Raw genomic sequence first — 288,358 nt, forward strand, 5'->3', positions numbered from 1 at the left:
TCGGTAACGCTGGAATTCAATATGGTGTTAGCCCACCCTTAGCCTTGATGACAGCTTCCACCCTCGTAGCCGGCCACTGTGGCCGAGCGGTTCTAGGCGCTTCAGTACGGAACCGCACTGCTGCTATGGTCTCAGGTTCGAATCCTGCCTCGGGCATAATAATCATGTGTTTGCTTCTTGGGAAAAAGAAAGATTATATGTCTGTTGTAGCTGATCTCTCGATCTACGTGAAGTTGTTTATGAATGGAAACAGTTGCATATTTTTTCCATACTTTATTTGAAAATCCAAAAAGATCTCTTAGTGATCAAACAACATATACCTGAACCTTAAACTAATTTTACGACTGATCATTATACTGTTATGCGTGCAAGTACCCTACAAACTTAATTAAATGTTTGCATTGATGTTTTCGTTGAAAGAGACAGCAGCAGTTTTCGTGTTTTCTACTACACTCTTGAACTCTACAGTATCTATCAGCCCCAGAATATCCTCATGTAAATAATTTTGCAATCTGAAGTGCTTATCGCACGTTAGGCAAGCTATTTCAGCAGACGACGACTAAAGTGAACATGCAGTTATGTACATGAAACTACCTGGTGTGCATTTCAGTTGTTGCCATCTTAACTAGATGGGTACACTGTTCTGGGAATAATTAATTTGGGAATAAAATGGTATTGTACAATGTGCTCTCCAAGTTAGCCAATGGTTAGCGTATTCCTTGGTTAGCTATACATGGATTTAACCTGGGATTATACAACTGGCCCTGAAAGACTAAGTAGACTCTTATGGCTTCCTTTGATAAGTGAAATATGGAACCTTTAAATTCTTAGAAATAACTAGGGTGACGTCTCAATTTCTTCTCCTTCCTCATCTCATGAGCAGATCACCCAAAATCTCGTCATTGCTGTCTGAATCTGTCACTACTCCTGCCATCTTCCCCAGTTAAGCTTGCGAAGTGCTGGGGCTAGCAGTGTATTTAACACTAAATTCTTCTCGAATCTTCATATGGAAATGATGCTCTAAGACCCTACTTTTGCTGTTGCACTTCGATTAAGAAGAATCGCGAACTGACTGTAATAGACCGTACAAGTGGAGTAGAAAAGAGTTTGGCACCTGCAACAATTTAATTTGACAGACATTAATTAAATAAAGGAAAGTTTCAGTAACATAGTGAGAAATGAAAGGGTTGCTCTACCGATTAACAGAATGAAAGTTCTGTCCAAAATAACAATTTGATTTATTATGACTAAACTCAAAATCATAAACGAAACACATGAAACATTTACAATACATCAAATTGGATACTCAAATATATGCTGTGAAGGTGAAGTTGTCCATAAACTAGATTGTGACATTTATGACGAAGTGGTATGTGGAGCCAATCCTTTGCAACTCAAATCTTTAGAGAAACACACAGCCAACCCAACATTAATTGCTGCTACAGTAGTGAGAACTCAAACATTGAACACCCAAGACAGAACAAAGTTAGAAAAGATGAACAGGCGCGCTCTGCTGAGCTCTGACTATCACCTAGCAAAATTGCTTGCTTTGCCGGTGCTGCGGACGTACATTATGAATCTGTCTTCTTAACTGCAAGGACACGATCTGGCATACCGGAGGCGATGGCTGGTTGCTTCGACGTCCTGTCGTGGTGATGATAATGTCGCGAGTATAGCTCGAAATAAATTATCCTGGTCTGGTTGTTCCAGGCTAAAGACTTCCTAGCAATACAAATGCGCCTCTGAGGGAAACGAAGAAGGCTCGCCACACAATCACTGACGGTACAATGATTGATTTTAAAAAGCGAAGTCACACAGTAACTCTGATACAGTCAACTTTAGCCAAAACTGCTCAAGACAGACAACATAGACCGCTTCTACGTAGAACGCTCAATTGCTAACTGTACTCGGAAAGTTACGTTGAAATCGAAACTTCAGCAACTTCGTCAAACAGTTACAATTAAATAAGAGTATATTAGACAGCCAACGGAAGGCAGGCTGTCCAGAGCAGCGAGAGCTCAGTCTTGCAACCTACCCCGACCGAAAGGCGAGAGCCGACTACCACAAGAGCACCCGTACAAACCGAACACAGAACATTCCCGCCCCCACAACAGTGCCCATGGTTAAACGTTCCAATCAGCAACTAGAAGACCGGCGGAAAATTCCACTCTATTGCCGAAGCACTACGATTCCACCAATGGAGATTCTTGGCGCCAATTTCTGCGCCGATTTTGCTACGTCACGGAGCTATGCCCTGAGCAAGCCAATCACAGTTACGATTTTGCAGAAAACGTGGGAATTTGCCCCCCAAGACTGCCTGGGTACACAAGTCATTCCCACACCTCGCTGGTAGACCGCCAGAAAGTGTTTTCGCTAAGTTTCTGCAAAGTAACGGAACCTCTAGCCCAGCTGCTCCTTCAGGCCCCTGCGGGCGTGTCTCCGCCGCTATTATGACAATGTTGGCGTCTGGAAAGCATTCACTCGACCCCCTCACACCCGTAGGCTTAACCCTTTCAAGATCAGCAGAGCCCGCCTGTCACCGGGCCACCCGGGTGATGAGAGACGCTGCGTGGGAAGTCCGTGTGTGAAGGAATAGCAACTTTTCACCGCATGCAATTAGAGATGAAAATCGAATTGCTCAGAGTAAGATAGAAACATGAGAGGGGGCTTCTGCCACCTCTCAAGCTCACTAACTGGCCAGAAATCGCTAGTTCAGTTATCACCAGTTTATTCTCTTGTTAGGGTTATTCTGGGTTCGTTCAATGCATTTCTCACGCAATTGCAAGAACAGAGCTTAAATGACTGCTGACCAGAGGTTGAACAACTAGCCCCTAATCTCATAAATGAGTTTTGCACTTTGCTCCAACAGAGCCAGAGTGTGTGATGTAACTTGCGCGCAGGTTGTGCAGTTTTAGAACTGTGAATTAAAGTTTGATTTGGACTGTGACGATGGTAGAGGCTTAGCGAACGTAATTCACTTAGAGCCTGTTGTACAATCTCGGGATGTATCCAGGGTTAGCTCACCAGGGAATCAACTAATCACAGGTTAACTTGGAATGCTCGTTGTAAGCGCCTTTTTAGTCCCAGGTTAGTTATTCATGGAATAGCGTTCATGTCCACTTAAGTTTGCAACAACTAAAGAGCAGTCTAGGTATTTTCGCGTATGTCATTTCATATTTACGTGGTCGTTGTCTTCAGAAATAGCGTGTCGAACGAGTTATAAGTGTTGCAGATCGCAAAACTATTCGCTTGAGTATACTCTGAGGCTAGAAGATACTGCAAATGAGTTCAAGAGTGTAGTAGAAAACACCAAAAATTGCTGCAATCTCATTCAATGAAAATATCAGGGCAAAGCCTTTACTAAATTGGTGGGGTACTTATATGCATAACACTACAATCAGAGGCAAAATATTTGAGTGTCCGTAGTAGCTGGATCATTGGTGGGACAGAGTCATTCCTGAAAGAAAGAAAGAAAGAAAGTAATGACATGATACACTGTTATGGTTACGTAGATTCAACAACTAAAGATTCCTGTTAGGTGAATGACAAGGGGTATCTATGTTCTTATAACACAAAGATAACAATTACTGTATGATAAATATGGATGTGGTTATGCAGATAATACTAATAAGTGATAAGTAGAACAGCTATCTGCTATAGCTTTCTAAAAAAAACTGACTATCTAGTTAATTTTACAGTGTCGAACTTAGCTTGAGTAAGCCACAAATAATTTACATGTTTAAGGAAATAATGCTAGGTGGTGGACAATTTTGTTGCTCTGAAGCATTCACTAAAAGATGGAAAGTTGTTGTTGCAGTGGGAGATAACAGTGAACAGTATTTTCTGCTGTACATGAGCTTAGTGAACTTGGGGTATTGTCGTAATTTCAGTCTTTTTGTTCCAATAAACAATCATAATAAGCCATCTGTTTGAGAAAAAGCGTACTACACCGAAGCACAATGTAAGATTTTTCAATTTAAATTACCTTCAACTAGCTAAAATTTGACATAAAGGAGGTTAATGAAAAGAACCTTATTTTCAAGGAAACTTAAAAACCTTGTATTTTGGGCCTCCTTCTACATGCTACAACTATTTATATACAATAACTAGATTTCTATTCTGCTGTTGTAACATACATATATAGCTATCATTTTATGATAAATATGAGTAGTCTTATATGAAAAATACTAATATTTGAGAAATACAACAGCTATGCTCTATAGCAGAGAAAGCATCACCATTTTAAAAAAAACGAAAAGAAAAAATGCTAACTTTGCTGTCTTAAACTTAGCCTGGAAAGCACAAATAGTTCACAGGCTTCAATGACTAGCGACAGGTGGAAGACAATGGTGTTGCTCTGAACCGTTAATGGGCCTGTGATCCTAATATTTTCACAAAACGGCGGAAATTTGTTCGGACACTGCTGTGGTGCTTACAAGAAGGGTCACTCCCAATAGAAAACTGAGTAGAATAAAATTTTCTGGTATTGACGTTGTTGTTGTGGTCTTCAGTCCTGAGACTGGTTTGATGCAGCTCTCCATGCTACTCTATTCTGTGCAAGCTTCTTCATCTCCCAGTACTTACTGCAACCTACATCCTTCTGAATCTGTTTAATGTATTCATCTCTTGGTCTCCCTCTACGATTTTTACCCTCCACGCTGCCCTCCAATACTAAATTGGTGATCCCATACAAATGCTATAAAAATTAAAGACGTCAATTATGGCCAGTTAGTTTCTAAGCAGTCCTTCAGACGCTAATCGCTTGTGAGAGAAGGAAAGTGGCCTCACAAAGTTAAAGCGTTTTCATCTTTTGTGGCAGGTGTTTTTCCCCTTATGTCGTACATTCGGTAAACGTGTTTGTGATTCCAATAACTGAGGACAAATAATACTCACCACATTCGTTTTGAGACAGATACACCTCATTTCCATGCAACTTATAATAGCAAAAGCCGCACTGCAGTACTCGTATCCAAGCGCGGGGGTGTCATGGTATCCATCCCGTCCTTGGAGGTTAAAATACAACCTACTTCATACATAAAATACCCATAGATTCTAACCTAATCAGATCTAACCTCCTAGGTCCCATCAAAAACTGATGAAAAAGATCGGACGCACTGTGACAAAGCTTTTGGCCGATGTTATCATGTGACCTATGGCGATGGCCTCTGACTACCGTTGTCGGAGCCACTCTGACTGCAGCCTGAGGCGTTATTCTTGGTTCGTACAACGCGTTTCTCATGCTATTCCGAGAATATACCTTTACTGGCTGCTAACAGATTAGATTAGATTAGATTAGATTAGATTAGTTTTCGTTCCATAGATCCGTGCTGAGGAGATCCTCGTGGATGTGGAACATGTCTTTTTTTTTTAAGCTGAAATAACAATACTAATAGTATGAATATATACAATACACCATTTGTTTCTATTAAAAAATTCGTCAATGGAGTAGAAGGAGTTGGCCACTAGTAAGTCTTCCAGGCTCCTTTTAAACTGATCTTTATTTGTAACTAATTTTTTATGTTTACTGGCAAATTATTGAAGTTGAGTGTTCCTGAGTAGTGGGCCCCTTTTTGAACTAAAGTAAGTGCTTTTAAGTCCTTGTGCAGATCATTTTTGTTCCTGGTATTGTATGTATGAACTGAGCTGTTTGTTGGAAAAAGAGATATATTATTTAGGACAAATTTCATTAATGAGTAAATATACTGAGAGGCAGTAGTTAGTATACCCAGTTCTTTGAAGAGGTTTCTACAGGACGTCTGTGAATTTACTCCACAAATAATACGTATTACATGCTTTTGGACTCTGAAAACTTTTGTTTGACTTGAAGAGTTACCCCAAAATATTATACCATATGACATTATGCAATGGAAGTAGGCAAAGTATGCAAGCTTTTTCATTTTTATGTCGCCTATGTTAACACTCGAATTGCAAATACAGATTTGTTAAGGCGTTTCTGCAGTTCTGTGGTGTGCTCTTCCCAACTGAGTTTATTATCAAGTTGTAATCCCAGGAATTTAAGACTGTCAACCTCTTCTATCTGCTCTTCTTCGTATTTTATGCATATGCTGTGTGGAAACCTCTTACAGGTTCTGAATTGCATATAGTGAGTCTTTTCGAAGTTTAATGTCAGTGAGTTGGCTTTAAACCATTTATTAATATCCATGAAAATATCATTAGCAGATCTTTCTAGAACTACACTTGACATACTATTTATTGCAATACTTGTGTCATCTGCAAACAAAACGAACTCTGCTTCTGGCAGTGTAACTGATGATACATCATTAATGTACTCAAGAAAAAGCAATGGCCCTAAGATGGATCCTTGTGGGACACCACATGTAATTTCTTCCCATTCTGATGATGACTGATGACTTAATTCACTAGTCCCTTGCACTGACACCCTTTGTTTCCTGTTAGTGAGGTATGACTTGAACCATTTTGCAGCACTGCCCGTGACACCATAGAATTCTAATTTACTTAAAAGGATGTTGTGGTTCACACAATCAAATGCCTTTGACAAATCACAGAAAATACCTGCTGCTTGTAATTTGTTATTTAATGAATTAAGTACATTTTCACTGTAGGTGTAAATAGCCTTCTCGATATCAGAACCTTTACTGGCTGCTAACAGGAGACTGAGCAACCGGCCCTAAGCAAAATTTTTTCTGTGCAACAACACGGATGCTGTTGGACATTGTAAGTCAGTTGCTGCACTTTCTCCTAATGCTATTTTTCTCTTTTATGGTCAAACAGAGGGCGATTGTAACCTGCTGGATACGACCACAACTAGTTTGAATTTTGGCGCTCCCAGTGGGTAGGATCCTGTATTTCCTTATCATGCTTTTGGAGAAAATCGGGGAAATTGAGCAGAGATTCATGACAAATTGGAATGGGATAGAATGTTGCACCAGTGACGTAAGCGTCACATAGAAGGGCATAACTGCACGGCCGAAACCATAGTGGATTCTGAGTCGTGCAATACGAAAGTTGTGTTGTATCTTAAACCTGTAAGAAGGTTTTATAGAAGCCAATGCGCCTCAAGAATATACTTCATTTTTAGCAGAACTTAGTTATATTCTTTAGTAGTCGCTAACCTTCACTTCCACACATTAGCCTTCTGTTTTTGTAGAGGAGTTCATAAGGTGGCAAACAATTCTAGAGTGGCTGCACTGTGGTAAAGGCATGTAGGTTACAGGTCGCGAACATGCTGGGACTGACTATACAGCTAATGTGTAGGTAAAGCATAAACAGGAGCCGCCATTCACCCAAGTATAACTATCGCTTACCGTGACAGTCAGTCAAGGTGGTTGCATTGGTAAGCAGGGATAGTCATTCATCTCTTCTGTTGGAACGCCGATGTTAGGTGTTATTTTCTTTCTAACCAACAAGGGAGGGTAGTTTGTTTTCCTTCAGGGAGCAGTCGCTGATGAAATGCGAACCCAACTCACTTTTCTGTCAGGATATACTGAAAGCTTTGGATCAAGTCAGTCAGGAAAATGCAGTGTTTCTTGGCTTCTGAAAAGTGTTGGAGATAGTATCAAATCTATACTTATTGTCAAAAGTACGATCATAAGTGATATCAAGCAAAATTTGTGGCTGGATTGAGGATTTTTTGGTAAGGGGGACACAGCATGTTATCTTGGATGAAGAGTCATCGTCTGGTGGAGAAGTAACTTTGGGTGTGCCTCAGAGAAGCGTGTTGGGACATTTGCTGTTCTTGTTGTATATTAATGACATTGCTGACAATATTAATAGCAACCTCAGACTTCTTGCAGATGATACAGTTATCTATAGTGAAGTATTGTCTAAAAGAAGCTGCTTAAATATTTACTCAGATCTTGATAAGAGTTCAAAGTGGTGCAAATGTTGAAAACTTGCTTTAAATGGTCAGAAATGTAAAACTGTGCACTTTTCACAACGAAAAAAAAGTAGTATGATATGACAATAATACCAATGAATCACAGTTGCAATTGGCCAACTCCTACAAATATCAGGGTGTAGCACTTTGTAAGAATATGAATGGAATTATCACACAGGTTCAGTCGTAAGTAAAGCAGATGGTAGTCAGTTTTTGATTTATTGGTAGAATACTGGGGAAATGCAGTCAGCCTACAAAAGTGATTGCTTAAAAATTGCTCAAGCGATCCATTCTGAAAAATTGCTCAAGTGTATGGGATTCGGTACAAAACAGGACTAATAGGGGACATTGAACATATACAGACAAGAATCAGCATTAAACGACGATCCTTGGAATGTACTACAACCTACTACTTATCAGTTACACTGGGGTCTTTAGGCCCAGATTAGATTAATTGCAACACACACAGAGGCATTTAAATAATCATTCTACACACACTCAATATGTGAATGGGATGTACACGCTGTCATGCACTTCACAGTGGTTTGCCGAGTTATATGTAGATGTAGCTGTAGATATGTCTGGGCACTCTTTGGTCCTTTGCATCTCAGTGCCCTGTCTTTTCGACTTTCAAAACCTATTTCTGTTCTGACTTCTGTCCTCCCTCTGTCGTTTTCTACATCTACACCCTTACTCTGCAAATCACTGTGAAGTGCAATACGAAGGGAACGTCCCACTGTAGGTTTTTCCCGTTCCACTCACATATGGAACGCGGGCTGTCAAGTGGGGAGTAATGGTGGCCGTTTGGCTTGTGGTGTAAAGGAACCAAACTACAGGGTCATCGGTTCCTAGTAACGATGGCGCTCGTATTTCCCGCAGTAAAGAGAGTATTCACAGAGAAGATAGTACTTGAGGTACATTTTGTACCTCTAGTACACAGCTCTTGGTAGCCCTCCCAACACACCCATTCGCAGCAGCATTGACATTAGTCAGAGTAATTTCCAGCTGCTTACGAATAGCGACCAACTCATCCCCTGCGTAAGAACAGCAAACGCAGTGGGGCTGCTTTATGCCTGGTGCAATATTTTACAGAACAGTAAATAAATAGTTTTGGTACGGTCCTCTCTTGTTTTTTTCGTTGTTTGAACTCATTATAAACGTCGACAGTCTGTTTGTTTTCTGTAGGTCTACATTCCTTTAGCAGCAATGTTGCATCTTATTTCGTCATATCGCTGTTGCTTTGCATGCCTTAAAGCCCGGTCCACACGCAACGATCTGTCTGCGCAGACATCGGCGCAGATTTCTGTACATGCAAAAGATCGCTGCAAATGTGGTGTGTTCACACGACACAAACCCCAATCTACTACTCGCCCGCCATCTGTCGGTGGAGAAAAGAAATATCAGTGGCTAGCGACTACGCTCCCCGTAAACGTCAAAAATTTAATTCAGTTCTTTTGATATATAGAAATGGAGGGAATTCCGTTGTGGTCTGTGTTCGCAACTTGCGTTGCAAAAAACATTCAGACCAACCGCAGGAAACAGAGAAAGCGGTCAAAATGGTGTAGACAGTGGCTGGTAAAGCGAAAGCAGTTTTCTCACGTAAATTTACTGCGAGATTTGCAGGGCGAACCTTAAGAAAGCCAAGCAGATCAAAATACCATAACGTTGGCTGGTATACTTGATCTACTCCTACACCAGATCTTCTAGGTTTCTGAACTTTGGATAACTCTTTTCGGCAAACAGTTCGCAACGAATTTTTTATTTTTTTATTACTATTTCTCTCTTTGCCGAGGGGTCAACTACCTGCAATTTTTCAATTAGAGCATTGTATGGTGCTGTCATTTTGTCTCAGTCACTATATTCTTTACTTTTAATCTTCCAGAAGCACGGGTGGTTTCTATATATTTCAATGAATTCACTAACAAACTATCGAGAACACTGACGAGTATCAGCCATTTTAATGCCCTGTGCGCAAAAATACAAACACTAGAGTGAGCAAACAGCTGTTTCGCGCCAGATTTGCGGCGATATCCTGTCCACACGTTCCAACTTGTCTGCGCAGATGTGGTTTGAACCCACAGATTTGAGAGGTTTCGCTCAAACCTCCAACTCCAACTTCCAGGTTTGCACACACCTCAGGTTGGTGCAAATCTTCTGTCCACTCGCAACGATCTGTCTGCGCAGATGTGATGTGCGCAGACATTTGCGCAGACAGATCGTTGCGTGTGGACGGGCCTTTAGGTCTAGTATATTCTCAGAGCTGTTGTTTCCCATCTTTTAATTTTATCTTCAAACAATGGTGCTTCGTTGAAAGTCAACGGGTTTATTTGCGTCAGCTACAATTTTAATATTGATCTGACAATCGCTTGAATTCGGGAGATGTTACAAATTTCTTAACATGTATATTTAATGAATGTGGGAACAAGATGCCGTGTGAATGCATATATAATTAACGTTCAATAAAATGAATGTTTTGTAGCTTCGTTTACAAAATTGTATATATTTACTTTCGAAATTTTAAGTACAAATTTAACATACAGTAAACCTCTGTGGTTCCCTAAATATCTCTGCTTTGTTATTTTTCATAAACCTCTGCCGTAGTGATAATGCTAAGTATCATCACTGTTCCCGCGTTTATTGTGGATGGAGTTTGTGTTGTGTTAAGGTGTATGTGTTGTGACATGATAACGAGATGGCGGTATTGCGTGCGTAATACTTATACATGTTGAAGACAGAAATAAAGTTTGTCTGAAAATCATTTGCGGAGAAGAATTTGGTGACATTTCTCGCTCACAGATGTAAATATAAAATTAAGTGAAACAAAATAAAAATATTTAGTATTTCGTCTGATCACATTCTGTATTGTTTTAGATGTGCCTTCGAATGTTTGCAAATCACATGTGTGAACAGTAAAGTTCCGACACGACGAAATGGTTGACGGAACTGAAAATCACGAAAGAAACCTCTTGGTGCTGGAGAACGATCACGCAGCAGTATCCAGCAAGGTGGAAGCTGTTAAAGAGATATGCAGGTATACTATGTAGGCGACAGTGCAAGATGTTTTGTGATATTTGAATGCATCCTACACATTTTCTCTTATTTTACCTTTACATCAATTTTTAGTGAATCACTGTAAGATAAAGTACTCGACTTGGTGACTGGTGGGGTTTTCTACTCAGCAGTCCGGTATACGTTGAAATATTGCTTACAGTAAATGTTGTTGAAATTACCGCCCGTGCTGCACTCTGTTCGTGTGCACTCTTGTAGAAATTCCGTTGCTCTGTACGAAAAATAAGAGAACTAAAAAAATGTAATTGTTTTAGAACTTTGTTTTCGTTATGAATTTGCTATAAACTTTTGTTTTTAAACTTAAATGTATGTGTATCGTTACTTGCGGAGGTTAAAACACGCAGAAATTTTAAGTCGCCAAGAAAACTTGATGTCAGATTAATATGCCAAATAGCCTGCACAGCATTCTCCATGTAGTTACAATCTTCTAACAAAACTTAAGAGTTACTGATCCACTAGCTACAGTTTGAACCTCAGAATCTTTTGTTTCTAGTGGTTTTGTAAAGTTCTTGGTGGCATTTTGAAGGGGGATAATGGTAGTTGGAAGCGACAGAATTAGAGGGTGGCAGAACCTTAGTGTTTGGGTCTTGTCTCAACACTTTGTATCAAGGGCTTCTTATGTTAGTACGATGTGATAGCTATTTGAGGTAATAGTGAACATATTGTGTATTGGTTAGTGCAGCCTCATCCCAAAGAGATTATGGTTTCAGTAAATTGGAGCTGCTGTCCAAAGTTTGCATTCCCAAACAAAGTGTACTGCCTTGTAATACAATTGAGGTGCTTAGACAAGGAAGGAGAAACTAGATTTTACATAAAGAAATCAGTTCCTACCCCCACCCTGTTTCTCTGTTGAATCCAAGAAGAGTATGCATTGTACTTTTAAACAACTCAGTTTATCTTGTTGATGAAAGGCACCAAACTGTCTGAATAGATAACATAAGAAAGTAAATTATCTCAAACTTTGAAAGCAGAGTTAGATAATTAAAGGAATGCTTCTCTTCCTTTTTATCACTATGCTGTCTGGTATAGTTTGGTTGTATAGCAATGAGAGGTACAAATGAACGACCTAAAATAAAATATGTAAATGCCTTGTGCTTAGCAGATTGCCATATGCTGATTGTCCTCACGTGTGTGTGTGTGTGTGTGTGTGTGTGTGTGTGTGTGTGTGTGTGTGTGTGTGTGTGTGTGTGTGTGTGTGTGTGTGTGTGTGTAGACACACACACACACACACAAGAGATATATATTTTGCAGTTAATTTGTTTTATTAAAAAAAGTCATATTTGTTATTTTATGTAAAAAAAAAATCGTTAATGAAAGGACAAGTTAATTGAGGAGATGGTGGCTGAAGAACAATTTGGTTTTAGACAGAATACAGGCACAAGACACACAGTGAGACTCTAGCAAATTTTGACAGAGAGGTTTATTGAAAAGGGAAGAAACCTATATATGTGTTTCATAGACCTGTAAAAGGCCTTTAATAATGTTGTTTGTGATGATGGGTGAAAAGGAGTAGACTGGAAAACCAAACATCTTAATAAAATCATAGTAGTTACATGAAAAAGCACTGGTGAAAATGAGAGTAGAAAGTTCCAACTGGAAAGAACTAGGAAAAGAAGTAAGACAAGGCTGCTGCCGGCTAGATGAAAAGGGAGTAAAAATTGTAGAAAGAATAACATTATGGTGTTTGAGTTTTGCAGACAACATGGTTGTCCTATCAGCAGGTCAGAAAGAATTGTAGGATATAGTGAAAAGCTTTATGGAAAGAAAATAAATAAAAAAAAGAAGTAATGGCCCTGGTGGGAAATGAAAAGATAGAATGGAAAAGTATTAGAACATGTGCAAAGCTTTAAAATACCTGTGGAGCAGGACAGAAAGCAACCGGAAGAGCAGCACAGAAATTAAAACCAGAATAGCATTGACGAAATAGGCATTTTATAAGAAAAGGAGAATTTTCTGCAGCAATATGGATATAGATTTAAGGAAAAGGCTAATAAAATGTTTTTCATGGAGTGTCCTCCTGTATGGCAGTGAAATACGGACACGGAGAATGATATGTGGATATGGCGGAGGATGCAAAGAATGAATTGTATGGATAGAATGAATAATGAACATAAATGCTATTACTGGATTTAATAAAAAGAAGGAACCAAAACTGGATTGGACGTATGTTAACCCTCAAGCAGGTGCTCCACATTTTCATTATTTGGGCAGGTGCGGGCTGATATTTTATGCTCCAGTACATAATTTATGTAACCTGGTCCCAAACTTTTGAAAGTTATGTTTTATTTTGTGAATGCTGTTACTGAGTGTGTTGATTCCACTTTTTTTTTTTTTTTTTTTTTTTTTTTTTTTTTTTTTTTTTTTTTTTTTTTTTTTTTGCAAACCTGCTTGATTAGGCCTATTTGAATTTTTTGGGGATAAAATTTAAATATTTCATGAAAAGTTAATACAAAGTCTTTCACTTGAGGTTTACTTACGTTAATTTTCAGTTTTGTAAATGTCCCCTACAATTTAAGCCTCATGAACATAACTAACTGTGGTTAGAAAAAAAGGACTTGATAATTACAGTTGTTGCAAGTGTAAACAGCTGTCACATGTTTCTTACAAACTATCTTTTTGCATATATCATATATAATGGTTGTCGACACGTGTTTTACTTGGCCTCATTAAATGCCTCCCACGTTTCTTGTTTGCCGATTCTTGAGAAGTAGATGGACATGTCTTTCTTTCCAAAGGGTTCTCGATGTTGAATCAAAAATGCCAAAATGTAACCAGGCAGACACAGTATTTTGTGTCCATCAGTCTGATTGTGCTTGCTAAATCCTGCAAAAATTTCTTCTTGCTTGATGTGGGATTTTTTGATTTGAGGAATATATACATTGATTTCTGCTACATTCACAAGGGTGTAAAACACACACATTGGCCATTGCATGAGACATCGTACACATTGACCCACGGTGTCAACTCCCGCTTTCGTTGTGTTTCAATCCATTGTTATTTCAGGCTTATTCGTTTCGTCATGAAGTTTTGGTCATTCATGCAGTGTTGATAGCAACATCACTGATTTGTTTTTCTTTCATTCATATGGTGTGTGTGTGTGGGGGGGGATCCGAAAATTGAAGACCCAAATTTTCGATTTTTGCTTGCCTGAAATTCAACAATACAAGTGAGCTGCTTCTTTAGGAGAGCTGTCGCCAAGGGGTAACTGATGTGCCAGTTATCAAATAAGACATTCTGTTGCTACCACCGATGTCAGGAATCAGGCGCATCACTGTCGCTTGGCTTGTTTAGGGTGTGATATGGGCCATCCTCTTGTTTTTCTCAGTATACTTCCAAGTTACTTGTAAAAAATGTTTTTGAGTTTTATATCGTGAAGATCTTGATTTCAACTGCAGTGCCCACAGAAGGCCTCCAGTTTCTAATCAGTAGTCACATTGGGCTCAAGATTTTATGATTTTCTGCAGTTGAGAACAAACGGCTGCAAGAAAGGACAAATGACAGGTAATTTGTCTGTTTTTCTTCTTTTAGCTTGTTTTCCTTGTCATCAAATCTCACACATTGGAGTAAGAACAGAAATCTCTTGTAACTTATACAAGCTGTTTGAATTTCATTCCTGTTCTGTCTGAGTTCCATAGCTTGATTGCGTAATTTGTGATTTCTTCTTTGCGTCTCTATCATGATAGTACTTTGATAATCCACTTTTCTTCTGCATATATACATTTGTAGGAATGACAGTATTGCCTATCATATCATTGTCTATTGTTTTATGAAAAGCAGAAATTTCATTTTTAAGGTCATCTGCACTGCCTCTAGGATCAGAAAACACTTTCACTATTTTCTCATTTCTAACTTTACTATGGTTAAAGTAATCAATTTTCCTCCACTTTGTAATGTTATCACTACCAATAATAATAAATAAAAAAACACCTTTCCATTTTCGCTTGAATTACTATAGTCACCTTCAGTAACAGACAGTATGTTATTTTATGCTCAGAATCACTGCCGTGCTTACTTTCTTGAATTGCTTCCATCTCCTCATCAGACACCCCATTGACAGTGCTGCACAGTTCATGTTTTGCCCTATCAGACATATCCTACTACTCCTACAGAATTTTGGCTATTTATTCTGGGGTAATTTCCCTGAATAAGTAACAATTTAATCATATATCTAAAAACAAAGATGATGTGACTTACCAAATGAAAGTGCTGGCAGGTCGACAGACACACAAACGAACACAAACATACACATAAAATTCAAGCTTTCGCAACAAACTGTTGCCTCATCAGGAAAGAGGGAAGGAGAGGGAAAGACGAAAGGATGTGGGTTTTAAGGGAGAAGGTAAGGAGTCATTCCAATCCCGGGAGCGGAAAGACTTACCTTAGGGGAAAAAAAGGACGGGTATACACTCGCGCGCGCACACACACACATCCATCCACACATATACAGACACAAGCAGACATCTCACAAGCAGACATATTTAAAGACAAAGAGTTTGGGCAGAGATGTCAGTCGAGGCAGAAGTGCAGAGGCAAAGATGTTGTTGAATGACAGGTGAGGTATGAGTGGCGGCAACTTGAAATTAGCGGAGATTGAGGCCTGGTGGATAACGAGAAGAGAGGATATATTGAAGAGCAAGTTCCCATCTCCGGAGTTCGGATAGGTTGGTGTTGGTGGGAAGTATCCAGATAACCCGGACGGTGTAACACTGTGCCAAGATGTGCTGGCCGTGCACCAAGGCATGTTTAGCCACAGGGTGATCCTCATTACCAACAAACACTGTCTGCCTGTGTCCATTCATGCGAATGGACAGTTTGTTGCTGGTCATTCCCACATAGAATGCATCACAGTGTAGGCAGGTCAGTTGGTAGATCACGTGGGTGCTTTCACACGTGGCTCTGCCTTTGATCGTGTACACCCTCCGGGTTACAGGACTGGAGTAGGTGGTGGTGGGAGGGTGCATGGGACAGGTTTTACACCAGGGGCGGTTACAAGGGTAGGCGCCAGAGGGTAGGGAAGGTGGTTTGGGGATTTCATAGGGATGAACTAAGAGGTTACGAAGGTTAGGTGGACGGCGGAAAGACACTCTTGGTGGAGTGGGGAGGATTTCATGAAGGATGGATCTCATTTCAGGGCAGGATTTGAGGAAGTCGTATCCCTGCTGGAGAGCCACATTCAGAATCTGATCCAGTCCCGGAAAGTATCCTGTCACAAGTGGGGCACTTTTGTGGTTCTTCTGTGGGAGGTTCTGGGTTTGAGAGGATGAGGAAGTGGCTCTGGTTATTTGCTTCTGTACCAGGTCGGGAGGGTAGTTGCGGTATGCGAAAGCTGTTGTCAGGTTGTTGGTGTAATGCTTCAGGGATTCCGGACTGGAGCAGATTCGTTTGCCACGAAGACCTAGGCTGTAGGGAAGGGACCGTTTGATGTGGAATGGGTGGCAGCTGTCGTAATGGAGGTACTGTTGCTTGTTGGTGGGTTTGATGTGGACGGACGTGTGAAGCTGGCCATTGGACAGGTGGAGGTCAACATCAAGGAAAGTGGCATGGGATTTGGAGTAGGACCAGGTGAATCTGATGGAACCAAAGGAGTTGAGGTTGGAGAGGAAATTCTGGAGTTCTTCAGTGTGAGTCCAGATCATGAAGATGTCATCAATAAATCTGTACCAAACTTTGGGTTGGTTACAAGGATGGTTTCTGGGGGTAACGGATTGGGTAAGGATTCCAGGCGTTCGAGAAAGTGGTTGGTGTCTTTGATGAAGGATGGGAGACTGCATGTAATGGGTTGAAGGTGTTGATCTACGTAGGCAGAGATACGTTCTGTGGTACAGATTTATTGATGACATCTTCATGATCTGGACTCACAGTGAAGAAGAACTCCAGAATTTCCTCTCCAACCTCAACTCCTTTGGTTCCATCAGATTCACCTGGTCCTACTCCAAATCCCATGCCACTTTCCTTGATGTTGACCTCCACCTGTCCAATGGCCAGCTTCACACATCCGTCCACATCAAACCCACCAACAAGCAACAGTACCTCCATTACGACAGCTGCCACCCATTCCACATCAAACGGTCCCTTCCCTACAGCCTAGGTCTTCGTGGCAAACGAATCTGCTCCAGTCCGGAATCCCTGAAGCATTACACCAACAACCTGACAACAGCTTTCGCATCCCGCAACTACCCTCCCGACCTGGTACAGAAGCAAATAACCAGAGCCACTTCCTCATCCTCTCAAACCCAGAACCTCCCACAGAAGAACCACAAAAGTGCCCCACTTGTGACAGGATACTTTCCGGGACTGGATCAGATTCTGAATGTGGCTCTCCAGCAGGGATACGACTTCCTCAAATCCTGCCCTGAAATGAGATCCATCCTTCATGAAATCCTCCCCACTCCACCAAGAGTGTCTTTCCGCCGTCCACCTAACCTTCGTAACCTCTTAGTTCATCCCTATGAAATCCCCAAGCCACCTTCCCTACCCTCTGGCTCCTACCCTTGTAACCGCCCCCGGTGTAAAACCTGTCCCATGCACCCTCCCACCACCACCTACTCCAGTCCTGTAACCCGGAGGGTGTACACGATCAAAGGCAGAGCCACGTGTGAAAGCACCCACGTGATCTACCAACTGACCTGCCTACACTGTGATGCATTCTATGTGGGAATGACCAGCAACAAACTGTCCATTCGCATGAATGGACACAGGCAGACAGTGTTTGTTGGTAATGAGGATCACCCTGTGGCTAAACATGCCTTGGTGCACGGCCAGCACGTCTTGGCGCAGTGTTACACCGTCCGGGTTATCTGGATACTTCCCACTAACACCAACCTATCCGAGCTCCGGAGATGGGAACTTGCTCTTCAATATATCCTCTCTTCTCGTTATCCACCAGGCCTCAATCTCCGCTAATTTCAAGTTGCCGCCACTCATACCTCACCTGTCATTCAACAACATCTTTGCCTCTGCACTTCTGCCTCGACTGACATCTCTGCCCAAACTCTTTGTCTTTAAATATGTCTGCTTGTGAGATGTCTGCTTGTGTCTGTATATGTGTGGATGGATGTGTGTGTGTGTGTGTGTGTGTGTGTGTGTGTGTGTGTGTGTGTGTGTGTGTGTGTGTGTGTGTGTGTGTGTGTGTGTGTGTGTGTGCGTGCGCGAGTGTATACCCGTCCTTTTTTTCCCCTAAGGTAAGTCTTTCCGCTCCCGGGATTGGAATGACTCCTTACCTTCTCCCTTAAAACCCACATCCTTTCGTCTTTCCCTCTCCTTCCCTCTTTCCTAATGAGGCAACAGTTTGTTGCGAAAGCTTGAATTTTATGTGTATGTTTGTGTTCGTTTGTGTGTCTGTCGACCTGCCAGCACTTTCATTTGGTAAGTCACATCATCTTTGTTTTTAGATATATTTTTAGATATATTTTTCCTACGTGGAATGTTTCCCTCTATTATAACAATTTAATCAGTTCTTTCAAACTACTGATCTGGTATAAATATCTATGCACCTTTGAATACACATACCAAACATATATTTACTTACAGGACCAGGTGTGCTGGGTACTTTGTATGCCAGTAGTGCTCTGCCAACAGATTTATATAACCGCAGGCACACAAAAAGCGACAGAGGTAAATGAACAACATTTGGTAGCTGATAAAACAATAGAGGAATAGCTAGTGAACCAGTAAACTCTGCCACTAGCAAAAGACTAAACATGGGGTACTCTATTCCCTCTACTCACCTGCTTGAGGATTAAGAATGGAGAGGCTTGTGAAAAGTCTTATGGGGGTATGTGGAAGGAAATAGAGGATCCTGGAAGATGTGATGGACGGCAGCACGTACATTGGCATTAAGAAGGAAGCTACACATCACATGTAATGTAGATGTGAAGGATCTGCTAATATAGCAAAATGCTGATGATGTAAAAGAGTGGCACCTCATGTTGCGAATATTCTTTGCATATTTAAAGCAAAAACCATTGTCTTGTCTATCCCCATCCTACCCTGCGTATTGGGTAAATAGTTTGTTCTAGTGTGATTTCACCATGTAAAATGGCAAGATTACTGACCATTTTTTGGAAAATCAGTATTGTGGAAGAGGGAGGGATAATAAATTCTTATGTAGCTACGTCATATTGCTGGGAGCACTTACAGCAAAGTGTAATTGAGATTATTCTATGATGATGGACTTCAAATGTGAAAAGTCCATTAAATTATTGTATGATAATGGACATAAAAAAGGTTCCTTTTGAGGATTGTTCTGGTATGCAGTGCTTTAATGTATGTAGACTATTAATTGCAGAAAGAGGAAGCTCGAGATCTTCCATTTGACTTAGTAGTTACACCACAGCTTTCTCAGTAGTAGTAGGTGTGAGTCAGTGTGTTCAGTGCGTCATTGTAAGGAATCTACTTAATTTATTGTAGACTTGGGCCTGGTTCCTCATCCTTCATATTTTGTCCATGTGAAATGAAAGAAAGATGACTACCAATGTCAGTGACACAGTGTGGCTCTGTGGTCAAGAATCATAGTGTAGATCCAGAGGTTTTCAGTTCAATCTCTGGTTGCTCCTAAGACTATTGTTACTTACCACTTCCTTGACATATAGCAAGGTTTGTTAATATGAAAAATTATGAGTTGCAATGTGGCTTAGAGTTCATGTTAAACAGTAGGTCCCCTTGTAACTCGCTAGGTGAGTCAAGCTCAGAAGATAATGCTTTGTAATGCAGTAATGTTTAAACTAACTTCCCCCCCCCCCCCCCCTCTCCACTGAGCAGTAGAATGGGATCTGAAGCAGTCCACAGTTCAGTTGCTTCCTAATAATTGTGCGTACTGTGAATCCCACCAAGCATGGACCATGGCATGGTGACTTGTTAACTAAATGGTACAGATAGATGTACCATAGTGAAACCAATAAAAGTGCACTTACAATTTCATTTGCACAATGAGTCATGGGAAGTAGACAGGACAAATCGTGATTCAGGTATAGCTAGCCAATTAGTCTCGTTTGTGATTTCATATATCTTTGTAAATAAAGTTAGCTGGTATTTTGTCCCATTAGATTAGAATTTAACCATGTCATTGAAATTTTGGGCAAAATCTGAAATAAGTCTTACAACCAGTTAATGCAGTGACTCTATACATCAGTCTAGTACAGCAATTGCATTAACTAATTTAAATAGTTTTTTAGCCTTGTTTCACAAACTTTATTGTTACTGTGTGATGTAGGTTTTTGGCTATCAGTCCATTTCCTATTAAAGAACTTATCCCAAAGATGAGAACCAAGCAGTGATAAATGTGTAAACATTTCAAAATATTGATTCATGACTTTCACTCTGTCAAGTGAATGTGGAGAGGGCACCACTTTCTGTGGTTTGTGCCCTGAGGGGTCTCTACCACCACCCTCCCCACCCCCTGTACTTTCGCTCTTGTGATGGTAATTTGTGTTCTTCACATTTCCTTAGTTCTTTCAGTTGACACCCTTTAACAATTAAAATGTGACACACAGACAAACAGGTAAAATTTTGCACCTTTAGCTGCTTCTGCTTATTGGGGTTGTTCACAGTAAATGTCATGTACATGTTGAATGGTTTTCTCACAACATGTCTTACCTGGATTTGGTTCTGTTACTGTTTTGCATTTCGTATCATATATTTATGTTTCAGAGGGAGCATTAGGGAACTATTGACAAGGAGAAGAGAAAGGGATAAATTAGATGAAGAATGGATAGCTTTGAGAGATGAAATAGTGAAGACAGCAGAGGCTGAAGTAGGTAAACAGTTGAGGGTTAGTAGAAATTCTTTGATAACACAAGATATATTGAATTTTATTGAGGAAAGGGAGAAACATAACAATGCAATAAATGAATCAGGTAAAAGGGAATAAAAGTGTCTAAAAAATGAGATTGAGAGGAAGTGCAAAATGGCTAAGCAGGAAAGGCTAGAGGACAAATGTTAGGATGTGGGAGCATATATCACACTAGCAATATATGCTTAAGATGATATAAGGTAGGTGCTGCCCAAATAAGTGCTCAGATGGAAAACCATTTCTAAGCAAAGAAGGAAGAGCAGAAAGGTGGAAGAGTATATAGAGAGTCTATACAAGGGGGATTAAATTGAGGGCAATATTATGGAAGTGGAAGAGGATGTGGGTGAAGCTGAGAAGGGAGATATGATACTGCATGAAGAATTTGACAAAGCACTGAATGGCTTACATTGAAACAAGGCCCTGGGATAGACAGCATTCCATTAGAGCTGCTGATAGCCTTGGGAGAGCCAGCCATGACAAAACTCTTCTGTCTGGTGAGCAAGATGTATGAGATTGTGAAATATCCTCAGACTTCAAGAAGAATAAAATAATTCCAATTTCAAAGGAAGCAGGTATTGACAGATATGAAAAGTATCAAACTATTAGTTTAGTGAGTCGCAGTTACAAGATACTAACATGAATCCTTTGCAGAAGAATCGAAAAACTGGTAGAAGCCAACCTCAGGGAAGATAAAGTTTGGATTCCGGAGAAATGTAGGAACACGCGAGGCAGTACTGACACCATGACTTCTCATAGAAACTAGGTTAAGGAAAGGCAAACTTAAGTTTATAGCATTTGTAGAAAGCTTTTGATAATGTTGACTGGAAGTCTCTTTCAAATTTCCAAAGATGGCAGGGGTAAAATACAGAAAGTGAAAGGCTATTTGCAATTTTTACAGAAGCCATATGGCAGTTAGAAGAGTTGAGGGGCATGAAAGGCAAGCAGTGGTTGAGAAAGGCGTGAGACGGGGTTATAACCTATCCCTAATGTCATTCAACCTTATATTGAGCAAATAGTAAAGGAAACAAAATAAAAATTTGGAGTAGGAATTAAAGTTCAAGGATAAGAAATAAAAACCTTGATATTTGCCAATGACACTAATTCTGTCAGACACAGCAAAGGACTTGGAAGAGCAGTTGAATGGAATGGACTATGTCTTGAAAGGCGGTTATATGATGAACATCAACAAAAGCCAAAAAGGCTAATGCATTGTAGTCAAATTAAATCAGATGATGCTGAGGGAATCAAATTAGCAAATGAGACATTTAAAGTAATAGATGTGTTTTGTTATTTGGGAAGCAAAATAACTGATGATGGTCGAAGTAGGGAGAATACAAAATGTAGACTGGAAATGGCAAGAAGTGCATTTCTGAAGAGGAGAAATTTGTTAACATTGAGTATAGTTTTAAGTGTCATGAAGTCTTCTCAGAAAATATTTGTATGGAGTGTAGCCATCTACAGAAATGAAACATGGACAGTAAATAGTTTGGATAAAAAGAGAATAGAAGCTTTCAAAATGTGGTGCTACAGAAGAATGCTGAAGATTAGATGGGTAGATCACATAGCTAGTAAGGAGGTACTGAATAGAATTGGAGAGAAGAGAAATTTGTGGTACAACCTGATTAAAAGAAGGGCTCGATCTGTGGGAGACATTCTGAGGCATCAAGGGATCACCAGTTTAATTTTGGAGGGAAATGTGGAGGGTGAAAATCATAGAGGGAGACCAATAGGTAAGTACAGTAAGTAGATTCAGAAGGATGTAGGTTGCAGCAGTTACTCGGAGATGAAGAGGACTGCACAGGATAGAGTAGAATGGAGAGCTGCATCAAACCAATCTTTAGACTGAAGACCACATCATATAATCCGGAATGGAAAACTATTTCTTGGTTTTCCTTATTCTCCAGATCATTGAAATTATTGCCAAAATGTATAATTTGTCACACATACGAGGTCTGTTTAAAAAATTTAGGAACATCCATAATTTTGCACCTATGGCATGTTGGAGCAAAATCCGGTTGGCATCAATTCACACACCCGTGTTTAATGTGTAAGTGTTGGAAGTTCGTTGTACGTCTAATAATTATTATTCAGTGCTGTGTGGCACAGTTTGTGATTTTCGAGATGCCAGAGTTAGAGGAGCCATGCATCTATGTTACATATTACGTCAAACTCAAGAAAATCTTTAGAGAGACACGAAATGATGCAGGAATCTTACAGTGATGGTATGAATGGTTCACACGGTATAAAAATGGACTGACGAAATTTAAAGATCACCCTCGTTTAGGATGCGCTTCGAAGTCTACGCATGACACTCATGTCAGGAATGTCAATGAAATTGTGCATGCCTATGAAACACTGACTGTCCGAGAGATTGCAGAATAATGTAGTATTTCAGTTGGATCATGTCGTGAAATCCTAACACAGCATCTTGGAATGCATTGTGTTGCCGCCAAGTTCGTCCCACGGCTCATGAGGGAAGACCAGAAAGACCTTTGGCTTTGCAATCTGTGATGAGTTTTGGGATTGGGCAATTGCGAACAAGATGTTCCTTACGAGAATCATAACTGGTGACGAGATGTGGGTCTACAGTAATGCTAATCAGACCAAGATTCAATCTTCACAGTGGTTTGGGAAAGGTCCTCCAGGACCAAAAATGCTCACAAGGTCAGGTCAGACGTCAAAGCCATGCTCTCCCTGAAGGTCTGGGCTGAGCTACGGTAACTGTGAAGCTTTACACCTGCTATCTGCAATGCCCTCCAGGAAACCTGGTTCCCGGCAATGCGGACCCCTGCCCTCTGTGGCTATAAGGGATATTACAGGAACTGCAGTGACTATAGTAGAGTGTCAAGTGAAGTTTGCATTTCTGTCCTAAACTCAGTCGGTAGTGACACTGTGCCCCTTCAAATTCGTCTTGAAGCTGTGGCTGTCAGAACAAGGACAATGCAGGAAATAACTGTATGCAAAGATGTCGAAACTTTACTGTCTCAGTTCGACCTCTGCCTCTTCAATACTGGGGCCGCCACACATTTCATTGTGACTCATGGTAGTTACTCGGCCATTGATTTATCAATTTGCAGTTCAGGACTTCTCCCATCTATCCACTGGAGAGCACATGATGACCTGTGTGGTAGTGACCACGTCCCCATCTTCCTGTCACTGCCCCGGCATCAGGCCCACGGATGCCTGCCCATATGGCCTTTAAACATGGCGGACTGGGAAGCTTTCATCTCTGCTGTCACCATTGAATTTCCCCCACACAGTAACATCGATGTGGTGGTTGAACAGGTGACAACTGTTCCTGCGACAGAAAACGTGATCCCTCACTCTTTAGGGTGCTCCCCTCATGTAAGGCAGTCCCCTTGGTGGTCACCGGAAGTTGCTGAAGCATTTGAGGAGCTTTGGCGAGCTCTACAGCAGCATAATCAGCACCTTTCCCTGGAGCACCTCATAGCCTTTAAACGGCTCTGTGCCCACGTTCGCCTTCTTATCAAACAACGAAGACGGGAGTGTTGGGAGAGGTATGTCTCGATCATTGGGTGCCATACCTCACCTTCCCAAGTCTGGGCAAAGGTCAAACAACTTTCCGCATACCAGACCACAACAGGTGTTCCCGGTGTTACCATAAATGGCATGTTATCTACCAATGAAAACGCGATTGCCGAGCACTTGGCTCGAGCCTCTGCGTCGGAGAATTACCCCCAGCCTTTCGCACTATCAAATGGCGGCTGGAAATTAAGTCCTCTCATTCACTACATGCCACAGTGAATCCTATAACACCCCATTTACAGAGTGGAAACTCCTCAGTGCCCTTGCACATTGCCCCAACACAGCTTCTGGGTCTGATCGGATCCACAGCCAGATGATTAAACATCTCTCATCTGACTACGAGCGACATATCCTCGTCATCTTCAACCGGGTCCAGTGCGATGGCATCTTTCCATCACAATCGCAGGAGAGCACCATGATTCTAGTGCTTAAACCCAGTAAAAACCAGCTTCATGTGTATAGCTATCTGGTCATCAGCCTCACCAACGTTCTTTGTAAGCTGCTGGAACATGTGGTGTGTCGGTGGTTGCGTGGAGTCCTGCAGTCACGTGGCCTACTGGCTCCATGTCGGCGCATTCCACCAGGGTCGCTCTACCACTGATAATATTGTGTCCATAGAGTCTGTCATCCGAACAGCTTTTTCCAGACTGCAACTCCTGCTGTCTTTTTTTACTTACGTACAGCATATGATACGACTTGGTGTCGTCATATCCTTGCCACATTGTACGAATGGGGTCTCCGGTGACCACTCCCGATTTTTATCCAAAACTTCCTGTCACTCCGTACTTTCCGTGTCCAAGTTGGTGACTCCCATAGTTATATCCATTTCCAGGAGAAAGGAGTCCCGCAGGGCTCTGTATTGAGTGTGTCTCTTTTTTTAGTGGCCATTAATGGTCTAGCAGCAGCTATCGGGCCCTCCGTCTTACCTTCTCTGAATTCAGAGAACTTATGCATTTCATACTGCTTTTCCAGTACTGTTGTTATTGAGCGGTGCCTCCAGGGAGCTATCCACATGGCGCAGTCATGGGCTTTATCCCACAGCTTCCAGTTTGCAGCTGCAAAGTCGTGTGTCATAAACTTCTGTCGGCGTTGTAACATTCATCCGAACCCGCACTTTAGCTTAATGATTACCAACTCACTGTAGTGGAGACATATCAATTCCTAGGAGTGGTTTTTGACAGTCGATTGACTTGGCTCCCTCATCTTCGTCAGCTGAAGCAGAAGTGCTGGCAGCACCTCAATGCCTTCTGTTGCCTGAGCAACACCAATTGGGGTGCAGATCACTCTACGCTGCTACGGATCTACAGAGCCCTTGTCCAATCCCGAATTGACTATGGGAGTGTGGTTTATGGTTCGGCAGTACCTTCAGCATTGCATTTACTCGACCCTGTGCACCACTGTGTGGTTCGATTAGTGACAGGAGCTTTTAGGACGAGTCTGGTGACCAGTGTCCTGGTGGAGGCTGGTGTCCCTCCACTGCAGATCAGACGTGTGCAACTGCTCACCAGTGACGCAGCACAAGTTCATAGTTCCCCTGAGCATCCGAATTACAGTCTCCTTTTCCTGTCCACGGCAGTCCATCTCCTCCATTGGCGACCCAGATCGGGGCTAACGATTGTGGTTCACGTGCGGTCCCTTCTCTATGAACTGGAGTCCTTCCCTTTACCACCTCTACTTGCGGTCCATTCACATACACCTCCAAGGTGTATGCCTCAGCCGCAGCTTTGTCTGGACATTTTGCCTTGCCCTAAGGACTCTGTTAACCCCGCCGCTCTCCTCTGTCACTTCCTCTCGATTCTTGACGTGTTCTGGGGCTCTGAAGTGGTTTACACTGACGGCTTAATGGCTGATGGTCATGTAGGCTTCCCATATGTTCATGGAGGACATATTGAGCAGCACTCCTTGCCAATTGGCTGCAGTGTTTTCACTGCAGAGCTGGTGGCCATATCTCGTGCTCTTGAGTACATCTGCTCATGCCCTGGCGAGTCATTTCTCCTGTGTACTGACTCATTGAGCAGCCTACAAGCTACCGACCAGTGCTACCCTCGCCACTCTCTGGTAGCGTCCATTCAGGAGTCCACCTATGCCCTGGAACAGTCCCACCATTCCGTGGTGTTTGTGTGGACCCCAGGACAAGTCGGAATCCCCGGCAACGAACTTGCCGACAGGCTGGCTAAATAGGCGACGCAGAAACCGCTTCTGGAGATAGGCATCTCCGAAGCTGACCTGCATTCTGTCTTACACCACAGGGTTTTCTGGCTTTAGGAGACGGAATGGGATAACAGCATGCACAACAAACTGTGTGTCGTTAAGGAGACTATGAATGTGTGGAAATCTTCCATGCTGGCCTCTCACAGGGAATCAGTTGTCCTCTGCTGGCTCTGAATTTACGATACGTGGCTAATGCATGGTTACCTACTCCGTCGTGAGAACCCACCTCATTGTAGCTATGGCTCCCAAATGACAGTTGTCCACCTCTTGCTGGACTGCCAACTTTTAGTCGCTCTGTGGCAGACTTTTAACTTTCCCAGCACCCTGCCTTCGGTGTTGGCTGACAGTGCCTCCACAGCAGCTTTAGTTTTAAGTTTTATACGTGAGAGTGGGTTTTATACTTCTATGTAAGTTTTAGCGCATGTCCTTTGTTTCTGTGTGTCCTCCACCCTAGTGCTTTTAGAGTGGAGGTTTTAATGTGTTGCAGAGTGGCTGGCTTTCCCTTCTTATTCTAATGGTTGGCCAGCCACTGTAATCTGCTTTCATGTTTTACTCTCTTCTGTTTCTAGCGTCCCTGTTGTTTTCGTGTCTTCTTTTGTTACTTTTAGTGTTCGTTGCCTTCCCTTCGTTCTTGTGGCTTTTCCTTTCTTTCCATTTTGTGTTATGTTTCATCTATTTTATTCTCACGCTTGCGGCATTGTTTTATTAGGAACATGGGACCGATGACCTCGTAGTTTTGTCCCTTCTCCCGCCTTCAAACCAACCTTCAGTGTCAGAAAACTTTATACCATTCCCTTGCTTTCTCTCCTTCCTAGCTGTTGACCTTCCCTCCACTCTCTACCACCTTGCTCCTCTCACCCATTCCACCTAAATACAACCCATCACTTCATTTCGGTTGCAGCAGTAGTATACTGTAGCAATGCATTTATGTGTTTATGCATGTGATTTTGGTATTCAGTTATCTCTGAAAGCTCATCAACATTTTCTGTCTTGTCTATGTTCTTGCCACTGTTCAGTGGTTCAGCTACATGGGAGTGCCTTCAGTATTTGTGTTCCATATAGAACTTTCCAGTACTATCCAGGCTAATATTATAAATACAAAAGTAACTCTGTTACATTTCCACAACTAAACTGCTGACCAGAATCAAATCTAGATAAACTTGCTATGGATGTACCTTGAACCCCGAGGAAGAACATAGGCTACTTCAGAAAGTTAAAAAAAGAAAGTCGACCCCTGTAACACTTTTTTTGACTCAGTGAACGTAAACTATGTTTAAAAAAATTATTTAATATGTTGCATAATGAACATGTTTTATGATGTATAGCTGCTTCAATGGCACAATGCATAGATGTGTGCTTTTGCCCATGCCCCTTCACATGCAGTGCTCGGCAACGACACTGTGCATGTTACTTTGTCATGAGTTGAGGGAGGGGTCACTTATCATAAGCTATGCTTACTTGAACAGGCAGACATGTGAAGGTAGCTGATATTATTGCGCATGCAATAGCTTACTTACTTGCTATAATTCATCATACCAAAATTACTGATATGCAAGTGCAGCTGTGGGGAACAGCTAGTGTTTTTATATATTTGTTTACTTATTATGGCCTGCAATGATTATTGATAATGTTTTTCTTCCTTTCAGGTTTGATACACTTCGGTGCATAAAAAATGATGGAGATCTGTTAACTCGTTTTCTGAGTGCAGTTATAAAGTTTTTAGAGACTTATCCAAATGAATGCTCTAACGCTGTCCTTGATGTCCTAGAATCTGCAATCTCTGACATTTTAAAATTGAAGGACACATTTCCACTGACCTCACATTTGCTGAACATTATCTGTGCGGTTGTACATACTGGTGAACCAGAATTGCTTGCTTCTAATAATGGTAACAGAGAAGCCAATGAGAGGAAATCGGAGGATAAGTTTTCTGATGGAAAGGAGGGCTTGCCAGATAAGCTGGTTAGACTAATGAAATGCCTGAATCTCTGTGATAAAAGTGTTATGTGGGAAAACTTGGGTAGTGCACCAAATTTTGCGAAGTACATAGGTGTAATATTAAAATGCATGAATATGAGGGGTAGTTCTGACAGTGTTCTAACTGATCTTCGGCAACAAACATTAAGGACGGTGTTCAGAATTTTTAGCAATGTGAAGCATGTGGGTGTGAATCCTGTAAATAATGAGACACTCAGTGAGTGGGTGGAAATATTGTTGTCATTTGTGTTTGATAACGATAACGACATTCAGAAATCTGCAGTACATGGTTTGCATTCAATGTGGACATGTTTTGCTGCTAGTGGCTGGACGAAGGATTTTATATGTTCTCCTGAACTGAAGAAACAAATAAAGTCAGAGTAAGTGAAACTGTCAAATTAGCCTGTCAGCATTTGAATTCAATTATATTCCTCCGTTTCTTTTATAACTATTTGGTAAATGGTAAGAACTGTTTTACTACATATATTGGTTGAAGAATATTGATGAATCTTACAGTTGATGAAGGTAATGTCGCTTTGCAGAAGTTGATTGTCAGTAAATAGAATGTCAGTGTGTTGTTTGTTCATTATAATGTATTTTAACACACATCTAATGTCTGAATAATTGATTGACACTCAATTTTGATTATTTGCAGCAAGTTGTTCTCAAGCTCATAATGAGTAAGTTAGTGGTGTTGGTGTTGCTGGAAACCTCTTCACATTCCAGATTGTCGAAAAACAACACTTGACACAATGCACCAACAGAACATTTGATTTTTTGGGATTAATTTTAACATTTTATTGTTAAGTTTTATTGTATTGTATTGTATTTTTTTCAGCAGTTTGGAATGATTATATGGATGATACTTCTAATAGCTGGACAAGGAATTTATTATGTCTTGTCTAAAAATTGCCTTAGTGGTCACCTCATTGGTGCCACGGGCAATGAGGGTTAAATTAATTTTTCGGATCTAATAGTACAATCTGACCACTTACGAAATTTAAAATATTGCTATTAAAGATATAAACCAGGTAGTGCTGTCATGCCAGTTTATTCATAATTTGAAGAGTTCTGTGTCAGCACTCAATTACATTGGTGTAAGTGCATATTTACCTTGAATGTTTTATTAGTTTATGCTTATTACTGTTCAACTGTTGGAAAAGTAAGGTGTTCTTAATATGGTGGTCTAATTTTAAATATAAATAAATGAATGATAAATCAAAGATAATCCCACATATTCCAGATGGGAAATATTTTAGGCGAAGATAGGTTCAGACGGAGATGATAGGATTCATTTATGGATTACATGACACAGGAACTGTAGGGATGAGGCTTTGAGAAGTTCGTGGCTACATTTCCTGATAGTGCAGTGATAATTATGGGACACACCAATTGCCAGCTATGCACTGGAAGGTTTGTCTGATTAAATTTGGGTCAAGCACAGTGTGTCATGTAATATTATACTAAACTACTTGGCAGTAATTGCGTTTAGCAGTTTCTTAAATAACTCTAGCAACGTCTTAGGTTACCTGTTGAGGAAAATACCACAGCTATTAGATTCAGTTAATATATAGAAAGAAACCAATAGCCATGTGGTATCAGAGCTAATGATGTTAAGAGGAGGAGAGAGGAAAATATTACTGCCCAGTAAGTGTGACAAGAATAAAAAATACTAATTACTCGAGCAGTGACCATAAACATTTCTCTGGAAGTACCAGTGAATGATTTTCAAGAATATTATACATTTCACTTCTGTCTGCACCAAGCAAGATTTTGGGGAATGTGAAAGGCAAGCTGTGGTTCAGTTGAGCTATTAGAAACGTCCTACAAAAGTAGAGAGCTTAATTTTAGGTGTTAATGAAGCATTAGAAACGATATATTGTAACACACAAAGCTGCCATTTAATTTATTTGTAATTGTAAGGCAAGTTTCAGTCAGAAACAGTTTACACACACACACACACACACACACACACACACACACACACACACACCTTGCCCCTATGTGGTGCCAGCTAGACTGTGCCAAAAATACGGGTGGGCTGGTTGTGATGGAGGTAGTGTTAGGTGGGATGGATATGGGGAGAGGAGGCAGGGAGGATGACTGAGGGTGGGTGGTTAGCATCTCCAAGGGAGGCAGGCAGTTTACTGGTTAGGAATACAGAAGGGAGGAGGGGCAGGTATATGGGATGGCATGATTGTTGTGGCCAGTGGGAAGTGGCACACACTAAAGGTGACATGGGAATATGATTTGGTAGCGGGTGACAGGACGGAGGACGGGGAAACTGGTGGGCAGAGGGTGCTGGTGCAGTGGGTTACCCAAGATTGAGGCTAGGATGGTAATGGGAGCAGAGCAGTTGTAACTCCCATCTGCATAGTTCACAGAAGCTGGTGGTGGAGGGAAGGATCCAGATTGCTCAGGGTGTGAAGCAGCAATTTAAATTGAGCATGTTGGTCTCAACTGCATGTTGTTCCACTGGGTGGTCATCTTTATTCTCGGCAGCAGTTTGGCAGTCATTTGTCCTAGTGGACAGCTGGTTGGTATTCATACCATTGTAAAAGACATACAGTGTTTGCAGCAGAGTTGGTATATGATTTGGCTGCTTTTGCAATTGGCCCAGTGTTTGATGGGGTGGGATAAGCCTGTGACAGGGCTAGAGTAGGAAGTGCTGGTTGGGTGGATTGGCCACGTCTTACATCTTCGTCTGCCACTGGGCTGTGGTCCTTGTGGCAAGGAGTTTGAAATAGGAGTAGCATAGGAATAGACAAGGATTTTCTGTAGGTTTGGTGGGTACAGAACACCACTTCAAGAGGAGTGAGAAGGATCTTGGGTATAATGTCCTTCATTTCAGGGCATAATGACAGATAATCAAAGGCCTGGCAAAGGATACAGCACAGTTGTTCTCCCAAGAGTGATACTGGGTGACAAGGGGCACTTCTTTGTAGCTGATTATTGGAGGTGGTAGGAGGGTATTCGCTCTGCAAGATACTGTTACTGCGCAATTCTCAATACGTACACATCATCTCCAAAATAGAACCCCTTGTACAACACCTGGAGGAGCATTCCAGACATCACCTGTATAAATTATCTAACCTGTTGACATTCTACTCCCACCTTGAGGGATCACTATCCATCAACACCCATCTTTCTCCCGATGGACCCCTTGTCAACCTTGGCCACCGTTATATCCAACCAAAGCCCAACATTGAACCTTGTGTTTCCTAGTTCAGACAATCATCCAACTGTGCCACTCCCCATCCCCCCTTTCCACCAAACTATTCCGTAGTCCACTCCCAATAATTCCTTAACTCCAACTTGACCTCACCATCCTTCCCCAAGTCCTTTCTAAGAACACTAATCTTTTGACAGAAGAAAGACAACCATACACAACCTGAAAAAAGATCCAGACCCTAATCATCCTTCCTGGAGACTAAGGCTCCAGCACTGTTCTGATGAGTCGCAGTGACTACCTGGTGGAATGCCTCCAACTAACTTCTGACTCCTCCGCCTACAAGCTCAGCCAGAGTGATCCCATCCTTGAAGTCCAACATAACCTCCAGTCCCTACTGAAATCCATAGGTCCTCCCCAGAACCTCTAACCTGAGTCCTCTCCCTGTGGGTCCGGGGTAAGAATAGGCCCGAGGTATTCCTGCCTGTCGTAAGAGGCGACTAAAAGGAGTTTCAACCATTTCGGCCTTCCATGTGATGGTCCCCCTTGGGGTTTGACCTCCATTTTTCAAAATTCTACAGAAGTACGAGGCTTTTGGGGAAGGACGCCTTACGTGGTGTATCACTGGTCCTCCGTGCACTAAGACCTTGGCACTCAGCATTGTAACGGCGTTGTAACCATACCCACTATTCCTCAAATTGGGCCTAAACGCCTGATGGGTTGTACAAGTTACGCCCATAGTGCGTCCCCATCTGCACCTACGATCATGATGGACTTTCCATGGCACCCGAAATCCAGCACGGTAGCCAGCCCGTTGTGGTGGGGTCATCATGTACCCTCTAGGTTGTAGCCCCCTGACAACACGGATCGTACTGCCGATACCTGAGCTGCACCCTCCCCACGTCGGCCAAGGAGTAGATGCCCGTCTCCTTGGGGCATCAGGACTCCCGGCAACGGTCATCCTGCCAGGTGGCCCTTGCTGAGGCTGGGTGGCGCCCGTGGGGAGAGCCCCTGGTCGGAGTGGGTGGTATCGGGGGCGGACGTTTCGCAGATGAAACGTCAACATGTATCAGGTCGCTATGTGGCAGAGTCTTTTAAAAAGAAAGGTACTGTCTCTGGTTCTGGTTCTCCTGCCCATTCTCCCTTGGCCACTCCCTGGGAGGAAGGACAGGCCCGCCGGCTTGGGGCGAAGTACTTCCCCCGCTATTTGGTTTGTTCTCGGACTGATGGGGGGACGTTCGCCACCTGCAAGCCCATGTTCTTTGTTCAGCACATCGAGGACATCTTCGGGGAAATCGAGGCTCTCAGTAAAATGCGTTCGGGGTCCGTTCTAATAAAGACCACCTCCGCCACACAGTCGGCGGCGCTCCAGGCGTGCGACCGCCTAGGGGATATCCCAGTGTCCATTGTCCCGCATCTGGCACTAAACAGGATGCAGGGGGTTATTTTTCATCGGGACCTCCTGCTGCAATCTGATGAGGAGATCAGGGCCAACCTGGAGCGCCGAGGTGTGCATTTCGTCCGGCGAGTCCAGCGCGGCCCCAAAGACCGTCGCCTCGACACCAGAGCCTTTATCCTCGCCTTCGAGGGGGACGTTCTCCCGGAGAAGGTAAAGGTGATGTGCTACCGGTGCGACGTGCGACCTTACGGTCCCGCCTCCTATGCGCTGCTTTCGGTGTTTGTGCTTTGGGCACATGTCGTCACGGTGTGAGGCTGAGCCCCTTTGTGGCGATTGTGGATGTCCTCTTCACGAGGAACATACATGCACCCCACCACCTCGGTGCGTTAATTGTCCTGGCATCCACTCGCCTAGATCTTTTAGACTGCCCCGCGTATCAGAAGGAGAAGAAGATTCAAGAATCAAAACTTTGGATCGTCTCTCTTATTCTGAGGCCAGGAAGAAGTATGACCGCCTCCATCCCGTGACGTTGACAACTTCGTTTGCCTCAGTCGTGTCCACTCCTTCCGCAGTATCCTCACACCTATCCTGTCCCCCCTCCACCTCCTCCCCCCATCCGGGGTCTATGCCCCCGCCTCCCAAATCCCTCCCTTCCAAATCCTCCTCCCCCGCGGCCCCCGCCCCCTCTGCCCTCGGACTTCCAAGAAGGCCTCCAAGTAGTAGTCTCTATCCCCCCTCTCCACCCCGGCGCGTTTCGTCTGACGCTCCATCTGTGAGTCGCTGCTCCCGGCCGTCCTCAGTTTCGCCGGGACGCTCTGCTGCCAGGCGCTCAGCTGGCCTCTCGTCGGCAAATGATGCTGCCCCTCCTACGCAACCCGGGACAGCGGCCGCAGCTGGCGACGACTTGATGGAACAGGATTCGCCTCCCGCCGGTTGTAGCGTTGCTCCCTCGAAACCTGGCCCTCCGCGGCCGTCGAGGTGACCAGCTCTTCCCCGTCTCGTTCCCCCCTTTTTTCTGACTAGCGATGGCCTTGTTACATTGGAACATAAGAGGTATTCGATCTAATTGGGAGGAATTACAACTGCTCCTCCACCTGCACTGTCCGCTCGTCCTTGGTCTCCAGGAAACCAAGTTGCGCCCAACTGACCGTATTGCCTTTACCCACTATACCTCTGAGCAGTATGACCTCACCCCTGTGGACGGTATTCCAGCTCATGGTGGGGTCATGTTGCTTGTTCGGGACGATGTCTATCACCATCCCATCCCATTGACCACCCCACTCCAAGCAATAGCTGTCCGTCTTACTCTTTCTGCCTTTACTTTTTCAGTTTGTACCGTCTACACTCCATCGTCATCCGCAGTTAGTCGGGCTGACATGATGCACCTGATTGTTCAGCTTCCTCCGCCGTTTTTATTGTTTGGCGACTTCAATGCCCATCATCCCCTTTGGGGCTCTCCTGCATCCTGTCAAAGAGGCTCCCTCGTGGCGGATGTCTTCAACCATCTCAATCTTGTCTGCCTCAATACTCTCGGACTCTACTCATGCCTACTCCCACTTGGACCCTTCGATCTGTTCTACCACTCTTGGCCGTCGGTTCGAGTGGTATGTCCTTTCTGACACCTATTCGAGCGACCCCTGTGTCGTTCGTCTCCTGTAGCACACCCCATCCCCACGTCCTTCGAGCTGGAACATACCGAAAGCTGACTGAGGACTTTACTCCTCCCTGGCGACCTTTCCGGACCACGATTTTCTCAGTTGTGACAGTCAGGTCGAATACCTCACGGCTGTCATCATCAATGCTGCCGAACGTTTCATTCCTTATACTACCTCTTCTTCATGTCGCGTTTCTGTCCCCTGGTGGAATGAGGCTTGTAGAGACGCTATCCGTGCTCGACGACGTGCTTTACGCACCTTTCGCCGCCATCCTACGTTGGCGAATTGTATTGGATACAAACGACTCCGAGCGCAATGCCATAGAGTCATCAAAGACTGCAAAAAAGCTTGTTGAGCCTCTTTCACCAGCTCCTTAAACAGTTTTACTCCCTCTTCTGTCATTTGGGGTGGCCTGCGACGGCTGTCGGGCATTAAGGCCCACTCCTCGGTACCTGGCCTGACCTCGGGTAATGGGGTCCTTGTTGATCCTGTGGATGTCTCCAACGCCTTCAGCCGCTTTTTCGCGGAGGTTTCAAGCTCCGCCCATTACCACCCTGCCTTCCTTCCCAGGAAAGAGGCAGAAGAGGCTCGGCGACCTTCCTTCCACTCGCTGAATCTGGAAACGTATAATGCCCCACTTTACTATGTGGGAACTCGAATGTGCGCTTGCACTGTCCCGGTCCTCTGCTCCGGGGCCAGATGCCATTCACGTTCAGATGCTGGCACACCTTTCTCCGGTGGGCAAAAGCTTCCTTCTTCGTACCTACAATCGCGTCTGGACCGAAGGTCAGGTCCCCATGCGTTGGCGTGGTGCCGTCGTTGTTCCTATACCCAAACCTGGGAAGGATAGACACCTTCCTTCTAGTTACCGCCCCATTTCTCTTACAAGTTGTGTCTGTAAGGTGATGGAGCGCATGGTTAACGCTAGGTTAGTCTGGATTCTTGAATCTCGACGGCTACTTACCAATGTTCAATGCGGCTTTCGTCGCCGCCGCTCCTCTGTTGACCACCTTGTGACCTTGTCGACATTCATCATGAACAACGTTTTGCGAAAGCGCCAAACGGTACCCGTGTTCTTCGATTTGGAGAAGGCTTATCATACCTGTTGGAGAGGAGGTATCCTCCGCACTCTGCACAGTTGGGGCCTACGCGGTCGCCTGCCCCTTTTTATTGATTCCTTTTTAACAGATCGAAAGTTTAGGGTACGTGTGGGTTCCGTATTGTCCGACGTCTTCCTCCAGGAGAACGGAGTGCCTCAGGGCTCCGTCTTGAGCGTAGCCCTTTTTGCCATAGCAATCAATCCAATTATGGATTGCATTCCACCTAATGTCTCAGGCTCTCTCTTTGTCGATGACTTCGCGATCTGCTGCAGTGCCCAGAGAACATGCCTCCTGGAGCGCTGCCTTCAGCGTTGTCTAGACAGCCTATACTCATGGAGCGTGGCAAATGGCTTCCGGTTCTCTGAAGAGAAGACTGTTTGTATCAACTTTTGGCGATATAAAGCGTTCCTTCCGCGATCCTTACATCTCAGTCCCGTTGTTCTCCCATTCGTGGAAACAACTAAGTTTCTAGGGCTCACATTGGACAGGAAACTTTGTTGGTCTCCGCATGTCTCTTATTTGGCGGCCCGTTGTACATGTTCCCTTAATGTCCTCAGAGTTCTTAGTGGTTCATCTTGGGGAGCGGATCGCACTGTCCTGCTTCGCTTGTATCGATCCATAGTCCGATCGAAGCTGGATTTTGGGAGCTTCGTCTGCTCGGCCATCCCTCTTACGCCGTGTCAACTCCATCCACCATCGGGGGTTACGTCTTGCGACCGGAGCCTTCTACACTAGTCCCGTCGAGAGTCTTTATGCTGAAGCTGCCGAATTACCATTGACCTACCGGCGCGACGTACTGCTTTGTCGGTATGCCTGCCGGCTGTTGTCAATGCCCGACCACCCCTCTTATCAGTCCTTCTTCGCTGATTCTCTCGACCGTCAGTACGGGTTGTATGTGTCTGCCCTGCTGCCCCCTGGAGTCCACTTCCGTCGCCTGCTTCGACAATTGGATTTTGCCATCCCTACCACCTTCAGAGAGGGTGAGAGCCCGACACCACCTTGGCTCCAGGCTCCGGTTCATATTTATCTCGACCTCAGCTCACTCCCGAAGGAGGGTACTCTGGCTGCAGTGTATTGCTCACGGTTTGTCGAACTTCGTGCGCGACTTGCCAGTCACACCTTTATTTACACCGATGGCTCCAAAACTGACGATGGTGTCGGCTGTGCCTTTGTCGTTGGGGCCGTCACCTTTAAATACCAGCTCCTCGACCAATGTTCCAGCTTTACGGCCGAGCTTTTTGCTCTCCATCAGGCCGTTCAGTATGCCCGCCGCCACCGCCATTCATCGTATGTACTCTGCTCTGATTCACTCAGTGCTCTTCAGAGCCTTGGAGCTCCCTATCCGGTCCATCCCTTGGTGCAACGGATCCAGCAGTCCCTCCATTCTTTCGCTGATGATGGCTCTCCTGTCAGCTTTCTGTGGGTTCCCGGACATGTAGGAGTGAATGGGAATGAGGCTGCTGATGCTGCAGCCAAGGCTGCAGTCCTCCTGCCTCGGCCAGCCTCCCATTGTGTCCCGTCATCTGACGTAAGTGGGGTTGTTTGTAAGAGGCTTGTGTCGTTGTGGTGGGATACTGGTCATCCCTTCAAGGCTCCGGGCAGTAAAACCATTCCCAACTGCTTGGACAACCTCCTCCCGACCATCTCGGCGAGAAGAGGTCCTTCTGACCAGGTTGCGGATTGGGCATTGCCGGTTTAGCCACCGCTACCTACTCTCCGGTGACCCAGCCCCGCAGTGCCCTTGTGGTCAAGCATTAACAGTGCGCCATGTTTTATTGTCGTGTCCCCGCTTTAGTCAATCTCGTGTTGTCCTGTCCCTGCCATCTACTTTACCGGATATTTTAGCTGATGACGCTCGAGCAGCTGCTCGTGTTCTTCGTTTTATAACTTGGACTGGCTTGTCCAAAGACATCTAACTCTTTTACTTATTTTATCTGCATCTTTGTAAGGACTTTCTGGTGTCCCCCCCCCCTCCCCTTGAGTTTTACTAGATTCTATGTGCTCTTAACAATTGTGACTGGGCGCTAATGACCTCAGTAGTTGAGCCCCCCCCCCCAAAAAAAAAAAAAAAAAAAAAAAAAAAAAAACCTGAGTCCATCTTCCTCCTCACCCCAGCAACACCCCATACATACACCCCCTCCCCACCCACCCCCACCCCTCATGGGGCTTGCCACTCTTTGGCGGGTTCGTGCTTGGCTACCACACCACACACCTATTCCCATTTGGATCTATCCTTTTGTACTGCCCAGCTTGCCCATCGTCTTGAGTGGCTCATTCTTTCTGACGCCTACTCGATCTGCCAGTTCCCGTGTGCCCTATATCTGCTGACTCCTACCCCTTCCACATGCATGCCCTAATGGCAACTTACTAAGGCCGACTGGCAGCTTTACTCCTCCCTGGTGACCTTTGCAGAAGACGGATTTCCTCAGTTGTGATGACCAGGTGGACTATCTCACAAACGTTATCCTTACTGCTGCAGATGTTTCATTTCCTCGCACTTCCTCTTCACCACCTCGTGTCCCAGTCCCTTGCTGGACTTCCCCCTGTGGCTCTGGGTTTTATAATAGGGCCGTCGTCTGTTGTAAGAGGTGACTAAAAGGAGTTCCACACATTTCGGCCTTTATGTGATGGTCCCCTTTAGGGTTTGACATCCATTCTTCAAAATTTTCTCGAAGAGCGAGCCAATTGGGGAAGGGCGCCTTACATGGTGCTTTGTGTCTATAGGGCATTGAGATTTATAGCCCACTTTCTCGTCGTCACATTTCAGTCCCACTCATTCTCTGTCTTGGGCGAGGATACCTTCCTGGGTGCAACTGTTAAGCTTTACACCTGTTATCTGGATTGCCCTCCAGCAAACCTGGTTCCCGGCAATGCGGACCCCTGCTCTCCGCGGATATAAGGGATATTACAGGAACCGTAGTGACTATAATAGTGTGTCAGCTGGAGGTTACGTTTGTGTCCTAAACTCAGTCTGTAGTGACACTGTGCCCCTTCATACCCATGTATATCTTCCTCTAGATGGTGCAGTATCCCTGAATGTATTTTGCACTCATTGATCAACTCCCTAAACCTTTCTTACTTCTGGGAGATTTTAACGCACATAACCCCTTGTGGGGTGCCACTGTGCTTACTGGCCGAGGCAGAGGTGTTGAAACTTTACTGACTCAGTTCGACATCTGCCTCTTCAATACTGGGGCTGCCACACATTTCAGTGTGACTCATGGTAGTTACTCGGCCATTGATTAATCAATTTGCAGCTCAGGACTTCTCCCATCTATCCACTGGAGAGCACATGACCTGTGTGGTAGTGACCACTTCCCCATCTTCCTGTCAGTGCTCCGGCGTCAGGCCTACGGATGCCTGCCCATATGCCCTTTAAACAAGACAGACTGGAAAACTTTCACCTCTGCTGTCATCGTTGAATCTCCCCCACACGGTAACATTGATGTGGTGGTTGAGCAGGTGACAACAATAATTGTTTCTGCGGCAGAAAATGTGATCCCTCACTCTTTAGGGTGCTCCCCTCATGTAAGGCAGTCCCTTGGTGGTCCCGGAAGGTTATCAATCCCTTGTTCCTGATAAGACAATTCCACAAGTGTGAGAATAAAACCCACGAGACATAAAACAAAAAACAGAAAGAAAGGAAAAACCACAAGAATGACGGAAAGGCAACAAACACTAAAAGGAATAAAAGAGGACAAGAAAACAGGGAGACGCTAGAAACAGAAGAGAGTAAAACAAGAAAGCAGATTACAGTGGCTGGCCGACCACAAGAATAAAAAGGGAAAGCCAGCCACTCTGCAACACATTAAAACCTCCACCCTAAAAGCACTAGGGTGGAGGACACAGAGGGACAAAGGACATGCGCTAAAACTTAGATCAAATGATAAAACCCACCCTCACGGATAAAATGTAAAACTAAATCAGACGATGAGGTGTTGTCAGATAAAATGAGCAGCAACGGTCCAGTAACCCAAGATTTCGTCGCTGGGCAGTCAAAGTGGGACAGTGCACCAGAATATGGGCCTTGGTATCTTCAGATGCCCAAAGTGATTTTACGCTTGACACAGTATGAAAAAACTTGTACTCCAAAATATGTTTTTACAACTTTGTTTTCATCCGTTTTAAGTACGCACCACAGTTTTATCATTATTTATACAGATAGATCCCAGCAAGAGAATGTCCTCGGTTGTTCTGCTGTTTTCCCTGATAGGGTTTTTACAGTGCATCTTCCAGAACAATTTAAAAATTATGATGCGGAATTATATGGCATTCTGATGGCACTGGAGAGGATTCACAGACGTTACTGTTCGAGGTTTCTTGTCTGTTCAGACTCGCTTAGTGCACTGCAAGCACTTCACCAAATGTATCCAGTAGAGCAGCTGAATCCAGTAGACCAGCTGATTCAGCTCATCCATGACTCTTTGCAGCGGCTCCAACACTGTGGCAAGGTGGTGATCTTTTGCTGGATACCTGGCCACATCGGGATACAGGGAAACGACGTAGCCGCCAAGGAAGCATGTCGGGATGGTGCTATCCATCAGTGTCCCATCCTGGTGCATGCCATCATCTCATTTTCTCACAGACGCATCATCCGTCGATGGGAGACTGAATGGTTGCAGGTGACGGAAAACAAACTGGGTTGCTCAAATTGACGACACAGCCTTATCGCTGGAAGGAGGTTCTGCTTACCAGACTGCGCATTGTACATAGCCCATTAGCACATGGCTTCTTCCTCCAGTGGGAGGATCCACCACTCTGTGAAGTTTGTGACGCACCACTTTTAGTTCAGCATGTTTTGGAAACATGTGCCCTATATACTGATATTAGGGCAGCCCTCAGTCTCGTTGGAGATCTGCCCACATCTTCGCAGATACTAATTCCAGTGATAAAAGAGTAGTGAAAGTTTGTGAACTGTAGGGCCTCATCCCTAAATTGGTGGGGAAGGGAGGCAGACTTTAATACATTGTAAACTGCTTCATATGAGGGGACAGCTTTCGTCCCCACCCATGAGATTGGTATGCTGATCTTTTGTCAGGGCGCTGATGACGTTGATGTTGAGTGCCACTCACCTCAAATCAACAACAACAACAACAACACTGGACCTCAATAGATGGAAAACTGCCACAACTAATCATAATTCTTGTTAGGCTTGTGAGGTGCGTGGTTTTTTTTTAAGGGAATTGCTATGCACCACTAGAGTTAAAGTATTCTTTCCATCTCTCCCAAATATTTTTCTACTGTGGTATGAGATGACTGTGAAATGGTTTTATGTTAAAGAATTTAATTTGTCACATCATCAACCTGTTTGTTAAAAACATATGCGATATAAGCCAGAAGCAGGTCAAACTCATTCCTCTAAGATTAATTTCTAGTATGTCTTGCGCAAGTTGGCTGAATGACGGTTCATTTTTATTATTTCTTTTAGAATTATATTTTCTTTTTTCTGGGTTAGTTTTGATATACAAATTCAGATACCCTGTATTTCTCCCAACCACCATTGCTTGTTTTTTTTAGTGACAGCATTTGCTCTGAAGTCTATATTTAGAAATTTTATTGTAAAGTGCAAGTGATAGTCCTAGTTTGATATGTGATAAAGATTTGAACAACTGATATCATCTTGCTTACATAACTCCATTATTTGATAACTCCAAGTGTAATATTTTCTTAGTTTCAAGCTACAGCAAGGTACTTGAATGTTGCTTAGTTGATAGTTGTATGGCAGTTTGGAAGGAATTCCACAACCAGATATCTCACCCAAGTGTCTGTGTAAATCTATGGATTATTCTACCATCATAAGTTGTGCATTTGCTTGAGTCAGGTACTTTTAGTGCTGTTAGTTGGGCATAAGAGATGAGACGACAATGTGTAGTCTAAAATTAGATAATTTGTACAAACCTTTGGCATATTGATGGCATGTAAATGGTTTAACCATTTTGGCCAACAGATGGTACACTGGCTGTGTGTATGGTTTTTGATATGCACCATACCAGGATCAGCCACATTGTACATAAAACGGATTTAACAATTTGATTGAATACCTGGAAGACCACCAGTCCTCAATCACACTGAGAAAATCTGTAATATCCCATCACATAGAATGTACTGTAAAATAATTTGAAAAGTACTTGAACTTATGAAGTTGGTAGCTGGTACCGTGTTGGAAGCTTATCTGAGTTCTACTTCAACTTTGTATAGAGCTGTAATTCATCAGTCTTAGGCAGTAGCTACTTTCTTTATGATAGTGGTACAAAAAATAAGTCACTGTACAAAGCCATCAATCACAATGCTTACAAAAAGTGCAAATGTGATGGTAACAAGAAGCAATGGAGATGCCTTTAACAACCCAAAGAATATCTTGAAGATGGTTCTAAGATTCTACTTCTGTGAAGGAACTTGCTCCACCTGTAACAGTAAGCTGTTATAGGATGCTGAAGCAACAGAGCTTTTCACATGACTAGAAAAAAGTGCAAATTATTCCTGTTTTGCAGAAGGGTCATTAGATGGATGTGTGTAACTACTGGCCTATATTTCTGACGTCAGTCTATTGTAGAATTGTTGAACACACATCATGCTTACATGTAAAGAATTTTTGGAGACTGCTTATCTCCTCTGTAGGAGACAATATGGATTCTGCAAACAGTGGTCTCGTGCAAATGTTCACACTGTTTGCCTGAGAGACCCAGAAAGCAGCAGATAGCAGTTTGATGCTATGTTTGAATTCCAGAAAACATTAGATACACCTCCATAATTTCACCCAGTGAACAGTGTAAGAGAGGATGGAATATTTGACTTTGCGATCAGATGTAGGATTTACTAGTAGATAGAACTCAAATGTCTTTTACTAGATGACAAAGAGACTTTTAGTGTACCCCAATGAGGCATTGCAGCACCATTTCTATTCACAATGTGTACAATGATATGGTGGATAAGGTCAGAAGCTCAGTGAAGCTGTTCATGGATGATACTGTTGAATATAGCAAAGTCTCAGCATTACAAAATTGGAGTAAGCAGGGAAAACTGCAGTGGTCACACAGTCGCAAGACCAGGCAAAGGACCATCTCCATAAAAAAAGTAACATCTTGCACATCAACATCCATTAGTGTTTTGTTGTATGATTTCTGCTCACTGTAAAAGTTTCATAATTTTAAAATATGTTGGACACACAACTTTGTCTGAGTCTTGAGTACTGCGTGTCAATTGCAACCAGAACCAGGTATGATTAGTACAGGAGATAAAGATTCAACGAATAGCAGTGCATTTATCTGGAAGTGTGAAAGCATCACAGTGCAGGTCCAATGGCATATATTGACAGAAGTATTTCCACTGTTCACATGTCGAGGGACCCATGCACTGTTGTTTATGTACTGCTGCAACGTCACCACTAGCTGCCGAACCTTCTCTACTTGTGTGACTTCATAGGACTGTGCTAAACGTGACACTTCGTCTAGCAAAGTATCATCAAACTGTAAAGCCTTTAACAGAAATGGTGCATCAGGTGCTGTGCAGGTAATCGTCACTTATCATGACTTCTGCATAAGATTCTTTGGTGGTAGGCGTAAAAAAAATTCGCATTTGGGACTTCACTTCAATATGCATGACTAATCTACCAAAAATCAGGGAAGGTGAATGTGATATGTCACAGAGTCTCTGAGGCTGCTTTTCACAGTAAAGCTACAAATTTATGGTGTTGGAAGTATTAACATTTAACACAAATAGCGTTACTGTACATTTGACAATTTTGTCCAGATGACTTGGTTCTCCATTAGAACCATTCTATCGCTGGTGCTGTTCCCTCATACCCATTGTGAAAAGTTCTTATGTTTGGAAGTAATAGGAGGAAACACAAGTGACAATGAAAATTTAATTTTGTCCAGATGACTTGGTTCTCCATCAGAACCATTCTACCGCTGGTGCTGTTCCCTCATACCCACCGTGAAAAGTTCTTATGTTTGGAAGTAATAGGAGGAAACACAAGTGACAATGAAAATTTCTGTTAGACCTGGAGCTGTGGTTAGATAGTGTTAATGTTATATATATATTAGTATGAAAGTTCAGTTCAAACCCAGACATGACACAGAGTTTCATTATTTCTGAACAGTTTTCACTTACTTTATTTCATGTCATTACATTTTCATTGATTTCATCCCCTATTTACTCCATTTTCTAGTTTCAGTGAACTTAATTAAGTTGATATGAACCAGTAAATGGTTTGTAGATAATGAGAATAATAGGCGAATGGAAAAAGAGAACATCTTTCTATGGAAGAAAATCAGAACTAACAAAAGGACTGTTAGATCTGTTGCTTTTTTTGTCAATATTTTCTTCTTAACATCTAATGTAACTCTTCCTCAAAGTGTCTTGTATTTTTCTGTTGTACAACAAATGCTTTTCATGAAAGCCACCTTTGTATTTTTCTGCATCTTTTTGCGATGTTGTTTACATTTGAAACTACTTGTGTGCTCTGCACATTGTTCAGCGTCATTGCAACTTACTCAGCTTTCTGTTACTTTCTATTGCTTGTTTACTTTGCATTCACCCGTATTGTTTTACTATGCCGATTGGCTCTTGAATTTTCTCAAAATGGTTTTTTAATCACTGAATCCTATAGCAGAAATATCACTCACTGTTGATGAGGATGTTAGTAACAAGTCTGTGGTTACTGCCTTAGACGTGAATTTGCACAACATGGGTAGAACTTAAGATGTTAAGCTACTTTTTATAATTTATGAGAAATAAGACTTGTTTCTGTACAGAGGAGGAAATCTCTCTCTCTCTCTCTCTCTCTCTCTCTCTCTCTCTCTCTCTGTCCCCCCCTCTCTCTCTCCCTCCCTCCCTCCCTCTGTGTGTGTGTGTGTGTGTGTGTGTGTGTGTGTGTGTGTGTGTGTGTGTTTTCCACTGAACAAGTAGTAAGATTCAAAAAAATACTTTGATATGTTTGTTGATTTTTTTTACATGTCATTTTACAGAAATTTATTATGGAAATATTATAAATATCCTTATTAATAAAATAATTTTTACTTTTTCAGTTACTGCCCTAAGCTAATAAAGCTTGTTGAATCACCTGAGCGTGTGGAACCGAGCTGGGAAGTCGTATGGTGCCTACTGGTGGACCTTCTGGCAAATCAGTTGCTGTCAAACCAGAACAGTCAGTTGACAAACAGCATGCTTGCTGTGGAAGAAAGAGCATTTAAACGCAGTGATAGAGCTCCAGCTTTCAAATGTTGGAAGTACCTAATTGAAAAATTGTGTGCTTCAAATGGTCAAGATATTAAGAAGCACCTGAAACTTTTACTACAGCCACTAGTTATTAGCAACACCAAAAATGAACAGTTGATTCGTTTGAAACATGAGGTTTTTTGGTTCTTTGTTTGCTGCGCAGCACCTTTGTGTGATGACTGCAGTGTAGTTCTTAATGCATTTCTCAGATTCAACTTTGGAATACCTGATCAGACTGATCTGAGTCATTTCAATCTTTCTGTTAGCAACAGCTCTGTTGCTGGCAATGGAAAACATGCATTTTCTGGCCTGAAGAGAAACTTCCACATTTTTCGATCTGGTTGCATTGATAGATTAGCACAAGTTTTGTGTCCTACTGCACCAGAGAGCAGAGATGATTTTCAGTTTGAATCACCAAAATTGTCTGTCGCTGTAATTAAATCACCAGCACAGTTTCTGCGGCTGCACCCACTGATCCTCTATTGTGCATGTTCTGCAGTGTTGATTGTGGCATACCGGAAAAACAAAGAAGCACAGGAAGTGCTGAATGTTGTGTGGGAGTCATTAGTTTACCATATGAAATCTCTCATCACATCAGAGAATTCTCAAAAAACGAAAATAACAGAAGTGACTAGAGAGTTTTTATGCTTCTTGCGCAGCATGAGCAGACAGTGTAGTGACGACAGTTTCTCATCCTTACTACTGTCACCAGTATTTGAAAATGTGATCTGTGGAAGGAATTGTTTTCCTCCTGCCTTCCTTTCATCTAGATTATGGCACATGAAAATGGCTGATGACATGTTACCAACACCTGCAGCAGTGCTTGTGGAGTGTCTTCTCACACCTCCTGTTGTACCACAAGATGATCAGAGTGACAGGTAAGTGATCAATTTAAATGTGCCTCTAAATGTTTAATCAGTAACATATTTCAGTTTTGGCTGTAATGGTGCTAAATGTTACTGGTTTAAGTAAAATAATGTTTTAATAACTTGAATACAATGTATTAATGTTCCACAATAATATTTGTTAGTTCGTTATGAACTGTCTTTCGGCTTCTTAGGCAATTGTCAGATAACTTAATGTTGAACAGGTAGTCCACATGACCTCAGCGAGAATTCATAGTTGCACAAAGAACGTTGTACAAAGGTGTGTGACATTTTATGACTGTATTGACACAAAACATGAGCATGATGTAATACCTAAAGTGACACTGAACAGGTAAATCTTATGAGCTATTTGAGACTTTCCCGATATAGTAACCGCTTCATTGGTTCACGAGCGTCATGTCGGATAATGTTGTTGAAGCTGCACAATATTTCAACGAGACAGCTGCTTGTCATCTTCAGGTGCTTACTGACATTTTGCTGCAATCACTCGCCAATATATACACTAACTCGCTAGAAAAGTGCAGGCCCCAAGCAATGGGGCTATATCATCATCATAGACGAATCATAGATCACGGCGATATCCAGTGCCCCTGTCAGAGAAATGGGTCACGGTCTTTGCATTCGCAATGCAGGAAAATTGCGGCCGCAAATAGTAGCCCAGCGACAGCACATGTATTGTTGTCACCCATTTCAAGTGTGGCACTTTGCTTCTCCATCTGTGTCGACTTGTATTTGTTCACCTGTGGCTGACGGTGCCTTAGTACCGCCAATGCCAGTTCCCATGCCTTCCTTAGCTCATATCGCCTGTATCTACTGATCAGGTTGTTAGTTATCTACTGATCAGGTTGTTAGTTAAATGAATTTTGACTGCTTCTCTAACGATGGAGCCCCAGTATGTGGAAGTGCATGAAAGGATCTTTGTCTCTCTGTAATTTATGCTGTGTCAAGACAGTGTTCAGTCACAGCAGACTTTTCTGGCTGACACAATCTGGTCTGACTTCGTATGTTCAGGACTTTTATCCTTAACAGTGCAACACTTCTGGCCAGTGTTTGATTCCCCACATTGGCAATAGATTTTATATATCCCTGGTCTCCTTAGACCTAGGTTGACTTTAACAGAACCCAGCATAGTTTGCACCTGTGCTGGGGGGCAGAAGACACATTTTATTTGATGTTCTTTGAACAACCTGCTAATTTTAAATGACATGTCATTAACCTTCACTAGAAAAACTATCCTAGTGGAATTCTCCCTTTCTTCTGGCTGTTCTTGAGCTTTAGTGCATGCAGGTTTTAATGGATTACAAATCTGTTAATCAAAGTACCCGTTTTGTACAAACACAGAGCGAAGGTTGCTAAGCTCTGCTGATAAGCTTCCTGCATCCGAGATAATTCTAGCCCTATGAACAAGAGTCCGTAACATGCTACTGTGTTGGGATGGGAGATGGCAGCTCGTTGATATCGGTCAGTAAGAGTTGATTTGCAAAACACACTGTGATCAAAGGAACCATCTTCTTTTCTGCGGACCAAGACATCTAGGACTGGGAGGTTTCCATTTTTCACCACTTTAGTGGTGAAGCAAATGCTGGGATGGAGGGAGTTAAGGTGTTTCAGAAATGCGGGAAGCATTGCTGCTGCATGTGCCCAAATTACATTAGTGTCGTCCTCATATCTTCAGAAACATTTAGGTTTCAACACCAGTGACTGAAGTGCTTTTTCCTCGAAGTCTTCCATAAAAAGGTTAGCTACTATGGGAGACAAAGGGCTACACATAGCAACGCTGTCGATCTGCTCAAAATATTGTTCATTAAATAAAAAGTAAGTCGAGGTAGGCATGTCGTTGAACAGATGTAAGATGTCCTTCTCCAACTTAGTTTCTGTAATTTATGATTAATTTGCCAAATGTACTCATGTGAACAAAGAGACCACATTGAATCGAAACATAGTCTTCAGTCATTGTATAACATCTTCTGAGTTTCGAATGTGGTGTTCACATTTTCCCACCAGTGGGCGTAGAAGAGAAGTGAGATGTTTTGCTAACTAGCATGTTGGGGCTCCCATATTGCTCACGATGGGGCAAAGAGGATCCCCTTCCTTATGGATCGTAGGCAGCCTATAAAGTCGAGGTAGAACTAATGCTTGTACTCTCAAGCTCTTTTTAAGATGCTCAGGAAACTGGCTGGATTTGCAATTGTCTTCTGTCATACTGTGTCAGTTGGATTGTTATGGAGATGGCAATACGCTGAGTCGTGTAGTAAATGCATCATTTTGCCAAAATAAGATGTTGCAGGCAAAACAGCAGTATAGTTTCCCTTGTTAGCAGGTAAAAAATCACTATTTCTGTGTCTTCTCTTAAGGAATGGAGAGCTTGCCTTTCTGCTTTGGTGCGGACATCCCGGTTATGGGCCTGCAAGCCTCTTGTCTTATTTCTTCAGCAGTCTCACTTGAAAATTTAGTCCCTTTTCCAACACTGATATCACAGCATGACTCAGTTGTTTATCTGTGAAATTAAACACAGTACATATACGTGGTTTACGCTCTGGCGATGATTGGCATGTAAGGTGATGGAGCTTGGAAGTTCATTGTGCCATGGCCTGCTGTCTCATCCAGTCTGAAAGCGACCACATAGCAGGCCATGGCGTATCCAAGTTTCATCGCTTTACACACTATTCATCATAAGACCGTTAATCATGTAGGCATACTGTGTTTAATTTCACAGATAAACTACTGAGTGACACTGCGATATCGGTGTTGGAAAAGGGTCTAAATTTTACACCCACTCCAAAGACCTTGCCTATCGTGGATTTTATCAGTGCCACTGAGCAAGGTGTCTTGAAACTTCAGAGTGAGACTGAAGGCGAGAGCTTGCAGGCCCATAACCAGAATGTTCGCATCGAAACAGAACATCAACACTGAAGAAAGGAAACCTCTCCAGTCCTTAAGAGAAGACACAGAAATAGTGATTTGTACCTGCTGACAAAGGAAATGCTACTATTCTTTTGCCCGCAACATCTTATTTCAGCAAGAATATGGGTTTACTGCAGTACTCAGCATATCACCATCTCCATAAGGATCCAACTGACGCAGTACAATGGGAGGCACCCATGCTCCTAAAATCCGGCCAGTTTCCTGAACATCTTAAAAAGAGCTTAAGAGTACAAGCGTCAGTTCCACTGCTTTATGGGCTGCCTAAGATCCACTAGGAAGGGGATCCACTTCATCCCTTCGTGAGCGATTTAGGAGCCCCAACATAATACATAATAAAACATCTCGCTTCACTTCTAAGCCCACAAGTTGGAAAATGTGAACGTAACATTCAAAACTTAGATGATGTTATACAATGACTGAACACTTTGTGCCTCAAACCACCTGATGTATTAGTGAGTTTTGATGTGGTCTCTTTGTTCACACGAGTACCTTTGGTGGATTCATTACAATGTACAGGAACAGTTGGAGGAGGACATTTTATATTTATTCAAACCTGTACTTACCTATACTTCATTTTTATTTAATGAACAGTATTTTGAGCAGACTTGACGATGTTGCTATGGGAGCCCTTTTTCTCCCATAGTAGTTAACCTTTCCATGGAAGACTTCGAGGAAAAAGCAGTGTTGATACCTAAATGTTTCTGGAGATACGTGGACAACACTTTTGTAGTTTGGTCACACGGAGCAGCAACGCTTGGTGCATTTCTGGAACACCTTAACTCCCTCCATTCCAGCGTTTGCTTCACCATGGAAATGGAGAAAAATGGAGACCTTCCGTTCCTTGATGTCTTGGTTCACAGGAAAGAAGATGGTTCCTTCGATCATAGTGCGTTTTGCAAATCGATTCCCCTTATATATATTTCCGAGCTGCAAGCTGCCATCACCAGTCTCAATGCAGTGGCGTGTTATGGACTCTTGTTCATAGGACTAGAATTATCTCAGATGCAGGGGGCTTACCAGCAGAGCTTAGTCATCTTTGCTCTGTGTTTGTACAAAATGGGTACTCTGATTATAGATCCATAATGCATTTAAACCTGCTTACCCCAAAGCTCAAGAACAGATGTGTCTTCTGCCCTCAGTGCAAGTGCAATCTATGTTGGGTTCCATTAACGTCAACCTAGGTCTGAAAAGACCAGAGATGTGCTGAACATAGACATCACACCAGACTGGGTCAGCTAGAAAAGTCTGCTGTGGCTGAAACACTGTCTTGACACAGGACACAGCATGAACTACAGAAAGACAAAGATCCTTTCGTTCGTTTCCATGTACTGGAACTCCATCATTAGAGAAGCAGTTGAAATTCGTGTAACTAATGGCCTCATCAATAGACCCTTGCAATTTCAACTCGGCAAGGCAGGGGAACTAGCATTGGCAGTACTAAGACAATGTCGGCCGCAGACAAGCAAATATGAGTCAACACAGACAGAGAATCAAAGTTCCATACTTAAATTAGGTGCCAAAACTATACTTGCATGCGCTCTCTGCGCCACTATTTGCAGCCACACTTTTCCCATGTCGCAAATGCGAAGACCGTGGCCTGTTTCTCTGACAGAGGGCACTGGATGTCGCCATGCTCTAGGATTTGTCTATGATGACATTATAGCCCCACCCCTTGGGCATGCACTTTTCTATTGAATTAGCATATATATTGGCAAGTGATTGCAGCAACACGTCAGTAAGCACCTGAAGATGATGAGCAGCTGTCTTGTTGAAATATTGTGCAGCTTCCACAACATTATCCAACGCGACACCCGTGAACCAGTGAAGCAAATTAATCTTACATTACAGTATATTCAAATATTAAAACTATGTGAGTGTATAAAACAGAAAGTTCTACAAGTGTGTAATGCACAGGCTGCTATGTCATATGGACAAACTGGTGAATGTGATGAACAGACCAAATAAAGGGAGGGGAAAGATGTCTACGAAATATTGGTGTGCAACAGTTATAACAAACTTATTATATAATGGTGAGAGGAATAATAACTGGCTGCTAGTTTAAAATGAACTAATATTATTGTGGAACATTAATATGTTGTGTTAAAGTTATTAATGTATCTATGTTCCTCCAAGAACTGACAGAATATTCCATAATAAAATAACTTTAATTAAACATGAAAATTTTTAATATATGGAGTAATTTTGTAATTTTAATTTGAATAATAATAAGATTGGGGAGAAGAGAAGTTTGTGGCACAACTTGACTAGAAGAAGGGATCGATTGGTAGGACATGTTTTGAGGCATCAAGGGATCACAAATTTAGCATTGGAGGGCAGCGTGGAGGGTAAAAATCGTAGAGGGAGACCAAGAGATGAATACACTAAGCAGATTCAGAAGGATGTAGGTTGCAGTAGGTACTGGGAGATGAAGAAGCTTGCACAGGATAGAGTAGCATGGAGAGCTGCATCAAACCAGTCTCAGGACTGAAGACCACAACAACAACAATTTGAATAAGAACTTAACAATAATCATAATTGGTTCAAATGGCTCTGAGCACTATGGGACTTAACAGCTCAGGTCATCAGTCCCCTAGAACTTAGAACTACTTAAACCTAACTAACCTAAGGACATCACACACATCCATGCCCGAGGCAGGATTCGAACCTGCGACCGTAGCAGTCGCGCGGTTCCAGACTGAAGCGCCTAGAACCGCTCGGCCACTCCAGCCGGCAATCATAATTGTTCCTGTTGGTTATACACACTGTCGTGTGAATAACTACTTTAGATATTGCATGTGACACAGCACAAAGACCAGTATAAATCCATATAAATAATATGAGGGTCCGTACGAGAGAAAAACCTTCTGTATTTATTCATGGAAACTACAGGAGATACATAAATCACAACAGCACAGCTAAATAGAGCAATATTTCAGATACAGAGTGTCATTTTTCCACATAGTCACCACTTTTGTTATGCACTTTTGCCAGTGACGAACCAGAGCCTGCATGGCGCACTTGTAAAAATGTGAATCAGCTGAGGCTAAAACCACTCCCCTGTAGTCTTGACAACAGCAACCGAGTCTCGAAAACGTTCGCCACGTAGTCCACCTTTCAGAGACCCAAAGAGATGGAAGTCTGAAGACGCTAAATCGGGACCATACGGTGGATGCGGTAAGACGGTCTATTTTGCAATGAGTTGGGTGGTCGCAAAACTGGTTGGGATCTGGCATTATCATGTTGCTGGTGAAAGTTGGTCTCTTTCTCTGGCCTCACTCTGGAAATTCAAGTTTTCAGCTTAGTCAGTGTCATCTTTGCTGAATTGACAGTTTCTTCAGGCTCCAGGGCATCCAAAATAACCACACTGTGGCTATTCCAGAAGACTGTGTACACCATTTTGCCAGCAGATGGCTGTATCTTGGATCTCTTCTTCGGAGGAGAATTCACGTCACCATTCCATGGAATGTCTTTTTGGATTCCGGCTCATAGTGGTGACACCACGCCTCATCTCCGGTGATGATGCTGTTCAGAAAACTGTCATCTTCAGCTTCATATTGGTCCAGCAGGTCCCAGCAAATTTCCATTTCATGAGTTTTTTCTTTTTCTGTGGGCATACGCAGGACCCATCTCGCACAGAGTTTGTGATAACGAAGCTTTGCCAACGTTGTTTCCGAGACATTACAGCTGACAGTCAGTTTTGCACACAACTCTCTGGTTGTTATACACCGATCAGAATGGATGAGTTGATCATGGTGCTCTTCATTGCAAGGGGTGACAGCTGTGGAGGGTTGACTGGGTGTGGCTTGTCAGGCACACACTTTTCACTACCTTGAAAATACCATATCCATTGCCTCACTTTGCTCACATCTATTTTATAGCCTCCATACACCTTTAGCAAGCATCGATGGATTTCAGTTGGTGCAATTTCTTCAGCACTGAGGCATTCAATCACACATTGCAGTTTTATATGTGCGTCCATACCGGACTCCATTCTTTAACTCTTCTGCTGGTGCCAGCTATTGCAAAACAACAGAACCACATGCAAGTGAAAGAGAGAGCTTCAAGCATTAGCACTACGCTGACAACATCTGGCATGGACATCCAAAGTCACTACAAAAAAATAGGAGGCATTATTTTTGGAACAACCCTCGTATATCGATAGACGTTGTCTCCAATTTTTAATCTGCCATCAGCCAGCGTGGCTGTCCTTTGTGATAAGATGGATTTTAATTATCCATTCTAATGCATGCCATATGTATATCAGTGTGTCAAGCTCTTTATTAGCAACTGCATTCATCATGCTTTCTCACGTCTGTTCAAAATTGTGGCATTGAAATTTCCAACAACTAGAAGTCACCTGTATATTTCTTGGGAATTAATGATCTATTTTGCTTTGATGCATTTGGGAATTGGATTGAATCTTGTTGCTGACACCTTTGCCTAGATTAAATTGGTAGCTAGGATCATTATTTCTGTACTTTTCAATTTCACCTTGTCTGTTTAAAAGAGTAGTATTGAGATGTGTTAATGAAGGACATATTGCATCAACTCTTGAAGAGAGGTGGTGCTATGGTCCCCTACCGACGTTGTCCTCAGTCTCAATCCTTCAATGCTCATTACCTCACAGCTCGTTCTTTCACTGAAATAGCTAAGAAACTGTTTTCTAGGAATTGCAAAAGACATACATACCATATTTCTTACAGTTAAGTAGCTCCTCCCACTTTATTAGCACTGTAAGTTATGAAATGACCGGGTCAGCTTTGCATGCTGCACAGAGACAGGTACCTTCATATTTCTGTCACCAAACATAATCTTGGTAACACTCACTGAGTGAAGTGACACAATCAGCAAACACATTGAATTGAAGACTGGACGTGGTGGTAATGTATCATAACATGCACAGTGCACGTTTTTTTTCATGTAGAAAGTCAACAACATGATTGAAATGTACAGTGCACACGTTTCAAAAAATGGCTCTGAGCACTATCTATGGTCATCAGTCCCCTAGAACTTAGAACTACTTAAACCTAACTAACCTAAGGACATCACACAACACCCAGTCATCATGAGGCAGAGAAAATTCCTGACCCCGCCGGGAATCGAACCCGGGCGTGGGAAGCGAGAACACTACCACACGACCACGAGCTGCGGACACACACGTTTCATGTAACAGTTAAACTTAGTTGTTTTATGTGTGCTTTCCAAATACGAACTTTACTCATGGGAATTATCCGGCGACATTACGTGTTGCATAGTGCACCTGAGATTGAACTGCGTACGCGTCCTGCAGTTACTTGCCAGTCACAGACTTTCCGCTACATAGATCTTGCATGTTTGATTCTAGGTATCAGACTTCATGTGGGCTAGTTAAATATGCATGTTGCAATTGCTATTTCGTAGTCCAGATTCTCACAGAGCTGTTATCGTGACGATTAGGCTCTTGAGACTTTCACTGCATACGTGTTGCTCATGTAATGTCAAGGGGCAGACTGTCGATTTTGGGGACGGGTCAGTCTTAAAAAGGTGATGTAAAGATATTTGCTGAATCTGAATTTACGTGTTTTGGAAAATAGCTAGGTTAGATTTCTCTATCTTGAATGGACTTTATGCTAAGACGATGTGTTACACTATCATTGTCTTGAAAAGTTTATAGAACAATATGATGCTTGTGCTTGGGAATACCTTACGTAAGAGTATGGCAGCCATTTTTGGGTTTGTAATTATTAATGAAACTTTATGCAAATTCTTAATTAGTGAGGTGTCTCATTGGATTAGTAAAAATTAGGGTGACAAAAGTACAGTCTCAAAGCTTGTACTGTAAAAAGCACAGAGGCAAAATCTCCCTTAGGAAATACAATGATATGGAACAGTAAGTTAGTTTTGTGAAAACTGAAATATATTACTGAGACATTGAAATAACATTATTTTAATGGACTAAGGCACTTTACACAAATATGCTGATTAGCTTACCAAACATGATGGACAGTAGTATTGACTGTAATTATTTATAAATAAATTTTATTTAAAATAATAATGTGGATAACAAATTTAAGTGTGGAAAAGCTCAGTTAACCATTGGAAACTTTCATGTAAGTCTCACGTACCATGTAGGTAGCTGCATCGAAAATAGAATAAAATGTAGGGAAAAAAAATTGTTTGTTGATGGGAGCAGAAAACATAACAGCTGGAGAGATTCCACTGTGTTATTTCACATCAGGGCATCTGTTGTATCACATAAAATTTATAATTATTACTATTGTTAATGGGGAATGGACAGGAGAATTAAGTTTTAGTGGTCTATACTGTGATCTTAGATGAGTTTGCCATGTTACATTAACTGTTTTTGAAGAAACTGTGAAAGTCTCACAAGGGAGACAAGTGTTAGACAAAGAGAATAACAGTAGGATATTTCATGAAAAGATATTTACACTTGAGAAAACTATAAAATAATGAGGCAGGATTGCTTGTGACCACTTTCATCAGAAGGCAAAACTTTTTGTGCGAAGTACGTAAGTTTATCAGAGTTTTGGAGATTGCCTTCTCTAGGAGGAGAGGAGGATAAATTGGGGGTGGTCAGAAAGGAATACCCCAACATGAGAGGGACACACCTGTTGTGAGGATGTTAAGATACGTCAAAGAGCAAATTCTCATCTCCATAGTTCAGGAAAACTAAGAGTGCGTGCTGAAAAGTAAAACTTCTCAAATAAAACGAGCATTATTAACAGTCTACATATTATTTCTCATCATGTTCGCCCTAGAAGTCAACACATTTCTCCCAATGAGAGATGGAGCCACAATCTAATCTCTGCTTGTACCATTTCATCACTATCAAAGTAAATTCCTCAAAGGTGTTAAAGTTTTGGAAACAGATGGAATAGAGTTGGGACTGTATGGAGGATGAGTGATGGACAGTGAACCCAAGTTGTCTGATTGTTGCAGATGTCACAGTGCTCTCGTGCGGTCTGCCATTGTCATGCTGAATGAGAGGACGCTCCACATGTTGATGAACTCTTTAGATTCGAAACTATTGTGGCATGCTGTTTCTCAGATACCGACGTAATTACATTACACATTGCCATGTTACATGCTACAATTTGGAGTCTCCTAGTGGCAGAGAGCTGAAAATGTGTAGGCGTAGAGAATTAAGATGAAGAATGTTAATAATGTTTGTTTTATATAAAAACTTAGGAGTTTCCACATAAGAAATTTGGAGGCATCACTTTTCAACATGCTCTCGTACTGTTGGGTGGGAGGATCCAAATAGTAAGGCTCCTGGAGCCAAGGTACAAAGCCTGTGGACCAACTGAATGCTGGGTACTTGTCCAGATCCTTTATGTCCATTCATACATGTGTGGTTTTACATGTTCCTAGTTTTGGAGTAGGTGGTAGTGGAAGGCAGGTTTTACAGCAAGACTGATTGCAGGTATATGAAAACTGGGGTAGAAATAGTGGCTTGACAAGGTGGTGAGCAGGGTGACTAGATGGTGTGGGGAGAATAGAATATGGGCAAGAGAGGAACTCACTTCAGGAGTAGACTTGAGTCATTGCCTTGAGAGAGAAATGTATTGCACCATTCAGGAACAGTACACTTTCATTTTGCCTAATGGCTACCAATTTTGGTAAAAAATAACAGTATACTGGTAAAACATTCTTTAAGAAGAATTTACAAGGTATTTTTCTCTGGAAAAGCTCTCACACAGCGTGAAGTGCAGTCTTACATTATAGCAGCCCCTTACCCCTGGCGCATAGCTGTCAGGCTTGCATACCCAATTAGATATGCATTGTGTTGTAGTCATCAGTTTGATGAACTGTTTGATGCAGCTCTGCATGCTCCTCTGTCCCCTGTGTGTCTCATCATCTCCAAATAACTACTGCAACGTACATATTTCTGAATCTGCTTACCAGATTCATATCGTGTTCTTCCTCTAAGATTTTTATCCCCCACCCTTCCCTCCAGTACAAAAATGGTGAACGCTGATGTTGCAGAAAGTGCTCTGTCAATTGACCCCTTCGTTTGGTCAAGTTGTGCCACAAATTTCTTGTCTCTCCAGTTCTTTTCAATACTTCCTGGTTAATTACGGGCTCAATCCATCTAATCTTCATCATTCTTTTGTAGCACCACATTTCGAAAGCTTCCATTCTTCTTTTCTCCAAACTGTTTATCATTTTGGGTATTTTTCATACATGGCTACAGTCTACACAAATACCTTCAGAAAATTCTTCCTAACACTGAAGTCTGTATTTGATGTTAACAAACGTCTCTTCTACACAAATACATTTCTTGCTGATTACTGTCTAAATTTTATATCCTCTCTACTTCGACAATCATGTTACTTGCTGCCCAAATAGCAAAACTCATAAACTACATTGTCTCGTTTCCTAGTCTGATTCCCTTAATTTGGCCACGTTCCATTATTCTCATTTTGCTTTTGTTGTTCACCTTGTATCCTCCTTATTTAAGGTACTGTCCACTCCATTCAGCTGCTCTTCCAAGTCCTTTGCTGTCTCTGACAGAATTATGATGTCATTGGCAATAAACTCATTTTTTTAATTTCTTCTCTCTGAACTTCAATTCCCACTCCAAATTTTTCTTTGGTGTACTTTATTGCTTGTTCAGTGTACACATTCAATAACATCAGGGATAGGCTACAACTGTGCCTCACTCCCTTCTCAACCACTGCTTCCCTCTCATGCCCCTCAAAGCATATAACTGCCATCTGGTTTTATACAAGTTGAAAATAGCCTTCCACTCCCTGTAATTTACCCCTGCTATCTTCAGAATTTCAAAGAGTATTTGAGTCAACATTATCAAAAGCTTTCTCTAAGTCTACAAATGTTCTAAACAAGGGTTTGCCTTTACTTAACCTAGCTTTTAAAATAAGTCGTAGGGTCATTATTGCCTTACCCATTCCTGCATTCCTCTAGAATCCAAACTGATCATCCCTGAGGTCTGCTTCTACCATTTTTTTCATTCGTCTGTAAAGAATTTGTGTTAGTATTTTGCAATCGTGACTTATTAAACTGACATTCCATTACTTTTCTTACCTGTCAGCAGCTGCTTTCTTTGAAATTGTAATTACTATATTCTTCTTGAAATCTGATGGTATTTCGCCTGTCTTGTACATCACACATCAGATGGACCCCCAAGAGGCTTGCCACTCTCTGGTAAGTTCATGCTTGCCTCTCCAGCATCTTTTCCCTTAAGTGCTGCATGTCTATCCTCTTGCTGTTCTTTTTTCCCTCCCTTGGGGAACATGTCTGAGGTGTTTTTTGAAATGTTCCGAATTTCCCATACCTGACATAAGAATAGTCTCACCACTGTTTTGTTTCTTTTTTCCTTTCTTCAGTCACCTTTTCCTATCCTTCCGCTGCTTCGGAGTTTGAGGCTCCTCTTTTTCTTCTTCCTCCCCATGTGCTCCTGAAGGGCGGCCCACACATCTGATGTGTAACAGATGACTGGGTAGTGCGTAATTCCCATCCCCGGCATGACAGGTCTGGTTAGCACATACCCCCTGGTACAGGCCACGCCCAGGGAGGGGTGATTGCCTCAGCTGTTACCGTCCCAAATTGCCAGTTGGTCCCTCTGTCAGATGTTTGGGAGGTGTGACCTGACATATGAACAATCACTTAAAGCAGGTGTGCCCCATCAGAAAGGGGAAGGGGGGGCCTTCAGTTGAAAGGAGTGTGCCATTGGAGATGCTGGCAGTCGTGGGGAATTTTCTCACAATGAGCCAGTCATCATCATTCAGTCCACATCTACCAAAGGTAAATGGAATGACCCTCTAGATTCAAAGACCATCCCAGCTGCACCACGGTTCCTCGTGGTTTCACGTACTGAAAATGATCAGTCCTTTTCAATGACAAATCTGTTTCTAATTCAGAAAGGTGTTGATGCAATAGCCAGCCCTGTTAAATTCTGCTCTCAATTTACACAATGGCACCTTGTATTTGGAGACTACTTCTGATTCTCAAGCACAACTGTTGTTTGCTGCTTCTTTTTTCCACGGATATCCTGTTTGTGTTGAGGCCCGTAGAACTGTGAATTCTTCCCGTGGTGTTATTTACACTAGGTTGCTCGATGGTCTGACTCAGGCAGAAGTCCAAACATACCTCTCAGATCAGGGTGTCATTACCATCTATTGAGTGAGGGAATGGTAGATGCATCCTTAGTGCCTGTGTGCACTCTTTTTCACCTTTGGTAGAGTGGTGCTTCCGTCCAAGATCAAAGCAGGATATGAAGTTGTGTAACATGGGGTAGGAATGCGCACGAGGGTGATTGTCCGCCACCTCCTCCCCGCTATATCAAGTGCAATGGCAGCCTTGCCGCCACCTCTTGAGATTGTTCCGTATATCTCTGTCCAGGAGATCGGATAAAGGAAAAAGTACCTTACTCGGTCGCTAGCAGGTTATTGGCTGGTCAGAAACACGAAGGACATGGCCACACAGACATGCGACCTCAAATTCGGCACTGAGGTTGTGAAATCGCCCAGTGTCATGGTACCATTGCTGTCTCATTGTCCAGCTGTGCAGCAAGCCACCAAACATTTGCCTCCCGGCGCGATTTCACCTGCTACACAGCTGGCAGGCCGGAAAGGGCAAAAGGAATACTCCTGCGAAGACTTACTACGTCCCTCCAGCCAACGAATATCTGAGTTTTCCCTGCCAACCGGAAAGGCTCCAAGAAGTCAAACAAAGGCAAACAGTGTTCTCCTTTGCCAACTTGGAGATCCTCTTGGTGTCGCCACACGATACCCACTCTCGGCCAAACTCCATGTCGCAGGTGTGCACCACCAACCGTTTTTCTGTAGATCTCGTGGAGCAGGATCCTCCAGCCTCTGCACCCTGTAGCAGTGAGTCTTTGAAGGCTACCACTCGGTGCTGCTGAGGTGACACCCCTTCACTTTTTCCCTCCTCCCTTTCTCATGGCTATCCTACAATGGACATTCGTGGCATTTGATCAAACCAAAAGGACTAAATGGCTGCTCATAGAATTGCAGTGTCTGCATGTTCTCTGCCTCCAGGAAACAAAATTACATTCTCGTGACCAATTTGAGCTCTTGCATTTCTTCCCAGTCCGTTTTGGCCTTCTCCCCTGAGGACAGCATTGCATCTCGTGGAGGAGTCATGCTGCTCATACAGGATGACATTCGTAGTCAAACCATCTCCCTAACTACCTGCCTTCAAGCTGTTGCAGTTCCCCTTTTCCTTCCTCACTTGTACTTTTCACTCTTTACCGTTTACATCCCTCCATCATTCGATGGCGCCAGGGCAGATTTTCCTCCAGCTTATTGGGTAGCTACCTCACCCAATTCTGCTGCTGGGTGACTTTAATACCCACCATCCCCTTGGAGGTTCTCCCAGAACCTATCAGAGAGGTGCCCTCTTGGCTGACCTCAATCTTTTCCACGTTCCTTTCAGGGTCCTTGCGCACCTGTTCCCATTTGGATCTATCCTTCTGCACTGCCCAGCTTGCCCATCGTCTCTAGTGGTCCATTCTCTCTGAGACATACTCGAGTGACCATTTCCCATGTGCCGTGCGATTGCTGACTCCTACCCCAGCTATGTGCACACACCCAAATGGCAGCTTTCTAAGGCCAACTGGAGGCTTTACTTCTCCCTGGCAACCTTTGACAAACAATGTTTCCACTGTTGTGATGACCTGGTAGAATATCTTACAAACATTATCCTTACTGCCGCAGAATGCTCCATTCCTCACACTTCTTTACAACACTGTGTCCCGGTCCCTAGTGGACTGAGGCGTGCCGCGACACAGTTCACATGCGGAGACACGCTCTCCGCTTTTTTAACTGTCATCCTACAATGACGAACTGCATTAATTATAAACAGTTGCGTGCACAGGCTCGTCGCATTCTTCAGGATAGCAAAGAAGCTGGGTGGATTTCATTCACTAGTTCTTTGATCAGTTCAATTCCCTCTTGCACCGTGTGTGCCAACATCTGACAGCTCTCTAGGACCAAGATCCATTCCCCAATTTATGGCCTGACTGTAGCAGACAATGTGATAATGGACCCAATTGCTATCTCCAACACCTTGGGCCATCTTTTGCGTACACTTCAAGCTCCTCCCATTATCACTCTGCCTTCCTCCATCGGAAATGAGCAGAGGCAGCTTGGGCCATACCCTTCTCTTCTCAGAATTGTGAGTGCTACGATGCTGCCTTTACTATTAGGGACCTAGATCATGCTCTCAATACATCCTGATCCTCCACCCCACACCCAGACAAAGTTTCTCATTCAGATGTTGCAGCACCTTTATCTTGTGGGCATGCAATTTTTGCATCATACATACAACTGCATCTGGTCAGAGGACATGGCACATTTCCCAGACGCCAGCGTGAAACCACTGTCATACCTATATCTAAGCCTGGTAAGGACAAACATCTTCCATGTAGCTACCGCCCTGTTTCTATAACCAGCTGTGTTTGCAAGGTGATGGACCATATGATTCATATCCAGCTGGTATGGTGGCTCGAGTCTCACAATTTACTAATCAGCGCACAGTGTGGGTTTCAAGTGTGCCGTTCTGCAGTTGACCAAATCGTCACTTCATCCACCTATGACATGAATAGTTTTCTGCGGAAATCCCAGACTGTGACCATGTTTTTCGATTTGGAGATAGCCTAGGACTGGTATCGTCAGATCTCTCTCTACATGTGGGGCTTATGTGGCTGCCTGCCCCATTTCCTTCAGGAATTATTAAAAGGCTGAGTTTTCAAGGTATGTGTTGGTTCTGCATTGTCACACACCTTTACCCAGGAAAACAGTGTGCCTTAGGGTTCTGTCCTGAGCATCGTCCTCTTTGCTATTGCCATTAAGCCTATCATGGCCTGTCTTCTGCCAGGCATCTCCAGCTCCCTTTTTGTTAACGATTTTGCCATCTATTGAAGTTCTTCATGGACTTGTCTCATGGAGCAGCATCTTCAGCGATGTCTCAGATCACCTTCACTCGTGGAGCATCGACAGTGGCTTTCGTTTTCCCACTGACAAAACCATTTGTGAATTTGTGGTGGCACAGTTGGTTTCTTCCACTGTCTTTGCATCTTGGGCCTGTTGCTGAACTGTTCGTTGAAACTATGCAGCCTGCTGTACGCGGTCCCTCAATGTCCTATGTGCCTTCAGTGGTACTTCCTGGAGAGCAGATTGTACCACCCTCCTCTGTTTGTACTGGTCCCTTGTCTATTCGAAACTAGACTATGGGTGTTTCGTTTACACACCTGCACGTCGGTCTCTCTTACGGCATCTTAATACTATCCACCAAAGTGGCATCCATTTGGCCACTGGTGTCTTTTAACTAGCCCGGATGAGAGTCTATAGACAGAAGCTGACAAACTACCACCGTCCTACTGCCATGACTTTCTCCTCAGCAGATATGATGTCGTTTGTCTGGTATGTGTAGCCACCCGTCCTATGCCTCCTCCTTCAATTACTCCTTTGATTGCCAGTATGGGGCGTGTCCCTCTTGTCTGTTACCTCCTAGACTTCGCTTTTTGCTCTTGCTCTGGCAGTGTAACTTCACGCTACCTGCCACTTTCCCGGTGGCTTCATGCGGCCCGTGTTCACCTTGGCCTTCACTCAATTTCTAAGGACACTACTGCAGCATTGCTCCATCGCCTTCAGTTTAACGACCTTTGCACAGAACTTTGCGACAGTACTTCTGTGTACGCTGATGGCTCTTGGACTGACTACAGTGTCGAATGTGCCTTCGTCATTGACAGCTACGTTTTTCAGTATTGGCTTCTGGAACACTGCTCAGTATTTACAGCAGAACTTTTCACCCTGTATCAGGCCACGCAGTACATCTGGCGACACAGGCTTTTCAATCGCGTCATCTGCTCTGACTCTCTCAGTACCCTTCAAAACCTCTGTGTGCTGTACACCATCTGTCCCTTAGTGCAACGGATCCAGGAAAGCTGTCAGTTGCTCACTCTTGATGGAGCCACTGTGGTGTTTGTGGGTTCCTGGTCACATCTGTCTGTGGCAGTTCTACCTGCTTTTAATATTCCTTCATTTGTTGATTGTTGTCCTCGGTGTTGACATACTGCGTTGCTACACTGGCTGAAGAAATGGGTTGTGGATTCAGACACTGACTACTGCAAATTGCGTAGCCGACAGGTGCACAGTTGTTTCATATTACTTTAATTTCACTGTTGACAACCCCCAAGTAATACACATTTTAGCCAGTTCATTATTGTTTAACTTGCGATAAGCCTCATTAATAGTTCGCAGGCGAAACTCCACATACTGCTACAATAGTTTATTGTTGAACATCTATGAGCAGTAAAAACATAACCATAAAGTCCACAGTTGTTGAAGAATAATCAGGCTCATATGGACCAGTCACTGTCATTGGGTTATACACATGCCCTAATTGTTTAACACTTATTCCACAGTTAAATTGAAGCAGTGTTGTTGTTCTAACCAGCACAGGTTACTCGTCTGAAACTCGACCGTGGATTGACTGTCTCGTGACCAAAAACTGGGACTTTATATATCATCACATTAATCGGTACTGAAACTACACACTGTTTGAAGTTTGATTTACAGAAATTACATTTAAAACTTAACCCATTAAATTAACTGAATACATCGAAAAATTGCTTCTTTTTAGCAGTTTCTTCTACTACGAGGGTTATGCCATATTGTTTGTTTAAATCATGAAATTAACAAATATAATTACATAAACAATAATTTTGAAAAAAATGTTAATTACTATGAATTAATGAAGGTCTGGTTTTGCTAAAATGTTTTTGAATATTGCTAAATAGATACTTTAAGATTACTAGTACTTCATCTTCCAAATGTTTACAATTATTACAGAATTTATACTTGTTTATATGTCAACAATAGAATTTAAATTATGAAACAATTACTGATTTTCCCCTATAATGAAAGATACTAACTAGTAATAGTCAAAATAAATTAGAAAATCAATTACATACATAAAACTAAGCTCTAAATTAGATCTGGTGTTATTTTCTTTAAAACTAAGGGCCAGTCTTTCTCTTTTATGAAAATACAGATTATACTCACATATGTTAATGTAAAATAGTTCAAAATGAAAATGAGTTTTAGGGAGGCAGATGACAAAACAAGAGGGGAATTAAAATTATCCCAGCTTGCTTCGTCACAGGTCTGACAGGAAACAAAGCTGCTGACACTGCGGCCAATTCTGCAGTCCTTGTGCCTGAGCCCACTAATTCATTCCCTCCGATGCTCTCTGTGTGGCTGTCTGTCAGCAGGTGGTGTCACTTTGGCATAACCACTAGTCTTCCCTTCACGGGAACAAGCTCTGGGTTATTAAGCCTCTCCCAGCGGCTTGCACGACCTCAGCCCTCTCACCATAAGGAGATCACTCTAGCTAGGTTGCACATTGGGCACTGTCTTTTTAGTCATCGCCATTTGTGAAGTGGTCCTCACCCACTGCTTTGTACTCACTGTGCTTAATCTTTGACAGTCCGCCATTTCCTGACGGAATACTTTTTTTTAATCCCTTATTTTCTCATTTGTATTTGCCGTGTGTTATTGGTCGTTTTAGCTAAAGACGCACGGGCTGTTGACCGCGTTTTACTTTTTATCTGTCATAGTAATATTGCGAAGGCCATTTAATTTTTAGTTCAGGACCTCCATTTCTCTATGGCATATTTAATAGACTTTTCTCCACATCCCAGTATTTATCTGTCTCCTCTTCTGTCATTTGTAATTAATGTGAGTCCTTTCTAACTCCTCTCTTTGTCTTTATGTTTTGTCTTTCTATGTTCATATGTGCCCATGTCCTGACATGGCCGTAGTTGTTTTTGCACAAAAAAAAAAAAAATCAGATTGAAGAGTTCTGTCACGGCTGGCTCTTCCAAGGCTACCAGTAGTTTCCATGGAATACCACCTACTCCTGGGGCCTTGATTTGACTCACAACTTTCAGAGTTCTGTCTGATTCTTCTCACAGTATCATATCTCCCATCTCTTCTTCATCTACGCTCACTCCCCTTTTTTAAATATTTCTTTCAGGTTCCTATCCCTTGTACAGATGCTCTATATTCTCATTCCGCCTTTGGACTTTTCCTTCTTTGCTTAGGACTGGTTTTCTTCTGAGCTCTTGATATTCATACAGCTGCTTCTTTTTTCACCAAAGGCCTCTTTAATTTTCCTGTAGGTCGTATCTATCTTTTCCCTAGTGAAACAGGCTTCTAAATCCTTAAATATGCCCTCTAGCCATTCCTGCTTAGCCATTTTGCATTTTATTTCAATCTCTTTTTTTAAACATTTGTATTTCCCTTGGCCTGTTTCATTTGCTGCATTTTTGTTCTCCTTTCATAAGTTAAAATCGGTATCTCGTTCATTATATGCTAAAACTCAATTCTGTGCATTAAACAGACACAAATTGCATCTGGAGGTGATAAGAGTGCCTCCAATATGCAGAGGTTTTTTATTTATTTCTTAGTCACGATGCAAAAGATATTTAAAATTAAAAGTTGCATAAACTACAGAAAGTAAGAAGTAATTAATCATAAAGAATGAAACAATTGTCACTCTAATTAAAACATTAAAGGCAGAATAATACACTTAAGTTGCTACATTTCCATTGTAATGTTAAGATAATGTTTTAGTCCCTTTTATAAATGTGTCGATTGCAACTGTATTTTGTGCTTGTATTAGATAGTAAAACTGCACTGTGGTGTACATACTGAAGTATGAAATCAGATGGATTGCTCAAAACAATAAGAAATCAAGAATAACATCTGAAATTTATAAAATTGATAGTCCTAACAATAGGTTGCTATTCGGTTTTGGTTAATGAATTAATTAAATTATGATCAGTATTCTAACATTCTCTTTGTATTGTCATTATGTGAGTTTGACTGGTTTAAAAAACTTCGTCATGAATTGTGTGTGAATGGAAAAAAACAGTAGCACTCACATAACTGACAAAGTAAACACTTGCATACACTGATCAGCCAGAACATTATGCCTACCTACCTGTTAGCCAGTATGTCCACCTTTGGTATCGACAACAGCAGCCACGCATCATGGCATGGAAGCAATCCATATGTGTTTGATCAGGTTCAGATCTGTTGAGTTGAAGACCAGCATGCCAATTGGAACTTGCCACTGTGTTCCTTGAACCACTTCTTCACACTCCCGGCCTTGTGACATGGGGCATTATCTTGTTGAAAAATGCTGCTACCGTTGGGCAAAATGATTGTCGTGAAGGGGTGTCGTGGTCTGCAACCAGTGTAAGATATTCCTTGGTCGTCATTGTGCCTTGAACGAGCTCCACTGGACCCATGGGTACCCACTTGAACGTTCCCCATAGCATAGTGGAGGCATCGCCAGCTTGTCTCCTTGTCTCCCTCCTGAAGTGCAGATATCAAGGAGCTGTCCCCCTGGAAGACAATGGATTCATGCCCTCCCACTGGTATGATGAGGAAGGTATTGGAATTCACCGGACCATGCAACGCTCTGCCACTGCACGAATGTCCAATGCCAATAGTCATGTTCCCATTTCATTTGTAGTTGTCATTGTCATAGTGGTAACATAAGCATGTGCATGGTCACCGGCTGTGGAGGCAATTGTGAGAAGTGTTCGGTGCACTGTGTGTTCAGACGCAATTGTATTCTACCCAGCGTTAAAGTCTGATGATGTTACTTCTACCACATTTCACCACCTTTCCTGTTTTACCTGTGTGCCCAGCCTATGTTGTCGAACATCTGTAATAAGGGGCAGCCATCTGACCCCACCACATCTGGCTGTGGTTTCACCTTGTGTTGAAGACACCACAGCACTCTTCGAACACCTGACAAGTTGTGCAATTTCCGAAATGCTTGTGCCAAGCCTGTGGGCCGTCACAATCTGCCCCCAGTCAGACTCGTGATAGATCACGTGCCTTCCCCATTCTACGCGTGGAGAGCATGCTCCCTCATACTACTAGGTCTACAACTGTGCTTCTGCCATTTCTTCTCAAAGTTCAGGGCTTTATTATGAAAAACAGACAAAAAAATTATGATTCATAGTAATGCCATTGCTGGCCACTACATTCTCCCATCTTTCGGATAGCATACGAATCCCATGGCAGAAGAACTGGGCATCTTTTGTGGGGATCCATGAATTGATTCAATTTTGCACTTGTTCATATGATTGGAAGTGCTGGTCAGCCAACTTGTATGCGACTGATCAAAAAGGGTGGTAGTCAGAGAGAGCAACGTATGGAGAATACGGCGGGAGGGATAGGACTTCTCATTTCAATGTTTGCGTGTATATTTTGACGGGTTTTGTGAAATGGAGTCTAGCACTGACCTGCTGCAAAATTACCTTTACATGTCTATAGCTGTATTGTGCCCATTTGTGTTTCAGTGCTGGGCTCGGAACGCAACAATTGCTTTCGATAATGATGTCCTGTGACTATCTTTGTCTGTTTCATTAGCTATGAAAACGTTTTGTCTTCCCCCGTCATACCTGTCTTAGACATCAAAATCACCATTCTTAAGGCATTCAAAACATTCTCTGCACGTTCTTCCACTAATAGTTCTCTCACCATTGGTCTTACCCAGCATTTTAAGAGCCACAGCCGCAGATTTCTTCATGTTAAAGCAGAAAATTAAAACTTCCCACAAATGGCGAGAAATGGGTACATAAGTTGACGTACTTAATCGAGAATAACCTTATGGTGCAATCACAAATAGATTAATATTTTTATGGCATCATGTTTACAGATGCCTAAGCTTATTGTATTACACCTATGACCAGCCACCTGAACCCCACTTGCCACTACTGCCGTCTGTTGCAAAACGGTGGAAGCAAAGTTGTAGACCTACTACATGCATCATGGGTGTGAGTAGTAATCATTCCTCGTCAGGTGACGCTGCTATCACATGGACATGACAGTAGGTTGAGGGACATAATGTTCTGACTAATCAGTGTGTCTGCTGCAACAATTATGTTGTATTGCATGCATTGGTATGAAATTTATGAATGAAGATTACAAATAAATTAACGATTCTAAGAAGTTCAATATTTGCAATGTGAGACATTGGTGGAACAAGTTATATAGTAATATATGGTATTGGCCACTTCAATAGAGTATCTCTTGGCCTGCAACATGAATCTTTTAATGTATTTTTGGGTATGGACAAAACTGTCATGACAATAAATCTGGTTTAACAACAATATTATGAAAAGTGTAGATTGCTACCATACAGAGGAGATTTTGAGTCGCAGACAGGCACAACAAAAGGAGTAATACGCATTTGAGCTTTCGGCCAAAAGGACTTCTTCTAAAATAGAAAACACACACACATTCACGCAACCACAACTCACACACATGACCACAATCTGTGGCTACTGAGGCCAGACTACGAGCAACTGCACAGGATGGGAGAAGCAATGCATGGTTGGTGGCGGTAAGGAGGCTGGGTCAGAGAGGGTAAGGGGTAGTAAGGTAGATGTCAGGAAGGTGTAGTGCTGCTTGTGGGAAATTGTAGGGATGTTGATGGGCAAAGGACAGGGCTGTTAAGTGAAGTCAGGATGTTCCCTGCTCCCATTCCAGCACTACACGGCCTTCTTTTCCACCAGCGCACTCACTAGTCTTTTTCCACTCTTCTGCTTCTCCTCTTTAACACTCCACCCATCCTTAAACCTCTCAACTGCACCTAGCATCCCTACCCTACCCACACTCACTGCGCTTTATCACAAGCAACACTACAGCCTCCTCCACCCGTACCCTGCTATCCCTTCTCCTCCCTCCCCAGCCCAGCCTTCTCCTTACCTCTATCACCCGCAGATTGCTTCCCCCATCAGGTGCAGTTGCTCACACTCTAGCCTCAATGACCACAGACAGTCATGTGCACGGGTGTCGCGTTTGCGCGGGTGTCGCGTTTGCTAATGTGAATTTTAAAATCTTCCCGGTGAATTGACTGTTCAAACATATTTCGGGCTTGCAGCCGGTCGTCGTTCAATACTTCGCACGATATTTCAACTAAGGCACCTGCCAGTCATCTTCAGGTGAGCCGTCGCAGACTGGCGAAAACGTCCTACATTCCGCAATATATAACGTACTGTAACTATTCTGCGCATGCGTCGAAAACTTGATAGTTGAACCACACTGCCCGCCAGCAGTGCCCTCGCTGGTGGAATAGCGGAACTGTCGCCCTTTGGGTTGCTGTTCGCCGCGGCCGTTGACGCACTCTGTCGTCTTCGATTTGAGCAAATCGTGGAGATGATGGGATTCCATGCACTGTCCAGCTGGTAGCTGCTGTCACGGTTTAACAGATTTTCCGCCAGACGTATTTATTAAAGAATCCGTAGAAATACGACTGGCGGAAAATCTGTTAAACTGTGACAGCGGCTACCAGCTGGACAGTGCATGGAATCTCATCATCTCCATGATTTGCTCAAATCGAAGACGACAGAGTGCGTCGACGGCTGTGGCAAACAGCAACGCAGAGGGCGACTGAGTTCCGCTATTCCACCAGCGAGGGCGCTGCCGGCGGGCAGTGTGGCTCAACTATCAAGTTTTCGACGCATGCACAGAATAGTTACAGTACGCTATATATTGCGGAACGGAGGACGTTTCCACCAGTCTGCGACGGCTCACCTGAAGATGACTGGCAGGTGCCCAGTTGAAATATCGTGCGGAGTATTGAACGACGACTGGCTGCAAGCCCGAAATTTGTTTGAACAGTCGCATCATCTACTTCAGAAGAAAGCTTTTTGGCTTGAAGCTCAAATGTATATCTGTGTTTTTGTTGTGGCAGTCTGCAGATCAATATTTTCTATGTATGGTGAGTAGCAATTTATCCTCTTCTTAATATTGTCATTATTCTGTCCTGGGTTTTCCGTTGTTTGAATGAGGTTTAAGGAAGACTTTCAGGTGGCTGTGGGGAGAGTTTGTTTTATGGTGCTAAGAAGCCATGTACATGTGGGATATATGTTTAGAGTGAGGTCACATTAATAGTGCTGGGGGGGGGGGGGGGTCGCTTCCAGGCTAGAGAGGAGTGTGGATGGATTTGCAGCATTCCAAGAAGTGATTAGTGCTGTTCGTGTAGGATGGAAAGCTTTATGTGGTGGATTGAATGAACTTGTCAACCAGGCCTGAGAAACATTTGGTGGAGCCAGGTACTGTAGTATGGCTAATAGCGTGTTTTTCAGTTGATTCATGTAGGGGTTAGAAGCAACAAAGCAGGAGATTCAAATTACAGAGTCGTTATGAGATGCTGCTATTTGTTAGGTGAGGGGTAAACTCTAAAGATATCAGGTTGTAATGCTGGAAACATAATAAATAAGTCTATCTCAATGAAAGGATGTAGAAGAGAAAATGTAAATGTGAAAGGGGCGGGAAAAAGTAGCTAGTTGAGAAATGGAGAGGAGCTATAGGTGGAAAGGCCAGTGTAAATGAAGATCACAAGATTGGAGTCATGGTGTGAGGGGGACAGAAGACAATCATTTAACACCTGTGGCACTCAGAATCATCCCTGTTGGAATAACATATCAACGTTGCTGAAGTGAAGTGATGAAGCATATCAATGACAGTTTCTGTACGCAACTATTTGTAGCTCACACTTTATATTTCTGCTCAGTTCAGCAGTTTGCCATACAATGTGTCCTACTGCAAGCAAAAATATGTTGTACTACATTTTCGTCTTTCTATTTAGGTTTCAAAGAATGATGGAAGTTTTGGTAGAGTGCGGTTTCTCGTCAGAGTGTCCCCTGGATCTTGCTCTTGGCATAATGAGGCGCCTTGAAGTTTGCTCATATGAATGTGATGAGACAAAAGCTCTCACTGTGTACTTCACATGGTATTCTCTTGCAAGAAAATTAGAAACTGTCATTGACAAGTTTCTTGAAGTGGATCCAGATATGAGAAATAAACTACTTGAGATGCTGCTCGGGTTTCCAATTACACGAGCTGATTACTTCAGACTTGCTGCTGACAAGCTTACAGATGAAAAACAGGTAAGCTAACAATACAGTCTTTCCCTTTGTGTATTGCCCTTTCTTGTTATACAATTATTTAGTATATAACACCTAAAGACTTTTTCATAATGAGCTCTAAAGAACATCTGAAGCAAGTTAATGTCTGACAATGTAGTTTTTCACTTTTTTGTCATCTGTACTTCGGCTGTTAAACACCCATGTCTGTTTAAAAAAAATGCTTTCTTTTTAAACTGATTATGAGTGGTCAGAATTAACATTTGTGATGTTAACTTGAGGGAACACATAAATAAACAAAAATTGAGGCAAAGGCTCTAGAATCGGGCAAATTGAAAACATGTTTATGTCATTACATAAAGGACATGTTTGTGGTGTGGCCATAGGTAGTGGAAAAACTTAGTTTCTAAAACATTCACAACTCTATCAATGATAATGATATGAAATTCATGATGGAACTCAAAAAACAGGGACAACTACCTTTTTCGCCATTTTCATAAATTCAGTCTTCAGTGTTCCTCTTAAGCACACCAGTGTAGACTTGTGTACAGAATCACCTTAATGAAAAATCCATGCAATATGCATGTTGATTTATATCTAAAAGCCAACTTAGGTAGTTTTCTTTGTGTGAGAACACGTGTGCAACCTTGTGTGCTGATTTAAAGTTCTAGACTCGCATATTTTACTGCTCCTGTCATTTACACGCAATCTTTCATTGATTGTGCCAATACCCGTTTGTATTGTGATATATTGTGAAACTTCGAACACTGATAAGTGCCACATGTAGAGGAACTCTTGCCCAAGTTTAAGAGAAAAATTGACCATGCAGTGGACAGATATATACCCAGTAGAACTGTTAATAACAGGAGGGAAACTCAGTGGTATGCATTCACTGTAAAGAAACTTCTAAAGCTAAGAGACTCCTGCATAATAGGTGTAAAAGAAAGTGTAGGGCTATGGATAGAGAGATGCTGAATGAAATGTGTGTGGCTGTCAAAAGAGCAATGCGTGATATTGTCAAGTGATCTTTCACAGAACCCAAAGAAATGCTTGTCGTATGTAAAGACTGTTAGTGACACCAAAGTTAGTGTCCAGTAAATGAGACAGGAATTAAAATTGAGGTTAGCAAAGCAAAAGCTGAAATGCTTAATTCCGTTTTCGAATGTTCCTTCACAAAGGGAAAGGAGAATTGCACAATTTAATCCTCATATCACTGAAAAGATGAATGAAGTAAGTATTAGTGCCATTGGTGTTGAGAAGCAGCTGAAATCGTTAAAACTGAACAAAGCTCCAGGGCCCAATGGAATCCCTGTCAGATTCTGTACTGAATTTGCGGCTTCTAACTATAATCTGTTGTAGAGCCCTCGAACAAAAAACCATGGCCAGTTCTTGGAAAAGGCACAGGTCACACTCAGCTACAGAGAGGGTATTAGAAGTGTCCCACAAAACTACAGTCCAACGTCCTTGACATTGATTTGTTGTAGAATCTTAGAACATATTCTGAGCTCAAACATAATGAGGTATCTTGAACAGAATGGCCTCCTCAGTGCCAACCGACATCGATTTTGAAAACATTGATCATGTGAAACCCAATGTGCACTTTTCTCACATCATACTGAAAGCATCTTATAAAGGCAATCGAGTTGATGCTGTATTTCTTGATTCCAAAAACCAGTGCTTATTGCCAAAAGTATGATCATATGGGATATAAAGTGAAATTTTTGATTGGATTGGACTTTTTGGTAGGGAGGACATAACATGTTATCTGGAATAGTGTGTCATCATCGGATGTAGAAGTAACTACGGGTGTGCCCCAGGGAAGTGTGTTCATGTTTTATATTAATGACCTCGCAGACAATGTTAATAGCAAAATCAGGTTTTCTGCAGATGATGCAGTTACCTATATTGAAGTGCTGTCTGAAAAAAGCTACATAAATATTCAGTCAGGTTATGATAAGATTTCAAAGTGGTGGAGAGATTGGCTACTTACTTTAAATGTTCAAAAATGTAATATTTTGCACTTCACAAAAGGAAAAAACGTAGCATCCTATGACTATAATATCAGTGAATTACAGTTGGAATCAGCCAACTCGTACAAATAACTGAGTGTAACAAGTTGAGGGATATGAAATGGAAGATCACGTAGGTTCGGTCATGGGTAAAGCAGGTCGTAGACTTTGGTTTATTGAAAGAATACTGGGGAAGGACAATCAATCTACAAAGGAGATTGCTTACAGATCACTCATGCGACTGGTTGTGGAATATTGCTCAAATGTGTGGGACCCGTACCAGATAGGATTAACAGGGGATATTGAACATATACAGAGAAGGGCAGCTTGAATGGTCACAGGTCCGTGTAATCCGTGAGAGAGTTTCAGAGATACTGAAGGAACTGAATTGGAAGATAGATGTAAACTGTGCCGAAAAAGTCTATTGACAAAGCTTCAAGAACTGGCGTTAAGGGGGTAGGACGTCTTAAGGGGGATAGGATGTCAAATGGGCTGACTTGGAGCAGGAGAGGCACCACAGGACATTTTAATTTCTACTGTCTATACTTTTACAAATAAATTCCTGTGGTGACTCTCCTGCTCCAAGTCGGCCTGTTTGACGTCCTACTGCCCTGCATATCGCTCACACGGGGATCGTGAGGATAAGATTAGAATAATTACTGCATGCACAGAAGCAGTCAGTCAGTCATTCTTCCTGCATTCCATATGTGAATGGCACAGGAAGAAACCATAAGAACTGGTACAGTGAGATGTACCCACTGCCATGCACCAGACTGTGGTTTGTAGAGCATAGGTGTAGATCCCTGGGTTGCAGTGTATATAGAAAAGATACACATACTCACCTCTATCTCCATGGCTTAGGCAATGATCATCAGTCATAATGAAATTCTGTGCTAAAGACTCTGGTCCATAGAGGTAGAAGACTTTTAGAAAAGGAGAGCCTCCCTGAAGAATTAAATTACCCACAAATAGTGTTCAGAAGGATTTTGTATTCGGGTCATCAAATTGAACAGGTGACACAGTATAAAGCAAGAACACCTGAGATACAGTTTTTGACTGATATCGAGGAAGAGGCGCCAAAAATCTCTTTTCTACCTTTTGTGGCCCAATATTCAGAAAGATTGGTTGGCTCCTGAGGAAGCTTGATTCAGTATTTTGGTCCCTTAAACTAAGATGAAAAGGATTATTTGCAATGTTAAAGACAATTTAGGCCCGCAAAGACTTGCAAATGTGGAATGTCTTGAAGGGGGCAGATTATCAGAACAGTTGCGTAGAGATGCAAGGAACATCAGCTACACACCTGACTATCACAACGAAGCAAATCAGCTGTCGCTGAGCAGTGCATCAAATATAATCATGAAATGAAATATAATGAGACCAGTACTGTGTTTCAAATGTAAAGTTACTGGGACAGAATAATTAAGGAGGCTGTCAAAATAAAATCACAGAAAATCTAATAAACAGGAATGGAGTTTTCAATTTAAACAATGGTTGGGATCAGACATTCCATTTATTAAGGTATCATTGGTCATCATTCAGAACTGGAAATCGCTGAGAGAACTTGTGCTCCGTCATTTGCAAGTGGTGTTAAGTGTCAAGACATAAAATATTTTGAGGAATGTAAACTGTGTCTAGACTTTTGAAAATGAGGCATTCTGTTTGGGCTAATGCACTTCGTCCTTAAAAAAGAAACGGCCACTTAGCAGTGATTCCAAATCTCAGAACTTTACAATTCTGTAAACATGTTCACAAAACATTCCAGGTGCATGTCAAGTTCCATAGTCTTCTGGGTCGCCTAAGATAAACTACTATTCTGGGTGTCTACCGATGCGTCAGTTATTTTTTGCTACTACATTCATCGTCCTCTTCTTACCCAGTTATCTGTTGAGTGCCTGAAAGACAAGTTGAAGATATCACCCTATCCTTTGCCTGAATTAGCCGAATTATGTAATGAACCTTTCACTGATGAGGAATTGCTACAGGCTCTTGACTTGTCATGCAATACATCCCCGGTCCTGATTTGATTCATAATTAGATAATCTGACAGCTGAACTGTTATGTAAAGAATCTGTGTGCTCAGGGTCTTCACCATTAATTGGCTGGAAGGTGTTTTCTCTTTGCAATGGTGAGATAGTATTTTCGTCCCAAGCTTTCAGCCAGGCAAAAACCCATATCCTTAGACAGCTACTGATCAGCTATCCTCACCAATGTGCTCTGAAAATTACTTGAAAGAATGGTAACCCAAAGATTATGCAAGGTTCTCAAATTGAGGGCCCTTTCCTCCCCTGAACTGTGTGTTTTTGGGATGGATAGTCCACAACCAACATCCGGTTAGATTGGAAGCAGCAGTCTGGTCCAGTTTTTTAAAAATTTAGAAACGATGTAGAAGTCTTCTTTGATCTACATAAGGCATATGTCACTGTGTGGCATTACATTTTTCTCCACATGTGGGGCTTTAGAGGGGTTCCTACCAATTTTTATTAGTCAGTTTTTGTCCTGCTGGTTGTTTAAAGTTAGTATATCCAAGAGAACAGCATCCCACATTGCCCCACGCTGAGTGTTACATTTCCCTCATTGCCATCTAGGGGCAAGTGACTGTCAGACTGCTGGTCACCTCAGTGCTGTATGTTGAAGAATTTTGGATTTGGTAAAGCTCCCAGCCTGTAGCCTTGACTGAATGCCAGCTCCAAGGTGCTGTCTGAAAGGCTTCCTCGTGGATTCTTTCCCATGGCTTCCTGTTCTGTCCAGTGAAAAAGTCCTGCATTTCTGTCATTGTACCACAGTCCATCATGACCCAGAATCCTACTGGGTATCCAGCACTCAGATGTTGCACTGTCTGTGACTCAGAGCTCTACTTGCGTACGCAGTGGTTGAATGTTCACAGTCCCCTCTTTCATACCAAGCTAACATGACTGTGCCAAATTAATCTAAGGACTAGCTGCAAAAGCTAGAGCTTAATGGCCTCTGCATCCTTGCCCACACCTCTTGGGGTGCGCATCATGCTGTTCTTCTCCCTGTTTATTGGCCAATGGTGTCATCCCGATGAGACACTGATTGCCAGCTTTATGGCATGAGGCACCTAGAACTTTGAAATTGTTGGATCCAGTCCATTATTGTGGAGTAAGACTGGCCACTGATACCTTCCGCCCTAATTGTGTAACTGGCTCCATGCTGAAAATGGGGATCTTCCTTCTTCAGTTCTGATGGCACCAGCTCTTGTTTGCTTACACAATCACCATCCAACAATTTCTTCATCTAACTTATCAAATTCTTTTTGCATACAAGGAGTGTCAAACCCTTGACACCCTTCCTTGGGTGGGATTACCAGTTGGAATGTGTGTCGAGGCCCTCTGCCGGGGTTTCCAACTAATTCCCATAGAATGTGCTCCCCATGTTTTCCCATAGAGCCCCCATTGGTTAGTACACAATCACAAATTAGTACCGATCTATTTTGAGGACCTAAAGTTTCAATTGCCCAGATGGGTTTTCAGTGTCTGTTCCTCTCAGTACTACAAGAGTATCATGGTGCTACCATCAAATTAGTTAGAGGTGTGGGCAGGATAGTGGGCATTAATGTCCCGCCCACTATCCTTCCCACAGTGGTTTTCTACCATCCACTGAACCTACACAATATACTCGTCCATGCTTACACAATCTCTGCTCCCAGCCCCTTACCTCATGCCTCATATCGCTGTAACAGACGTAGGTGCAAGACCTATCCAGTAAATCTTCCCACCACCACCTACCTCAGTCCAGTCACAAACATCACCTATCCCATCAAAGGCAGGGCTACCTGTGAGAAGAGTCGTGATCTAAAAGCTCAGTCGTGTGTGAGAGGTGTGTGTGTGTGTGTGTGTGTGTGTGTGTGTGTGTGTGTGTGTGTGTGTGACAAAGGCCATATGGCCGAAAGCTAATTTGTGACAGTCTTTCTGTTGTGCCTATCAGTATCTCCACTATATGGTGAGTGCCAACTTTCCTTCTCATAATACTGTTACAAACTACAACAATCCATTGGTGTGCTTAAAAAATGACAATTTTATGAAACACAGGAGGAAATGGCATTAAATTCTATCATCTTAAAAATTCTTGTTGTTTTGGAACAGATTTGCAGTAAAATTTCTTGTACATCTACGGACCCTGTGTGCAAACATTATGCTCCTTTTTAAGTAAAGGTGACATTAAGAAGTGGAAATGTTGTCCTTCAACAAAAATTACTTGATTTTTAGCCCAGATCAATATTTTATTTGGTTTTGAGAGATTGTAACGATTTACTAAGTGGGTCGCAAATGAGAAATTAAGTTGCTGTTCAGACTTTAATACCAGGTATAAACATTACCAGCTTTAGTAGATTATGGTGACATTCAAATGAAACAAGATGAAAAATTAATTCCGAATCAAATGTCTAAGAAATAAAATAAACCATATGAAATCGTAATTGTTGTCACAAGAATAGATTACAGCTGCAAGACTCATTGTGTACATAGTACCAACAGTCGTTAGTAGATTGCAGGACGAAGTAAGTTCGAGCATTGGACTGAATTGTAATTGTGATCTTTTATTTATGTATTAATTGGTACAGTTACATATGACCTGCACCCTAGAAGATACTGGCAACATATTGTCCAAACACAGCACTATGGAAGGGTTTGGATGGGGAAAAGTGATACCAGCTTGGCTGGTAACTTGATCAGTGCAGGGAGGGGAGCAATTATGTCTTGTTACCAGTGATGGGAATTTATACTGCATACTTTGGCATTTTAGGCACATGTACAATGTCTTAACTGCAGCTAGCCTGAATCCATTTGCAGTTGGAACCTTAAAATTGGACAAATACTCAACAATAGTATCCATTTCTGCAGGAGACAGTAAAAGTCTAGATACAGGCCAGGGGTGTACTTACGTGTTTCTTACCATTCTGTATGATGGGAACAAAAGTGGCTGTGTTCTCAGGTCCCATGGCAACGAAGACCTCAGAAATAACAACATGTTCAGAAGAAACAGTCAAATATATGTGACAACGAAGATATAAATTTTGCAGCTGTGCTATTATGATGATGATGATGATTAAAATAGTGATACCTGGGATGTCAGGGTTAGTAAGCAAAAGCTGTAGCAAAGAAAATGGCCCACAAATTAATGTAGTCTATGTCTCGTCGTTTATTTTATTTTGCCTTGTATTATAAAAGTAGAGACAAGAAATGCCATAAATTTAGAGTAGGTATAATGTTAACTTTTTGGGCAGATACTTCATATCACTAAAACAGTTTGTAATTATGATTAGTCAGACTATGTTAATTTTTTTTTTTTTTTTTTTTTTTTTTGTCAAGAAGACTCTTGAAAAAAGTGGGTTCCTCTTATACTCGGGTAAATACAATATTTCTCACATCTTATTTTATTATGGTCATCCCAAGAGATGTCCCTTATGTTTTTGGCAGTATCATTGTTAAATTGCAAATCTTCTAGCTAGAAGGTACTCTGTACTCTGTAATTGTCTTGGCCCTTAACAAGGTTGATGGGGCCAGATGCAGGTGAGGTTTCTCTCATCCCTGGTGAGCCCTGGAAGACTTCTCTGTCCTAGGTACTGGCCCGACCTCTATATTTTTTACTTCCATTTAAAATTATTTCTCAGTTCTGGCATCAATCCTGATTTTGAGGCCATAGTTTTACTACTCCTACATTCCTTTGTAAGGAAACTGGCCAAGCCTGTGGTGTTTTTATCTCTGCTTACATTATTTCTCAGCTATGGCATCAGTATTTCTTTGAAGGCCTCACTTTTACCATTCTTATGTTCTTTTATAATACGATCAATTTTCTAGCCTGACATCACTAATTCCTTATGAAAGGTCTTTTGACTGAAGGATTGATGACCTCCCAGTTAGAACCAACCAACCAGTCTTCTTACATCCATTCCTCACGCGCCACCTGGATTCTTGCTACTTTCCAGCCATGGCCTTTATTGTTTACATTAAATTTTCAAATCTTGACCATAGTGGACTGGCCAAATCCAGGGAGCAACATGGTAGATTCAATAATGGGGCTGAATTTTGCGTATTAAGTTTCTCCTACAAACAGCAGTGTACATTTTCCCAGAACTAGATCTGCACATCCTCGCCCTAAGTTTTCTCTGGTTAGCTAACATATTGACAGCACTGAGCTACTCAGGCTTTTAGCTCTTTTGATAGTTAACTTGGTTTCCTTGTGTATGCCTGCTGAAGACAAATTGCCTGACAAAACTTAATACTCTTAGATGTATCAGCAGCAGCTCTGGGGAATGAACCTTGTAGGTCTTCTGCGTTCTCACAAAGTCTTCATTGTATCCCACCTAGCCTATGAATGACTACTTGTGGATTTGCAACTCCATTGATCCTATCCCAAACAGTGTTTACGATTAACAGCCGAAACCCCTCCACACAAGCTCTATTGATAGCCTCCTGACAGAAGTCTGACATCTCTGAGGGTTCAAACCTCAACTACTCTTGGTTATCTATGCCATCACAGTTTGTCAGATGTGAGACCATTCAGGCTACATCACTGTGTTCCTCAACCAGCACTTCAGATTTTCTCTGTCTGCCAGCTGGTGCAAATGGAGGATGTTTACAGGAACCTCCAATCCCCCCCCCCCACCCCCCCCCCCCACCACCACCACCACCACCACTTGACTGAGTTATATATCAGGCATTCAATTTTGCCAGTGTGATGTTGTTGTTGTGGTCTTCAATCCATAGACTGGTTTGATGCAGCTCTCCATGCTACTCTATCCTGTGCAAGCTTCATCATCTCCCAGTACCTACTGCAACCAATGTGATACGAGAACTATACTTCCATATTTTGGCATCCCTTATGTTTGCCAATAGTGCAGTATTTGCTGAACAAGTAATAAGTTTCTCAAAGGAAAACAGTTGATACTGCAAAATTGTATACTTATTTTTACTTTCATGTTAGCCTCTGGGGTGAACATGGATGGTATACCCAGTGCCAAAACTGCCCTACTGCAAAATTATGCAGGTGGCTCACTGTGCTCTGCTTGAGACTGATGCTGCAACAGTATAGTGTATTTTTAGGAACTATGTCTGTAAGAAACTATGCTGATTGACGTCATTTAGTTTAACAAAAATCATTTAAGAGCCCCAGTTTTCGTGAAATTTAGTTGAAAACTACTTTCCAGGTTTCTGCAGGGAGTTACATGAGTCACCAGAACATTGTATCTTTTCATTGTGTACATTAGATTTTACCATTAATTAGTAATAAACTGTGACAGGCATATTTTGTTTGAGTTTGCACTTTAGATTTAGTGGCTGTCAGTATTGTATCATGTGTATGCAACTATTTGTATGTAGACATGTCCCATTTGTTGTGACTACATAGGAAGGTTAATATCTTTATTTCACACACCTCATATTGTTTTCAACTTTTGAATGACAGTGATAATGTTCATTTCAGTACTACAGAATGAATGTTATTTCTGTTGCAGAAACCTTTTGATGTTTGGCGAAGTATACTCTCCAGTGCTGTTACTCATTGCAAAGAGGAAGATAAGTTGAACAATAAAATGTGTGTTCATCTGTGTTCAAAGCTGATGGTATATCTGAAAAAGGACCTAAACCAGCAGCAGGGTTTATATATATCAAAGTATATTCGTGTGCTTGGAGAAACTGTGCCCTGGAAAGATGTAACAAGTCATCTTGTTCACAGTTAGTACTTAGTGCAGTGTTTCCTCTGTTCTAGATACCCACAGTAGTTATTATTACGATCGATCTCGAGAAAATTTGGGTAACACACAAATGAGGGCAACACATAAATAGCTTTTTTTTTTTTTTCACACCATAAACTGTTGGAGCTTTTAATACTGAATTTCTTTATGAATACCAGAAATGTCATCATGCTAAATTAATTGAATTTGATGGTTACCTTTTAACAAAAGTTGCTGAGCAAATGCAGTTGGCTCATAGGACATTGCTGCTGTGTCAGAGTTGCTGGCTTATGGCACACAGTGCACTACATAGAGTGGCACAATTGGCTATGTTTACAGGTGATCTGAAGACGGCAGTGTAAGTTGCGAAACTTACCTATAAAAGATTACATTATTCAAATTGAATCTGAATTAATCCCATTCAACACAATACTTACAGAGAGTAGGGTGCGCTATGGTTAAGGCACGACTCACATGGGAGCAGTGGGGTTCAAATTCCTGTCCAGCACTTATGATTTTGCATTCTTCTGGAAATAGCAGTTCCATAGCTACACCTGATACAGTGTTAACACTTGAAAATGTATGTACTATGTGGTTGGTGCATACCACATCACAATCATATGTAGTGTAACTGTGGCCATTGATGATGCCAGGTTGCAGCTTCAGAGCTGAATGAATGCTTCAAGAATGCTCTTCTAGGAACAGTTTGTACTTATGGGTGCTGTATGGAAGTTAGTATGCGATGATATACAATACCTGTAGTGAGCCATTTTTGTTGTTGTGGAGATATTACTCTAGAATAATATTATTATAAACAGTGGGATAAAACTGGAGAGTTAATTGAACATATTAGGGAATATAAATAATATGCATTACAGCAAGTGTTTAGTACATTTAACATTAAATTGGCAAACATTGTTAGGAAAGGTCTTGCTTTTACTCTCAAGCTTTTATAAATAATAGATTGGGTTTACAGTGCTTTGTTCTTAACAACATATTTTCAACCACATGCAATAATTGTCCTTGGAATTGAGATGTGTTGTCACACTGTGGTTACACTTTCAAGAATCAGTTTTGAATTTGAGTGGAGGTGTGTGACTGTTTAATATGTGGACATTAGCAAATATTGTACAAGTTGTAAATATTTCTTAAAAGTAACTCTTTACTCACGTAATAAATACCATGAATAGTTTTAATACTGAAAAATCTCCAGTCATACGATAAAATTATTCTCATGCTGTAATTAAACAGTAGGTTAGTGTTTGTACAAATTACAGAGTATTAGGTTCTGTTGAGTGAGCACTAGAGGCAACTTTATATAATTGAGTTTCAGCCAAGTTTTCAGAGTTCACCGGAACATTTTTTCAGTTACTTTGTGAAAAGAGTCAGGCAGCTCATATAAGAAACGAAAACAATGGGGGGTCATAGCTTAAGAGTTTGTGGTTTAACATCTGAACATCATTTTCAGTGTTTCCATTCCCAAAGGAAGTATGAACCTTAGATGTTGCAAATCATTAGAAAATACCTTGACACTATGGCCATACTGTACCCTCACCTGCCACCAGATGCTATTTCTTCAGCTGCATTAGGCATCACTGGATAGTTAGTCATGTGTTAACTTTCTGATATAGTTCCAATTTTTGAGCAGCTAAAACTGGTAGGAAAAATGTTCTGTTAGCACTAAGTACTGCCTCAAACAAAAATTGTAAAGATGATTTCATGTGTCGTCCGCAGCTCGTGGTCTAGGGGCTAGTGTTGATGCCTCTGGATCACGGGGTCCCGGGTTCAATTCCCAGTGGGGGTCAGGAATTCTCCACCCAGGGACTAGGTGTTTGTATTGTTCTCATCATCTCATCATCATTTGGAAAAGCTGCAAGACAGGACAGTGAAACAGTTGTGAATTTGTATGGGTGTTGATAAACATGCAGTTGAGTGCTCCACAAACCAGATATAATCATCATCTGAAATGTGTCAATTATAAAGTATAAAATTAATATAATTTTGGTAATAGAAAGTATTTGGTAGAATATAAATAAGGGGAGAAGTAAAATTAAAACAGGTGTTGAGCGGTTGATGTGCACATAAGACTTAAAATGTTGCTAATCTTTAGGCTGAGTCCTCCTTCAGAACTAAAAGAAAAAAGCAGGAAGCAGAGTTGGAGATAAGTGTAGGTTACAGATCACAGGAAGAGACACAATTATATGGAGAAGTGAGCTGAGAGTGGGGGATAAAGCTGAGGGAGGGGAGAGTGTGAGTGTAGAGTTGACGTAGTGGTGGGAAGGGAGGGGAGCATGGGGACAGAGTTAATGTGGGATCGGGACTAACAGGGAATGAGAGCAGGAAGATTGCAGGTTTGAAGGATGTGTTGTAAGGACTATTCCAATCTAAATTATTCAGATAAATTGGTATTGTGGACTGGGAGGGGAGGGAAGGGGGGGTTCCAAATGGTACGAGTTGAGAAGCAGGCATTTAAGTTGAGCAGGTGTTCTGCAACTTGGAGTGGGGTTGGGGATTGTCATCGATGCACTTGGGCATAGTTTGACAATGGCCATTCATTCAGGTGGACAGCAAGTTAGTGTTTATGTCAATAGCCTTTTATGTCTACATTATCTTCCCAACTACCCCTCACCCCAACTTCTCTAAACTATGTAAAGGAGAGTTGTGCTTCCAACAGATCATTCAGTCTCAGAATCATCCCAGCCGCAACATCCACGAGCCACTAACCCACAATCACTTTCACCTCCATTTTCACGCCCTCTTCACTCATACTACACACACCTCTACGTCTACCTCTACCTCAATTCCCGCTTCCATTCCTTCCCCAGTCCACTCCCTGATTTCATTGTACACTGCATAGCACCCCACCCCCTGCTTGTGTCATAGGTGCCCAGCTGTTGGCCACCTTTCCCTCCAACCATCCCTTCCAACTCCCTGCCTAGTTTATCCCCTCCCATTCTATGTAATACAACCTCAGTAGGGTTGCAATGTCAGCACAATGCAGTCAGAGCTAGCATTGTTTTCTGTATTATTTGTGTGCCTATCAACCACTCAATGCTTCAACTACAGTGAGTTGTTAACTTGTCTCCTTCTCTGTTATTTAAAGTAATATAATTTTATTTACTTTCTCATTCATCATATTTGTTGCTGAGAAGATTGATTCATAGTAATAAACTTTGAAAAGGGAGGGGAGTGTGGGGTGCTTGGCTCTCAGAGAGACAGTTCCGAAAGAAGTATGGATGTTAAATAAGCAATATCCCAACAAAACTATTTCATAATTTATTGTGAGGCTATTGCTCACAGTACATTGTTATTCACTCCATTTTCCAAACAGCCAATGAGACATTGTGGTATGGACTCACTCATGTTTCATTTTCTTGAGTCACACTGGCACTACTCCTCCTCCTCCTCCTCCTCCTCCTCCTCCTCCCCCCCCCCTCCCCCTCACTTTCCTAATGTTACAGTCAGAAGTGCTGAATGCATTTTAAAAAAACTGAACGTTGTTGCGGTTATTTTCATAGATGTTAGACGGACCATAGAACACAAGTACAGTGTTGTGCTTTCTCATAGCACTCTGTGGGGAGGGGAGGGGAGGGGAGGGGAGGGGGAGGTTGAATCACTGAGCTTGCTTTAAGGAGGAAGGCTGTTCAAATACTTGTCCACCCAAATGATTTTTGTTTTACTTGGTTTTAAATTTCTTAATGTAAATGCCAGGATAGTTCATCTGCAAAAGGTGCAGATGATTTCTGACCCCATACTTCCTCCAAACCCAAATTGTGCTCTGCTGTCAATAGTATGTTGAACCCAGCTTCCTTTTTCCTTTGGTGAGGTGAAGTTTGCTTCCTCCATTTCTCCTGCCCCAGCATTAGTGTTTAAGGATAAGTGAATGCACTAGGCACCTGCCGAACTTGAGTTTTTTTTATTATACTGCAGTTTTAATAGGCATTAAACTGTAACCTTCCTTCCCTCCTTTCCAACTTTGGTGACTTGACTCATATGAAAGGGTGTGTGCACACTTTTTATTGGTGAGAGGTCAGATGACACTGAAGACCATGTTATTTGTAGCAGTTCTGCCTGCTTTATTTATCTTCTTTGTTTGTTGTCCTCAGTGTTGACGTATTGCATTGGTACACTGGCTGACAAATGGGTTGTGGATTCAGACACTGACTACTATAAATAATGTAGCCGACAGGTGCACAGTTGCATTTCACAGTACTTTAATTTCACTGTTCAGAACCCCCTAATAATACAGTTATATGGACAGGGCACTATAGTCTAACTTTCGATAACCCTCATTTATAGTTAGCAGGCGAACCATCCACATATTGCTACAATAGTTTACCGTTGAACATCTACGAGCCGTAAAAACATAACCATGTAATTTACAGTTCTTGAAGAGTAAACAGGTACATATGGAACAGTCACTGTCATTGCTTTAACACACAGCCTATTGGTGTAACACTTATTTCATTACTATGTTGATGCATTGTTGTCATTCTAAGCAACACAGATTCCTCATCTGAAACTCGGCCGTCAACTGACTGTCTCGTGACCAAAAATCAGGCCCTTATATATCCTCACAATAATAAGGGTCAAAACTACACATTTTCCAAAGTTTACTTTACAGGAATTACAATTAAAACTTAACTAATTAAATTAACTGAATACATCGAAAAATTGGTTGTTTTTAACAGTTTCTTCTACTGTAAGAGTTAGGCCAAATTATTTGTTTAAATCATAAAATTAACAAATATAGTAATGCAAACAATTCTTTTGACAAAACTGTTAATTACGTTGGAATTAATGAACGGATGGTTTTGCTAATATGATTCCAATTAGAGCCAAATAAATACTTTAAGATTAGTAGTATTTCATCTTCCAAATATTTATCATTAATACAGAATTTATATTTGTTTATAAGTCGTCAGAATTTAATTTAGGAAACAATTACTGATTTCACCCTATAATGAAAGATACTACTAGGAATAGTCAAAATAAATTAGAATATCAATTACAAACATAAAACTTACCACAAGATTAGATCTGGTGTTATATTCTTTAAAACTGAGGCCCAACCTCTCTCATATGAAAATGCAGATTATACTCACGTACGTTAATGGTAAATAGTTCAAGGTGAAAAAACGAATTTAAGGAGGCAGATGGCAAAATAAGAGGGGAATTAAAATTATCCCAGCTTGCTTTGTCACATCTTGTCAACAGTTTGAAGCATTACACAAACTCATTTAACTGCAAATCTTGACTGTTTCCAGCCGTGTCTTGTTCATGGTCTAGTCAAAAAGATAAGCGGGGGAAAATATTAGACATCTGATATTTTATTAAAAAATCTCCAGAATGATATTGTATTAACTGTCTAGGAATAATTATGGTATAGTATTTCTGCAAGAATGCTATTGATTGAACTATATTTTATAAATAATATTAAATGTGGTATGTATATTAAAGTATGCTTTCATTTATAATTATTTTTATATTTGATTTAGTGTGTCGCCAGCCGGTGTGGCTGAGCGCTTCTAGGCGCTTCAGTCTGGAACTGTGCGACCACTATGGTGGTAGGTTCGAATCCTGCCTCGGGCATGGATGTATGTGATGTCCTTCGGTTAGTTAGGTTTAAGTTCTAGGAGACTGATGACCTCAGATGTTAAGTCCTAGTGCTCAGAGCCATTTGAACCAATAGTGTGTGTCATAAAAAAAATGTTAGCCCTCACCAAATCAATTAAGTCTTTGGGTTATTTGTAACTTTCCCTACATTTGACCACTTCAGTATCCAAAGAAAATCACAGCCCGCCAACTGCCTTCTGCTGGCAAAAGAGGTCTAGTGCAGCACCTGCCTCATATTTGACTGGGGCAGTGCGGCAGCATGCAAAACTGAGACTGTGTTAGGCAGTGTCTTCTGCAGTGTTCCTATTTGGTCTAGTGTTAAAAATGTACTATAGTGTGAATAAAATGACATGTGATACAGCGTCCATCATTTGCCACTAGCAAGGAGACCACTCAGCAATCTGCTTTTGTTGTAATTGATTTATATTTATGGTACGTGAAGTTCAGAACTCGAATATCAGTCTTGCAAAGAAGTTTCATAAAAGTTTTAAAAATTCTCAAGAAAATAAACTTAAAGTTTTCATAGAAACTTTAATTCACTAAAACTGAGGTGTCTTTCAGGACGGGCTATGTGGCTCTCTCTAGGTAATGTCTGAGCATGGTAATCGGGTAGTCAGTGAATCAGTGGTTCAAATCTTGCTATGGTCTTTTATATTTTTTTTGTTCAATCCGAATACCTAAACCATTTAAATATAAAATTTATGGTGTATATGCTTATTAATACACGTCTAATCATTTTTTACATATTGCATGCAGACAAAATTCTTAATTGTCGATACTTTACATGAGATTGTTAATAAATTTGCAATGTATTTTTAATTTAAACTGTCTTAATTAACAATCTTTTATAGGTAATGATAATTAAGAACTTATATTTGCAATGGCAACTGGAATTTTTCATGCAGTGTCCGATTAGAAAAAAGATTGTGCATTTTTCATTAAAAATGTGATTAGATAGGAGTTAATTAGCCTACTTTTTATGAATGTTGCATTTAAATGATACAGACATTGAATTTGAATGAAAAAAGAAAAGAAATACAGTTTATAGCATAATTCAAACCATCAATCCATTGATGGCATGATACTCTCCTCAAATGCTATCAGACGAACCACACCGACCGTCAAGAAAATCACTTTATTTGGTGGATTAAAGTTCCTTAGAAAAATTCAGAGTTGATTTTCTTGAGAATTTTTTTAGAGTTGAATCGAACTGCTGTGGGAAATTGATACTTGGATTCTCAACTTCATGCACCATAGACATAAAAATTACAAATACTTGATCAGCTGTTGGTTTTCTCGTTAAACAGTGCCACAACTGCAATCGGTTCAATCCAACTGCTACTACTACTACTGCTGCTGTCAGGCTTGGAATGATCAAAGGTAGCCCTAGATTGCTGAATATTGCATGTGAACTTATGTAGAACAACTCAGTTCCAAGGTGCAGGGTATCAGTTAACAAGTAGTTTGATTCAGACTGAAGTACGATTTTCATGTCGTGTATTTTTTGTAGTTTGTTACCTGTAACTCACCTGAATATTACAAAAATGTGCTACCTGCAACTTACTTTGAGTATAACAAAAAGCGTATTTAAAAATTGGGATAGCGAGCCACTCATCTGGTGATTGATGTGACACACAGACGCATAACAGCAAAAGTACATGACTTGCTTTCATACTAACATTGATTTTATGTGTGTGTGTGTGTGTGTGTGTGTGTGTGTGTGTGTGTGTGTGTGTGTGTGTGTAAGTAACTTACTTATTGTTAGTAGTAGCTAGAAGGCTACGGTGCCTGTCATGTATCTGTACGCCACACATCAGTCGACATCAACTGAGAGAGTGCCTTTCCACATTTTCATCTATTATTTCAGTTCTGGAATTTAAATTAGTGTAACAAAACGCATACATAATGTATGTAGTAAGATTTTGAGTAGTAATGTTTCGCATTTGGAAATCCTCTTCCTGGAAGCCTCCTGACCAATTATGTGATGCCTGCCAGTGGCTGAAGAAGCTGTGGACATTGGGTCCAAGGGCTGCCAACTGCGGTTCAGTTCCTGTGCCCACAGCAGATAAGATTCTTGACAATCTAAAGTAGTGAAAGAAAAAAAAAAGATTTTTTTGGAGAATACTCCTGTGATCCTGGAGCTGCCAGACCTGTCGTACTGTGAACTTAACGTTTGTTGATACTGTTCTACCTCTGCCAGTGATAGACAGTAATCCTTGGGTGTGATGTGTCCTCATGGCCCGTTCACACCTAACAAGGACAATTCATTGGAAATGCAATGTATATTACTGTCACCTTTCAGAACTACAACTAACTTCCTCCTCTTCTGTGCTTGGTAGTGCTATCCAAGAAATACATGTCACTGACAACCGTTTTCCAACAATTTGAGCTTACTGTGCATTCTGTACTGGCTCAAGAGAGCATCTGGAGGGATCTGTAGATTGGTTCATACAGAAGTCACCAGTGAGTGGCTTCCTCTCCGTACCACATTCGAAGCAATAGCAGTGAGAGTGCAGATGACCCCAGCAATCCCCGTTTGTAACATTTATTCAACTGAAGCCAGGTCACTTATGTATTTTGAGATAATGATCTTAATCCAACAACTCCCTGCACCTTTTTAATACTATGTGGGGATTTCAATGCACATTGCTCCCTGAGGAGATGTACCACATCGTGTGGTAGGAGATTTTCTGATCTTGATCTCATCTCTCCTCCGTGATGGTATTTCTGTGCGCTTCCGTGATGCCTATGGCAACTCTTTTTGGCTGTTGACCTTACGATCTCTTCTGACAACCTCATGGCTGTACTAAAATGGTCCCTACATGATGATCTGTTTGGAAGCAGCCATTTTCTGGGGACCTTACCACTTCCTTGTCACTGGCCAATGAACCTGTTAAGTCATTGGGCTCCTAAAAGAACCAACTGGCATTTGTATTCCTCTGTTGTCACCTGTATTCTCTCTCTTCCAGGTTGTACCAACAAACTTGTAGGAGATGCAATCACCTACACTGCTGGAATTACTCCCACCTTTCAACAGGCCTCTTTCACCATAGTTTGGTGACACAGTGGAATGTTGAAGGGCTCTGCATCTTTTTAAATGATACCATTCACATGATACCTTTCAGAGATAATTCTGTGTTTAATTAAAGGCAATAAAAAGGAATTCAGAGAACTCTCCTCCTTACAAAAGGATCTCTCTCCATCTCAGATGTGAGCCGAGCTCTGTAGGCTCCTGGGCTGCTGAAATGAACAACTGTTCTGGGTCACTTTCTTCATGGGTATTCCTTCTGATGCATTGGTTCGTGCTGAATACCTTGTGACCCACTTTGCAAGAATGTTGTTTCCCCTTCTTATCCGGCTGCCTTTTGAATGCATAAAGGAGAAGTTGAAGACACGAACACTGAATAGATCTTCATCTGTTAAGTTCACTAAAATCATTTATTCATATAGATTGCTGGTTTTGGCAGTTCTCTGTCCCCATCTTTGGATCTGCAAAAGATGGAACCAAAATTCTAGGCTACAGCGACTAACATAGCAGCATACATAATCATATCCAAGATTTGCAGTACATCGAATAACAACGTACCTATGTTTACTTCGGTTCACAGTCTTCTCGTTCATTGCACTATGTGGTGCTATACAATATATGTCCATGTTGGTGTCATGAGATAGACTAGAAGTTGGCATGTCAGTTTTGAAATAACATCTGTGTAAGCGTGTGATTGTGCCAATTAAATGTGCTATCATTCACAAATGAGCTCAGTGGGACACACACCTGGCCCCACAGTTCTACTGTCCTGAATATTTCTCTCGTCTCATGTTAGTATTGTATGTCCAACTAATTTACATTACATTTTTAGACTTTTCACTTTTACTATTATGAATCTCCATGATATAAGGCAGGCTTTACTCTGTAACGGTCTTTGTCCTTCATGAGGTTGATGGGGTTCAGATGTGGGTTGTGTTTCTCTTGCCATAGGTGTGCCCTGGGAGATCCCTCATCTGCTCTGGCCTATGTACTGGCCAGACACATGTAATCCAATCGTGTAGTAATTATAAAACTTTAATTTATTGAAACTTGATTTCTTTTGTGCTTGATGTCATTTAATGTCATTCTGGCTTTTTTTTCACAGGCTTGGCTGATATAGACTGCCACATGGAGCTGCTTGATGAACCTTGTGAACAAATGTCGGGAATTATTGATGTTCTTCTGAGTCTTTACAATCATGTAATTAAGTATGAAGATAGTTCTACTGAAAAATGCAGTGAATCCCTTAGAAATTTGGGGATCTGTCTGACTACAGTCTGTGAAGCTATACTTAATGAAGTTGTATTTCTGTCATTTGTTATAAAGTTGAAATATGTTATAGCATTCTTAATGCTAAACTTTTGCAATAGAGCTGATGAAGTTCTTGAACGTGATTTCATTTGTTGCTGGATGAAGATCACACACACTATTGAAAGGCACTTGGGCCACATTAAGAGCGAATCATTGACTGCAGCAGTTATTACAATGCTGAAAGCAGTAGCAGAACATGGATCAATTGAAATATTGAGATATACATTGAAATTTTGGATTGGCTTGCTTCCAAAATGTAATGACTTAACTCCAAATTTGAAACATGAAATTGAAAATATGTTTGTTGAAATGGACAATTCTTTAAAGAGAAAAGAAGAGAAGTTGAAATGTAATAAAAACAAAACTGGTTCCAACAAGAAAAGAGTTAGTTTTGCTGATAAACCGGCTGTTACAACTTACAGTCCTGTATCGGTAGATCCAACTCATTTAAATGAACTGTCAGAAAAAATTAGCTCAGTGAAAATTCAAGAAAACAGAGCAGCAGTAACACTTGATGGGGAGGAAGATTCCTCTTCACCATTCTCTCAAAACTGCCGTGAACATAATTTTCCAGAAGGCCGTGTTGTGGTAAATGAGACACCAACAGTAACTGATACGGTCAGTCAGAATGAAAGTAGTGATGATACCATAGGCTTAGTGCGTTCGAAAAATCCTTTTGCTAGAAGTTTCTTCAACGATAGACCGAGACGGGGGAGTTTAATGACAGCAGAAGAGAAGACAAAAGTTACTGTAGATAACAAAACTATGGAACCACTACATGCTTACAATAAAGTAAATGTTTGTAAAAAGGACAAAAAAACTACATTGGTAGATGGTACTAGAACAGAACAAGAAGACAGAAACATAGATAATTCTTTAAAAGTGTCAGTTCAAGAAAAAAACTGCAAAAGTGTGGCTGATGACGTTAGTTCTGAATGTGATCTTGAGGTGGGAAATGATCATAAAAATCATGAAAATAGCGCTGATCAAATTGAGGCAGAATCTGATAAAGAGACTAGTGGCACTCAGTGTTTGGTTGCAAGCACACAGCACAGTAAATCACAACTCTCTTTAAGAAAAAGCCATGAAATGTTAGATGATAAACAACATAAGTTATCTGTTAAGACATTCAAATCTGATGACCAGTTAGAGAGCAACAAATCTGGTGCTAGAATTGACAATGGGCATTTGATGGAAGCAGAAAATGACAGTATTACAGGGAAACACCTTTCTATCAACGATGGACATAGACAGAATCTTGATGTTAAAAATAGTAACACCAAAGAAGACAATCGTAGTGAGAGTAGTGTAAACATTTCTGTTACTGAAACAACAGAGGCTAAACCTCTTTCACTGTTTGGGAAAGTTTGCGAGAGGAACATTCCAAAACAGCAAATTTCACCATCTGTAGAATCTTGTCCAAGAAAAGAAGTGCCTGCACAGATGGAATCTTCAGAAGATCCCAGTTTGGAGACATTATCTGACCAAAACTCACAGTTTGCTAAACCAGAAGAAAAATGTGCTGTACGAAGGAGAAAGGTAATTATTTTAACTGTTGTTTCACATAAGAATCTCAGTAGAATTTTCATCGGTACAAGTTCAGTCCAAGTCATCCCTACAATTCACTTTGAATGGAACTCCATGAAATCCTCGGGCCCCACAGATTCTTTCCCTTTGCCATCCCTTCAGTCATAATTTTTAGAACTGACGTGTGTTATAATTTATGCTCAGATATTTTGTCTCTTGGTTTTATCTTCCTTTATTAGACTTTTTTCCTTGTTGACAGTCATTTCCCACCTCCACCCCCACCCCCTTTTAATGTAATATTATGGTTCTACACTGAGGCGATAACCAAAAGTGGTGTGGCACATAGTTCTGTTCGCCACTGTAGCTTTCATGCACAATGCAGAAAAACCAAACATACAATGTGGTGGACAGTTCGTACAAAATAATACAGACATTGACCTCTTCAATTGATAATCAAATTTCAAACAGGTGCACGTGTGCTCTGCCCCCTACCCCTACGCCCATCCACACAAAAACTTAATAGCTGTGATGTAATTCAAACTTTTAAAATAAATTCCACAAGTAATTTATTAATGTCTAAATTCTTTGTAAACAAGGGGATTAACTTACCAGAAGGAAGTGTATGCAGACCAGTCACAATATGGCAATGCTATTAGGTTGAATCTATAAAGGATTTATCGGTGGCAGCTGTGGTCTAGTTGCAGTGTGGCTATGATCCTGATCAACTGCCTCTCATTACCTATGCCACTTGAGTTGTATAAAACTGTAGATGAAGACAAAAAGCTTTACTACAGAAAGCAGGTTCAGATTGATTTTGATCATTGTAGTTATACAGTGGTGTACAGGAGAGACTGTAGTGAAGATAAATCAGGCTTTGTACTGAAGACAATGATGATTATGATGATGCTGATGATGATAACAGTTTAGACGAATTAAGGGTTATTCATAACCTACAGAGCAATGTACATATGCAAGGTACAACAGGGTTATTTAGCAATTTAGAATACATTGAAAATCTAAGTGAAATGTATACAAAACAAAGTGGATGAATAAAATGTACAAAGGATCTAGCAATCATAGGTAAATAGTTGAGATTGTTAATTTTAAGACTGACATACAAAGTATTTTTATATTTAAAGCTAAAGTTGTGTGTTAGGCATTCGTAGATCTCCAGAGCTTCTAATGGTTTGAGTTTTAATTCCTTATTAGCCAAATGCAGGGAAATAATGGAGGCAAATTTCGGCAGCCTCTAACTATGCTCATGTTCTGTGAATTTCTGAGTGAAGAAGTCTGCTGTACTGAGTGAAGAAGATTGGTTAAATTATCAAAACCTGCTTAAAAATTACTTTCAGCTAAACTGTATCTAATGTCCTCAACTATTTCCATTCAGTTACCTCAGTGTCTCTCATACTGCTTACCTCCTTGGCTTTTTGTTTATTTTATATGCGTGTCAGTGTGTACTGAACATTCACAACTTTTTTATTTCTGATACATATTGTTTATGTAGCTGTTAATTGCAATTTTTTATCCTACTGTTTCATATTTTAGCATCTATAATCGCTTATTGGCCTCAGACATTCCACCTGTATAAAATGTTACCAGATTGACAGCCTGTCTTCCATCTTCATACAGTGTAGACCTCTGTAGATGATTGTTTCTGTTAATTTATTGTTGCCACTGTTCACTTAATGGCAAGGATACTGCATGTCACAGAACTAAACAGGGTATCCAGTGGCACTTGAAGTCAGTACGTGTCAAAAGGAAAATATTTGAAAAGGCAGCTAAGAGCTCACTCTGTCGTTATTTATTAAAGCCATATGTACTATTCGTACTATTCTGAGGCATAAACATAAGCACACTAAATAACTTCTTTTTATACTTCTTTTGCATTCAGAGTTAGGGAAACAGAATCGCATTTAGCTATAGTTTGCTAGTAGCTGTCCTTTGACAGTAGCTTAAAATAGTTTCCACTTTTCTAGTGTGCTATGTCAGTAAGGCTGTATGTCATAAGACGTCATGTGGGAAAAAGAAAGGCTGGGGGAAGATGGACACAGTGCAATATAACAGGGAGCATTCTTGGAGTTATGTTATGCACATTTGACCATACTGATGCAAATATGTTAAAATTGCAGTATATGCAGAAAAAGATTTTCAACGTAATATTGCTTGTCATGTGATGTTGCACGATTTCATGTGATATTATTCAGATGAACATGGCTTATGTGTGTAGACGGTTGGATTGCCAAACGTTCACAGGGTTTTTCTTCTTTGTATGACAGCCATAACATTATGATATTAGTTTCTGTTTCAAACTTATAAATCACCAGAACAAAAAATATTGTAGCAAGAAATACAATTCGAAAATTAGCTGTAAACAATCATTTCTATTTCGTTATAATGCCACCCACAAATTTATGATAAGAGTGCATTTAGAGAAATTGTACGTAATCACATTGAAATTATTTAAGATTGTACATGTAATATTAATCTAGCAAATTCAAAGTTGTCTTTGGAAATTTAACCATCAGTTCTAAAAAAAGTTTCTTTCTAATTAATTTTTCAGTCCTTGCAAGCCACTGATTTCCCTGTTCGGCACTCTCCGAGGAGACCACTTACCAAACACCAGAAAGAGTGTCTAAAAAGGAAACGGGATGATATTCCAGCACTTTACTGTGATCTCTCTGAAGACTCGCAGAGCTCTACATTTTCTGAAATGTCACAGGATGAGTGAGTAGTGTGTTACATTTGTACATCCTTTTCTTTCATTGTCATAAAGCACTTGGGGGGGGGGGGGGCAGGAGGAGGAGGACAAGGAGAAGACAATGGTATTTGATTATGATGATGATCAACAATAGTAATGCAACAAAGGTTGCAGTAGATAGGATGATAAAGTTTGATATAACTTCATTGTAAAAGATAAAATGTGATCAGTAGAGACAAGTGATTTGAAATAGGGAGACAGAGCGAGGACTTCTGGCATGCTTTAAGTTCAAAAGTTTTGTTCATGTGCGCGTGGATTGAACAAAATGTGGGCAGTAATAAATCTGATGATTGTGATAGGAGAACCTGCTTGTCCATTGAGCATAAATGTAGCATAACAGTTTTGTTGTGTTCAGTTAGAAACAAATTGTAAGGACGTTCTGAAAAATAATGGCTCCAGATTTTTTCTGTGAAAGCCCTTTAAGCTTATTGCATATAATGATAGTTATTAACTTTCTACATCTTTATTCTTCATGTCTACATATATGCAACCCTCTGCCACTAGAGGACTCCCAATTGTGTCAGTGTGTGAGAAACAGTGTCCTGTAATCAAGTTACTGACCGCAGTAAACAGTAAACCGAAACCACAAATTTGTCGAGTTTGCCCACACACGAAACCCCCTTGCGGGTCCGGGGTTAGAATAGGCCCAAGGTATTCCTGCCTATCACAAGAGGTGACTAAAAGGAGTCTCACAATTTTCGACCCTAAAAGTTCAGGTCACATTTTATGGTTTAACGTCCCACTTTCCGTATTCTACAGAAGTGCGGGCCATTTGGGGAAGGACGCCATACGTGGTGCACCAGTAATCCATAGCGCCATTAGATTCGATCTCCTGCACCTTTTCTTGTCATGTCTTTGCGTCTCCACCTGCAACTCGACTATTTTGGTGAGGACACCTTCAGGGGTATGTCAACTTCTTCCATTGACTCCTGTCCTCTTTTGCCCCTATGACAATATTGGATATATCTGCACCCAGTATCCAGCACGGTAGCCGGTCTGTTGTGGTGGGGCCTTCATGTACCCATTTCTTGGTAGCCCCCTGACAACACAGGGATTGCACTGCTGATGCCTGAGCTGTAAACTCCCCACGTATGTCAAAGAATAGATGCCCCAAGAAGATGGGCATCGGGTCTCCCGGCAATGGCCATCATGCCAGGTGGCCTTTGCTGTGGCTGGATGGTGCCTTTGGGGAAAGCCCCTGACGGGAGTGGGTGGCATCAGGGCAGATGACCCGCAACGAAGTGGACCAAGTCATCTTGTGCTGGTGACTGAATGGAACCAGCAGTTTCTAAGAAGGGGAAGATTGAATACAGTGCTGACAGGTATGACCCTAAATAGTTTCCCTGCCTTGCTACACCATGGGAGGAGCATAGGGCTACGGAAATAAGAGACTCATATTTGCCTTGGTATTTAGTCTGTAGCAGAACAGATGGGGACTTTCGTAGCTACAAAGCCTCAGTTTTTTGTTGAATACCTCAAGGATAAGTTCAGGGAAGCGACAGTGCTGTCCAAAATGAGAAATGGTTCAATCTTAATTCAGACAGCATCCCCAAACCAGTCCCGGGCATTACTCACTTGTGTGGTATTCCTGTTTTCGTCACTCCCCATAAAAGCCTCAACATGGTCTAGGGGATTATTTTCCATCGCGACCTTCTTTTGCAGTCTGATGACGAGCTCCATGTCAGTTTAGAATGGCTGGGTATTCAATTCATCTGGTGCGTCTACAGGGGACAAAGACAATAGGATGGCTACCGGTGCCTTCATCTTGGCCTTTTAGGGTGATTCGTTGCCTGAAACGATCAACGTGATGATTTACCGCTGTGATGTCAAACCATATGTCCCTTCCGCTATGTGGTTGCTTTAAGTGCTGGAAATTCGGGCGCATGTCTTCCTGCTGAAGTTCCAGTGCCACATGTCAAGACTGCGGACACCCACTACATCCAAATACTTGTCACCTCCTACTTGTCAGCTGTGGACAGCACCACTCACCCTGCTTCCAAGACTACACAGTACTCCATAAGGAGCGGAGTGGAAATTTATGGAGTAAAGACCCTGGTCTGGCTGACTGACCAAGAGGCTAAATGCAAATTTGAATGACAGCCACAAGCTACTAGATGAAGAGCTTCATGGTCTTCCTCAGTGCCTGAAGGTACTTCAGAGAAGTCCTCCCAGCAAGCTCTAAAGAGCAGTGAGAGGGCAAGCAAACCAAGTAGTAGTCTGCTAAGAAACAGGACCCTCCGGTAGCCGGAAAACCACCACTCCATACTGGTTCTGCTTAGGAGGAGGTGGTGGAGGTTTTTGCTCACCCGAGGACCTGGGTCTTACCAATGCCTCATCCACTATGGCGATGGATACAAATACTCAACCGGTGGCTGAGTTATGTCAGCTATTAAGCGTTACACCTGCTTTTTGCATTGTCCTTCAAGAAACCTGGGTTCCCGCAATGCGGATCTCTGCCATTTGTGGCTAACGGGGTACTACAAAAACCATCCTGCCTGTGACGGACCATCAGGTGGAGTTTGCATCTTCATATTTACCTCTATCTGTAGCGAACCTGTGCCCCTTCAAACACTTTTAGAAAATGTGGCTGAAGGGTGAGGACAAGCAGGAAATTACCATTTGTAACTTCTACCTCCCTCCAGATGGTGATGCACAGCCCGATGTATTGGCTGCACTCATTTCGCAACTCCCCCCACCATTTCTCCTTTTGAGTGATTTTATCACCAATAATCCTTTGTGGGGTGGAACCGTGGTTACTGGCCATGGCAAAGATGTTGAGATCCCACTAACTCAACTTGACCTTTGCCTTCTTAATGCACGTGCTGCCACAGATTCCCTTGTGGCACATGGCACCTATTCAGCCATTGATCTCTTGGTTTGGAGTCCTGGCCTTCTCCCATCTATCCACTGGAAAGTACAAGACGACTTGTGTGGTAGTGACCAGTTTCACTCTTCCTATTCCTACCCCAGCGTCCCTCATCTCAATGCTTGCCCAGGCTGACTGGGACACTTTCACATCCACTACTACCTTTGAATATCCATTGCATGCCACCATCAATGAAGTGATTCACGCCATCGCTAGTATTGTTGTTGCTGCAGCTGAATTGGCAATCCCTTTTTCCTCTGATTGCCCCAGGCAGATTTCAGTGCCTTAGTGGTTACCGGAAATCGATGCGGCCATTAGAGACCATAGGCAGGCCCTCAAAACGTCATAAGTGCCATCCCTCCCTAAAGAACTATATTGCCTTCAAACGGCTCCGTGCCCAGGTTCGCCTCCTCATCAAGCAAAGGAAGCAGGAGTGTTGGGAACGCTATGTCTCCACCATTGGAATACAAACCTCCCCCTCCCAGGTTTGGACCATGCTCCACCGACTTTATGGCCATCAGACCCTTGCAGGTGTACCTGGAATTTCCACAAATGGAAATGTATTGGCCGAACCAGATTTAATCACTGAGCTTCTTGTTGAGCATTATGCTCTCAAGCCCTCATCTATGTCTGAGAATTACCACCCTGCCTTTCACCTCCTCAAACGGAGGGTGGAATGGCAACGCCTTTCTTTTGCCCCATGCCACCCTGAGCCATATATTGCTCCCTTCAGTGAGTGAGAATTTCTCAATGCCCTTACCGACTGTCCTGACTAATGCCCTGGCCCACACCTCATCCATTCGCAAATGCTGAAACATCTGTCATTGGATTCCCAGTGAATTCTTCTTGCTGTTTTCAACCACATCTTGGAGCGATGGCGAATTCCCTTTGCAATGGTGGGAAAGTATCATCGTCCCAATGCTAAAGCCTGATAAGAACCCATTAGGTGTTGATAGCTATTGTCTTGTCATCTCCACTGACGTTCTGTGCAGGTTTCTCGAAAATATGGTGAGCCGGCAGCTGTATTGGCTCATTGCATCTCGGAGCCTTCTGGCTCCGTCCCAGAGCGATTTTTGCCAAGGACGCTCCACCGACAACAACTTGGTGCACCTGGATTTGATCGGCCTTTTCCTGGTGCCAACTCCTGATTGCCGTCTTTTTCGACCTGACTAAGGCCTACGATACCACTTGGCGACATTACATCCTTGCTACTCTGCATGAGTAGGGTCTCCGGGGCCACTTCTGATTTTTATACAGAACTTTTTGTCACTCTGCACCTTCAGAGTTTGCATCGGTGCTCCCTACAGTGCTCCCCACAGTGCACCCCACATACAAGAGAATGGGGTCCTGCAGATCTCTGTCCTGAGTGTCCCACTCTTTTTAATTGCAGTCAATGGTCTTGCATTAGCAGCAGGATTGTCAGTATCTCCCCTCCTATATACTGACGATTTTTGTATTTCCTTCTGGCTGCAGGGAGCTATACGGAAGGTGCAGTCATGATCCCTCACTCACGGCTCTTTCATTGCATTTTGTTTGCCTTGTTGTTAGTCTTTTCCCCGTGTGTGTTCATCTCGCCTTGTCTTTTTGGGCTGGGCATTTTAGTGTGTTGCAGAGTGGCTGGCTCATCCTCTTTTATTCTTGTGATCAGCCACCCCAGACCATTTGCTCTATGGTTTTAATACTTTCCTCTGCTTTTCCTTGTGGTGTAATTTTCCCTCTTTCCTTGTTCGTTTCTTTAGTTTTCTTTTGTTGCGGTTCCCCATTCCTTTTAACCCCCTTTACTTTCCCAAACTAAATTTGGGTGTTGTCTTAACTTGAGCCTTGTTTGTGTCAGGAAAAAGGGACTGATGACCCTATAATTAGGTCCTTCTATACCTCAAACAAATCAACCAACCAACCAACCAATCCACGCATGGAGCACCCTCTTCTCCAACATGACAATGCCAGAACACACGCGAGCACTGTGATGTCTGCAAGAATCCAATGCCTTTTCACTAACATTGATCATACCTCCAAAGTCGTGAGCTGGCCCCATGCAATTTTCATCTGGTCCCAGAACTTAAAGAACACATTTGAGGACTTCACTCTGATAGTGACAAAGCTGTGAAAGCAGAGGTGAGGTTGTGGCTCTGTCAACAAAGTCAAATGTTCTCTGCTGATGGTATCAACAAACTAGTTTCTAATTGAGGGAAATGTGTTCATTGCCAGGGTGACTATGTTGAGGAATAAATATGTAGACATGGTGAACAGAGATTGGAATGTTAATAGTGTTTGTTTTACTTAAAAAGTGTTGAGTTTTCACATAAAAAAATTGGATGCATTGCTTTTCAGCATCTCCTTGTAGTTGCACAGTGGTGATGGTGAAAGTGTGGCTGCAAACAACAAGGGAAATATGTGTTACAAGTAATGACTAATTCTATCTTCAGTGTTAGAGGGAGAGCTTCATAAGCAAGTAGTTGCAGTATGCAGTTGTTTGGTCTACCAGTTGTCTTATTGATTTCTCCCCCCCCCCCTCCTCTCTCCTCTTCTACAGTGTAATTTCTCACAATCTCTTATTTCCATGTGTGTGTTTGTCTTCCGTCTTCAACACTATTGCCTGTAGCATCAGTGGATCTTCTGTCTGTAGTTCAGATAGTTGATTCTTCAGTTTGTAAAACTTTTGCACAAATGCATTCCTTGGTCTGCCATTCCTTCCCCCCCCCTCCCTACCTCCCCCCCTCTCTCCCCCTCCCTACCTCCCCCCTCTCTCTCCCCTCCCTACCTCCCCCCCCATCTCTCTCTCTCCGCCCCCTCCCCCCTCTCTCTCCCCTCCCTACCTCCCCCCCCATCTCTCTCTCTCCGCCCCCTCCCCCCTCTCTCCCCCCCTACATCTCATACACCAGCTGTTGACTATCCAGCTGTCAACACTGGGCTATGCTGAACCAACGTTTCTGCTTTGGATTCACTCTAGTAGACTGTGTATGCTCAGAAAACTCTCTCTGTCACTTCTTAATGTAATAATTGTCACAGACCAAGTAACTCACCATACATAAACTAACATGAAAATGTATGCTAAATGTCTGACACTTGCCCTGAAGTATTTGCAGCAGATGAGCATGGCAGAGTGAAGTTGATTGCAGCATCATGGGGTACACTGGTCTTTTTCATTGTTTATTGCCCCTTCACCCATCTTCTTTACACACCACTTAGCACTTTGTAAGAAAGGGATGGTATTATGAGAATAGAATAGCCACTACTTAGGGTTGGTTTCTGGAATAAATCTTTCACTGTGCTGTAAGTTGCAAAAGAAAATTTTGAATCATGTAAGAAGGGTTGAAACATTTTGCTGCAGCGTAAAAGACTCATTCTGCAAACTTAATTGTTAGTGAGGAAGTGTTAATTTCATTGCATTACTCTTTTTAGGTAGTAAATATACTTAAGTCTTTTCTGGAAGCGTTAAGTACCAAATAAAAATTCAGATAAAATAAATAAAATGTTATGTTTACCAATTTCATTGCAGATAACAAAATATGGTTTTAGTTTCTACGTATGTCACCAAAATTATTGGCTCAGATGGTAGAGAAGATTTTAAGGCACTTCAACAGTTGGCAGCATTATTATGGGCATTAATAATCTTGTAAATAAATTTAGATTTGTAATTCAAAATAAGAAGACTAATGCATGATATCACTTCTGTGTTTAAAATCTATAGAAAGATAAAGTATTTATAATACATAATTTCTCTAGTTCACAGATCAGTATACCAGAACGACTGTCGTGGTCAAAACCAGCAAGACCAGAAGAGAAACAACTGTCATTTGCACACTTGAGACGTGTAACAAAACCGAATTCCTTGTCATCTCTCATTCAGAAAACTCTTGAAGTACCCGAGGAAGAGTCAAACAATAAAGTCAGTAAAGGAAAACAGTTTTCTGATGTCGTTTCTCCAGAGGCTAAGGTTCGTAAAATTGATACCACTGACACCGAGCACAGAGACCCTGCAGGACACGAGCGTAACTGCCAAGTGAATGTTAGCTTAGGACGTACTCTTGCTTCGGAAGATGGCTCTGTTTTAAACCTTAAAGACAGAACTGAATATACAGCTGAAAATCAGCTTGACGCTGATGCAGCTGCTGATAGCAATAATTCTGTTAAAGACGACAAAGAAAATTCTTCATCTATTAAGTCTGTTAGCAGTCGTACTGACAACAGTGAACCAGTCATCTCTTCTGTCAGAACAATGATGTCAGAAAACAGTCCGAACCGCAGGAAATCATTGCGTCCATTGAAACGGGTCATCAGAAATGTGGGGAAAAATTCTGTAAATAACAAAGTTGGTCATATCAATAAGTGGAGAACACAGAACAGGAGAGAATTATTGCACCCACTAAAAAGGATGGTTACCAACAAGGGCAAGAATTCTAAAAGTTCTAAATTCAAGCTATTACAGGGAGGATTGTTAAAAGATAAGAAAAATCTGTCTCCTGGATGTGGTGCTGTTAACGAGAACACCACTGATGTTTCAGCAAATTTGTGCTTGTCCAAATCAACGGTTTTGGAGGCAGTTTCTATTTCAGAAAAAAATCAACTTAATTGTAGTACAAGTGAAGCCACTGGTATTAACTCCTCGAAGCGTACTACGCCATCACCACTAAAGGACTTGACACAATCTAAGATTGATAAATATACATTAAGATCAAGACTGTCCCCTGAGGGAAGTGTCCCACAAACAAAGAAATCTGTTCAGCATGAGCACCAACAAATGAAAAGCCACACCTCTGGTGGGCTGTCATCCTCTTTACTAAGGAATGTTGAAGTATCAGTTGAAATAAACCAAAAAGAAGTTCAGGATGCAGAAAACGTAATGCGAAAACATAGGGTCACTGAAATGGTGAAATCAGAATCTAACAGTAAACTGGAGCAATCCGCAGACAGTAAAAAAACAACTGTAAAACCAGATGATGAAGTTTCAGTGCAGTTGAAGCTGGCATCTACAAGTAAAGAAACAGCTGAAAAACTGATACTTGAAAGTGTTCCCACAGCCCAACAGGATGACTCAAACACTGAGAAAAGTAAATCCATGAAGTTACGTGGCAGGCCTAGAAAATCATTAAGCACAAAACCTGAAACTACTGTTAAAGATTTGTGTGATGTGTTACCTGAGACGTCAAAACACATCAGTGTTAATGCAAATGATAAAAGTTCAGCATCAGAGGAACATCCACAAAATTCAGATGGTATTAAGACCCGTAAAGCGAGGCAAAGGAGTGTTAGTGAGGGTAGTAAAACTGGTGTTGAATGTGATAATCAGTTTGGGAAAGCTCACAGAAAAGAAAAGCATGTGACTGAATTACTTAGAACTGGGGACAGTGATTTGTCTTCATCTTCCAAAGAAGATATCCACGAATGCACAACACTTCAGAGTGAAAATGAACCATGTGAGGAGTCACTTTCACTTAATACTGTGACTGTTCCAAATGATACTTGCAGAACTGAAATAGACACCTCCATTTTCAGTAAAGGTGTGTCTGGCTCATTTCCACAGACAGAAGAAGTTGTTAAATTAAACAGTAGTGACACATTGCAGAGTGTCTCTACATGCGGGGAAGAACACGAAAGAAAATCTACAAAAGATGATAAAGCAGGATGCAGTGTGAATAAAATATCAGGCCATTTACCAGATTCTGTGGATGTACAGCAGTCAGACAACTTGAAACTTGTGTCAGGACCATATGTTCATTTAACGAACATTAATGCCAAGTCAAATGTTGGAAACAATTTTAACGAACAGTCAAAGTGTACTGTAGGAAGTGAAGAACAGAAGTCCTTGCAGCAGAGTTGTTTGGACACAGAAGATTTTGTTGAGGATTCTCAAGATCTCACATTGTTGTCCAACAAGAGGTCACGAAAGTGGACACGAAGGGCAAGTGATGGAAGGAGTACCAGAAGCAGTGCTGATTCAAGATCTCAGCAGTTAATCACACCTGGAAGTAACAATGCTGATGATGCACCACAGTTGGCTAAATTAAAAGCCCCCAGAGCAAATGAAGAGAAAGGGACTACCTCTGTCAACCTAGTGAAGACGACTTCAGATAGTGATTGCTGTGAGCCTATTAATGAAATTACAGATTTAGGTCTCTCATTTGAAAGCACAGTTAAACAGAACAAATCTAAAGATAGTTATGACTCCTCAGATGCATGTGTTGAGGAACGTTCAACTGCATCCATTCCTTCTGTACATAAAGTTAATAATGTAAATGATAAAGAAATAAATATGCTTCACACACTTGGGACTGTTGTTTCAGAGATAAAAGATAGCAACACTCTACCACTTCAAGATGGACATAATAGTGAACCATGTAAAGACACAGTGAAACCTGTAGGTGCAAAAGATTCAGAACCAGTCATGAATACTGCAGACAACACTGTTATGTCAAAGGTTGCCACAGACAAACTGCATAGTTCATCAAATGTGCCTCCTGTCAGTACATCAGCAATGAGACGATCTCTTAGAGCGAGAAAAAAATCTAAATCGCACTGTTGCTTATATTCATCGTGCTGCAGACAAGTGGATACAAACAAGACTCGTATAGCAAAAAGAATAACTGCCAGAAGCCTCAGACTAGCAAGGCAAGGGCAGCTGCAGAGAGCTGAATCACCTGCAGACAGTGGCAGCGTGGTATCAGAAATGAATATTGAATTGCATGGGGAATCTGATCTTCAGTCAGCCAGGCAGAAGATGGAATACACAGTACAGACTGAGTCCTCCTTGGAACAAACGTAAGTAAAAGTTGTTACCATACCATATGTTATCATCTAGCAGAAATAAATTGCATTGAATATTAGTTGTTTTTAAGTCTTCAGATAACTTTATGTGCACAGTTATGACATACCTAACACCCCAACATTGGCCACAAAGGCCTGTATTCTATTCATAAGTGAGAATGTTTTGTGAAACTCGACCGCAAAAATGCTTTGAAGCAAATTTTTGTAGGTTTTTTATTTTTTTTTGTTCTCATATATACTGTGTGTCCCTCCCAATTCACCAGGCAAATCTACAATACATATTCCACAAGCCACCAGATAGTACATGGCAGAGTTAATGTTACACCACTACTAGCCATTTTCTTTCCTGTCCCAAATGCCAATAGTGAGGCAAAAGCAATTGTCTCCATATGAGTCCTGAATTCTCTTATCGTGATCCTTATAAAATGTGAAACGTACATTGGCAGCAGTAGAATAGTTTTGCAGTCAGCTTCAAATATTCGTTCTCGAAATTTTCTCAGTGTTGCGCAAAAAGAACTAAGTCTGCCCTCCAGGGATTCCCATTTGAGTCCACAAGGTATCTCTGTAATTCTCATGTGTTGAACAAACCTATTGGTAACAATGAAATTACAATGAAATCCAGACCATTAACTGCTTACAGGCATTGATAAATATCAACGAGGACAGTTGAAAATGTGTGTCCCGACTGGGACTCGAACCTGGGACCCCCTGCTTACATGGCAGAAGCTCTATCCAACTGAGCCATCGAGGACACAGAGGATAGTGCGACTGCAGGGACTTATCTCTGGCACGCTCCCCGTGAGACCCACGTTTCCAATTGACTGTCCACACACTACATTTGTAGTGCCTCTGCCCACTATACTCATTACTCGCAGCAGTCAGTCTTCAAATTCCTATAAAGGTTTGAGCAATGTTAGTGCATCTGCACCGAAGAAGATCATTGGCTGGTAAGCCTTACCTATATGAAGATGGTGTCTGTTCTTTCGGACATATCCTGTCCTATCTCACATCCCTGCACCACTCCTGACGTTACCATTGTCTCTGACAAACACTCACCGTTGAGGACAAAATCTGTGTTCTTTTACTTAAGAAGTCGTCAAGCCACTGACATATGTTGGAACCTGTTCTGTATGCTCATTCCTTCATTAACAGTCTGAAGTGGAACATTTTCTTCCATTATCCAAAATTTTGTTTTTGCAGTGTTTAGCTAGAGTCAGCCTGAACAAATATGATTCATCACATCTTTCATGCAATGCCCAGTGTGTGCTCATTCTATAGAACGATCCCAAATTAGTCTAGTGTGATGTGCATTTTATCAGTATGTATTAACAAGGACAGTAAAATGTGAAGAGTAACGAGTACTTCAGCAGCAACAGCGCTGCCCTGGCCCACACAGACTGCTGCTGCCTTGCAGCAACACTGCTCAGTGGCTGTTGTAGTGCTGGTTAATCTTCGCATTTTACTGCCCTTGTTAATACAGGTAGATAAAAGAATATCGAACTAGACTACTCTATCAAATAGGCAGGTAAAATTTCGCTTTAAAGATCATTTTGTTTGCAACAGGAAACCGATGCTTTCTGTCGACACTGGGTGTCACATGAAAACCATGATGAGCAATATTTTTTGGGCTAAATCCAGCTGCACATTGCAAAAAACAAAATTGCTAATATCTGCTAAAACACCAGAGAAAATGTGGCTGGCAATGCTTAGGAGGGACTCGCAGGTTTGGGAAGGTTGAGAGAGGGGGACCATTCAGGGCCTAGAAAGGACCAACAGTTCTGGAAACCAGGAAAAGATTTTTGTATTTTAATGTGTGTACTGGCAATACTGGAATTCCACCTCAAAATTTCATTACTGCAGTTTGTTAATGTTTTACAAGATTTGAATTTTTATCGATGGGTGTGGTGTTACTTCTACCTTTAATATCATGTTCTTCTTCCAAAAGTTCTGACATCAGTTTGCACTAAGCATCTACTATTTCAAGCCCAGTTTTCAATGTAAATGTTTCAGACTTGAATTTTGCAAATGGAAAAAAGCACATAGTATAAAATGAAAATGTATATCCTATATGTAGTGTCAGCCTCACTTGAAACAAGCTCTACATCTTCGAAAACAATGAATTGGAAATATTCGCAACTATGCAAAATAATTTATAAATGTGCACTAAAACTCTGTGAATAATTAGCTCTGTCTGAGGGAATTTTACAGCATTGCAGCACTTGATATAATGCACATTCAAATTTGAGAGAAGCTTCGAGGTGTGGAGGATATAATATGTGTTGCAGGTATGCAACAAAATAACAAAGAATTAAAGCACAGCAAAATTTGTTTTTATCTTCAGATAGTTCCTTCTTAAATATGTTGCCCTTTTACACTAAAAAGCACACGAACTAAAAACATAAAATGCGACAAAGTAATAAAAATAACTGACAAAATCTTGTAGTGAGCTGTAACTTTTAAATATTAACATTTATACGAGATAAATGTTATATGCAGAAGCTGTTATCACTTTAGACAATAGTTTTCAGATAGATTATCAGTTGTAATGTTATGTCTGGGACAACCTGAGATGCATTGAATTGAAAAATGCAAATGGTTTGCTGGTAAAATCCCATATTCACATAAAGGGCATACAGCGATCTGGTCCACTTAGGGAAACCCAGCCGTCCGTTTGGAGGGGTCGTATGGCCAAGTATTTAAAGCATAAGCTCCAGAGGGCAGAGGAGGAGAACGTGAGCCGATCGGAGGTCGGGATCTGAGAGAGCATAGTGTGGCTGCTCCCTGAGTGGCTATTCTTCTGAAAAACCTGGAATTCTTAGGAAATTACATTTTACATGGAGAAATTGGGAAAGTCTCCAGGGAATTTCATCAAATCTCGTGGACTTTTGCATTTTTAGCTTAGCACCGAAATTTAATTTAATTTTGTTTTATAAATCACAAATTTTGAAATGTGTAATATTTCAATGTGTATTTTTATATGTATCTTATTCAGTATAAACTGTCAGTGTTTAAAAACTAAACAATGGAAACTCCAGGTAGGAATATAAACAACGTAAGAAACGACAGATCGCTACTTATTGTAAAGAAGACACGTCAAGTTGCACACGGGCACAATTAAAGTGTCTTTTAATTTTGCCTGTCTGCAACTTGATCTGTCATATTTACGGTAAGTAGCAATCTCTTTTCCTACATCATTAATGTTTGCAAAATGCAGTTAAACTACTGCTTATAGATAATGTATCTCAGCTGAGAAGAAAGAAAAGTTGTTATTGTGGTATGCTTCCCTCCACTCTCCCGTCTCCATCTTGCCCCTCATACCTGGACTTCTCAGGGAAACTCCTCCCCCCCCCCCCCCTCTTTTTAACATGGGCTGGCACCATGCATGAACTACAAGATACTCGTATCAGCAGTGGACAGCATACTGTTGTGAAATTAATAATAAAATTTTGAGAAAATTATCCTGTAATCCATCAAATGGTTGCCCACTCCACATTCTTCCCCTTTTCGCAGGAGTAGAGTTACGGATTTTAAACAAGTGTTCAGAATAAGAATCAGAAGTGCTTACTTGGGCAGGCCTCCCTTCTTTTCTAAGAAAAGTAGGCCTTATTACTAATGGAAGGCTATTGTTCATGTAACAATTAATGCATGTCAAAGCAGACTGTTACAAAATCAAGTAAATGAGTGCTGTATTTTACAATTTTCTCTTCTCTTCCATTGGTGCCTTTCACCAGACAAATGTGTTCTAAGAAGGCTAGCATGGAGGCTAGGCGGTATGGTGGCACAGCTGCTGACCTGGAAGGCCATCCAGACCGCTAGTGCTCCATAAGCCAGAGTTGTCGAGGCTGTGCCACTCCAACAGGCAGGCATTAGTGAGGGGCCAAGTGACCTTCAGTCACTTCCGAGTGGGCCAGGAAACCAAAGGTTCTTTCGATTAAAGGCATTGTTAAATTCTGGTGGTCATATTCAGCGAAAGAGGATGATTCCAGGTTTTTACAATGCATATAAAAATATATCAAGAGCCTAATGGCTGCTGGTGAAGGTTAAGACAAAGATAATTATACTTGTTACATAAGATTTTCTAAACTGTTTTCCTACCTTTGAAATTCTAGGTTCTACCCCTGATTTTTTATAGCTGTGGTTCCCTTCTGGAGCACCAAATTGCCCCCATCCTTTTATAATTGCAAACAAATTATGTAAAATATTAAAAGCACATGTGCGTCAGGCACAAAATCTGCATGCCTCTTAAGGAGTGCATATACACATTTTGAAGTTTTCTCATAGCTCTCTATTATTTGCTTTAGATTACACAAATGCCTGATATTCTTAAAACTACATACTAATCATAAAGGAGGATCCATGCTATTTTCATAGTAGAACCTCTACTGGTTAAAATTGCATGGTTGCTGCGACTGTGGAACAACTTATGTAGCAAGTGGCTAAATTGCTGCAGCTGCACAAAAGAGAATTGAGGTTAGAGTGGAAGTAGGTAGCATCAAAGTCATCATATGTCGCCAGGGGTACCAGTTATTGATACGAACAAAGTTTGCCCTATTACTTTTGCTTCCATTACAGTGAAGTGCGTAGATACTCATTGCAGATCCAAGAAGGGATTATTAAATTCAAACAATTAGTTTTCCTGTGAGAACAATTTGGGAGGGTTAACAGTTTCAACTTTAAGGATTCTCATTCTCACCAACAATTAAAGACATTTGAATCTTCATCTGTAAAAATTGGCAGGGACAAAAGGTATTTCATACATAGAGAGATGACAGTAATTAAGTAATAAATCCTTGCAGTAACTAGGATGTGATTTAATTATACTTTGTGTGATATGGTGAGAACACTGGTCTACAGCCAGGTGTAAATAAACACATTGTGCAATTCACAAGAGGACACATTTGTATGTAGAAGGGTTTACAAAGTTTGATTCAGCCCTCCTTTGGCAATAATAGTTCAGGTGATCTCGTTCTAGTGCAAGCTTGTACTGGCTCTGTAGTATCAGTGAATCAGTTCATCACGGGAAGTGTATCGTTGTGTGCTCTGTCTTGACAAATTGTAGGTGTAGTGTTGTATAGTGTATTTGAAGGATTTATTATTGGCACGAATAATCTTGTGAGGAATGGCTCCAGGTATTAAAATGAAAATTGTAAGTAATTAGCATCTCGCTACATATTCATACTGAGAAGGTGACAGTTATGATGTTCACTTTATCTGTAAACCAACAGTTGGTTAGTAACTAACCAAAGTGTACTTACGTTCCTGTACAATCTAGTAGAATACTAAAGTAGTGATGCATTGGGGAGGGACTTTTTGGTCATTAGCAGGAACAGAAACAAAACAATAAGTATGTGAAATGGCTACAAAATAGGAACAGTCCATTATGACTTTGTGTAGACAATGTAAGTGAATTTTCATGTATTCATGTGCCTACCTGTGTCTAGTAGAATGGTGTGTGTAATGTGCAAGTCTGTAGACAATATCTGTCAGCATCGCACAGTAACGTCAACACTAGGTGGGCACAGCAGTTCTCAGAATTCCACAGAACCAGGATATAAGGAATGAAATGCTAGAGCACGGAGGCTCAAAATCTAATGATTAATATTAATAATCTACCATGATGGGGAAAAAGGCAAAAACAGCTCCAAAGTTGAAAGAGGAAAACAAGGCACTGCCACCACTCGTGTCAACCAATCTCTGAGTGATTTTCCTCCCCTTAACACGAGAAAACAGCCAGTCATAAGGTATGAATGACAGAAATCAGGAAATGATGTCAATTATAAAGATGTAAATGATACATGCGCTGTGTCTTAACGTATGGTATGTCTTACTTAAACTATGTACAATTTGGCATTTAATTGCCCTTGTATTTATTGTAAGTTTAAATTGAAACCTGTACAATTTGACACGTTCCATATCCTTGTGATTGACTCACCAACTGGATCTACGGAACATAAAATAAATAAATAAAATAAATATGGTCGCACAGAAGGTTATGGCAAATGTATTACTACATTTTCCATGACTTACCAACATCTTTATTATCTATGACTGACTCGGCAGGCTATCGATCTTTATTCCTGCTACCTCCATCACAATAACAAAATGGGGTGCAGCAGTAGCAGCAGCGAGGCATAAAAATAAGCAGAGGCATGTAATATACTGTAACTGGCAGTGGGTCACAGCAGGACACAGCAAACCATATGATAAGGTCATATCACTCATTACTAAAAAAGCCAGATGGCAGTGCGTGAAGAATTAAGTCAAAGGAAACTGTCAGGAATGCCTACTCTTGTGACTGGACTCATAGGGTGTTTAGTGCACATTACATGTCGGCTGTGGAAGAAGCAAAAAATTCTTTCTTTCTCATGCACTGTTAACAAAACAGGCCTGGCTTCTGGGTCATTCTGTAGTCACAGTAGGTGGGGGTGGTGCATTTTACGCATAATAGGGTTTCAACCTGTCAAGAGTGAACTACCACGCTAGTCTGTTAATTTTATCTCTGCATTAACAGGTGATGCAAGTAGTCCTACCTGGTAAGTTCCTTCAAACAGTGGAGACAACTTCTTTGTTTTCCCTTTCTTAATTGCTGGGTTTTACAGCAAAAACCCGTTGCGTGGCTGATGTGGGAGTAAAACTGGTAGTTTATTCCGTCTCTGCAACTGTTTAGTTGTGGCTTCAGTATTATTGCATTGTTCTTGGCACCATTTTATTTTGAGTCTGTGTGTCCAGTTTTTCACTTTCTTAAAGTCTACACCCAGTTGTAGCTTATTTGTTTCAAAGGGTGAACTTGTGGTGTGGCCTTGTACTGCCTCGTAGAGGGTGTGCCCTGTTGACTTGTAAATTCTGCTGTCGTAAGCAGATTGGGCGTATGAAATATAATGCTCACTGTTGGAATGGGTTTTGTTCTTCACGTATCAGGATAACGTTGCAACGGTATTTTTATGGATGCTTTTAACGTGACCATTGGCTTTAGATTGAAAGGGCATTATTCTTGACTTCTTGATTCTTAACAGATTACATACTAGAACAAACAAAGCAGACATGACTTGATTTGTTAGGATAGCATTAGGACTTCCAGGTGGTAACACCAGGTGATTCACACAGTCTTTGGCTACAGTTTTTGCAGTCCTATCTGCAATCAGTACTAACACCAAGTACTGAGGAAAGTGGTCGGTAATAGACGGAAAAATTTTATTCTCTTGCTTTGACCGTGGCAATGATCCTATTATGTCTAAAGCCACTATATGAAATTGTTCAGAACCTTTTGGTAGAGTTTACAAGGTGATAAGAGGTATAGTGTGCTGTATCCTCCATGTGCACAATAAACAAGAAAGTATTTAACTCTCTGTGTCGCATTACTATCCAATTCCCAAGAGTGGTCTTTCAAACAATACGTCATCTGCAGTCACAAAATCTGGAAGCATGGCCTACCACTGGCAAACAGAATCCTTTCACTGCACCTCTGTCAGTTCCTCTGAGTATCTCTTCTATTTATATTAAGACTTTGTTACATAATGTGTTAGCTTTTCGGTGGAATTTACCTGGTTTATGGGATACAGTATAATAATTTTGTCGGTTTCAGTGCCCAATAAGTCAAATGACAGCTGGGGTGCTTTAGATTTAATGGCCAGAGTAAGGCAGTGTGGTCAGTTACCACTGTGAATTGCCTACAATACAAATAACATGTAGAATAATTCACTCCAAACAGCAAAGTTTACCCCGGAAGAGCTAATAATTTGTCCAGAGTCCTTGACTTGACACATTTTTCAGACTTCAAACTTCTGTGTGCATTTTCAATCTTGCCAGTACAATTCTGTATTTTTTTATACAGGTAAAAAGTCTTACTTCCCTACATCAGACATATCTGCTTTTGTGTGTGATACCTCCCCACCACTTAGACATTGCATACTGGCTAGTATCACTAGCATCACTCCCCTCACACAAATTATCTAAGCACATGAGAACACTAATTCTTCCATTTTGAACTTTGGTATTACAAAGGCTTCTCTTAACATACACTTGGAGTCAATCTAGAATTTCGTTCTGGCCCTGCAGCTCAACTAGAAATGAACTTTCACTAAGGTCACTCATTTTGATTGTTACCTGATGAATTCTGTTGGTGCCAGTGCTTGATGTTGCAGAGATGACTGCCTTCAACACCAAAATACACAGATTCATGGAATGGTGCTTTTCCCAGGAATTCCTCACCAACGAATTTGACAGTGATTGGTAATCTGTCACACCCTGAACTGGCGCAGAAACTCGCTTTCAGGATAACATCAAACTCGCAATCCTGCTTTGTGACAACTTCCATTTCAAAACTATATTTATTTCCATCAAGCTCTGATTCAACATTACAAGCTCCTAACGGCCGAATTATTTCAGTACCCAAACTATGGACACGTTTCACACTCCACTTATCTCGGGGAGTAAAAGACGCCAGGCTCACCTGGGCTCCTGTATCTACTAATATCCTGATTGTTTCCCCTTGCATGGTACCATTTATAGTTATAGTTGGCATTGCTTGCTCCACACAGAAACTAACAGGTCGATGGTTCTTGCTGGGGTTATGCCTGCACCCCACACCAACCCCCTACCCCGACCGATCATTTCACAAATGAAATCCATTCCTCCTCGTATTATTATGGCCAGTGTTCCCTATTCTGTTGCATTTGAAGATAGTGCATACCAAGGTTCTACCTGTTGCCAGATAGGGCAATATTGGGCCAAACACTTTGATGCTTGTTTCTTCACACCCTCCACACACCACAATTTGCTATTACACAAGGGTGCGAAATAGTTTTCTCTCTCCTCACTTAACACTTCTAGATAGATCGCTTCATGCAGCGAAAAGGTAAACACTAATTTTACTACCCCACCATTCTGGGGACCAAATCCTCTAATGAAGATGTGTGCTGCATCCTTCTCTGCTGCTCATAATAACTCATTTTGCATCACATCTCTCTTTAAATTATGAGTGTGAAGAGATCGCACGAATCCTGTCATCAAACTTGTTGAATTCTTCTCCTGCTTGTGCCAGAACGTGGACAAGTTGTCGCAGTAGTGACTGCTCCTGCAATTACCTGAATAGCGCACTGCTATCCTCTAGACAGGGTGTCAAATCTTCCAGCATTCCACAACATGTTGACAGGCCTGACATACATGTGGGCACCCGTGGACACTATAAGTTTGACCATATTCAATAAAAACCCTTTTAACCACTCACAAAGGTGACACATTTTGCAAAAATGTGTTCACATTTGCCCTAGTTTTCTCAGAATAAAGCTAACTGTGGGATAATTGTTTACAATAGCACACAGTGAAGTAGCAGTATTAACAGCTTCTCTGGATTTCTCTGAAACAGTTTGAGCACCAGCCTTGTATTTAAAAATGGTGGACTGCACTCATTTCTGCCTCTGCTGGTCAATGGCTGTAAGGCTTTGACAGGATTGTTGCTACAGCTTTTAGGATCACTTTCTTGAGGGTTGTTTTGGAGACACACTTACAAATCAGATGGGCCAACTGTTTAACAATGACAATTACAAAAAATGGAAAGTAAAACTCTTGGTCTCTAGGAGGACAATCCCCAAACTGTGGTCCTGCTATGCTGATGTGGAAGCTCTATGGTTGTGAGTGAAGTACAGTTAGCAACACTCACATTAAAGTGATTTGGAGGTGGCAGTGCATTGTCATGGAGCAGGACCCTCGGCAAGCAACAGTGTCTGCGAGAAAGAGATGACCCCCAAACCCTCACCACTGCTACAGAAATAGATGGTGGAGGCACCAAGCCCAGACCGGCATTGGGTAGCAGGGGGGCAGCGACACACAGCATGTTGAGAAGTGATTAGCGAGTGGCTGTACAGGGACTCACAGCCATCAGTAACACCATGCAGCTAATGTGCACACTCAGCACATGCGCACACAGCTAGCAGTTGGCACTGAAGCATCTACCGAGTGGCCTGGATGAAATACGCATCCACAGGTCTTGTTTTGCTGGCCTGGGTAGCAAGTCAAGGATTCCAATCATGACTACCACACAGTTGAAATTAGGAACAGACTATAAGGTAGCTGCTGTCCTAATAGCAACACCATTTTGTGCATGATGGCCTGAGAATGACAAAGGAGTGTGGGCCCTGAGTAGATGTGATTTGCATTGAATTGAAAAATGCGGAAGATTCACTGGTAAAATCACACGGATTTATTCAAATAAAGGGCGTACAGGTAATTTGGTTTGCCTGGGGAAACCCACCAGCCCATTTGAAGAGACCATACAGCCAGGAATCTAAAGGGTAAGCCCCAGAGGGCAGGAGAGGAGAGCGTGTTAGTCGACCAGAGGCAGGATCCAGGAGAGTGTAGCGTGCCTCCCCCCCCCCCCCCCCCACACACACACACACACACACACACTCTCGAGTCCCCCATCCCCAGCACCCTGCATGATTCTCACCTACATTCTGATTGGTGGAGGGTGCTGATGAGGACTTGCTAGTGTGTCCCCTCATCAGCACCCCTCACCATAAGAACGATGATATGCCCTATCACTAAGGAATTACAAGTGGGACAAACCAACACACTGACACCATATTACCTGATGGACTACACTATTTTGTTTTGTCCTCTCTGGTGGTGTGCTATGGCAGTGTGGCATGGGCATTTAAAATTTTAATGACTCAGCCTTGTAAAATGTTCGTTGTACTGGTTACAGATGGTGTTTGTGAACCTCTTCAATGTTTAGTATTGTTGTGGAACTACTCAAAGTTTCTGGAAAGCAAATGAATGTTGATGTATTTATGCAGTAAAATCTTAGTTTTGGATACTGATGTTTTCAGATGGTACAAAGAATACTCAAAAGACCAGAAAGAGGTTGAACTACCAGAAACTAATTCCAAGACTGAGTCTGGTTGTCTTAAGAGAAAATCTGTTTCTGATGAAGAAGTACAAAAAGATGACGTGTCACCAAAAAAGGTATGCACTATGCTTCTCTCTCTCTCTCTCTCTCTCTCTCCCGTGTGTGTGATGTACAGTAATCCAACAAACTTTTGAGTACAGAACTAAGTGAAATGTTAAATGAGAAATTTTACACTGCTAAATGGAGTTCTCCAGAAAAATATGTTTATTACACTGAACAGTCATTTGTCTAGTGACTGTATGTTCTTTTGCTTTACCTTGTTTGTAAATTCTATAGTGATGTACTTAGTCTGTGCTTTACAATGAGAAATTTTCTTTCCCCTAAGAAAGTAGCAAGTCATTTCAGTGGTGATTTTTGTATCTATCTATTCAAATGTTCCATTAGAATTATTCCTTAGATGCTTAGTGTTGGACATCTCACTCTGAGCAAAATAAGTTACATATATTTCACAGTTCAAAGGTTCATTGACAGTTTTTCTGCTTATGGGACATTTAAAATTTAGGGTCTGGTGCTATAGGTAACATCATAGGCAAATATGGTGTTTGTGAAAGAAACTTAAGAGGAGACAAACTGGTGCAGTTTTTTGTGGAAAATAATCTATTTGTTTCCAGAACTTTCTTCAGATTACCTCATAGGTTATTGTACACATAGCCATCAGCTACCAATAATGAAGAAAGATTTATAAGAAACCATACTGATTTCACATTGTTCGTACATTACCGGTACAAATGTGATATTTGTGACAAAATACCATGGTGCTAATGTTAATAGATATATTTGGGTAGAATTTGTGCTTTAAAATGCTTCACTTTTGAAACGTTACAATGATTGCTCAACTAGTTACCCAAGTAATTATTAAAAATCTAGAGTATCCAGAAGTAAGAATTAAAGTCGTCAAAAAGAAAAGATTAAAATTACAATTGCAAGAAATAAGCCCTCAGTTCAGACTTAATTAACCTGGTTTTGACACTATTGGGAGTGCCTTTATCAGAATTGAAAACAATTAAAGTGGCCTATAACATAGTCACAGAGTTTAGGATAAGACATTTTTATATAAAGAGTGTAAGTACTGATTAACAGTAAAAGACATAAACAGTACTTACATGTCACATATAAAATAATTAACACACCAAAACAGCTTTAGTCACAAAATATTTGAGATAGCATAAATGAGGCGAGCCACTATGGGCTGCTCATATCTGTTCGGCCACAGGATGCAACAGACTGAGGTGCCCACGTTAACAAATGCGGCCAGGTGAACATGGCATTGCAACGAGTGTGCCATCTAGTAGCTGTAGGCACAATTAGCCTACTTCAGATTCAAGTGTAAGCAGATAAAATTATAATGAATAATGTTCAGTACATAATGAAAATCAACATTCGTTTGACAGCGCAGACAACATAACATTTTTTCTGCATTGGAGCTTAGAAGCACAATATAAAACATAAAACGTTATTATGAAAAATACAGAGAAGGCTGAATGACAGCTTGTACAAAGCAATATTACATGGAATATGGCCAAAAAACCATTTAATAATTAAAATTATGAGAATGACTTAGATGGGAAAGAACATTTTGGCAAACTGCATAAGGAGACCCGAAGTCAAATGTCAAGTAACAGCTTTAATACCATAGAAGAAATTCTTATTGCATAGCTGCAGCTGTTCATTGAGAATGAGGCTATCATTTCTAGAGAGATGTTTAAAAATATCTCATTCTTCTAGAATATCTAATCTACGCCCTTTCTTGTCGGTGTGCAAAATGTTGCTACTGCAAATACCTTTAGGTGCGTGACCTGTAATCAGAAGATGGTTGGCAAAGGACGAATTTTTGGGGCTGGTGCCATTTTTTCTTAACAGGTGTTCTTTTTATCTGGTTGTAAATTCATGTCCTGTTTATTCTATGTAGTAAGAAGAGCAGGTATCACAGACAATTTTGTAAACACCAGAAATTTCTAAAGGGGAACGAATAGATTGTAAAATATGAATGAAGTGGTTGTGTGGTGGTGGGCTTTGTTTTTTAAATATTTATTGGTAGAAAAAGCAACATTGCAGTCGTATTTATTTTGAAAAAGGCATTGGATCTGATAAGAGATGGGCCTCATGAAAGGAATAGAGAAATATTTTTTTGGGTTTGACTCAATAATAGGGGTGCCGAGCGTAGTAACTCTTTTAGTAGCTTTCTTTTTAAGGTGGTCATCTACTATGTTAGGTTTATACTTTGTTATTAACTGCTATCATTTTGAGTAAATTGGTTTTGTCATTGAACTTTTCTTTCGAAAGTGGAATGGAAGCGACTGGGCCAGCAGAAGTGGAGTCCACGTGACACACCGTCAAAGATAATATGATTGAAATCCAGGAAATTTATATTGGATACGACAGCAGCAGCAGCAGCAGCAACAACAACAGGCAGCACAGGATGATATCTGAAATTTTGGGATTTACAAATGAAAGAAGAAAATATAAAACAAAATACTACATAGACATACAAATAAAGTATGGAAAAGATCGAGAAATGTGGATATCGAACATATCCAAGGAAACTGATATCTTTCAAGGGAAATAAAGATTATTTCACCCTGCGGAAAAAGTTTAAACAGCTTAGTAGTGTTTGACAGAAACAACATAGTAAATTATGAGAAATAATAAAATCTTTGTCTTTGGCATAGAATATAACATCAAAAGATGCAAAGAATAAATTTGTCATAAAAAATTCACGATAAATCAGTAAACTGCTCAAAGAACTTCAGGAAATATCTGTCGTGGAAATTATTTTGCAAGGCTATGCAATCTCTCTTCTTTTGTTTGAAGTTTATTCTGAGACAATTTTCAGAGAAATCTTAACAAGAAATTACTGAGGGATCGCTATAATGAGGAAGTCATTAACATCTTCAGATATGCAGACATCATAGCAGGTTACACCAAAATTAATACAGCTCCATTTTGAAAATTTGATGCACCATAAACTTTTTGATGTTGTTACAACTTTCTTCACTGTACGTTAAACTGTCTAGTTCAGAATAGTGGAGAGTTCAGCCTGTCTATTAACCCTTCCAAGACCAAAATTATGATATCGTCTAGTTAAATCAAACAAGATAATGCAGTTAATAATGTGTCCTCCTTTGAGTACTTGGGCACTATGTCATCCAAGTGATGTGACTCCAAGTGGGGGGTACACTCCATAATTTTATACGGCAGGCAAAATAATCATAGACATGAGAAAATTCTCCCTAAGACCAGACATTGGTTTACAGCTGAGAATAAGAATGATTCAGTTCATTGGTGTGAAAGTTGGACCTTCAACTCGAGTATTTTTTAGTTGAAGCTCAAGATGCTTTCTGTTAAGACATTTTGGTGACAATTTACAAGGGGATACTGCCTACCCATCATTACAAATTTCGTCCATATTTATGGTATAATACAGGGCTTGGCCAAAAATGAAATTGACGGAAATGGGGCCTCCATATGGCTAAGCATGTAGAAAAAAAATTTGTTTTTAATGAGGGTTGGGCGAGACAAGAGTTGTTTATGTTAGCATTTCCAGGCAGCAGTTGGTGCAGTGGAAAGATTACAGAACAATAATCAGTGTTGTTGAGCCCCTATGCAGAAACTTTTTTCAATTTTTACATTACTTACACTGCATATAAATAGAAATAATGCTCTATGTATTGTGTTTACTTCATTTTCATAAAAAGGTATGAAAAGCAAAGGCAAGGGAAAATTTGAAAAGTGAACAAATTTCCAGGGAGGGATTGTAAGGTCTGTGGAAAAAGAACCTGCAGAACTAGAAAGCCATCATGCAGTTACCAAAACGACCAGTAGCTGAGACCAAAGTAAATCACCGGCAGTGTTCATACAACCAGCTAACAAATAGAGGACAGAATCACAGACTGGCATGTGCGAAATGTAGAGCAGGTCAGGAGATAGAACACTATAGGTGTGTAAAAGATAAGAATAGTTGCAGCTGCATAACAGCAAGCTGATTTTGGGATGTTGGCGAGAGTATTTTGGTGAAATATTCAATAGTGAATTCCTTCACCCATCAGTACGAAAAGCCAATGTCACGACTTGACCAGTTCTACATCTACATCCGCATCCACATCGATATCCATACTCCGCAAGCCACCTGACGGTGTGTGGCGGAGGGTACCTTAAGTACCTCTATCGGTTCTCCCTTCTATTCCAGCCTCGTATTGTTCGTGGAAAGAAGGATTGTCGGTATGCCTCTGTGTGGGCTGTAATCTCTCTGATTTTATCCTCGTGGTCTCTTCGTGAGATATATGTTGGAGGGAGCAATATACTGCCTGACTCCTCTGTGAAGATATGTGCTCAAAACTTCAACAAAAGCCCGTACCGAGCTACTGAGCGTCTCTCCTGCAGAGTCTTCCACTGGAGTTTATCTATCATCTCCGTAATGCTTTCGCTATTACTAAATGATCCTGTAACGAAGCGTGCTGCTCTCCGTTGGATCTTCTCTCTCTCTTTATCAACTCGTGTCTTCCTTTGTTTTCGGACTGCATTTTCTTAGGATTCTTCAAATGAATCTCTGTCTGGCATCTGCTTTACCAACGATTAATTTTATATGGTCATTCCATTTTAAATCACTCCTAATGCCTACTCCCAGATAATTTATGGAATTAACTGCTTCCAGTTGCTGACTTGCTATATTGTAGCTAAATGATTAAGGATCTTTCTTTCTGTGTATTCGCAGCACATTACACTTGTCTACATTGAGATTCAATTGCCATTCCCTGCACCATGCATCAATTCGTTGCAGATCCTCCTGCATTTCAGTACAATTTTCCATTGTTACAACCTCTCGATATACTAAAGCATCATCCACAAAAAGACTCAGTGAACTTCCAATGTTATCCACAACGTCATTTATATACATTGTGAATAGCAACGGTCCTATGACAGTCTCCTGCGGCACACCAGAAATCTCACTTACTTCGGAAGACTTCTCTACATTGAGAATGACATGCTGCATTCTGTTATCTAGGAACTCTTCAACCCAATCACACAAATGGTCTGATAGTCCATATGCTCTTACTTTGTTCATTAAACGACTGTGGGGAACTGTATCAAACGCCTTGCGGAAGTCAAGAAACACATCTACCTGGGAACCCTGTCTATGGCCCTCTGAGTCTCATGGAGTTGGGTTTCACATGATCGTCTTTTTCGAAACCCATGCTGATTCCTACAGAGTAGATTTCTAGTCTCCAGAAAAGTCATTATACTCGAACATAATACATTTTCCAAAATTCTACAACTGATCGACGTTAGAGATATAGGTCTATAGTTCTGCACATCTGTTAGACGCCCCTTCTTGAAAATGGGAATGACCTGTGCCCTTTTCCAATCTTTTGGAAGGCTACACTTTTGTAGAGACCTACGGTACACCGCTGCAAGAAGGGGGGCAAGTTCCTTCGTGTACTCTGTGTAAAATCGAACTGGTATCCCATAGGGTCCAGTGGCCTTTCCTCTTTTGAGCGATTTTAATTATTTTTCTATCCCTCTGTTATCTATTTCGATATCTACCATTTTGTCATCTGTGCGACAATCTAGAGAAGGAACTACAGTGCAGTCTTCCTCTGTGAAACAGCTTTGGAAAAAGACATTTAGTATTTTGGCCTTTAGTCTGTCATCCTCTGTTTCAGTACAATTTTGTTCACAGTGTGTCTGAACATTTTGTTTTGATCCACCTACCGCTTTGACATAAGACCAAAATTTCTTAGGATTTTCTGCCAAGTCAGTACATAGAACTTTACTTTCAAATTCATTAAACGCCTCTCGCATAGCCCTCCTCACACTACATTTTGCTTCGTGTAATATTTGTTTGTCTGCAAGGCTTTGGCTTTTTTATGTTTGCTGTGAATTTCCCTTTGCTTTCGTAGCAGTTTTCTAACTCTGTTGTTGTTCCACAGTGGCTGTTTTCCATCTCTTGCGATCTTGCTTGGCACATACTCATCTAATGCATATTGTACGATGGTTTTGAACTTTGTCCACTGATCCTCAACACTATCTGTACTTGAGATGAAACTTCTGTGTTGAACCGTCAAGTACTCTGAAATCTGCTTTTTGTCACTTTTGCTAAACAGAAACATCTTTCTACCTTTTTTAATATTTCTATTTACAGCTGAAATCACCGATGCTGTAACCGCTTTGGTCGCTGATTCCCTGTTCTCCATTAATTGTTTCAAATAGTTCGGGTCTGTTTATCACCAGAGGGTCTAATATGTTATCGCCACAAGTTGGTTCTCTGTTTAACTGCTCAAGGTAGTTTTCAGCAAATGCACTTAAAAAAATTTCCCTGGATTCTTTGTCCTTGCCACCCGTTATAAACGTTTGAGTTTCCCAGTCTATATCTGGTTAATTAAAATCACCACCCAAAACTATAACATGGTCGGGAAATCTACTTGAAATATTTTTCAAATTTTCCTTCAGGTGTTCTGCCACAACAGGTGTTGAGCCAGGGTACCTATAGAGACATCCAATTACTATGTTTGAGCCTGCTTTAACCGTGACCTTCACCCAAATTATTTCACATTTCGGATCTCCGTAAATTTCCTTCGATACTATTGCACTTTTTATCGCTATAAACACACCTCCCCCTTCACTGTCCAGCCTGTCTCTGTGGTATACATTCCACTCCAAGTTTAGAATTTCATTACTGTTTACATCTGGTTTCGGCCTACTTTCCATCCCTAGTACTATGTGGGCACTGTGACCGTTTATTAGTGAGAGCAGTTCTGGGACCTTTCTATAGACTCTCCTGCAGTTTACTATTACCACATTAATATTGTCATTTCCTGTTGCGTTTTGCCTACTACTACCTTGTCGCGTCTCAGGAGGCATCTTGTCAGGCCTAGGGAGGGAATTCTCTAACCTAAAAAAACCCACATGTGCACTCCCAACATACTCCACTACCCTTGTATCCGCTTCCTGCGTGTAGTGCATGCCTGACCTATTCAGGGGGACCCTACATTTCTCCACCGGATAGCGCAGATCGAGAAATTTGCACCCCAGATCCTCACAGAATCATCTGAGCCTCTGGTTTAAGCCTTCCACTCGTTTCTAAACCGAGGACCGTGATAGGTTCTGGGAACAACACTACAAATAGTTAGCTCAGGTTGCATCCCACGAGCGAGGCTTTCCGCCTTCACAAACTCCGCCAACTGTCTGTATGAACTGAGGATGACCTCTGAACCCAGACGGCAGGAGTCATCGGTGCTGACATGAGCAACAATTTGCAGTCAAGTGCACCCAGTGCTCTCTATTGCCGCTGGAAGGGCCTTCTCCACATTTCAGATGACACCCCCCAGCAAGCAGAGTGAGTGAACGCTGGCCTTCTTCTCCGACCTTTCTGCTATTTCCCTAAGGGGCTCCATCACCCGACTAACATTGGAACTCCCAATCACTTATAAACCCCTCCCGCAGTGTGCCTGCTTGGGCCTTGCTGAAGGAGGGGCCACATGTCCACTCACAGGCAGAGCAGGCGATGCCACACGGCCAGCCTCCACATTGACCCTGAGCCTCGTGCCACGCGAACGCTATTGAACCCGCCACTCCCCTCGGGGAGAGGATGGCCCAACCGCGCCCGGTACCCGCGAAGATGTCTCGACCGCAAGGACTGTGGGTGAAGCGTGTAACACCTGGGGTGTACCACGCAACGCATCAGACTCTCCACTGCCGCTACACTGCGCATGACAACAGATGAGGCCGAAAGTTTCCATTTTAATGTGAAATATAGAGACACTCCAGGTCCAAATTACTTTCCTGCAGACGTGGAAAATTGAGGAATGTAATGACAGTCATCATGTGGCTGGCAGAACTTTTCAGCTCCTTTATTCATTGTGCCTGCGTACTCACAGGAGTGTCCTTCACACTGGACTAAACAGGTTTCCCCAAAACAGGTGGAGTTAGTTCTGCTGTTTCAGTTTCAGTGAAAGACAGCACCTCATACTTGGTGGTACAACACCTTCAGTCGTCCATGGTCCCCATCCACCATGTACAGGACGCCTATATCTTCCATGACATGACATGTCATGTCATTCGCAGTCAGGTGAACAGGTAATGACATATCATGTACTTTCTGCAGAGAAAACAAGATCCACAGCAGTGGGTAGTACTCGAGGTACCTTTGGTACTGGTACCACAGGTGCACGACTCTCAGGAGCTTTCCCAACACGACAACTCACAGCAGCTGCCAGTTGTTCGACATTAGTCAGGGTGATTTCCAGCTGCTTACAAACGCTAGCAAACACATTCTGTGTTCAAGAACCGCATTCACAGTGGGGCTGCATTTTAGGTGGTACAATATGTTGCAGGACAGTGAACAAATTATTTTAAATTAAGCCCACTGGTTATCTTTAATCTGTTGAGCAAAAAGGTTGGTATTTCCCAATAAAAACTGAAGCAAATACAAAAAATGAAGTTTCTATTAAGACAACACAAAAACCTGGTAAAAACTACTAGTTGTATGAAACATTTTGAGGTTAATTGTAGTTATTAGCAAGCATGAAAATAGTTAATTTATGATAAATGTATGTGATGTATACTCCTCTTTAAGGGAAAACAAGATGTAATACAATATATTAGTTGGAACATCTGCTAAGTAACTAAATCACAAACGCCAGTTAATTAAAAGTTAGATTATGCACAGGACAGTGATAGCTTCTAAAAATTCTCAAAACTGCTAATTTATTTGCATTGATATACAATGAAATTCAGGGGTGATCTATTCTTTGGCAGTAACTGTGAACCATGAATGCTGATTTGCTACAAAGTAAGTCAGGTGTCCAAAACACTCGTTCCGAGAACTTGTATAGTTTTGTAAGCAACTGAAAATTTTCAAAAATAGCATATTTCTCACATTATTATACAGTGAAATTGGAGAAAGATTGTTTTGAACGAGGATAGGCCTATTGTTCTCAAACTTTAAAATACCACAAATAAGTTTAAGCCTACAATTGACAGTAACAGTAAAAGTTCATTGTGGCTCTCACAAATGTCCGAAATTTCACAAATATCGTAATACGCTTGGATATTAACACATTTGCTGCGGTTACCAGTGGAGGCCACCAACGCTCTAGGCAGACACTTGTAATCGCATTTGAGTTGACTGCTGAAATAATACCCTTGCGAAACCTGTAAGTTCATGTTGTGCATGTACGTAATATTGACAGCGAATTTAACGTCTGCACAAGAGGTGGTGCTAGATATAGAAATAAAAGTACACTTTAGTTGCATGCCAATCATGTGACAAATGCTGCATGCTGTCTGGCAATTAGAAGCATCATGTGCATTTATTTGCAAACAATTCTAACAACACCTCTGATTTATTGATTTTATTGCAAACTGGAAAGAAAATGCAATTCAAACACAGCGATAAATCTGCTCCATTGAGAGAGAATTAGTGTCTGAAAACGCCAAAAGATATGTCATACAGAGAAAAAGAAACAGGACTCATCTGCAGTGTGGCACTATGGGACCCAAATCCCATATAACAAATAAGTTTGCAAGGTGTAGAGGTGATGTTTTTATAGCAAACCACAAATAAGTCCACATACTGTACAGGATGTTCTGAGCAATCAATGTAACAATATTTTACTTGGCTATCAAATAAAACAAACACTTTACATATCAAACACGAACAGATCTTCCTCTGAAGATACGACAGCCCATTACATTACGGATGTATAATTGTGCAGCAGTTCAAACAGAATCCAGGTTTGTTTGGTTATGTTATGCACATCTATAGTGTATCCGTACGCTTGCCCCATTCTTCACACGTTATACAGTGCTTCTCATAACTTGCTCCTTCTCTTCAGTTGGGTCACGCTTTTGCACAGAGTGTGTGTCTTTATGATTTTTTTATGCACTCCTTTTGTAATGTCCATTTGTGGAAGTACGTCCTATATTATTTGTATTCTATAACCACATGACATCACTTCATGTCCTGAGTATTTATTATATAGGTAATGTGGGTTGAACATTAGCATGTCAACTACATGGAAGAGTAGTTTCTTTGGCCAGCGGATAGTCTTTCATTCACATAAATAATACGACAATATCTGGTCCTGCCTATCGGTCCCAGACGTACAACTATTATATTTGATAACTGGCAATGGTTTCGAGACTATTTGCTTGCATGCATTCTGCACACATCCCATTCTATTAGGATATTCTGTGGAAATATAAGAGATCTCTCATCTATCCTTCCATTTGTCGATCCTTTCCCCAGTTTTGTGCATAACACATCTTTATGGGTATTTCTCCTAAAGCAAAGCTGTTGTAAAAAAATTGTCCATGTGAATGTGATGGGCATCATGCAGCTTACGAAACCGTCTGGATTATTTACAATGTACAATTTGATGCCATATTTATTCCTTTTGTTCTTTACATATTGTGTAAATGACAGTCATCCCCTACAAGGAATCATTGATTAATCTAAAGATAGCTCCCTACCTCAATAATTCATCTAACACATTATGTTGTTAAAATAATTCAATATCGGGCGTACCTTATATAGTCGGTAATCTGGTTTCGGGTTTTCTGACTGGATTTTTCGCAAAATGCAGTGAGCGTAAGATGAGCAAATATCTCTCTCTGCCCATACTCATCGCTATTCCTCTATTTTTGAACAGTGGGTCTTCCAGTAGTCTTGTAATCGGGCATATTTGACATTAGCCATATGAAATACCCAGGAAGACTAGTATTTCTCCTATACTTACAGGTTTCCAATTACTAATCCTAGAGCCATCTTTCGTATTTTTGCTCACAAATATATTGCGTGCGTTGCTTTTCGTTTCATCAACTACGAACTGCAGTATGTCATCTGTAACCAGTAGCCTAAAGAAACCCATTGGCGTATTGCCAGCGTGATTTATCTGCAAACATTGTGCTTTTGTAAATGGATGATACTGCATCCCATGTGGTTCTTCATGCCAAGTCGCACCTGGTTTGCTTACTTACGCGAGTGCAGATTCTTTATCGTCGGCGATTTCCTCATAATCGTCTGATTCCGAGCTGTCGCAAAACATATTTGACAATTCTGCTTCCACACTGTCATCACTATGGTATGTTTCTGCAGTCTCCAAATTCCAGCCACCCTCCTTTGGTTCGTCCCCTCTGAACTCAACATCACTGTCTTCTAACACACTTAGTTAACTCATGGTCAGTATATTGTTCACTCTTCCTACTCTTTTTTGGGTTAGAAAGCCCCAGTGTTGGTTGATTTGCCACCATTGCAAACAGTGCACAACACAGACGACTAAAAATGAAAACACACAACTGCAGACAGGAAAACATTATGTGATACTTCGTTGGTTGCTTGTACTAACACGGGTGCACAGCCAAACAAACTAAACTAAATTCTCAGCTAGTGAACGTGCCGCTTATGAGTGTTACCTGCACTGGCTTGTTGATCGCGGAAACGCATATAAGCATCAGCCACATTGGCGTGTTGATCACGGAAACGCCTATAAGCATCAGCCGCAGTGAACATGTTAAAACAGTCAGTGAAAGATTATGCAGAAGCAATGCAAACAGTAAAATATGTGAATCTAAAATTTCAAAGTGGCACACGAATCTTGTACACGTGGTCTCACACAAAAGAAAATTCTGAAGTCGGCTTTTGTATCTCATTCAGAGTTGCTAAAACGTGCAGCTCCAACAAAGCCCTTCTTGTGCCTGTTTCAGCTAACAAACTTTGTTGTTTTGGAGTGCTACAATACTTGAATCTGAATCATGTTAAGTCATTGTAATATAAAGGATATGGTATTGGCTGCTGGGTGAACCCTTGCTGACTAGAATTAACAATGCTGAGCGTGTGTCTTACTTGGGACTGGCAGTGGGCAGTGCCTGAACTGAGACTTTGGTGCCATTTCGAAAGTTTTGACTGTGGTCAAAAGAGAGATTAGTCTGAAATCAAGGTATTCTGTTCACACGTGTAATCGTAAGTTATGTTTTAGTGCAGTATTGATATTATCTTCTTTATTGCCATTGTTTAACCTATAAAATTGCATCAACACATGGTACCAGTATTTTGTTAAAAGATAAAAGTAATTTATTTCTACTAATTGGTAAATGTTTTGCAGGTTTTCTGTTTTGTATTTTTCTTTTTTTATGGGCTTTTCTAACAGTCTTTTCTTTTAACACAGCAAAAAAAGCGAGTGAGCTTCTCTGATCCAGATGTCAGTAGCACATGTTACTTTGAGGAGTATCCTATTGAGGAAATGTATAAAGACTATCAGTGGATTGCATGCTCAGGAGGAATGGCAGGTAAGTAATGTTTCATACAGAACCTTTGTAGCTGATAACTTTTTTTTTAGACTGTTTAATGATATGAGAGGAAACTGAAACAGCGAAGATTAAACACTCCCTTTTGGAATTAGATATGAAGATAAGTCATCCCTTCACCCCACCCTCCATGATTAAAGCACTGCTACAACAAAAACAACAGAAATAGCACTGATTTACAAGTAAGGTATAGAGTAACAGACATAATTAGGAAAATCATCCAGAGAGTTAGAGAAAACCACACACAATGGTTGAGCACCAGGGACCAATTTTACAGAGACATTTGAAAATAAAATGTGGAGGAGCAATGGGGACATGTAGCACTGTTACCTTTATTCCTAAATTCTGCAAACTACTTACGGATGGTTATAAAATATTCCATATGTGCTAAGCATGTTACTGATGAATCATGAAGACTTATGCAGTTTACTCATACTAAGAAGTTTCTTAGAAAAGCAAATGTTGTTGTTATGGAACTTCAAAAGTTTTAATCTAGTTGTGAAACCATCCAGGAAAGCTTTGCCTGGAGTTTAGTGTATCTGTCTGACTCTATCTGGCGATTGTTTAATGAAGTCGTATTACAACTGTTTTCTTATTAAGGTCATTCTGCAAGTCCTTAGTAAGAAAAGAAACTTTCTAATTTTCAGGAAAGTTAATGTTAAAGGCTCCTCAGAGTACTCACATTAAATCACAATTTATCATCTCACCATTTATAATCTCAAACCATTTAATGGTTGCTCCATGCCGTGTGCTTGTTAATGTTGTTCAGAATATTTTGTAGGAAGACACAGTCTCTTTTGAAGGCCCTCCAGTGTCGGAAAGATAAGGCATTTAGCGCATCTCTGAAGTGGTTGGAGAAGAGTTTGTTTTGAAAATCTTCAGGAAAAGTTTGTTTTGGTTGTCCTGTGAGCTGTTGTGAGGTAGTGCACGCCACTCTTGCCCACTTTACCTCTGGCAATCCTTCGCCCACATTCATAGCTTCCTTTACTTTTGGGTCATTTCACATAGTATGTACCAGATTTATGAATGAATTCTACCAGATTATCTCCAATTTGAGAAAAAGGTTCCATGGATGTTCCTTGTAGAATAAAACTAAGCTGAATGAAATCTGAGCACAAAATAGGGGGGAAAAATCTGGCTTTAAAAGTCTTTCAATGGAAGGCTTACAAATGTGCAATTTCTAACACATTTTTTGCCAAATTTAGAGCTTCTTAAAATTGAAGCTAGGAGTATGTAAGATACTTTTGATCAAATGGACAATATTTTATGCTCTCCACATTTTAAATTGCAAACTTGTATCTTCCATTATTTTCAGACTACATGTGGTCAGAATAGGAAAAATTCATCACATCATTTTTCCTACCATTTTGTAACAGAAATAATTTAAATGTACTGAGTGCACTTTAGCAGTTGCACTCAAAAGTTCATTTTTATGTAATGTAACATAATTGTAACAGTATTTATAAGCATTTCAGAAGTTATTAACAAGTAAATAGACCAACAGACTTTCTGTGTCAAATTTGTGTTGTTGTGGTTTTCAGTCCAGATTCTGGTTTGATGCAGCTTTCCATGCTACTCTATCCTGTGCAAGCCTCTTCATCTCCAAATAACTGCTCCATCATCCTTCTGAATATGCTTACTGTATTCATTTCTCGGACTCCCTCTAAGATTTTTACCCCCAACGCTGCCCTCCAATACCTTTAAGATGTTTACCCTCAACGCTACCTTCCAGTACTAAATTGGTGATCCCTTGATGCCTCATAACATTTCCTACCAACTGACCCCTTCTTCTAGTCAAGTTATGTTACAAATTCCTCTTCTCCTCAATTCTATTCAGTACCTTCTCATTAGTTTCATGATCTACCCATCTAATCTTCAGCATTCTTCTGTAGCACCACATTTCGAAAGCTTCTATTCTCTTCTTTTCTAAACTATTTTTTTTTCCATGTTTCACTTCCATACATGGCTACAATCCATACAAATACTTTCAGAAAGGACTTCCTGACACTTAAATCTATTCTCAATGTTCCCAAATTTAACTTTCTCAGAAACGCTTTTCTTACCATAGCCAGTCTACATTTTATATCCTCTCTGCTTTGACCATCATCAGTTATTTTGCTCCCCAAATACCAAAACTCGTCTACTTTAAATGTCTCATTAGCTGATCTTATTCCCTCATCATCACCTGAAGTAATTCAACTACATTCCATTGCCCTCATTTTGCTTTTGTTGATGTTCATTTATATCCTCCTTTCAAGACACTGTCCATTCCGTTCAGTTGCTCTTCCAGGTCCTTTGCTGTCTCAGACAGAATTACAATGTCATTGGCAAGCCTCAAAGTTTTTTATTTCTTCTCCATGGATTTTAATTTGTTTCCTTTACTACTTGCTCAATATACAGACTGAATAACATCAGGGATAAGCTACAACCTTGTCTCACTCCCTTCTCAACTACTGCTTCCCTTTCATGCCCCTCAACTCTTATAGCTGCCATCTGGTTTCTGTACAAATTGTAAATAGCCTTTCACCCCATGTATTTTACCCCTGCCACCTTCAGAATTTCAAAGAGAGGACAGTCAGCATCCTCAAATTCCTTAACCTGTCTTCTAAGTCATTGTGTCAGTATTGCCTGATCTTCCCAGGGGTCTGTTCCTACAAGTTTTTCCAATCTTCTTCTGTAAAGAATTAATGTTTCTAGTTTGCAACAATGATGTACTAAACTGATAGTTAAGTAATTTTCACACCTGTTAGCAACTGCTTTGTTTGGGACTGGAATTATTACATTCTTCATAGTCTGATGGTATTTTGCCTCATACATCTTATCTACCAGATGGAAGAGTTTTGTCATAGCTTGGTCTCCCTGGGCTATCAGTTTTTGTGATGGAATGTCATAAACTCCAGAGGCCATCTTTTGACATTGGTCTTTCATTGCTCTGTCAAATTCTTCACACAGTATATCATTTCCCATCTCATCTTCATGTATGTCGTCCTCCATTTCTATAATATTGCTTTCAAATTCATTTCCCTTGTATACTCTCTCTATGTACTCCTTCCACTTTCAGATTTTCCTTCCTTGCGTATTACTGGTATTCCATCTGAGCCCTTGATATTCGTACATATCCTTCTCTTTTCCCCAAAGGCTTCTTTTAATTTTGCTGTAAGTAGTATCTAATTTTCCACTGGTGAAATAAGTTTCTAAATCCTTATATTTGTCCTCTGGCCACTTCTCCTTAGCCATTTTGCACTTCCTGTCAATCTCAGTTTTTAGACATTTGTATTCCCTTTTGCCTGCTTCATTTGCTGCCTTCACTATTACCTCCTAAAGTTGCCTATTTATTCCTTTCCCCTCGTCTAGTCAACCATTGCCTAATGCTGCCTCTGAAACTCTCAAGAGATTATAGTTCTTTTGACTTACACAGTTCCCACCTCCTTAATTTCCTACATTGTTGCATTTTCTTAAGTTGTAATCTACAGGTCATAACCAATAAATTGTGGTCAGTCTGCATCTGCCCCTGGAAATGTCTTAAAATTGAAAATCTGGTTCCAGAATCTCGTTCTTACCATGATATAATCAATCTGAAGCCTTCTGTGTCTCCAGGTCTCTCCCACATATACAACCTACTTTCATGATTCGTAAACCAAGTGTTACGTATGATTAAATTATGCTCTGTGAAAAATTCTACCAGGAAGCTTCCCCTTTCATTCCTTTCTCCCAATCCATAGTTACCTATTTTTCCTTCTCTTCCTTTTCCTACTATCGAATTCTAGTCCCCTTCATAATCAAATTTTCATCTCCCTCAACTATCTGAATAGTTTATTTTAGCTCAACGCACGTTTCTTCAATATCTTCATCTGCGTAGTTAGTTGACATATAAACTTGTACTGCTGTGGTAATTGTGGGCTTTGTATCTGTCTTAGTTAGTGTTCACTTTGCTGTTCATAGCAGCGTACCTGCATTCAGATTTTCTTCTTCATTATTAAACCCATTCCTGCTGCACCAGTATGTGACATTGTGTTTATAATCTTATGTTCACCTGTCCAGAAGTCAGTGAATTGGTATTTGGGGTGATCTGTATTAGTGTTAGTGGACACCAAAATTTAGATGTAAGCTTCAGTAAGTGGGTCAACATCCAGGAAGCCGGCTTAAGATTTTAAGGAAGGGCCAGGTAAATTTGTTAGAGAAAGTATTAGGGGAAATAAATGAAGTCAAGACAACAGTGGTCTGAAAAACTTCGTAAGTTTAATAAATGACAAAAGTCAATCAAATCTAGTAATTTCTTTTGAAATTCTGACAGTAACTTCCAGTTCTAGTTTTGAATTCTATAATTACTTTTTTAAATCGTATACTACAGGTACAGGACATCAGAGCTGACTGAAAGAAATTGCAGGTTGCCTCACCAATTTTTAAGAAAATTTTAAACATTATTAGGCTTACATATTTTCATCTCGTTTTTTCATCGTTGTCCCTGAAGTTCAATGCTGGAAACTGCCTTACAGATGGACAACGATGCTTTATGAATGTAACTGAAAAGAATGGCCCCCTGTGGGTCTGGGGGTTAGAATAGGCTCAAGGTATTCCTGCCTGTCGTAAGAGGCAACTAAAGGGAGTCCCTCACGTTTCGGCCTTTGTGATGGTCCCCTCTAAGGTTTGACCTCCATTTTTCAAAATTTTCCCAAAGAGCGAACCAATTTGGGAAAGGCACCTTACATAGTGCATCGTGTCTGTCCTGTCCATTCTCCATCTCTTGGGCTAGGACACCTTCCTGGATGCGTTTTCCACCATGCACTATGCAGTATCACAATGACGTAGCCCCCTGACAACACAGGGATCGCTCTGCTGATGCCTGCGCTGTTACCTCCCCACGTATGCCAAGGAGTAGATGCCCATCACCTTGGAGCATCAGGACTCCTGGCAGTGGCCATCCTGCCAGGTGGCTTTTGCTGCAGCTGGGTGGCGCCTTTGGCGAGGGCCCCTGGTCGGAGTGGGGAGCATCAGGGCGGATGACACGTCATGAAGCGTAGTACGTCATCTCTTGCTGGTGGACCACCACCAGCAGTCTCTAAGTGGGCAAAGTCTGATTTCAAGGCTAAGAAATATGACCCCAAGTCATTCCCCTCATTGGCCACACCGTGGGAGGAATGCCAGGCTGAGGATGGCAGTGAAGCTTATTCGCCCCGGTACCTCATATGTACGAGAGTTGATGGGGAATCTTTCATGTCTATGAAGCCTCAATTTTTTGTGGAGCATTTGGAGGACAAGTTTGGGGAGGTGAAGGGCTCGTCCAAAATATGCTCTGGGTCAGTTTTCATTAAAAACAGCATCCCCTGCCCAGACACTGGCATTACTCGCTTGTAGCAAGTTGGGGGATGTATCTGTTACCACCATGCCTCATAAGAGCTTAAATATGGTCGAAGGTATTATTTTCTACAGGGACCTTCTTTTGCAGTTTGACGATGAGCTGCACGCCAATTTAGAGCGGTGAGGTGTCCATTTCATCTGGCGCGTCCATCGGGGTCTGGGGGATAAACAAGTTGCACCAGTGCCTTCATCTTGGCCTTGGAGGGTGCCATGTTGCCCGAGAAGGTCAAGGTGATGGTCTACTGCTGTGACGTCAAGCCATATATCCCTCCCCTGATGCGTTGCTATAAGTGGTGGAAGTTCGGCCATATGTCTTCCCACTGTACTGCTGGCCACACCTGTCGAGATTGTGGACGTCCATTGCATCTCAATACTCCATGTGCCTTGCCTCCCCTCTGTGTCAACTGTGGAGAGCATCATTCACCTTGCTCGCCAGACTGCAGGATTTTACGGAGAGGAAAATCATGTAAAACAAGACCCTGGACCGACTGACCTACACTGAGGCTAAGAGGTAATTTGAGTGCCTACATCCTGTTGCTATGACCACCTCATACACCACCGGTATGAGAAAAGTTGTCGCCCCATCACTTTCTCGAATTCCTGTCGCCTCTCAGAACTGGGAGACTACACCTGCCCCCCTTGATGGTGGGGTGTACTTCCCTCCCTGTAGCTCCCGCACCACCTACTTTGGGAGCAACACCCCCACAACCATTGGGGATTTCAGTCCCCACTTCTGAGCCAGAGAAGCTTAAGGCTTCTTTGGCTCCTCTCGCTAGGAAGGGGTCCCTTGGGTCACTCACTTCCCGGTAGTGAGAAAGCTGAAGAGCCCAAAAGCAGCTGGCCATAGGGCTTCACGCTCATCCTCAGTCCCAGAGACTGAGCCAGTGAAGTCCTCCCAGCAGGGAAACCCAATGAAGAGTGCAAGAAATCGAAAAAGACCACCCCCAAAAACAAGGAATTTGCAGTGGCACCCACACCAGCACTACCTACAAGCGCTGCGTCTGAGGATGGGGTGGAGATTCTGGCGTCTGCTGAAGACCTAGATCTCGCTGGACTCTCAGACACAATAGATATAGACTGCCCGGGCAAAAAAGTCGGTGGCAGCAACTGATCCTGAGGCCTAAGCTGCCTCATTGAATGTTCCATGCCTTCCCAATCTCATGAAGATGTCATCCTCCAGTGGAATTGCGGTAGTTTTTTTCCACTGCCTGGCTGAGCTACAGCAACTGTTAAGCTTTACACCTGGTTCCCGGCAATGCAGACCCCTGCCATCCATGACTATAAGGGATATTACAGGAACTGTGGAGATTATTATAGTGTGTCAGGTGTAGTTTGTGTTTCTGTCCTAAACTCTGTCTGTAGTGAAACTGTACCCCTTCAAACCCGTCTGGAAGCTGTGGCTGTCAGAATAGAGACGATGCAGGAAATAACTGTCTGCAGTGTATATCTTCCTCCAGATGGTGCAGTGTCCCTGAATGTATTAACTGCACTGATTGATCAACTCCGTAAACCTTTCCTACTTTTCGGAGATTTTAACACCCATAACCCCTTGTGGGGTGGCACCGTGCTTACTGGGCGAGGCAGATACGTCAAATCTTTACTGTCTCAGTTCGACCTCTGCCTCTTAAATACTGGAGCTGCCACACATTTCAGTGTGGCTCTAGGTAGTTACTTGGCCATTGATTTATCAATTTGCAACCAAGGACTTCTCCCATCTATCCACTGGAGAGCACAAGACGACCTGTGTGGTAGTGACCACTTTCCCCATCTTCATGTCACTGCCCCAGCGTCACCTGCCCAGATGGGCTTTAAACAAGACGGACTGGGAAACTTTCACCTCTGATGTCACCACTGAATCTCCCACACACAGTAACATCGATGTGATGGTTGAACAGGTGACTACCACAATCGTTTCTGCGGCAGAGTACGCGATCCTTCGCTCTTTAGGGTGCCCCCCAGTGAAAGACAGTCCCTTGGTGGTTGCTGTAAGTCGCTGAAGCAATTACAGAGCGTCAACAAGTTCTACAGAAACATAAGCGGCACCATTCCCTAGAGCATCTGATAGCCTTTAAACGTGCCCGTGTATGCCAGCTTATAAAACGATGGAAACAGTAGTGTTGGGGAGGTGAGTGACAACCATGGGGTACCATGTCACCTTCCCAAGTGAGGACGATCAGATGTCATTTTGGGTACGACCCCAGCAGGTGTCGCTGGCGTTACCATCAATGGCATGCTATATACCGACGCAAATGCGATTGCTGAGCACTATGCCTGAGCCTCTGCGTAGGAGAACTACCCCCCAGCCTTTTGCACCTTCAAACAGCGGATGGAAAAGAAAGTCCTCTCATTCACTATATGCCACATTGAACCCTATAACGCCCCATTTATGGAGTGAGAGCTGTTCAGCGCACTTGCACATTGCCCCGACACGGCTCCTGGGCCTGATCAGATCCACAGTCTGATGATTAAACATCTCTCGTCTGACTACTAGTGCCATTTCCTCGTCATCTTCAACCGGATCTGGTGCGATGGCATCTTTCCATCACAATGGCGGGAGATCATCATCATTCCAGTGCTCAAACCTGGTAAAAACCCGAATGATGTGGATAGCTATCGGTCCATCAGCCTCACCAAGGTTGCTGCTGGAATGTATGGTGTGTCGGCGGTTGGGTTGGATCCTGGAGTCACATGGCCTACTGGCTCCATGTCAGACCGGCTTCCACCAGGTTCGTTCTACCACTGATAATCTTGTGTCCCTCAAGTCTGCCATCCGAACAGCCTTTTCCAGACGCCAACACCTCGTTGCTGTCTTTTTTGATCTATGCAAAGCATATGACCCCACCTGGCGACATCATAGCCTTGCCAGATTATACGGGTCGGGTCTCCGAGGCCCACTCCCTATTTTTATCCAGAATTTCCTGTCGCTCTGTACTTTCCATGTCCAAGTTGGTGCTTCCTATAGTTCCCCCCATATCCAGGAGAATGGGGTTCCGCAGGGCTCTGTATTGCGTGTACCACTATTTTTAGTGGCCAGTAACGGTCTAGCAGCAGCTGTAGGGACGTCCATCTCACCCTCTTTGTATGCAGACGACTTCTGCATTTTGTACTGCTCCACCCGTACTGGTGTTGGTGAGTGGCACCTACAGGGAGCCATCCACAAGGCACAGTCATGGGCTCTCGCCCGTGTCTTCCAGTTTTCAGTTGTGAAGTTGTGTGTCATGCACTTCTGTCGGCGTCGTACCGTTCATCCGGAACCAGAACTTTGTCTTCATGACAATACTCTCACTGTAGTGGAGATGAATCGATTGTTAGGACTGGTTTTCGACGCCCTATTGACTTGGCTACCTCACCTTTGTCAGCTTAAGCGGAAGTGCTGGCAGCACATCAGTGCCTTCTGTTGCATGAGCACCACCACCTGTGTTGCAGATCGATCTACTCTGCTGCAGCTCTACAAAGACCTTGTTCAATCCCGTCTTGAGATTGGTAGTCTGGTTTATGGTTCAGCGGCACCCTCAGTGTTGCGTGTACTAGACCCATTGCACCACAGTGGCAGTCACCTAGTGACTGGAGCTTTTAGAAAGAGTCCACTGACCAGTGTCCTGGTGTAGGCCGGAGTACATTGCAGATCCAATGTGCACAACTGCTCGCCTGCTACATTGCACGCATTCATAGTTCTCCTGAGCCTCCGAATTACAGTCTCCTTTCTCCACCGGTGGCAGTTCATCTGCCTCATAGGTGGACCAGGTCAGGGCTAATGATAGCGGTTTGCATGCGATCCCTTCTGTCTGAACTGGATTCCTTCCCTTTACCACCTCCCATCCATGGCTGTCCGCATACACCTCCATGTCGTACACCTAGTCCGCAGATTCGTCTGGACCTTTGGCATGACCCTACGAACTCAGTTACTCCTGCCACTCTCCTCTGTCACTTTCTCTCAACTCTTGTCTTATTCCGGATGTCTGAAGTGGTTGACACCGACGGCTCGATGGCTGATGGTCGTGTTGGCTTTGCCTGCGTCCTCAGAGGCAATTTGAATAGCATTTCTTGCCCGATGGCTGCAGTGTATTCACTGCAGAGCTGGTGGCCATCTCTTGTGCACTTCAGTATATCCGTTCGTGCCCCAGGGAATCGTTTCTTATGTGTACCGACTCCTTGAGCAGCCTGCAAGCTATCAACCAGTGCTATCCTCGCCATCGTTTGGTAGCGTCCATCCAGGAGTCCATCTGTGCCCTGGACCGGTCCCGTCGTTCGGTGGTGCTCGTGTGGACCCCAGGACACGTCGGCATCCCAGGCGACGAACTTCCAGACAGGCTGGCCAAGCAGGCTATGCAGAAACCGCTTCTGGAGATAGGCATCTCTGAACCTGACCTGCATTCTGACTAACGCCGTAAGGTTTTCAGGTTTTGGGAGATGGAATGTCATAACAGTACACACAAAAAGCTGCATGTCATTAAGGCGACAACGAATGTTTGGGAGTCTTCCATGTGGCCCTCTCGCAGGGAATCAGTTGTCCTTTGCCGGCTGCGCATTGGCCATACTTGAGTGACCCACAGTTACCTCCTGCGCTGTGAAGACCCACCTTAGTGTCAGTGCGGCGCCCGGTTGACAGTGGCCCATAGTCTGGTGCACTGTCCCACTTTGACTGCCCAGCGACGAAATCTTGGGTTAACCGGACTCATTGCCGCTAATTTTATCTGACAACGCCTCATCGGCTGATTTAGTTTTAAGTTTTATTTGTGATTGTGGGTTTTATCATTTGATCGAAGTTTTAGCGCATGTCCTTTGTCCCTCTGTGTCCTCCACCCTAGTGCTTGGAGGGTGGAGGTTTTGATGTGTTGCAAAGTGGCTGGCTTCTCCTTTTTTTATTCTCATGGTCAGCCAGCCATGGTAATCTGCTTTGTTGTTTTAATCTCTTTATCCCGTTTCTTGCGTTTCTGTGATTTTCTTGTCCCCTTTTGTCCATTTATATGTTTGTTGCCCTTCATCGTTCCTGTGGTTTTTCCTTTCATTCCGTTTTGAGTTGTCAGTTTAGTTTGTTTTATTCTCACACTTGTGACATTGTTTTATTCAGAACAAGGGACTGATGACCTCGTAGTCTGGTCCCTTTCACCCTCTTTTTAATCCAACCGACCACGAGAATGCACTAGTGAGCTCACAACACAACAATGTGTGGTGGTCTGTGTAGCATTCTCAGTCTGGCTCACATTTCTCTTATTTGATGGTAATTATTGGTAGTTTTGCGCAGGAACACATGAACGTTAAAAATGTGTAATGTTTATATGTCCTTTGGGGAGTACTCTGTTCAGTTCAGCTTGTATTACTGCTAATAATTACGTAAATACTGCATAAATCTTGTTGTGTGCAATATTGCATAGTAATTTTTTGTGCTAATCCAAGTGTTGTAATGAAGTCATTTTCGTATTTTGAAAATGGCTGACATAAAGTGATAAGTTATGAAGCATTTGTGGCCCTAGAATGTCTGTCTGACAGTGTCGTCCAAATTGACAAAATGGAAGAGACCTTCAGTCAAATTAGAACTGTAAATGATTTGAAATCTGCAGATAGTGATAGCGAGCCTGAGACTGTTAGAGGGATTACACATAATTCAAATATTTTTTTTGGAGGCTGTGGTAATGAATTTGATGCTGATACACAAGTATTACAAGCTTCTGAAAAATGCCCAAGGATACAGAAAAAACGAATCATTTGGTAAAAATGAAGTGCTTCATTTCTAAATGATCTTTTTAGATTCAAAAGAAATATCACACTGCTCCAAACAGTGGTAGAGTTGTCAGTGCTATATCAGTTTTTTCAATGTTTCTTCACTGGCAGATTAATAGCAAAAACTGGGAATGAAACTGATCTTTATAGTACACAGAAAAACCAGAACACAACATTTAATTGCAATGTTCGTGACATTCATAAATTTATAGGCAAATGTGTTATCTTGGTGTTGAGCTAGTAAAACAGACAGCAACTCACGAATATTTTGAGTGTCTGATGACCACTTTGCATTTCATTGAAAATACAAAGCAACCAAATCCTGATAATCATGACCATCACAAATTCTACAAAAAATAAATGATCTTGAGAATAAAAAATGTCTTTCAATTGCGATGCGTGAGCATGTATGCAACCAAAGCAAGGCACTACATGAAGTTGTATATGAAAGAAAAACCACATAAATGGGAGTATAAACTGTTTGTTTCATGTTGAGAAAACGAGTTTGCCCACAAAATTGAAATCTACAGTGGGTAAGAAAATAATCCAAAACTCAGATTAGATGATGAACTATATATTGGAGCATCTGAAAATGTGATTCATCTCATAAGGGATATACCAAAGGGGCAAGGCCTACTTTGACAGATATTACACCACTATACATCTAGTTGTATACCTTTTCAACCTAGGGATTTCCTGTGTAAAAACGATCCAAAGGAACAGGATACCACAAAGTGAAAAGCAGCAGAAAAAAGAAGAATGTTGGTATTCTGAAGAACACATTATTGCCTTTGACGTAATGGACATATCCTCTATTTTGTGTTGTCTGTTTCCTACCTACTTACATCAGTGAGCTGCCAAAATTTGAAGTGAAAAGGTTTCACGAAGAAGAGAGAATACATAATGGCATCATGTTCTGCTGTTGTTGCCAGTTACAACTCATTTACTGGAAATTTAGATTTATTAGGTAGCAACATTGCCAGAGATCGTATAAGGATTAGATACAAGTGATGCTACTCAAGTTTGTTTTTCCATCTGATTGATATAATTATAGTAAATTTATTGATTTCCTACAAAAGGGTGCTCACTGGAAAAAAAAAGGGGCAGCATACACAGAAATGAACTAGAAGTGGTTTAGAATTGAATGGACTCAAACTCTTTGCTAGATTGGACCTAGAGCAAGCAAGTGAGTGGATCAGCTAGCACAGATCCAGTAGAGGTCAACAGGTGTAAATATGAAAGATTATTGTTACCTTCAAATGATGTAAGAAAGATTGCACCTTTTGTCGTGAGTGAGAAGTACAAAGTAAACGTATGTTTAGACAAAAATTGCTTTCTTGCATTCCACATTAACTAAAGACATGTGCTATCTATCCAATTTCAATAGCATAACTGTTATTCAGTCGGTGTAATCAAACAGTGGAAAATCCAGGATGAAATGTACCAGTATTATGAAAAGGAGAAATGCTACACACCATATGGCGGAGATGCTGAGTTGCAGATAGGTACAGCAAAAAGACTGTCAGACTGAGGCAGTCTGGCCTCAGCAGCCAGAGATTGTGGTCGTGTGTGTGTTATTTGAGTTTGTGTGCGTGTGCGTATTTCCAGTGAAGGCCTCGGTGGCTGAAAGCTCACTTTCTGGCAGTCTTTTTGTTGTGCCTATCTGCGACTCAGCATCTCTGCTATGTGGTGAGTAGAAACTATCCTTTTCATAATATTGTATGCTTAACAAATGTTTTTAATGATGTAAATGTCACACACTCTTGTATAACAAGAATGTATTATTTTCAACTTTTTTCCTAGCATCCTTCAATGATTCCAAACACAAAAAAAGAATTATTTAGTGGTTTAAAGAAAGTCCGGAATGAAAGGTTGACCATTTTGAAATAGTGATGGAAACGGTAGTCAAATTCCATCCGCATGGATGCGACAACATAAAATAAGGGGAAAAGCACCCACTCACCTATAGCAGACTGATGTGCAGCTCATACACACACATAACAGAAAACAGTAGTCTCACTAGCTTTGTGAGAGGAGAGAGGAAAGGACGTGAGGTAAGGCGTGGGTAATGGTATAGAGCGAGGCTGGTCTTTCAATATACGACTCAGCAGCTACAGACTAGGATGAAGGGAGTTCGGAGGGTAGAGCATGTACCCTTTGAACTCCTTTGACCCTCTTGTGCAGCCGATGAGTCATCTTCTGAAAGACCAGCCTCACACACTACCCCATCACTCCCTCCTTGCTTCATGCACCCTTCCTGAACGCCCACCACACCACCATAAGCCCAGGCAACTGCTCTCAATAACCAGTCTCATAGCGGCTACGAGAGTGTGCGTTAGGTGCCTATGTTGTTGTATTTGTGACTGTGTGTACTTCTGTTAAAATAAGAGCAAGGGCTCGAAAGCTGGTATATGTTCAGTTTTTGGTTATTAGTGTCTATTCACCACACATCAATCCATTACAGGTGAGTGGGTGCCTTTCCCTGATTTTCCATATTGTTCCATACAAGAATGTCCATTACTGTTGCAGAATAGGTGTGAAATATACATGCTACATGTGATCTGAATGTTTTCTTTAATTGTTGTCAATGTAATGTTAGATTCATTGCATTTGTGTCCTTTGAAATTAGGAAAACAGTAAAAAAAATGGGAGAAATAGAGCCATGATACAATTACTTACAAAAATGCAGTGCATAGAAAGGTACAAAAACTTCTGTAGTTTTTTGAAGTTTTCATTTAAGAAACATGTGCTTACATTGTTGTGAAAACATACATTCAAGATTCAAAACTATAGCAGACATCATCTTTTCTTCTTACAACTTTGCCAGTTGTTGATAATTTCAAATGTTAGCAAAAGTTATGAAAGAACATACTAGACATAATTAGTTTTTGTTTAGCTATGATGAGGTATATGGTGCATTCAAAAAGAAACGAGCTGGCGGCATAATTACAGAAACCAGTACCTGTATGTTTGGAGGTATTGACCCTGGCTGTTGAGACACTTCCCCATGGTGACACTAGGCGGTGAATTGCTGTCTCATAAAATTCCCGGGGCTGCAATGTTAACCAGTTCCACACGTACAGCTGGATGTCATCGTCCACACGAGTGCAGGAAAGGTTAGGCTGACATTCTTCTTTGACCAAGATGGCCCCCTCCTGATTCACTTCCTGCAGCACAAGTCAAAAGTGAATGCCCAGCATTACTTGCAAACCTTGACCACCCTTCGTCAAGTGATCAAATCAAAGTGACTGGGTAATCTCACCCATGGTGTCATTCTGCTTCACGACAATGCAAAGCCTCACAGCCAACACAGTCGCAGCCCTCCTGCAGAAATTCAAATGGGAGTTTCTCGGCCACACTCCATACAGTTCAGACCTCTCTCCCTATGATTATGCCATTTCTGGTCCCTTTTTGCTGTGAGGGGGCAAACTATTCACCTCGGACAACGACGTCCAGCTGTATGTGCAGAACTGGTTAACATCACAGACCCAGGAATTTTATGAGACAACCATTCATCATCTTGTCACAGTGGGACAAGTGTCTCAAGAGCCAGGGTCAATACTTCTAACCTACAGGTACTGGTTTCTGTAATTATGCCTCTGGCTCGTTTCTTTTTGAACACCCCTTATACTTTCCTAAAAAAAAATAAAAAATTGCTGCCATTTGTTACAAAAAGTAAAAACTAACTGTATAAGAAATTTTAAGAAAAATAGTTTTATTGTGTTACTTACCAACAGATTTTAACAGAGACTCGGTGCAAGATAGCACACAAGCACTTGATACCACTAGCAGGATTCCTGTTCTGGCAACAAATCTTAATATGACAGAGAATATTTTATAACTACTGAAGAGATTATATTTGCAGCTGTTACGCTCTCTTAATCACTGCGCCCATCACCCAAAACACTGATATACACTAAGCAGATGTCAGTGGGTACACTCAGGCTATCGTTTCTCTTGGAGTCGTGCCAAATGTATTCATTAATATGGTTTTGCGAAACCTAGTTTTATTCAGATAAACCACAGGCCTATTGTCCTTGTATACTGTAAATGCGAATTCCAATGAAATATAGCTCTGAGAGGGCAGAATCCTTTTATTCCATCAGAAATTTATGTCCGTTGTTACTTCTTCGTAATCTAAAACATGTGTCTTCTAGAAGGCAAATAACATATGATTCCGACCCCGCATAAATTCTCTCCTCCTCCCTCTCTGACTTGACATGCTTTTACTGTCAGTTTCTATACTTGGTTAAAGTTAATGTTGCATCTAGCTTCATCATGACTAAGTTTGCTGAAATCTTTAGGATGTTAGGTAATACATATTTAGTTCGTTGACTAAGGATCATTCATTGCTGGAACTCACCAAGAAGAATGGAGCTAGCAACTGTTCCCCGAGCAGGAAACTGCACTTCTGTATCACTCGTAACTCACTGTAAAATAATTCGTGGAACAAGGAAGTAGGAAATTGTAAAGACTGACCAGCCGATACCCTACATGACAGCTCTGCAGGGCCTGGGATGAAACAGGGCGTGATGTATGCGACTTTGAGTCATCTACTTTCATGATGGTGACTGTAGTGGATAATTTCGTGAACTCATATTTATTTTACTTATAATAAGGGAAATTCCTAAGATAAAAACAGTGATAATCTTGTAAATAAAATTATTATATTGTATTCTTCCAACTTGGCTCACAAAAATGGTACCATAACAGGTTTTGACATCTTTGTATTTTGACGAGTTATTTGATGTTTCCGTATGAGCTGATGATGGCTTTCTAAAAAGTTGAAACCACTTATCAGACTATCTGTGAGAGCCATGGCTGCAAAATACAGTAAAGAGTTATGATTACTTTTTAGTTCTTCCTAAGTGTAGTTATGCAAAACTTGACCTGTGTTTGTTCACGTTTTCATTTTACCATAGGCTTAATTATTGGTACAGATAATCATTTGTTTATGTTTTTCTCCATGGTGACATAATTTTTATTACATGTGAATATCACAAATTCTTGGGAACATGAAATTATGCACTGACACTAAAATGATTTAGTATTCACGTATTAACCCTGTCGTACGTGCTCTGTGTGTTGCTTGCATCGCGTAGTTTGATTGGCTGCAAAGGTGGAATTTGAAAATAACAAATGTACATCCAGGCAATAGATCACTGGAGGTGCAATATCATAAGGATGAGTGGGAAACCAGTAATGAGACGCAGTAAAGAAGAAGAAACAATTTGCTCTCAGCTCTGCATCATTACCTTATTTCCTTGGCATTAAATTCAGTGCCACTTTTGTATTTCTTTCAAGCTTCTTCCACCTTGTACCTTTCTTGGAGTAGGACTGTTAATGTGATGATTTTTCTTTGGTACGTAAAGAAGAGAAAGATGAAAAACACTTGCAAAAATTTACTGAGAGACATGACTTATCATATTAACAGTGTATCCTTGCTCAAGTTTGATTGTAAGTCATTTATGACATTCTGGGTTGCAGTGCTCGTAACAGAACAGTATCAAGCCACAGACTAATGTCCATCTTATTAAAATGCTATAATACATATTAATTGGGTTTTAGTGTATTTTATTTCTGTTTGTTCTTTTTTCCCCATCTGAATTATTGTTCTCTTGTAGATGAAAAGTCAGAGGACCAGCTTGCCTTAGATCTGGAAGATTTAAGAGATTATTCTGAAAATGTTGAAGAGGATACTAGCCTTCTGGACAGTCAGTCCCCAATCTGGCCCAGCTTAGCTGGTTGTACATACCCTGTTGAAGAAGTTGTGAAATTTGTGGTGGCACCTACATGGTAAGTATAGCATTGGTAAATAGTGAACATATTACAAAATTTTATTTACATGATATCCCCACCCCCTCCTCCTTTGTAATCTGCAAAGAAACCAACTTCCTGACTTTGTCATATAAGCAAAGGAATTTTACTGTGGGTTGTGAAGGTAGGTAGATGTTATAACCTTTAATCACTAATAAATTGCTTTGATCTCCAAAAGTAGAAACAATAGCGGGTTACATGCTATTAACTCCGTATCTGTCATTCGACTGCCGTGCTGTGACTTGCGGCCGGCGCCGTTCATAGCCAGGTGGCGCTCCCGCACTCGGCCGAGCTGCGGAGTGCCTCTATCGCCGTGTTCGCGTACTGACGTAGCGGCACTTTTAAATCTCGTGGCACTGTCACAATACTTTTCCCCCCGTGAAAAAAAAAAACACTCACTTCCTTGGAGACACGGACAGTGCGGAGACATCCATGGCCTCTTGGGGGGCCCTGAGAAGATCCCGCGGAGAAACACGAGAGTATGGTCGAAAATGTCCAGGACGGAAGCTTGCGCGTGGAATGTGCCTCCTGGACGAGATGATGGGTGAAAACTCCGGAGCAGCATCCATAGGTGTCGTGGACCTGGGGGTGTGCTCCAGCAAGATGGGTCCCGGAGAAGGCGGCATCGCGACTGGGGCCGGTTCCGGCGTACTCGGAAGCGGTAGCGACGTCGGCTGCAGCAACATGCACGGAAGATCGGCAGCAACGACAGGACTGGCTTCTCGGGCTGGTGGAGGCGAAAGAAGGGGTGGTGGCACCGGCGTGGCCACCACTCGTTGGCGCATCTGGTCGTAATGGCGAACAACCATGCCGTCGTCCGTATGTATTTCACAAAGCCGGCGGCCGCGAAGTGCCTGGACCACCCCTGGAATCCATTTAGGGCGAGATCCATACCCTCGTGCCCACACGTCGGCGCCCAAGAGTATTTTCCCGCACTAGGGGACACAGTACAAGGCCTGACAGGGTGAAGCAGGTGCAGTAGAGTGCGCGGTTGGCGGCCATGCAAGAGTTCAACAGGGCTGCGATCACCCAGAGGCGTGAAGCAATAAGAACTCAGAAATTGCAACAGAGTGTCATCTGTGGAAAAATCACTAAGGAATTTTTTCATCTGGCTTTTGAAAGTGCGGACAAGGCGCTCGATCTCCCCATTCGATTGCAGATGGAAGGGCGGTGCTGTAACATGATGAATCCCTTGTCCAGTACAAAAATCACGGAAGGCCTGCGAAGAGAACTGAGGGCCATTGTCCGTGACAATCGTGGATGGAAGACCTTCTAGCGCAAAGATTTTGGACAAAGCCAGCGTTGTCGCTGAAGTGGTGGGCGACGGACATAGAACAACAAACGGAAACTTCGAGAAGGCGTCGAATCAACAGTAGCCAATAAGTGCCGAGGAAGGGGCCGGCAAAGTCAGCGTGCACCCGTTCCCACGGCTGCGCCGGATCAGGCCACGGAGAGGGCATTGTACGGGGTGCAGCCAGTTGTTGAGCACACTGACCACACGCAGCGACCATGTGGGCGATGTGCGAATCAATACCGGGCCAATAAACGTGCCTGCGGGCCAAGGACTTAGTCCGAGAAATCCCCCAATGGCCTTCATGCAATAGTTTGAGAACATCTTTGCGAAGAGAGGCTGGCACCACGACCCGTGGAGATGCGCCATCCGTGGCCAGAACAACAACACCATCACGAACAGACAGACGAAGGCGCAAGGCATGGTAGTTGCGAAGGGGATCCGATGCCCGGCCCTTGGTCCTGTCCGGCCAACCCCGTTGAACAAAACCGATCACCTGACGCAGGACCGGGTCCCGCGCAGTAGCCGACGCGACCTGCGAACCTGTAAGTGGAAAACCCTCGACCGCACGACGTTCTTCCTCATCAACGTGGAAACAGAGTAGTTCATCTCGATCGAAAACCGGGTCTGGGCCTATCGGCAAACGCGACAACGAGTCAGCGTTGGCGTGCTGGGCCGTGGGGCGATAGTGACTCTCATAGTGAAAACGAGACAAGTATAAGGCCCAACCAGAATGAGATTTTCACTCTGCAGCGGAGTGTGCGCTGATATGAAACTTCCTGGCAGATTAAAACTGTGTGCCCGACCGAGACTCGAACTCGGGACCTTTGCCTTTCGCGGGCAAGTGCTCTACCAACTGAGCTACCGAAGCACGACTCACGCCCGGTACTCACAGCTTTACTTCTGCCAGTACCTCGTCTCCTACCTTCCAAACTTTACAGAAGCTCTCCTGCGAACCTTGCAGAACTAGCACTCCTGAAAGAAAGGATATTGCGGAGACATGGCTTAGCCACAGCCTGGGGGATCTTTCCAGAATGAGATTTTCACTCTGCAGCGGAGTGTGCGCTGATATGAAACTTCCTGGCAGATTAAAACTGTGTGCCCGACCGAGACTCGAACTCGGGACCTTTGCCTTTCGCGGGCAAGTGCTCTACCAACTGAGCTACCGAAGCACGACTCACGCCCGGTACTCACAGCTTTACTTCTGCCAGTACCTCGTCTCCTACCTTCCAAACTTTACAGAAGCTCTCCTGCGAACCTTGCAGAACTAGCACTCCTGAAAGAAAGGATATTGCGGAGACATGGCTTAGCCACAGCCTGGGGGATGTTTCCAGAATGAGATTTTCACTCTGCAGCGGAGTGTGCGCTGATATGAAACTTCCTGGCAGATTAAAACTGTGTGCCCGACCGAGACTCGAACTCGGGACCTTTGCCTTTCGCGGGCAAGTGCTCTACCAACTGAGCTACCGAAGCACGACTCACGCCCGGTACTCACAGCTTTACTTCTGCCAGTACCTCGTCTCCTACCTTCCAAACTTTACAGAAGCTCTCCTGCGAACCTTGCAGAACTAGCACTCCTGAAAGAAAGGATATTGCGGAGACATGGCTTAGCCACAGCCTGGGGGATGTTTCCAGAATGAGATTTTCACTCTGCAGCGGAGTGTGCGCTGATATGAAACTTCCTGGCAGATTAAAACTGTGTGCCCGACCGAGACTCGAACTCGGGACCTTTGCCTTTCGCGGGCAAGTGCTCTACCAACTGAGCTACCGAAGCACGACTCACGCCCGGTACTCACAGCTTTACTTCTGCCAGTACCTCGTCTCCTACCTTCCAAACTTTACAGAAGCTCTCCTGCGAACCTTGCAGAACTAGCACTCCTGAAAGAAAGGATATTGCGGAGACATGGCTTAGCCACAGCCTGGGGGATGTTTCCAGAATGAGATTTTCACTCTGCAGCGGAGTGTGCGCTGATATGAAACTTCCTGGCAGATTAAAACTGTGTGCCCGACCGAGACTCGAACTCGGGACCTTTGCCTTTCGCGGGCAAGTGCTCTACCAACTGAGCTACCGAAGCACGACTCACGCCCGGTACTCACAGCTTTACTTCTGCCAGTACCTCGTCTCCTACCTTCCAAACTTTACAGAAGCTCTCCTGCGAACCTTGCAGAACTAGCACTCCTGAAAGAAAGGATATTGCGGAGACATGGCTTAGCCACAGCCTGGGGGATGTTTCCAGAATGAGATTTTCACTCTGCAGCGGAGTGTGCGCTGATATGAAACTTCCTGGCAGATTAAAACTGTGTGCCCGACCGAGACTCGAACTCGGGACCTTTGCCTTTCGCGGGCAAGTGCTCTACCAACTGAGCTACCGAAGCACGACTCACGCCCGGTACTCACAGCTTTACTTCTGCCAGTACCTCGTCTCCTACCTTCCAAACTTTACAGAAGCTCTCCTGCGAACCTTGCAGAACTAGCACTCCTGAAAGAAAGGATATTGCGGAGACATGGCTTAGCCACAGCCTGGGGGATGTTTCCAGAATGAGATTTTCACTCTGCAGCGGAGTGTGCGCTGATATGAAACTTCCTGGCAGATTAAAACTGTGTGCCCGACCGAGACTCGAACTCGGGACCTTTGCCTTTCGCGGGCAAGTGCTCTACCAACTGAGCTACCGAAGCACGACTCACGCCCGGTACTCACAGCTTTACTTCTGCCAGTACCTCGTCTCCTACCTTCCAAACTTTACAGAAGCTCTCCTGCGAACCTTGCAGAACTAGCACTCCTGAAAGAAAGGATATTGCGGAGACATGGCTTAGCCACAGCCTGGGGGATGTTTCCAGAATGAGATTTTCACTCTGCAGCGGAGTGTGCGCTGATATGAAACTTCCTGGCAGATTGAGTACCGGGCGTGAGTCGTGCTTCGGTAGCTCAGTTGGTAGAGCACTAGCCTGCGAAAGGCAAAGGTCCCGAGTTCGAGTCTCGGTCGGGCACACAGTTTTAATCTGCCAGGAAGTTTCATATCAGCGCACACTCCGCTGCAGAGTGAAAATCTCATTCTGGAAACATCCCCCAGGCTGTGGCTAAGCCATGTCTCCGCAATATCCTTTCTTTCAGGAGTGCTAGTTCTGCAAGGTTCGCAGGAGAGCTTCTGTAAAGTTTGGAAGGTAGGAGACGAGGTACTGGCAGAAGTAAAGCTGTGAGTACCGGGCGTGAGTCGTGCTTCGGTAGCTCAGTTGGTAGAGCACTTGCCCGCGAAAGGCAAAGGTCCCGAGTTCGAGTCTCGGTCGGGCACACAGTTTTAATCTGCCAGGAAGTTTCATATCAGCGCACACTCCGCTGCAGAGTGAAAATCTCATTCTGGAAAGATCCCCCAGGCTGTGGCTAAGCCATGTCTCCGCAATATCCTTTCTTTCAGGAGTGCTAGTTCTGCAAGGTTCGCAGGAGAGCTTCTGTAAAGTTTGGAAGGTAGGAGACGAGGTACTGGCAGAAGTAAAGCTGTGAGTACCGGGCGTGAGTCGTGCTTCGGTAGCTCAGTTGGTAGAGCACTTGCCCGCGAAAGGCAAAGGTCCCGAGTTCGAGTCTCGGTCGGGCACACAGTTTTAATCTGCCAGGAAGTTTCATATCAGCGCACACTCCGCTGCAGAGTGAAAATCTCATTCTGGAAACATCCCCCAGGCTGTGGCTAAGCCATGTCTCCGCAATATCCTTTCTTTCAGGAGTGCTAGTTCTGCAAGGTTCGCAGGAGAGCTTCTGTAAAGTTTGGAAGGTAGGAGACGAGGTACTGGCAGAAGTAAAGCTGTGAGTACCGGGCGTGAGTCGTGCTTCGGTAGCTCAGTTGGTAGAGCACTTGCCCGCGAAAGGCAAAGGTCCCGAGTTCGAGTCTCGGTCGGGCACACAGTTTTAATCTGCCAGGAAGTTTCATATCAGCGCACACTCCGCTGCAGAGTGAAAATCTCATTCTGGAAACATCCCCCAGGCTGTGGCTAAGCCATGTCTCCGCAATATCCTTTCTTTCAGGAGTGCTAGTTCTGCAAGGTTCGCAGGAGAGCTTCTGTAAAGTTTGGAAGGTAGGAGACGAGGTACTGGCAGAAGTAAAGCTGTGAGTACCGGGCGTGAGTCGTGCTTCGGTAGCTCAGTTGGTAGAGCACTTGCCCGCGAAAGGCAAAGGTCCCGAGTTCGAGTCTCGGTCGGGCACACAGTTTTAATCTGCCAGGAAGTTTCATAAGGCCCAACGTTGCAGGCGGTGAGCTGCCTTATCTGGAAGCGATGCCGAGGGGCTGAACAGAGAGACCAGCGACTTGTGGTCGGTGATGAGGTGAAACTTAGAACCATACAAAAAAACCCTGAACTTTTTTAGAGCATAAATGATAGCGAGCGCCTCCTTTCTGATTTGAGAGTAACGCCGTTGGGCATCGTTGAGGGTCTTGGAAGCGTAGGCGATGGGTCGTTCCGACCCATCCTCATACCGATGGGCGAGAACAGCCCCTAGGCCATACTGTGACGCGTCAGTCGCCAGGACCAAGTGCTGACCCGGACGGAATGTGGCAAGACAAGGCGCCGACTGCAAATGAGCCTTCAGGTGGACAAAAGCCTGCTCACACTCATTGGACCAACAGAAAGGAACGTTTTTGCGTAACAGCTGATGCAGAGGATGAGCCACCGCCGCTGCGGATGGAATGAATTTGTGTTAATAAGCAATCTTGCCTAGAAACTCCTGAAGTTCTTTGACCATAGACGGCCGGGGTAGAGAGGTAATGGCCGCAACGTGCTGTCGTAGAGGTCGTATACGCTCACGGGACAAGTGGAAACCAAGATAAACAACGGAGGGTTGGAACAACTGTGACTTGTCCAGATTGCACTTCAACCCAGCCGAATGCAGAACCCGAAACAGTGAACGCAAATTGCGAAGGTGCTCCTCAGTGGAGGCCCCCGTGACAACAATGTCATCCAGGTATTTGATGCAGCCGGGAATGGAAGCCATGAGCTGTTCCAAAAACCGCTGAAAAATGGCCGGCATGCTAGCGACGCCAAATGGTAACTGCTGGTACTGATGCAACCCACAAGGAGTGTTGATGACGAGAAATTCCTTGGAAGACGCATCCAACGGCAACTGATGGTACGCCTCCGATAAGTTAAGTTTGGAAAAGAACTGGCCCCCGGCGAGCTTGGTAAATAACTCCTCAGGACGGGGAAGAGGGTAAGTGTCAATGAGGCTCTGAGCGTTGACAGTGGCTTTAAAATCACCACACAATCGCAGACTCCCGTTTGGTTTAGAAACCACCACGATTGGCGATGCCCATTCGCTGGAGGTAACAGGAAGGAGAATCCCTGAAGCTGTTAACCAGTCTATCTCAGCCTTGACAGGTGCACGCAACGCCATCGGAATAGGGCGTGCCTGGAAAAACTTAGGGCGAGCTGTAGGTTTAAGAGTAATGTGGGCTTCAAAATCCTTGGCGCGACCCAGACCAGCAGAGAACACGGACGATAATTCAGAACACAATCCATCCAGCTGTTGATACGCAATATCCTCAGATATGAGGTGCACATCATCATCAATGGAGAACCCGAACAACTGGGAAGCATCATAACCGAACAGGTTTTCCGTGCCCGCATGATCCACCACATAAAACATGAGGGGCCTAACAACAGACTTGTAGGCAGTGGAAGCATCAAACTGGCCAACGATAGGAATTTTCTGCTTATTATAAGTTCGTAGATTTCGCGTAACGGGAGACAAGGGAGGGGAGGCCAACTCCAAATACGTGCGAGAATTAATGAGAGTTACTGCAGAGCCAGTGTCCACTTGCATGCGAATGTCTTTATCCAGAACATGAACAGTAACAAACAACTTATTTGTTTGAGAAAGCACACAGTTAACATCCATGTCCGATGCCTCATCCTCGTCGACAGGAACTTTAGGGGACTAACACACAGAAGCAATGTGGCCTTTTTTCCTACAGGAATTACACGTTGCTCAACGTTTTGGACACGCGGCCCTGTCACGCTGTACGAAACAACGTGGACAAGAAGGAAGTGCGGAACGAACCTGCTTCTGTGGTTGCTGTTTTCGAGCGTGGTGGCCCAACACGATGTTGTGGACGCGAGTGAACCGCCGCCACATCATCGTTCCCCTGTGAAACAAGCAAATTGTCCGCGTTGAAAGTGGTCTGTACAGCGCCCACATCACACCACGCATCTATTTGCGCACCAGCAGCGTGAGACACTTCAAAAGATTGAGCGATGCTGAGAATTTCCGACAACGACTGGTTTGGCAGTTGTAAGGCACGTTGCCGAACTTCATCAGGAGCAAGCCGTAGAATAGCGTCCCGAACCATTGAAGCAGCATAAGACTCATGATGAGTGTCCGTGACAAACTGACATTTCCTACTCAGACCGTGTAGTTCCGCCGCCCAAGCCCGGTAAGATTGATGGGGCTGTTTACGACACCGGTAGAACGCTATGCGGGCGGCACCGGGGCGGCAACGACGTGGGTGTTTTTTCGGTAATAGTTAGACAATAATTCACACATTTCTTGGAAGGACAGACAGGCAGGTTCCCGCAGAGGGGCTAACTGAGATAGCAGCTGATAGATCCGTGGGGAAATCCAAGATAGAAGTAACGACTTACACATAGAGCGTCGACAACGCCGAAAGCCAAGAAGTGTTGCCGCAAACGCTTCTCATAATCCTCCCAGTCTTCAGCGGCCTCGTCGTAAGGAGGGAACGGAGGCGGAGAAGAGGAAGACAGACGATGAGTAAGCGACGTCGACAACGCCTGAATAGCAGCAGTCAGCTGTGTTTGTTGTGCCTGAATAGCAGCCGTCAGCTGTGTTTGTTGTTCAATGAGCGCTTGCATAAGCTGTTCCATGTCTGCCCCGACACGAACACACAATTCCACAACGCAGGAAAAAAAATATCCGACCTTGTCGCCAAAAAGTTTTATAACCTTTAATCACTAATAAATTGCGTGGATATCCAAAAGTAGAAACAATAGCAGGTTACATGCTATTAACTCCGTATCTGTCATTCGACTGCCGTGCCGTGACATGCGGCCGGCGCCGTTCATAGCCAGGTGGCGCTCCCGCGTTCGGCCGAGCTGCAGAGCGCCTCTATCGCCGTGTTCGCGTACTGACGTAGCGGCACTTTTAAATCTCGTGGCACTGCCACAACAGTAGACACATGAGAAAGGGAAGTGGCACTGTGTGATCTCAGTGAAGCTCTTGACTCTATTCTCTTTAACACCCTACTGACCAAACTAGGATTTTATAGCATACACAACCCATATTTAGCTTTAATAAAGCTATATTTCAGTAACAAGAATGTTTCAACTGATAAAGCAACCATATCATGTCTAGATAAAGTACTGTGATGCCTCATGCCATCCCTTAGCATCCTGTATCTGACTGTCAATTAAAATGATGAATGTCAATGGGGGAAAAAAGAGTGATTCGTGGTAACCAACTTTCCAACAAGTTTTGGGCAGTCAAATCAACTTTATCATGGTACATCTCTTGCCAAATACACTTTCTGGAAGTAAATGAAACTTACTGGGCTAAGAATGGAACATCAATTGTTACATACTTTCCTGCTGCAAAATGATTAACCACACATAATAGTTTTTGCTTAGAGGATTTATCGTCCTTGTAGGCTGTGGCATTGACATTTACATATAGGCTACTATTACATGTAACTGGGACATAGTTGCAGTCATTTTGCTACAGTTTCTATCACTATGAAAAAAAGTAAATACCACTTCAAATTAAGTCACATGCCAGTTTCAACTACCCAACTGTTGTCTACAAGACAGTATGTGGAGTGATCTACAATTGTGGGACATGTTATCAGTGTCCCACCAATTCTTCCAGCTCTTATTGTCAGTGGAAGAATCCTGACGATGTCACTCCTTTGTTATTTGAGCAGCTCCTCATTTAGCCTCTTAAGGGCTGAGTGGACCCTGAATCAGATCGCCCTACCAGACCTCACTTCCTCACAAGAAGTCTGAGGTGATACTGATTATGATTAAAATCGGGCAGACTGATGGGATTGCATAAATGTATGTCATTACCAGGTGATGATCGGTTGGTCAGCTGCATGAAGGCAGCAGAGAATGTGTGTCTTGCAGCTGTGGTCAGAGTATATTGTAGACAAGGCAAATGCCTACCTGCTGTGGCTCTGGTCGGTCACCAAAATACTGGGTGATCTCCGAAATGTAGTGAATTGCCTTACATCTGCATCTATACTCTGCAAACCACTGTGAAGTGCATGGCAGATGGTCTGTCCCATTGTACCATTTATTAGGGTTTTTTCCATTCCATTCATTTACTGAGCACAGGAGGAATAATAGTTTAATTACAGCACACACAGAGGTATTTAATCTAATCGTGTCCTCATGATCTCTATGTGAGCGATAAGTAGGGGATTGTTGTATATTCCTAGAATCGTGATATAAAATACGTTCTGGAAACATTGTAAGTAGGTTTTCTTGAATAGTTTACATCTATCTTCAAGAGTCTGCCGTTTCAATTTCTTCACCATTTCTGTGACACTCTACCATTCCTACAAAGTGTTACACTCCTGTATTTGTATGAGCTGGCAAATTCCAACTGTGATTCATTGACATTGCACCACTTTGAAATCTTATCAAGGTCTGACTGAATATTTATGCAGGTTTTATAGATAACTGCATCATCGGCAAAAAGTTCTTAATATATATTATCAACAGCAAAGGCCCCAACACACTTTCCTGGGGTACACCCTCGCTATGGATCTCCATCCAAGATAATGTGCTGCATCCTACCTATCAAAAAATCCTAAATCCAGTCACAAATTTAACTTGAAACACTGTGTGATGGCATGATTGTCAGTAAGCGTAGATATGGTGTTTACTGAAATGCTTTACAGGAATCTAGTAGTGCATCTACCACTGTCTTGATCGAGATTTTCATTATATGATGTGAGAAAAGTGCATTTTGTTTCATATGATGATGATTTTTTTAATCCATGCTGGTTGGCATGGAGGACATTCTGTTAGAGATACTGCATTTTGGTTGAATTCAGAGTTCTAAGATTCTACAATAAATCAATGTCAAGGATATTGGGCAGTACTTTCATAGATTACTTCTAAGACCTGTCTTGTAAATGGGTGTGACCTGTGCTTCCTTCCAACTACTGGGCAGGTCCCCCACCCCCTGAGGTATCTACAATAGATTGTAGGTAAAAGAGGAGCAAATTCAGTATAGAATCTGATAAGGATTCCATCAGGCCCTGGCACTTTGTTCACTTTTAACAATTTCAGTAATGCTAATAATTATTTTGTTCATCTTTTCAGGGGTACGAGGATTAAATTGGGGCAGTTCTCCTGGGTTTTTCTTGGTAAATGAAAATTTGGGAAGGAGTTGAGAATTCCAGCTTTTGTTTTGTTACCTTAATTTCAGCCCCCGTCTCATCCAAGAGATCAGAATTTCTTTGGGTTTTGTGAAAGATCACTTGACAATATTCTGCTGTGGTAGACACTGAAGGCTTCAAGCACTACTCTCTTGAAAGCCAGACACATTTCATTCAGTGTATCTGTAACTATAGCCTTATGCAGTAGTCTCTGTTGCTTTAGAAGTTTCTTTACAGTGACTGTACAACATTGAGAGTCCCTCTCATTATGACCAGTTCCACTAAGAACATGTCTGTACAGTGTGTGGGTCAACTGTTCTTTTAAACTTGAGTGATACATCCTACATCCTTTACAGGCTCCTGTCCTCATTCAGACATGACACTACTGCTTTTCTATCTACTTTACAGAACATCTGATGGAAACTCCAGGTAGGAATATCAACTTTATAGGCATAGATATATTGTTACTTACCGTAAAGATGATGTGTTAAGTTGCAGACAGGCCCAATTAAAAGAAACTTGGACAGAGCTTTCGGGCACAGCCTTTATCGGCAAAAGAGAAACAGTGAAACACCATTCATACGCAGAAGAAAGGCCAAGCTGCTGGAGTTGGCGATCATGTGTGCTTGCTTTTGTGTGTGTGTGTGTGTGTGTGTGTGTGTGTGTGTGTGTGTGTGTGTGTAGGCTGTGGCTGAAAGCTTTGTGTAAGTATCTTTTACGTGTTCTGCAACTTCACGTCTTTTTTGCAGTAAGTAACAATGTATCTTTTTCTTCATTACTGAACATATATATCTTTCCATTTGTTTTAGTTGTCATGGTCACTGACACCAGTTTTGATGTGGACGTGCTCAATGACGTCAGGTGTGTGTGTTGTCATTAGGTCCAATATATTTACATCATGAGGAGTGGGGGGTCTAAGTAGTTTCCAGAGAACACATGTGGTAATGTTCCACAGAAAGCCTTGTCACACCCATCACTAACAAAATTATAATTTTCCTAATTGAGTGTTGGATGACTGAAGTCTCCACCGATGATTACAGAATGATTGGGTAACTTTCGTACAAGTGAACTGTGGTTTTTTCCAAAGCTCTTTAGTTACATCAGTACAGGAGTCTGGTAGGCAGTAAACGGCACTCTCTAGTTGTCCTTGTTTGCTCTGTAGAGTACACCTTGATCTTCCATTGACACCCAACTTGCTGTCAACTAGACAAGTAATGACTGCAGTACCACGGGTACCTGACTCCGGGGCTCTTCCAAAACACCAGTTCACAGTAGCTGCCAATCATTTGACAGGCCTAGAAATGAAGTGTCTTATGATGAAGTTATCCAAAGTTTTTCTTTTTTTCTTGGGCGTTGTCATACATTTGATAAGCCACCTCATGTTCTACATCTACAGCCATACTCTGCAAACCACCTTGAGGGGGTTGACAGAGGGTACTTCCCATTGTGCCAGTTATTAAGGTTTCTTCCTGTTCCATTCCTTTAAGGAGTGTGGGAGGAATGATTGTTCGAATGCTTCTGTGCATGCAGTAATTATTCTAATCTTATCCTCACGATCCCTGCGTGAGCGATACGTAGGGGGTTGTTAGTATATCTCTAGAATAATCATTTAAAGCCGGTTCTTAAAACTTTGCCAATAGACTTTCTTGGAATAGTTTACATCTTTCTTAGAGAGTCTGCAATTCAATTCCTTCATTATATCTGTGACACTCTCCCCTGGATTAAAGAAACCTGCGACCATTTGTGCTGCCCTTCTCTATATATATTCAATATCCCCTGTTAGTTCAATGTGGTATGGGTCCCACACACTTTCTAGGATGGGACACACAATTGATTGGTAAGCAGTCTCTTAGTAGATTGATTGTACTTCCTCAGTACTCTACCAATAAACCGAAGTCTCCCACCTGCTTTACCCATGAGTGAGCCTAAATGATCATTCCATTTCATATCCCTACAAAGTGTTACACCCAGGTATTTGTATGAGTAGGCAGATTCTAACAGTGACTCATTGATAGTATAGCCATAGGATACTAATTTTTTTGTTTTTTGTTTTGTTAAGTGCACAATTTACATTTCTGAACATTTAGAGCAAGTTGCCAATCTCTGTACCTTGTTGAAATCTTATCAAGATCTGACTGAATTCCTTTCTTTTTTCCTTTCTTTTTTTTCATCTGAAAAGTGACATTTTTTATTAATATTGTCTGCAGGTTTAATAATGTACAATATGAACAGCAAGGGTCTCTACCACTTCCTTGGAGCACACCCAAAGCTACTTCTACATATTCCCCATGTGATTGTATTTTTGACCATAAATGTAGGAGCGATGCTGAGTCAAATGCTTTTAGGAAATCGATAAATACTGCATCTAATTGGTTGCCTGATCCAAAGCTTTCAGTATATCATTTGAGAAGAGTGTGAGTTGGATTTCACGTGATCGATGTTTTCGAAATACGTGCTGTTTGACATTCAGGTGGTCATTGTGTTTAAGATACCTGCGCATAGTTAACTGTTCTTTTAAACTTAAGCCAGAGTTCCTCAATATGCTGCTTCCCTGTACTGAAAATTTAAAGTTCATCATTGATCCAATTATCATCTAATGTCCACCCCTAATACTGAGTCTTGCCCATACAATCTCTCGTGCAGTTTCAGTTTCTACCTCGGTGGATTTGAGTTTCTTGTCTACTGCAGCAAACACACCACCTCCAGTTCCCATTTGCCTAACCTTCTGATGTACACTTAGGTTTTCCCCATAAATCTCCACCGAGCGGGGTGGCGCAGTGGTTAAACACTGGACTCGCATTCGGGAGGACGACGGTTCAATCCCGCGTCCGGCCATCCTGATTTAGGTTTTCCGTGATTTCCCTAAATCACTCGAGGCAAATGCCGGGATGGTTCCTCTGAAAGGGCACGGCCGACTTCCTTCCCAATCCTTCCCTAATCCGATGAGACCGATGACCACGCTGTCTGGTCTCCTTCCCCAAACCAACCGACCAACCCATAAATCTCTCTGCTATCAATTTCAGGTTTCAGCCACCTCTCTGTATGTACTTTTATGTGAGCTTCACTGCTTTTTATGTGTGCTTCAAACTCTGTCACTTTGTTGGGAATGCTTTGGCAGTTAACCATCAGGACTTTAATTCTCTCACCTGTGGGAGGCATTTCTTTCGATACTACACTGATATTTCTGTGTTTCCTACTGCTATCATTACCTGGATTGGATGGAGAGAGACCTAATCTCTAAATATCCCATGTGTGTACCCTACACACAGTCAGCCACCTGAGTAGCAGCCTCTGATGTGTAGTGCACACCTGATCTATTTATGGGAACCCTACAGTTATCAACCCTGTGGCCCAAGTTCAGGAAGTTGCAGCCTAGCTTGTCGCAGAACCTTCCAGGTCTCTGGGCCAGTCCTTTCACTAGACTTGGAACCAAAGGCCACAATCAGTCCTCAGGACAATGTTGCAAACTGTGAGCTTCGTTGAAACTCCACACTCAAGGCTGTTCTTCTCAACCTTCTATGCCAGTCGCTGGAATGACATGAGAGCTCAGACAGCAGGCTTCATTTATTCCAGCATGCACCACAAAATGCAGTTGGTTTCTCGTTCTTCCCTCAATAGCTGCCCTCTTCAACATGTTGAATGTCCCCCCCAAGCATACACTCTGTCCTTCCGTGCCCCTTGCTGCCATTTCCCTACGGAATACCATCAGTCGCCATATTTTTGAACTACTGGCGATTAAGAAAAGGGTCATTCCATGTCAAATTAACCAATTGTACTACATGATTTGAAAAATGACCTCTCAGATTTGGATGAATTATCTTTCAGGTAATGTACCCACTATCACAGTTTAAATTTGAAATTTCAAATTTTTCTGACCTGTGGTTTTTGAGTTTCAAGGGTTTAAAAATCAAAAGAACCTCTGTTTTTGATCAATCGATGATTGTTTTAAAATGCTGTAGCTCAAAAACTATACAACATAGAGTGCTCAAACTTGCTCCATTGTTTTCCTCTAAAAATTCCCTTCAATTTGATATGTAGCATGACTATGCTACCTGAATCTGAAAATTTGGAACTATTCCAATAAAACATTTTTGGAAATTTCCAAAATATGTATCCTCAGATTTTTTATAAAAATTATGTGTTTTGTCCAGTCTAACCGACTACATGCATGCAAAATTTCAAGATGGGATCTCAATGGGTTCTTGTATAAAATAATATTTTACCACCGCAATACACACTAGTGAGGTGAAAAGCAGACTATTTCTAGGCTATGAATACTAAGGTAGGCCTATGTAATTCTAACAATCTTCAATTATTATGTTAGCCTTTTTATGCAACATTACTTTCTTATTGTTTGTTAATTCATTAAATGATATAGTGTTGTTCTAATTTAATGTTCATGATTATTTTAACTATGCATCAGAAGGAAGTGAACACATTTTAATTGGTAATATATGTGCAACAAGTTAAACTTTTGAATAAAGCCACTCACCTTCATCCTTAGTTGTAAATGGCAGAAATTATCTTTTTCTTGGTTTTCCAGTGTTATTTGTAATCATTTACAACAAGTTCCTTATATTAGAAATTGGCACATAAGTAATTTCACTTGGGAAAAAGATCAACTTTTTGATATTTGCTTGGATAGAACTGTATTTCAAATACTAATTGGTATTTACAAAGTTAATACACATGGTATTTATACAACTTAGTGTTTAGTGAGGGTATGTGTAACATAATTTAAACGTGCTTCCTTTATGATCTTTTAAGATATTTTTCCAAAGCAATAGAAGACAACTTCATTTCTTTAGCACTTAAAGTGTAGGTTCTTCCCGTAGCTGTTGTTGGATTTGCTGTTTGTAAAAGAGTATTTCCTGGGGCATCTTCTATCCAAATATGAGATATCAAGGTTCAGACTGTTAGTTGATTCGAGATTGAATGACCCAAAACCCTGCTTTTAGTGTTTGCCTTCTCCTGACACACAACAAAAAAAGGTTTCCCCTAAACAGGTGAAGTAAGTCCCACTGGCTCGGTTTCAGTGAAGGACAGCACCTCAAACTTGATGGTTAGGGGGGTTGGTAGGACACCCTGAGTCCTTCCTAGTCCCTGTCCACTCTGTACCCGATGCCTGTATGTGCCGTTGACATGTAACTCACAGTCGAGTGGGTGGGTAACAGCAGGTCCTGTACTTTCTGCAGAGGAAACAGGATCCACATGAGAGGACAGTACTTGAGGCACCTCTGGTACAGGTATCAGAGGTACACAACTGTCAGGAGCTCTTCCGACACACCAATTTGCAGCAGCTGCCAATCATTTACGGCTGTCGGAGTCATTTCCAGGCACTTAGAAAGTTCAACCTATTCGTTCCATGTTTGAGAACAGCATTCACAGTGGGGCTGCATTTTGGGTAGCACAAAGTATTACAGGGCAGTGAACGAATAAATTTAAATGAAGCCCGCTGATTATCTTTTAATATGTTGAGCTAAAAAGTTTCTGATTTGCTATAACAAATGAAGCATATATACAAAAACGAAACCTCTGTTAAGGCAACACACAAAAACTGTGGTAAAAATTACTACTTTTGTAAAACATTGTTAGCAAACTTGAAAACAGAGTTAATTGACAATAAATGAGGTAATATATAGGGCTATTCCTCTTCAATCAAAAACTAAGTGTAGCAACACAATATGTTAGAAAATCTACTGTTGTTGTTGTTGTTGTTGTGGTCTTCAGTCCTGAGACTGGTTTGATGCAGCTCTCCATGCTACTCTATCCTGTGCAAGCTTCTTCATCTCCCAGTACCTACTGCAACCTACATCCTTCTGAATCTGCTTAGTGTATTCATCTCTTGGTCTCCCTCTACGATTTTTACCCTCCACGCTGCCCTCCAATGCTAAATTTGTGATCCCTTGATGCCTCAAAACATGTCCTACCAACCGATCCCTTCTTCTAGTCAAGTTTTGCCACAAACTTCTCTTCTCCCCAATCCTATTCAATACCTCCTCATTAGTTACGTGATCTACCCACCTTATCTTCAGCATTCTTCTGTAGCACCACATTTCGAAAGCTTCTATTCTCTTCTTGTCCAAACTGGTTATCGTCCATGTTTCACTTCCATACATGGCTACACTCCATACAAATACTTTCAGAAACGACTTCCTGACACTTAAATCTATACTCGATGTTAACAAATTTCTCTTCTTCAGAAACGATTTCCTTGCCATTCCAGTCTACATTTTATATCCTCTCTACTTCGACTATCATCAGTTATTTTACTCCCTAAATAGCAAAACTCCTTTACTACTTTAAGTGTCTCATTTCCTAATCTAATCCCCTCAGCATCACCTGATTTAATTAGACTACATTCCATTATCCTCGTTTTGCTTTTGTTGATGTTCATCTTATATCCTCCTTTCAAGACACTGTCCATTCCGTTCAACTGCTCTTCCAAGTCCTTTGCTGTCTCTGACAGAATTACAATGTCATCGGCGAACCTCAAAGTTTTTACTTCTTCTCCATGAATTTTAATACCTACTCCGAATTTTTCTTTTGTTTCCTTTACTGCTTGCTCAATATACAGATTGAATAACATCGGGGAGAGGCTACAACCCTGTCTCACTCCTTTCCCAACCACTGCTTCCCTTTCATGCCCCTCGACTCTTACAACTGCCATCTGGTTTCTGTACAAATTGTAAATAGCCTATCGCTCCCTGTATTTTACCCCTGCCACCTTCAGAATTTGAAAGAGAGTATTCCAGTTAACGTTGTCAAAAGCTTTCTCTAAGTCTACAAATGCTAGAAACGTAGGTTTGCCTTTTCTTAATCTTTCTTCTAAGATAAGTCGTAAGGTTAGTATTGCCTCACGTGTTCCAACATTTCTACGGAATCCAAACTGATCTTCCCCGAGGTCCGCTTCTACCAGTTTTTCCATTCGTCTGTAAAGAATTCGCGTTAGTATTTTGCAGCTGTGACTTATTAAACTGATAGTTCGGTAATTTTCACATCTGTCAACACCTGCTTTCTTTGGTATTGGAATTATTATATTCTTCTTGAAGTCTGTGGGTATTTCGCCTGTCTCATACATCTTGCTCACCAGCTGGTAGAGTTTTGTCATGACTGGCTCTCCCAAGACCATCAGTAGTTCTAATGGAATGTTGTCTACTCCCGGGGCCTTGTTTCGACTCAGGTGTTTCAGTGCTCTGTCAAACTCTTCACGCAGTATCTTATCTCCCATTTCATCTTCATCTACATCCTCTTCCATTTCCATAATATTGTCCTCAAGTACATCGCCCTTGTATAAACCCTCTATATACTCCTTCCACCTTTCTGCCTTCCCTTCTTTGCTTAGAACTGGGTTCCCATCTGAGCTCTTGATATTCATACAAGTGGTTTTCTTCTCTCCAAAGGTCTCTTTAATTTTCCTGTAGGCAGTATCTATCTTACCCCTAGTGAGACAAGCCTCTACATCCTTACATTTGTCTTCTAGCCATCCCTGCTTAGCCATTTTGCACTTTCTGTCGATCTCATTTTTGAGACGTTTGTATTCCCTTTTGCCTGCTTCATTTACTGCATTTTTATATTTTCTCCTTTCATCAATTAAATTCAATATTTCTTCTGTTACCCAAGGATTTCTATTAGCCCTCGTCTTCTTACCTACTTGATCCTCTGCTGCCTTCACTACTGCATCCCTCAGAGCTACCCATTCTTCTTCTACTGTATTTCTTTCCCCCATTCCTGTGAATTGTTCCCTTATGCTCTCCCTGAAACTCTCTACAACCTCTGGTTCTTTCAGTTTATCCAGGTCCCATCTCCTTAAATTCCCACCTTTTTGGAGTTTCTTCAGTTTCAATCTGCAGTTCATAACCAATAGATTGTGGTCAGAATCCACATCTGCCCCTGGAAATGTCTTACAATTTAAAACCTGGTTCCTAAATCTCTGTCTTACCATTATATAATCTATCTGATACCTATTAGTATCTCCAGGATTCTTCCAGGTATACAACCTTCTTTTATGATTCTTGAACCAAGTGTTAGCTATGATTAAGTTATGCTCTGTGCAAAATTCTACAAGGCGGCTTCCTCTCTCATTTCTTCCCCCCAATCCATATTCACCTACTATGTTTCCTTCTCTCCCTTTTCCTACTGACGAATTCCAGTCACCCATGACTATTAAATTTTCGTCTCCCTTCACTGCCTGAATAATTTCTTTTATCTCGTCATACATTTCATCAATTTCTTCATCATCTGCAGAGCTAGTTGGCATATAAACTTGTACTACTGTAGTAGGCATGGGCTTTGTGTCTATCTTGGCCACAATAATGCGTTCACTATGCTGTTTGTAGTAGCTAACCCGCACTCCTAGTTTTTTATTCATTATTAAACCTACTCCTGCATTACCCCTATTTGATTTTTGTATTTGTAACCCTGTAATCACCTGACCAAAAGTCTTGTTCCTCCTGCCACCGAACTTCACTAATTCCCACTATATCTAACTTTAACCTATCCATTTCCCTTTTTAAATTTTCTAACCTACCTGCCCGATTAAGGGATCTGACATTCCACGCTCCGATCCGTAGAATGCCAGTTTTCTTTCTCTACTACAGTAACTAAATAACAAATGCCGATTTGCAACAAATTGCTCATAGATTATGCAAAGGACAGTGGTAGCTTTGGACAATTCTCAAAAATGCATGTTTATTTGCGTCAGTTACAATGAAATTCGCAGATGATGTATTCTTTGGCTGAACTGTAAACCACAAACGTTGATTAGCTACCAAGTAAATTACATATACAAATCACTCGTACCGGGAACTTGCTAAAATATACTTTTGTAAGCGTTCAAAAGTTCTCAAACACGTATTTCTCACATTATTGTACAATGAAATAAGAGAACAATTGTTTTGAATGAAGATAGGCCTATTGTTCTGAAAACTTTTTAAAATAAGACAATTTAGTTTAAGCCTACAATTGACAATAACACTACCAGTTTATCGTGGCACGCGTGAACGTTCGAAATCTCACAATATATCACACTACAAAACTTTAGTGAAACAGTCAGTGAAAAGTCAGTTGCGAAGAGTAAAATATTCGAATATAGAACTTTAAATCGGCACATTATCTTCTACATGCGGTCTTGCACAAGGGAAAATTCCCAAGTCAGCTATTACAAATAAATAAACATGCTTATTGCACACATGTTTCACTTAGCTGATTCTGTGCACCCTTCTACACTGGCGTGCCAAAGATCGGCACTGCAACATAAGTTTATTTTAACCAGAATCACTAAAATGTGGAGCAGCAACGAAGCATGTCTTTTGCCTGTTGCAACTAACAATGCACAATTGCTACAGTAATCAAGTTATTTCACGCACATGCACACGCGCACACACACGCACTTTCCTTTGCTATTGTAGTTTTGCTTATTTTTCTTGGGTATCTTCAAGCCTCATGCCCTTTCTTTCCAGTTTCTTCTACCGACTTTTATTGTTCAAATTTCTGGTTCTCTGTGCTGACCAAAACATGCAGTGTGTATGCATCTGAGTCATCCAGTGATTCTGGCATGTGGAGGCTGGCCTGGAAAGACTTTATCAATCTCTGGCTCCAGGCTTCAGACAGCTGTGCCACTCCCACAATTAATTAGCATTATTATTTTGAAAAGGACAGGGTCAGTTTCCTGTCTCATCAGTCCCCAAAAAGAATTCATAATGTCTAATGACCATGTTGCTGACAGGATGTAAAGCCCAAATTTTCCTTCCTTCCTTCCTTACTTCCGTATTTAAGAATCTGTTACCAGCATGCAACAGACCTGCTAAAAAGCCATATCAAATCTTTGTTTGTAATCCTAATGTTGTCATCCATATCTAATACAAAAATATAAGAATCTGAATGAATGGAAATATTGCCGAATCTGCTGTAGTCACAAATTTTTATTACTTCAAAGACTATGCATTTTTTCGGTCACTCCAATGTTATTGCAACAGCTTGAGATATGATTAGGAAGTTATTATGCATCTTATATTTGTAATAACAAAAGAAATAAACTACAGCTGTTATCAGTGATGTAGCACTCTAGTTACATATTCCGTAAGAGATTTAGAGTATAAGAATATTTATCAGAGGTATATAGTACTTTATTTTTCATTCTTGTTGTTTTATCGCATGAATCATGGAGGCTTAATTTTTATGATAGAGGGAATGGATGCTATGGTAAACAAATTTTGTACTGTAGACTGACAAGTGGATAAACTTTTTGTATTCATCACTGTATTTGCTGCACTTTATAGATACTTAGTGAAAGTCATAATTTCTTGCAAAAACCTATTTAAAAAATTCCAAGAACAGGTTTTCATGGTGAAATCTGTGAACATAATTTATTTCCCTGTATACCATTCCCATAAACAGTGTGTTAAAATAAAATTACACTAACAACGTCTAATACAGAAGTATACAAGTGACTACTCTTCCGTGCTCCACCGTAGAATGGAAATTCCTTCATTTTGTTTCATAGAGAATTGATGTGTGATACAGTATTCTTATGTATATAATGTGACAAAATTTTTGTTCCTTCAATGGTTCTTCAGAATCAGTGAGTGTCTTTATGTACTAGATATTACCCAAAATTACTAATAATGTGAGTACTGCACCCAGTCAGCTGTACAGACTTAAATCACTAGGCACCTCTGAGTGTGTCAGCTACCATGTGGCATCATTGTGAGGACATTGGTGTGTTGTTGTTTTCTTTATATTTGCTCTACTGTGTGCGCAAATTTCAAAATGGCTGATTTGAAAGATCTGCATTAAATTTTGTTTCAAGCTCCACAAAATTTCAGCTGAAACCCACCACATCCTAAGGGAGGCTTGTGGTGAGCAAGCTAAGAGCCAGGCAAGAACCATTTGTTTGGTTTAAATGATAGCTGGGACTCTGGACGATGACAAACATTTGGGCCAACAAACATCATGCACAACTCGGGAAGCGACTGTAAAGGTGATAGAAGTGGTCCATAAGGAAAGAAGACAGATAATCTATAATATTTGTGAAATTATTGTAACTTTGTATGGAGTTTGTCATTGGATTCTTGTTGATGAATTGAATGTGAGGCGAAGTTTAGCAAAGTTCGTTCCTGGTCTTTTGAATGCCAATCAACAATATCTGGGGTGACCTGAACTGCAAATAACAGAGCTGATCCAAATTTACAGTCCAGGGTCGTAACTACCAATGAGTCATTGGTGTAAGGTTATGACCTTGAAACAAAATGGAGATTCTCATAGTGGAAGGCACCTTCTACATCTACATCTACATTTATACTCCGTAAGCCACCCAACGGTGTGTGGCGGAGGGCACTTTACGTGCCACTGTCATTACCTCCCTTTCCTGTTCCAGTCGCGTATGGTTCGCGGGAAGAACGACTGTCTGAAAGCCTTCGTGCGTGCTCTAATCTCTCTAATTTTACATTCGTGATCTCCTCGGGAGGTATAAGTAGGGGGAAGCAGTATATTCGATACCTCATCCAGAAATGCACCCTCTCGAAACCTGGCGAGCAAGCTACACCGCGATGCAGAGCGCCTCTCTTGCAGAGTCTGCCACTTGAGTTTATTAAACATCTCCGTAACGCTATCACGGTTACCAAATAACCCTGTGACGAAACGCGCCGCTCTTCTTTGGATCTTCTCTACCTCCTCCGTCAACCCGATCTGGTGCGGATCCCACACTGATGAGCAATACTCAAGTATAGGTCGAACGAGTGTTTTGTAAGCCACCTACTTTGTTGAAGGAATACATTTTCTAAGCACTCTCCCAATGAATCTCAACCTGGTACCCGCCTTACCAACAATTAATTTTATATGATCATTCCACTTCAAATCGTTCCGCACGCATACTCCCAGACATTTTACAGAAATAACTGCTACCAGTGTTTGTTCCGCTATCATATAATCGTACAATAAAGGATCCTTCTTTCTATGTATTCGCAATACATTACATTTGTCTATGTTAAGGGACAGTTGCCACTCCCTGCACCAAGTGCCTATCCGCTGCAGATCTTCCTGCATTTCGCTACAATTTTCTAATGCTGCAACTTCTCTGTATACTACAGCATCATCCGCGAAAAGCCGCATGGAACTTCCGACACTATCTACTAGGTCATTTATATATATTGTGAAAAGCAATGGTCCCATAACACTCCCCTGTGGTACGCCAGAGGTTACTTTAACGTCTGTAGACGTCTCTCCATTGATAACAACATGCTGTGTTCTGTTTGCTAAAAACTCTTCAATCCAGCCACACAGCTGGTCTGATATTCCGTAGGCTCTTAGTTTGTTTATCAGGCGACAGTGCGGAACTGTATCGAACGCCTTCCGGAAGTCAAGAGAAATAGCATCTACCTGGGAGCCTGTATCCAATATTTTCTGGGTCTCATGAACAGATAAAGCGAGTTGGGTCTCACACGATCGCTGTTTCCGGAATCCATGTTGATTCCTACATAGTAGATTCTGGGTTTCCAAAAACGACATGATACTCGAGCAAAAAACATGTTCTAAAATTCTACAACAGATCGACGTCAGAGATATAGGTCTATAGTTTTGCGCATCTGCTCGACGACCCTTCTTGAAGACTGGGACTACCTGTTCTCTTTTCCAATCATTTGGAACCCTCCATTCCTCTAGAGACTTGCGGTACACGGTTGTTAGAAGGGGGGCAAGTTCTTTCGCGTACTCTGTGTAGAATCGAATTGGTATCCCGTCAGGTCCAGTGGACTTTCCTCTGTTGAGTGATTGCAGTTGCTTTTCTATTCCTTGGACACTTATTTCGATGTCAGCCATTTTTTCGTTTGTGCGAGGTTTTAGAGAAGGAACTGCAGGGCGGTCTTCCTCTGTGAAACAGCTTTGGAAAAAGGTGTTTAGTATTTCAACTTTATGCGTGTCATCCTCTGTTTCAATGCCATCATCATCCCGGAGTGTCTGGATATACTGTTTCGAGCCACTTACTGATTTAACGTAAGACCAGAACTTCCTAGGATTTTCCGTCAAGTCGGTACATAGAATTTTACTTTCGAATTCACTGAACGCTTCACGCATAGCCCTCCTTACGCTAACTTTGACATCGTTTGGCTTCTGTTTGTCTGAGAGGTTTTGGCTGCGTTTAAACGTGGAGTGAAGCTCTCTTTGCTTTCGCAGTAGTTTCCTAACTTTGTTGTTGTACCACGGTGGGTTTTTCCCGTCCCTCACAGTTTTACTCGGCACGTACCTGTCTAAAACGCATTTTACGATTGCCTTGAACTTTTTCCATAAACCTTCCTCTCTGTAGTCCAAAAAAGCACACCAAGTAAGCAGCAGTGTATAAAATCAATGCTAATGTATTTTTGTGACATGCGCATAATTGTCGATAAGGAATTTCTTCCATATTGTCACTAAGTCATAGAGAAGGTATATGAGAATGAAGACTGGTTGCTGCAGTATGATCATGCACCTGCACACGGTTCACTTACTGTGAGGGAATTTGGGGCGGAAAAACATGACGACTGTCCCCCATCCACCCACCTTGCCTGATCTGACCACTTGCCATTTCTTCCTCTTCCTGAATATGAAATTGAGAGGTTGGCAGCTTGACTTCATAGAAGAAATTCAAGCATATTGTGAAATAATTTAGAACACAATTCACCCAGTAGACTTCCAACACTGCTTCCAACAAAGAGAAAATCACTGGAATTGTTACAGACAAGTGCAAAGGGGCTGTTTTGATGTAACGGTGGAAATGAAGATGTGAGGCAAGTTTCCATACTTTTATGAGGATATTCTTGGAAGTTTTGGGTAGCACGTCGTACACCGGTTCTACTTGTGAGCTGTACTGCACTCCTATCATAACTGGTACAGCATGACATGTGCACTCTGATGCAAGTTATTTGTTAATGGTGATTGTATTCCGTAAGCTGATGTACTGCATGACGGTGTAACATTTGTGTGGATGTCCCACAGAAATAAATTAAGCAAATAGATATATATGTGTATGAATAGAGTAATGATTTTGTTGATGTAAAGCTAAATTATTTGGATTTATCTTGTCAATTTCATTAACATTACCAAATTGTGACTGCAGTGTGTATCACTTTCAGGGCCAGAAATGCTGTAAGGTATTTTGAAGAGCAGGGGATAAAAACAATTGGTGATATAAGCAGTATGGATGAAGCAAGAATCAGTGCATTGCCTTTAAGGGAGCCAAAAGTTGCAGTTGTTAAGAGGGTTCTTAAGGTAAGCATCAAAGCTCAAAAAAAGTTACGTAAATATATATTTATGGTTTTAATGTCTAATGAACATGAATATTGTGATGTATGTGTAACAACAGCAGTGAAAAGTAACAGATAATGGGTATTTCCAGCCAAGGTACTGTTTAGAGCTCTGAAAAGGAAAGGAGATCAGAAAAAATTGTAGAAAGCAAGTAATAGTTGTACTACTACTACTACTACTAGTAGTAGTAGTAGTAGTATAGAAAAAGTATGAGTCACTCAGCTTTGCTGAGACACATCTAAACACTTGTATTTGGGTACAGACCACAAGGAAGTGTTTATAGCGCATGACATTAGAATGGTTTGAGATTTAGGAAATATTGTTGAAAGGAATAATATCTATAGGGTATTGAATGGAAACAATTAAAAAATATTGGAATTGGATGGGAAGGGAACTGAGGACAAGAATGATCAGAATAATTGCAAGACCTTTAAATTCCACAGAGGACTTACATTTACAAGGGTTAAAGAAGAGGATATTTGTCTGGTTTCATGCAGATGTTGGTAAAATTTGGAGAGCAATTCCACTCACCTTATTTTAAAGTGCTGACACTGAAAGGGAATACTTAAACAAATCAGGCAACACATGAAGCATATCTATAGCTTGATCCATTACTAGTATACATATTCTGCTTACATTGATCTATTCATATTTGGATGATCATTTGAAAATCATTACAGAATATTTTCAGTTCTATACTTTATGAACTTAAACGTAGGCTTCCACATAAATGTGAGCCAACATTTCCTTTTTCATAGACGTCAAATCTATGGATAGCTTTGATTATTACAAACATAAGTAACATCTGACATAAAACCTTTCAAAGAGAAAGGATAACAGCAAGATTATAGAGATCTGGTCTAAAAACTTTCCATTTCGAGCCACATTTGATCCGGGAAGCTTCTAGTTAAAGCATATGTGGTGGGTTGTCCAGTTGTCTCACACAACATAGTAAAGCTTTGTATCAGAAGAGTGACGGTCATGAGTTGTAAGTTTCATTACTTGTTCTGTTCATACTTTATGGGTGTGCTGTTTTTCTTTATCTGTATCATATGCCACTTGATTTCCCCATCTGAATAATTTCACGATTTTAATACCTACCCTCCTGGCAGTCCCAGTTATTCCATTAATTTGTGCTCCACAATCTTTTGTAGGCCTTTTCATTGTTTATTTCACACACTTAGACACATTATTTTTCTCATTCTGTTGCTCTCCCCTCCCCCTTATCTGTGAACAAATATAATTCTGTGATCATGTGATCTTAGCAAATTCTCATTGATTTGCAGAATTCCAGAGATAATTCAATTTATTTTCTGCTTTTTGATAATATGGATTTGTTACATTTATCATTGAGTGAGAGAATTTTAGATTTTAATGATACAAAATTTCTTTTTGTTTTGAGCAGTTAAATTGTATCTTTAAAATGTTTACTCTTTTAAAACCAGGTTTATGAAGAAAAGCTCAACAGAATCAAAGCTGGAGCTACAGCAGCAGAAGTTAATTCATCACGTTCCCGAAGAAAGGGTCAGCGGATTCAACGAAGAGGGGGATTGGCAGCTGTAATTCGGAAATCTGATGATTACAGTTCTCAGCAGTTAGCGGATAAAAACTACGCAGTGAATTTGGAAGGCTTTCAGAATGAAAGTTCTGAAGTTTGTGAAATGGTATTCAAATCGTTTGGCGACTCTCTCTGTGACAATGACCGACTACAGTACCATTCCGAAGAAAGTAATAGTACAGATGCCCAGGAAAATTCATTCAGTAGTGGTCATAGCTCTCTAGTGCAGAAGACAGATAAGATTTTACTCTCAAAATTACCAAACACTGACACAGATCAAACACAACCGGTCATTGAAACAAGCATCAGTAGACAATGTACAAACGATACCAAAGATGAAACTTACTGTTCAGGAGTTAGTAAATCGAAGAATAAAATCTCCTCCCGCTCCTCAGGCTATGATGAGTGCACAAAGGACTTACCTCTACCCAGTCAGGCAGTTGAGAAAATAATGTATGATAATAATGCAGAGCCGAAAGATACTAACTTGAATCAGACAGCAGCAAGTGAAGACATAGAAACCCTAAACACAAAACAAAACCATCAGAAACCTGTACAAGAAGAATTGGTGGTTGTGTCCAATGATACTGTAACAGTGAGAAATTTGGTGAAGACAGATGTTGGAAGATCAGAAGAGAGACAAGAAAAAGTTGTTCCAGCAGATTCTCTTGTGGGTGTGAAGGAGGCCAATGAAAATTCTATACAATGGCAAGAAGATGTGTTAAACCAAAAAGAATTTGATTCAATTTTGGGAGACTGGAATATAGCCATGAGTGATGATTTATTGGAAGCAGGATGCAGGGAAATACTTGAAAATGGTAATTGTAACGAAGACAGTGTACGGTCGGATAACGAGTTCACAGTGTCTACCAACTTGCGACAATCCAGAGGAGCTGTTGTGTTTGCATCTCATACAGCATCTGGAAGTGGAAACAAAACAGTAACAGGTATGTGTTCCAATAGTGTTAATAGTTGCACTGGTGGTGGTCTTTTGTGTGCATGTTGTTGATACATGTAGGTAAACTGCTCAGAAAAGGTTTTGTTCTTCCTGTGTGCATGTGTGTTGGGGGGGGGGGGGGGGAGATTATAGTTTCAAGGGAAGCAGTGAATGAAAGAAAAGGAATTACAAATCAAAAAATAACTACTGTAAAGTAAAAACAATACAGTAACCAAAATGAAGGCAGACCATATGAAAGAGTCCATTTTTGCACATCTTTGAAATCGAGATCGATTCCTGAGTAATATTTTTTGTAGTATGTTCTCCTTATAATGTGTTATATCCTCATGGGCATTGTCCCTATCATCTATTTGCTGCAAATGGTTTTGGTCCTCCTCCTCATAAATCCTGTGTTGTCAGGTTCAGGAAATGTCTGCAACAGTCGCAAGTTAACAAGTCGACCAATGCTGAACGAAGTCTACGTTTATCAATCATTCCAGTAAGGTATATAGTGACACTTATTAAATCGAAAACTTCGTGCAATACAATACAGACTGCTCTATGGGTAAAATATAAAAGTACTACTCAATAAAGGTGTCAGACCAGTGCAACCTGTCACACACGTTTACACAGTGATTTGTTCTCTCGTGTACTATTGCACAAACCTGATAGCATGCTGGCATCTGCTAAACCAGGCCCATTGTTGACATCAGCAAGAAATATCAATGCGCTCTTTTACACAACAGAAAATTCAGACAGATACAACACATGACTAATTGATGTAAAACTGGAATACCTGAGTGTAGGTGCAGGAAAGCAAAAGAAACATAACGCTTTACAGTCCAAAATTTCAGGGGGGGGGGGCATTAAAAAAAAAAAAAAAAAAAACCACACACACACCTCAATGATGGTCAGGTAGGAGTGCGATCAAGCATTGACTTCCCCAGCTGCAGTGACGGTGACAAGGGTGAGTTGCCCTCGGACAAACCATAATCGTAGCTTCAACACACCACATCATACTGTGACATAGTGCCTTCCATAATGGCAGATGCTGCTCCCAGTGACGCCACTTGACCGTGCCCGACAACAAGAAACTAGATAACGTAAGTTACTCCGACAAAAATGAAATACCTTGAAACACACGTGCATCACAGTCTTTCTGTCTGTGCATTACAAAATAGTATAGATGTATATACAGTTTTTCTCGCTGCTTCATCCACTACATCTTCTGACATGTGAAGGTGACACACAAACTTCAACTTAGTGCAAACAATGCTGTAACACATGCGACATTAGCTCATCTGCTGTTTAATACTGGAACAGCAGGGCTTCGTGACATTCCTAAAGTGACAGGAAGAGGTCATTCTGACCCCCAGTAAAATATTTTCAGACTTGTATCTTTCTGCGAGTTACAACAGCAGTTAAATAACTTGATAATTAGTACATTTACTTCCAGAATGAGATTTTCACTCTGCAGCGGAGTGAAAATCTCATTCTGGAAACATCCCCCAGGCTGTGGCTAAGCCATGTCTCCACAATATCCTTTCTTTCAGGAGTGCTAGTTCTGCATGGTTCGCAGGAGAACTTCTGTAAAGTTTGGAAGGTAGGAGACGAGATACTGGCAGAAGTAAAGCTGTGAGGACCGGGCGTGAGTCGTGCTTCGGTAGCTCAGATGGTAGAGCACTTGCCCGCAAAAGGCAAAGGTCCCGAGTTCGAGTCTCGGTCGGGCACACAGTTTTAATCTGCCAGGAAGTTTCAGTACATTTACTTATTTTAACAAAAAATATCATCGATTTGACATGTCTATGTCTTTCCAAATCTATATACTCCACAAACCAATGTGAGGTGCATGGCAGAGGGTACGTCCCATTGTACCAGTAATGTAAGGTTTCTTTTTGTTCCATTCCTTTAAGGAGTGTGGGAGGGATGATTGTTCGAATGCTTCTGTGCATGCAGTAATTATTCTAATCTTATCCTCATGATCCCTGCATGAGCGATACGTAGGGGGTTGTTAGTATATCTCTAGAATAATCATTTAAAGCCGGTTCTTAAAACTTTGCCAATAGACTTTCTTGGAATAGTTTACATCTTTCTTAGAGTGTCTGCGATTCAATTCCTTCATTATCTCTGTGACACTCTCCCCTGGATTAAAGAAACCTGTGACCATTCGTGCTGCCCTTCTCTATATATATTCAATATCCCCTGTTAGTTCAATGTGGTATGGGTCCCACACACTTTCTAGGATGGGACACACAATTGATTGGTAAGCAGTCTCTTAGTAGATTGATTGTACTTCCTCAGTACTCTACCAATAAACCGAAGTCTCCCACCTGCTTTACCCATGAGTGAGCCTAAATGATCATTCCATTTCATATCCCTACAAAGTGTTACACCCAGGTATTTGTATGAGTAGGCAGATTCTAACAGTGACTCATTGATAGTATAATCATAGGATACTATGTTTCTTTGTTTTGTGAATGGAACAATTTTACATTTCTGAACATTTCAAGCAAGTTGCCAATCTCTGCACCATGTTGAAATCTTATCAAGATCTGATTGGATATTTATGCAGCTTCTCTTAGATAGTACTTCATTATAGATAATTGCATCATCTCCAGAAAGCTTGATTTAAATATTAATATTGTCTGCAAGGTCATTAATATACAACACAAACAGCAAGAGACCCAACACATTTCGCGGGGACACACCCAAAGTTACTGCTATATCTGACTGACTCACCAAGATGACAAGCTGTCTTACCAAAAAGTCGTCAGTCCAGTCACAAATTTCACTCAATACCCCATGTGATCGTACCTTTGACAATAAGTGTAGGTGCAGTACTCAGTCAAATGCTTTTCGGAAATCAAGAAATAGTGCATATACCTGGTTGCCTCAATCCAAAGCTTTTAGTGTGTCACGTGAAAAAAGTGCGAGTCGGGTTTCACACGATTTATGTTTTCGAAAACTATTCTGTTCAAGGTACATCATTATATTTGAGCTGAGAATATGTTATAAGATTCTGCAACAAATCAGTGTCATGGATGTTGGGCGGTAGTTTTGTGGATCACTTCTACTACCCTTCTTGTAGACAGGTGTGACCTATGCCATTTTGCAAGAACTAGGCAGTTTTTTATTCGAGGGATCTACAATGATTACAGTGAGACAAGGGGCTAGCTTGACCTCAAATTCAGTTTAGAATCTGACAGGGATTCCATCAAGCCCTGGAGCTTTGTTCAATTTTAACGATTTCAGCCATTTCTCAATACCACCTTTTCAGTGGTACGAGGATTATGTTGGGGCAGTTTTCCTAGGTTTTCCTTTGTAAAGGAACATTTGAAAACGGAGTTAAGCATTTCAGCTCTTGCTTTGCTACCCCCAATTTTAATAGCGGTCTCATTCGCTAGGGACTGGACTGTAACTGTGCTTTGTTTTACACCTATTATGCAGGAGTCTCTGACACTCTACCATGGAAGGTTCCTCCCATTATGACCTGTTGTAGTGGGTACATATCTGTCCAGTGCATGGTCAATTATTCTTTTAAACTTGAGCCAGAGTTCCTCTACACACTCCTGCCCTGTGCTGAAAGTTTAAAGTTTCTCACTGAGGTAAGACATTACCGTTTTTCTTTCTAGTGTACTGAACGTATATATCTTCATTTGTTTTAATTGTGTTTCGTACTTTGGTTATCATTGTTGCCATAACTGCATCATAGTCTTTAATAACCAGTTTCAGTGTGGACGTCCGCAAAGAGGTCAGGTCTATTTTTTTTTGCCATTAAATCCAATATATTTCCATCATGAGTGGGGTTCTTAACTATCTGTTCTAGGTAGTTTTCAGAGAAGACATTTAGTCAAGTTTCACAGTGTGTCTTATCACACCCACTACTAACAAAATTGTAATTTTCCCAATAAATTCTTGGATGATTAAAATCTCCACTGATGATTACATTATGATTGGGGAACTTAACGAACAAGTGAACTGAGGTTTTCAAGTTTTCATTTACATCAGGATGTGAGTCTGGCGGCCGGTAGAAGGATCCATTCATCATTTTATGCCAACCCATGATACTGAATCTTGCACAAACACTCTTACATGCAGCTTAAATTTCTTCCTCAGTGAATTTGAGTTTTTTGTCTACTGCGACAAATACGCCACTTCCATTTCCCATTTGCCTATCCTTTCAATATACATTTAAATTTTCCCCAAAAATCTCAGTACTGCCAATTTCAGTTTTCAGCCAGCTTTCTGTACCTAGTTTTATGTGAGCTTCATTGCTTTTCATGAGTGTTGGTACTTTGGCAGTAACCATTAGGATTTTAATGCTCTCTTTCAATCTTTCATTGATCCTTCTGTGTTTCCTACAGCCATCATTATGTGGATTGGTTGGAGAGTCGCCTAATCTAAAAGACCCTTGTCTGCACCCCACACACAGTCAGGTACACGAGTATCAGTCTCTGATGTATAGTGCATACCTGACGTATTGAGGGGAACCCTACAGCTGGAATAGCCTCTTCAACATGTTGAGTGTGGCCTCCAGGGATACACAGTTAGCGCGCCTGGTGTCCTTTCCTGTCCCTTGCTGCACATTTCCCTAAGGGGTACCATCATTTGCTGCACATTTGAACTGCTGACGATTAATAGACTAACCTTTTGCATTTGCTGCCTCCTGACACCAAACAAAAGAGGTTTCCCCTTAACAGGTGTAGTGAGTCCCACTGGCTGAGTTTCAGTGAAAGGCAGCAGATCAGACTTGTTGGTTAGGGGGATTGGTACGACACCCCTAGTCCTCCATAGTCCCCATCCAAGGGATGCCTATATCTTCCATTGCGATGTCACTTGCTGTCAAGTGGACAGTTAATGATAGATACTATACTTTCCACTGAGGAGATAGGATCCACATGAGAGAATAATACTTGAGGTACCTCTTGTACAGGTATCGCAGGTACACGTCTCCCAGGAGCTCTTCCAACAGACCAGTTCGCAGCAGCTGTCAATCATATGACAGTAGTCAGTGTGATCCCCGGCTGCTTACGAACATCAACCAGGTCATCCCGTGTTTGAGAGCAGCATTCACAGTGGGGCTCCATTTTGGCTGGTGCAATGTAATACGGGGCAGTGAACAAAGGACTTTTAATTAAATCTGCTGATTATCTTTTGATCTGTAGAACTAAAAAGTTGCTAACTCTGTATAAGAATCGAAGCAGATATGCAAACCGAGGTTTTTATTAAGGCAACACAAAAACCTGTGGTAGAAATTAATAGTTTCCTAAAACGTTTTTATGTTAATTATCGTTGTTACAAACTCTGAAACAGGGTTAATTTATGATAAATACAGAAAATATATAAGGCTACTTCTCTTTAAGGGAAATTAGATGTAACACAAAATGTCAGTTAGAAAAAGTACTACAGTAAATAAATCACAAACCCTGATTGCTCGTAAATTATGAAAAGGACAATGGTCGCTTTCAAAAATTCTCAAAGACGCATGTTGATTTGCAGTGATGTACAATAAAATTCAGGGATGATGTATACTTTGGCTGAATGGTGAACTACAAACACTGATTTGCTACGAATTAAATTATGTTTCCAAACACTCGTACCATAACTTATGAAAATAAAATTTTTTGAGCATCTGAAAATTCTGAAACTAACCTATTTCTCAAGTAGTTGGACAATGAAATTAGAGAAAGAGTGTTTTGAATGAACATAGTCCTACATTCCTTAACAATTTTAAAAGAGCACAATTTAGTTTAAATTTACAATCTACGATAACAATACTACACTGGTGTCCAAAATTAAAGCAACAAAATGCTGTTTACCCATTCTGTGTCTAATTCACAATATAACCATACAAACTGTCAACAGATGTCATTACAATCTTGTTCTGTATAGAAGATGGCATTCCGATCAATGGACAATAGCTCCAGCAATGACATCGGGACACCTATCGGGTGGGGTAGTGTTTGCAGAGTAGTCCCACATCCATATTCGCTTTGTACACAGCCACAGATAGTGCAGTATGGCAGAGAGAAGACACTCTGCTGTGGGGGGCCATAGAAAGAATTGCAGAAGAATTGTAAACTGATGTGGCCCGATGGCTTAATGTGAATTGTTCTGTTGTTTCTCAAATGAGGTGATAGTTTATAGAGAACGAATCTGTATCCTGGAGACAAGGACAGGGCCGACCACATGTGACATCAGAAAGAGTGGACCGTTATTTGGCTGCAGGGGCACTATGGTACTGCCTTAGTATGGCACTGCAACTGGCATCTTACCTCACAGCATCCCCTGGATGTGTTGGATCAAGGCAAATGGTATATAGAAGACATCAACAGTGTGACCTTTATTGTTGGATACCTGCTGTCTGTTTCTCTGACATATCTTCACAGAAGGGAATGTCTAGAGTGGAGCCGTCAACATGCTATCTGTATGGTCGAACGGTGGGCCAGTGTTCTTTTCCCAGATGAGTGCCAATTTGGTCTGGAGAGTGATTCTTGATGGATTCACATCTGGAGGGAATGTGGAACACTATTTCGGGACCCAAACATTATTTAAAGAGACAGATATGCAGGATTACCCCTAATGGTGTGGGCTGTGATAATGTTAGTCACTGCTGTCAGGTAGCTTGAGGAGATCTTGGAATCTCATGTATGATTGTTGCGAGATGCAGTGGGTCCAGATTTCGTATTGATGGACGTCATAAGCACGGGTGGTTGATCTTTTTTTTTGGAAACAGAGGATATTGCACGCATTGTGTGGTCTGCTAGATCTCCTGATTGGAATCCCTTAGAGCATGTCTGAGACGCAGTAGGGAGACGGCTGTATCATGTCAGCACCCACCAACCACTCTCTAAGACATGTGTGCGAGTGTATACCCGTCCTTTTTTCCCCCTAAGGTAAGTCTTTCCGCTCCCGGGATTGGAATGACTCCTTACCCTCTCCCTTAAAACCCACATCCTTTCGTCTTTCCCTCTCCTTCCCTCTTTCCTGATGAGGCAACAGTTTGCTGCGAAAGCTTGAATTTTGTGTGTATGTTTGTGTGTCTGTCGACCTGCCAGCACTTTCATTTGGTAAGTCACATCATCTTTGTTTTTAGATATATTTTTCCTACGTGGAATGTTTCCCTCTATTATATATATATATATATATATATATATATATATATATATATATATATATATATTTTCTTGCTAAATGAGTGAGTAGCAGCTTAGGACCATATTTGTTGGGCCTAATTTCCCAAATTTCAGACACTGATGAATTTGTTGGCTAGCAGGCATTTGACTCAAATTAATTTTTCGTTGAAACGGAGAAATCTGAGAAGCTCTTGAAATCTATTCCTTGGCATTACTGAGACAGCATTGCTTCGTCAAAAATAAGAGAGAAAACACTGGTGATAGTTGTCTAGTCATTGTCCAGTGTAAAGAGTTGGACCTCCCTCTCCTTTGCCAATTTTTCATCTTCTGCAGGAAGGCTGTCTACAAATGTTGTAATGTCCCACTCATTTCCGCCCCTAGTGACCACCTTTGTAGAGGCATTCAACTGGGCCAACTGTGATGGTTGAGGTAATTACTGATGTAGATCGGTGTTTGAAACCACCTCCACTAATCCCTCCTTGTTCATATTGTCTTCGTCTCCATCTTCACTTGTTTCTGGCACAAAGTTGTCACCTTCACGAGTGAAGTCAATCTCCAATTCAATTCAACATTTCTTTATCTGAAAGTCCATGCTGGCATGACAGGAAAACGTCTTGGTTAATAATACTTCCTGAATGACACGATACAAACTTCTGCAGATTAGAAAGTGCAAGTGTCAAGACGCAAAAGTGAGCAGAAGCAACTTTGCACAATTGCTGATTGTTACCACATCATTGTTGGATTGTTTACATACATTCAGGAAAAAATTACAGCTGTGTCAAACTGAGCCCTACCACTGTTGTAAGTATATCGAATGAAATCCACAAAAATATGTAAGTATCATTGTAAAGAGGTGGAAAAAAATTTGGAAGTCATATGATGTCATAAATGAAGTAAAAAGTTGGATGTGAGATTGAAGAAAAAACTATTACGGGGGTAATTTTGACCCCTTTTGTCGTCGTCGTGTTCAAGACAGGCTAGCTGACATGCGCTTCTTAACACTATGACTTGCAGTTGCATAGACTGTAACTCAGTGAAATTGTACACAACACTGACAGAATAAAGTCATTTGCTTTTATGATATAGATTTACATTTTTGACATGCCACAGTCCTTGTGATTACCCAGAGTTAATGTATTCCAAATGAATACAGTCTGGATACACAGTTTTACTGAAGCAAAGTGGCTCAGTAAAACAATGTGGGAGTGTCTTAATTTCATAGGTCTTAGAAGACTTCATGTGTGTGCTCACAAAAACAGAGTCACAAACTTTATAACAGGCTTCATTCACTATTTGGCCATGCTTCTTTCTTGTTAGCTTTCTTCTTCATATGATGTGGGATTGGTGATGTAGTTATTCTCGGCAGAAAAGTTATAAAATGCTCAAAAATACTAGATGGATTTTCATCAAAGAGAACAGTGCCAAGATGGCTTTCCTGTACTGTCATAGGGGAGGCTATTGTTATCAATCTCAAAGACCAATAACTTTTCGTACCATTTCTAATGACGTTTCCCACAATACGTCAGAGTTTACGCACAGTGCGCTCCACTGGGTTGGAAGCTGGTCTATAGTGGAACGTGAGGATATATTTTATTTTACTGTTTTTCATTATTTTGATTTAACACTAAGAATGGACTGAGGCTGAATAACATTTACAAGTCAGTGGAAAGCATCTCACATGATTTGCTTGGGATTATACTGTGCATTAGTCCTCCGTGGTGCTCAGCTTTCTGCATGGTCTAACATGTGCAGTGCTGTTCTGAATATACCTCACAGAATTTTCAGTAGCATGTTAGAATTAATGTTGTATCTGTGAAACAAAACTTCCTGCTCTTTGAGATAATAACTTACAATTTATCTCATTCAAATCATCGTATTTGTGCTCTGCCATTTTTGGTTGTTGTCTGCATGTTGATCGACTTTCATATTCCATGACAATATCCAGACAAACTTTTCTTCTTCTTCAACACCTTTGATAAATTAGCCTTGTATCCCTACAAAGATGTGACAGTGCTTTAGTTATGATGCTAATCTGTCAAGAGATGTATCTTTTATCAAAGTCGAATTCCTGTGGTGTTAGCACTCGGCTCGTGTCGATAGTACATAAGATGACACCTCCCTAGAAAAGAGTGTGCAGTGTTGTCAGTCATTGCAGTTGTACACTTTCCCAAGAGAGAAAATCAGAACTTACCGTGATGATGGTTAAGGTATCTCTCTGTTACTGTATACTTTTTGTCCCTTTCAGTGATTGAACAGTGGATGCTATTGTCCCATTTACTGTACTTCTGTTGACATCAAATGTCTGATACAATTCAACACCAATTACATAATCTCTGGAGCCTGGTTCTAAATAAAAAATTCAGCGACAAACCAGGATGATGTAATAATTTTCATTCCACAATTTAGATGTTACAAGATAGAAAGTTTCGTGCTGTTCTTGTCAGCAGTGTAACCCCTTTCTAACAATTTCATAAGTCCTGGTGCTGATAACATCCCATGAAGAATTGTCTGCAAAAAATACAGAATCCAAGATATGACTTTAGCTGTTTAGTACACTTTGGTACAGAAAATTATTTGACAGCATCCATTTTGTCCGAATCAGGTTGGAATCCTTGTGGTGTGGTGACGTATCCTAAGATCCTGAACTGATTTTTTGCAAATTTTGTGTTCTCCTAATTAATAATTGCTCCAAGTGTGCCAAAAGCTTGCGGGATGACTTAAATAGCCTGTAAATGGTTCTTGCTTATTGACGCATCCTCTAAATGCAACTCCTCTTTCCTCATTACCTTTCTGAATATACAACTTGCACCCAGCAAAATCCACTTTGCATTTGCTGTCATCTGCCCTGTCCCTGAAATATACCCAAAAGATAATGATTGAATTACCAGGAAACTGTGGTCGTATTCTTTGCTATCAGTGTAAAACTTAAGTAATATCTGATTCTTAAGTAGCTCACTTCTGTGTTTCCCGTGGGATTGATGATAACGAACATTACCCACAGGAAAAGATTGGCTTTGTGAAATCTCACTCAACTGAGGTGCAATTTATTCAATAGTGGACGTACCCGACTACACTGCTATCCAGAAGGATGTGATTAGAATAATTACTGCATGCACAGAGGCATTCAAACAATCATTCTTCCCATGCTCCATACATGAGTGTGACAGGAAGAAACTCTGATAACTGGTACAGTGGGACATCCCCTCTGCCATGCGCCTCATGATAGTTTGCAGAGTATAGATGTAGATGTACAAGCCCGTCAATGTTAATACTGCAAACATTGTCGATAATGTGCGCCAACACACCTTCGATAATCTTTTATGCTCTCGCATCAAAGTCACCTCTTACATCATAATCCCTGTTATACTGATTATTATTAATGACAAGTGCTGACTCGTTATTGCTATTACAGTTTTGGACAGAGTTCCATTTATTATAATTGCAAATGTCAGCCTCGCATGCGTGCAACATTCCTTTCTTGATTCTGCGTGAATTTGTCTGTCATTCTGTGGTCGATAATCCTCTCGACAATGATTACAATCTTCCTAGGCTGTCTGTAACCTGTGTTTCTGTGTGATGCATTTTCCCTTCTATCTAAGGCCAGTATTACACTATCAAATTTCTTTGTCAAAAATCTTTGTCGGTGTAATAGGAACTTTGTCAAATGTCGTCCAATATTTGATCAAATCTAGGGCCTCACTGTACATTTGATCAAAGAAATCGCTTGTCTTCTGTTCACTGCAATGTGACATGTTACCACATGGAGCGCCAGCATCGCTGCAGCGTTCTGTCGTCCGTTGTTTGTATAAACATTACGGGTAAATACAAATGGTGTGTGCCGACAACTACAAAATTAATAGAGATGTATGAATCTGATGAGGCACTTTACAACGTGAGGCACCCTGAATACAAAAATAGATTAAGAAGATTGGAGACGAGACCTGGCCTAACCTAACCTAACCTAACCTAACCTAACCCAACCCTCTCCTGTAGCAAAGAATCGGAGTGTTACAGTGAGCCTGTCTTCTGAAGATGTAGCAGTTCTTAAGTGAATATTGTGCTTTGTGATATAAGGATACACTTCACTGAGCACATACAGAAATGTATGCTCATCCATTCTTAAGTAATTGATGTACGACTTGACGTCTTCCACCTGTAAGCTCACGTAACAAGTTTTGTTCAATGCTTTTATCGTGTCGTCGTAAAACCCACGGCTTCACCCAGATTAGATTAGTTTTTTGTTCCATGGATCCGTGCTGAGGAGATCCTCGTGGATGTGGAACATGTCTCTCTCTCTCTCTCTCTCTCTCTCTCTTCTTTTTTTTTTTTTTTTTTTAAAAAAAGCTGAAATAACCATACTAATAGTATGAATAAATACAATATATCATTTGTTTCTATTAAAAATTTCGTCAATGGAGTAGAAGGAGTTGGCCACTAGTAACTCTTTCAGGCTCCTTCTAAACTGATCTTTACTTGTAGGCTAACTAAATTTTTTATGTTTGCTGGCAAATTATTGAAGATGAGTGTTCCTGAGTAGTGGACCCCTTTTTGAACTAAAGTAAGTGCTTTTAAGTCCTTGTGCAGATCATTTTTGTTCCTGGTATTGTATGTATGAACTGAGTTGTTTGTTGGAAAAAGAGATATATTATTTAGGACAAATTTCATTAAGGAGTAAATATACTGAGAGGCAGTAGTTAGTATACCCAGTTCTTTGAAGAGGTTTCTGCAGGACGTCCGTGAATTTACTCCACAAATAATACGTATTACACGCTTTTGGACTCTGCAAACTTTTGTTTGACTTGAAGAGTTACCTCAAAATTTTATACCATATGACATTATGGAATGAAAGTAGGCAAAGTATGCAAGCTTTTTCATTTTTATGTTGCCTATGTCTGCTAACAATCGAATTGCAAGTACAGATTTGTTAAGGCGTTTCTGCAGTTCTGTGGTGTGCTCCTCCCAACTGAATTTATTATCAAATTGTAATCCCAGGAATTTAAGACTGTCAACCTAGTATGTATGGTTCCTTTTTTTCCCCCACTTCTTTTCCGCATGTGCACACAACGCAATTGCAGTACGTGCAACTGCTGCGGTTAATAACAAGTTGTTGTCAGCCATCTTGAACTTTGACGAAAAATTTGATGACAGTGTAATACCCCTTCTAGCGCTACGTCAAAGATCTTTGTCAAATATATTTGATCACATCTTTGATCAAATCTTTGACAAAGAAATTTGATAGTGTAATACTGGCCTAAGCGATTTTACAGTCTGTAATTTCAGTGAAACCTGTTCTCATGTGGTGAAAGGATGAGTATTATCCATGCTATATGACACTTCTTCAATTGCATTGTGAAAGGACGAAGTAAATTTTCCTCGTTATGCAAAAGGTAACCATTGAATTAAAATTTCAATTTGTGATCTTTTTCTGGATCATCTAAAGATGTGTTTTTATCCCAATGTTTTTCCCTATTTCTGTGTGTAATTTGATGGTCACAATAAAGATGCTTTGATAGCCTGCTGACAGTTTCCAAAACGTGTTTCAAACTCAAAAAGTGGAACATTTTTCTGATGCTTTACTGCCCCACATGTGAATTCAATTTTTAAATAGCTATCGTGTCCTCACTGTGATTCACAATAAGTTCTGGTATGGTAGCAGTAAGTCTGCTACTCCATTCATTGAATACTGTATAATCTCATTTTCCAAAATTTCAAGATATAATTTTGCACTCCACTTTGCTAATGTCATTAAATCGTGGGTTAAAGCTCTAAACAGTTAGCTTGTACACCTACTTTCTTGGTATAACATTCACATTGTCAGTGCACTTTTGCTTTATAGCAGCAATTTCTTGATTCTGCTGTCTGAACAAATTGGAAGTTTCAGCTGCAGATTCTTGACAATGGACCATTTTTTCTTCAGACTGTGTCTTTACTGTGATTATTTAATCCTCAAGATTACTGGGTTTGCACTAAACTTTGGCCTTGAGCTCATCGTGCTTTTGTGAAATGAAACCAACAAGTTCACTTTTTATGATGGAAAATCCAGAATGGATTGTAACATTGTTGGAGAACTCACCATGTAGTGGAGATGCTGAATCGTGATAGGCACAACAAAAAGATTCACACAATTATAGCTTTCAACCATTAAGGCCTTTGTCAATCATAGACACACATACACATGCACATGCACACACACACTTACCTCATGATTCATAACCCCTCTAATAGACCTAGATGCAAACCCTGTCCCATACATCCTCCTATCACCACCTACTCCAGTCCAGTCACTAACATCTCCTATCTCATCAAAGGCAGGGCTACCTGTGAAACCAGTCATGTGATCTACAAGCAAAGCTGCAACCACTGTGCTGCATTCTATGTAGGCATGACAACCAACAAGCTGTCTGTCCGCATGAATGGCCACCGACAAACTGTGGCCAAGAAACAAGTGGACCACCCTGTTCCTGAACACACTGCCAAACATGATATCCCTCATTTCAGTGACTGCTTCACAGCCTGTGCCATATGGATCCTTCCCACCAACACCAGCTTTTCTGAATTGCGCATATGGGAACTTTCTCTGCAATACATCCTACGTTCCCGTAACCCTCCTGGCCTCAACCTTCATTAGTCACTATCCTCACCCATCCCGCCCATTCCCTGTTCCCATTCCAGCACTACACAGCCATCATTTCACTGCCACACCCAGTCTTTTAATTTGTCTCCTTTCTGCTACTCCCCCCCCCCCCCTCCATCTAAACTGCAGCACTTCACTGTCTGCCACCCCCACCATACTATCCCTCCCCCTCCCCGCCCCAGCTTCCTCCTTAGCCCCACCCAGTTGCCACTCCCATCACGCACTGGTGCCGCTGCTAGTAGTGTGATTTCAGTTGCCTGAGAGTGCAGATGTGTGTGTAAGTTGCATTTGTGTGATTGTGTGTGTGTGTGTGTGTGTGTGTGTGTGTGTGGTTGACAAAGGCCTTAATGGCTGAAAGCTATAATTGTGTGAATCTTTTTGTTGTGCCTGCCGCGATTTAGCATCTCTGCTATATGGTGACTAACAACTTTTTTTCTCTAATATTGTTATAAGTTCACTTTTTGTATCTTTTGGTTCACCCTATACTCTGTGTACCAGATTATAATCAGCAACAATTTCATTCTTTAAATTGTGAAGGAATTCAAACAATGCCTGAATGTGGGTGCCTCCTAATGAGTATTTGCATGTGGTTTCAGGATGTGTAACCGGCATTTTTGTAGCCAAATTCCATTTCAAATTTTCTCTAATTTGACTGTTTTAAAAGTTTTCTGTACTCTCTTCTGGTTCAGAATAACTAATTACTTTTCATACAAATGCAAAGTTGTAGCCATTGTCTATCCAATCACAAAGTCCAACACAGTTAAAAATAGTTTGTAATTATCTTCAATGTAATTTAAAATTCATAGTCTTATTTTTCCTTTATCACTATCCAATGTTGCACTTCTTATGAGGCAGTACTTAGGACAGACTCCCCGTACAACTGCTGTATTCTTCCTTGTCCACATGCGAAGATTGCATATCATCCGTTGTCCAGGTCTGCATGATTTTCACCCTCGTCCTGAAGTGCAGGCTGCATGGGTGTGGGCTCACAGACTTTATTAGTAGGGTATTTTATTCCCAGATTTACACACAAGTCAACCAGTGTGGATCAAAGACTATGATTATTTATCCGTTCCACACTATATCCACTGTGACAGTTACAGAATTTTCTGTAATGAAGTGTCACTACTATACAGACAGTCGTACATGTAAAATATAAAACATACTACTCAATGAACACACCAGACCAGTATTGCCTGCTAGACATGTGTCCACACAGTGACACTCTTACGCAGACAACTGCATAACACTCACAGCAAATGCTGATGTGTGCGTAATCAGGCCCAACGTTGAGACCAAAATGAAAGAGCAGTACACACACACACACACACACACACACACACACACACACACACACACACCCGCGCGCGCGCGCGCGTTCGATCAATTGATTAAATACAGGAACATCTGAATTACATTTATATCTCACAGCTTGCTGTCCACAAAGTAATAGAGAGAGGTATTGCAGCTCAAGCCCATTTGATTCCTGGCCAGTGACTTCTAAACTCATCCAGTGCATTAGAGAGGCTCTCATAACAGTACACTGCAAGTTTCAATGGTCTCAAGCTTCATTGTTCAAGTCAGTAGAAACTGCAGACCAATCTGTTCAGTTGAAACCTGCATTCTGGAGGAAGATGTTTGTAAGGTGGACAAGGTAATGCTTATGCTTTGTCTTGTAAGACAAATCCATCACCAAAATGTAATGCTTACTTTCCCACGTTCTCCATGCATCACAGTTCTGAAATGTTTGTACTATTGTTTATAGTGGACACTTGGACAGAATTGATCATGTGGGGACAGTTGCTTACTGTCAGAGTTGTCATTCCGCCCAATTGCCTCCAAAAAGGCATTTTGCAGTACTTCAGAGCCATAATGTGTAAAGGTAATCAGCTGGTGTTGACCATGGGTGACCACTACTTTGATGTTTTGTCTCTCACAATATTGATTAAATGTTGCATTAAATTACTCTGCTAAAAGAGTATGCCAAGTACCTGAGCTAGGAGAAGATTTGTTAAAGGAGAAGTGGTTGGAGGTAACAAAACACAATTCCTTAGAAAATAAAACTCAGAACCTTAGGAAAAATTTGTTTCAATCGCCTATCATTAACACTACAATTTTATATTAGTACATACTATTTACAGTGTACTTACATGGGAGAGTATAGTTTGTATGGGATTTGTAAATATTATTTTGCTGTTAGACAAACAATGTTTCAATATGTATGTATAATTTGAGCAGTCACTGTTCATTGTATTTGATATTGGCACAAGAAAAACAAAAATCTGTTGGAAGCTTTTAGAACCCGTAGCCATATGGCATTTTCAATTGTGAGGAGAAAGACCATATAGTTTGGAGATTTAACAATACATTTCTGGATATTGGCCACTAGTTAATATCCAGATTCTTCAATCTGATACTGAATTGATGCAGTTGTCCTTGTGGTAGGCAGTACAAAAATATCATAATTATAGTTTTTTCCTAGTTGAGCAGTAGTTTCCTCTCCCTGCCCCTCATAAGAAATACCCTTGCTGTGTTGTATGCCAATTTAGTGAGCAACTTACTGCACTCATGCTGGCACCACTTCAGGCAGTGAAGTGAGAATGTGTGCCAAGTCTAGCGTAAAATGACCTTTTGAGGTGTATTGATGGATTGAACAGTGTTCATAAACTGAGTCGTCCTGTTCTCGACAGAAGACAGCGTGCTATACTGAACTGAACTGAACTGAACTGCACTGAGAAAGTGGTTTAATTTACCTCCGATGCATAGACACATTTTATCAAAATAAAATTGAGAAATAGGTTTATGATTTAAAAAAATAACTATGTGAGTCACAAAGGTAGCATAAAATGTTTTCTCAGTAGTTTATAATGTAGTAAAAATAAGCTACAAAAAATAATGATTAATGAAAAATGGAAATTTCACGCAAATGTTCTTTGCCTTTTATTTTGAAACCAATAATGAAATCATTGTTTTTGATTTTGTATGTGTCATTTAATGAGAGGGCAGAGCAAATTATGGCTTAATGTTAGTTTGGTAAAAAAAGTGTATGTTGTTAAATGTTTCTTTATTAAAAGTGCACTCCACTAACATGTGAATATGGCAAAGAGTGGTTAATGCTCATTCACCACACGTGTAGCATTGTTTAAGGTGAATATCACTTGAAAGGAGCAATAAATGGCAAGAAACCTTGGTAATTTGGCTACAGACTGATGTCGTGAACTCGTAGCTCCCAAGCTGGTAGCTAATCAGCATTTGTGCTTCTTAGAGCAATCTTCCTTAGACGTTACAGAGAATGGAGACCTTAGATTAACCTGATGTTAAAAGGATGGTAGAAATCCCACAAAACCTCCCTTGGTTTAAACAACGTGTTGAGTAAATGAATGAAAGTGTTTTTCCTTGTGAAAGAAGGTATATACACTCAGACAAAAAGTGATGTACCATGAAGGAACAATCCGAATGAGATGAAGATTGGTAGATGTAGAGACAAACAAATGATTACAATTTCAGAGAAAATTATTTCTGTGTTAAAGTGAAAGAGCTTAACAAATGGAGCAAGTCAATAACACATTTGTCCACCTGTAGCCCTTTGCAAACAGTTACTTGGCTGGGTATGATAGATAGAATTGTTGCATGTCCTCCTGAGGGACACCATGCTAAATTCTGTCTGATTGGCACATTAGATCATCACAATCCCGAGATAGCTGGAAGACCCCACCCATAATGCCCCAAACGTTCGTAATTGGGGAGAGATTTTGTGACCTTGCTGGCCGAAGTAGGATTTTGCAAGCAAGTAAACAACCACAACTCTCACTGTGTGCAGGTGGGCATTATCTTGCTGAAATATAAGCCTAGGATGGCTTGCCATGAAAAGTAACAAAATTGGGCGTTGAATATCGTTGATGTACCACTGTGCTGTAAGGGTGCCAAGGATGACAACCAAAGGAGTCCGGCTTTGAAAACAAATGCAACCCCAGACAATCACTCCATGTTGTTGGGCCCTACGGTGGGCAAAAGTCAGGTTGGTATCCCACCACTGTTTCGAGCGTCTCCAGGCACGTCTTCACTGGTCATCGGAGCTCTGTTTGAAGCGGACTCGTCACTGAAAACAATTCTACCCCACTCAACAAGATTCTAGGCCAGAGACGTGTCTGGAGACCCATGGACAGTTGTGGGATACCAAACTGGCTGTCACCCACCATATGTTCTGACAGCCAGAAATGATGGTGTGGGGTGCCATTTCATTTCATAGCAGGACCTCTTTGGGAGTTGTCTGTAGCACTCCCACAGCACAGTATTACATACATGATATTCGACACTCCATTTTGTTACCCTTCATGAGAAACCATCCTGGGCTTACATTCCAGCAAGATAATGCTAACACACACACACACACACACACACACACACACACACACACACACACGCGCACACACACACACGGTGAGCATTTCTATTGCCTGTCTTCATGCTTGCCAAATCCTACCTTGGGCAGCAATGTAGTCAAATCTCTCCCCAGTTGAGAACATTTGGAGCATTATGGGCAGGGTGCTCCAACCAACTTGGGATTTTGACAATCTGATATGCCAGTTGGACAGTATTTGGCACAATAGCCTCAGGAGGACATCCAAGCTTAATAACTACTTGCATACCAGCCAGAGGTGGACCAACACACTATTGACTTTCTCAATTTATGGAGCTCTTTCTCTTGAATAAATCACTCAATTTTTCTGAAATTGTGTTCATTTGCTTGTCTGTACATGTACGTTACATCTACTGATTACCATCCCATTCAAATAATTCCTTTGATAGTTACAGTATGACAGTGTCGTTAATAATATTCTCAGTTTTGCTGTTAGTACTCAGCAGATAACTATTATATACTGATGTAAACTGTAGACCTATTTGTGTAAAGCATTGTTCCTCACTTTGCTCCTGTAAATAACCAAATGATTTGAGAGCAGGTGATTAGATGTGCATTTAATTTATATTTGGATCTACAAAGATTCTCAAATCATTTTCCTCTCTCTGTGGGATATTTGCTGTTCCTTTTCACCAGATTCCATTATAAGAAACAAGGAAAAAGCCACGTTAAATTTATTTTTTTCTCTCATTTTATGCCCATCTATTTTGCAGCTTACTTAATATTGATTCTTAAAGTTAACTATAAATACCATTAAAGATCTGCCTCCTTGGCTGAGTGGTCAGCACGTCTGCCTGCCATGCGAGGGGTTCGGGTTCAATTGCTGGCTGTCTCGGAGATTTTCTCCATTTATTTATTTATTTATTGTTCCGTGGGACCAAATTAAGGAGAAATCTCCATGGTCATGGAACGAGTCAATACATGAAATTATAACACGATATTAGAAACAGATAAAATGAAATATAGAAAAAAAAACATATTCAGGTGACAAGTCATAAGTTTAAATGAAGACAATCAACAATGTAACACTGGAATTTGCTTAATTTTTTAGCTCTTCCAGGAGCTCCTCGACAGAATAGAAGGAGTGAGCCATGAGGAAACACTTCAGTTTAGAGTTAAAAGAGTTTGGGCTACTGCTAAGATTTTTGAGTTCTTGTGGTAGCTTATTGAAAATGGATGCAGCAGAATACTGCACTCCTTTCTGCACAAGAGTCAAGGAACTGCATTCTACATGCAGATTTGATTTCTGCCTAGTATTAACTGAGTGAAAGCTGCTAACTCTTGGGAATAGGCTAATATTGCTAACAACAAACGACATTAAAGAAAATATATACTGTGAGGACAATGTCAGAATTCCCAGATTTTTGAATAGGGGTCGACAAGAGGTTCTCGAACTTACACCACATATAGCTCGAACAGCCCGTTTTTGAGCCAAAAATACCCTTTTTGAATCAGAAGAATTACCCCAAAAAATAATACCATACGACATAAGCGTATGAAAATATGCGAAGTAGACTACTTTTTGTGTTGAAGTGTCACTTATTTCAGATACTGTTCTAATGGTAAATAAAGCAGCATTTAGCTTCTGAACAAGATCCTGGACATGGGCTTTCCACAACAGCTTACTATCTATCCGAACGCCTAGGAATTTGAACTGTTCAGTCTCGCTTATAATATGCCCATTCTGTCTGATCGAAACATCGGTTCTTGTTGAATTGTGAGTTAGAAACTGTAAAAACTGAGTCTTACTGTGATTTAGCATCAAATTATTTTCCACAAGCCACGAACTTATATCATGAACTATATTATTAGATAATGTTTCAATATTACACACAAGATCCTTCACTACCAAGGTGGTGTCATCAGCAAACAGAAATATTTTTGAATCACCTGTAATACTAGAAGGCATATCATTTATATAAATAAGAAACAGCAGTGGCCCCAGCACCGACCCTTGGGGAACGCCCCACTTAACAGTGCCCCATTGGGACTGAACATCACTACCACTCTCAATATTGCGGAGAATTACCCTCTGCTTTCTGTTCTTAAAGTAAGAGGCGAACCAATTGTAAGCTACTCCCCTTACTCCATAATGGTCCAACTTCTGCAGTAATATTTTGTGGTCAACACAGTCAAAAGCCTTCGTTAAATCAAAGAAAACACCTAGCGTTCGCAACCTTTTATTTAATCCGTCGAAAACCTCACAGAGAAAAGAGAATATAGCATTTTCAGTTGTTAAACCATTTCTAAAACCAAACTGAACATTTGACAGCAAATTATGTGAATTTAAATGCTCCAGTAACCTTGTATATACAACCTTCTCGATAACTTTAGCAAACACCGATGGCATAGAAATAGGTCTAAAATTGTCAACATTATCAATGTCTCCCTTTTTATAAAGTGGCTTCACTACCGAGTATTTTAATCGATCAGGAAACCGACCACTCCTAAAGGAAAAGTTACAGATATGGCTAAGTACTGGGCTAACATACATAGAACAATACTTCAGTATTCTGCTAGATACCCCGTCATATCCACGAGAGTTCTTGGTCTTTAGTGATTTAATTATTAACTCAATCTCCCTCTTGTCAGTATCATGGAGGAGCATTTCAGGTAACAGTCTCGGAACACTTTTTTCTAAGAGCGCTATATGATTCCCTGTTGGAATTAGGTTTCTATTTAGTTCACCTGCTATATTCAGAAAGTGATTATTAAATACTGTACATATATGCGACTTATCAGTAACACGGACATTCCCACTACGCACTGATTCTATATCCTCGACCTGTCTCTGCAGACCAGCAACTTCCTTTACGACTGACCATATGGTTTTAATTTTATCCTGAGACTTAGCTATTCTATCTGCATACCACATACGTTTTGCCTTCCTAATAACATTTTTAAGCACCTTACAATACTGTTTGTAATGGGCTGCTGCATTTAGATTTTGACTGTTGCTAACGTTTTGATATAATTGCCACTTTGTTCTACAAGATATTCTTATCCCTCTAGTCAGCCACCCAGGCTGCCTGTTTGTGCTAGTACCCTGTTTTAAACGTTGTAACGGAAAGCAACTTTCAAAGAGCATGAGAAAAGTCTTTAGAAAAGCATTATATTTATCGTTTACTGTCTCAGCGCTATAAACATCTTGCCACTCTTGTTCCTTTATAAGGTTTACAAAGGTCTCTACAGCAACCGGATCAGCTTTCCTGAACAGCTGATGACTATATTTAACACGTGTTGCAGCATAAAAATCTTTTAAAGTTAAAATTTGCGCATCATGATCTGAAAGGCCATTCACCTTTTTTCTAACAGAATGCCCTTCTAGTAATGAGGAATGAACAAAAATGTTGTCTATGGTTGTTCTACTGTTCCCTTGCACTCTCGTTGGAAAGAATACGGTTTGCATAAGATTATATGAATTAAAGAGGTCTACCAGCATCCTCTTCCTTGCACAATCACTTATACAATTAATATTGAAGTCACCACATATAACTAACTTTTTGTATTTCCTATAAAGTGAACCAAGAACCTCCTCTAGCTTTAGCAAAAATGCTGTGAAATCGGAGTCTGGGGATCTATAAATAACAACAGTTACAAGTTTAACTCCGTTAAATTTAACCACACCTGCACAATATTCAAACACCTTTTCAGTGCAGTACTTTGAAACATCAATTGACTCAAATGCGATGCCGTTTTTCACATACATGGCTACTCCCCCACACCGCAAAGAGCTTCTCGAAAAGCAGCCAGCCAACCTGTATCCTGGTAAAGGAAGCCTCTGAATTATCTCCTTATTTAAGAAGTGTTCAGATATACCAATAATTTCAGAGTCAACATCTATAAGCAGTTCACTAACTTTATCCCTAATACCTTGTATATTTTGATGAAATATACTAATTCCCTCATTACTCGGATACCTAAGCTTTGTCAAAAGTGATTCCCTTGTTAGAGAGACTTCCCTTAAGCAGGAATACCTATCAGCTGACTTCAATCTAAAAAAGGTGCAGCTCTAACACCCACTACTGCAGGAATTTTCCCATGAGTGATCCCACCAACCCCACCTATGCTGTCACCTATAAGCTTTGCCAACCTCCCCTTCCCATACCTGTTGAGGTGCAGGCCGTGTGTAGTGAAACCCGTCCTGCTGATAGACTCCACCGACACCACTGAAATGTGACCCATGCCTTCTGTCATCAGCGCACCCCCAAGTCTCATGTTATTACGCCTGACGGCTGTATTAAGATGAGGCCGATCGTGACGCTGAAACAGTTCCACGAAATGCACATTCGTGTTGCCAGTCTGAGTGGCTATCTTTTCCAGGTCACCATCTATGTTATACTCCCCATCCCTACCAATACTATTACCAGCCCCACCCACAATCACTACCTGATCCTCTTTAGTAAAATCCCTACATAACCCCCCTATGTTAACAGTCACCTGAGCCAACCCTGCATTAGGCTTCACAATACTGGTGACCTGGTACTCACTTCCCAGCACTTCCTGCAACTGCTGGCCTACACCTCTGCCATGAGAACTACCTAACAGCAGAACCTTCTTCTTCCTCTTCGACTTTGAAACTGTTCTAGGCACAGTAACTACTGAGGTCTGCTGCATACTTCCTACATCTACAGCTACTAGAGATTCCTCTCCACTAGACTCTGACAGTTGGTCATATCTATTGTAAACACCAATAGTAAAACTATCTGAAAATCTTCTTCTCCTTGCAGATCTCTTGCCAACAGCCAGCTCCCATTCCCCAACCCCCTTCTCCCTCCTCATCCTATCTAGCTCCTCCTGTGCGTTTTTCAACTGCACCTGAAGGGCACAGATCTTACGCTCCTGCTCCTCTATCAATTTACTCTTGCTACATAACCTGCAGTTCCAGGAGAGGATCTCACCAGAATGCCCACTGGCTTCCCCACTGCATTCCCCCCAGTGAAAATACTTCGAACAAGTGTCACACCGCAATCCACTACTCACGAACCTACGGCAAAGCCCACACTTCTCACTCATGGTAAAATTTTACTTTTTCTAAGTTCCGCTACTACAATAAGAAGATGCTAAAAACCTGACTACAATAATCACAATCTTACTCTACAAGGGAAGTAACTACTATTCTTAACAGTATTAATAAACAACAAATGTGAATATAACAAAAGACTAATACAGAAAGAGAATCAAACGTCTAATCACAGAGTAACGAGCTGTAAACAGTTCCCAAAAGGTTCTGAAATTATTTCACCAGAAAACACCAAGAACACCGGTTGAAGACTACTAAAGTTCCTAAATAAATCACTATGCACAAACAATTAATTAGTACTTAGCTTTCGATGCGCCGCTACAGCTGCAACTGGTCAGCGCGGAATGTAAACACAGGCAAGAGGTTAAGTTGCTCGATACGAAACACTCACAAATATCACGTCACAACAGAAGAAAGGCAGAGCTGAATGAAGAAACCACTAATACGTCACTTATATAGTAAATATTATCACAAAAACCGTTAAAATAAGTATCTGGAACCTAAAAATATATGAAAACTTAGAGAGCGATCTCACACGCAGTCACTCGCTTATGACGTCACACCAAAGACCCATTCGGGAACCGGTTGGTGCGTTGTCCTCGTCGTCTACATGCAAGTCACCCATTGTGGTGTCAACTGAAAAAACTTGCAACTCAGTGGCCAAACTTCGCCACGTGAGGACTCCTGGCCATCAATGTCGCACAATCATTTCATTTCACTGTGAAAATAAGACATTTTCCATGCAGACGTTTGTGCATCTAAATGAAGTGTCCCATTTACTACAGCCTGTCTTAGGTGTGAAGAGGTAGAGGACCACTCACTGGAGATTAGCTGTCATTTGGTAGCTGAACTGACACCTATCAGCCTTGGATCAAGGTGCTGCAGTAGTAAACACATTGGATTCGTGTTGAGAAAAAGCGTGGTTTAAATCCTCATCCCACAGTCCAGGTTTAAGTTTTCTGTAGATTACCTAAATCTCTTAAGAGATGCTGCGGAGGTTCCTTTGAAAAGGACACAGCCAATTTCTGTCGTAATATTAGTCCAATTCAAGGTTTTTCATCAGTTTGTGTGACCTTGATGGGATGTTAAACCCTAATCTTCTTACCCCCGTTTAATTGATTATAAACCCTAAAATTATGTTTTGCTTTTAGTCTGAACATGTTTGCAGAGATTGTTAGTTTCAAAATATTTCCTGTATGTGTAGTAGTTCAGGTCACCACAAGCATTCTCATCATGAAAAAATCCGAAGTACAGAAAAGAAGGAATTAGTGCTACACAGTAAATACACTACGGGCCATTAAAATTGCTACACCAAGAAGAAATGCAGATGATAAACGGGTATTCATTGGACAAATATATTATATTAGAACTGACATGTGATTACATTTTCACGCAATTTGGGTGCATAGACTGTGAGAAATCAGTACCCAGAACAACCACCTCTGGCCGTAATAATGGCCATGATACGCCTGGACATTGTCAGACAGAGCTTGGATGGCGTGTACAGGTACAGTTGCCCATGCAGCTTCAACACGATACCACAGTTCATCAAGATTAGTGACTGTCGTATTGTGACGAGCCAGTTGCTCGGCCACCATTGACCAGACTTTTCAATTGGTCAGAGATCTGGAGAATGTGCTGGCCAGGGCAGCAGTCAAACATTTTCTGTATCCAGAAAGGCCCGTACAGGACCTGCAACATGCGGTCGTGCATTATCCTGCTGAAATGTAGGGTTTCACAGGGATCGAATGAAGGGTAGAGCCATGGGTCGTAACACATCTGAAATGCCACGTCCACTGTTCAAAGTGCCGTCAATGTGAACAAGAGGTGTCCACTGTTCAAAGTGCGGTCAATGCGAACAAGAGGTGACAAAGACGTGTAACCAATGGCACCCCATACCATCACGCCGGGTGATATGCCAGTATGGCTATGACAAATACACGCTTCCAATGTGCGTTCACTGAGATGTCGCCAAACATGGATGCGACCATCATGATGCTGTAAACAGAACCTGGATTCATCCAAAAAAATGTTTTGCCATTCGTGCACACAGGTTCGTCGTTGAGTACATCATTCAGGCTCTCCTGTCTGTGATGCAGCATCAAGAGTAACTGCAGCCACGGTCTCCGAGCTGATAGTCCATGCTGCTGCAAACGTCATCGAACTGTTTGTGCAGATGGTTGTTGTCTTGCAAATGTTCCCATCTGTTAACTCAGGGATCGAATTGTGGCTGCACGATCAGTTACAGCCATGCGGATAAGATGCCTGTCATCTCGACTGCTAGTGATACGAGGCCATTACGATCCAGCACGGCATTCCGTATTAACCTCCGGAAACCACCGATTCCATATTCTCCTAACAGTCATTGGATCTCGACCAACGCGAGCAGCAATGTCATGATACGATAAACCCCAATCGCGGTAGGCTACAATCCGGCCTTTATCAAAGTCGGAAACGTGATGGTACGCATTTCTCCTCCTTACACGAGGCATCACAACATTTCACCAGGCAACGTTGGTCAACTGCTGTTTGTGTATGAAAAATCGGTTGGACTTTCCTCATGTCAGCATGTTGTAGGTGTCGCCACTGCCGCCAACCTTGTGTGAATGCTCTGAAATGCTAATCATTTGCATATCACAGCATCTTCTTCCTGTCGGTTAAATTTCGCATCTGTAGCACGTCATCTTCGTGGTGTAGCAATATTAATGGCCAGTAGTGTAATTCTCTGTTACATTTTTGGAGTTCTCTGTTTCCTGCTTCTAGCAGGAATGAAAGATTTGATGTGGCCTCTGAGTAAGGCAAGCAGTTGAAATTCACTTCTCAAGCTACACAATACCTACAATGAGTCCCAAGTGAATGAATGCATAGATAGATTTCAGTGCAAAGCAGGGCATTTAGAAAATTGTGGATTTTTCAAGGCCTGGGAGTTGACAACTTACCGGATATTATATTGATTTAGGCAGTGGGAAGAGGAAAGCATCGCAAGTGCTATTGCCTATGTGAGAGATTGGAGTGGGAAGAGTTGGGTGATTTATTTCAAAGACATTTGTTGATACTTGCTATGAGTGGAAAATAAATGATTGAGCAAACATTGCATTTTTGGTGAAAAACGAATAATCATTTTCCGTGCTAAGTACACTTTTGTTGCTCCATGTGTTGTGTGAAGTTTGTACAATCTAGCTGATGTGTAGTAGTAGAGATAAGCATCTTCTTAAATTTTCCGTAATGTGCTAGCTGCCCTCAGGAATAGCCTTAATGTTTGTCTCCATCACATCACACTTTACTCAATTTGACTATGTCTAATTTTGGCCTAGCTTTTTTGTAAGGGAACATTAATCTCATTTAGTCTCTCTCTCTTTAATTTCAATGTTTCTAGTTCTCATCTTCTATAGATAAGTTCGTTTTTCTCGTAGAATATATTTCATGTTTTTGTCATTTTTTACTTCTGAATCTTTTACTATTCTAATATAGTAAAGTAAATATTCCATCGTTAAATTGGTCTAAGCAGTGGATATTGAACAAAAACAACAGAATTGTTTACTTGACAGTGTGTACCAAAACTGTACTGGATGGCGATTAGTATTGATACTTTGAAGAGATGGTAGACGGCTCACTGTACCTCGCTTTTGAAGGCATCTCACAATATTTGTATAAATGGAGCAGCAGTGATGCACTTTACAAATGACATAAAGCTTGTGAGCCAAAATTCTTGAGATCTGCACCTCTCATGTGAAAGAATGCATAAGGTAGAATATAAAGTGAATTGCTTCAGCTCCGAACATCTGGTTACATGTGCTCTCTAGTGAAAGGGTTCCAATATCTTCGAGGAGAGAACTGGAAGTTTTTAATGAGCAGTTGAAGTAGAGAAAACATACATTGCAGAGAGAACTCTCTTTTTGACTTGGTGAATGGAGTTGTTCAGAGCGTCATGTGAGTGGAATGTTGTACTGCCTGCTGATGCTAATGTTGAGCAAAAGATGAGTAAGATGATTTATGTTAGTCTGTTTGATTGTATCCAGTTTGTGGATGTCTGGAACAGGGGCTTTTCCATCTCCAAGATCAGGCTGGCATTGGGTTTTTCACATACCACCACCAAAAAGATAAACAATGTGTGCATCGTTTAGGGGAGAGCAGCTGGTGCCCACATGTCACTGTATCAGCTGCAGAATATAAAGGCTACATCCAGAGTTCTTACGTGCACTGAAATAGGACTAATGACTTCACGGGAGAAGTTGCAAATTAACTGTTCCATAAACACAGCAGTCTCTCTAAAGTAATGTGAGCTGTCCAGGGAGAAATCCAATATAAAGTCAAAGTATACGGCAAGGTCAACACTGGATTAGTGAAGTGCATTCTGAACAGCTGAATATAGTAGAGTAATCATTCCAGTGTTCATTACTGCAGACTGTATAGGTTGCTTGACACCGAAAGGTTTGTTCAGTGCAGTTGGTGCCTGCAGCAGCCTCCTAACACTGCATTACAGCCTGTGTTGGGCTTTGCCTCCCAGCTATATGCCTATGCTGGTCATATCAATATCCACATGTGGTGGTAGATAAAATATCTCTGCATTTTCATTGGCATTAGATGAGGATACAGTATTCTGCCCCCCCCCTCTTTAATTGGCACATAGGGGTAGAAATGGTGCTTGCCATGCTGTGCCAAACACCAAAGGGGTGCTAATACTTGCAAGCAAGCCAGCAGTTCTGCCATCATGAGTGGAGAGATGGCAATGTTGACATCAGTCTCGCAGTGCATTTTCTGGGCAATTGGCTCTGGCTTTCCAGGGTGCATGTAGGAATTAAAGGGTGGCTTCATGTGTGGTGTAGTTGTGGCATGAGATGAGCTCAAGAGTGTAGGTCTTGCCAAATATGTAGGTTTTGACGGGGATGGTGGTTGGTGCATGGCCGGGCTTTGAGGTGTGGATTTTGTGGGGCACTATAGTGTACTAGTGTCACAGCTGCAGTTGGTTACAATTGTGGACCAGCTGGTTCTGGCAGACTGCAACTTAAGATATTTGTTGCCCTTCACAGCCCATGATGATGCACGAGATTCACACTGGAATGTGGCTGAACGTACAAGTCATTACGTGGAAGCCCACACATTAATATGATATTTGTTGTATTCTTCTTTTGTGCACACAGTTGGATACAGAAAACAGTCATGTGATTTATTTGGTGTTTCTATCCACTGCAAGCAGAAGCAGAACTTCCTGAACTGAACTCCTCACTTGTCCTATGCAGCCATATTTCATAACTGTCGAAGCAGGAGTGCTACCTTGCAACTCTGGGAGGCTGCCTCGGCATCTATGCTGGGGTGAAGTTGCCGATGATCGACGACACCCCGTTTTGATGAGGGCTGTGTGGGGTGGTCGCAGCAGGTCCAGTACCGAACAGTGTTGGCACCTGTTTAGCAGTCCTGCTGGACTGTGATCTTTGGTGGAGCTGGACCGATAGCTGAATAAGAAGCTCCTTAAGGCTCCTGTTGGAAACTATTTGCACCAACAATCAAATTGTGCCTTTCTATGGCCTAGCATAGTCAGTTTGCCCCCTCACTTTTGGTTGCCCTGTTTTCAGCCAAGGGGAAAACACTGATACTGGATGCTGGTGTGACAAGAGTGCACAGGTATTTCAATTTCCTTATCTGCATGCTACATAAGAATTCTCCTGTGGAGCATGGGAGGAATGATGACTTGGCATTCTGTGTCCTCCATGACCAACACGAAGACACCTCTGTTAGCACTACAGTGTCTCGGGGACAAGTAGGTCAAATATACTGGGTCTGCTCCTTTAGATTACTGCTTTGAACATTCACATTTTACTGATCAGAGTTCCTGCAAAGCAGCTATACCACCCTTTGGATTACCCAACTTCATGGGGTGTGACGGGGAAGTATATAATGTTTGTCACACATTGTTATTGAGTTGAGAACTTAGTGCCTCCTGTGTATCAAACTTTGTTTCGTGGATGTGTGAGCCAGTGCATCTGCGTAGAGGTGGGCATGTAATGAATGTCATGATAATTGCTAAGAATTGGTAGCTGCCGTTGTAATTGCTGTGCTGTCTTTGCCTGGAACTTTGATAAGGGCTGCTCAAGAAAATAAGTGGCTTGTGGTCTGTGTTTAACTGGGTCTTGGTGCCATAGAAGTGGGAATTTGACACTGTAAGTAATGGTCACTGCTTCCTTTTGTATCTGGGAGTAGTTTATTTGTGCTGTTGATAATGGTTGAAGGCATACATAGTTGGTTTATCTGTGGGACATCGGTGGTTTTGTTTGCTAGTGCAGCCTAGATTCCATATTGTGTCGCATCAGTGGCTAGTGTCAAAATTTTGCCAGTCTTCTGGGTTTCAAGGCAGCGAGCGGATTTTGGGCATCTTCTTAATTTTATAAAAGTCTTATGGCAGCCTAAATGTCGAGCAATCTTTTTGTCTTGGATGACTGTTGGGTGTAACTGCTAGCAGTAGTGAACACCAGAAGATCCTGAGGAAAATCCCAGCAGAGGGTTCGAAACGTCGATCATTTTGGAAGAAATATGACGCAGCCTAATAACCCAGAAGATTTTAACTTCAGTGACAATGGCCACGAAAGCCTGCAGACTTACCTAAGAGAATAGAAGCGTTCAAAATGTGGTGCTACAGAAGAGTGCTGAAGATTATATGGGTAGATCACGTAACTAATGAGAAGATACTGTATAGAATTGGGGAGAAGAGGAATTTGTGGCACAACTTGACTAGAAGAAGGGATCGGTTGGTTGGGCACGTGCTGAGGCAACAAGGGATCAGCAATTTAGTATTGGAGGGAAGTGTGAAGGGTAAAACTCATAGAGGGGATACCAAGAGATGAATACACTAAGCAGTTTCAGAAGGATGTAGGTTGCAGTGGTTATTTGGAGATGAAGAGGATTGCACAGGATAGAGTAGCATGGAGGGCTGCATCAAACCAGCCTCTGGACTGAAGATCACAACAGCAGCAAAATGTATGACACCAGGTTGGGAAAAAGATTAAACTGATCCAATCAAAGAAAGCTTGCAGATTTGGAAGACAATATCATGCATGTTATTTATGTATTAATGATTTGTTCCAAATGTTTTTGAAGTAGTGACCCCCAGCTAGTTTCACCAAGAACTACTCTGGCATAGGAAAAGTGTAGAGGTTTCCATAACTGTAGGTGTTGATGGTAGCCTAAAAATCGACACACATGCGTATATATCCTTATGTTTCTTAATATCTGTAAGTGATGCCCATTGATCAGATGTAATGGGTGTAATAACTCTCATTTTTTGTAACCTGTCCAGTACCAATGTTACAACTTTGCTTGTGATGAGAACGAGCAGTCAAGCTCTACAAACCAAGACGTAGCTGGGAGTGTAATAGTATATGCAAACTGTAAAAGATCTTTGCGCAATCCACTTCAGAGTCAATTAATTACTTGTACTGTTCAAACAATGTTTCCAAGCAGTTAACAGTATGGTATGAGAGATAATAACTGCATTCTCATTCATTTGAAAACTGAACAAAAAAGACCAAAAATTTTAGTTGCTTTGAGAAAAGCTACTTCTAAAACTTTCAGTACTCTGCATACATTTTTATACAGAGCTTGCATTGTAATTTAAGTGCTGTTTGTTGTTCACTGTATGAAATCACTCACCATTTGCTGGCTATAGTGGTGGAGAGCCCAGAGCCCTGTGTTCGTCACCCATATTGAGAGGCAACACTGCAGTGCCCTTGTCAACTTCGAACTCTCATTTTGTTGACATTGATTTCCAGCTTAATGATTCACTGGCTGGGAAATCTGTAATCTGTGTTGGACACATTTGGTGGTGTGAAATGACATGCTTTATGTGGATGTTGCAGCACATGCAGACTGCATCCAAATGTGCTCTCTTCCTGCAAGCATGGAATACTACATTCCTATTTTAAGCTTCAGATGTTATGACAGTATGGATACGAAGTGCGTGTCATCACATTAGAAGTATGTGGATTTGAATGTTTCCTCTGCAATGTCTAAACCCAGTATGCCCACATATGGTTTGAAGTGTAGTGGCTTCTGTATTTTGTTCATTGGGTAGCTGTTATAGTAAAACACTTTTTTGCAGGGTTTAAGTTCCTCCCACAGCTGACCCTTGGCCACAAGTCTACCACAAGTTGCCACACCATATTTGTATCTGCAAGGTGACAGCTGTCATAATCTGTAACAGACAATTGTGGTCCATAAAAACATTAGTCCACAGAGTGCATGCTATTATAGATTATGGCCATCTGCATGAAGAACTAGAGCATTTCAGGAAAGTGTCTGAAGTTGTTGTGTACCCAATACACAAAATGAATTAGGCCTCAAATGTTCAAACTGAACTTGAGTGTCGAGTCAAGAGGTAGAAGAGGAAAGGTTCAATCCATGGCCTTCCCATCATATGTAGTGATTCTTGAAGGCTAACTGAGTGCCATATGAGGCACGTGTGTACAAGAACCACCATCATGCGTGTCAAACAAACAACACTAATTGTTTGAGAGCATTTTGTGAAACATCAAAGCTACAGTTTGACAAATCAGCAGTGCCCAAGCACTACACTGGCACAGGGCACTCCTTGGACGCTGAAGAAATCAAGATTCTAACATCTGCATCGTTTTTCTGTGAGTCTGATTAAGGAAGCCATCAAAATCTGTCTGGTAAATGACTTACTTAATTGCTATGACAGTTTTAGCTTGGAGTAAGTTTGGAATCAGGAACTAGAAATAACCAGCTCTCAGAAGAGAGTGGCGCAGGGCACCTGTCATTAATGCCTATTGCTTATAAACTAGAATGTGCCCCACAATGTCTGTTACAGAAGACATGTCAGTAGTATACAAGTCCTACCGCCCGAGTGACATTTATGCTACTGTGATGATGTGTGACCTCATGAGCAACATATTAATTAGGCTACTAGGATGGCTGCTCCAGAACATTTTTATGCAATTCCTGCAGTATTTTGTAAGCATGAATTGATTTTTCTAGAGTAATTCATGTTGCCATGTTCAAACATTGTTAGTAGACTGGGTTGTGGATTTCTTGCATCTCAATGTGCACCGTCTCGTATGATCTTACATTATAGGAGATTGTTTTTCATCTGCATAAGTGAAAGATACAAGGATGGTAAAAAATTGCACGACATAAACAAAAGTTGGTAGGTGTGCATCTACACCTGAAAGATATCTATTCAGATTTCATGCCAGTCGCGTGAGAGTGTTGCTAATAAGGCCACTATGAGGATACAGACCATGTTCGCTTTAAATACACGCTGTAACAGTTCTAACCATTAGTTCCCTTTCAGACTGGGCATGGCGAGTTGATGTTAGTCAAGAATGCCTTTAAGGTGACAAAGATGCCATTAACAGCATTTCACAAGTTTGAACAACGCCGTGTAGTAAGGCTGAGAGAAACTGGATGTTTCTTCTGATACTGCATATTGACTTGTCACTAATGTAGCCACTGCAGATGATTGCTGGCAGCGGTGGTCATGGAAACGTACAGTCGCAAGGAGACAGATCTGGTTGGCACTCATCTTTTCGTGTTTCCCACGCTAGTCTCATTGTAAAATCATGGTTCAATCGTCGAAAATTTAGGTGGTGGTGATTCCAAGCTCGTATGCAAAGAGGCCTAGGTTTTATTCTGCTATATTCAAAAGTTTTGTAGATGCACTTGACAAACCATTCTTGAAGATTAACCTTTCAAAGTTAGCACAATGGTGATGTAAAAAAATAATCAGCACTCCGAATTTAAATTACACTTCCTTTTAATTGCTTTTATTGCAATATCACGTAACACACAAAACATCATTAACAATACAAAACATACTTGAAAACATCTTCCTCACTGTTAAAGTTCACATTTTATAAACTGGCTACAATATGCTTCTTCCAACATGACGTCCAAGACTTGACTTTCTCAAGGTCCGACTAACTAACTACTGCTTACGCGCCCAAAAATCAAGAGTTACACGTACGTGAAAGATAATAGTGACAAAAGAAAGAATACACATAAGAATAATATCATTGCAATATAAACATATCGATGTATCACAAATGAAATCATATCTGAATGTTGCCTCAGAAATATGTTAAGTAGTTAACAGAAAAACAGTAGAATATCGCTGGTATCGAGAGGTTGAGTTGAGATGCCGTAATGGTTGCGTAATTCAAGTACCATTACACACTACAGAGAGGGAAGACCATCATGTTTGACATATGACTGGCGCATTGTACTGCACCTGCAGCAACAATTTGAGCAGCAATTGCCACCATAGTAACATAGTAAACTGTTACAGATTTGTTACCTCAAGGACAGCTCCCAAGCCATACGCCCTATAGTATAGCATACATTCCACTGCTCTCAAACCGTTGCCATTTGCAACTACAATTGTGTCAAGTGAGAGGTCATTGGAGAGCAGGGCAGAGGTCTGTTGTGTTTTCTGATGAAAGCTGGTTCTGCCTCAGTGTCAGTGATAGCTGTATGTTGGTTAGGAGGATGTCTGTTGATGGTCTGCAACCAGCCTATCTGTATGCTACCCACTGGACCTCACTTTGAGTAATGGTCGGGATTGTGATTTTGTACGATGACAGGAGCACTATCGTGGCTATCCCACACACCCTGTCTGCAAATTTGTACATCAGTCAGGTGATTCGACCTGTTGTGCTGGCATTCACGAACAGTTTTCCAGGGGGTGTTTTCAAACAGGATCACACTCGCTCACACACACCTGTTGTAACTCAACATGCTCTACAGGGTGTCGACATGCTGCCTTGGCCTACTCGATCACCAGATCTGTCTCCAATTAAGCACATATGGAACATAATCATCCGACAACTCCAGTGTCATCCACAGACAGCATTAATCATCCCTACATTGACCGAACAAGTGCAACAGGCTGGAACTCCATCCCACAAACTGACATCTGACATCTGGCAGCTGTAAAACACAGTGCATGCACATTTGTATGCTTGCATTCAACATTCTGGCAGTTGTAATGGTTACTAATGTACTAGAATTTCATATTTGCAATGACTTATCTCGTGTTCACATAAGCCTGTGATCTTGCCATAATCAGTGATCACTGAAAGGTTACAGTGAGAGTTGGGTAAGGTGCTAGACATGTTAAGGTACACCTGTATTACATATTTCTTTGTGTTTGCTATGCCTGATCTTATTGATGTTTCAGTGATGGAACAATATTTTACAATATCTGAAGGTGCTGTGTGTCTAGTAACATTTCCATAGGTCATGATATTGTCACGAGTCATAGTTAAAAAAAAATTTATTATCACAGTTGTAAAATGATCGACTACAGAACTGTTATTGTCTGTGCACAGAAAATTGAGCTACTCACTCAACATGTTGTAGGTAACCACTCTGTTCGAATGTTTAATAAGTGTATAACAGAATAAAAACTAAAATACATACAGTTCTCAGTTTGTCAAAAAATTATTTTATTAATTTTTTACCTCGTCCATGTTTGTCCGGCAGTGAAGCTTTCTGTGCTATTATAAGTATCAGGTGGCTTCGATTTTATAAGTATCGGTTGGTTTTGATTAGCTTGACAGTGTTCAGAGTGTATACATTGCAGGACACTGAAACATCATAGGCTTGTTCACTAATTGGTGTGCTCATGGGAGTATGCTGATAAAAATATAGTTCCACTTTGTGCCAACAGAGAAAATATGGTGCTGTAAGCAGTCAGTATGTGCTGCAGTGCAGGGAAAGGGAAGAAATAATCAAACACGTAATAATGCTGGTTATGGCGCATTTATTAGGATCTGGACACAAGTTGCAACACCTGTTCCATATGTTCTCCCGACTTGCAACATGCTGCATTCATACATGGCATGGTCAGTAGTTGCTCATAACATACCAATGTAATCAGAGCAATATGTCGTCATATGGTACCCTTCAGATCAGAAAGAATCCAGATACATCCAGGATGGACACGACCTTTCAGTTGTCCCCACAACCAGAAGTCTCGCAGATTTTTGTCGGAGGATCTGAAAGGCCAAACATCTTGAAATTGCCTAGAGATGATGTGGTCATTACCAAATGTTTCTCAAAGCAGATATGTCACCTGGCAAGTGATGAGGTCTTACCACATCTTGTGTGAAAATGCACAAGGAAGTTGTTAGAATAGGCAGATGTTGCTGTACGGCTAACAGGCCCATGAGATGTTATCTCCTCAAAGGAAAACAGAGAATGAAGGAGCTTGTGATACTACACCACGTCTTCACGTAAGCGGAGTGCAGTGTACGTTCCTGTATAACAGTGGCTGAGTAGACTGCAACATGCGACAGTTCTTCCCATTCACAGCACCAAGTGGAGTATGATGTGCATCGTCCATCCGAGGAAAATTCCCTGGCCACATCATACATTTCCATGGATGCCACAAAAGGAGGAAAAAGTCAAGGCACTGTAGCCTATCTTTGGGCTTAACTTGGTGCACAATTTGAATCTTGTAGGGATACCAGTGTAAAATGCACCGCAAAATCTGTGGAAGTGTTGACCAGGGGAGACGCAATTCCCATGACACAGCTCGAGCAGTGGCTGCACAATTTGGGGCATGGACTGCAAGGTCGGCTATAGCTTCAAGTACTTCATCAACAACTGCTGTGGAAATGGGCCACCTGCCTCTCCCTGCTGCACCACCTAATTCATATGTTTCTTCAAATTTCTTGATCATATTCTTTAGCCCGTTCATTGACATGATGCCTCTTCGCAGTTGTTTCTGTCTGTGATATTCCCACATTGCAGTGCTGTTATTGCTGCCATTCTAATAAAATAACTTTATGAGCAGAGAATGAATTTTCTTTGAAACAAATATTGCCTTTCATAAGCAGGGTGTACACGACCCGGGAGAACCGGGAAAAACCCGGGAATTTTTTCATCTGGGAGAAAACTGGGAAAAACCCAAGAATTGTTTAGAATTACGGGAATTTTTCATTGTTTTGGTTTTCAGTTAAACTTTTGTGATTTTTGACTGGTAAGAACCAATACTCTAACAAAGGATATTACTGTATCCCGCTACTGCAGAATAATACTGCAGCAACAAAACATGAACGAGAGAAAAAAAACGAAAATAAAACTTTAGTTGCAAAGGAAATATGCCGTATACAACAACAAAACACAGTACTCATACAAGTGTCTGCCAACAGCAAGGTGTGGCGAAGGCTTAGGAAGACTGTGCAATGCTTCATAACAACAAATTGCCTCTGATGAGCGTGACGTGACAACTGTTTTAGAGTTGTTTGAGCAGTTGCGGGCAGGCTCTTGCGCATGCACAGTTTAGTCGCATATGCGTAGTACCTTCTCCCGCTACTATCTAATATTGCCCTGGTTCGGAAATATAGTAAATCTGGAGCTGAAACACAAAGCACTCAAGAGTTGAGGTGGGTCGTCTCCACGTGACCCATGTTTTAAGTTCAGTGATTTTGTTGTTTCGTCTTCGATTATTGCTCTCACGTTAAATGATGATGAAAAGGATTTTTGTGGCCGGGAGCTATCACATGAATTAAAATTACGTTCGCTTAGTAACGGAAGTCAAAAATATGTTATTACTTTCAGATTTTATTTCCATTTTTCTGACAGTCAAGCATTAATCGCCTTGCAGAACAATGAAGTTATTTTTGTCGGTTTGTTGAAGAGATTTGACTCTTATTAATCTTTCCTGCTGAGGCAGTCAATTTATTTGAAACGAAGTGCTTAATTTCACACTCTTGGCTGGTTTCAACTGTTCGCTGCATTTCAAGTGCCTGTATGGCATTATACCATAATAAAGAACCAAACATGAGATAATACAGCACTGGTACCCCAAAAAATTTACATCCGATTATGGACATACGAATCTTCACTTTAAGCCGAATTGTGCATTTTAGTGTGGTTCACGAAATTCCAATGCTCTTGAAGTATCCTCTGATGTCTTGTTTCTTTTATGACATTGTTGCTGCGCAGGTGCAGTGACGCCTGTTACCTGGCACTCTCTTGCAACTGCTGAAACGAAACTTTTCTAACAGGTCACGGAAAAATATTGCGAATGGTGGTTTGAAAAGCGTTACATTCAAAGCAAATTTCCTTTTGCGCAAGATGAACTGTGTGCGAGAATGTACGATGAATTTCTTAAATCACAAAGCGTTTGACTCTCATTTAAAAATCAACTTAAATATCATCGTCATTTCGCGGCCCTGTCAGCAACTGTATAAATATTAATTTTAATTTTAATAATGAACAGCCTCAGTTGCACTGTTGACCTAGAATTGACTGTTTTAGTATTTAGATTCTGAAGAAAGTTTGGTTATCCCGACTGAAACCTAGGTAAATTCTAGGTAAACGGTGAAACTGAGGCTGTTCATTATTAACATTAAAATTAATAAAAATCAACTCTTTGAGGATGACCATTTAGAAGAATTTCGAGCCCAGGTCAGACATTTACGTCGTTATTAAAAATTTTACTGGCACATTTGTGTGATGTATCTTAATTTAAACCATGAACTTTTCTTATTTGTGTGTTTGCGCTGCTTAAGAGTGATCTTGCTATTGGCTGACTACATCACGTGTCCTTTGCTGTCATCAGCGGGCAAGATCAAGTGACATAAGCTATGACTGGCTGAGGAAGAGTATACTGTCACTTAACACGGAAAAAGTGTACTTTCACCCAGGAGAACGTGTATTTTTTTACCGGGAAATCCGGGAATTTTTTCCTTTGTCCACGTATACACCCTGATAAGGAAAACTTCAACCTTCTTAACCCTTGATACATCAACAGTCCCCACCCCCCAAAAAAAAATTCTGATGTCAAAACAGGATATGTTTCAAATTCTGACTGCTTACTGTATCATATTTTCACATGGTGGCAGAAAGTGGAACTATCATTTCTTTTCAGTATAGTACACGAGTGTACTGATTTATGAACGTACCTTCGATATTTCAGCATCCTGGGATGCATACAGCCCACGCTGCAGCACTTGGAACACTGTTAGTTTAATAATCATCCGGTACTTATGTATCTCTGATATAAGCTACATCTTTCAACTCATAAACTAATTGCCAGGTAATAGTATATTGACTAATATATGTGCAATAAATCTTATGTGAGTGGAACAATTAAGTCTATAAGAAGACCGTACTGTATATTTTGAGAGTGAATTTTTTTGCATATTTAAAATACTGTGTGTGATTTTGATCTCTCACTACCTTTCACATTCCAAGAGTTGTGTATAATTTGTATCCTTTTCATAATGCTGTATAATTTATATCTATTTTACATTGTGTACCACTGAATTATCTTCTTTATTTTGTTTTAGTGCACACATTTATTTCATTTTGATTTGTTTCATTTTCCAGGCCATCATACAGTGATTCAGGATGAAAAAACCAAAGACAGTGTTGACTGCAGCATTCCAGAGCTGAAGACTGCAATTGAGAAACATTCTCTTGTGAATGTCACACGAGAAATCTTGAGGTTGTGGAGATACAGGGAAAGGTTACGTCAAGATATTACTGTTGGAAACTTGCTGAACAGACTGGAGAATGCGGAAGTAGCAGACTTAAAGCAGCAAACTCACTCAGTTGCTGTACAGGCAAATAATTGTTTGTGTGACCCTCAAACTATTAACACTTTCAAGATGATTTATGAGAAGATTAGTTTTCCTGGAGAAAGCAAGACGTAACTGGTCAACAGATATGAAGTGCAAATGCTTAATGGGAAGAAAGACTCTTGAAAATGGTTATTTATCTTCTTTTTTCCATTGCATTTAGTATTATTTGTTACATACTTTGTTCCTAAAATGGAACATTATTCAGTTGTGAATGTAGTGAATTGCAACCATATTTATAGCTTTCATGTGAAAGACTTTAGACAATATATTCAAGCCATAAAATGTGATAATGTTTGCATTATGCATATATCCAGTGTAGTGTGGTAATGTATATTATAATACTGTTTGTATTATGCTCTTAAGAGTCAGCACAAAACTGCCAGTGTTATTATAAAATAATACAGTTATTGTCTACAATAGAATAAACTGTGTGCAAATCATTTTGAATTTTTTGTGTGCATGTGGTTTTTTAATAGAAATCGGCTAAAGCATTCAGAAATATCTACTTAAGGAGAAGTGACTCCAAATGGAACATGACATATATTACTTCGAAACCTCCTGACAAGTTAGAGCAGTGCATTGGATCCAGACTTGAACCCACAATTTTGTCTTTTTCAGTATCATACCGACTGAACTATAAAGGAGGAAGAGCAAGGTTCTGAGTTAGTGCTACAATGTGGAACATAGTTTTAATCAAACAGGAAGTTTCAAAACAGCATACATTTTGCTGCAGAATGAAAGATTCATTCTGTGAACAACTTCGTAGGCTATGGTTAAACCTTTTTTTTGTGTGTGTGTGTGTGTGTGTGTGTGTGTGTGTGTGTGTGTGTGTGTGTGTGTGTGTGTGTGTGTAGTCCCAGCCATGACTTAATTTCTGAATGATAAACCATTTTAAATATCCACCGTAGGATGTCAAATTTAGTGTACACAGCCTTACTGGCTGGTTTCGGCCTGTCGGTGTAGCTGAATCACAGTTAGATTCTTAAACATTTTGTGGTTAGTGTTGTTGGCAACTAATACCAAATTCCCAAGTTTTGACACCTGGTATCCACATCAGATTTTCCTGTGGACGAAAGTTCTTGAATGGGATACATTCATCCTTGTGAGACCAGATGAGAAGCTTCTCATTAAAATAAGTAGAGAAATCAACACAAAAATAACTGAACTATCCTGCAAACTGTGAAGCCCATTTTAAGGTGCTTTTATATTCCAAAATATTTTTGTTGAGAATATAAACCAGTGGACACATTTAAAGATGGTGTGAATGGTCATTGTATGACACAAGGCATGCTGCATATAAGAAAAAAAAAGATGAAACTGTAAGGAAAATACTGTAGTTTGTAATTAGGGTTTGTAGTCCTTTCACACTGTCACAGCACAATGTACTGTTGGAAGTAAGGCTGTGAGAACAAGTCATGAGTCGTGCTTGTGTAGCTAAGTTGGTAGAACACTTGCCCAAGAAAGGAAAACATCCCAAGTTCGAGTCTCTGTCCAGCACTCTGCTTTAATCTCTCAGGCAGTTTCGTTGCAGCATTAATTTGCCTAAGTGCTCTGAAGTGAGTAGTCTGGCAATCAGGAATGTCCTTTAGAAACAACATGCTTAATTCTTCTTCATGGGATTTTTAACTCATTTTCAGTTTTTAGTCATTTACAAACTTTTGTAAGTAGAATTTACACAGCAATTAGAATACCACCTTGTTGCTCATATGCAGATCCTGCACTTTGGCTTTGTACTACATTCTGTATGTTTAGCTGGAATATAGCCAATGTAAACATGGACTGGTGTGAAAGTAATACTCGATAACGTAAGGTTAATCACATTGTGACACGTAAGCTAAATGGATAAAACATACCACATTGCAAATGAATACTGATACACTGTGTCATAAAAAATGAGTGTACCATATTGTCATTGTTAACATGCACTCTTTACGAGAGCATATGTTTCTTTCCTATAGTGCCCTGTGGAAATTGCTGAAGTGGATACCACTGGTGGTCCATGAGACCAATCTGTGTGTAAACCTTGCTCCCACATACGTTCTGCCTAATTGGAATTTTGGAACATTATTGAATTTGCTGTGGTTGCTGCCTTTGTTGAGATTCCACACTTCGTCTTCTAGCATCTTATTCAAATATGTTGACTCTAATTTAGGTGATCAAGCACCAGAGCTTTCGATCATCTGCCAGAACATTCCAAATATATAGATGTATGTTTGTACCCATCAATGTCTTTTGAGCTAGCCCTTCTGGAGCTTTGCGGGGAAACAATTTTTTATGGAATTTAAAAATTTTATTTTCAAAAATACATATACAGTAGAGTCTCAATTATCCGACCTAAACCGGCCGCAGCAAGGTCGGATAACACGGAAAATAATACAAAAAACACAAAAAATTAAAACTAAAGCAGGCCAAATGAATTAAACATTTAATACAATACAAATCAAATTAAACTGAATAGACATTTACTGTGTGAAGAAGTTAGTTATTGTCTTTTATTTGCCTGCTGTTTGCCATTTTTTTTGCCGCTAAATCACGTAGTTTCTTAAGAAGTAAAACCATGGTAGTCAATGTTTCCTCCAGTTACTCTACATATTTTAAAGCAGTTTCTAAGGCCTCGTGTCCTTCGCTGTGAGAAATCTTGGGCGCACTTCCCTCCAGTTAGTTACGAAACTGTAAGGCTTTTTCCTGCAAAATAGGTCCTGACATGGGCAGACCTTTATCTCTATGTTGAGTAAACCATAGGAACAAAGCTTCACTTACTTTTTCATAATCACATTTTTTCATGGTTTTCCGATCTTCCAAAACAGCCGAGGTTGCTCGCTGAGAACACCACTTCTCAATTTCATTCCAGTTCCTTTTCCAGTCTCCAACTGTTGTTTTCCCGGCATTATAATCTTGCGCCACTTTTAATAAAGTTTCACCATTGTCTATTCTTTTTTAAAGCTTTGAGTTTTTCTTCGATTGAAACGACCACCTTTTTCCATTTTGAAGCCATCACCACAAATTTTTACAATAAACAAAGTGTAACACGTCCACTCCACTACAGATCTAAGTTAGCACTGTGGAGTGAGGAGTAGCAGACAGCAACAATGAACTGAGTATCAACCAACAACACGTTAGTCACTGACCTGTCATCGGCTGGTGCACGGCCGGTGTGGTGAAAGGGTCGGATAACACAGAATGTTGGATAACCGAAGATCAGATAATCGAGACTCTACTGTATGTATCTTTTTCTCAGAAACAATTAAAGAGATTTTGACAAATTTTTCTGTGTTTAATCTCTTTGCATACAGTAAGGTTCTGTCGAGAGGTTGTTTGAATATATCAAACAAGAGAATTTTTTAATTATAATTCCGTAAATATAATATAAAATTCAAGCTAAATTCCAAGCACTTCGCTCCTTACCTCACCTTACACTCAGAATTTCAAAATTTACTCTTGGAGCAACATTTATTAGGTTTTCAGTATGAAGACTGGTTTGATGCAGCTCTCCTTACTACTATACCCTGTACAAGACTCTTCCTCTCTGAATAGTTACTGCAACCTACATCCTGTTGAATCTATTTACTGATTTACTGTGTTCATCTCTTGGTCTCCCTCCACTATTTCCCCCCTCCCCCCCCCCCTCTCTCTCTCTCTCTCTCTCTCTCTCTCTCTCTCTCTCTATCTATCTATCTATCTATCTATCTATCTATCTCCCCCCCTCCCTCCCCCTCTCCCCCTCCAGTACTAAATTGGTTATTCCTTGATGTCTCACATGATCTACCCATCTTATCTTCAGCAGTCTTCTGTAGCACCACATTTCAAAAGCTTCTAATCTCTTCTTATCTTAACTGTTTATTGTCCTGTTTCACTCCCATACATGGCTACACTCCAGGCAAATACCTTCAGAAAAGACATCATAACCCTTAAATCTATATTCAATGTTAACTAATTTCTCTTCTTCAGAAATATTTTTCTTTTGACATTGCCTGTCTACATTTTTTTTTTATCCTCTCTACTTCGGCCATCATCAGTTATTTTGCTGCCTAAATAGAAAATCTATCGATTACTATAAACGTCTAGTTTCCTAATGTGTTCCCTTGGCATCACCTGATTTAATTCAACTAAATTCCTTTTATTGATCATCATCTTATATTCTCCTTTCAAGGCACTGTCCATTCCATTCCACTGGTCTTCCAAGTCCTTTGCTATACCCAACAGAATTACTGTCTCATTCCCTTCTCAGCCACAGTTTTTCTTTCATTCCCCTTGACTCTTTATAACTGCAATCTGTTTTCTTACAGGTTGTAAACAGCCTTTTGATCACTATTTTACCCTTGCTACCTTCAGAATTTCAAAGAGAGGATTACAGTTAACATTGTCGGAAGCTTTCTCTAAGTTTACAGATGCTATAAATATTGGTTGGCCTTTCCTTAACCAAGTCGGAAGGTCAGCATTGACTTGCATGTTCCTACATTTCTTTGAAATCCAAACTGATCTTCCCCGAGTCCAGTTTCTACCAGTTCTTCCATTCTTCTGTAAAGAACTTGTGTTAGTATTTTGCAGCCACAACTTGTTAAACTGATAGTTGAGTAATTCTCTCACCTGTCAGGACCTGCTTTCCTTGGAACTGGAATTATGTTCTTCTTGAAATCTGAGAGTATTTCGACTGCCTCAGGCATCTTGCACACCAGATGGAATAGTTTTGTCGTGGCTCTCTCTCCTAAGGCTATCAGTAGCTCTGACGGAATGTCTTTTACTCCCGGGGCCTCTTTTCGGCTTAGGTCTTTCAGTGCTCTGTCAAATTCTTCACCCAGTACCACATCTCCCATCGCATCTTCGTCTGTGTTCTCTTGCATTCCTGTGATATTGCCCTCAAATACATCACCCTTATATAGACCTGCTATATACTCCTTCCACCTTTCAGCTTTCCCTTCTTTGCTTAGGACTAATTTTCCATCTGAGCTGTTGATATTCATACAGATGCTTCTGTTTTCCCCAAAGGATTCTTTAATTTTCCTGTAGGTGGCATCTATCTTTCCCCTTGTGAAATATGCTTCTTGATACATTTGTCCTTTAGCAACTCCTGTTTAGCCATGTTGCACCTCCTGTGAATCTCATTTTTTAGATGTTTGTCTTCCCTTTCACCTTCTTCATTTGCCGCATTTTTATGTTTTCTCCCTTCATCAGTTAAATTCAGTATCTCATGTGTTATCCAAGGTTTTCTACTAAGCCTTGTCTTTTTTACTTATTTCATCCTGTGCTGCCTTCACTATTTCATCTGTTATAGATACCCATTCATCTTCTGTAGTACTCTTTCCCCCTAGTCAATCATTACCTAATGTTCCCTCTGAAACTCTCAGTAACCCCTGGTTCTTTCAAATTATTCACATCCCTTCTCCTTATTTTCCTACCTTTTTGCAATGTCTTCAGTTTTACTCTATAGTCCATAACCAATAAGTTGTGGTCAGAGTCCACATCTGCCCCTATGAATGTCTTAAAATTTAAAATCTGGTTTCGAAATCTCCATCTCATTAGTATATAACCAATCTGGAAGCTCAAGGACTCAGACTTCCTACATGATTCTAAAACAAAGTGTTAGCAATGATTAAACTATGCTCTGTGCAAAATTCTACCAGCTTCCTCTTGCATTCCTTTCCTCCAGTCCATATTCACCTACCATTTTTCCCTCTCTTCCTTTTTCTATTATTGAATTCCAATCCAACAAGACAGTTAAATTTTCATCTCCCTTAACTATCTGAATAATTTCTGTTATCTCATCTTATATTTCTTCTGTATCATCATCATCATCTCTGGAGTTAATCGGCATGTAACCTTGTACTTCTGTGGTGGGTGTGGACTTCATGTGTATCATAGCTATGATAATGCATCCACTGTGCTGTTCACAGCAGCTTGCCTGCATTCTTATTTTCTTATTCATTGTTAAACATTCTCCTGCATTACATCTATCTGATTTTATATTTATTACCTGATATTTACCTGACCTGAAGTCCTATTTGTCCTGCCAGCAGACGTCACTAATTGACACCAAATCTGTCTTCAGCTTATCCATTTCTCTTTTTATATTTTCTGACCTATCTGCAAAAATAATGGATCTAACATTCCAATCTCTGATCCATTAAAATGCCAGTTTTGTTTCTCCTGATGGCAACATCCTCCTGACGGTCCCATCTCGGAGATCCAAATGGGACTATTTTACTGTCATAATATTTTACCCTAGAGGGCGCCATCATCATTTAAGCATGCAGTAGAGCTTCATGCCCTCGGAAAAAATTATGGTTGTAGAAACACTTTCAGCCATTCACAGTACCAGCACAGCAAGGCCGTTTTTGTTAATGTTACAAGGTCAGATCAGTCAATTATCCTCGCTTTTAGGCCTGCAGCTACTGAAAAGGCTGCTGTCCCTTTTCAGGAATCGCACATTTGTCTGGTCTCTCAACAGGTACCCCTCCATTGTGGTTGCATCTACTGTACGGCTATCTGTATCTTTGAGGCACACAAATCGCCCCACCAACAGCAAGGTCAGTGTTCATGGGGGATGTATAGAAATAAGTGTACAAAATTTCATAATTATAGCCTCCAAAGATTCTGAGAAAAAGATACATAAACTTTAAAAAACATAATTTTCAAGAAATGCGATTTGAAGTTCAACCTGACGTTTTTCCTTATGTCATCCCTTCAGAAGGCCACAGGTTTGGACACAGGGTCCTCTTTCACTTCAAGGCTTTTCTTCTGATTTCCTGTTTTCTGCCTTCTTTGCTTTACCTGGTTTTCAATAGACTTTTCAGTTGCAAAGTGGTGCGGACTTTTCAATTGCAAAGTGGTGTGGTAAATCTGTTTTGTCTCGAGATGCCTTGTGAAAGTTCGTATCTTAAAGCCCATTCTATCTAATACCTTTATGCTGCCTATATATCCATCATTAAATACAAGAACTGCACCATAAGTAGCAATTCTGGATAAAATCCATCAGTAGCACAAGGCAAGACGAGAGTTACGTTTTCATAAAGAAAGCAGCTGGTTTATTATTATTTCTGAGATACGGAACAGTCGCAGATGATTATATAAAATCAAATAGTATGTATCACATGTTTCATAATGTATCCCATGCTTGAAAGTAGTCTGCAGAATCATTGTTCAATGAGCTAGTATTGAAGTTTTGCTTCAAAAAGTGGGAGTGGCAAGAAGGTCATCACATATTTATTTATTTTTCAGACACTTCAGATGTGATTTTAGGATCTTATTGTCCACGAGTTCTGCTTGTAAATAAAAAAATAAACCAAAAATTGACATTTTCAGTCAGTTTTACGAACATCCTGACTTAAAGGACTACCACTTCTACAGGTAGTACGATCTTACTGGAGACAGGGCTAAGGGCGGGGGTAGCTGTTTTCTCAATGACAAATACCATTCCTCTCCTGTCATACAGCCAGGTAAGTCATTGCAATGGGAGTTCTCATGCATGTTAACGTAAATGTGATCTTTACAGCTTCAACCTCACAATCTGCTGGGATGCATATGAACTGACAGAGCTTTTCCAAGCATTCCCCCACCCACTCCTCATCATGGTTGACTTCAGTGCAGTAATGCGCTGTGGGCCTCAACTACAACATGCCCAAGGGATCTTATTAATGAGTGCCTTGTCTACTGGGAGAGTATCTTTTTTTTCCCCCCAGGCTGTCCAGTGGTAAATGGCCACAGTTCCATATTCCAGTGGCTACTTTCCGATGTGGATCCAGCTACTAACCAGGATGGTGACTGACAGGAGACCACAAAAATTTGCTCCAAAGGGCAACTTGGCTGCGATACAGTCATCAGGCTGTCTTCGAACAACAGGAACGTGCCCAGGAGATGGTGGATTGTGACACCAGTGTGATCCGAGGTCCCACCGATTCCGTTCCCCAGTTTAGCAACCACCTCAGATAACGGCCTGTTCCAAGGTGGAACAAAGAATGTCACTCAGTGATCATAGCTAGGCATGCAGCTTTGCAAAAATTCAAACACCCTCCAAATGCAGAAAATCTTCATGCATCCAGGACTGTAGGAAGAACTAGCAAGGCAAGTGATTAAAGAACAGAAGAGGAATTCGTGGAAGGAATTCAGAACTACCATTAATTGGTCCACTTCCACTACACGAGTCTGAGAATACATGAGGAGGATTGCAGGCAAGGGAAGTACAGCTCCTCTTACTGTCTTGTAAAGAAATCTAGTTTTGGTGGACATGCCTAGGCACGTGGCTCAGGTTTTTGCTGAATACTTTTTTACCATTAAAGTGTCATCTGGAAAAATCTGAGTTCCACAGACACGGTAGAACTGTGGAGATGAAAAGGTTCTGGGTGTTATCATGTAATGAGGAGATCTAAATCATCCATCCTTCATGTGGAAATGGGAATTGGTTATGTCCGCAGCCAGACACACTGTTTCAGAACTGGATCAGATTCGTTATAACGTGCTCCATCATCTTTGACCTATTCCAACTGGATATGGTTTGATGGACAGTATCCCACCACTTGGAAAGAGTTGATATTAGTTCCCTTATGGGAAACAGACAAGGAGGTACCAACACTAATGATTACCAGAATGTAGCCCGTATCAGTTGTATGGGTAAGACTGTGGAACACAAGGTCAGTCGCAACCTTATCTGCCTCGCTGAATCCCAAGGTCACCTGTGCCACTCCCATTGCAGTTTCGAGCAGTACTGCTCCATCCTTGACAACTTAATTCTGCTGAAGACAGGAGTCTTTCTTACAGTGAAACCATTTATAGGCATCTTTTTTGACCTTGAATAGTTGCATGATATCTCATGGAGGTACCTCCTTGTCAACTTTATGAATGGGGACTATGTGGACGTCTGCCACTTCTTATGCAGTCCTTCCTTGAGGACGGTTCTATCAAGTAGGTGATATATTGTCTGTGACTGCTTCATTCATGAGAATGGGGTCTCCCCAAGGCAGTGTACTCAGTACCACAATTTGCAGTTCCCATTGTTTGTATCTCCTCTGCACTCTGAAGTTCTTTGTTTGTGGATGACTGTGATATTTTACTTTCCCCCTGTTCTTACAATGATGACAAGGCAACTATAGTTAAGACAGCAGTCTGGAAATTTGGGTCAGTAAAACAAGTTTTAGGTTGTCACTAAACAAGACTACTTGTGATCATTTGAACATGCTTGTCAGAGTTTTAACCAACCAGAGCTCACAATGGGAGACAATATTTTAAATTTTAAGGACAAAGTATTTTTTGTGCTTACTATTCGACATGAAATTACCCTGGCTTCCACATCTTACAGACTTGGAAACAAAGAGCATCAAGTTATTGAATAGTGCATTTGTCAGGTCACGATTAGTTGTACACCAGTGCGATTTAGGGATCAGCATTTACTTCCTATCCCAAGGCGTTAGACGCAGTGTACCACTATGGCATTCGGATGTCAACTGGAACGTAACAGATCAGTCACTGTGACAGGCCACTCCAACTTAATGCTATTCGGCACCAAGCCTTTCAGGATCCGTGCTACAGACTGTCTGATGGATCTGGAATTATCAGACCACAAGTATGCTACCAGGGATGAAACAAATTACTGCCTTTGGATGTTCAGAGCCCCAAAGTGTTTTAAACTTGACACTGATGAGGAAACTTGTGCTCCAGATTAAGTTTTTACAAATATTTTTTCTTAGATTTTAAGTACATACCATAGTTTTGTCACTGTAAATAATTATGGCTTCCAGCAAGGGAATGCACCTGGTTGTTGAGCGTTTTTTCTGGTAAGGTTTTCCAAGTACAGCTTCCGAAACAATTTGCAGAATAGCAAAGTTACGTAACATTATCATCACACTGGAGTGGACCTGAAGATATCACAGTACAGAGTTTCATGTCTGTTCTGCTCACTTCTTGTGCTAAAAGCAGTCCACCAAATTTACCCAGTAGACTGTTTGAGTCACACATCCAAGGGACAGCAGATCCAATACCAAGCCAAGGATGTGGTCCTTTGCTGGGTATCTGGATGTGTTGGGCTACAGGAAAAGGATGTAACTGACAAAGCAGCGAAAGAAGCATGTAGAGGAAAATGTTGCATGTCAATGTGCTGTTCCCTTGCACATCATCACGTCACTATCTGACAGATAATTCATGTCGGTGGGAAACTAAATGGTTGGAAGTGGCAAACAACAAACTGCAACCACACAGGCATGGCTGCAGACTTTGTCAACCCCACCAGTGGAAAGAAGGCTGTTTGCCAGACTGTGTATAGGTCATCGCCTATTAACAGTTTGCTTCTCTGGTGGGTGAATCCACCACTGTGAAATTTGTGGTGTGCCACTTATGATTCAGCATGTTTTGGCTTCATGTGTTGTATATACTGAAATAAGGCAACCCTTTGTTTGGCTAGAGATCTGCTTGTCCATCCTCGCTATACTCCAGTGGAGAACAGATTTTGGTAACTGTCATATCTCGTCCCTAAAGTGCGGGTAAGGGGAGATCAGCATGCTCTGACTTGATAGCTTGCCCAGACAGTTCAGCATTTTTATTACTCTATTGTCAGTGTCACTGATGGAATGACTTCTAGTGCATTTTAGCACATTGCTACTGATGATTAATTCAATGCTCTACATTCACATTCTTAGAATGGTAACATTGGTGGCATTGTCCTTTCACTTGATCTTCATAATTATGGCAGCTCCACTTTCTCGATTTTGTGGCAGAAGCATCTGCATGTTTAACATCGGACTGACATGTTGAGAGAATGGCAGTGGTACACTTGTTAAGTGATTATTTGTAGAACTGAAGTGAGAAAGACCCATTCGGAGAAGCATCCAAGTTCAACATTCTGAGAGAATACTTCTGTAGGTACTACAGTCCAATTAAAAGATTCCGTAACTTTATTTTGTTTATTTTAATCGCTTTCAAGGTCTCTCTCAATATCTCTAAGAAATGAACATGCATTAAACTTTGAGTAAATTACATTAAATTACCAGGTTACAAAACAACTACAAAGATTCTTTTTTTTGTCCATCATTTTGGTCCAGAGAAATTCTACCACACTACTTGCTCTCTTGTTTACATCGCAACACAGCCCCCCCCCCCGCCCCTCCTGTAGAGCAGAGCGTCTGGTATATAGGGGTACTGATGTCAAATCGTGCCTGCCCGTATGCAGAACAATTCTGGTGCCATTGCATGTTGGTCTTAGTTGGATGTATGAGATCCTGAAGGTGTGGTAATGTCTGTGATGGTTGATTCCATCAACACTGTTGGTGAAGTAGTAGTTGAGGCTGCTGGCAAAAGGTTGATGTAGCCAGAGACAGTCTGACTGCCGTCGTTGGCTGACAATGGTTATCTATGTACTGCCTCTTCTGACAGCAATAGGTATGTCAGTTTAACCCTTTCAGTGGACACTTTGTTTGGTTTGCTTGTATCAAGAGCATCATTGTGTGCGCATCTCTTTCTGGACCTGGATAAGGTCCTGTGTAAGGCAGTTCCAAGGGCATTCAAACGCCATCCGAATGGAGTATAACGTGGGTGCAGTGACCCTGGTCTTAGGCACTAATATTGGTGGTTGCACATGGTGAGATGCAGTTCCTCATCAGTAGCACCAAGGAGCCAGGGTCTTCCGTATGGTATCCATATGGTGTGGGTAAAAATCCAAAGGCAATCTTAGGTTTTATTATGCACCATTTCCACACTTGAATCGTTGAGGTCAGATTTGAACATTGTGTGCAGCCCCAGTAACACCAGCAGTAAACTGGTCAAGCAGGAACACTTGCGCCATATTAATGCTAATTTAAATGCCCTGTGCCAGCATTCCACAATTCCTAAGCTGCCCGGATTGTAGCTGGTGGAATGATGAACGAACCGCACAGCGTGGGCAGCTCGTTGAACTGGGCTGACTCAAACTCACCACCCTGGTCTGTCGTCACAATCTTGTCACTCAAACCTTGATATCTACATAGTCAAGAATGCTCTTGCAGCTGTTTCTTCCACAATGCCCATGATAGGAGAAGCCTCAAGTCATGGGGTACTGCCCTCAGGGGCTCAGCATTCGTTTGCTGAGTACGAGCTAAGGACAGTTGTTAGCAGGCAACCTCTGGGGAAGCTGCTTGCACCTCAGTTGTATAAGGCTTACCTGGGCACACAGGGCTCTGTCTAGGTGGACTTTTATTTCCCTAGCTGCTCATGTGACTGGGATAGATCCTTCGAAGTTTTCCCTCGCTCCTCCTAGCGGAAAGGGTGGACTGCTGGTAGGCACCAACACCCAATCAAACAAGAGGGCTCATGTATCCAATCCTCCTGATTCTGGACTTAGATTGATGGTGTTTATAGTAACACCACATGCTGTTGGCCATAATGTGTTTTTCATTGTTAAGTGGAAATAGGGTAGTTTTGAAAATGTTTCCCCTTGACATATCCATAAGATCTTGAAGGGGGACTATGGCTCTTTACAGTTGGTCAAGCACTTGCAAAATGAAACATTGTTGGTGGAAACTTCTAATTCCCAGCAAGCAGTTAACCTCCAAAAAGCTAGATGTCTTGGGAGTGTGCAGTAGATACAGAACTGCATAACACTTTGAACTACAGCAAAAAGTGTTGTGACTTCTAGGGACCTTGTTGACATTCCCAGAGAATAATTGAAAAATGAGTGGGCCTAAGAAGGCAGGGTGCAAGGCAATCTAATGAAATTGGACTTTTGTATACTTGCTTTCAAAAGCACAAAACTTCCAGAGCATGTCAAGGCAGGTTTCCTTCACCTCAGCATGCAGCCTTCTTCCCTAAACCCAATGCACTGTTTTAAGTGCCAGAGATTTGGTCACACTATTGTCGGATGTAAGAGAGAAGCCACTTGGGGCAAGTGTGGAAAGGCTACCCATGAAGAAGTTGGTTGTTCATCTCCTGAGAAGTGTATCACCTGCTATAGGGATCACACTGTCTGGAGTAGGGACTGCAGTGTCTTTCTTGAAGAACATATCTTGTATGAAGAGGCCAAAAAGATCCTATAAGCACATGCTGCTCCTGAAGTTTGCTACCTAATTTGCTTCTGTTCGTAAACAGCCAGTCCCTACAACTGATGCTGTTACACAAACGGAGATTGCCAGTGTTGGCACTAGTATCTGTGTCTCCCAGTGTATTTGTTCTGCTGTAGTTATTTCCAAGCCCGTACCTCTGCGCAGGACTTCAGACAAGGCTGTGGTTGCTGCTGTTGCGGAGCTTCCTCCCCCTCCAAAGGTGCAGCCTGTTTTACTGTCCAGCACTGCTACTACCCCAGCCATCTGGAGCATTTCCAGCAAACAGTCATTTACCAAAAGCAGCAGTCCTGAATCAGGAGTGTCTCGAAATGATGCCCAGAGGCATCACTCAGACGCAGGCTGAGCATTTTGCAAAAAACTAGTACCCATTCCAGCCAGGATCCGAGGTTTCGCCACTACTGTGCAACTGTAGAGAGGGGCAAGTTAGACTTCAGATCCAACAGTTCTGAGTCCTACAGCCTCCCTTTCTCCATGTGGGAGCTGGAATCGGCCCTGTCTGAAATGCACGACACTACTCCCACTCATGACCAAATCAGTTACTGCATGCTTCGATATTTGCCACCAGCGTCAAATGAAATCCTCCTCAAATCTTTTAATCATATATGGCAAACAAGCAACTTCCCCAACTCGTGGAGGGAGGCAATTCTGACACCTCTCCTCAAACCAGGAAAGGACCACACATGTCCCAGAAGTTTCACCTTAATGAGTTGTTAGGAAAGAGCCTGGACCAAATGGTTAACTGTCATCTGGTCTGGTTGTTAGAGACCAGCCAGTCTCGGTGTGGATTCTGGAGATTTCGGTCAAGTGTTGACAACCTGAACCTGCTAGCAGCAGCTCTTCAGCAGTTTTTCCTACGTAAACATCACTGTCTTGGCATATCCTTTGATATCAGTAAGGCATTTGGAGACATAGTATTCTCACACAACTCTCTCAATGAGGCTTTCTTCATAAGGTCTTTCCTGTCTCAGCGTTTTTTTAGGACCCGAGTTCATGACACGCTGTCTGATCATTTTGAGCAGGAGAATGGTGTCCCTCAGGGCAGTGTTTTAAGTGTTACCCTCTTTGCCACAGCTATAAACAGTATCATGTCTATGGTAAAGAGTCCTGTACAGTGCTCTTTATTTGTGGATGATTTTGCTGTTATTTGTTCCTCCTCCGGTGTTGCAACAGCAAGCCATTTGTTGCAACCTACATTACTGAGGAGTAGGCTGCAAAGATGGGTTTTCAGTTTTCTGCTGGTTGTGTGTGTGTGTGTGTGTGTGTGTGTGTGTGTGTGTGTGTGCCTGCGTGCCTGCGTGCGTGCATTCATTTAAATTGTTCTCACTGTATTTTTAATTTACCAGACTTGCATATGAGGGACACCATCCTACGTTTCATAGACTCTGTGAGGTTTCTGGGCCTCATTTTCGACTCCAAATTGTTGTGGTTGCCATATCTGAGAGAGCTGAAAGCCAGAATCTTCAAGGCACTGAACATAAAGTGCATTAGCCACAGGTCTTGAGGAGCAGACAGGGCGCTTCTGCTCCAGTTTTGTGGGGCTTTTGTGTGTTCGCAGCTCGATTATTGGTGCAAGGTGTATGGACTGGCAAGGCTGCCTTATTTGAACATCATTGATGCTGTCCACTATGAGGGGATATGGCTGGCCAAGGGTCTTATAGGACCAGTCCCATATCCAGTCTGTACTGAGGCCGGGGAATCCCCACTCACCATCCAGCAGCCTCCTCATGGTATGTCAGGCATGAAAATTCCTTGCAGCTCCAACTTTGTCCACATACCATACTGTTGTTTATCCTCCCTCTGGAATGCCTTTTTTTTTCAACTGTCCACAAGCCACAATGCCATTTGGGATCAGTGTGCAGCATGTGCTGGAGTCACTCGGTGTGGAGCAAGTACAATATGAAATCCAGTATCTTAACTGTCTACTTCCCTGGTTACTGCAGAGGTGCAGAGTAATTTTACATTTGGTGCAGTACAGGAGAGATTGCACTCCTGCTTTTGTTCTTAATGTGATATTTTCTGACATTTTGTCAGCACCACACCTGTGTAACTGTCTTTACAGATAGATCTAAACAAGGGACATCAGTTGGTTGCTCTGTTGTCTTCCCGAATTGTGTCCTCAAGGTCCGACTGCCAAAGATTTTACTATCTTCGATGTGGAATTATTTGCAATCTTCCAGGCACTGGAGCAAAGCAAAAGAGATGTTGTTCCAGTGCTAAATTTCTTGTCTGTTCTGATTCTCTGAGTGCCTGTCACTCTCTACAGTGTTTTACCCAGCAGATAAAAGTAGTGCAGAATATCCAGGATACCCTTTTCCAACTACAGTGTCTGGGAAAGGAGGTATCTTTCTGCAGGATACCAGGGCACATGGGTATTGTGGGGAATGAAAGGGCAGATCTAGCAATCAAGGAGACGCCATAATCCTCAGTTATTTCACTGTGCCATCCCCCTTCATGCTGTAGCCTCGCTGTTGAGATCCCGAGTCTTGCGTCGGTGGGAGGATGAATGGCTGGAAGCTGTGTAACAGACAATAATTGGTGTCTAGTAAAGCCCACAATGCAGCTGTGGCTTACCTCCTTCCAGTCACGTCGACAAGTGTAGGTCTTCCTTACTCGTCTCCACATAGGCCACAGCACTATGACGCATAACTTCTTGCTCCAGCAGGAGGATCCTCCAGTGTGTGGTTCTTGTGGTGTACAGATTACTGTGCACCACATTTTGTGGCCATACCACGTCTATGTGCACATGTGAAAAATGAACTGTTGGCTCCCGAAATGAAGCAAGCGGTTTAATGAACATGACTCCCTAATTTGGCCACTTGAGAACGCAAGTATGTTTTAACCCACAACTGGCAATCTTGTTATACCCCTGACCACACATATCTGTCCATCACCATGTCAATGGTTATGTTGACCCCGTAATGTGCTAGCCCTTGAATTGCATCAAGCACTTATCTTATAGAACTTGCAGCCATGAAGAGGTGAGTTTGGCTTTGAGACACATCACACCAAATGATAAATTTACCCAACGATAGTTGTCTTAACTGCATCCCCTATGTTTGTATTGTCCATTTGTTTCATGTGCCACAGCCAGCTATGTTAGATCCACATTTGCTGAGAATTCATTGATTCTGCAGAAATAATCCACAACCATATTGTCTGCTCCTGTCAGGTGACAAATATCTGTTGTGAATTGTTCCACAAACTCTAGATGGCGAAACTGCGGAGGAGAGGAGTTGCGTGGGTTGTTAAATGCCAAGGAAACAGGTTTACAATCTGTGAATGATTTGGGGCACCTCAACTTGGATTTGGAAATGTTCAATTGCTTCATAGACGGCCAGAAATTTCCAGTCATAGGCACTCCATCTCTGTGTCTCAGACAACCCAAGAGAAAAATTCTAGCAGCTGCCATGATGCATTTGGCTTCTGCTGTAGTACCACCCTTATAGCAGTGCGACCACTGCTAGTGGTGTCAAAGATATGGGATGCGCTAGAAGTACCACTTCTCACAAGGATGACTTAACTTTGTGAATCACAGCTAACATCTCCAGAGGCCATACAGTGCTCGCTATCCCCTCAAATTTCTGCATGAAAGCAATTCTGTGAGCGGTGACTGTACCTCAGGTGCCTGCGGTAGATCCCAACTGTAAAAACTGGCCATTGCCAAGAACCAGCGCAACTGTTCACATGTTTCCAGAACCAGTACTGTCTGCAGTAAGTCTACTTTAGATTGCAAGGGCTTAATTCCTTTGGAGGTTATCAGATGTCCTAAAAGATCCATTGCTTCCTTACAGAGGTCATATTCATCTTTGTTCACCTACAATATATACTCAGTAAGTCTTCCAAAAATCGTCTGTGATTTTCATGTGTAGAACTAGAAAAAAATAAACACATCCTCCAGATATGCAAAACACAAGTTCAGGGCACATAGGACGTCATCAAGAAACAGTTGCCATGTCTGTGGAGCATTCACACATTCAAATAGGCCGATAACCATAGTCTTCTTCACATCTTCTGGTGCTACCAGAATCTGATGAAATTCCTTCTGAAAATCAATAGCACTGAACAACTTGTTGCCTGCCACTGTGGTTGTAAAATCATGCAAGAGCTGAACCAGACAACGACCTCATTTGCTACGTGCATTCAGGGCACAATAATATCCACAATGATGTCGTGACCCATTTTTCTTCTTTACTAAATGGAAGGGTGATGCCCAAGGGCTGTCGGAACTTGTGATAACCCCCACTGCAATCTACTCCTTAAATTTCTTTTTCATGGCTGCATATTTATCAGGGGCAAACCGATGCACCTTATAAGCTACCGGCAGCCCTCATGTAGGTACACTCCTGGAAATGGAAAAAAGAACACATTGACACCGGTGTGTCAGACCCACCATACTTGCTCCAGACACTGCGAGAGGGCTGTACAAGCAATGATCACACGCACGGCACAGCGGACACACCAGGAACCGTGGTGTTGGCCGTCGAATGGCGCTAGCTGCGCAGCATTTGTGCACCGCCGCCGTCAGTGTCAGCCAGTTTGCCGTGGCATACGGAGCTCCATCGCAGTCTTTAACACTGGTAGCATGCCGCGACAGTGTGGACGTGAACCGTATGTGCAGTTGACGGACTTTGAGCGAGGGCACATAGTGGGCATGCAGGAGGCCGGGTGGACGTACCGCCGAATTGCTCAACACGTGGGGCGTGAGGTCTCCACAGTACATCGATGTTGTCGCCAGTGGTCGGCGGAAGGTGCACGTGCCCGTCGACCTGGGACCGGACCGCAGCGACGCACGGATGCACGCCAAGACCGTAGGATCCTACGCAGTGCTGTAGTGGACCGCACTGCCACTTCCCAGCAAATTAGGGACACTGTTGCTCCTGGGGTATCGGCGAGGACCATTCGCAACCGTCTCCATGAAGCTGGGCTACGGTCCCGCACACCGTTAGGCCGTCTTCCGCTCACGCCCCAACATCGTGCAGCCCGCCTCCAGTGGTGTCGCGACAGGCGTGAATGGAGGGACGAATGGAGACGTGTCGTCTTCAGCGATGAGAGTCGCTTCTGTCTTGGTGCCAATGATTGTCGTATGCGTGTTTGGCGCCGTGCAGGTGAGCGCCACAATCAGGACTGCATACGACCGAGGCACACAGGGCCAACACCCGGCATCATGGTGTGGGGAGCGATCTCCTACACTGGCCGTACACCACTGGTGATCGTCGAGGGGACACTGAATAGTGCACGGTACATCCAAACCGTCATCGAACCCATCGTTCTACCATTCCTAGACCGGCAAGGGAACTTGCTGTTCCAACAGGACAATGCATGCCCGCATGTATCCCGTGCCACCCAACGTGCTCTAGAAGGTGTAAGTCAACTACCCTGGCCAGCAAGATCTCCGGATCTGTCCCCCATTGAGCATGTTTGGGACTGGATGAAGCGTCGTCTCACGCGGTCTGCACGTCCAGCACGAACGCTGGTCCAACTGAGGCGCCAGGTGGAAATGGCATGGCAAGCCGTTCCACAGGACTACATCCAGCATCTCTACGATCGTCTCCATGGGAGAATAGCAGCCTGCATTGCTGCGAAAGGTGGATATACACTGTACTAGTGCCGACATTGTGCATGCTCTGTTGCCTGTGTCTATGTGCCTGTGGTTGTGTCAGTGTGATCATGTGATGTATCTGACCCCAGGAATGTGTCAATAAAGTTTCCCCTTCCTGGGACAATGAATTCACGGTGTTCTTATTTCAATTTCCAGGAGTGTATATGGTGAATGGTATTATCTCTTGCCTGAATTTGTGTCGTGCTAGATGTCGACATCACAGTACTCGAATGTCCACGTACCACTTCATTGTCCATCTGCAATGTAGCATCTTATGTAGATATGATAATAGTAAAGGAAATCAACTCAGGTTCACTGGGGTCAGCAATCATGAAATTCTATCTTAATTTTCTTGAAAAACCCAGATTCATAGTTACCTCTTTGTGGCCATATGTGGGAATATTTGATTCAATTGCTGCTGTTAGCCATGGTTGTATGGAAAAATGATTGTCATTGCCAGGAGGACACTGAAATCCAAGCCTGTATCAACTAAACATATGAGTTTGTTGTACTACTCTTTGATGTAAAGTCAGTGTGACATGGAGATACTGTCAAGTCGAGAGTGCTGCTAGTCCGTCTTGAGACAGATACACAACCAATGCTAGGTACCATATGGTTATGGCTTAATGGAGTGCTATTACCAAATGTCAGGTTATCTAAGCACTGTCCACTGGAGTGACCAGCCATGTGTAAGACCAATTTCTATACACATTTGTGTAAGCATTTTGCTGATTACATTTGTGTGCCAGCTGCCTGAACTCTGCGTGGGACCAACACAGTTTCATATCTTGACTACCTTCAGCTTGCATACTGTGTCATCTTTCAGGTTGTGATCCAGTTGAAATGTTTTGAACTGCACAGATTTGCCACTGGTGAGCGTCAGAGTTCCCTCGTAATGCATTCACCTGTTTCTGTAGCAGGAGTTGATCTTTATCCTCAATGTCTGCATCTATACACTCTTAGCTGTGCCGTCTAATTTATGAAACTATTGTTGCATCTGAGAGCACCAGTGTTTGATAATGTTAGTATGTGATTAGTAGCTGTGAGTCCATAGGTGTTGCCAAAACATTACAGGAATCTTGTCATATGAAAACAAAGATGATGTAACTTACCAAACGAAAGCGTTGGTATGTTGATAAGACACACACACACACACACACACACACACACACACACACACACACAAAATTCAAGCTTTCACAACCCAAGGTCGCTTCATCAGGAAAGAGGGAAGGAGAGGGAAAGATGAATGAATGTGGGTTTTAAGGGAAAGGGTAAGGAGTCATTTCAGTCCCGGGAGCAGAAAGACTTACCTTGGGGGGAAAAAGGGACAGGTATACACTCTCTCTCTCTCTCTCTCTCTCTCTCTCTCTCTCTCTCTCTCTCTCTCGCGAGTACATTAGTTTTGGTGTGTGTATATTTCCTTTCTGGGGGCGTATTGTGCACCACATCTACTAGTAACAGTAAAACACACACACACACCACACACACACACACACACACCTGCGGATGCATGGCCAGTTTGCCCACTTGTTGGAGTACATTAGTTTTGGTGTGTGTATATTTCCTTTCTGGGGGTGTATTGTGCACCACATCTGCTAGTAACAGTAATGCTTGAGAGTCCAATGCTCCCAGGGTGCTGATGAATTGTATGGTATCATCCATGACTGCATAGGCTTCAAAAGAGAGCTCAAGATGTTGGAACCAAAGATCTGGCTGCTGTGACATATATGGTTATGCAACAAATTTACTACACAATGCAGAAGACGTTTTGCAGGCCATTGGCAAAATGTCTATAACTTGTTTGGATAATAACAATGGTTGTGGAACAGTCTGACATTCTTTCTCTGCTCCTGATAAGGACTTATTTCGCTCTTAATTGATTTATTTTCTGCCATAGTCAAGGTCATCACTCGTGCGTACTACTCTCCACTATCAATTAAAAGATATGTAACTTTATTTTAACAGCGTAGGAAAAGACACATTAAGTTAAGAGAGACACAATTGAAAGATTCTTACATAAGGCTTTCAGCCAGAGCATTCATCAGTAAAAGAGAAACAAACACCATTCACACACAAGCAAGCACACCTGATGCACATATGATTGCCAACTCCAGTATCTCGGGCCACAATGCAACTTGCAACTATCATGTGGGAAGCAAGCAGCAATCTGGAGGGGGCAGGGAAGGGGAAGGGATAGTGATGTACGGGTGGAGAGAGAGAGAGATAAACACTGTCTAGTGAGGAGTGCAGGGACTAGAATGCCAACAGGAAGTTGTGGGGCAGGGAGGTGGGGGGGGAGGGGGGGGGGAATGAGCAAAAAAGGAGAGAAGTGGGGAAAGATATGCGTTGGCAGAGGGTGGCAAATAAACAGGGTGGGAGATGAGAATGGGGAGAAGACATAGGGGAGTGGAAACTGTTGGGTGGAGGGTGAGGGGCAGTATGCTGCTGTAGGTTGAAGCTGGGATAATTACGGGAGTGGAGAAAGTGTTGCAAGGATAACTCCCATCTGCACGCTTCAAAAAAGCTCGTGGTGGAGGGAATGATCCACATGGCTGGGGTAGTGAAGCAGCCTTTAAGATAAAGTGTGTTATGTTCAGCTGCAGACTGGCATTGGCCTTCATGCTGGTGGACAGGTGGTTGATAGTCATACTAGTGATTGCAGCAGAACTGGTAAATGACATGGCTGCTTATAGAGGTGGCCCGGCCCCTGATGGGGGAGGATAAACCTGTGACAGGACTGGAGTAGGAAGAGCTGGGTGGGTGGATTGGACAGGTCTTTCACCTAGGTCTTCCACAGTAGTATGATCCCTGTGGCATGCATTTGGGATTGGGAATGGCGTTGAGATGGACTGGTATGTTGTGGAGATTGGGTGGGCAATGGAACACCAATTTAGGAGGGCTGGGAAGGATGTTGGGTAGGAGGTCTCTCATTTCAGGGCATGATTAGAGATAATCAAAGCCTGACGAAGGATATGGTTCAGTTGTTCCAATCTGGGGTGGTATTGGGTGACAAAGGGGACACACTTTTGTAGCTGGCTCTTTGGAGTGGTGGGAGGATCGGGGGTGTTGGGGAAATGGAATGGGAAATCTGTTTGCAGACTACACCCGAGGGGTAGTGTTTGTCTGTGAAGGCCTTGGTGAGACCTTCAGTATACTGGGAAAGGGAGTTCTTGTCACTGCAGATATGCCATCCCTGGGTAGCAAGGCTGTATGGGAGGGACTTCTTGATGTGGAATGGATGGCAGCTGTCAAAATGTAGGTACTTTGGTGATTGGTGGGTTTGATGTGGACCAAGGTGTGGATGGAGCCATCAGAGAGGAGGCTGTAGTCAACGTCTAGGAATATGGCACGCTGAGTTGAGAACGACCATGTGAAGTGGATGGGAGAGATAGTGTTGAGGTTGTGAAAGAACGTAGGTAGGATGTCTTGGCCCTGAGTCCAGATCATGAAGATATCATTAATGAACCTAAAATGGACTTGGGGTTGGATATTTTGGGGGATTAGGAATGTCCGCTTTAGATGGTCGATAAAAAAGTTGGCACATGATGGTGCCACGAGGGTGCCCATGGGTGTGCCATGGATTTGTTTATATCTCTTCCCTTCAAGGAGAAGTAGTTTTGGGTTAGGATAAAGTTAGTAAGGTGTATGAGGAATAAGGTGGTAGGTTTAGAGTCCTAAGGACATTGGGCAAGTTAATGTTCAATAGTGGTAAGACCATGGGCATGAGGGACGTATAGGGAGGTGGCGTCACCAGTGATGAGTATAGATGCAGGAGGTAAAGGGGTTTGGGATGGGAAGGAAGTGGCTGGTGTCTTTGATGTGGGAGGCTAGATTACAGGCAATTGGCTGGAAGTGTTGGTCAGTGAGAGCCGAAATCCCTTCAGTGGGGGCACAATAACTGGCCACAATGGGGCATCCAGGATTGTTGGGTTTGTGGATTTTGGGAAGCGTGTAGAAGGTGGGTGTGTGGGGTGTCATAGGTATGAGGAGGGAAATGGACTCGGGGGAGAGGTTCTGGGAAGGGCCTAATGCTTTAAGCAGGGATTGGAGGTTGTGTTGGACTTTCAGGATGGGATCACTCCGGCAGAATTTACAGTTGGAGGTGTCAGATAATTGGCAGAGGCCTTCTGCCAGATAGTCACTGTGATTCATAGCAACAGGACTGAAACCTTTGTCTGCAGGTAGGATGATTAATTCAGAATCTGTTTTGAGGTTATGTATGGCTTTTTTTCTTCTACTGAAAGGCTGGTGTTCTGTGAAAGGGGCCTGGGAAGGATGGTGAGGCTAAGTTGGAGGTAAGAAATTCCTGGAAGGTGACCAGCAGGTGGTTAGGTGAGGGGGGGGGGGGGAGAGATCATGGTTGGATGATGGTATGAACTGGAAGAGGCAGGGTTCAGTGTTGGAATTGGGTGGTTTTGGTTGGAGGGATTGCTTCCATTGCAGGGATCGGGAGAGTAGGTCTTTCACAAGTCCAGCATGGTTAAATTTGGGTGTAGAGCTAAAAGTAAGACCTTTGAAATTTCTGTGGATCTGGGGGTTTTGGTGAAATGTTGACAACAGTGTTACAGGAATGTTTTGGCTTTGAATCTGGTGGAAAGTTGGTAGCGATTTTTGGAGGATGTGGAAAGTTGGAAAGCTCAGCTTTTCTGAGTTTAGCTGCTATAAGGGGATGGACAAGGAGGAACACTGCAGGTGTGATAGGCATTGGATAGTGGTGCCCCGAGGTGGCAGAAGGATGTTAGCAGGTAGGATAACTTATGGAGTTGGTGTGTGGAATGCTCCTCCAGGTGCCGGAGAGCAAGGGATTCAATTTCAGAGATGTGATGTATGGAGTACGGAATTCAGACAGAGCAGTGGTGGTTCTGGGATGCCTGTGCCATGGAGATGTGTTTTTGCAGCACCAGATTTGTGAGGGGCAGGGATTGGCGGACTCCGAAAATGTGTAGGTCATAGTGAAAGGAGGGATAGGGTGCAGAGAAAGGAATCTCTATGGTTAGGCCGTTCGAAGGGATTCTGGGCTGCAGGATATGGGACTGGGTTTTAGCCAGGGAAAGGGATAATTTTCGGAACTGGTGCAGAAAAATGGAAGTTGTGGCAGTTATAGTGTAAAGCAAGTGAGAATGACACAGAAATGGTCAAAATAGGTGTTGAGGGTTGTGAGCGGTGAAAAGAAGTGTAAAATTTTATATTAAAAAATACATAAATACATGCAGAAACATGCACAGACACCTAAAATTACGAAAATATATGTGAAATTATGTAAAAAAAATATGCAGCAATACATTAAAAACTGACAGAAACATGGGAGAAAAGGAATGATGAGGTATGAGAGTATGTACGTGAATTGCGATAAGTGAAAAGAGGGAGGTGGGATGTGTTGGGTTGAGGATCAAAAGTTCGTATGGCACAGGTAGGTGTGGAAAACAAAACGTTAAAATACATCAGGATGAGGGTTAAAGTGAGATCAATAGGAATAAGTATAATTGCAATCATTGGAGGAAAGAATCTGGGGCATTAAATGCTGTATCAACAATCTACATAGTCACAATGTCTGTGCTGTGGGTGGACAAACATTAATAAATGGTTCAAATGGCTCTGAGCACTATGGGACTTAACAGCTATGGTCATCAGTCCCCTAGAACTTAGAACTACTTAAACCTAACTAACCTAAGGACATCACACAACACCCAGTCATCACAAGGCAGAGAAAATCCCTGATCCCGCTGGGAATCAAACCCGGGCGTGGGAAGCGAGAACGCTAAAACATTAATACAGTGTGGCTTGGAAGTAGATGTGGTTTGGAAGGTGGTGAATAAATACCAGAAAGAAGAGAGAGAACGGACACTGAGAAGAGTAACAAAGGAAAACATCACAGGGTTGTAGGATTGTAGTCAGCCGTTTGGCAAAATCAAACAATGGAAACTCCAGGTAGGAATATCAACAATGCAGAGAAGACAGATTGCTGCTTACTGTAAAGAAGATGTGTTAAGTTGCAGACAGGCACAATTATTTTAATCAGTTTTGAAATCTCGATATCTTCAATAAACTGACATATTACATGTCAAGGAAATTACATAAAATTACTAGTTTACAAAATATCAACAATGATTCTCTTTTTCGTCCATCATCTAGGTCCAGAAATATTCTACCACACTGCTTGCTGTTTTTATGTCGCCACATTGTTGGTGAAGTTGCCTACGTGATCCAGAGGTGTATTATAGTTCACAGCAATGAGAGAACAGTTCCAGGGGTTGGTTGTGTGAGAATGTTTGTTTACCAATTATTCATTCAGGCTGACTCACTCGTGAAGCAGCTGATAAATGAATGCAGCTCTTCAGGTGTACGAAATGCAGAAGAATTGTGGTCTGCAAACTGCAACTGTCATTTTGATGAATGTTGTGGTTGCTGTTAGCTGAATCTCCCTGTCTGTTCACAATGGCATACAAAGTAGTAAACAGAAATTACTGTGGGGTAAACAACATGCCTTGTTCACTGACACTCAACAATAATTCAAGTAGTTGTTAACAGTTGGCTAAATTACTCAAGGCAAGGTCTGTGGATACTGTGAAATCACCCTGCTCATGGCTGTAATCAAATAATTTAAGTCCATGAAAAGGTGAAGATAAAGTTCATATTGTGGCTGTAGGCATATACTATACTCAGCTTGTTAAGTTTCAATTGAAATGAAGGCCTTTTGATTCGTGGCAGTGGGCACGATAATGTAACACTCTATGTGACAGCCTCCACACATTTGTGTGAAATGCATTGATGTGCAGTGACAGTGCAGTGTCATGTGTGCATAGCTAGTGAATCATGACTGAGTTTTTCCACACCTGGACACCATGAGCGATGCATTTGTGCATTCGATTCATTTCTCCATCCACACAATTACTCTTAGGTTTAAATTTATCTCTGTTGTTTTTCTATTCAACTGTTCTCTGATACTGTGCTACAAAGTTTTCTAGCATCCTTTCTAATTCAAATTGTAGTTCTGTTAGGAGTCTAACATTTCAATTAAGTTATCCTGGACTTACAGTGTGGAGAGTAGCCTTACTTGTTGAAATTAATTAAGTCTGTTCTTCTGTTCTTGTGTTTGTTCCTCCTAAGTGCAGAACATGTGAAGCAAGAGTCGGACAGCAATTTCTTGCAAGAACTCACAAGTGGTGACCCCGATGTGATCAGGCGAAACAGTACTGCATCAGTGTGTCTATGAATCACATAATGGTTGAAGAGCATGCCATTTCAAGATTAACAGTCCGCCTGCCACTGTTGTGGCCAGAAAATCTTGTCATTTGGTTCGTGCAAGCAAAGCTGAGTTCCATGGGAATAATGTCCAACATGACTAAGTTTGCACTTATCGTAAGTCAATTGGACCACAGATTTGCAGCTGAGGTACAAGATATCATTACTGCACCACCCGAGATGAATTTGTACGCTAAGCTCAAGACAGAGCTGATGCAAGTGTGTCTGCCTTCCAGGAAGACCTCATTATACAAGGGCTAACACAGGAAGAGATCAGTGATAGGAAGCCATTGCATTACCTGTGTCATCTGCACAGTAAAGCTGACACAGGCATAGTACCGGGCAAATTGGTATGCACGTTAAGGAGTAGCAATTTTCCACCACAGGTGAAGGCGGTCATCACCTCAGATGGACGTGCTGCTGGACGCTGTAGTAGAGCTAGCTGACAACATTAAAAACGCAACTGCACCTGTGCAGGTCAGTGCAATCATGGCACTGGATAACTGTGCAACTACTGCACCAACGGCAGTGCGAGCTACTCACTTGTGACAGCATTTGAAATGTTGTGCACCCAAGTCAGTGCACTGTTGTCACACGATGATGTCGGGAACAGTAGAGAGTGATACAAACGACATTTGAGGGGTAGGTCTACTGGCCTTGCCGTGACTCAATTGAGCGACATACAGATATGTTGGTACCACTCGCAGTTTGATGATCACGTGAAGAAGTGCTCACCACCACCTTGTTCATCCGTAAATGCAATTGGTAGTAGGCGCAACTGACTGCCAAACATCCTCAAAGTGCCTGTTTGTAACCAATCGAGGGTGTGACATAAAATTCCTGGTAGACACTGGCTCAGACCTGAGTATACTGCCTCGAATGTGTACGCACTGTTGTCAGCTGCCAACTGCTTTTCTTCTGATGGCTGCTAACAACTCTTCATTCACAATGTACGATACTCAATAGTTAGAGCTTAACCTTGGAGTGTGCCACCCATAAGTGTGGGATTTCACCATCAAATATGTCAAAGAGGCCACCACTGGAGCTGACCTCCTTGCACTCTACTGGCTACTACTCAGTGTGGCAAATGGCTGCTTGGGGGACAGCGTCACATGCCTCGCCATCACCATATTCTACCATAGCATAGCAGTCCACAGCTGATGCAGGCTTCAGGTGGCGAGTACTCTGCACTGCTTGTCAGCACCAGTGCAAGATATTTGGGCAACTAGAGCAATACGGACTTGTGATGAACGTAGCCATGTGTGTTTTCAGTTAGCCAGATGTGACATTTCTTGCTGTGGACTCCCTTCCTCTGACTGAGAAGGTAGAAGCAATACTACAGCTACACAGGCCAGCTACAGTCGAGGAGTTATGATGTTTCTTTGGTATGCTTAATTTCTACAGGTGACACCATCCCCAGGCAGCAAAGTTACAGGAACCTTTGACGGCTGCATTTTCGGGTCCTAATGTTAATGGAAAATCTCTTGTGCTCTGGACAGATAATATGTGCTCTGCATTCAAGGCTGCAAAGAAGAGCATGGCTGATGCAGCACTTTTAGTGCACCCAAAGCTTGATGCACCTCTAGCTACTGTCAAGGATGCGAGCCAGACAGCCATTGGTGCAGCACTCCGACAGTGGCTGGACAACACCTGGCAGCCACTGGCATACTTCTCCCACAAACTGTCACCTTCGTAAAGGAAATGGATTACATTTGACCCCAAGCTCATGGCTGTGAAGAAGGCAGTTAGATACTTTTGACCACAAGTCGAAGCACGAGTCTTTACATTCCACACAGGTTGGAAGCCCTTGACATTTGCATTCAGGTGGAACAGTGCTAACTGCTCACTCAGGCACTTAAATCATCTTGAATTTGTGGCCCAGTTCACGACAGACATTAGGCATATATCCAGAATTAACAATGTCATTGCAGACTGTCTGTCGTGGGTCAGCAGTGTCTCGACTCGAATAGATATTTCCGTATTTGTGCAAGTGCGACGGGAAGACAAGGAGTTCAGGATGTACGTCAACAACCCTGCATTAGCACTGGTGTTGCAGCTCATAGATGTACCAGGAGATGATACACATCTGTACTTTGACGTCTCGTGTGGTCGACCTCATGCTTTCCTGCTGCCAATTTTCAAAAGACAAGCTTTCCACACGATTCATGAGTTGTGTAATCCAGGTGTGTGACCAACCTTCCATCTGGTGTCTCAGCACTATATGTGACTGGGCACGCAGAAAGTGCTGCAAGTGGGTCAGAGTGCCAGAGAAGCAAAATTTCTCAACACTTACATGGCTCAATTGGTGACTTCCCAGATACCACCATATGTTTCACCTATGTGCATTTGAACGTGGTTGGTCCTTTTTGGCCTGTAAGACAGACAGCAGTATTTATTGATGGTGATTGATTTGTTATATCTGCTCCCCTGAGGTAGTACCGATGGACGATATCACACCGAGACATTAGCTTATGCTTTTGCATTGACACGGTTGTTGAGATTATGGTGCTCGCTGTGTATCACTACCGACTGCAGATGCCAGTTTAAGTCAAATATGTTCACCCACCTTGCCAAGTTTTGCGGATACACCCATCACAAGATCACGAGCTATCTTCCAGTTAGCAACGGGATGATTGAGTGCTGGCACCATTGTCTGAAGGCAGTGTTAATGTGTCATGATGAATACTGGATGTCAGCACTTCCAGTGGTATTACTTGGCTTATAGACAACATTCAAGTCAGATATCAATACATCAGCAGCATAATTACTTCACAGTGAAACATGTGCCTGCTTAGTGATTTTGCCAACACAGAAACAATAAAGATGACTGTGTAAGACTAATCAGATTTTTTACAGCTCTTAAAACAGCATATGTCAAAAATCCAACAACCAAAGATTTTGCAATATGGCGCACTGCACTTTTTTATGCACCAGTACCTTGAACATTGTTCATATGTGATGATCCATGCAATGGTCATTAAACTTCTGCTTCAACCACCATATTCCTGCCTTTACAAGGTTCTCCAGAGAAATGAACAAACAATAGACATTCTGGTTAATGGCAAGATGTCGACTCTCATTGAACTGAGTAAAACCAGTATATGTCTTCCGTGAGACACCACTGTCAGTGGCCCAGTGTAGAGGACAACAATCCTTCCGTTGGGACTCTACGATGCATCCACTGCCTCACACAGTGGAGCACCCACTGACTGCTGCAGTACCTCTTCCAGCACGGGTGACCCACTCAACCATTGAGTCCACTTCCTGGTGAGGATTCTCAATACTGATGCTCTGCTTCCACCACAAGAACTGATGTAGCGCCCTACATGGCAGCCTCCATGTGCTCGCGCAAAGTGCAATGTTGTGCAGTGACAGTGCAGTGTCGTGTATGCATAGCAAATGAATCGCGATTGAGTATTTTTGTTCATGGCCACCATGATCACTACATTGCACATGTGATTTATTTCTCCATGTGCACAGTTATTCTGAGATTTAAATTTATCTATATTGTTTTTCTGTTTGGCTACTCTCTTGACACCAAGCTACAAAGTTTTCTGGAGTCATTTCTGATTCAAATTGTAATTCTGCTAGGTGGCTACTGCTTCAATTAATTTATCCTCGAGTTATGATGTGGAGAATAGCTTTGCCTTTTGGAATCAATAAAATTTGTACTTCCATTCCTGAGTTTATTCCTCTTAAGTCTAGAACAAGTCAAGCAAGGGTCGGACAGCAATTCCTTGCAAGAACTGACAATACCATCAGTAGAGTGACACTCTTCATCTCGCCTTGTGGATGGAGCATTGCTCAACTGGGTGTACTATCAATACTGTAACTTCCTCATCATCACTGGAGGCAGTATTACTTGTAAATTGGACACATAGCAGCTACAGCATCCCAAGATCTGTTCACTTCTGCAAATAGGTGGCAATGTATGTAGTGAGATCCACTAGCATCTTCATCTGGCTGTCTTTCCGGCAGCTCATGTGGGACTGGCTGCATTTCCACCTCTTTGGGTACCCACAAATGGCAACATTCATACCATGACATTACTGTGGCAGCCACTGGTGTGGAATATAGATTCTATAGAGCCAGCAAATAGATCCAGGAATTGAGGCTCTGCTGGCAGTGGCAGGATCAAGGCTATAGCAATGCAGAGCCTTTGATGAAGTTGGTTGTGCCCTCGGAGGCCACCCTCTTTGAAGAGGTGGTAGCACGGCTTTGCATGAACACTGCTTCCTTTCAGTCAGAGAGACAACCAAAAGTCTGGACACAGACTGCTGCTAGCCCATAAAATTTGGTGCTGTGTAATTAGCTGGGAATGAGTGTGCTACCTAGAGAGGACACAGCTGTGTACACAATGGTCTGCTGTGGTGCAACTCTGCAGGGAACTTGGTGACCATCTAAATGACTTAATAGAAGCTTTAAAAAGATGGTGAGGGCTTCAGTATAGATCCATGAATGACTGATTTTCACATTTGTTTCTTAAAAGGCCACACCTTGTACACGACTTCTCCAGTTGACTGAAACAGATGGCTTGGGGGTATTTGATGCCCTTCTGAGTTGGGACTATGAATTATGGGCCAACGTGAAACACAAACATCTGAAGGAGGCCTTAAATGCACTCCGTCTTCAGGCCACAAGTGGCCCATCGGGACCATCCGACCGCCGTGTCATCCTCAGCTGAGGATGCGGATAGGAGGGGCGTGTGGTCAGCACACCGCTCTCCCGGTCGTTGTGATGGTTTTCTTTGACCAGAGCCGCTACTAGTCGGTCGAGTAGCTCCTCAATTGTCATCACAAGGCTGAGTGCACCCCGAAAAATGGCAACAGCACATGGCGGCCCGGATGTTCACCCATCCAAGTGCCGGCCACACCCGACAGCGCTTAACTTCGGTGATCTGACGGGAACCGGTGTATCCACTGCGGCAAGGCCGTTGCCCAAAGGAGGCCTTAAATGGCAATACTTTTTTGACAAGACTATTGTGGCTTCCAACATGGCAGAACAAATGAGAACTGGGAGGTGGTTGTTGTTGTTGTTGTTGTTGTTGTTCTGGTTGTGGTCTTCAGTCCAAAGACTGGCTTGATGCAACTCCCATGCTACTCTATGCTATGCAAGTCTCTACATCTCCAAATAACTACTGCAACTTACATCCTTCTGAATCTGCTTACTGTATTCATCTCTTGAACTACCTCTATGATTCTTATCCCCACAGTTCCTTGCAATACTAAACTAGTGATCCCTTGATGTCTCAGAATATGTCCTGTCAACTAATCCGTCCTTTTGGTCAAGTTGTGCCACAAATTTCTTGTCTCCCCAATTCTATTCAGTACTTCTTCATTAGTTACATGATTGACCCATCTAATCTTCAGCATTCTTCTGTAGCACCACATTTTGAAAGCCTCTATTTTCTTATAATCAAAACTGTTTATTGTCCATTTTCACTTCCATACATGGCTACACTCCAGAAAAATGCCTTCAGAAAAGACTTCCTAACACTTAAATCTACATCCATTGTTAACAAATATCTGTTCTTCAGAAATGCTTTTCTTGCCACTGCCCGTCTACATTTTATATCCTCTCTACTGCAGCCATCATCTGTTAATTTACTGCCCAAATAACAAAACTCATCGACTACTTTGTCTTGTTTCCAAATCTGATTCCCTTAGCATCGCCTGATTTTATTTGACTGCATTCCATTACCCTTCTTCTGCTTTTGTTGGTCTTCATCTTATATCCTCCTTTCAAGAGACTGTCCATTCTGTCCAGCTACTTCCCCAAGTCCTTTGCTGTCTCTGACACAATCACAATGACATTGGCAAACCTCAAAGTTTTTATTTGTTCTCCCTGACTTCAATTCTTACTCCATATTTTTCTTTGATTTCCTTTACTCCTTGTTCAATATACATATTCAATAACATCGGAGATAAGCTACAACCCTGTCTCACTCCAATTTCAACCACTGCCTCCCTTCCATGCCCCTTGACTCTTACCAGTGCCTTCTGTTTTTTGTACAAGTTGTAAATAGCCTTTTGTTCCCTGTGTTTTATCCCTGCTACCTTCAGAATTTGAGAGAGAATGTTCCAGTCAACATTGACAAAAGCTTTCTCTAGGTCTACAAATGCTATCGATGTAGGTTTGTCTTTCCTTAACCTGTCTTCTAAGATAAATTGTAAGGTTAGTATTGCCTCACGTGTTCCTACACTTCTCCAGAATCCAAACTGATCTTACCCGAGATCAGCTTCTATCAGTTTTTCCATTCTTCTTTAAAGAATTCATATTAGTATTTTGCAACATGGCTTATTCAACTGATAGTTCAGTAATTTTCAGATCTATCAGCAACTGCATTGTTTGGAATTGGAATTACTACATTCTTCTTGAATCTGTCTCATACATCTTGCTCACCAGGTGGAAGAGTTTTGTCATGGCTGGCTCTCCCAAGGCTATCAGTAGTACTGACGGAGTATTGTCTGCTCTCGGGACCTTGTTTCAACATAGATCTTTCAGAGCTTTGTCAAATTCTTCTAGCAGTATCATATCTTCCATCTAATCTTCATCTACGTTCACTTCCCTTTCTATAAAAGTGCTTTCAAGTTTATCTCCCTAGTATAGGCCGTATATACAGGGTGAGTCACTAACTATTGCCACCAAGAATAACTCTGAAAGTATGATAGTAGCTGAATAGTTTGTGGGACAAAAGTTGCATGGGACAACGGGGGCCATAATATGAATTTGGTTTTTTGTTGCTAGGTGGGGTCACTTCAGAGATATGAAGGTCAACTTTGTTTTTTTTTAAATGGGATGCTATAGTTTGCTACTTATTTTCTGGTAGCAGCTATCGAGACGAATCCAATGATGTGTAACAGTAAGGTCTTTGAAGGTCAACAAAGATTACAAAAGCGACATGAATGTTCATTTACAGAAGGTGTTCAAAGTGATGACCAAGGGTATTGATGCAGTGCTGCAATCTTCTTAACATGGATTGTGTGGTATTCCTTATCACTTTGGCACTTATCGAAGCACATGCTCTGACAATTCTCTCTCGCATATCTTCAGGTGTAGTTGGAACATCTTTATAAAAAATGTCTTTTACGAATCCCCACAAGAAAAAAATCCAGAAGCATCAAGTCTGGCGAACGAGCTGGCCATGACACATCTCCTTCGCATCCAGTCCAACAATTTGGGAACTGTCTCTGCAACTCATTTCTAGCCATCAGCAAAAATGTGCTGGACACTCACCGTGTTGATACCGCATTCTGTTCCTTGTTCCTAAAGGTATTTCTTCCAATAACAGATTTAATGTTTCTTTCCCAAATGTGGTGTACTTCCTACCATTAAGATTTCCTTCGATGAAATAGGGGCCTATAATTCTGTCCTCGACAATCCCACATGATACATTCACTGACCGTGGATTTTGGTGTACAGCTTGCTGCAGCCAACATGGATTTTCAGTCACACAGTAATGCATGTTATGCCAATTAACATTTCCACGGTTTGTGAATGCAGCCTCGTCAGTAAATGAAATCAAATTAATAAGTGTGTTATCCCTCTTAATCTTAAGTTGAGCCCATTGGCAGAATTCAGTGCGATTCATACAATCCGTACCAGTTAATTCACGGTGGAGACTGATATTGTAAGGATGATACTTATGGTGATGCAGAACATGAACAACACTTCTCTGGCCCTTGCCAGATTCCCTTGTGATTTGACACGAACCAACACAAGGATCTCGAACTACAGTGGCAAGAGTACAAATTTCTGTTTCCTCGTTAGTAACTTTCCTTTGCCGGATATGTTTGTGGTGCGTTAAAGATCCAGTTGTCCTCAATTTATCATACACACATTTAAATGTACAATGTGTAGGGTGAGTACATTTCAGTGTATAAGTTTCTAGCTGTCACTGAATTTTGTTGGAATTCTCCATAAATGAGAAGCATATCAACTTGTTCTTCAAAGGAGTACATCATTCACATTTGCTCGATTCGACGATACTGGTCTTACCATTACTGTTCATGTTGTATTGCAAAACTGTTGAATGGTGTTTACATGTCAGTGGCACGTTAGATGGATATGCTGTATTTAGCAAATATTTTCCATTTGCATGATGTACAAGAGAGAACTGTCAGAGCATGTGCTTTGATAAGTGCCGAAGTGATAAGGAATACCACTCAATCCATGATAAGAAGACTGCAGCACTGCATTGATACCAATGGTCATCACTTTGAACACCTTCTCTAAATGGATGTTCATGTCACCTTTTTGACCTTCATTACCTTGAAAGAACTTACTGTTACACATCATTGGATTCATCTCAATAGCTACTACCGGAAAATAAGTACCAAACGGTAGCATCCCATTTAAAAAAAACCCAACAAAGTTGACCTCCATATCTCTGACGCGACCCCACCTAGCGACAAAAAAATCAACATCATATTGTGGCCCACGTTGACCCACGCAACATGTGTCCCACAAACTTTTCAGCTACTATCATACTTTCAGACCTATTCTAGGTGGCAATAGTTAGTGATTCACCCTGTATACTCCTTCCAAGTTTCAGCTTTCCCTTCTTTGCTTTGGACTGGTTTACCATCTGAGCTCTTGATATTCACACAGCTGCTTCTCTTTTCCTGAAAGGCCTCTTTAATTTTCCTGTACGTGATATCTATCTTACCTCTAGTGAAACATGCTTCTAAATCCTTAAATTTGTCCTCTAGTCATTCATGCTTTGCAATTTTGCATTTCCTGTCAATCTCATTTTTTTTTTTTTAAACATTTGTATTCCCTTTTGCCTGCTTCATTTGTTGCATTTTTAAATTTTCTCCTTTCATCAAGTAAATTCAATATCTCTTGTATTATCCAAGAATTTTTACTAGACCTTATCTTTTTACCTATTTTATCCTCTGCTGCCTTCACTGTTTCATCTCTTAAAGCTACCCATGCATCTTCTGGTCTATTCCCTTCCACTATTCTAGTCAATGGCAGTGGCCTTGCTGCAGTGGATACACCAGTTTCCATCAGATCACTGAAGTTAAGTGCTGTTGGGCTTGGCTGGCACTTTGATGGGTCACCATCCGGGCCCCCGTGCACTGTTGCCTTTTTTCGGGGTGCACTCAGTCTCGTGATGCCAATTGAGGAGCCACTCGACCAAATAGTAGCTATTATTATTATTTCTTTCTTGTCTCAGACGTTATGTCTGGTTAAAAATGGAAGGTGACGCGGACCTTGATCAAGCGTGACTTCCTTTTAACTGTACGGTATATGTTACATTGCATTTAGGAACTTTCGGGTAATTGAACAAGTGTCAATAATTATAGATTTCTGTAGTTATATATATAAGTTTGGATGTAGCTGTATTGCATTGATGTTCTGGTTATTATTATTATTATTATTATTATTATTATTATTATTGGCTCACTGGCCTGGTGCAAGTCTTTCAATAGGATGATGTATGGTGACTTGCATGCCCTAACCTACTGCAGTTATCTAGCCGAAGAAAGGAGACCTACAGTTTAACATGAAATCCAAACCATGTGTCATTTCTGCTGACTCCTCACATTGTTGAGAAGTGAAGGCTAATTTAAAACACAGGCCGAAAACTCCAAGGTGCAACCGGGATTCTATCCCATGACATCTCGGTTTCTAGTCATGCGCTTACTGCTAGACCGCCAGACCTGACTGTTAAGAAATGTGCCTGCAGAATCAGTAAGTAATGACTGCCAGGGCTTGTTAGCAGGTAGCCAGGTTGTGAAGACCTTAAGGGTACTGCTTGGTGAAAGGCACACTTGACACAGGTGCAGATGCATTTCTCGATGTTAACATCCATCCTGGGCCAATAGTTTTGAAACCAGGCCAATAAGTTCATTTGCACAAATCACTAATTACTCTGGAGGAACATTTTGTTAACAAATGTGGCTGGAGCGAGAGCGGCAATACTATCTGATGCTAACTCCCTTAGGAACTCGGTGCAAGGATACTTTGAGACAGTCAGGCGATTCCATAGGGGCTGTGAGTCAGGCTCGAGCTCCAGGCCCATTGGCCATCATGACATGATGTCTGTATTGAAGTTTTTGTTGGCTGGTCTGTACTGAATCGGGTTTTAATTAAAAACAATGGCCATGTTCACAGTCTGTGGGCCTTCTTAAAGGAAATCTGGATTTTGTTCCAAAAGCATTTTTAAGAGCTTACATTCCATTATGAGCTTGTATTTCATGCCATACAGATGACCATTAAACTTCTCTACTGCAGTAATAATGGTGCCAGCTTATGTCTCAGTCAGAGAATTGTGCTGAACAGAGCCGAGTGTCTTCAAAGTAAAGGCAATGGGATGCTCAGATCATTTGTCACATTTCTGTGAGAGAAATGCCCCCGAGCCATGCTGCGAGATATCAGTTTTCACAGTTGAGTCTCAATGGACAGAAAATTAGTTACTCCAGTGTGCACGGACAGGTGAATCATTACCCGATTCAACTGAATCACATGCTCAATCACATGGGCACTGCCTCTTTGTGACTGTTTGACCATGCTCATGACTGCTGAATTTGTTGGTCTTCCATGATGACTATTCACTGTCTCTACAATCGATGGTGAAACATGCAGGGTCACAAAATGTGGTGTTAGGATTGCGGTCGGAAAAAGGTCCTGACTGAGAGGGACCAAAGATGCATTTCACCTGCTGGCGAGAAAACATTGTGACGGGAACCGTGTGCAATGAACATCTGGAGTTGGTCATCTCACAACAGGCCATCGCTCACACAGGCACATAAAGCTATATATCTTCAATTGGCTCAAAATCATCGAACATGGATAAGGAGCTGATGCAGAATGTAATGTGGTCTGATGAATCACATTTTTGCTTGCATTCAAATGGCACACACCATCGAGTGCACTGCCCTAATGAAGCATTTCATTTTGAATGTGTGCAAGGTCAGGTCCAGACCAGAGGTGGGTCTATGATGTTCTGGGGGTGTTTTTCTTATCAAGAATTGGGCCCACTAACACAGATCAGCATGTTTGAATAAACATTCTGAATGACCAGATTTGCCGATCAGTCAACATGTGCATAATAGGTATGCCAGTGATACCCCTGTCTTTCAAGACAACAACAGCAGAGTTCATCAGGCTGCAAGAATATGTGACTATGTGACTGATTTTCTGAATACACCCACACCCTGTTATATCTTGATGGGCCTGCAAAATCATATGACTTGAACCCCAGAGAAACTATGTGAGAAATGTTGGAACATGTGCTAAAATGCCAACATCAGCATCCCGGCAATTTGGTGGAACTGCATGATCAAATTCTCAGCAAGTGGCTTAACCTGACTGTGACATACTTGCACAACCTGGTGGACTCACTTTCTAACTGAAACCAGGTGGTTATCAGTCCAGGGATGGCATGCACAGTATTAAATAATAGAGATGACTAATTGTTTGTCAAGTGAGCTTACATGGCTAGGTGGTCAGCTGAATGTAGATTATGACTGCATGCTGATGGCCAAACAAATCTGGCTCCCGTTTTGTGCAGATGATTCAAGGAAAAAACATATCGGCTATGTTCATAATGAAGTACGCGTAATAGCTGACTTTGCCAGGAAACAATGTAGTTCCTTTAGTAATGCAAGAGGTGTAACAACATAAATAGCTTCTACACACTGCATGTTTAGGTGATATTCCTGTCTTGCTGAGAATTAAATCCAGATCCTGGATGCTAAGTTGGAAAAAAGTGTTTCGGAAGACTAAATTTCAAACCTGACATGTGCAAAATAGTAAACAGGGATTGTGGGTCTGAATATGTTCTTGATGAGTAGTCTGTGTCTCTGACTTTATCAGACTAATTGTCACAGAAAATACAGAATAGATTACTTGTTCAAGAGAAAGTTAAAATGTTGCTGGTGCACTGAAAATGTTAAATGGTAAGGACTTGTATCAGTATAACTCAAGTGGCATATTTATTAAAGATATGCATCAAGCAGACAAATAATATAAACATTCCTTCCTTTGCAGACTCAAAAACAGATAAGCAGGTCATAACAATGGACAGGAAAACACTATTGACAAGGAGTCTCCCCATAGGCAAAACTTTGCTCATAACTTCCAGTTATGTACCTGAAGCCCTGACAGCTACATGTTCAGTGACTTCCTTTTCTTGCAACCTGTCAGTTCTTTTTTCACTTTCTCTCCAGTTTGGTGGAATTGGGTGAGCGTGAAATAAAAGTGGCAACATGGAGGTGAGTAAACCTATATTCATTTCAAAAGATTGTGCCTTGCCAAAACCAACCTTAAACAATTTTGCAAATTCCTTGACTAAATCAACACCCTAAATTGGATAATTTTGGGTATTAGATTGACACTGTTTTGTGCCAAAAAACTAATCATTGTTCAGGTGTCTGGCTCAAAAATATTTTGTGCACCAGAAATATTAATGGCTTATCAATTTCCTGTGATTTGTTCATAGAGTAACATCTTTTAATGTGTATCAATTGTTCACTGCAACTGACCATTTTATGCTGAGAGCGTACTAGGCTTTGTGACCATAACATGACAGATGTATCCCAAACTACCAAAGATGCGGAGAAACCAGTATTCATTTGGAAGATTGGGTGTGCTTAGAGTCTACTAGATTAATTGGAAGTTTCCAAGGAGTGTGTAGTACAGCATTCCCAGCAGTTTCAGGAGATACTCTTGATCCATGGTGCTATTCCTAGCATCCCACTGCCACACACAATGTAAATGCCTATGACAATAACGCAATTTGTTTGTGACGATGTTTGTCTTCGGTGTCGACATACTGCATTGCTACACTGGCTGAAAAATGGGTTGTGGAAGTACAACACTGACTACTTTAAATGATGTAGCCAACAGGTGCTCATTTGTGTTTCACAGTACTTTACTTTCACTGTTCACAACCCCCCAATAATACACAATTATATGGCCATTGCACTATTGTTTAACTTTTGATAAGCCTCATTAATAGGTTGCAGGTGAACATCCACATACTGCTACAATAATTTACTGTTGAGCATTTATGAGCAGTAAAATCCTATCCACAAAGTTCACAGTTCTTGAAGAATAGAAAGGTACAAATGGAGCAGACAGTGTCATTGTTTTAACATATGACCTAATTGTGTAACACTTATTACACTGTTAAGTTGATGCATTGTTGTCATTCTAACCAACACAGGTGCCTTGTCTGACACTCGGCCATGGACTGACTGACTGACTGACTGACTTGTGGCCAAAAATTGGGCCCTTATATATCCTCGCAATAATAGGTACTGAAACTTCACATTGTTCGATGTTTAATTTACAAAAATTACAACTGAAACTTAACCCATTAAATTAACTGAATACATCGAAAAATTGGTTCTTTTTAACAGTTTCTTCTACTGCAAGAGTTAAGCTGAATTATTTGTTTAAATCATGAAATTAACAAATATCATTACGCAAACAATACTTTTGACAAAACTGTTATTTACTTTGGAATTAATTATGGGCTGGTTTTGCTAACATGTTTCTGACTAGAGCCTAATAGATACTTCAAGATTACTAGTCTTTTGTCTTCCAAATGTTTACAATTATTACAGAATTTATATTTGTTTATATGTCAACAACAAAATTTAAGTTACAAAACAATTCCTGATTTCACCTTGTAATGAAAGATACTAACTAGGAATGGTAATTAGTTAAAAGTAAAAAACAAATTTAAGGAGGCAGATGGCAAAACGAGAGGGGAAGTAAAAATATCCCAGCTTGCTTTGTCACACATTCTTTTAAAGAGATGATCTTGCTATGAATGCATTTGAAAGCAGTTGAGGCATTAGGGCAATTTCTAATGTGGCTGGAACCAACATCTTACGGACAAAACTGACATAGGGAGGAAAATAATCACACAATGATTATTCTCATACAGCAAGATTCCAATATTCACAGGTGGATTTTATAGCTTACAGATTATCTGTGCACAGTTCAGTGATTTTTGAAAAAATAAAAGAAATTAAGCCTGAAATTTATATCTGTATCCTCTACACTACTAAATAAGCAAAGTTGTCATTGAATGTTGTTACCAAAAATCTCAAAAAGTACCTGACTGATTTACCTTCAAATTTTTACACAATACTCTAAAGTGAAGCCCACAAGATTCACTGTTGATCTGTTATGTCTGAAGCCATATTGCTCCCTCTTCCAGCTGCAGTTCTATGATTGTTCTCAATCTTCACTTCTCTACGATGTTCAAGCCATGCGGCAGAGGGGTGTAATAAAATTTGGTGAAAATGTTTATGTGAAGTTTGGGATGTGTGTTGTAGTTTAACACAAGAAAAACAATGTTCAGTCACTATCTAATTATTTCACACCACATTTTACAACACATTACCAGCATTCAGATAAGCCTCCACCAGTTTGTTGATTGGTTTTCTTACCGATTTAACTGCAAAATATCGAAAATTAAACAAAGTTCAGTTAGGCTGGTATAAGTTTTGCAAGTAATTATGTGTATCTTGTGTAATCCGTGGTGCTGCTTCTTGATGCTGTCATTGGTTCATTTTGATGATACTGTTTCGTCACATGGATATTATGAAATGGTCAAAATAAATTTTAGTAGAATATTTTCTTGTTTAGAAAGACTTTTATTTCACATGCTAGATGTTCAGCAGGGAACGTGTTTTACAGAGTAGAATTTACATCTCCCAGTTATAAAACAGTTCACACTGTGACAAAACAAAGTCTGTCTACATGTTTTTGATACAAAATTTGGCCTAAGACTGAAGTATGGTAGAGTACAAATTGCCTCTATTTATATGGTTTTAAACACTTACTATCATTGTTACATATTGAATTTTACATAAGAACAATTAAAATCTTTACATACATCTTCCCAATTTACATACAAAGACAGGAAAGAAGCCATTTCTATTAAGACTATAAATTACATGTTTCATCATTGCTAAATATGGTATATTTCATTAATCTGAATATAGTAATTAACTGACTCAAAGAAAAATCATGCTAACATCTTCAGATATACAAAGTGATTAGTTTTATTGAATAAAAGGCCTAGATGCAACTGATTAATTTTTGTTTGAGTAAAATTTACATTTTGATATGGTCGTAATTACAGTTCTAGTTATTATCAAGTAACTGACACCAGTTAAAACACGAGTATGATTGATTCCGACTGAAAATATCAGAACTTAATTACTCCATAATTACAATAGGGAAATCATTCCTATCATGTGCCTGAAGATTGTATTGTGTGTAAATTATGATGGTACATTAGTTTTTAATCCAACATGTTTCCTTCATTCCATTTACTGGTGAGACACAATGTCAAAACAACAGTTAAAATCTGTGTAAATTACTGATGAAACTTCCTGGCAGATTAAAAAAGTTGACGCTTGAGTACCACTCCTCCGCTGTTCGATCGTGTGTATCGGAGAGCACCGAATTACGTAGGGATCCAAAGGGAACGGTAATGGACCTTAGGTACAGAAGAGACTGGAACAACACATTACGTCCACATATTAACACCTTTTTATTGGTCTTTTTCACTGACGCACATGTACATTACCAAGAGGGGTGAGGTACACGCACACACGTGGTTTCCGTTTTCAATTACGGAGTGGAATAGAGTGTGTCCCGACATGTGGCGGCTATAACTAAGAGAGCTCAAATTCCCTTTTCTTCTTGACTTCCTGCTGCTATGGCTGCCCCTACTCCTGTTTCTGCTTTAGTTCATTCTTCTACTCTTGTTACTGCTGGAGTTTATTTATTAATTCATTTCAGACCAATATTAGATACCTATAATTGTGGTTGATTTTTACTTTTGATTGGTGGAATAACTACACTCCTGGAAATGGAAAAAAGAACACATTGACACCGGTGTGTCAGACCCACCATACTTGCTCCGGACACTGCGAGAGGGCTGTACAAGCAATGATCACACGCACGGCACAGCGGACACACCAGGAACCGCGGTGTTGGCCGTCGAATGGCGCTAGCTGCGGAGCATTTGTGCACCACCGCCGTCAGTGTCAGCCAGTTTGCCGTGGCATACGGAGCTCCATCGCAGTCTTTAACACTGGTAGCATGCCGCGACAGCGTGGACGTGAACCGTATGTGCAGTTGACGGACTTTGAGCGAGGGCGTATAGTGGGCATGCGGGAGGCCGGGTGGACGTACCGCCGAATTGCTCAACACGTGGGGCGTGAGGTCTCCACAGTACATCGATGTTGTCGCCAGTGGTCGGCGGAAGGTGCACGTGCCCGTCGACCTAAGACTGGACCGCAGCGACGCACGGATGCACACCAAGACCGTAGGATCCTACGCAGTGCCGTAGGGGACCGCACCGCCACTTCCCAGCAAATTAGGGACACTGTTGCTCCTGGGGTATCGGCGAGGACCATTCGCAACCGTCTCCATGAAGCTGGGCTACGGTCCCGCACACCGTTAGGCCGTCTTCCGCTCACGCCCCAACATCGTGCAGCCCGCCTCCAGTGGTGTCGCGACAGGCGTGAATGGAGGGACGAATGGAGACGTGTCGTCTTCAGCGATGAGAGTCGCTTCTGCCTTGGTGCCAATGATGATCGTATGCGTGTTTGGCGCCGTGCAGGTGAGCGCCACAATCAGGACTGCATACGACCGAGGCACACAGGGCCAACACCCGGCATCATGGTGTGGGGAGCGATCTCCTACACTGGCCGTACACCACTGGTGATCGTCGAGGGGACACTGAATAGTGCACGGTACATCCAAACCGTCATCGAACCCATCGTTCTACCATTCCTAGACCGGCAAGGGAACTTGCTGTTCCAACAGGACAATGCACGTCCGCATGTATCCCGTGCCACCCAACGTGCTCTAGAAGCTGTAAGTCAACTACCCTGGCCAGTAAGATCTCCGGATCTGTCCCCCATTGAGCATGTTTGGGACTGGATGAAGCGTCGTCTCACGCGGTCTGCACGTCCAGCACGAACGCTGGTCCAACTGAGGCGCCAGGTGGAAATGGCATGGCAAGCCGTTCCACAGGACTACATCCAGCATCTCTACGATCGTCTCCATGGGAGAATAGCAGCCTGCACTGCTGCGAAAGGTGGATATACACTGTACTAGTGCCGACATTGTGCATGCTCTGTTGCCTGTGTCTATGTGCCTGTGGTTGTGTCAGTGTGATCATGTGATGTATCTGACCCCAGGAATGTGTCAATAAAGTTTCCCCTTCCTGGGACAATGAATTCACGGTGTTCTTATTTCAATTTCCAGGAGTGTATATTTATGGCTGGATTGGGGGCTAATTTTGAATTTGATTTGAAGAAGATTATTGCTCTTTCTACTTTAAGACAACTTGGTTTAATAATAAGAATTTTGGCTATGGGTTATCCAAAACTTGCATTTTTTCATTTATTAGCTCATGCTTTATTTAAGGCATTATTATTTATGTGCGCAGGTTCAATAATTCATAATTTAAAGGATTATCAGGATATTCGTTTTATGGGCTCAATTGTTAATTTTATACCTTTAACTTCTGTTTGTCTTAATGTTTCTAGCTTGTCTTTGTGTGGTATACCTTTTTTGGCAGGTTTTTATTCAAAGGATTTAATTCTTGAAATGGTTTGTTTAAGATGAATTAATTGTTTAATTTTTTTTCTTTATTTTTTTTTCGACTGATTTAACTGCTTCTTATTCTTTTTGTTTATTTTATTATTCAATATCTGGTGATAATAATTTTTATTCTAGATTTTCTTTTGATGATAAGGGTTATTATATTTCGTTTGGTATAATTGGTTTATTATTAGTTGCTGTTTTTGGTGGTAGTATTTTGTCTTGGTTAATTTTCCCTATTCCTCATGCGATTGCTTTGCCTTATTATTTAAAGTTTTTAACTATTACAGTAGTTGTTTTAGGTGTTTATTTGGGTTACCTTATTTCTAAGTTTGATTTTTCTCATGATTTATTTTCTTTAAGTATGCTTTCTTTTGTTAGATTTGCTGGTTCTATATGGTTTATACCTTTTCTTTCAACTAAGTTTGTTAGATATATTCCTTTAAAGTTAGGTTATTATTCATCTAAATCATTTGATTATGGTTGAGGTGAATTATTTTGTGGTCAAGGTTTATATAGACTATTTATTTATTTAATTAGATATATTCAGGGTTGATATGATTCTAATTTTAAGATTTATCTTTTAACTTTTATTTTTTGAATATTTATTTTGGTGATATTATTTTTCATGTACTTAAATAGCTTATAATTAGAGCGTGACACTGAAGATGTTAAGGAAGTATTTTTACTTTTAGGTATTTATAAATATAGATATATTATTTTTACAGTGAAAATGTAATGTTTTATTTAAACTATATAAATTTTAGAAATGTTAACGGAGTTTAACCGCTAATATAAAAAGTTAGCAGCTTTCATATTGGCTTTACGTTTCCTTAATTGGAACTTTATAGTTCAATGATATTATTAACAGTAATAAGCCTCTTTTTGGCTTCAATTAACGAGAATAAGGGTATTTTATTTACCAATCTTCCAGGTCGAAACTGGCTGCAATATTTCGCTTCTTATTCTATTTAAGGTTGATTGATTATAACAATACATTTTGAATGCAACCCAAATGTTATAGTTAACTACAACCTTTTATTCTGCTCATTGTAAGGTTCCTTGATTTCATTCATGGTATAGTCCTCCTAGTAGGACTAGAATAAAAAATATTGTTGATAGTGTTCAGATTATAATGTCTGAGGTTTTGAAAATAATTACAATTGGAAGAATTAGTGTGATTTCTACATCGAAAATTAAAAAAATTACTGCGATTAAGAAAAATCGTAGAGAGAACGGTATTCGTGCTGATATTTTTGGATCAAAACCACATTCAAATGGGGATCTTTTTTCTCGATCATTAATTAATTTCTTTGATAATGTTGTTGCAAGGATTATAACAATTATTGGAATAATATATCTAATAAAAACTCTTGTAGATAGAATTCGGATTGTTTTTCTTGATTTATATCAATCTTTCTGATTGGTAGTCAAATGTACTATTTATACTAGAAAAACAATTATCTACCTCATCAATAAATAGAGATGTATAAGAATAATCATACTACATCTACGAAGTGTCAGTACCATGCTGCTGCTTCAAATCCAAAGTGGTGTCTTGGCATGAATTGATTTATTGAGTGTCGAAGTAGGCATGTTGTTAAGAAGATTGTTCCAATAATTATCTTCTTATATGAGCAACAGAAGAATATGCAATTAAAGAATTTAAATCAACCTGACAAAAACAAATAAATCTAACAATAATCCCACCAGATAAACCTAAAGATAATCAAAAATAATTAAACTTTAACCCCAAATAAGAAATAACCTTTATAACACGAAAAATACCATAACCATCTAACTTCAATAAAACACCAGCAAGAATTATTCTACCTGAAATAGGGGCCTCTACATGAGCCTTAGGAAGCCATAAATGAACCAAAAATATTGGTATCTTAACTAAAAAAGCCAAAATTATAAGCACATAAAATATAAAATAATAAGAACCAAAATCAACTAATAAAGGAAAATATAAAGTGTTAGAAAAATCATAAACCTTAAATAAAACAAGTAATAAAGGCAATCTAGCAATCAAAGTATAAAAAATTAAATAAACACCAGCCTGTAAATGTTCAGGTTGATAACCTCAACCCAAAATCAAAAGTAAAGTAGGAACCAATCTAGCCTCAAAAATATATATATAAAAAGAAAGAAGACTTAATCTAGCAAATGAACAATAAAGCATAATCATTCAAATTAAAACCATAAAGACAAAAAAAATTAGAATGATAAGAAATTAAATAAACTGAACCTCTAGCAGTAATTATTAAAGAACAAATTCAAAAACTTAACAAAATCAAACTAAAAGAAAAATAGTCAATAACAAAATAATATCTAATTATATTCAAATCTGCATACGAATAAACACAAATTATAAAAACAAAACTCGACAGAAACATTAAAGAATGAACCAACCATCAACAATTATTCAGAAAACAAAGAGGGATCAAAAAAATAGTTATAAGTAAATACTTTAACATAAAGATAATCCAAAAGAATTTAAAAAATCGAATTATTGAAACTAAAATAGAAAGACCTAAAGCACCTTCACAAACAGAAAAAACTAAAAAAAATACAGGAAAGAAATAATCATAATCAAACTCAATAAGAAAAACAATAATCAATATAAACAAAGAAAGAACAATATACTCTAATCTCAGAAGAACCATCAATAAATGTTTACGTTTAGAAGAAAAAACATAAACACCAGCAAAATAAACCAATAAAGAAGTAAAAACAGAGAATATAAACATTAGTTTTAATAGTTTAAAAAAAACGCTGGTCTTGTAAACCGGAAATAAGTCTAGCCCCCACTTTTAAAACTTCAGAGGTGAAAAAGCTTCCATCATCGGTCCCCAAAACCAATATTTTAAATAAACTAACCCCTAAAATGATTAAAATAATAATTATATCACTATCAAACATAATACATATTAATTTTATCAAATTAAGACACCCAATATCAATAATGCTTTTCATTATCCTTTTTAGTTGGATTAATAACAGGAACAATAATGGAAAGATATTGATTATCATATATTTTATTTTTAACGTTTCTTGGTGGTATATTAGTTCTATTTATTTATATTACAAGAATTGCATCAAATGAAATATTTCCGCCGGCCGAAGTGGCCGTGCGGTTAAAGGCGCTGCAGCCTGGAACCGCCAGACTGCTACGGTCGCAGGTTCGAATCCTGCCTCGGGCATGGATGTTTGTGATGTCCTTAGGTTAGTTAGGTTTAAGTAGTTCTAAGTTCTAGGGGACTAATGACCTCAGCAGTTGAGTCCCATAGTGCTCAGAGCCATTTGAACCATTTTTTGAAATATTTCAACCTAAATCAATTACCATAATTATTACCTTAACAATATCAATATTTATTATATCAACATTAATTATCCTAGATATAACAATATTTATAGACTTTTTCAAAAATACTGAAACTATAAATAGTGATAATTCAATCAATTACCAAGAAATAACAATATCTTTAGAAAAATTATATAACAGACCAACATTCATTATTACAATAATAATAATAATAATTTATTTATTTTTAGCACTATTAGCAGTATTTAAAATTACTAATATTAACCAGGGGCCTATTTGTAAATTAAGATAATTTACTAATGAATAAACCCTTACAATTAAGACATCCTTTAATTAAAATTATTAACTGTTTAGTTGATTTACCTGCACCAACAAATATTTCATTTTGATGAAATTTTGGGTCCCTGCAAGGGTTATGCTTGGTAATTCAAATCGTAACTTGACTATTTTTAGCTATACATTATACATCAAATATTGAAATAGCATTTAGTAGTGTAGTACACATCTGCCGAGACGTAAATAATGGTTGAATTATTCGAACTTTACATGCAAATGGAGCGTCTATATTTTTTATTTGTATTTATTTGCATGCAGGACGAGGAATTTATTATGGATCTTATATATACATACACACCTGAATAATTGGTACAGTAATTCTATTTTTAGTTATAGCAACTGCATTTATAGGATATGTTTAACCTTGAGGTCAAATATCATTTTGAGGTGCAACAGTAATTACTAATTTATTATCAGCAATTCCATATTTAGGAACAGATTTAGTTCAATGGTTATGAGGAGGATTCGCCATTGATAACGCAACATTAAATCGATTTTTCACATTTCATTTTGTATTACCATTTATTATTGCAGCTATAGCTGCAATTCACTTATTCTTTCTTCACCAAACAGGGTCTAATAACCCCTTAGGACTAAACGGAGATACTGAAAAAATCCCATTTCACCCATACTTTACTTTCAAGGATTCTATTACATTCATATTAATAACATCATTATTAATTGTATTATGCTTAATCAGTCCTTACCTCCTAGGAGATCCAGATAATTTTGTACCTGCTAATCCATTAGTAACACCGGTTCATATTCAACCAGAATGATATTTCTTATTTGCATACGCAATTCTACGATCAATTCCCAATAAGTTAGGAGGTGTTATTGCATTATTTTTATCAATTAGAATCTTAATAATTTTACCATTTTATAATAAAACACCGTTCCGAGGTATCCAATTCTATCCTATTAATCAGATTTTATTCTGAATTATAGTAGTTGTTGTATGCTTATTAACATGAATTGGTAAACGACCTGTTGAAGAACCTTACATTATAACAGGACAAATCTTAACAATTATTTACTTTTCATACTTCTTAATTAATATCCATGTTGCAAACGCATGAGATAAGCTAATTAAGGAATAATAAGTTAATTAGCTTAGGAAAAGCATATGTTTTGAAAACATAAAACTAGAAGTTTAACTCTTCTATTAACTTTTCTTAAAAAATTTCACTAAATAAATGAGATAAATAAAATCTTTAAACCAACAAAGAAAATAAAAAAAATTTAAAGATAAAGGTAAAAAACTTTTTCAAGCTAAGTATATTAACTTATCATAACGGAACCGTGGTAATGTACCACGAACTCAAATAAAGCCAAAGGATATAATAGCAAGCTTAATAAAAAATATAAATGAATAAAAATCACCACCTAAAAAAATTAAAGCTTAATAATATTCTTATAAAAACAATTCTAGTATACTCAGCTAAAAAAATTAAAGTAAAGCCACCCGCACCATATTCAATATTAAAACCTGAAACTAACTCAGACTCACCTTCAGCAAAGTCAAAAGGAGTACGGTTAGTTTCGGCTAAACAGGAAGCAAAGCAAGCTAAAGCTAAAGGAAAAGAAATAATAACAAATCAACAATAAAGCTGATAATTTATAAAATCAAAGATGTTAAAACTACCAATTAAAATAATTAAAGATAATAAAATTAAAGCTAAACTAACTTCATATGAAATTGTTTGAGCAACAGAACGAAGAGAACCTAATAAAGAATAATTTGAATTAGAAGATCAACCAGCAATCATAACGGTATAAACACCTAATCTAGTGCAACACAAAAAAAACAAAAACCCATAAGAAAAAGAACATATATAAGTTAAGTAAGGGAAAATTACTCAAAGAGCCAAAGAAATTATTAAATTAAAAACAGGAGAAAAATAATAAAGTAAATAATTAGATATAATAGGAATTGGCTGCTCCTTACAAATCAACTTAATAGCATCACTAAAAGGTTGTGGGATTCCTACAAATCCTACCTTATTTGGACCCTTACGAATCTGAATATAACCTAAAACCTTACACTCTAATGAAGTTAGAAAAGCAACACTAATTAAAACACAAATAACTAATAAAAGAAAATTTAAAATAAACATAAATAAATCATAAAGTATCAATACTATTTGTAGAAAAAATCTACATAAATGAATTCTAAATTCAACACATTAATCTGTCAAAATAGTAAATTAATTAATATTAATCAATATAATAAAAAGTATTTCAACCATATGGTCCTTTCGTACTAATATGGATTAATAATCTTAGGATAGAAACCGACCTGGCTCACGCCGGTCTGAACTCAGATCATGTAAGAATTTAAAGGTCGAACAGACCTAATCAATGGGCTCCTGCACCCAAAATTTTTCTTAATCCAACATCGAGGTCGCAATCTGCTTTGTCAATATGAGCTCTCAAAAAACAATTACACTGTTATCCCTAAGGTAACTTAATCTTATGATCATAAATTATGGGTCAAAACAACAGACATAAATCAATGATATAATAATGAAGAGTGTATTTATTCTTCATGTCACCCCAACAAAACATCATCATTAAATATAGAAAGACAAACAAAAAACTATATAAAAATAAAATGTTAAGCTCTATAGGGTCTTCTCGTCCTAAAGAAGAATTTAAGGCTTTTGACTCAAAAGTTAAATTCAAAAATTTATTAAGAGTCAGTTGATTTCTCATCAAGCCATTCATTCCAGCCACTAATTAAGAGACTAATGATTATGCTACCTTTGCACGGTCAAAATACCGCGGCTCTTTAAAAATCCGCTCAGTGAGCAGGCCAGACCTCAAAGTATTTTCAAGAGGACATGTTTTTGACAAACAGGCGGAAATCAATTTTGCCTAGTTCCTTATAATAAGTTTAAAAGGTTAAAATTTTATACAAATAAATATACTAATTCTATCATTATTACAAAAATTTTAAAATTAAATTAATAATCTTAATAAAAAAACCTAAAATACTTATAAAATCAAAATAAAAAATAATGAACTAAAACGTAATCTTAAAGATAGCTGGTTTAAAGCTTACTATTATATTTTTATAAAACAAATTATAGGTTATTAACTTCAAAGCTTATCCCTTAAAGAATAAATAAGTTAATATTTATACTTAAAAAATTAAATAAAAACAATTAACTTCAAAAAATTAAATTTTTCCTTAAGAAACTAGATATCTTAAGAAACGATTAACATCTCATTTCTATAAATAATTTAATAATAATTATGATACATTAACTATAAATTATTTATAAATCAACCCAAATCGAGACAAGTAAAATAAATACTAAAATTTTGATAAACCCTGATACAAAAGGTACAATAAATAAAATCTACTTTAAAAAATTTAAAATAATATTTCATAAAACACTTACATTACCAATAAACTATAATTTAAAAAATCGATTCTATAAAATATACTAACACAAAATTCAACAAAATTATTTATATTAAATAATTAAATAAGCAAAAAATAAATATAATAAAATAAATAATCAAGATATCATGATTTGCACAGAAAAATTTTCAGTGTTGGCCTTTTTTTGGATGAATGTTATTTCAACTCTTTTGGTATATGCATTTCTTCAAGATCTCTGACCTTGGTTTCATCCTTAGTAAGTTCTAGCTTCATTTCTGCCTGCTCACTTTCGTTCATGGAAGTTTCTTTTCCCTTATTGGTGTTCCCTCTCTTTTGTGCCCTGTTATGGAGAGTGGAGATGAGATTGGAATAGTAAATGGGGTTCCAAGGGGTTGTGGTATTACAGGGGTTAATCCTCTATAATTAGTGGGCTTCTGTTTACAACCTTTCTTAAACATAGGAATTACACAGCTCTGCCCTAGTCCTCCAGCACCTTGTTGTCTTTCCACACTGCATTTAGTTTTCTGTGCAGCCATTGTAGACTCTGGATACTTGCTGCCTTTACCATTTTCACATTTACTGAAACTGCACCTGGAGAGATTCCTTTAGGCATAGATTTTAAAGCTCTGTTTCTGTACAGGTGTTGGTAGTCTCTTCACTACCAATTTGAATATGTGACACACTGTAAAGTTTACCAACTGGTCCATTCAGTAGTTGGTTGAAATGGTTCTTCAGGACTTCTCTGACCTCTCTTTCCTAGTAAGTTTTCCATTTTCATCCTCCAATGCCTTTAAGACATTCATTTGTTTTCTTTAACTATGATAACACTAAACAGAAGCTTCTTATAATCTTTGCTATCCTTCTCTAGTTTCCGGGTGAATATCTGTCATGTCTTGGCCTTTTTTTGGATGAATGTTATTTCAACTCTTTTGGTATATGCATTTCTTCAAGATCTGTGACCTTGGTTTCATCCTTAGTAAGTTCTAGCTTCATTTCTGCCTGCTCTCTTTCATTCATGGAAGTTTCTTTTCCCTTATTGGTGTTCCCTCTCTTTTGTTCCACTGAGGTATTATTTTCCCACTTGTCTTCCCATGAACTACTGCTTCCTCCACCAAGGTGTCCCATATTCCAGCCCATTCAGCCTCTCCAGTTTTCACTTCATCTTTTGGTATATGAATTATTATCAGGTTATGATAATCAGCACTCAAATCCATTTTTTGGAGTTCCCATATATTGATTTTAGGCATTTTCTGATTGTGTGATTTTGGCATGTGTATATTTTTCAAGTCTGCTACTAAAAGGCAATGGTCACTGTCAAAGCTCTCACTGGGTATTAGTCTAACATCTGTAACAATACTACTCCTTTCAGTGTTAAGCTGCCCATCCCAACTTACGTTGATATCTTATGACACAGTCTTTTCTCGAACCACCTACTTTCCACATCAACTCATCTTTCATACAGAAATCCATATGTTCACCTTCTACATTTCTTCTACCACATCCATGGCATCATGTCACTATGCTGGGTCACCATTGACCATGTGGCTAATGCCTGACAGGAGAGACATAATGTTTCCACGAACAAAAGGATCATTCAGCCATGCTGTGCACCTTGTGTTAAGAAATAGGCTGATTTGCATCGAGACAAAAATCTATAAAGACTGTGCGACAATGTCTTGAGCACTGTTCACTGTCAGCATGGTGACTATTGTTATGAATTCCCTCAACGTGGCGGCAGAGAGAAGTGCTTATAGTCCCCCATGTCCAACAAGGATCATACAGGCATGGCACACACATTGAATCAGGAAATGGCTTGTTTGCAGCAAGACAAGTATCCATATGGATATTGTGACACAGTCTGTAGCACCACATACTGTCTACACAGCAACTATTGTCGGAACTTCCCTTGATGTGGCCATGGAGAGAGGCACGCCAGGTGTGGCACCACATTATCTTTTCAGATGGGTCCTGGTCCAGTGTATGCATGTGTGGAGGCTCTGAAGAGAATGAACATGGCCAAATTGAATTCATCATCATCATCAGCAGCAGCAGCAGCACCTGGCCTAATGGTAAGGTATGTCATTAGATACACAGCATGGTTCACATAGCCTTTAATTTTGACACTTCTGACAAGGCTAGTACTGCACTTTCTCCTATATTGTTTTTCACTCCATTTTGCATCTGGCATACATCAGTTACCATTACCTCCTTTGTTATCAACAAAACTCTTTGTCACTAGCAATTTCTTAGTATTTCAAATACCACCTGTTGCATTTCAGTGTCCTGCTCTCCGCCCTGTGCCCTCTACCCTGAGGCCCAAAGAACTTTACTGTCAAGTTTATCAACTATGACATTTAAATTGCGTACTTTTTTTGTATACTGCTCTGCACAGATAGGACGCAGTTTATGGTCACTCGCAATGGCAGTGATGCAGGGACCTGTGGAACAGATTCCTGTGCTCATTGATGGTGGAGTTAACCAAGTGAATGGCTAGCCAGAAGCAAAGTCCAGAGCATAGCAAAAGCCATCACAAGTGTACATAAACTTTCCAGGGAGCAATCCAAATTGAAAACATATGCACAGTAAGGTCAACAATTCTACTAATTTATGGAGAATATCAAAGACTTCAATAAAATAGCGAGACTGAGGGATGAGTGCAGGATTGTGGCATTTAACAGTACTCTTGCATCAGTGGATGAGCCCATGTGACATGCCTGTGCCTGCAGCAGCACAGTTTGAATCAAAAACATAAGCACAGCAAGGTCAATCACTACTAATTAATGGCATGCATCGAAGACTTCAGTAAAACAGCAAGACTGAGGGACAAGTACATGGCCATGGCATTTACCAGCACTTTCGTGTCAGGAGACTGGCGTATGTGACGTGTCTGCAGCTTCAACAGTGCCCTCCATTGGAGCAAGCTGCAGATTAGGTATGAAGTCTAATTCTCTCTTATCTTTCTTCTATATTGATGCACCAGCTTGGCGGGGAACTTGAATCACAGTCAGAGACTTAACATTTTCAGCCTTATTTTTTTCACTGTTGAAATTAACAACTTTGAATCAATTAATACTGTCATACCATTCTGTTGTTTGGATTACAATCAAATTTCCTTTAGTCTCATTAACAGTTAGCTGAATACTGCCCAGTTTGTAATTTATTTGTTGTAAGTGATTTTTAATGCAGTTACATTACAATAAAAGAATACTTTTCTTAAACTGTGGAATATCAATTTTATTTTGAATCCATACTGTCACTGGTAGGTACTCATTTACACAGGAGATGGACAAAAATATGGAAACACCAAAAATACAATATATCACCATGACTAAATACACTGTAGGAAAACTGTTGGCATTCAAAACAGCTTCCAGTCATTTTGGAATGGGTAAGTATGGGTCTTGTATGTTTTTCAAGGGAATCTTAGATCATTTGTCCCACAAAGTAATGGCAGTTTCAGGTAATGGTGTAAACAGGGGCACTGCCATCTTGGTACACAGCATCACCATTGGGAAATAAGCATTGTACCATGGGATGGACCTGACAAGCCAAAATTGCCACATAATCCTTGGAAGTAATGTGACCTTGGAAAGTAACCAATGAGCCCATGGAATATCACAATATGGCTGCCCAAACCATCACCAAACCTCCACCTTGTTTCATTCGTGGGACATAAAGTCAGCCAGACATTGAAAACAGTGTGAAACAAGACTCAATTGACCAAGCGACTTTCTTCCATTGCTCCATAGTCAAGTTTTATGGATACAGAACCCACATTGTCCTATTTTGGGTAATTGCATCACTGACGAGTGGTTCTAGAATTCCAGCTCGCGTTGAAATTCCCTGCTTGTGGAGCTCCCTTCATGTTGTTTTGGTGCTGATAGAGTTCATGAGTGCAGTGACTTTTCATCACAGTCTTCTTCAATGGCTGCCTGTCACAATCACTAAACATACACTTTCATCTGTGTTATGATTTAGCGGATGATTACTTTCCACTTTGCCTGTATGTGGTGTAAATCTTTGATATTTCCTTCTAGAAACACTAACACTTCAGCTACCTTAGTTACGGAAACACCCACAACGTGAGCACCAACAATCTGCCCACATTCATATTCACTTAGCACTGACATGGTCCACTCACAACTACAAACAACACTGTTCTGAGCATGACTGGCACTTGCAACATATTGAGAACATTGCACAAGTGCATATTTGTGGCCAAACAGAGCACCACAACTTGCAGGCTTGGCTAGCTTCTGTATTTGTGTTAAACATACATTTCTCACAATGTTTCTGTATTTTTGTCCAATGCCTATGTATTCTCTCTCACGTATACTGAAATGTAACAAAAACATCTGGAACTCAGACACAACTGCTAATTCATCAGAATGAGGGGAAAGATTCATGTGGACAATAATGTCAAATAAATGTTCAGTTTGTTTTTAAAAAAATCAAAATGGAATATATATTTATTGCAGCACTTGTAACATCTTAACCAAGAGAGATATGTTAGCTGCTGATTGTAATATTTGGAAAACAAACAGTGGAAACTACAGCTTGAAATAACAACAATATACAATCTCCTCCTCTCTGATGGCTCCTTCCACACCTCGATCCACATTAAACCCACCAATCACCAACAGTACCTGCATTTTAACAGCCGTCATCCCTTCCACACCAAAAAGTCCCTTCCATACGGCCTTGCTACCCAGAGACGGCGTACCTGCAGTGACAAGAACTCCATTTCTCAGTATACTGAAGGTCTCACCAAGGCCTTCACAGACTAGCACTACACCTTGGGTGTAGACCGCAAACATTCCATTTCCCCAAACACCCCCAATCCTCCCACCACTCCCAAGAGCCAGCTACAAAAGTGTGTCCCCTTTGTCAATCAATACCACCCTAGACCGGAACAATTGAACCATATCCTTCGTCAGGCTTTGATTATCTCACGTCATGCCTTGAAATGAGAGACATCCTACCCAACATCCTTCCCATCCCTCCTAAAACAGTGTTCCCTTGCCTACCCAATCTCCACAACATACTAGTCCATCCCAATGCCACTCCCAATCTCAAATGCTTGCCACAGGGATCATACCACTGTGGAAGACCTAGATGCAAGACCTGCCCAGTCCACCCACCCAGCTCTTAGTCCTCCAGCCCTGTATATCCTATCCCAAAAGGGGCCGAGCCATCTGTGAAAGCAGCCATGTCATTTACCAGCTGTGCTGCAACCACTGCACAGCTTTTTATGTTAATATGACTGCCAACCAGCCGTCCACCAGGATGAAAAGCCATCACCAAACTGTAGCCAAGGACAAAGTAGACTACCCTGTGGCACAACTTGCTGCAGAACATAACATGCTTGATTTCAATGGCTGCCTCACCCTGGGCCATCTGGTTCCTCCCCTCCATCATCAGATGGGAGGTATCCTTACACTACATCTCCACTCCCGAAATCATCCCAGCCTCAATCTACAGTAACCTATTGCTCCCACACCCTCCACCTAACAGTTTCCGCCCCCTCATCCTATCACCTCCTCCCCTCTCACATTCCCTCATCCTCTTTGTGTGCCACCTCTGCCAATGTACCTGTCTGTCCTTTCCCCTTCCCTGTTCCCCTCCTTTTCTGCACATCTCCTTTTCTGCTCTCCTCCCTTTCTTCTGCTCTCCTCATTTTCATCTCTTCTTCTTTGCCATTCTCCATTCCTCTCCCCTCCCCCTGCCCCCACCTTCACCTCCTGACGCTGTGCCTGGCAGTCTCTAGTTCTTGCATGCCCTGCCAGAGACTGCTCTTCTCTCCCCCCACCTGTACCTCCTACCCGCCCTGCTCCAGATTGCTATTCACACAACTGTCACATTCCGGTGGTGGTGGCCAAGTGTGCATGAGGTGTGCTTGCTTTTGTGAATGTGTGTATGTTTTCTTCGCTGAAGAAGGTTTAGCCAAAAGCTGCATGTGTATCAGTCTTTTCATGGTGCCTGTCTGCAATTCAATGAGTCATCTTTACAGTTAGTAGCAATCTATCCTATTTCTTATGTTGTTAACATTTGGAAAATATAGTTAAAGTGATTAACATTTATTAAGTTTTTATTCCTGATTTTAACAAACTTCATATTATTTTATTGAGGAACTTATTCATAATTACTGTGCAGTGCACAAATCAACAGGTTTTTTAAGTTTAGAGCTGACCCTGCATTTTCTCCCAGGCTTTACAAATGCACTGCTTTTGAGAAGTGTTGAACAGATACAAATATTCAGTATAAAGAATTCATTGATTCATTAAGTCGTTCATGTGTTCAGTATGTCTCATTATGAAAGAGAACCTTTAAGGATATTGAGCAAGTCAAGTTTGGGGTATATTTTTCCTTCTTTTCCTGCTGTCGTTTATTTTGTAAGATTTGTGGCGAGTCTTATACCAGCACTAGTGGGAAGTTGTGTCCCTGGCAGATATAACAGGGTAATATTTTGCTGACCCCAATACACTGCCAGATGAAAGTATTATTACCTTTATTCTCTCTTCTCAGAGTAGTTGTTTGGTGGTCCGGATCCTTCTGTGCCACCTCCCTGTCAATCCAGCTGCAGTGAAGATTCCTGGAATGCTTCCGCAAGTTCTCTCTATTGTGCTACTAAATAAATAGCCACACTCCTGACAAACAGGGGTATATTTTGCCCAACATTTTCACTATTACTTTTCACAACACAACTAACAATTGCTACGGTAATACCACTCTCTTGAGCACATTTAAACGTCTGTACATGTATACAATAGGACTTGAGAGAAAAACCAGAAAAACAACTACTGCTCTTCAATTGTTCATTATGCCCTTGTTAGTGCATCATTTACTCCATGGCTCTCAGATTCAGGCAATTGCTACACCATGGCACAAATGACTCCTGGGCGACCAGTGGTTGTAATATCATTTTTACTGGTCCCCTTCTCACTGGCTCCACCACTGCTCCACATTCACTGCATACAAGAAAGGAAAACATTCAGTTTACCTATCCCACTACATTTATCCTTGTTCAATTTACTCACGTGCCTCTCTTGTTGACAGCTTTCCAATGGTGTGTATTGGGATGTTTACAAATATCCTGAAACGCTTCAAGTTACATATTAACAGGCAGAAATAGGCACTGCAGACTACAGCCATAAAACAAACAAACAGCCAGTTTTACAGAGATAATCTGTCACACTGATAATTAAAAGAATTACTTCTAAATTAATTTATATACAAAACAATGTAAAAACTATTGATGATGAAGGCCAAGGGCCGAAAGCTTTAATTGTGAAAATCTTTTTGTTGTGCCTATCTGTGACTCAGCATTTCCACTATATGGTGAGTAGCAACTTTTTCTCATAATATATAATCTAAAAACAAAGATGATGTAACTTACCAAACAAAAGCATTGGTATGTTGATAGAGACACAAACACACACACACAAAATTCAAGCTTTCGCAACCCATGGTTGCTTCATCAGGAAAGAGGGAAGGAGAGGGAAAGATGAAAGGATGTGGGTTTTAAGGGAGAGGGTAAGGAGTCATTCCAGTCCCGGGAGCGGAAAGACTTACCTTAGGGGGAAAAAAGGACGGGTATACACTCGTGTGCGCACACACACACATATCCATCCGCACATACACAGACACAAATGACAAATGTCTGCTTGTGTCTGTGTATGTGCGGATGGATATGTGTGTGTGTGCGTGAGTGTATACCTGTCCTTTTTTCCCCCTAAGGTAAGTCTTTCCGCTCCCGGGATTGGAATGACTCCTTACCCTCTCCCTTAAAACCCACATCCTTTAGTCTTTCCCTCTCCTTCCCTCTTTCCTGATGAAGTAACCATGGGTTGCGAAAGCTTGAAATTTGTGTGTGCACTTGTGTTTGTTATTGTTTCTATCAATGTACCAATGCTTTCGTTTGGTAAGTCACAGAATCATTGTTTTTAGATATATTTTTCCCACGTGGAAAACACACACACACACACACACACACACACACACACACACACACACACACACATATTCTGTATTAGGAGAAAAACAGCTACTTCAGATAAACAAGACTACTGCTTCCCCTCTTAACTACTCAGCACTGTTTGTATGTAATACTTCAAACTAAGGATTTAAGTAGCTTTACACAGAACATTATGAGCCATTTATATACTGGCAAAATCAAGTCCTGTTTAATATGAACATGAGAGTTAAGGGGAATTTGTGTCCTCGAGTCCAAATGTCCTGATAAGTTGTGGGAGCGAGTAATAAGACATGCTTTTACTTTGTTTTTTATTATCTCAGGGTTTCAAATTTTCTGTCTGATTTCTACTGGAAAACTGTTATAGAATTTTACACCAGAATATAAAACTCAACAGAACCATTGGATAGGGATCAATATTCTATAAAGAAATTATTTTTACTTCTAGTAATGTGGCTGTGAATTGCACTGTTTATCTTAAATTTGCTCTTGTTGTTAACCAAAAAACTGTAGTGAGTATATAAGAGTAAACAATTCTTAAGTCAATGAAGAGGCTTCTACAAGATTTTGGGTTATCAACTTAACACACTATTCTTGCTGCACTCTTCTATGAGGTTAAGTGTCAAGTTGTTTACTGTGTAAACTGTTCCTGTATTCTACCACATATCTGGTATGGACATGATTGGGCCCTTTATCAGAATACTTGTTATGAGCAAACTTCACTGTTTGCGAAACACCCTCCAATGTCTCAGATAAATCATTTTTGTCAGGAACAAGAGCAGGTCAAGCACAAGACCTTGAGGGAAAACATATTAATGTGGTTCTTCAGTTTCTTCTGGTGTATTAATTGACTGAATAGCTCACAGGTGTACTGCTAGTTCATAGGGTCCAGCAGGCACAATATTTCAGCAATTAGACAGTTCACCTTTGTCACATGTGCCGACGAACTGACCTCCTGAGTGATGCATAGCTGCCTTTACCTTCCCCTCGTGGGCCACTCCACATGCTGTCTGTGCCTGGGAATGTACTTTGGCAGTCAAAGAAGTGATTGCATCAGCATCTGTGGCTGATGACACCCGCTCTATCAAAGATCGCTGTCAAGAACATGAGTGGTGTAACCTAACAAGCCAGTGGTCACAGAGCACTGTTTGTTCTAAACTCATGCAATGAAACACATAAGACCAGGATTTTAGCACAAACATCCAAATACTGGGACTGTATCATTAAAGAGGCCATCAAAATATGTATCAAGGGTAATCTTATCAACTGGTACTGTGGCTATAGTCTCAGCACAGCTTAATAACCAGCACTAGGTCTAATTAATATGAGACTCAGTAAACACAATGATGTGGCAGCCAGGGGAGATAGAGTGCCTACATTCATGCTGCCACAGCCATGGCACCCTGCAGGGTGACACTGGCCACAGATACCAATGCAATACTTGTTTGGCCATGATATATGCTTACAGTTGTGTATTGCATATAGTGTGTCCTATGGCGGGGGGTGGGGGATTGGATGTAAGTCAGCTGTGTGGCCTCAGCACTACTGGATTATACTGTAGTTGTATAAAGTAAGGCACACCGTGCACATCACAAGACTGCAGACCATCCAGAATAGAAAGCAATGCTTGGCACTCTCATCTCCCATTATGCTTCAGCACTAAAGCTTTGCACCAGCTCAGCAGAGTCCCATTCCTATGTGAACACCTCAGGAATATAGCAGCAAAACTGTATGATAAGCTGCAGAGGTCTCAAAATAGGAATATATCAGTACTTGGGACATGACCGCACTGGCTGCAGTCGACAAGATGACCTGACCTCTTGCGTAGTTAAATTACTGTAGTTTTTCTTGTGTAGTTAGCTTAAACTACTCCTCACCACATAGAGAAGGCACTGTGTTATCAATAAGCACAATGAAGAGACTGCTAAAATATTATACTTTTGGGTAGAGTCTTTCTACTCAGTGGCGGCTCGTGAGTATACATTGTGGGTGTTCTCAAATTTTTAGCTTCAGACAAATTTGAGAGAGTGGAATTAATAGCATCTGCTGAATAACAGTTATACTTATCGACAAGTTTACAGCTACTGCCACTGCCAATAACAACAACATTAGTAATAACAATAATAATATGCATAACTTATCTGACAGAAGAAAGAATTGTTTTTGTGGAATTTTGTTGTTTTGCACATAATTAAGTACAGTTTAGGGCAATAATGATTAAGCTTTTGCAACTCTCCATTTCCCATTTTTGTGTAAGTGGGAGTTTTTGTGCTTTTCCATGTTTCTGGAAAATGTACAAGATCCCTAACGGATGTATTAGTTCACAAATTTACTTCCGAGCTGAAAATGAGATATCCTTATGCTGCACCCACATGATGACTTGTGCTAACTATACACTTCCTTGTTAAATGTTGGCTTGTAGTCATGCTTACTTGATTTTGTCACTCTCTCAATCAAAGGATCTGTTCTCAGAGGCCCTAGTTACTTTGTGGCTTACTTTTCTGTTCCGAGAATGAAATTTTCATTCTACAGCAGAGTGTGCGCAGATCACAGCAGTGTGCCAGACCCAGACTTGAACTCAGGACCTTTGCCTTTTGTGAGCAAGTGCTCTAGTGACTGAGCTACCAGAGCATGACTCGTGACTCGTCCTCACAGATTTACTTTTGTGTTGGCATTTAAAGTAGACTGAACATAATTCATATTTACACTGCACATGAAAGCCAATTCTTGCACATTGAACAACCAACTCCAAACACAAAGCACCAATTGTGGAAATGATTAAACTCACATAGTAATGTCTACCAACATGGAAACTTAACTAAAATACAAAAGAGGCACTGATATCCGACCCAAAGCACACTACCGTCAATCCCATGTTTAAGTGAATATCAAAGAAAACAATAAAAGAGCTTTTTGTGGATTTTCATACAAGCAATTTGGGCCTACAGCACAGATAAATATGAGTCACCATAAGGTCAACAGATTTCAGAAGCATGAATAAATACTACAATCTCACAATTAACGATGATGTGCTTTAGGCACTTATGATTCTCAGTGCCTCAAATGGATTACTGTAAGATAAAATTCTTAACTTAATATACTATAACTCATTCAGAAACCCACAAAATAAGTTTACTGTCAGTACAACTTTAACATATACTGACATCCAATCTAATTTTACTAGAGTATATAGCGAGTGATTTAGCATACCTGACAAGGGAAACTTCTCATTGCACCCATCCTCAGATTTAGTTTTAAGATGACCCAGTGGATAGCCCATCAAGAACTGAACATATATCAAGTATGAAAAAAGGAAGGTGTACTGAACTGTGAAAAAAAAGTAAAATACAGTGAACGGCTTAACCTTAACAAGTGCAGTATTGAAACAACCTGAACAGCCACAGTGTCATGGTTAAGTGGTCATGGTGTTGGAATATAAACCACATGAGCCATGTTCAGAACTCTGGTTTTATTTATTTATTTATTTTTCACAGCATTATGAACTGTCATCTGGTCATTGATATGTTTCTTCTCTTTCTGTAGTCTTGGTCGTTTTCATACTATACGTTGGTTACACAATAAGAGCCATGTGGTAAGAATATGTTACCATCACAAGTAAATGTGATGAATAATGACAGCAGGTGAGATACAACTTAGCCATCTCACAGAAATGAAAACAACAAATAAGCAGCGTCTTCAGTGGGGTCAGTCCTGACCAACTACAATATATGATAAAAGTGCTACATGAATCTTTGTGATTTATTGAGCAGTTGGATGTTGAGACTCACAACTCTGTCACCTCTCTGACTTTTATTACTACCACAGTAGATTTGCAGCTGTGAGGCACGGACACGTATGCTATGCCATACCTGTTGTGGAGCTCGAGAACACATTTGTTTACTTCTCACCGCGGTTTTGTGTACTGAGTCTCTCTTACAAGAGAGCCATGGCACACACTTACTGCCGGCCATTCATCAAAATAGCATTCCGAGCAGAATATGCACGACCAAGATCTTACGAAATTGAGAACTTTATGGTATCATCTTCACCTGCATCCTCAGGATGTCATTGGCATTCACTTTGCCATCACTGGGAATGTTGTGTACGTCAACACGCACACTGAAGAACTGTGTACCAAAACTGTGAGCCGCCATGCATGAGATCCCAAGTTTAAGCACCCCGACAGACACATAGGTAATTTAACGATTGACTATGCAGGTATCAGCCTGCATAAAATAAGGGTTTTCAAACTCCCATACAAGGTCCTGCCACACGTCGCCATGTTGGCTTTTAAGCCATATGGCAATGTACTCAGTTACCTGGCTGAAACATGGAAAACCTTTGAGACCTACCCTGTACAAAACAGCATCCATCAAGTGAAAATTGAATTGGTGAAGCATGTGCCGTCTTACTTAGTTATAGGAGGCTGCAGGGCCATCATATGTCTAACAGATGGCCCTGTACCTGCACTGGCTGTGGTCAGGAAGAGCATGTCTGCCAAAACTGTCTCCAGTGCCAGATTGTACAGACACCATTCAACAACGCCGCTTCCACTGTACCATCCACAGTTCTTCCTGTCCTCTATACCACGGTTACAGCACCATCTGCTGATCTTATGCATGACCCACGCGAACCATCACAGATAACCACCATGGAGACAAATCTGACACTCTTCATGAGACTGCAACCAGAGACACTGGGCTCAGAAGAAGACACTCACCTGCCTAGTACTGCTGACAGTGACATGGAGATGGATCTGATGTCTGGCTTTGTAATGACTTCTGCCTTTCTTCCGTTTGGTATGGAGGCAACGGACAACTACTCCCGTTCCGACATAGAACAGCATGTACATAAACAAAAGACACCGAAGCTATGGAAGCCCTCAGATGATTATCTTCAAAGAATGGTGCCACAAGCTGACAACAACATGTCTGATGACGCAAAGTCTTCTGACAAGCAGATATTGGACAATAATGTTCTGCCACCTCGTCCCATGACAGATTCAACTCATTGTGACACAGTGGCACCAACCTTCCACAAGCATCCTGAGTGACGTTCCTCCTGTTGTGCCAACTCCACCTGCATGCACAGCAGATGACCTGTCACACACACCACATCTGTACTGACTATCTCCTGGGTTGATGACATTGAGGATGATGCTTGGCTACTACCTGGTGCCACAGAAAGCCTTGTCCCAATGGAGGTGTTGGGACAGCTGTGACACCGTGACTGAAAATGGGATGGATGCTGTGGCCGGGCAGCCCCTGATGGCTGCCACCGAAGTGGACGCCACTTTCCCAACAGATGTGGTGACCGAACAATACACGCTGGTGACTCTCAACATTAATAACATACGTGTGCACCATAACCTGGTGTTACAAAATACATTGAATGCGGAGGATATAGACATTGTCCTCCTCCAGGCAGTCTATGCTGAGGATTTCATCAGCCCTTTTGGATACACTGCTCATGTCACACTCATTGTTAATATCTATGTGTCCTCTGGATCGGTATGACACAATGAATGGTTTGCTTTCTTCACAGATGCAGACACGGCCCCCTTTATAGGACACCATGATGCCCTAAACTTCAGTGGGGATTTTAACTCCTCCCATGTGCCAAAGGACCTACTGCCACACTATGTTCCATGTCGGCACTCTCCACCATCGTAACTAACCTTTGCCTCATGGATACAATTGAGTATGTACATGGTGATAAGGCGGGTTTCATACATTATACCAGCCACTCCTCTAGCCATACACACACACCGAGCGAGGTGGCACAGTGGTTAGCACACTGGACTCGCATTCGGGAGGACGACGGTTCAATCCCGTCTCCGGCCATCCTGATTTAGGTTTTCCGTGATTTCTCGAAATCGCTTTAGGCAAATGCCGAGATGGTTCCTTTGAAAGGGCATGGCCGATTTCCTTCCCCATCCTTCCCTCACCTGAGCTTGCGCTCCGTCTCTAATGACCTCGTTGTCGACGGGACGTTAAACACTAATCTCCTCCTCCTCCTCTAGCCATACAGACTATGTCAATCTCTTGTGCAAGAGTGTTCGGGGCACATGGGCTGCTGAAATATGGCCCATTGCTTTTTCTGACCATGCTGCCTATATATGCAATCACCTGGTGTTGACAGATGATACGGTATGGGCTAGGCCCCTGGAAATTGAACGTGACACATGCGAGCTACCATTCCAAAAATGATCGGGCTTACAAGCGGTTCCTCTTCGTCAAAATGTCTTGGCCCAAATTCGTCTAGGGGTGGAACCACACTTGCATTACACACCCTAAATTACACACTTGTGACCCTATGGTTAAATTGTCTGGCTGATTGGCAAGTTTGCGAAATTGTATGATACATACAACATAAAATAACATAAAACAACATTAATAATAATAATATTGGGAGCTGAATTAATGATCCATAAATGGTGTAGGCCACACAGTTGTGATCTGATTAGAATAATGTTTATTCAGAAAGCAAACTAATAGTAAATGTGGTCATATTTAGCATTATTTAGAATTACTATTACACTCTAGCGCATATCCATTTGACACAGTTCGATCATTCACAATTTCATCGTGAATTAAGAGTCCAATACTGCACCTCATTAACTACATGAAAAGTTATAGTTCACACCAGACACGTGGCTGCTCACTGCTCAGAGACTAAGTCCCACGATACCGCATAACATGAAATTTCCTAAATCAGAAATTTTGCCCAATTCATCCCAAATGGTTTTTAATTTTCCTTCTGTCAATTCCTCGATTCCACTAGCAATTTTACCTACTTTGTCTTTCACAATCAAAGCTATTTCAGATTGATCCAAATCAGTTTTTAAATTTACATCACCCATATTGGTTTTAACAGAATCAATATTTAAATTTATGTCACCCATATCGGTTTTAACAGAATCAATTTTGTATCCCAATTGTCTTATCATTTACATTAAGTGTGACATCATGTATCCCCCAAATTCATCTCCCTTGCCTGATTTTGGACTACTTGCCCTGCTAAATTCACCGCTGATCACACTCTCCCACTCCGACTTCGGGCTAAGTGGCTCGTTAGTATTTTCAGACCCACAGAAACTGGTTGACTGCTTAATATTAGCGACATCTATTATTGACGATTGAACTACAGAATCATACATAATCTTGCTACCAGTGCAGGTACTTAGCTTTGTCATGCTGGATCCTTCTGCCATAGTATTGCTGCCGATGCTGCAGTTGAAGCTGACGCTGAAAATCTTGTGCCCCTGCTGCAGCACTGCAACCAGCACTGCGTGATGAATCACCATTGAAGCTGCCACTGCTGGCTGGAATCATGTGCTCTCGAGGTCACCTCTTCTTCCACGTTACTTTTTTTATCACTCCTAATCACTGCTAAAAGTCGGTGCACACAACTGTTGCAAAATTCGTAGCTCAAAGCCCCAGCGCAAACTGCCATAGACTTGGGACCTAGATCACAGAATGTCGTTAACTGTGTGAGAATTACAATTGTAATTTCACAACTATTAAAGAAACCTAATATTCAGTCCTGAACTGATGTCACATTTAACTTTTGTGAGAGGTCCTGCCTATCAGAGTTCAGATAATACTTTTGGAAACACTTTGCAGAATTCAAATTCAATTCTAAAATTTTCCAGAGTTCATATTCCACAACTAACACTTTCCGAAATCCAATCCTGTTCCAACACTTTGCAAGATTCTTATACCTCAACTGACACTTTCCAAATTCCTATCCCGGACAAGCCCCTGATTGCAAACTAACATCCCAAAGATGTTTGAGCTCACGTGCGGTTCCTCTTCGTCAAAATGTTTTGCCTCAAACTTGTCTAGGGGTTGAACTGCATGTTTCACATTACACATCCTAAATTAGACACTTGTGACCCTTTGATTAAATTGTCTAGCTGATTGGCAAGTTTGCAAAATTGTATGAAACATACAACATTAATATAACATAAGACAACAGTAATAATAATAATATCTGGAGCTAAATTAATGATCCATAAATGATGTAGGCCACACAGTTGCAATTTGGTTAGAATAATGTTTATTCAGAAAGCAAACTAGTAGCAGAAGTAGTCATATTTGAAATTACTATTATGCTTGAGTGCATATCCATTTGACACAGTTCGATCATTCACAATCTCATCATGAATTAAAAGTCTAATACTCCACCTCGTTAACTATGTAAAAAGTTAGAATTCACACGAGACGCGTTGCTGCTCACTGCTCAGAGACTAAGTGCCATGATACCACACAACACGAAATTTCCTAAGTCATTTCATTCCTAGTTACCTAAAGACCGACCGTCCACTTTTGCGTCTCCACCAGCACTGTCCCTCTGCCTGTTCCCGGCTGTGTTTCCCGCATGCCGAACATCCTCTCTCAACTGACTAGGGCAGTTTGCTTTCCTGAAGCCGCCCAATTGATTGGCTACAGCTTATTCTACATTGTTTTACATTTTAACATATTTAAATAATCAAAGCTTGACCTCTTTCATGTTCTAAATAAAGTAACAATAATATCCATTACATAATAACTGTTAAATTCTTTTACATAAAACCAATACAATTTCTTTCTTAACTTTGAGTGTCATGGCCAGTAGCCTTGCACCAATGTGCTTTCTGATAAATAAATAAACAACAAGAGTAACTATTATACACTAAACTTTACAACAAATATGCTATTACCTAATAATTCAATAAGGTGTCATGCTGTCATTGTTCAACATGTTTTGTGTGGAGGAAATGATGATTTGATGCTTAACTGAAAATACTAATAATTTAAATTTATTAAATCTTTTAAACAAATAAAGATAGAGATTTGATGTTTATAACATTTGTCATTTTAATGATGAGCTTATATATGAAATGTCAATCGTTAAGATCAACCAAGGCATTCAGATTTTAGCATTTAGATCTTTGTTACAAAACTTGCTAATTTCACTTTAACAGTAAATCCTAAACTATTGTAGATATGATCAATGTTCAAGTTTTATTGTGATCAACATGAAGATTTATGAAGGTTGGTAGATTAAAATTACTGTGGCTTCATTCCCTGAATTACTACACAATTAAATAGTTTTCATAAATGTTTCACTTTATGGCCAATCTTAGGTCAGCCATATTTAACGCTGGTGTGTCCCCCTGGCCACACACAGCTTCTGCAGGGTTTCCTATAATGTAGGTTCTTGTCTGACTCAATCACACGCTACAGCACTTAGGCCTCATTCAGCACAACAGACACTTGTGAATTTTCCCATCTCATGGCGAATCTGCGCTCTTTGTGGCACACAGTCCTGGATGACAGGGTTCGTTTCACAATTTCTGAAGACTGACTATTTCGGCCATATTCTTAAATGAAAGCGAAATATTCATTAACTCACACATACTACATTCACCTGAATGCTGACAGCTTATGGAGGCTATGTTGATGTCGCATGCCTGTCAGCGAGGGGCTTACCCGGCCGCATTCTCTTGGTGGCTGCTATGTGCCAAGCTGGCTCATAGGAAGGCATTTATTGGTCATGGCAGGGACACCGCCACCTGGAGGCAGCTCTCACTAGATTTTTGCTACCGCATTCTGTGTAATTGTTCAGCAATGAAGCACTCACCTGCCTGTCAGCAAGCAATAAACTGCGCAAAAGTGCAGATCACTGCACTTATGAGACAGCACCTCAAAGGGGCAATTGTTTATGCACACAACATGGATAGAATGGACCATGAAGGGTCATTGATGTATCACATCATCGCAGAACACAAGCATTGACAATGGGTGCTGATTCGTGCTGTAACTTTGGCCGACAGTCACTGTGACACGACACAAATGCTCTCCAGGTTCACTATAGTCAACTGTTCACAGACCACAATTATCCATCAGAAGTGACTCAAGAAATCTCACTCCTTATGTTTGGCACACTACCGCGAAACACGTAGATGGCATTACTTGAGGACGTGACAGGAGGTTATTGCAGCTATACTGGCCGGCGCACCTCGCAAGTTGCCAGGACCCAATGGCCTCTCATTAGCACCTTACAGGATCTACCACCAATTGCTGATGCCTGCCTGGATGGACATATGCTGCTACTTGATGGCCCCTGAAGTACAGCTTCCGGGTGTCTTCCTCGAAGAATAACTCATTCCTGTCCATAAACCAAACGGTATAACATCTGTCAGTGACTATCACCTCCTATCACTCCTACACTGTGATAAGATGGTCTTTACCCAGCTTTTGGCAGCAGATCTCGAAAGGGTTGGTTGATATGTGATTTTCCACGATCAGGCCTCTTCAGGAGGCGATTACAACATCCGGACTGCATTATGTCGATATCGTGACATGATTGTGCTTGTGCACACGCGGCAAATCACACGGGTCCTGGCCTCCCTTGGTTTCAGTGAGGCCTTTGACAGGGTTTATCACTCCTATATGGCAGCAGTGGTGCAGAATATGGGATTCCCAGAGAGCTTTGTGGAAGTCATAGTGCATTTACGCCTGGGCACGACATCTAGGCTCCTGTAAAATGTTCATCTTACGCTGCCCATCCTGTTACAATGATTGGTGTGGCAAGGATTCTCTCTTTCTGCAATCCTGTACACTCTCACCATGGAACTGTTACTTTGCGACCTCTGTCAATGTCCCATTGGGATGACTCTTGGCGGAAACACTTTTTGTTGCATGGCCTACACAGATGACCACCTCCTGCAAAACAGCAGTGAGTGTTCAGGCAGTGCTGGAGTGGGTAGAATCCTACGGTGCTGCTTCCAGCAGTGTCCATAATGTTTGCAAATCTCACTCGTTGCCTATAGTCTGTGGGCTGCCAATGAATGCGTCGCTCCCCTGTGGATGTGTGACGTGGTTGATGTCTGGGTTTTGATTTTATAACCAACTTGCAACAATCAGTGGACCTTAACAGTAGGCACTTATTATGCCAGATCTGAGCAGATCAATTGAGATACTGCAAAGGAAATGTTTTGCTAATGTTTGTCGCATCGCCAATCCTGCACATACCTCAGACATTCCCCATACAGCCGTCAATGGCCAGACGAATGTTGGCTGCATTGGGTTCCTTTGTGAATCAAGACCTGTTGTTTAAAGTCAGCTATGAATCCCTCACCCTCCAGAAGGACAAAGGAGTCCACCATCGAGCAACAGCCTTCTTTGTAAACATTCATGAAAAGATGTGGCGATGCACTCCAACATGCCTCACCACCCTGCTGATGAGGGCCCTTACCCCAAGCTCACTTATTGCCCCAGTGCTGCTGACTGACGTCCCAGCTCCCTTTTTCAACTTGAGCTATTTCTTTCTTGAATATAGCTACATCAGAACCGTGCTTCTCCCTCCATGTCTACCGACAACCAAGATAGTTCCTCACTGCAATCGCGGCTTCTGCCAAATGTGGTTGAAGAAAAACATCCCCTCGTCTGATGGAATGCCATGTGGAGGGCAGTGCGTGCTCCTACTCTTGCATGGGACATCCAGTCCACCTGGTATGTGATGGTCATCGTGAATTAGGTCTGCCAGTCAAGTCTCCACTGGATCCACCTGGCGCCATCACCTTTATGTACCATATGTGGCATGCAAGATGACAATGGCCATCGACTTGTGTGCAGCAAGTCGAGTAATGTTTGGCTTTAGGTCCACCAGAGGCTGGCATTCATCACATGCCTGAGTACTGACAGCATCACCCCCAAATGATTCTCTTCCCGGATGTGGACTATTTTCAGCATGAAAATACCTACTCAGTGACTTGGATTAGCGGGCATGCACCCCACTACCTTTTTGGTGTTGTTGACAAATCAATCCTCGATTTCCAGCAATACCTTAATGACTGACACTGTGCAACAGTCAAGAACCCAAAGTACCAAAAATATTTCTCGAACCTTCTCCAGGGCACTTTCCACGACCACCTCTTGCAGCTGGATCATCCATGCAAAGAGCAGCTAACATATGACCCTTCTTCCATTTTACAGATACAATCTCCTCAATAGTTATTCATACACACTTTCAAGATGACGTGCATTGATGATCTACTGATGTGTCGCCGCCATGTCAGATTTTCTTTCATGCTGATATCCAAAGCAATCACGTCTTTCCGAGGACATGTTTCATGAGTGAAAAGGGTTCATATATGATAAAATAAATAAAAAATAACAATAAAAAATTAAAAATGTACCCTTCATGTACCCTTTTTTCCTGTTTTTTCCCCTTTTTTTGGTAGAAGTTATTGGGATCTTTCGTGATAGAGAACAATGCCAGAAGTGGTGGAGCTTTTCTTTTGGGATTCTTCTTAATTATTTAGGGCAAAAGTGGTGGTGGCATTAGCTTTTCCTTTTTTTTGTAGTTTTTGGTAATTTCAGGAATGCAAGGAAGGAAAAGGGAAAGGTAAAGTGGTCATGATGTTGGACCATAAACCGCATGAGCTGTGTTCAAAACTCCTCATGCCATTTTTTCACGACATTATGAACTGTCTGTTCGGTCATTGAAATGTTTCTTTCTGTAGTCTTGGCCATTGTCATGCTGTGCAGTGGTTATAGAATATGAGTCATTGTGGTAAGAATACATTACCTTTGCAAGTAAATGTGATGAATAGTGAGAGCAGACAAGATACCACATAGGCATTTCACAGGAAAGAAAACAACAAATAAATGGGTGAACTATGTTACAATAAAGGAACTGAAGTCAGAACTTCCAAAATGGAATGCATCTTCAAGCACATTAAAAACACTTGTTTTAACAGAGCACAAAGAAACTGTGTGATTGTGAAACCGTTGCATTCATTTGTTGCAGCTTATGTATTTTCATTATTTCCTTGAGAGTGATCACATTCACATTCATACAAACACCTAAATCAGTCAAGGAGGCATATCTCTCTCACTTACCAGACATACAAATTAGGTGCAATGATAAGAGATTCCTATCATATGACACACGTACTGTCACTAATGCTGTGTATGATGCATCAGACGTGTTTTCCAGTGGAGGATTCAGTTGATTTATCACCTTGTCATCAAACGTTTGCAGTTCCCATTCAAAAACCACTTCCTTTTGGCTGTTAGTAGAGTAGCTGTGTACAATCAACTACCTTATGCCTCAGTTTTGTAAACGGACGATACACCAGGGCATACACCGCCCCCCCCCCCCCACCCCCACCCCCACCCCCACCCCGCCCACCGAGGGGGTTTGCTGCTTTATGCAGGATTCATGCTTGACTACCACAGGCCCCCAGCCTTCACAGCATAGTTTCCCTTCTGTGCTGCACATCTATCCTCTTGCTATCTTTTTCCCCTCCCTTGGGGAACTTGCCTGGGATGTTTCTGGAAATGTGTTCTGCATTTTCAGTGGCCAATATTGGAACAGTCTCTCTACTGATTGTGTTCCTTTTTTTCTTTCTTCATTCTCCTTTTCCTATCCTTTCTCTGCTTTGGCGTTTGAGGTTCCTCTTTTTTCTTCTTCCTCCCTGTGTGCTCCTGAAGGCCAGCTCCTGTGTCTGACATGTAACGGCTGGCTGGGTAATGTGTAATTCCCAGCCCTGGGTTGACAGGTAGGGTTTGCACATACCTCCTGGTACAGGCCAGGCCCAGGGAGAGGTGATTGCGTGAGCTGCTATCTTCCCAAATTGCCAATTGTCATGCTGTCAGGTGTTCGTGAGGTGTGACCTGGTGTGTGAACAATCACCTAAGGCAGGTGTGTCCCCTCCTGAAGGAGGATCCCAGTTGGAAGGAGCATGCCATTGGAGATGCTGGGAATCGTGAGGGATTTTCTCACAATGAGCCAATCATGTTCTTGACAATCTACATCTACGAAACATAAATGGAATGAGGCTAATGACTCAAAGACCCTGCCAGCTGCACCACGGTTCCTCATGGTGTCATATACTGAAGATGGCCAGCACTTCGCTATGGTTAATCCGTTTATTGTTCAGAAAGGTGTTGGCTGCACTTGCTGGCCCTGTGAAATCCTGCTCTTGTTTATGCAATGGCACTTTGCTTTTGAAGACTACTTCTGACTCTTGAGAACAACTGCTTGCCCCACAGCTATCCTGTTCGAGTCAAGCCCATCGAACACTGAATTCTTCCCACGGTGTTACATACACTGGACTGCTCGATGGTTTGACTGAGGCAGAAATCCAAACATACCTCTCTGATCAGAGTCTCATTGCACTCCATTAGGTGACGAAAAAAAGTAGATGCATCCTTAGTGCCCCCGTGCACTCTTTTTCTCACTTTTGGTAGAGTGGTTCTTCCATCAAAGATCAAACCAGGTTATCACAGTCAGACCGTATTTTCTGAATCTGATGTGCTGCTACCAGTTTCATCATTACAACCAAACTTGAGAGTCCTGTTGACACCCAGACAAATGTGTAACCTGGTAACCTGTGGTAGGGATGCTCATGAGGGCAATTGTCCACCTCCTTCTCCCCGCTGCATCAACTACAATGGTGACTGTGCCACCTCCTCCCGCGATTGTCCTGTGTATCTCAATGAATGGGCTATCCAGGAGATCCAGGTGAGGGAAAATGTGCCTTACCCGATTGCTCGCATGTCGTTGGCTAATCAGAAACCCTGCGTTCTACCATCTGACATCTACAGTACTGTTCTTGCTACATCTTGCTCCACGAAGGACATGGCCATGCAGACATGCAACTTAAAATTTAGCACCACGGTTGTGAAATCGCCCAGTGTCATGGTAGTGTCCCCATCTCCTACTCCAGCTGTGCAAGAAGCCATCAAACTTTTGCCTCATTGGTCGCAATCACCTGCTACACAACCAGCAGGCTGGAAAGGACAGAAGGAATGCTTCCTCGAAGACTTTCTATGTCCCTCCACACAAAAAAATCTGAGTCTTCCACTGCCAATTGGAAAGGCTCCAAGAAGTCAAAGAAAGGCAAACGGTCTTCTCCTTCACCGACTTGTAGATCCTCTTCGATGGTGTTGCCATGTAATACCCTTGCCAGGCCAACACCCGTGTTGCCAGTGCGCACAACCTACCGCTTTTCTGTGGGCAGGCCAACAGCAGAAGAAAGCTGTCACTTCTGTGGACCTCATGCAGCAGGATCCTCCTGTCTTTGTGCCCTGTAGCAGCAAGCCTTTGAAGGCTGGCACTCGGCAGCCACTGAGGTGACACCCCTTTATTTTTTCCCTTCTCCTGTTTCCTCGTTGTGCTTACACTTGTAAGGTAACAGGGAATAATATGGAACTCTTTCAAGTAATTTAAAATTTAAAGCACAGCAGCAGAGATAATATGCTGGGCAAAATAGACCGGAAAATACTTGTATGTGTTTTGATGGACGTTGTAGTTCCGTTGGATAGTGTTTTGGTTTTCTTTTAATTGCAACGAATTATATAAGTGTGGTGATAATTTGTAAAATTATATAATGTATTTAGATTTAAGTATTTAAATACTATAAAATATTGTAAACGAATTGTGGCCATGTTTAGCAATTATTTTGACTACTGTGGTGTCATGTGACCCAACTCAGGACTGTGGATGTGAGCGGGGAAAACCGGGGTCTTTTGTCGTTGGCCGTTGTGGTGGTGAGTTGGGAGTGGCAAAGTGCCGCGAGTGCAAGCATGGACGCCAGGGTATGCGAAGGAACAAAGTGAAAGTGTGTGGGTGTGAGACAAACAGTGTACGAATTGCACCGATTATTATTTGTGAACTTAAAAATGCATGGCCACAACGTTAAAGTGTTTCTTTTGAATAAATAAGTTACAATCTGAACGTGTATAGTTCAATTGACTGCTCTTCAAAAGCCAGCCAATATCAGGCTCAATAATAGGGGCGCAAATGCAACCGTTTACTACCAACCCCCTTTACAGATGAGCCACGTGAAAAATAGGTAGTAAACGAGCCCGAGTTCAGTTGCAATTGGGGGCTCGTCCGGGATAGAACTTTCTTCCATATTCCATAGTTTTTCGGAATCGAATGTGTGTCTGATGTTAGGCTTTTGAACAGTCAGTGTGGGGGCTCTGAGCTAAATCGGTGCATTAGCAGTACCGGATTGTTTGTGCTGGACAAGATACGCGCTGCCTCGTGGTTACGCCGATATCAGGCCACCACGATTGTGAAGCAGTCAGTTACACAGTCTGATGAGTCGACCACGTGTTGCCGCGGGTAAAACCGCCGTGCTTACCGTGTCCACGTGTTGCCGCGGGTAAAACAGTCGTCCATGCCGTGACACGTGCTGCCGCGAGAAGAAACCATCGTCCATGCCACGTCCATGTGTTGCTACGGGTAAAGCAGTCAAAGCTGTATCCACGTGCTGCCGACGATCAACGCCGTCGTCCGTGCCACCGACCAACACGACTACATGCTGCCAGGGGCCTACGCAACGTGTTCTCGCTCCTGATTGAGTTTGCTGTGTGTCCACGCCGCCGATTAAGATTCATTGCATAGCTGTGCTGCGGAGCTCACTGCAGACGTCGCGTCACACGAGGATTTAAAAGATAAGTACAGCCAGCAGCTACATTGTGTCCTTTCATTAGCCATGGCCGATGAGACGCGTGAATCTCAAAGTGAAGGCGAGTCAGTGGATGTTAGGAGTACCTGTAGTAGCCCTAGCATGCCAAAAGAAATAGGCTGGATACCAGGAAGTGACCTCAGCACATTTTTTGTAAAACTTACTAGTAAATTAGGAGAAATAGACTCGAAAATAGGGAATATAAAAACTGCAATAGTTGGAGAAATGGATTCGAAAATAGGGGATATGGAATTAAGGCTTAGTGATAAAATAAAGACAGTGAGTGAAAAATTTGATCAGCTAGATCTCAAATTCACTCAAATTACAGATAAAGTTGAAAACACAGTTAAAATTGTTGAGGGAATTATTGAGAGAGTTGATGAGGTTGAAAGAGGCCTAGTAGCCAAGGTGGACACTGTGCAAAGTAATCTTGTGGGGCAGATTCAGGTACAGGAACAGAAATGCACATTATTTCAAAGACAAACAGAGGCAGACATTGAATCCATTAAGATAGGAGTGCTGGATTGCCATAAGGGAATTACTGACAATAAGAAGGAATTAGAAGGGGAAATAAATGTCTTGAGGGAAACAGTTAATACTGTGGCAGCAGGGAATGGAAATTTATTGTTGGGATATCCTCTGGGGCATGGATTTCAGTCAAAACCTTTTAATGGGGAGAATAAATACCATGCAGTTGACTTTCTAGCTGCGTGTAAGGATAACTTTGTGACAGGGATGAGTGAGCAGGCAAAAATTAAATATGTTAAGAGGCAGTTGGAAGGGGGAGCTCAAACATGGGCAAACCAAAATGATGATAAATTTTGTGATTTTAAAACCTTCGAAAACCTGTTCTTGAACAAATACTGGGGCCAAGCAAAACAATTAAGATTGCAAAACGATTTTTTGAATGGATCCAGTTACAAGAGTGGAAAGGAAAGTATGAGAGAGTTCTGTGTTAGAGAACTGAATAAATTAAATCATCTGGATAGACCACTGGGCGTATTAACAGAAATATCTACACTAAAGAGAAGATTACCAGAGCATTTGCAATGGGATTTGATTCACAGTGCAACAGATTCAGTGGAAGAATTTCTTAATTTTGTGGATAATATGGACAGGGCATTGTGTTACAGACCTAAATACATGGAACATAGGGAGAGTGGAAGGTATCATGAAAGGGGAAACAGTATTAATTATGAATACAGTAATAACCATAACAGGTGGAGAGAAGATAGAAGTGATCAGAATAATCAGGATAGAGATTGTAGAAGCAAGCCACAAAGGTATAACAGAAATTTTGGAGGGAGAAGAGACAATTTTGATCAGATGAGGAGTGATAGAGAAGGTATGAGAGTAGGAATGCCAGATGCAAATGGAGAGGGTAGACAATCAAAAAACTAATTGATGCCTCACTTAAGGTCCGCAGGGGGGCTGGTAATTATGTGAACAGGGCCAGACAAGGACATGATGGGATGAGTAATAAAGTCAGCAAGGAGAATAGGGAAATTGGGATATGTCATATGGATGCTGTCGTAGGAAATGAAAATCTATGGGGGGTTTTAACAATTATAGAAATACAGATAAAAGGTATAAGAGGAAAAAAGGGCACAAGGCTAATATCAGCAATGAACAGTGTGAGTTTTACATTGATGACATGTTTAAAAGGGAAGAGAAATTACAAGCAGAGGAGGACAATATTGGTTTGTGTGCAGCAAAATTCATTGAAAGTTCAGAGACAGAGGTAGTTTCATCAAAAGGGGGAACAGAAGTGGATATGGAATTAAGGGGCAATGTTCACAGTAATAATGGGTGTGATGAATGGGTAGAGATGTCTATTGGAAATAGTATGGAGAATTGTGGAAAAGGTGAGGAGAGGGTTATTCAGTGTGATGTAAAGGCTAATATGAGTGGTGTATTTGACAATGTGGAAAATGCTGGTAAATTACCTACTGATAAGGTTACTGTGCTTGTGGGTGCAGGTGTTAACTGTGGTAGTGATAATGACTTCAGTGTGGATATGGAAATGCGTAATGATATGGAGAATGTTGCTGTAGGTTGCCCAGAAGATAAAATTGAAACCTATGTTTTCTTAACTGATGATGCAAGCCTCAAAGATGTTAATTGTGGATGGTTAGGAAAGGAAGAGGCTGATTATGATTTGAGTGATTGGGTGTCCTATGCAAAATTACATAAAGCTTTGATGCCTGAAGAATGGGGTAAAATAAAATTTAAAATTGCCAGAAAATTGGAAGAATTAAGTGAAGAAGAGAATGTTGAGTTTGCTATTAAGTATCTGTTTGAAGGGGATACTGATGTATGTTTTGGAGAAAGACCTAAAGATATTTGCATTATGCAAGAGGAAAGCAGGAGTGAAGTAGAAAGAGATTTATTACAGGAATCAGGGCTGAACAGAGTAGAAATAGAGGTGATACAGCCAATAACTGATATCAGTGTTGGAGGAGTTGCAGATATAGCATTATTAGACTCTGGCTCAAGTTTATCTGCAATCTCTGAATCTTTCTGGCAGCAAATTAAAGGTTTAGGATTAATAGAATTACCAGTTACAGGAGTCAAAATTAAGACAGCAACTGGGACATGTAGCAAGCCCATCAGCAGGGAAGTATTACTGGAATTTAATAGTAATGAGTATTGTTTTGATATTAGTTGCTTTGTGGTGAAGGGTTGGGCGTTGAATGTAATTTTGGGTATGGACTTCTTG

General features: G+C 41.4%; 1 protein-coding gene and 1 pseudogene across 1 annotated transcript; one reads left to right on the forward strand and one right to left on the reverse strand.

The window, feature by feature from the left end:
• Positions 1–90,570: 90,570 nt before the first annotated feature.
• Positions 90,571–211,456, forward strand: LOC126253526 (telomere-associated protein RIF1-like). The gene is made up of 9 exons (XM_049954906.1): positions 90,571–91,938; positions 94,490–94,653; positions 101,280–104,312; positions 115,145–115,280; positions 127,389–127,509; positions 144,231–144,402; positions 169,202–169,337; positions 170,819–171,878; positions 210,433–211,456. Exons 1-9 carry the CDS (start codon positions 90,574–90,576, stop codon positions 210,756–210,758), a joined length of 6,513 nt encoding a protein of 2,170 aa, XP_049810863.1. The 5' UTR covers positions 90,571–90,573; the 3' UTR covers positions 210,759–211,456.
• A 29,910-nt stretch (positions 211,457–241,366) lies between these two features.
• On the reverse strand, positions 241,367–241,484 carry LOC126254148 (5S ribosomal RNA; annotated as a pseudogene).
• Between the last annotated feature and the right edge of the window lie 46,874 nt (positions 241,485–288,358).

This window comes from Schistocerca nitens, chromosome 4, assembly GCF_023898315.1.
Source record: "Schistocerca nitens isolate TAMUIC-IGC-003100 chromosome 4, iqSchNite1.1, whole genome shotgun sequence".
In the NCBI taxonomy this organism is placed as follows: Eukaryota; Metazoa; Arthropoda; class Insecta; order Orthoptera; family Acrididae; genus Schistocerca; species Schistocerca nitens.

Bases quoted from the DNA above. Each gene is read 5' to 3' on its own strand.
- LOC126253526 (XM_049954906.1), top strand. From the start codon at position 90,574: ATGCTGAAAGCAGTAGCAGAACATGGATCAATTGAAATATTGAGATAT. The intron at 91,939-94,489 runs GTAATTATTTTA...TTAATTTTTCAG, and splicing joins GTGCTGTACGAAGGAGAAAG to TCCTTGCAAGCCACTGATTT. The intron at 171,879-210,432 runs GTATGTGTTCCA...TTCATTTTCCAG, and splicing joins TGGAAACAAAACAGTAACAG to GCCATCATACAGTGATTCAG.